Raw genomic sequence first — 288,358 nt, forward strand, 5'->3', positions numbered from 1 at the left:
ATTAGAAATGCACATGGAAACACACACGTACACATCTTCGCTATCTCCTGTCCCTTTGCGGAGTATAATGCAAGGTCTTTGGACATGACAAGGTGGAAAGGTACCCCAGAGACGAGGCGATGGGCGCTGCAGCCATGAATCTGTTTATCATTATTATATTTCCCCTCACCTCCTGTTCCCCTCTGGCCCGGTGACACCCCACCCCCCAACCCCACCCCCTTGCATCCTAGCCTCCCCACTATGTGTTCTCTGGTTGAGTTTTATTACTGTTGTCCTCTATGTTCAATGGTAAAAAAGACTTTGGGTCTCCTGAGGGGTCTAGGTGTGGGACGGGTGACTAAGCAGTGAGAGTCAAAAGGTACAATGGACTGAAGCAAAAAAGAAAAATTAAAGAATTTGTTTTTCCATTGACTTTAAAAAAAAAAAAAAAATATATATATATATATATATATACATATATATATATATATATATATATATATATATACACACACATATACAGGGTGGGGAAGCAAAATTTACAATATTTTGAGGCAGGGATTGAAAGACAGTGTATGACCAATTAGTTTATTGAAAGTCATGAGAATTTATTTGCCACAAGAAAATTTACATCATAGAAAATGTTTTTATTCTATGTGTCCTCCTTCTTTCTCAATAACTGCCTTCACACGCTTCCTGAAACTTGCTCAAGTGTTCCTCAAATATTCGGGTGACAACTTCTCCCATTCTTCTTTAATAGTATCTTCCAGACTTTCTCGTAATAGTTTTGCTCGTAGTCATTCTCTTCTTTCCATTATAAACAGTCTTTATGGACACTCCAACTATTTTTGAAATCTCCTTTGGTGTGACGAGTGCATTCAGCAAATCACACACTCTTTGACGTTTGCTTTCCTGATTACTCATATGGGCAAAAGTTTCTGAAAAGGTATGGATAATAGTGTTAGGTATGATTATGACATCAATATATGTTTGGTTTCAAAACAATTGATGTAGCGCCTGCTGAGAAAAAACAACTAAATGTTCATTGTAAATTTTGCTTCCCCACCCTGTGTATATGTGTATATATATATATATATATATATATATATATATATATATATCTTTGCAAGATTTGTACATCATGTATTAGGTGTTTGTGTTATAATTCATCATCCACAGACTTTAGCGAACTTCAAATAGCAAACTGTTAGGTTTCTTGGTTGCCTACGTCCATGAAAACAACCTGTACACTGATTTGTATGTAGAGGATTAGGATCTATAGTCGTGGAAAAAAATATTAAACCACCCTTGTTTTCTTCAGTTTCTTGTTCATTTTAATGCCTGGTACAACTAAAGGTACATTTGTTTAGACAAATATAATGATAACAAAAATAGCTCATAAGAGTTTAATTTAAGAGCTGATATCTATTCATTTTCCATGTTTTCTTCATAATAACCAAAATCACTTTACAGCTAAAATTTGCTTAGAGGTCTTATTTATGTCTTTGTGCATAAGAAATCAATATAAGTGAATCCTCAAAGGAACTTTGTGTTGGTAAATGCAAGTTATGCAAATTTACAGGATTTCAGTTCTGTTGCAACATGTTGATGGTCATATGAACTATGTTTTCAGCTCAAAAATGTCCAATTTCATCCCAATTAATGCTATATTTTCATGTCAAAAATGGCCAAGTTATATTTTAACTGAATTTACCTGAAAAACAAATATTCTATTCTTTTAGATTCCCCAGTTTTTCTTACAAGATTCTATCCTACATATCATGTTTTATTTTTACAGGTTGCAATATGGAGTATGGTGCAGATCCATCCTGCTTATGTTACGCCAGTACATACATTAAGAATGTCACACGTCACTTTTTAAATCAACAGTTTTCTAATAATAAGCATTTTTATAAAGAAATAACAATTCTATATTGTTATTTACTCTTTAGTGTGATGATAAACTACACAATAAATAATTCTGATCCTAGTTTTTGCACAGGGATCATTTGTGGAAACGGTGACATGGCTGCTGAGCATCAGTATGATGGGATCTGTAACAACCATGTCACATCCGTCCACTGCCACATTTTGTGTTTTTGTGTCAGCTGTTATTGTTTTAGATCCACAATACTAACATTTATGAATAAGAGGAGAATTAGCAATAGTAAGATATAAGTTTATTACTAATAAAGTACTGGTACTGAGCAGAGCATCATGGGTAATGTCACGTCCGTCCACCAGCAAAAGTTTTCACATACACATGGTATTCAAAATCCAATATTTCTGAAAATATAGCTTCCACTGTCAAATAATATCAGTAGTCTATGCACAAATGGATTAGTATTATTTCAACACAGTTCAACGCATTTCTTACAACTTTTTTTTTTTTTTTTTTTTGACAAAAATGGCCACTCATTTGACCCCCTAAGTAAATTTTAGCCGTTCAGTTCTTACATCAATATCTATGGCATTGTACTGACAAAAACAGTGCTTTTATGCATTCCATGTTTTCTTTTCTGTCTGTTTTAGTCACATGATACACACAGGAGTTAGTACATGATTGCATAGCCATTGTTTTTGATGACTTTTGATGGACTAACAATTTTTTCCACAAATGTATTTTTTTTTCTTCAGTGCTAGTCTTGTTCATATGATGCTCTCTGTTGGAATAATCTCCTTCCTCATTTTCTGAGTCCAGCTCAACCTCAGAGGTAAGAACTGCAGGCTGGAAATGCTCAACAAAATCATTTACTGTTTTATGATTCTAAACTATTTTTCAGCTCCATTAAAAAAAAAAAAAAAAAAAAAAAAGTCCAGATAACTTTAGCTTTGCAAAATAAATCTGTGCACACTAGAAGTAACTACGAACTTCAGTAAACCATGACTAACCCTTTGTTTCTGTTAAACCTTAAATTATATCGCATGTGGCAGATTCAGAGGCTATAATCTGTCATGAAGTTGAGCAGCAACAATGAGTTACAAACTTAAAACTGAAACTTAAAAGTGTCGGTCACTGAAGTGTATTCTTTATATTCACAGGTAGAAACTAGAAGCACTCGGAGAGCGCAGACCTCCGCCAAGGCTGATCAGTGGCCCCCCCCGTGGGCCCCCCCACCCCCGATCACCACCAAAATTTAATCATTTCTTCCTTATCCCATTTCCAACAAACCCTGAAAATTTCATCAAAATCTGTCCATAACTTTTTGAGTTATGTTGCACACTAACAGACAGACAAACAGACAGACAGACAAACAAACCCTGGCAAAAACATAACCTCCTTGGCGGAGGTTAAAAGGTTTTTGGACACCCCATATATTTGATATATTGGATTAAGAATCACTCTTCAGTCATTGAACATTCATTCATTCATTTTCTGAACCCACTTTATCTTCACTAGGGTCACGGGGGTCGCTGGAGCCTATCCCAGCTACTTATGGGTGAAGGCGGGGTACATCCAGGAGATGTCACCAATTCATCGCAGGGCTGACATTTACACATTTAGCAAACGCTTTTTTCCAAAGCGACTTACAGGGGAAAACCATAGACATATAGAGACAAACAACCAATTGCTCTCAGATTCACACCTATAGGCAATTTAGATGAACCTATTAACCTATCAGTGCATTTCTTTGGATAGTGGGAGGAAGTTGGAGTAAACCCATGCAGACATGGGGAGAACAGTAACTGAACACTGCCAAGTATTGTTCCATTCTCCAAACCCACATGTTCTCTTCTGTCAAGGTCAAAACTGGATGTTTCAGCAAACTAATGAAACACATCCAGAGTCTGGCATGTTGAAACTGTCAGGAATTTAGTTTTGCTATTTTTTCTAATTAACAACAAACAAAAATATCATTTGCATTCGTTTGTGTCTGTCTGATACAGTCACACCTTTTGAAACACGCATGATTTTTCCACAGATATTTCATGATAATATTTTAGAGGGCATCCAAAGTTTTTTTTTTTTTCCACTTCTGTACATAGATTTTGCCAAAACACTGTTTCATATGTCTGTCTCCAGCTGTGTCCATCCTGACCACAGTCTTTTGATCTTCTGATTCGCATACCCACTTTATAATCTATATTTGATGTTTCAGATGTGTGGTCATTACCAAAAGCAACAATGTGATCTCTTCAATTCCCGTGTCTAGACAGATGCACAAATGGAGTTTTTAAAAATTCTCACTTTGGACAGTGTTTCAGAAAATCTGTTTTAGAAACTTATTTCTTTTCGGCTTTTCTCCCCATGTGCAAATGTTAAAAAAAAATTAATAAACCCTAAAAGAGAATGATAGTGGATGATGACAGATGTTTCAGGCCTTTATGGAGACACATCTGCATGTATGACACAGCCTCTCCTCTTTTTCTCCAATGAATGAATGAATATTTAATTTCAGACACATAAAAAATACAATAAAACCACCAACAGATGTAGATGCCCAAAGCAAATTATCAACAAAAAACAACCAAAACCAAAAAAAATCATACTGTTACACAAAAGGAATACTTAATACAATTTTAGCATTATTTACACATCTGAAAAGGAGTAGGAAGAAATAAACATTTATTTGATTCCACTCCTTTTCCCTACATCATGGATCTAAATCAAAACCACAGTCGCAAATGCAAATCACACACAGTCGCTTTTCCATTGACCTTCAAATAGCACAAATATAACTTGCGCATAAAAATTCACCTAATGGAAAAATGACAGTTTTTCCAAAATGCTTGTTTTTTGATTAAAAGTTTTTCTGCTGGCAAGAGGTGGTTTTCGGGCGCATCGCAATTGGTATATCTCGCAAAGCTGCAATGGAAAGACCTTTTTCCGCAACTAGAGTCACGTGAATAAAAAGCCCAGATGTTGACGGACGTTACAACAAGCGAAGAAGAGTTTTAAAAGATACATGGTGCGGTATTTGTGAACACACCAGGAAACCAAATAATTTTTTAATTTAGTACGAAATAGAGGGGTAATATATAATATAATGAATATACAGTCTACTCTCGTTATACCGCCAACTTCCGTTCACGGCCAAATTGGCGGTATAGCGAAAATGGCGTTACAACGGGTTGTGTCCATAATGTGCATGTCTTTACTATATGATGTCTATGCTGCCTCCGTTAACCTGTTCTAATTGCGTTTCTAAATAAATCTGGATTCTGTTATGTTGTAAGGGATCATTTAAAGTGGGGAAACATTTTAAGCATTATTATACCGTGTCGGGAAATGACACCCCATCATCTTGAGGCTTTGGCTTAATCCCGCGTCCTCTTCCCGACATCCTGACCTACTGAGTGTTCTGCGATAAATGAACGGTGGCCGTTCCGTAGACCTACTCGTAGCTTGTCGCGATCAGCGTCTGGCGCGTTTGTTTCAGTGCATTGTTAAAATTTATGTGTACTCGATGGCAATCACGCTGGCGGTATAACGGTCGGGAAATCAATGGTATAAGTGTTGTTTGTGCATGGAACTGGGCTGGCGGATGGCGATAGGCGGAAATGGCGGTAGCTAATGGAATAATGCATTGGGGATTTTTGTGCAATGGTTTTGGTCGGCGGTGAGCGAAAATGGCGGTATAACGGCGGGCGGTTTAATGAGAGTAGACTGTATCTGTAAATCAACATGATATTTCCATTCGTTGCCATGTTTATGAAATGAGTTCTCATGTCATCTCGTGATAATAAATAAACAAATCATCGCATTTGTGATTTAATGGAAAAACAAACACTTCTGTTTTTTCAACATTTAGTAAATATCGGTAAAGCTTTGCGCATATGTCTAATGGAAAAGCGACTAATGACCTTTGAAAATTCTGTCTTTAAAATTCAGAGTGGGACTGACTTTTCCTAGTAGTTTACTTAAGAAAATGTGATTTGTTCACTGTGCAGCAATATTTAATTTAATGAAAAAATACGAAGAAACACGCAAAGTTATACTGCAGAACCTAAATCAGTAACTGAGTTCATAAAGGTAAAGGGATGCTGTGATTGAGTGCATGTTTCCCACTCATCTCTTAATGAAGACTACAATTAAGATGTATGACCATATACTGATGCTAATTGACAGCTCTCAGTTAACTGTCAGCTCTCGTTAAACGAGTAGCCAACTTGGGAGCCAGTGATTGTAATTGGGTATCACTCTTCATGAAAGAATTCTGCCACACATACAGTGCAATTTTGTGTTCATCAGCATCTTCCTTATATAAACAGAGACAGGAGAGCGGAGCCTGGATGTTGATTATCAGCCCTTCTCCTGACCTTTGGATCTGTGTGAATCAAACCTCGGTTGTTTACAATAAGGTGCTGACCTGATGAATCTGGAGTGGTCTTACGAAAGCGGAGAGTTGAAGACAAGCCGCGAGGAAAGAATGTGCTCCCAGAGGGCTCAAAGAGCACTGGCATCTATCAACAGAAGAAATTGAATGGGATGTTCCAGAGCAGCAGAGATTAGATAGGCCTGGGGTGTTGAGCAAGCACAAGCTACCGATGTAATGCTTCCCTTGAAGGAGTGAGATCAGATTTAACAGAACACAGCGGTGCATGCACACACACAGATGCATGTTGGGCTTCCATGTGTTTAGGGGACAGTACCTACACATATCTTACCAAATCTTAATAACATCTCAGTGATATCTGTGATAAAACTCCAGTTGAATATCTCCACTTCCTCTATGGCACAGGTGTCAAACATGTGGCCCGGGGGCCAAATCTGGCCCGCCAAAGGTTCCATTCTGGCCCGCAGGATGAAAGTGCAACAATTAACCTGAACAGTTAAGGTTGTCATAATCATTTTGGTTCAGGTTCCACATACAGACCTATGAGATCTCAAGTAAAAATAACAACACAATAACCCATAAATAATGACGACAAATTTTCTTTGTAAAAAATTAGGTGGAAAAAATTTAAGTGAAAAAAATATTATTACACTGTGAAAATATTTACATTTACAAAACTATTCTTTCACAATAAAATGCAAATAAATACACAAATAAAAACAAAGATGAACAAGCCGAAATGTGCAATTTTAAGAATATTCTGCCTGTTACTAAACGTTTTGTGCATTTATGGATCCACTGTGATCTGTAGTTGTGTTAATAATAAGAGATGGAATGTTGTAGAAATTGTTCAAATTTTAGTTTCAAACTCCAAAACTTTAACAATATTCTGCCTGTTACCAAATGTAACATTTTGTGTAAATGTACATATATAAATAAGTTGAGGCATAATGTTAAAATTGCACCAATTTTTCAAATGAAATTTCAGTTTTTTCAAGTTATTCACATATTTTTTTTAAAATGCAAATATTTTCATAATTTAATTGGGGGTTTTTTTGTACTAAAGCAAAAAGAAAAACTTGAATTTGTCATTATTTATAGGTTATAGTCATTATTTTACTGGTCTGGCCCGCTTGAGATCAAATTGGGCCAAATATGGCCCCTGAACCAAAATGAGTTTGACACCCCTGTTCTATGGTGACTTAAGATGTTTTAGGGCCAATGGAGGTTTTTTTTTTTTTTTTAGGATATTAACCCATAAAGACCCAGTAATACTTTTATGTCAGTTCCCAAATGAAATTTTCTCTACATCTAACCTTTCTTAAGTGATTTATGCACCATTTATTTATTACATTATCCTCTGTATTTTGTCAGTATAAATCAGGTATTTTCCTGTATTTAATTTACTGATCATGTCGATCAGGGGTGTCAAACATGCGGCCCGGGGGCCAAATCCAGCCCGCCAAAGGGTTCAGTCCGGCCCGTGGGATGAATTTGTGAAATGCAAAAATTACACTGAAAATACTAACAATCAAGAATGTTAAAATAATTTTGGGTCAATTAATTCAAAAGTGGATCAGACCAGTAAAATACTATCATAATAAACTATAAATAATGAAAACTGCAAATTTGTCTGTTTGTTTTAGTGTAAAAAATGTGAAATTACACAAAAATGTTTGCATTTACAGACTAGTCTTTTACAGAAAAAATGTGAATATCTGAAATGTCTTAAGAGAAGTATGTGGAATTTTAATAATATTCTGCCTGTTATTTAATGTTTTGAGTATTTGTAGATCCACTGGGATCTATAAGTTGTGAGTCACGTGTATAAATGATAAACTAAGGCGTAATATTTTTAACATTGCACTTATTTTACTAAAGAATTTTCAGGTTGTTCATATTTGTTCATGTTATGTTGTAGTACAATTCGTAGATGTAAACATTTTAATTACGGAATTTTAAGTGTATTTTTGCACGTATTGTAAAATATTTAAGCATATTTAAGTGTATTTTTGCGTGTATTGTAGGATTTTTGAGCATAATTAAGTGTAATTTTGTGTATCGTAGGATATTTAAGCATATTTAAGTGTATTTTTGCGTGTATTGTAGGATATTTAAGCATATTTAAGTGTATTTTTGTGTGTATTGTAGGATATTTAAGCATATTTAAGTGTATTTTTGTGTGTATTGTAGGATATTTAAGCGTATTTAAGTGTATTTTTGCGTGTATTGTAGGTTATTTAAGCATGTTTAAGTGTATTACTTACTTTTTTCACTCAAAAGTTCTTTTCCTATTCATATTATTTTACTGGTCTGGCCCACTTTAGATCATATTAAGCTGGATGTGGCCCCTGAACTAAAATGAGTTTGAAACACCCCTGATGTAGATGTTCATAAAAGCGCAGATTAAAGTTGGGTTATTATAGCTGCAGTATGGTCGCAGCAGCAACAAACACAGAAATGGCTTCTTCGCTTCTCGCTGCTGCGGCTGAGTGGAATTCCAAAAAGGCCTGAGTGATGGTTTGGTTTGGTATCTAAACAAATGGACCAAGGTTCTAATGGTTTTGGATTTTTCGTTATAGTTTAGTTTTATTTAGTTTTGACTTTTTTTTTTCTCTAATTCAGTTAGTTTTTATTAGTTTTTAGAGCAGGTTTGCTAGTTTTGTATTAGTTTTTGTTATTTTCTAAATGCTTAGTTTTAGTTTAGTTTTAGTTTCTTTCATATTTTTTCTCTTCTTCTCCGTCAAATTCAAATAAATCCCAGACAGGATTCTGCTGCTTTCTCCCAACTTTAGTCTCCATGTTTCCAGGTAGAGTGGGGACCAGAAGACGACTCTAAACGACAAGTGACGAGAAGTGACGGACCGTTAAATATCATATGGTGCCAGAAGTTAAAATTGCTTGAGGGAAATAAATCGATTTCGTATCAATCCGACATTGACAAAGATGAAAATGAAGGGAATTTTCTCCACAATTTTTATGTTTTAGCTAGTTTTGTAAGCACACAATACTGTTTCAGTTAGTTATTATTTTTTCTTTTAACTATAGTTTTTATTTATTTCCGTTAACAAAAATGTTCTTACAATTCTAGTTTTCGTCATTTCGTTAGTTTTTGCTAACGATAACCTTGAAACGGACTGCTTATGATGGAGTCAACTTTGTAGCTGTTCACCGTGAGGGAAGTGATTCAGGTGCATAATCACGGAAAGACTAACAGATTCGTGATACTTAGGCTATGACTGGGGTTTTACAAATTTGATGAAAAACTGGTGACAAACATCAATCACTGCTTTAACTGAACATTTATAAACCCAGTGTGTCCATCTACTGTCATTTATCACGTTTCCACGGTAACTACGAAGCCTCTGAACGTCCATATGGGTCATAGCCGATGACTAAGAAAAGAGAAAAAATTCAGAGGAAAATGAAGTCTGAACCTGCAGTAAAAACATGGTGCATGTGACTGGCACTGCACTCTTACAAAACAAAAATACACAATGATTCACTAATGAAAACATAGTTGTATTTCATTTCTATTAAATTCCCTTGAAACTCACTAAGTCTGACACACCCAACCTTTAAGTGATGGAAACATCTGCACACTGTATGGATCCAAACTGAATTCTGTTATTTTAAATCACTCTCCTTACGGTAGGCAGCATTTTCATCTTTTTTTTCCCCTTCGCTACCTGCCGACCAGCAGGCGATAGTGATTTGAGCTGATTACAGCCTTTATGAGAAATGCCTGCTGTTCTCTGTGATACTTGCCTGAGGAAGATGTTGTAGATTGAAATGTTGCCCATACTGTAAAGAGAATGCTTTAAAATGGGAATTACATTACACACTTGAAGACGAACAGTGTACAGACTTTTCTTGATGACCTCTACTGGTATTTGTGTGTGATGTGCACATGCTCCGTCCCACTTTTCACCTGCATTTTTTTTTTTTTTTTACAGTGTCCACATAAAGCACTGGGAAAACCTAAAAAACACTTTAACCCTAAATCCTCCTTAACCCATAAAGACCCAAACATCCACCATCGACAAAAATCATCTACTGATCTAAACTGTTTAATACCTGTTGATTTATTAATTCTATCAATCCATGTGAGTAATTGGTGTAAAATGCAGTTTGTCATCTTTTCATGGTCATCAGATATGACCCATTTGGACGTTCAAAGGCGCTGTAGTTACCACAGAAACACCATCATCTTCTACAACATTGATTAACCTGTAAAACTCATGGAGCTGGATGGAGACACTGGGTTTATGTTCAATTAATGATACTTTTTTTTTTTTTTGTCAAAAATATCACTAGTGTATTAACAATTTATGCATGAAAGGGTTAATGTTAAATAAAGTAAAATTACATGATAAAAATATTTGCATTTATAAAGTACACTTTTATAGCAAAATGTGAACACCCTGAGATGTTTGAAGAAAAATAGTACAATTTTAACAATATTGTGTCTGTTGCTAAATGTTTTGTTCATTATCATCATATAAGACTGTTTTTTCTGTTTTCATGATGACAGTTTGTTTTAAATTAATTATTTAAAAATTTTCAATTAATGATACATTTTTCTGAAAAAAATCACTTTTTTCTTCCGTTTCTCTCTGTTTCTGATATAATTAACCTCAACTTCAGTCTGAGCTTTTATGAATATCAACATGATCAGTAAATTAAATATAGAAAAATACATGATTTACACTGAAAAATGCAAAATAAAGGTTAAATAATATTACAATAAATGGTGAGAAATCACTTAACCTCTTGAAACCCAACAACGCATTTTTGTCCTCTGTAGGGGACAAGTTTCACAACTTTAAAAAAAAAAAGATGTCCACTGCAGAGAATATACAAACATTACACTTTTCTACCTCATAATATCAAGTGCAATTACCAGCCAGTGGACAATCAGACTTCCTCTCATTGCATTTTGCACACGCACAAGTGTTTTTATATATAGGTATTTTATTTTTATTATTATACAAAATTCTTTTTCTTATACATATTGTTTTTTTTTTTTATTGGGCTAAATCTGGGACCTTGAGTACCAAATTTTGTGCCATTTCATGTGTAAATGTGTGCTGGTATGACAATAAAAATCCTTGAATCCTAAAAAAAAAAAAAAAAGTATTTGAAAATCTGCAGCATTATGCTGTTTCCAATCAAGGCAATTATTTAATGCAAAAAAGCCAAAACTTTGACTTTCTTGGGTGTCAGGAGGTTAAAAAAGGTTAAAAAATCGAGAAAAATTTATTTGGGAACTTCCACAAAAGTAGCACTGGGTCTCTATGGGTTAAATAGTTCTCAATACTGTATGTCAGGGGTCTCAAACTCATTCTTTTTCAGGGGCCACATTCAGCTGATTTGATCTAAAGTGGGTCGGACCAGTAAAATAAAAGCATAATAACCTGTAAATAATGACAACTCCAAATATTTGTTTTGGTTTTAGTGCAAAAAACCCCAATAATTTATGCAAATACTTACTTTTATAAACTATTCAAACAAAAAAAGATGCGACTAACCTGAAAAAACTGACATTTCTTAAGAAAAATGAGTGCAATTTTAACATATTATTCCTCAATTTATTTTTACATGTGCAATATGGAACTGAACTACAAAGACAAACATGTAGTAACAGACAGAAAATTGTTAAAAATTGTGCTTAATTTTCTTTAGACATTTCAGGTTGTTCATATTTGTTCAGGTTATTCACATTTTATTGTTACAGGATAGTTTGTAAATGTAAATATTTTCATTATTTAATGTTATTTTTTGCACTAAAACAAAGAAAAAAATTTACAGTTGTCATTATTTGTAGACATAATGTAATATTTTTTTTCACATCAAACCGAGAAGAAAATCTGGAGTCATTACTTTTTGTAGGTTATTATTTTACTGTAGATCATATTGGTCTGTATGTGGAACCTGAACTAAAATGAGATCAACAGCCTTGACTGTGGAATTTTTGCACTTTAAAAATTCATCCCACGGGCCACACTGGAACCTTAGGCGTGCTGCATTTGGCCCCTGGACCGCATGTTTGAGACCCCTGCTGTATATACAGGGTGGGGAAGCAAAATTTACAATGAACGTTTAGTTGTTTTTTCTCAGCAGGCACTACGTCAATTGTTTTGAAACCAAACATATATTGATGTCATAATCATACCTAACACTATTATCCATACCTTTTCAGAAACTTTTGCCCATATGAGGAATCAGGAAAGCAAACGTCAAAGAGTGTGTGATTTGCTGAATGCACTCGTCACACCAAAGGAGATTTCAAAAATAGTTGGAGTGTCCATAAAGACTGTTTATAATGGAAAGAAGAGAATGACTATGAGCAAAACTATTACCAGAAAGTCTGGAAGATACTATTAAAGAAGAATGGGAGAAGTTGTCACCCGAATATTTGAGGAACATTTGCGCAAGTTTCAGGAAGCGTGTGAAGGCAGTTATTGAGAAAGAAGGAGGACACATAGAATAAAAACATTTTCTATTATGTCAATTTTCTTGTGGCAAATAAATTCTCATGACTTTCAACAAACTAATTGGTCATACACTGTCTTTCAATCCCTGCCTCAAAATATTGTACATTTTGCTTCCCCACCCTGTAGACCTGCATGTTAACTCTATTAGGAAGCCAGAACCCCAGAAGTCACTTCTTAAACAGATGTATGTCATAAGAAATACACACACACACAATCCTTCATGGCATTTGAAGAATACCTGTGATGCTTTGTTATTTGCTTTGGGAGTACACAGATGGATAACACTAGACAACATTAGACATGTGCTACACCCACATTAACCATGTCTTCGTAAGAACTTGTAGATGTCAGGAACCGTACGACTCCCATTTGAGTGTGAGTATTAACATCTGAGGAAAGTTAATCAAAAATGGCTTATGATGCACGTTTCATAAACCACCACTGGAAATGTCACAACATGTTTCCACGATGGCAGGGATATTTGTTTTCCACAAAGGTGATAAGGTTGGGGATGACATTATTATTATTAATGGATTTTTAATCCCTTAAAAGTCTTGAATTTTAAACCCACTGCTTAACTCATTTACAGGGTGGGGAAGCAAAATTTACAATGAACATTTAGTTGTTTTTTCTCAGCGGGCACTACGTCAATTGTTTTGAAACCAAACATATATTGATGTCATAATCATACCTAACACTATTATCCATACCTTTTCAGAAACTTTTGCCCATATGAGTAATCAGGAAAGCAAACGTTAAAGAGTGTGTGATTTGCTGAATGCACTCGTCACACCAAAGGAGATTTCAAAAATAGTTGGAGTGTCCACAAAGACTGTTTATAACACAGGTGTCAAACATGCGGCCCAGGGGCCAAATCCGGCCCGCCAAAGGGTCCAGTCTGGCCCCTGGGATGAATTTGTGAAATGCAAAAATTACACTGAAGATATTAATCATTTTAGTTCAGGGACCAGAAGCAGACAAATTTAATCTCCAGTGGCTCAGATCACTAAAATACTATCATAATAACCTATAAAAGATCACAACTCCAAATTTTTCCCTTTGTAAATGTAAAAATGTTCATGTCATTTTACTGTGTTTAAACTAAAACAAACTAACTTTTCATAAAAACACAAATAACCTGAACAAATATGAACATTTTGAAACGTCTGAAGTGTAATTTTACCAATATTCTGCCTGTTATTAGATGTTTTGTGTATTTGTAGATCCACTGTGATCTGTACGTTGTAATTTACAGTACATGTGTAAATGATAAACTGAGACATAATATTGTTAAAATTGCACTTAGTTTTATTAAGAAATTTTCATTTATTCATTATATTCACATTGTTTTAAAGGATAGTTGGTAAATGTAAACATTTTCATTGCATAATTTTACTTTTTTTGCTCTAAGATATATAGGAAAGTTGGGATTGGACATTATTTATATGTTATTATGTTATTTTTTACACTGGTCCGGCCCACTTCAGACCAAATTTGGCTTAATGTGGCCCCTGAACTAAAATGAGTTTGACACCCCTGGTTTATAATGTAAAGAAGAGAATGACTATGAGCAAAACTATTATGAGAAAGTCTGGAAGATACTATTAAAGAAGAATGGGAGAAGTTGTCACCCGAATATATGAGGAACACTTGCGCAAGTTTCAGGAAAAATGTGAAGGCAGTTATTGAGAAAGAAGGAGGACACACAGAATAAAAACATTTTCTATGATGTCAATTTTCTTGTGGCAAATAAATTCTCATGACTTTCAATAAACTAATTGGTCATACACTGTCTTTCAATCCCTGCCTCAAAATATTGTAAATTTTGCTTCCCCACCCTGTAGTCTCAGAGTTCATTCATTTATTCGCTCACAATTAGTCCGTTTGCTTTTCAGAAGCAGGAGCCGTGCTGGTGTGTGACGACATACCGGATCATTCTCCATTCTGCAGTATTACATCTGAACTGTATAAGGTTACACCATGTCCTTGTTTTTCAGATTTTCCTCTTGACTATAATCCACATGATTGAATATGCACAGGCAAATTCTGTCTTTGATATGTACATTTGAGTCCTGCACCACTTTATGCTGCAGCTCTAATCAGTCGTCTCTCCTGTTTTGCCCTCACACTGCCATCATGAAAGGCTGGTGGGACTTTTTTTGGCTCCCACCACTGACTGACGCCTCTGAAAAGGTTCTAGTTTGTTTCTCAGCGGATGGCAGCTGAATGTTCGATTTGTAGCCTCTGCGCAGACCCTTTTTAGACCTGTCATTTAAGCCTATTTACCCTAAAACGATTTAAACACCCATAGCAGCGAGGGGTCCTATGTAAAATTGCTTTGGGAAGAAGCGTAGCGCCGTGCAAACCCGCCTACACTCCCATGTGAAATCTGTCACATTAAGAAAAAAAGACACGGCTCATGTTGTGGTAATTTGAAGGCATAAAACTGTTGCATAATAAAAGAGGCGCAGGAGAAGAAAGAGATGCCAAATTATGGAGGAATTGGTGCAAAATAAAGAATCTAAGGGCACGAAAAAGGGTAACGTAAAGTAAGAGAGGGGGCGTTTACTACTCGGGGAGGTATAGCAAACCCCTTTTCCATCCATCATCCTTGTCTCTGTCCCGTCTACTGAGCGGGGAGAGGTAATGAAAGTAATTTAATGTACATCTATAATTAATATGCTCTCTTTGGGCGGTGTGGTTGGGCCGAACGGGTGATGGAGTGTGTTTATTATGTGTGTGTGAGGGAGCTGGCATGACAGGGCAGCGGGCCACTGGCGTGCTAATTCACCAGCCATCACTCCAGCAGCGTGGAGGTCAGATCGGAGCAGCTATATGGGGCACCGCCGGCTTCCGCACTCCCATAGGTACAGGTAGAAAGTGGGTTTTTGTTCTTTCTCTTCTACTCTCTTTTTCTTTTCCTTCGCTCTGAGCCTCCTGAAGAAAGAGGAGACGGGAGGCGCAGCACGTATCGGCGCCCCGGGCCAATGTTCTCCCCCCATGTGTCCTGCTCTTTCTCTTTTTCTTTCTCTTGCCTTCCACTTCACAACTCCCTCCTACTCTCTCTCTCTCTCTCTCTCTTTCTCTGCTCCGTTAGTAAACTCCCTTTCTCTCCGTCTGTTCGGCTTCACCACTTTCTCTTTATTTCTTCTAATATTCTCCTCCTCCTCCAAGAAAACTCAATGAATGCACTTCAGGAATTCCTTTTTTTTTTCTTTTTCTAAAGGCAGACTGCTTTGCACAAACACAGTTCAAACCCGGCTGCCCTCAGTGCTGTCTCCTTTTGAAACTCCCTGCTCTTTGAATACCATCCGTTTGAAGAGAATGCCCTCTGCATTTCTTTTTCACAGTCACTCAAGTATGCGCACATACTGTCGTTTATACACACACACTCGCACACTTTCCTACTTGCACCGATAAAGACCAGCAAACACCTAGTACCTCAAATTTCAGCAGCGTTCTAAATAAGAAGTGTTTTTTTTTTTTTCTTTTCCTCTTTGAACTCCTATTCCCTCAGTTCAACTCTTTATTCCTCCTTACTTACATGCACGACCTTACTTTAGCCAGAGAGTAATTCAGGTTAAACTACTTCTAAAACTACTTTTCCACCTTTCATCTCTGTTGTTACTGAGTCCATCCATCCACTTTCTGAACCGCTTAGTCCAGGGGTGTCAAACTCATGCAAGTCTAAGGGCCACATTCAGCCCAATATGATTTCAAGTGGCCAGGACCAGTAAAATAATAACATTAACCCTTTCATGCATAGTGGTCACTACAGTGGACAGTTATTCAAAACTGTTGTATATTTATGGGTTTTGTTGTTTTAGTTCCATATCAGCCAACACAGTGGATGTGTATTCATCATCTCATACACTGCAGTTCATACCATTACTGTAACTTTGCTGTTCTAGATAAACCTGATCTGCACTAACAAGTGTAAATCATTTGGTTTTTTTTGCATATTATCTCCATGAAGTGAGTAATAACTAACATTAGAATATGTTAAAATGTGAGAAAACATCAGATTAGCAGCATTAAAAATGTTTTTATTTCATTGTTTTCATATCACTTTTTGACATTGGGATTTAAACACATTTCTTTACTTCACAGATATAATGCACGGACATCTTTGTAACTCAATAAAAAAAAAAAAAAAACTCAATTGCATTGGTTTTTTCATGCCCAAGGAGGAATAAAAACACTCAAGAGAAAATTTTTGACTAAGGTTCTCATAATTCATGCATGAAAGGGTTAAATGGTAAATAATCCCAATTCCAAACTTTTTTCTATGCTTAAGAATGAAAATAGCAAAATGACATTGTGAAAATATTTACATCTGGGTCAGGTCGCGCGGTTATGTAGGGAGTACCTGACTACATTTTATACTGTAATTCAAAAAGTATTTAAGATAGAGACATGAATAATACATCATTTTAAAGGTATTGACTAGTACTTGAAGCTCATAAAAAGAAACAAAAGCTATAGTGCCATCTTTTGCCATAAAAATTTGAAAAACTGCATGGTTATGTAGGGAACAAAAATTAACGTCTAAATTTTCCTTTTTTTCTAAATGTTTTAAAAGTGCGGTTGCAAGTGTCTCCTTACTATGAAAATTTGCTGAGATGTTCTTTAAGGTGTCTATTTTGATAAACCATGGAGGCATTTTTCATTTTTTAAATATAACTATGACTTATGGCAAGAGTTTTGAAGAATGGAATGGTTATGTAGGGAATTAGGAATTTCGGTTATGTAGGGAAAGAAAAGATTTACAATTTATTTTCTACAATTTATCCTTTAAAAAAATGCAAATAAATGGTAAAAAAAAATAGTAACTGGACTGAACTTATATAATGCAGTTTATACATCTTCATGGTCCCCATGCGCTCTACTCGGTCTAACATTCACCCATGCTGCCATCATGCAAGGTGCTGTCAGACTCTACTGGGAGCAATTTAAGGTTCTGTGTCTTGCCCAAGGACACTTCAACACGTGGACAGTCGGAGCCAGGATTTGAACCGCCACCCCTTTTGGTCATTGGACGACCCACTCTACCAACTGAGCCAAAGACACCTAAAGTGTCAGTTTAATTGTAACTTAATTTTAATGAAGACATTTTTGTAATACCAGGTGATTTTATGTATAGAACGTGTTTGAAGCACAGGAATGTCATTAATTCTCACATAAACAACCATGACAAACCTGAAATTTCTTGAGAAAAATAAATGAAGTTATGCCTCAATTTATTATTTACATGTGTATTACAACTTACAGATCACAGTGGATCTACAAAGGCACAAAACATTTAGTAACAGGTTCATTATCGTTAAAATTGCATTTACTTCTCCTAAGACATTTCAGGTTGTTTTAATTTGTTCAAGTTATTCACAAGATAGTTTGTAAATGTACACATTTTCATATAATCTTACTCTTTTACACTAAAACAAATAGAAATATTTGGAGTTGTAATTATTTATAGGTTATTATGATAATATTCTACTGGTCTGACCCACTTGAGATCATATTGAGCTGACTGTGACCCCCAAACTGAAATAATTTTGATACTTGTGATTGTTAATGTCTCCTGTGTAATTCTTGCATTTCACAAATTCATCCCACGGACCGGATTGGGAACTTTGGTGGGCTCGATTTTGGCCCATGGGCTGTAATTTTGGCACCTCTGACTGGTTGTGGGGGTGCCAAAACCCAACCCAATCCCAGCTACCTATGGGTGAAGGTGGGGTGCTGTCAGTCACAGGGCTGACATTTACAGACTAAACAGGTATTCGCACCTACAGGCGATTTAGATTGACCAATTAGCCTTCACGTCTTTGAACAGTGGGAGGAACCCGCAGAGAACCCATGCACACAGGGAGAAAATCAAAACCAGGACCTTTTTACTGTGAAAGTTCTGTGCTAACCACCTTTGTTACCATGAGTAAATAGGTCCTAGTAGTTCACTACAGAAACAACAGAAACACTTTTGCATTTAGTCATGCACATAGTTTTGGTTATATTTAAGTTATCTTCTCATCATTCATTCATTTATTCACTGCTTGAGCTAATAAAATGTCAATCAGAGGGAGATGACATTATTTTGCAATTTAAGTGAAATCAACATAACATTTCCCTTTCCTCTTAACCCTTTCATACATAGTGGTCACTTCAGTGGACAGTTATTCTGCAGCTGTTCTCTTGTATATTCACGGTTTGTATTGTTTCAGTTCCACCTCAGCCAACACAGTGGATCATCCCATACACTAACATTCAGACCATTACTGTAACTTTACTGTTCTTGTTAAACCTGATCTGCTCCAACATGTCTGAGTGTAAATCATTTGCTTGTTATTGTTATTAGACCGTAATTAACAGTTTTTTGTTTGTTTTTGTTTTTTTAAACAAAAGGGTTTTTTTGCATATTATCTCCAGTATGTTAAAATGTGACATAACATCAGATTAGCAGCATTACAAAAAAAAAAAAAAAAAAAAAAAAATCATAGTTTTCACACGGTACTTCAGTAAATACATGTTTTTTTGCTTCAAAAATTAAACCCATGGTATCCAGCTGAGTGGACTTTTTTTTTTAGAACTCCATGAAAAATAGGTTCTTAAAAATGTTTTCAACTGCATTGTTTTTTTCATGCCTAAAGAGTAATAAAAACACTCAATGAAAAAAAAAAAAAAATCTTGATTATGGTTCTCATAGTTCATGCATGAAAGGGTTAAATTACAAACTGAGAAAGTGTATCTCAGTTTTAGTGACAAAACAACCAACCATCCCAGGAAAAATCCAATCTGCTTCTTAAAGCCAATTACATTGCACATCACTATTTCAACATCGAACAATAAACAAATAACCTTTTAAGTCTGAGAATTCACGCAGAGATGGAAAACCAAAGGTACATTTTACTGAATATCCTGAGTGTTTTAATGCGTTAGCAACTAGAAAAGTGAATTCTCAACTGGTGTAATTGTAGCTTGTGCCTCTCTTTGCTTTCTTTCCCCTGTTGACTGTCCTTCCCCCCCTTCGTCCATGCTGCATGTGTTTAAAGCTTTGTCAACAGATGTGGCGAGGGTCAGTAGGTGTGTGGACTTTGCCAGTCCAGTGCCCACATGTCTGATTTTAATGGGCAGCATATGGAGGCGGTGACTGATGAGTGGGACGCGGCCGGTGACAGGTGCTGAGTCGTCTGTCGCGTTGACCTGCGCCCCACGACGGACCGAATCAGAGGACACCTTCATTCAGCGAGGTCTGACCCCAGCCGACACACAAACACACGGACCGACACATGCACGCGTGAGCTTCGACTCGCTGTTGGCTTTAAATATATGTGTAGAGTTCAGTCCAAGCTGGCAGAAGCATGCTCACTTCCATGCCCGCAATTATAGAAACATATGGAGAACGCCCTCCTTTTGCTCCATGGACTATTGACTCATGGAATATGTTAGTGTTTTTCTAGAAGTGAGAATTAAAGGGTTTATTTCTGATTTTTTTTCTTACTTATGGACTGCTTTCTTATTTTCAAACTCTGGATGCAACAGGAGTTTGATTTGTTTTGCACAACTTACATTTTCTACAGCACTTTTTATTAAAGGGGTCATATTTGGCTAAACCCACTTTTATTAGTCTTTGGTACATTTACTTGTGCATTTGGGGACACTAATAGTTCGAAAAGTTAGAATTTGAACCCCCCAGATGCTGCAAAGCTATCATTATATCAATTCTGGCAAAAATCGAGTAGATTTCTACAACCTGTTTCAATTCCTTAATTTGTTGTGTTTTGTAACTTGTTTCGTCACAACATTTGCACATATAAGGTCAAGACTTCCAAGTATGACATAATTGTTTGTCAGCGGTTGTAGTCAGAACTGAAAATATGTCCAAATTTCAAGCCGATTACCTAAAATGTTCAGTTGTTGGTTATATTAACGAACTCAAGTGGCTGAACGGGACAGAGATGCACAACCAACAACCTGGAAGGGGTGGGGTCATTTGCATTTAAAGGGCCAGTGCTCAAAATTACCTTTTTTGTGTCAAGACTCAAAAATAGGGTTGAAGATGGACCTGTGGGGTTGAATTAATGAAGAATTCAATTCAAAAAAGCAAAAATATCACTCTTTTAAAAGGTACATATGAGTTACTTTTGGAGTTCATAGAATAGAATAGAATAGAATAGAATAGAATAGAATAGAATTTAATGTCATTGTACAATGGCTATACAACGAAACTGTGTAGAGCTTACCCTCTTCAGTGCAGAAGTGGAAAAAAAATAAAACAATAAATAATAGGAGGAAAAGTAATAAATAAAGCATTCAATAAAATCTGCGAGTCAATAAAACATCCTACAAAATCCGCAATTCAGACACTTCATAGCCCATAGTTCACAGTCTTTTTATCAAAAAAACATAATGTCTTATTCTGCATGGTAATCAACTAGAATACATTTAAAGATACAGTATGTTATGTGCTGGTTTTCTTAATTTTAGTTTTGGTGGAGTCTGTTTGTTAGTGTAAACTGAGGCTGCTGTAGAAGAGCAAAAGAGAAACTTGAGAGCTTGGGATTTCCATAAAAACTTGTTACATAAACCTGTGTGACTGAGCTTAGATACAGGCAACGGAGAAAGTCAGGAGAAGTAGTCATTTTACAAGGTTCATTGGAAATTTAAAAAAGGCTGTAAACGTCCTCACATCTAATATTAATAATACGTTTTATTTGTATAGCGCTTGTCATAGAACTCAGTTTCCGTACAGCAGATAAAAACAGAAACCAAACACATTAAAAATACCACATTTGTACCATATTAGACTTTTACTCCTTAGATAACCCTTTAATTTCTGCTTACTGATCATAAATAAGGAATGTTGATGACAGTAGTACCATAAGATCATAACCCATTGCTGTCAGAAATAAGTAAGTAGGAGTTTATTGACCGAAAGCTGTTGAATCTCTTAATGTAAGGTAAAATGCAGAATAAGGCATCAATAACAGCTTTATAAAAACTAATAATATGTATGTTATTAAAGGTGAACAAGTGTACCTTAATAAAAAGTGTCGCTAACGTTTCACAGTGTGTCATTAAACGATGTCAGAATACTTTTGTGCATAGTTAATGCAGATGCACAGTCCAAGTTCTTTCACTTCACCTTGGGCTATGATTAACTGAAACCCTCTACCATCCACTTTTTGTTCTAAAAGTCGAACCGTAATGTTTTTTTTAGAAGTGGGGAAACAACTTACTTCGGTGCCTCTCGAGTCAATATCTCCATTTGTGCGAGACGATTATTTTGTGTACGATATAATCAGGTTTTCTGAGGTAATGACCTTGCAACTTCTCCTCTTTCCTCCTCCCCCCCTTTTTCTCTGTGAATCAGAGATGGAAGATGCAGTTTGACGCAGGACATAGAAGATGCAGTTGGATTCTATGGCAACTGGCGCCTGCAATAAGGTCGCATAGGAGGTGTTTAATTAGTGGGCCACAGCCGTCCCCGAGGAGGAGCTTTTTATTACCTCAATATGTCATAGAGAGCATCAGCAAGCATCCGTGCACCCTCATCTGAACACAGGCAGGCATGCACACGAGCAAAGGGAACACAGCATTAAAAAAAAAAAAATAAAAAAAATAAAAAAATAGTGAATGAGTGTTTTGTGTTGAGAAAAACTAATGAGTCAGAATGAAGTAAAGGATAAAAAAAAGAGTAAAGAGAAGGAGGAGGAGGTCATGGATTGGAGAGAAAAAATAAGAGAGATGGAGAGACTAAGAGGAGGTCAGCAAAAAAAAAAAAAAAAGCTAAGTAAGGATCAGCCCAAAATTGGCAAGAGCAGGAAAAGGACAAACAGAAAGCAGGAGAGAGTAATACGGCCACTGTGGTGAGGCTCCACGCCGTGTTGTCGCCCAGCAGAGTGTTCATTCCTCTCATTACTAGCTTGCTGAGATTTTTTAGGTGCTTAGCCAGCTGATTGCTGGGTCACTTTGGCCAGCAGAAATGAGTGGCATCTGTTCATTCCTGACTGTGTGTGCCACTAAGCCAGTTGGATGTATCACTTTAACGTGGGCGTGGGGTGCCAGGCCCATTAACACATGCCAGGCCTGTGAATGGCTACGCGGCTATATCATGCATGCCAGTACATCATTAGCCGAGGCAGAGGAAGACCGGGAGACAGGAACAAACACACAAACACAAACACAGAGGGTGTGTTGTTGTTGTTGTTGTGAAATGGTCTCTGAAAGCTGTTTGCACATAAACCGGACCTTTTTTTTTTTTTTTATCACATGCATGCACGTAGCTAAACAAACTCACAAAACGTTTTTTGTGAATGTGCACGTACATGTTTGTTTAATAAAGAAACACAAATAACCGATCAGTCTGAGGATCTGCTGTAGTTTTTGCTGCCTTCTGTTCTTTGACGTCTGTGGAACCCTGCATAGTGGGACAATCTGTGTATTTTCATCACCACAGTGTGCAGATCCTCTACCAGGCCATGTGTTTCTTTTTCTTACTTCTTTACAGTGTTACTCAGCATTCATTTTCATTCACTACTACAAAAATATCAGAGCACACATCACACCTGCAATTTTGACAACCTGCTACTGGTGATTTAAAACACTATCATGATAAAAATATTCATGGTAGCTGCCAGTATTATCAAATTTTAGGTTTAAAGATTGATTTCTTTCTCCTGAGTCAGAGTAACCAAATGTTTAGATGTTATTTGTAGTTAAAAAGGTTAATTTCTCCTCTGAACATGACAAATATTTCAATATTTCAGAACCAGAATCAATGTTAGAATCAGCTTTACTGGCCAAGTTTGTTCACTCAAACAAGGAATCTGACTCCAGTTTAACTTCAGCTTTCCCATACTATAGAATAAAAGTAAAAAGCGTATAATAAAAGAAAACTGTATTTTTTGAAAAAAAATTTTCTTACATGCATGCACGTAGCTAAACAAACTCACAAAGCGTTTTTTTGTGAATGTGCACGTACATGTTTGTTTAATAAAGAAACACAAATAACCGATCAATCTGAGACTCCGCTCTAGTTTTTGCTGCCTTCTGCTCTTTGACGTCCGTGGAACCCTGCATAGTGGGACAATCTGTGTATTTTCATCACCACAGTGAGCAGATCCTCTACCAGGCCATGTGTTTCTTTTTCTTACTTCTTTACAGTGTTACTCAGCATTCATTTTCATTCACTACTACAAAAATATCAGAGCACACATCACACCTGCAATTTTGAAAACCTGTTACTGGTGATTTGAAACACTATCATGAAAAAAATATTCATGGTAGCTGCCAGTACTATCAAATTTTAGGTTTAAAGGTTGATTTCTTTCTCCTGAGTCAGAGTAACCAAATGTTATTTGTAGTTAAAAAGGTTTATTTCTCCTTTGAACATGCCAAATATTTCACTATTTCACAACCAGAATCAATGTTAGAATCAGCTTTACTGGCCAAGTTTGTTCACTCAAACAAGGAATCTGACTCCAGTTTAACTTCAGCTTTCCCATACTATAGAAAAAAGTCAAAAAGCATATAATAAAAGAAAACTGTATATTTTTTAATTTTTTTTTACATGAATGCATGTAGCTAAACAAACTCACAAAGCATTTTTTTGTGAATGTGCATGTACATGTTCGTTTGATAAACACAAATAATCCATCAATCTGAGAATCTGCTCTGGTCTTTGTTGCCTTTTGCTCTTTGTTGTCCGTGGCACCCTGCATAGACGGGGATATTAATGAGCACGCCTGGGTCTGTGAAGATGACCCCCAACATGATCCATCTATGCCATCAACTTGAGGTGGCATTCTCAGTGCTTGTCTGAAAATCAACAGACGCTTTTAGATGAGGACAGAGTCTTGCCAGGGGGTCTGATGAGGAAAGACGAATGGTTTTCAATGGATGGAAACTGAAATCCTGCCAGTTTCCTTGTGCTCTCATCTCTCTTTATCTCCCATTTCCAAGTTCATTTAAAGAACCACAGCAGTGTTATTAACAGGAGGAGTGTACTGTTAGCTTTCTCTCGCTGACCTTTTTCTCTTGGCTGTGGGAGTGGGGGAGCTAAACTGTGGACCACATTGTGGGTGGCCCACATCTGAGCTGGTGATTGATTACATTTTTATAAGAGCAATGTAGAACCTGTGCCAGTAATTGGCGCAGTGCTTTGGGTTTTTTTTTCTTATTTTCTATTCCTTGGCTTGCTTGCTTGATCTATGTTCCCTCTCACTCATACTGTGGATGATTTAAGAAAGCAATTCTACAACCAGTGGCTGCGAGTTAAAGAGTGGAACATACACAGACCGTCTGCCAGCAGAGGTCAGTGTTGCTCCATTGATGAAGTTAAAGGCCACTGTTGTCTTCACTCCTTTAGTCTCCGGTCATACCTCTCACATTTTCCACCTTTCTGTACCCACTTCTCACTTTTTTTCCCCCCTCTATTCATCTCCTTCCCTGAATTGTACTTTAGATGAACGATCTGAAACCATTATGGGATAATCACAGCACGGCGCATACATTTTATCTCCCCATACCTCCCTCAAATACAGCACATACTTGCTCCCGCTGAACCACTGCACGCTAATTGCATTTGACTCCACTTAATCTAATGGCTTTACGAACAATGGAACATAAAAGACGTGCTTTAAATGAGGAAATCCAATGAGCGTCGGAGAGAAATTAATAGAGTTACGTGTGAGAGATGCTAACAGGATATTGACACAGATTAAGACACACACATGAGAGAAAAGAGATTAAAATTCCACCATCAAAGGATCCCTCCCATCCTATATTGATTGGTGAGTGTGTTGTTGTCAACGTTTAGATTTGATTACCGCTGACACACAGGGCTGAGGCTGAAACACAAGGCTGGTAATGGCCGCGATGCTTTGTGCATATCAAATATAGCACGAATCCTACCGGAGTAATTAATATCGCACTGTGGTTATGAATTTCCTGGCATAAACGGCCAATCGGATTTGCATGGCTTGCACGGCGGTAATTAAGATGAAGCATCAGGGAAAATGTTTCAGCTAATTCTCCCTCCGTGTTTCTTTTCTCTCTCTGAGGACTTCTCCTTTTAGTCACAGCTATCTTAAATATTTGCAGGGAAAACTAGGTGTTGACATTTGCCTTTTCATCGTCATGCAGCTCGGAGGAAACACACTGGGGTAATTTCACAGTTATGCCGGATAATGGAGGAGTAGCACAGGTCATGCAGTGTTACTTCTAGTGCTCAAGTGTATCTGTATTCTTTTTTTTTTTTTTTGGGGGGGGGGGGGGGGTGTCTTCTGGTTGTGGTAGGTTGTCAGAAAATGCTTTTTACAGCTCTTGATTTTCACATGTTTGAGCTCCCTTCAGACAACTTGGAGTGATGTGTGTCCCTCGAAGGGGATTTTCTTTTTTTTTTTTTTTTTTAACAACCTCCTCTACCATTTGACACTGGGTTGTATTTCCTGTGTGCTATTGGCCCCAAACCTCTGGGGCTTTAATGGTGGTTTCTCAAAAATCATCCCATCAAAAAGCTGTCAGTGTAGTTTGAGATCAGTCAGCTGTCATCAGGTGGGGGCAGATATTGACCTTGTGGTAGGTAAGCTACACCGCGCTGCACTATTTTCAGCTCCTCGTGGACAGATTTGATGATTATTGGGCCATGTTAACAATTGATCTGTTGTAATCTTTTGTCAGAAAGCAGAGAGGAGTAGTAACCTGAATGTTAACGTAGCATGTATTTATAATGCAATTACACACACACACAAAAAAAAAAAAGCTAAATGTTGTAAATATTAACATGTAGGGTCTCTGGTGTGTCTGAAATGGACAAATAGCAGTGGTACATCTAGTCTTGTGATGGTAGGTAAGGTAAGGTAAGGTAAGGTAAGGTAAGGTAAGGTAAGGTAAGGTAAGATAAGATAAGATAAGATAAGATAAGATAAGATAAGATAAGATAAGATAAGATAAGATAAGATAAGATAAGATAAGATAAGATAAGATAAGATTTTGATTTGGGAATTGCAGTGTTTACAGAAAATACAGGAAATCATTTTAGAATTAGAATTACTTTGCAGGTTTTGCAACAATATAAAACATATGTTTTATGGAAATCCTGAAAAAACTCAAAATGAATCTTCTCATCCATGTATTTTCATCACATCACCACAGTGAATAGATCCTCTACCAGGCCATGTGTTCCTTTTTCTGATTATTTTTACTTCTTTATAGGTGTTACTCAGCATTAATTTTCATTCTCTACTACAAAACTATCAGAGCACACATCACACCTGCAATTTTGAAAACCTATTACTGGTGATTTGAAACACTATCATAATAAAAATATTCATGGCAGCTGCCAGTATTATTCAATTTTAGGTTTAAAGGTTGATCTCGTTCTCCTGAGTCAGAGTGACAAGATGTTTAGATGTTATTTGTGGTTTAAAAGGTTTAGTTCTCCTTTGAACATGACAAATATTTCCATAGTTCAGAACCAGAATCAATGTTAGAATCTTTATTGGCCAAGTTTGTTCACTCAAACAAGGAATCTGACTCCAGTTTAACTTTAGCTTTCCCATACAATAGAATAAAAGTAAAAAAAAGTGTATAATAAAAGAAAATTGTATTTTTTTTCCCTTCACAAAACTGTAAAAGATATTTGAACCAATTATACTGAGGAAAAAAAACATTGAGCAAAATCAAATAAAAAGAACCTCTGGAGAATTTAAGAGTAGATGACTAGTAATATTATGTAATTTGTGATCATTGTTTTGTAGCTCAGCTTGTGTTGGCAATGAAACACCTGTATTAAATTTACTTTTGTCTGAATAGTGTATATTAGAGTGTGAATCAGACTTATTATACACTACATGAAAAAGCCCAGAACAAACAAATCAACTATTTGTACTGACTGGCTTTGGCATTTTTCAAGTTTTTTTTTGGAGCTTTTCCTTGTTGTCATGCTTTGCCTTTTTTTCTTTGCTGCCGTCATAGGGAGGGGTGAGGCGAGGGGTGTTTTGTTAGTCCCCATTTCACTGCTAGATGCCAGTGAGTGTTACACACTGAGTAGTTAAGCAGTTTGTGAGGAAGGAAAATATGCCAAAATAAATAAATAAATAAATACAGTGATTTTCAATTGCTGTGGGCAACAAAAACAAAATTATCCACATGACCAAACACTACCGAATGGAACTGAAAAGAAACAGTTTCTAATTCGAATGAAAAAATAAAAAAAAAAACAGTTAAAGTCTGTAGAGCTGATATCACACATGCTGTACAAATAAATACACTCCTGTTCTTATTCTCCGAAAAGATCAAGTGCCCATAATGTCCTGAAACCATAATCGGCCCGCATCATCCCCAGTATAATTCTTCTCTGGAGCCATATTTAAAACTCACACATAAAATATTATATTCTGTTATGTGTGTGTGAGAGGAAGGGTGTGCATAGGTTTCCCATGGTAAGTGTGTGTGTGTGTGCCCGGCGGTGGGGCGATGCATCTTTGTCCTTCGTCTTCTCCCCTGCAGATGAGATGACTGATTCTGGGGTATGGGGGCTCTTCCCTCACTCCATGTCATTTCCAGGCCAGCGGGCCTCTTGGGACCCTCCACATTCCCTACCCAGCAGCCCCCAGAGCCCCCCGGGCCTATGACACGCATAACACATTGGCTCTGTCACCGCCACAGCTTATTTTAGAGCGGCCTCCTTGGCTGCTGGGGGAACTTTAACTTTATGTAAATCATATTAATAAATTTGTGAGAGCGATGGGAGGTGGGTGAAGTTGCTCTGAGGATTTCAGCGCCAGAAGGTGAGCGGGACAGTGACAGTAAGTCGACAGATGAAGGAAGAGGAAAGAGGGGGGGGGGGGGTGGTGAGCGGTACGGTCCAGTAAGCATGGTGTTGGTGGCGCAGATACAGCGTAAAAGGAGGTCAGGATAAAAATGATTTACAGTAACCTGCAGGTGGGGATTGTTATGGCTGGTGATTTTACAGGTGAAACGATGAAATTGAAGACAAGTGATGGATAACAGGACAGATGCAATTCACTGAGTGGAATAGCGCAAAGAAGAAGTAATTATATGTTAGGAAATCTGGGGGATAAAATGAGGAAATTGCAGTTTTTTTTTATGCAACAAAAGCAAAATAACATGTCACACATAATGGCAACGTTTACTTTTCAATATGAGGCTCTGATTGTGTGATTCCTTCAAAGAGGCTGTGGTAATTTACTGTTCACATTCCATCTCTGTATGTGATTGCTTGTGTTTGCATGCTCCTGTTTGTCCTTTGATATGATTGCAAACTGAGCAGACAACAGAGTTTCTATTTGTTCAATTTAGCCCCCGCTGTTGGCTTCTAATGGGTCTTTCCGCTGAGCTCATCTTCTCTATTTCATCCAACACCTGGCTCCCTGTCGCAGAGATGGAAGGAGCAGGAGACGCAAATAGTCGCCACTCTCAGCTGAGGTCGACATTACTGCGGCATTTCATTGCTATTTTCTTTAGGTTTTGGATAATGAAATGAGGGACGAAAAGGAAATGTAACTCAACACTCGGCAACGTTCAGAAGAACAAGAAGTCTTTACACGACAGGAGACAAAAAAGCTGCGAGACAGATAAGAAGCCAGACGTGATGATGTGATGATGTAAGGTGAAATGCTGCATGATGAGCAGATCTCGGGGCAGCACACAGAGCCATTGATTGCTCAGGAGGAGATACTAATGCAATCGATACAGTGCACTGATGAGAATGTTTGCAGGAAGTAAAGCCCATCATTTTCCTGTTTCACTTTGCCAAACCTGACTTCCACATGAGTGAAGAAACAGAGAGGAAAAGTGTGAAATGAAGATTGTGGAAGATGTTTACTTAAATATTTAACGACGTGTGTTGGTTTCCTTTCGGTGTCAGGGGTATTCGTGTCCATGGAACCGTTTTAGACACAAATGGGTGGAATGAATGATATAAATTCCAGTTTTGAGGCAGGATTCTTTTTGGATTCTTTTAAAAACACAGATCAAGACAAGGTTCCAGTGGTGCTTTTTTTGTGCCTGCACCAGTTTTTTTTTGATCTTAACTCAAAGACCCAGTGCTACTTTTGTGACAGTTTGCACATTAATTTTTCTCTGTTTAACCTTTTTTAACCCATAAAAACCCAGTACTACTTTTGTGGCACTTCCAAAATATTGTTTTCCTCTATATTTGACTTTTCTTCAGTGATTTTTCACCATTTATTATAATATTATCCTGTGTTTTTTTTTGTTTTTGTTTTTTTAGCGTAAATCATATATTTTCCTATATTTAATTCAATGATAATGTAAATGTTCATAAAAGCTCAGACTATATATTGACTTTTCATAAGTGATTTATCACCATTTATCATATTGTCTTTTTTGCATTTTTCAGTGAAAATCAGGTATTTGCCAACATTTAGTTCACTGATCATGTACTTTAATCATCATGTTGAGATTACATTTGAGGGTTTTTATACCAAAAAAAGAGAAAACATAAGAAAAAGTGACTTTTTCAATAAAGTATATCATCAGCTGAACATAAACAAAATGTAAATCAGGTATTTTCCCATATTTAATTCAGTGATCATGTAGATGTTCATAAAAGTTCAGATTAAAGTTGAATGTTATATCACAAACTGACAAAACTGAAGAAATAGTGACTTTTTTTAATCAAATCTATCATTAACTGAACAAAAACCCAGTGTGTCCATCCACTGTCATTGATCCAACTCCATGGGTTTTACTGGTGAATCAATGTTGTAGAAGATGACGGTGTTTCCACGTTCACTACGGAGCCTCTGAACATCCAAATGGGTCATATCTGATGACTATGAAAAGATGACAAACTGCATTTTACACCAATTATTTACATGGATTGATAAGATTTGTGGATCAACAAGCATTAAACGGTTTAGATGAGTAGATCAGTTTACCGAAGCAGACCACGCCCCTGCACATGGAGTGAATTGCTGGTACCAATATTGAAAAATAAGACCAATGGCCCTGTATCTTACCGGGCAAAATTAAAAGCTTTGGGAAATGTATCCAGATGACATTTATTATCACCCAGTTATGTGTATTTATTATATTACAGAAATAGCCCATGTTTTGGTCATATTCCAATCAGATCTGTAAAAATTCAAATTCCAACTTGATATCATTGATTCAATCCACTTCCTATCTCTCATAATGGGAAAATTTTTCGAAGTCGCACCAAATCCAGAATCAGATCCGGATCGAAATAATTTCAATACCTTGTGTTGACATCATCATACAGAAGCTGTATACCAAGTTTGAAGCCAATCAGAACTGGAGTTTGGGAGAAGATGATTGAAATGTCTTCCCCATAAGAGCCCATGTTAAATTTCCCGTCAGTTCCCGGATCCAGAAGAAGATCCTGATCAGCATGTGGCCATTATGTTTTGGTCATCTCCCCATCAGGGCTGGACTGTAGAAATTTCCACTTGATATCATTTATATTTACTGAGTTATTGCGATCGACTTCATTAACTTTTAATGACATCAACATAAAGAAGCTGTATACCAAGTTTGAAGTCAATCGGAATTGTAGTTTCGGAGAAGAAGACGATTTAAATTTTTGTAACAGACGACAGACGCCAACAGACGCCACATGATGACAGTAGCTTACGGCCTGTAGGCTGGTAAGCTAAAAATGAGCAACGAAAAAGAGAAAATCACCAAAACAAAGACTTGGTGCCGAAAAGAAAAGCAATGTCAGTTATCTGGAATTATTTCAGCTGCAAGAAGGATGATAGTGAAACACGTGTTCTGTGTCGATAGTGCCTTGCAATTGTTGCCACAACGAGAGGTAACACAACTAATTTGTTTGACCATTTACATCGGCACCACACAGCTATTTCATATTGCAGGTTTAAAAAAAAAAAAAAAAATCGCAATGTCAGTTTTTTCCAGTATCATGCAGCCCTGCACTGGAGGCAAGGTGAGTGAAGTGTCTTGCCAAAGAACACAATGGCACATGACTAGGACAGAGCAGGATTTGAACCACCAACCCTTCTGTTGTTGGACAACCCACGCTACCTCCTAAGCCACAACCTGTGACTTGTCGCCTGAGAAAACCATCATATAAATAAATAATACTTGCTTACTTGATATGATATCACCAACTAGAGGTTAGTCAGTAGAGTGCATATCTCTGCAAAGGCCCCACAGTCCTGTAATTCAATATCAAACCCCCTATCCTTGGCTCGTGCCCTACCCTTCCACCAAGTTCCATGTGAATCAGAGCAGCAGCTTTTGCATAATTCCACTCACACACAGAAAAACCCACAAACAAACCCACTGACAGGGAGATTGCATTACCGTCTTGGTGGAGGTGAAGGAAAACTGTCACTGTCAGATAAAAAAGCAATGAATGATTATGATGAAGACAAAACACTGGCTGCATGACATGGTTTTAAAATAAAGCACATATTAGCCAGAAGGAATTGATTTTGGAGTCTGTTTTCTGAGTTATCTTCTATTATCATCTCTGTGGTTCGTCCTCATTGTTTTGCTCCAGTGATAGATGCACACACACTTACGAAGCCTCTTCCAGTGTGTTGCTCTTAATTACAGGCAGCCTTCGGCAGGATGGGAGTGACGGCAGGCAGGGGGGTGGGGGGGCGGGCAGGCAGTGGGGTCTGCGCACCCACAGGGTCTCTTTCACACTGCTCTCTTACGACCAGAGACGAATACTGATCACATCTTACACACCAGGGGCGTAACATTGGGACACAGCGAGAAAATGGAGCTGCCAATAAAATTAATTAGCCTCTGTCAGCTCCATCATGCTGTTTAGGTTAGCGGGATTCAGATGACAACTGTGTTTGGATTAGTTTTTGTATGAATATGGGCTTCGGCGAGTGGCTGTAAAATCTGAATGGATAATTCCGTCTGTTCACACTCAGTAAATCGGATTTTGTTTATGTTTTTCATTGCAGATGGATCCACAAACTTGTTGTTTATTGCTTCTTGGCTTCCATACCTGCTCATGTTTGTGCACATGTATGATTTGGATGCACTTGTGTTATTGTGGTGTACCTTATTTCCCTGGACCCACAGAGAGAAGTGGCTTCGTTTCTCTGGCAGTAACAGCAATCTTGCAGCCCATGTGTTGATTACAAGGCCCAGCACACATACATATGTTCCCTGTCTGTCTGGCTCAACAAGATACAGCCTGGTTACATGCTTTACTAATCATTCCAACAGCACATGCTCTCCAGGGATCCAAGCCAAACTCCATATTTCAACACACACTTGTCAACATAATGGTATCAACGGCCTCAGAAGTATGATATTACGAGAAAGGAGGACAAACAGTGCAGTCTGCTGCCTGCTATCATCTCATGCTTCTATAAAAATGACAGAAGTCTGGGCTTGAGTCAATCATCATTAAAATTTTATTGACTTTTGCTGTAAACAAATCTATTATATTAAAGCATTGCTTTGCAAAAAAAAAGTTGCAAGATGAGAAATTCTACTTCAGTACAGTTTTATTTGTTATATTTATCTCTTCAGAGGATTTTTCTTTCATTATTCAAAATGTTCCACCCTTTCGCCTTTCCTTTCTGCTTTAGTAGTTTTCTTTTTATAGCTCATTACTGATTTATCCTCATGTTTGTGTGTAACTGTTTTTAAAAATGCACTGTCCGAAACAGGAACAATGATTTATCTAATTAAGACAAATCACAGTGAGAACACAGGATGCACTTGGACAGTGTGGTATTTGGAAAAAACAATTGTTTCCTGATCTTTTTTTTTTTTTTTAAAACATGCCAGATAAAATTCATGGTTATGCAGTGTAAGTGTAGCCAACCACTTACAAATGTCTGAAAGCTTTTTTTTTTTTAACCTTGTTTTCACACACACACTAAAGCAGTTTTAAGCCTGTAAAGTCTGAACCATTAAATCATTGACAGAAAATTCCAGTTCTTTGAAACTGGAGCCTTTACAGGGTGGGGAAGTAAAATTTACAATGAACGTTTAGTTGTTTTTTCTCAGCAGGCACTACGTCAATTGTTTTGAAACCAAACATATATTGATGTCATAATCATACCTAACACTATTATCCATACCTTTTCAGAAACTTTTGCCCATATGAGTAATCAGGAAAGCAAACGTCAAAGAGTGTGTGATTTGCTGAATGCCCTCGTCACACCAAAGGAGATTTCAAAAATAGTTGGAGTGTCCATAAAGACTGTTTATAATGGAAAGAAGAGAATGACTATGAGCAAAACTATTACGAGAAAGTCTGGAAGATACTATTAAAGAAGAATGGGAGAAGTTGTCACCCCAATATTTGAGGAACACTTGCGCAAGTTTCAGGAAGCGTGTGAAGGCAGTTATTGAGAAAGAAGGAGGACACATAGAATAAAAACATTTTCTATTATGTCAATTTTCTTGTGGCAAATAAATTCTCATGACTTTCAATAAACTAATTGGTCATACACTGTCTTTCAATCCCTGCCTCAAAATATTGTAAATTTTGCTTCCCCACCCTGTATTGGTCCTTCTGAACAACCAAAAAACATTTTTTTCAAATATCAATTTCCATGTATGATTTTCTATTTTGTATCATTTTTGATACATCAGATCTCAATGCTCAAATATAATGGATTGGATTTATATAGCGCTTTTCTAGACACCCAAAACGCTTTACATTATTGACCCATTATTCATTCACTCTCACATTCACACTCTGGTGGTGGTAAACTACATCTGTAGCCACAACTGCCCTGGGGCAGACTGACAGAAGCGTGGCTGCCAATTTGCACCTACGGCCCCTCCGACCACCACCAAACATTCATACACCAGTGTGGGTGGCACTGGAGGCAGGTAGGGTAAAGTGTCTTGCCCAAGGACAAAACGGACTGACTAGGACAGAGTGGGATTCGAACCGCCAACCCTTCGGTTATTGGACGACCCGCTCTACCACCTGAGCCACAGCCACCCCAAATATTATTTTTGAACAAACAAAAACATAATATAACACAAACATGTCAAACAAATTGGTCATTCTTTTTCAAAACTGGCAAAGTTCTGCCTCATTCTTCATTAATGACAATCTTGCAAGGCAAGGCAGGTTTATTTATATAGCACATTTCATGTACAAGACAATTGCTTTACATAAAACATTAAAAGCATTACAGCAGGGAAGCAATAAAAAGTACAGGTATTAAATAAAAAACAAAAACAAAAGCAAAAAACAGATAAAACAGATAAAAACTTTAAGCTTAAAAGAAACAGTGCAGATCTGAACTGGTGAATAAGAACTCTATTCAAATGCAGCTGAGAACTCAAAACTCATGTATCAAATATGATACGTTTGGCGTTATAGGGTTAAAAGTTTTTCAATCAAGGTTTTCTCAGCAAACAAAGACGTGATGAATTGCTGGAACATTAAGTTTCACAGACAGATGCAGTTTTAGTTTCTATCTGATGACTAAAACTAATGATACTTTATTCTAAAACCTCTGGACTGGGACTATCACTCATCTAAAGTAGGATTTGCAGCTGTAGGCCGATTTCAACATTTTGTGATTTGCACTTAAAAATGGTGTTAGATGTGTTCTTGTGCTGAGCTGCAGTGAGGTTCCAGCATGTGACACAAAACTTGTGTGAAAGCTCTTGGTCTCTGTGGCGTAAAACTGGAAGAGCAGCGTGTTCAATCATCTTCACTCTGTCAGCACAAAGACAAAGAGTTGCCTCCGAGCAAGCAGAGCCGGTCATAGGTGAGTCACACACACAGACAAATACAGGCATAGACTCACGTGCAGCGCGCGCACACACACACACACACACACACACACACACACACACACACACACACACACACACACATACACACACACACACACACACACACACACTCTGAGCCGCTGGAGACGGGGCTGGCTGGAGGAGTGGCTGCCTCCAGTGCCCTTGGCGTGATCTTCAGGCCTGGCCCGATAATGGACACACAGCAGCTACACACCAACCTCCTTACTCACACACACTTTCATCATGCCCTGCAATCCACCAACCTTTGTTGTCCCTGTGACCCCCCACATCGGGCCCCCGCTGTCCTGTCACTCTACTCTGAGATCAACCCCCAGTGTCCCGCTGGGCAGCTGGGAGGTGGTGCACGGAGCTGATGGTGTGGAGCTTATGTGTGTGTGAAAAGTTGGATGAAAAGTGGGCTTGGGATGCGTGGGGTCTTCATAGACTTGGACAGCGAACTGATGTCTTATTGCATCTTATTGTCGTGGTCATTAGAGTGTGCAGTGCAGTGTTTTTTATTTTATTCTGCTCAGTCTGTATTTTACCAAATGTAACAGAAGGCAGCAGGATTAACAAATGCAGTGGTGGAAAAAAATATTAGACCACCCTTGTTTTCTTCAGTTTCTTGTTCATTTTAATGCCTGGTACAACTAAAGGTACATTTGTTTGGACAAATTTAATGATAACAACAAAAATAGCTCATAAGAGTTTAATTTCAGAGCTGATATCTAACCATTTTCCATGGTTTTCTTTATAATAACCAAAATCACTTCAGTTCTTACATCAATATCTATGGCATCGTACTGACAAAAACAGTGCTTTTAGGCATTTCATGTTTTCTTTTCTGTCAGTTTTAGTCACATGATACACACAGGAGTTAGTACTTGATTGCATAGCCATTGCTTTTGATGACTTTTGATGGTCTAATAATTTTTTTCCACGACTGTACATTTAGGAATTACCAGAAAATTTATCCACTTTTTTTTTTTTAACATTATTTAACTCAGAAAAACCCAAGCATCCACTGGTGACCAAAAGCATCTACTGATCTAAAATATGTATAAGATAATAAAATGACTTAATAACTTTGCTATTTTTTTTCTTTTCCATTCCTTCTTTAAAAAATTTTGTATAATTTTTTTTTTCTTCCACCTAAATTACTCTTTTCTATATCTAATACCAAATTAATTTGACGAACCATATCCTCACCTTTTGGTTACGTCTCCCCCAAAACAAATACACGCACACACACACACATATATATGTATGTATACGCACATCCACACAAACATATGCCTTCAACACTTTCAAACTGTTTAAATGAGTCACTGCTTGTCTCTGTCTCAGCTTGTCTTCATCATCTGTATGTAATGCTAATATTTTGCCCTTCACTTGTCATGTTCTGTCTGCATCACTCAATCAAAAAGGGAAAATAAATTAAATAAATAAATAAATACATTTAATAACTGTTGATCCATTAATCCTATCAATCTATGTAAATAATTGGTGGAAAATACAATTATTCATCTTTTCATGGTCATCAGATATGACCCATCTGGACGTTCAGAGGCTCCGTAGTTACCGTGGAAACACTGTCATCTTCTATAACATTGATTCATCAGTAAAACCCATGGAGTAGGATCAGTGCCAGTGGATGGACACACTTGGTTTATGTTCAGATAATGATAGAATTCAGTCACGTTTTCTCTGTTCTGATATAATAACCTTTGAATTCACTCAGTTCTTTTCAAGATCAGTTAATTAAATATAGGGACAAACACAGGATTTACACAGAAAAAAGCCAAACACAGAGAATAATATTACAATAAATGATGACATATCATTTAAGAAAGGTGAAATGGAGAGACAAATTAATTTAGGAACTGCCATAAAAATTGCACTGGGTCTTTATGGGTTAATATTTTTGAAAAATGTGCTCTAATTTTAGTTCTTTTTACATTTATATTTGACTTCATTTAAGTTATTGCACATGCACATGAAGAGGTATGAAGACAGCTGACGATAAATAACATGTCGATTATATATGCAGAAACCCTAGAACGCGGTAAATATTAGAATAATTTCATCTTATAATATAAATACATGTTATAAATATAAACATATCATCAACCATGTATAAGTATAATAAGACAGTTGGTTTGTAAGGTCTAAAAGCTGCCTTTTATCCTGAATTTAGGCTTATAAAATGCAGACATATTCACTGCAGTTGCATGTTAATATTTGTTTTTATTCTATTTTCAATCCCTTTGAATTGAGGTTCTCAAATAAATATCACCATCCGACATCTGCATTGAAATTGTCAGCAATCAAATAATTTTTGTCATACAAAATATTAACCACTGCTATGATATTGCGATGCAGTTACTGAACCTGTCCCAAAGTGATTTTGAGAGCTCTATAAAGATACGAAAATGGAGTTAAATGAACCCACTACAAATGCGAACACCATGCATGAAGGGGCTTAGGGGAAAAAGCTGCCTCCTCCTCCAGTGACCTAGCGCTTGTATGTTTGTTCAGGCTGCATAATTCATGTGATCATCTGCGACCCACTGGCAGCAGCTAGAGAGCCCAGGGAGAAGAGCAACAGGGAAGAGGAGGGTGAACCGTGGGAGTGGGGTCTGGTCCAGAGGCAAGAAAAGCTACCACACCTCCCACTCCCACTGCATGACAGGTTTTCTTCTTTATCGTCCAATTACAAACATCATTTGCAACAAGCCGTTAAGCCTGGTTCGAGTTACAACCACCGTCTGTTGATAGGTGATGTCCGAGGAGGTGAAAAACTGTGCGAGTAAGTTCATGATAAAAACAAATCGGGCATTATTCTGTTAATGCCAGAGTCTATAATGCTCTCTTCTTCTGCAGTAAACAACACCTCACATTGTATTCAGTGTGCATCCACAATTTTTGCAGCTGTGCTTCTAATCCAGGACCACAGCGCCAACCAACTGTATTGCAGAGATATGAGTTGAAGCCTTAGGAAGAACCTCCTGAAGGGGTATTTTTGGGGCAAGATTACAGAGTCGTCAGTAAACCCTGCTCTGAGGGAAACAGTGGCCAGCCTAGGCAGCGGACCATTAATTGGCGAGAGTCCTCCTTGGGTGTCCTCACTCGTCTTTACAGCTTTTTCAAGAGTGTTTTTCCACACATCTCCCACAACCCACATCAGTATTTTCATACTTTTCATTTTTTCTATGTTCATTTTCTGACCCCGGCTTTTGTTCCGAGTTTTGTCCTCTTGTTATTTCTGCATTTCCCTGCCACTGCTGATTCCACAGCTTAATGATGCCTGACTCCGCCGTTTCAGGCTTATGTTTCGGAAAGTTTGTTATGTGGATGTGCGTGCATGGGATGTTTGGTTAGTCCCATGTGTCTGTCTCCGGCTCCGTTTTCAAATGATGGCAACGGGGATTCTGGGAATATAATATTATCACATCGTTCAATTTAAAAAAATAAATAAATAAAAAAAATAGAAAGAAAAATCTAGCGGCTTGTATTTCTACTCTTGTGTGCATAAGGTTCAACCATATGCAATGACACGTGTATGTACAGTAAGGATAGTGTGTGTGTATGTGTGTGTGTGCAGTGTACATGTTCACCTCTCCTTACTCTTCCCTTCACACAGAGGTAATTCCTGGCCGAAGAGGAGCCTGTCCAGAGTCGGGGGACCTGACCCCTGCACCCTCCTCCTGTTCCTGCTTTGATTTCCAATATGTCCTCCCTTCACCACAGATGGCTGCAGAGGAAACATTTCCTTGGTCGACAGTGCTAGCGAGGCCCCTGGGCCCCGGGGCTGATAGGGGGCAGAAATTGGAGAATAATGTAATAGAATATTTGATTGGGCTCTGATGGGCAGGACACTGGGAAGACTGCCACAGTAATATGTCTAGTCTTGGCTGGAATGGTGCACTTCCTCTCTTCCCTCTTCTCCCCTCATCTCATTTCTCATCTTCATCGAGGCACAGATTGTGATTTAATCATTTTTGTTGCACAGTCCTGCAACTTTGGAGTCCAGGGGCCCACATACAGGAGTCACGCTTTTCCGTGGATTGTCAGAAAGAAACAACTTGACAAATATTTTGTCTGACTGTATGAGAATCTACAGATGAAGTGGTGTCAGTGGAGGAATTATTATCACTGTAAAACCTGAAGCATTAAATCATTGACAAAAATTCCAGTTCTTTGAAATTGGAGCCTTGAACCAAAATAATAGTTTTTTCAAACATCAATTTTCATGTATGAGTATAAATTTTGTATCATATTTGCTACATCGGGTCTCAATGCTCAAATATGATCATTTTTGAAGAAACAAAAACATAACGCAAACATGTCTAAAAAATTGGTAATTTCTTTTCAAAATTGGCAAAGTTCTGCCTCCTTCCTCATTAATGACAATCTTGTAGGGTCACTGGAAAGGCCTCTGGTGAACAAATTCCTCCCGCATGGTGGATTATCTGTGTATTGCATGCTGGGGCGCCGATAAGGGGGGGTAAACATAAATTCATGGGGCCCAGTGTTTGTGGGGGGCCCACAGAGCAGTGGAGGGGGCCCAGTGGATATGGAGGGTCTGAACATTTCAGGCAACATCTGCTGTAGAAGAGAGGTGTAGAAGTTGGGAGGTAAACGGTGAATGCATGTTAAGTTTTGTTTTCGGTTTAACAGTATAAGTGATGTTGTTCTTTGAGCGCAACCCCACCCCCACCCCCTGGTCCGAGAGATTGAGAGGAAAGTACATTTTTGTAGGGTCCACTACGATTATGATTTCATGGGGCCCATGATTAGTAGCGATGCCTTTGATTGCATGTATCTAATTGTATACATCAGGTTTTTCAAGAAAAAATATATCACTCTGATCATGTAGATGGCTTAAAAACTCATGCATCAAATATGACACGTTTGGCATTAAAGGGTTAACTTCACCTGGATTGGAGAGGAAATCTGACAGATTACATTCACAGCTGAGTTGAGATAATCCATACAGGCTTTAGACTCAAATGAAACAAGTGAGTCTGTTTCTGTGTCAAAGGATTAGTTTGACAAATACACAAACGGCCTCTCTTGCCAAGAATATGATATTCAAGTTTGCTACGTGTTTCTTATTTGTCTAATAATCACCAGCATGCAATTAAAGTGTCTTAGCTCTGTCTGTGAGCTTAGCACTGTCCAAATATGAACATTTGGTTTTACAGAGAGTTCTGCTGAAACAATTTCTTGGCCAGATTTTGGAGTTGAGTGTAGTTGTTACTGTGAGAAAAACACTGGAGACTGCACCAAGTAACTACACAAGCCAGGAAATTGTTTTAGTATCAAACTCCTTACAAAACAATTTGTTTTTCAGTTTCAGTTCTTGTTCAGATTAAACAGTTATAGGCTGCACTTCCAGTTTTTATGCAAACCTAAGATATTCAACTCCTGGATATAGAATTAACACACAGGAAGAAAAAGGGGGATTTGGAACCTTTACAGCAAAAAAAAAAAAAAAAAATGATAATAACACTTTATTGTAGTTGATGGTGAGGCATAATGATTTTTGTCAGTAAAACAAAGGATGCCTGTCAATTTAAAGGAACATTTTTGCAGTGGCTGTTTGACAAACAGTTACACACAGGAGGCATGTCTTATAATTTAATTTATAATGCAACATTGAAGTGACCCGCATGCACAAAAGAGGTCTTGATGTAATACGTGACGATGTCTTTGGAAGTAAGTATGTTTTTCCCGTTGCTCCTCCTCCTGGGATGCAGAATTGTGACGTTTGTTGCATTTCAATGACGTAAAGGTGGGATAAATGCAACCTGGCCGTTCAGACTGAAGTTGCATTGCAAAAATATCAGATACGTATCGGATTTAGGACCACATATGAAAGTGGCCTGGGTCAGATTTGAAAAAAAATCAGATTTGTGCTGTTCAAACTGTCTTTAACAGATCGGACACAGGTCACATAAGGGCAAAAAAAATCGGATTTGGGCAACATTTGCCTGCAGTCTGAATGTTAACACATCTGCAGCTCTTGGCTATATGAAACACCAAATTTGAAATGAAAAACAGACAAAAAACAAACAGACAAAAAACAAATCAGGCTACTATATCAGACTCACTGGACAGGGTGGAACTCCATCTATTACATTTCTGCTGTGAATAAAATTGTAGATTATTTGTTCGTTTCTATCGAAGCCAAGCAATTAGAAGTAAAAGGTAAAAAAAAAAAAAAAAGTAGAGGCTCTATTTTTGTATCAAAGACAGCTGGAAATATCACCCCCCACATTCTGTCATCTGCCTCCCCTTTGACAGAAGAAGCCCAAAAGCCATCCATCAGCAGGGACAGCAACAGCCAATCAAGCCTCAAACCAACTCACCGTTTACCCCTGCTGCTGGGTGTCTGGTAATTGCTAACCCTTCTCTACCTGGTAAGCTGCCAAGGGGCACAGGAAGATAGGAAGACATGTGAAGACAGGGAAGACTGGAACAAACAGCCGGTCCGACGGCAAGAAGAAAAAAATGGCCGAGTAAACCTGATGACTCAACCGAGAGTCGCAGTATGACTCCCTCCCTCTTCCATTGTTAAGTTGCTGTCGTGTCTTTGCTCCATATTGGGTCTGGCTTGCGGCGCTTCCCCTCCGTAAACACTCCTGTTTTGTATCTATAGCTGTGCCATCCCGGGCCACTGCGGTGATTGTCATTATGCTGCCTCAGCAGCGTCGTGGCCCGAAGAGGAGAGCAATCCCGCTGGTGGAGGATCTTAAATTTCACACCCGTACTGTGGGAGGGAATGGGACATGGGGGGCTTTGGACAAGGTGCTAATTGAGGAGACGATACACCACCTGTGTGTGTTCCAATATGAGCATTCATCCAAATAGCTGATGCAGGAGCTTCAAACCAGGCGGTGAAGACAGGCGTTGGCTCACTACTTTCCCCACCCATAAGGATGCTGACAGAAGCCGTTCTGAATGGGACCCCAGATTACTACACAAACCGTCTTAATTGCACTTGAATGTGGAAAACATCCAGCTTATTGTTATTTCATGTCTGTGTGGGTGTAATTCCCTGCAGCCTTCCGATTGTCGGTTTTAATTGCACGGGTACTTCTAGCTTAGATTTTCCACTGTTTGAAAACACATAGTAGTGCAGTCAGTTTAAGCAGCGGGAACTGCCAGCGGTTGTGATGTGGGATGGCGGAGGGCCCGATTCAGATGTCCGCCCGCCGATTGGGCCTGTCAGACAGCCCAGTCGGGGGAAATCAGAGCAAAGCTGAAGACTACTCCTCCAGTCATCAATCACCTGCCTGTAGCTACTGTGTGCACCAATCTGCCCAGGCCTTGGGCCCCAGGATTCATTGGGGGGGACAAGGCCTGACACAGAGAAAAATGAGCTCAACCCCCCCCACGTGTCAGGACAGATCACAGCCCAATGTCACTGACTCGTTCGGTGTAAGTGGTCTCCATTCAAAAGGGCTAAAAGAGATCGAAAAACACCTGACGATACAGTATCAGCTTCTATTTTTGTAGAATATCTGACAGTCGTTCCCCTTAGATTAGTCTTCTTGGCGTTCCTAGGTAAATAAACTGAAGACAGTTGGTGTGTGTATGTGTGTGTGTCACTCATTCTCTTTCTCATACACACACTCTTCCAGGTAGAGGAGATGAAGGGGAGAGTCATCAGGCTGAAAATGATTAATGCCCCTTTTTGTCTCTCCTGGCATCTGGAGCACATCTGCCCCACTGGGACCAGGACAGATATGGTACCTGCTTCAGGGATTAAGCTGCCCTTCGCCCCCTCTCTTGAGGCTGCAGGTAAGGGATCCTTCCCTGTAGCGTGAACCCCCCTTCCTCCCAAAAAAACCCCTCAGGGAAGCACAGTGTGGGCCCACCTTGGAGCTCAGCACATTAAGCTGGGATGATATTTATGATGTGGAAATGGACTGCTATTTATTCACCGCCGAGGATGTGGAGGCGATTCCTCCTATTTCTCCCATTTTTTTTCTCTATACTCTTTCCTTTCTCTATTGGATATTTCTCTACCTTACCTCCGTTATTCTCTATTCTTCATCTGACTTTCTTCTTCTCTCTCAGGACTGCACTTTTAAATATCTTAACCCATAAAGACCCAGTGCTCCTTTTGTGTCAGTTCCCAAATGAATTTTTCTCCATATTTGACTTTTCTTAAGTGCTTTATCACCATTTATTAAAATATTATCCTCTGTTTTTTGTGTTTTTTCAGTGTAAATTATGTATTTCCTATATTTAAGTCAATGATAATGTAGATGTTCATAAAAGCTCAGACAAAAGTTTAAAGTTATTATATCAAAAGCAGACAAGACTGAAGAAAAACTGACTTTTTCAGCAAAGATATCAACGACTGAATGGAAAAACAAGTGTGTCCATCCACTGTCAATGTTCAAACTCCATGGGTTTTACTGGTGAATCAATGTTGTAGAAGATGACGGTGTTTCCACGTTCACTACGGAGCCTCTGAACATCCAAATGGGTCATATCTGATGACCATGAAAAGATGACAAACTGTATTTTACACCAATTATTTATATGTATTGATAAGATTAGTGGATCAACAGGTATTGAACTGTTTAAATCAGTAGATGGTCAACGATGGATGTTTGGGTCTTTACGGGTTAAGTGATTTATCACCATTTATTATAATATTATTTTCTGAATTTTGCATTTTTTCAGTGAAAATCAGGCAAGTTCCTAAATTAGTGTAGATGTTTATAAAACCTCAAATTAAAGTTGATTGTTATTACATCAGAAACAGAGAAAACTGAAGAAAAAATGACTTTTTCAATGAAATCTATCATTAACTAAACATAACTCAGTATGTCCATCCACTGTCACTGATCCAACTCCATGGGTTTTACTGGTGAATCAATGTTGTAGAAGATGATGGTGTTTCCACAGAAACTATGGAGCATCCGAACATCTGAATGGGTCATATCTGATGACCATGAAAAGATGACAAACTGCATTTCACACCAATTATGCACACGTATTGATAGGATTAATGGATGTATTAAACATTTTAGATCAGTAGATGATTTTAGTTTCCAGTGGGTTAAAAAGTTTCCTCATTAAAAATTGGCTGGCATCCCTCTAGGTTTGCTGGGTCATTAAAATGATGGCTCCTCTGACCTGGCAGAGACACATGGAAATAAACAATCAGTGCTCTCTGGCCAGATAGTTTTATCAAACCTATTTGCAGGGTTCTGACTACACAAGCTTAAGAGTAAAAGTTAAATGACGAGCATATGTTCAGTAACTCCCTGAAAAATGATAGTGCAGGTTTATAGATGTTTAAAATGAGGTCAGAGTCTGTTGGCAGCCGGATAATTGAAGAGTAGGTGTGGATATCCAGCTGACAGGTGCTATTAGGAAGTATATTTAAACTTGGCTTTCTACACTATTGACATTAGAATACTGTGTGACTTTGAACATTTCATCTATACAGTATGTCTGCTGAAACACTGCTGGGAACACTGTGTTAACCTAAATTGAATCTTTCTGCCAGTCTAAAAGGAAGCACATAGTGCCAGATCCACAGGATGCATCGACCTGTTAACTGCAATGTGAAATGAACACAATCTTCTTCGTTTTGAAGATTTCAATATGTCTGTGGAAACATTCTCTTAAAGTTTTGTATTTAAACATAATTACCCTGCCCCCCAAAGGGGAGGCAAGTGGTAATAATGTTTTAGGTTAGGTTTGTTTCTTTGTTTGTTAACACTAGCAGCAAAAGTACTGGTTGAATTCATACGAAATTTGGTTTATAGATTGCCAGTGACCCAGAATAGATCTCTTTACATTTTGGGAAAAGTAGATCAAAGTTAAAAAAAATTTTATGAATTTTTACGATCTTTTTTTCCCCATTTACTTATAATGGGCGAAATTTCAAATATCTGTAGCAGCAAAACTATTGGTTGAATTCATACCAAATTGACTTTATAGACTGCCAGTGACCCAGAATGGATTTCATTACATTTTGGGAACGGTAGGTCATAGCCCAGCCAGCATATCCATGTGGGCCCCAGAAGGGTTATATTAGGCTGCATATGAGGGTCCCATTTGGGTTTGTCCACAGTTTCCATGGTGGCCCCACATGTGTTTGCCCATATCAGAATCAGAATCAGAGATCTGAATACATCATATTATTTATTCTTCACACTATTTATCCCACAATATTTATCTTTCATGTCACTACTTACACTACTTCTCATGTTTTTTGCACAACTTAAATTCTATGTTTTACAGATATCTTAGTTTGCAATGTTTGTTTGTTTTTTTAATGTAAATAACTGTGTCTTTTACTGATATTTGTTGTTGTTTTACTGATATTTGATGTCTGTCTGTAAATTCTTGCACTGAGCAAGACTTTTGTTGTACTTGGTACAATGACAGTAAAGAGATTCTGATTCTGATTTTGATCCTGATTCTGATATGGGCAAACACGTGGGGTCACCATGGAAACTGTGGACAAACCCACATGGGACCCTTACATGCAGCCCAATTGTAACCCTTCTGGGGCCCACATGGACATACTGGCTGGGAGTTCACATTTTTTTTAATGAGGTTTTGTTTTAAATCTTCCCATTTACTTACTTATTTATTTTATTTATTTACTATATGTGTGTGAGGGGCAGGGTTTGTTGTGCCTGGCACCACTTGTTTACTCTTTTTTAATGCAGGCTTTTCTACACATTGCAACACACAGATTGGTCCAATAATGAAAACTACACAAAGGGGTAAAATTCCACATCTTTGATTAGCATCTCTCTCTCTCTCTCTCTCTCTCTCCTCTCTCTCTCCTCTCTCTCTCTCTCTCTCTCTGATGTTGTTCAGGTGTGTGTGAATGAATCAAGGCTTTCACACAAACATCAGTACTGGTGTTCTGTTTGGTGCTCACAGCTGACATCACACAACAACTGGAAAAATAAGTTTGTCTCCAAACTGAGAAAGAGGCTCTGTTCTTTTACACATGCATCAGAGGCTTCATTAACAGCAGATTAACACTGAGATTACAAGTTTATAAGGTGATGTGTTTTGTAACCACCTTATCCTCCCCTTCCACACATGTAAGAGAAGCACCAGTAGCTGCTAAAGATCCTGGAGCCTGTATGTCTGTTCATTGTACAAACATGTTAGACCAGGGGTAGGCAACCTGTGGCTCTGGGACCCTTTTCCAGTGGCTCCATGTAGCTTTGTCAAAAACCATTTGAAAATGAATAACACTTTTTTTGTACAAATTTTGCCATAGCAATAAAGTGATTCTGATGTTATGCAGTTGTAAAAATGTAGACCCTACAACAAATGAATGAAAATAAAATGGTAATAGTAGCATTAGTAGATTACTTTTTAAATTTTATAACACTGAAGGTATTTATCTGTATTCTCCATTGCAAAGAAAGCCTTCACTTACCACTTGATTTTGGTATCAAACGAAAATAAAGACAAATATCACTGTTTTCTTTAGTTTTGTCATTTCTTTGTAGTTCTGTAAATGCACTGCAACTTTGATTTATTCTCCACATATTCTGTACAAACTAATCCTAAAGAACTTCTTAAACAGTCACCAGTTTGAGGAAAGGTATAAGGGTATCTTTTAGCTCCAGTTTTCTTTTCCTTTTCTGTCCTAAAATGTCTCTTTAGATTGCAAAGGTTGCCAACCGATGTGTTAGACTTTATGGAAAAGGACCCACTTCCTCTGTAAAACATTAATGTTCTAGTGATTATATTATATTCTATTATATTCCTGCTGCCAAATGGATGATTTCCTGTTAAGTGGAATGCTAGCCTAAGCTACAGGAGCTTAAATGTACACATGTACACCTCTGCAGCTGTCTCCTCTTGGTCCAAATCTAGACAGAAATCTATAGAGATAATATGAAAATAGAGGTCAGCCATTTCATGCTGTAATAAAGATGTGAAGCCATGTCCTTGTTACTCTATGGAGAACAGTAGAATCACATGCAGGTCATGTCTGACAGAATCGATTCACAATTAATAATTAAGTCTGTCAGTCAGGTATTGAGCCCTCATATGCCTACAGGACATGTGTGATTGGACCAAAATCCATATTGTGAGGTAGATTTTCTACAAGCCTGAAAACACAGGTAAGGAGTAGATGCTGAATTCTGGTGTCCTCTCCAATTGTTTGAACTTCAGTATGTGCAGTGTGGTGGCATAATGGTTAGTACTTTTACTTCATCATCTAGAAGGTTCTGGGTTCCAATCTCAGTTGTGTTAAGTTTACGCCCATTGGGTTTCCACAGCCATTAACCCATAAAGACCCAGTGTTACTTTTGTGGCAGTTCCCAAATGAATTTTTCTCTATTTTTAACATTCCTTAAGTGATTTATCACCATTTATTATAAAATGTATCTCCTGTATTCTGTTTTTTTTTCAGTGGAAATCAGGTATTTTCCGATATTTAATTCACTGATTATGTAGATGTTCATAAAGCTCAGATTAAAGTTGAGGGTTATTATATCAGAAACAGAGAAAACTGAAGAAAAATTGACTTTTTCAGTAAAATATATCAATAACTGAACATAAACCCAGTGTCTCCATCCACTGTTATTCATCCAACTCCATGGATTTTACTGGTGAATCAATGTTGTAGAAAATGATGGTGTTTCCACGGTAACTACAGAGCCTCTGAATGTCCAAATGGGTCATATCTGATGACCATGAAAAGATGACAAACCATATTTTTACACCAATTATTTATATGGATTGATAGGATTAGTGGATTAACAGGTATTACACAGTTTATATCAGCGGATGCATTTTGTCATAAATGGATGTTTGGGTCTATATGGGTTAAAAACAGGTGCCTAGGTTAATTCTTCCCTCTGTGCTGATGAAGATTTGGAGTTGATCCCCAAGCACCTTCAGTGGCAGCTCACTGCTCTAAATGTGTGCTAATGCTCGGTACCATGTGTGTGTGTTAGGTTGGGTAAAATACAGACTGCATTTGCTTAAAGGGATAATACAGTGGCTTAACCTTTATGCACTGAAAGGTACAGTAATTATGAATTTTATGCCCAGTGATGCTGACTAACTATCAAACACTGCAGCTTTAATGCCATATGTGTTGTGTTAAAGCAGGTTGTTTGGCCATTTATGCGCTAACACAGGGGTGTCAAACATGCGGCCCACAGGATGAATTTGTGAAACGCAAAAATTACACTTAAGATGATAACAGAATATCTGGTTCAGGTTCCACATACAGACCGGGAAAAATACTATCACAATAACCTATAAATTCTTACAAATCCAATTTTTTCTTTTTGTAAATGTAAATACTTTCATGTAATTTTCCTGTATTTACAATAAAACAAACTATAATTTCAAAGAAAACGTAAATATCCTGAACAAATATGAACCTTAAATGTCTGAAGAGACATAGGTATAATTTTCATAATACTCTGCCTGTTACTGAAAATTTTGTGTATTTGTAGATCCACTGTGATCTGTAAATTGTAACGAACATGACGTCAATGATAAACTGAGGCAGAATATTGTAAAAATTGCACTTATTTATTTAACACATTTTAGAGTGTTCATGTTATTCACATTGTTTTAAAGAACAGTTTATAGATGTAAACTCTTTCACTATGTAAGGAAAGTTTGGAGTTGACATTATTTATATATTATTATGTAATTATTTCACTAGTCCAACCCACTCCCACTGCAGATTAAATTCGGCTTAATGTGGCCCCTGAACTAAAATGAGTTTGACACCCCTGCACTAACATAACAACAAGTGGTGCCACGCACTACAAACCCCGAGCCTTGCATGTATTGTAGCTTATTTTGACATCAATCCAGATGATGTCATCATGTCTATGCATGTGCTGATGTAAGCATATCAATTGCCTCTATATATGTGCCAAGTCTGAAGTAAATTGAAATTGATGGTTTTATACACATTTGAAATTTTGCCCCTTTTAAGTAAATGGGAGAAAAAAAAAAAAAAGATTTTAAAAATTCCTTAAAAAATTTTAATTTTGCCCTACTTTCCCCAAAATGTAACCACATCTACTCTGGGTCACTGGAAATCTATAAACCCAATTTGGTATGAATTGAAGCAACAGTTTTGCTCCTACAGACATGTGAAATTTTGCCAATTATAAGTAAATGGGAAAAAAAAGATGTAAAAAATTCATTAAAAATTTTAACTTTCACCTACCATTCCCAAAATGTAATCAGATCTATTCTGTGTCACTGGCAATCTATAAACCCAATTTGGTATGAATTCAACAAATAGTTTTGCTGCTAGAGTGTTAACAAACAAGAAACAAACCAAACCAAAGACAATACCCCTTGCCTCCCTTTCAGGGGGTGGGGTAGTAAAAGACCTGTGTAATGGGATGGCAGTCCATCAGACAGTACAAGCATAAGATGAGTGCCTGAACTTCTTGTCCCAACTGGCACACATGTCTTACTAGTTTTCGTCAACTTGAGGTTTCCAAATAATGGAGTCTAAATGGTCATGCTGCTTATTTTGACCACATCCACTGCAAGCTATAAATAGATGAAAATAGATGAAAATAAATAGAAACATAAAGCAAAACCAAAGCCCACAGGATGCACAGGACACAGTAACACATCAATACCCTCAATACCACATCATGGGATCTATGACCACTTTGGAGAATGTTTTCTAGCCTCCCTGCCTGCCTGACGCACACACATACACACACAGACACACACACACACTCCAGGCGACTAAGAGAAAGGAAAAAAGCTGAGGGGAGGAGTGTGTGAGAGTATGACAGTGGATCAATAGTTGTGTTTGTGGCGGTGCTCCCACAGGAGTGGAGCAGTATATGAAAAGCCACTGCTGATGGCTGAAGGCCCTCTCAGAACATTCCCTGTGTGTTTAGCCCAGAGCCAAGGTTAAACCCAGCACAAAGACGCCACAAAACCTCAGCCTGCGTCCCCGGGGCTACATAACACTCAGTCGGACGAGGGCCCACAGGAGCCTTTCTTCTTCATGTATGTGTGTCTGAGTGTGTGTGTGGCTGGTGGCAACAAAATGGTGAATCCTCAAATGTTATGACAGTGCCACAGGCCTGAACAGAAGCTACTGCTGAACTCTTTTTCATATTCTCGTGTCATTGTTAATTTATTACAATAATGAGCTGTAATTAAATAAAAGAGGTTTCAGATGATAACGTCTGAGAGTTGTTGCAATGAAAACAATACAAAGACAGATTATAATAGCTTTATTAGAACATCTCTGTACAGGGTTAATGGTCTTGCTGTAAATAAAGTAATGAATTTCATTTAAGGAGGACTGTAATTGTGAGCCAAAGCAGAGTTAACCCCGGTGATTTATCCAGGCTTAATTTCCATCTTAACATCACTTTATTGCTTTTACTAGCACTAAACAGCCCCTCTGAGAGAGAGGCAATAACTGTGGGGCCATAACATTGCTAAATCATGCATTTAAAGCAATACAACGTGTATATGTACGCTTCACTGCGCCCACAGTGACTGGAAATGAAAACTACACAAGCTCACACAAAAAAATGGAACAGTTTTTCCTCTGGTTGAAGTTAGATGTAACAAAAAAGAAAAAAAGATGCTCTCTTGAGGCTCATTTTCTTCCCAAATTATATCTTATTCTCCAGATTTTTCCCAGACAAAGCACAGTTGTAGCGGTTGATTATAGAGACAGTAGAAAATAAGAAGCTTGTCATGCTCTCTACAGTAATGATAGGATACTTTGTCAAGCGGCTCTCAAGGTGTCTGCATTCCCTCACTTCAGCCATCCTCTGAGCGTCAGGACCGTAACTAGCTGCGATGTGCCTCGACAGGCCGTCATCACCATAGAGGACTGATGGAATACTAATTAGCGTGCCACCACTTGAATTATTCATGCATCTTAATTAGGGGAGAGATTTCCCATTAGGCTTTTAGATGTGACTGAAGAGTTTGGCTCCTAGTTTGTGGTGGAGCCAGTGAGTGTGTAAATAGATGAATGCACACATAAACAGTGTATCTGAGCGGCATACTGTATATAAAGAACACTCACGCTTTGCAGTGTGTATTCATATATCCATCAACTGCACTAACATTTAATTAACATCAAGAAAACAGTTTAGCAGTCACTACACTTCTGCGTTTTAATGTAAAAAACACTCCTTTTTGCAAAATTGACCATGCAAAGTCAACTATATTCAACCCGACACAAGTGGCAGTATCTGAAATATTCACACTGAGTGTTTCAAAACAAGGTGATGCTCTTTCACTTCTTAGAAAAATAAACAATTTAGTGGATAATGTGATGGCGTTTCAAATAAATACTAACCAAGACCCAGTGTTACTTTTGTCTCAGTTCCCAACTACATTTTTCTCTATATTTCACCTTTCTTAAAGGATTTATCACCATTTATTCTAATATTATCCTCTGTATTTTGCATTTTTTTCAATGAAAATCATGTATTTTCCTATATTTCATTCACTGATCATGTAGATGTTCATAAAAGCTCAGATTAAAGTTGAGGGTCATTATATCAGACATAAAAAAACTGAAGAAAAACTAACTTTTTCAGCAAAACTATCAAAAACTGAAGGTAAAAACAAATGTGTTCATCCACTGTCATTAATCCATCTCCATGGGTGTTACTGGTGAATCAGTGTTGTAGAAGATGACAGTGTTAATTAGAGGAGAGATTTCCCATTAGGCTTTTAGATGTGACTGAAGAGTTTGGCTCCTAGTTTGTGGTGAAGCCAGTGAGTGTGTAAATAGATGAATGCTAATAAACAGTGTATCTGAGCGGCATACTGTATATAAAGAACACTCATGCTTTGCAGTGTGTATTCATACTGTATATCCATCAACTGCACTAACATTTAATTAACATCAAGAGAACAGTTTAACAGCCACTACGCTTCTGCGTTTTAATGTAAAAAACACTCCTTTTTCAAAACTAACCTTGCAAAGTTAACTATAATCAACACAAGTACCAGTATCAAAAATATTCACGCAGAGGAGCACTTCAAGACAAGGTGATGCTCTTTCCCTTTTTAGAAAAATAAACAATTTAGTGGATAATGTGATGGTGTTTCAAATAAATACTAACCAAGACCCAGTGTTACATTTGTGTCAGTTCCCAAATACATTTTTCTCTAGATTTCACCTTTCTTAAATGATTTATCACCATTTATTCTAATATTATCCTCTGTATTTTGCATTTTTTTTCAGTGAAAATCATGTATTTTCCTATATTTCATTCACTGATCATGTAGATGTTCATAAAAGCTCAGATTATAGTTCAGGGTTATTATATCAGAGACAGAGAAAACTGAAGAAAAACTGACTTTTTCAGCAAAAATATCAAAAACTGAAGGTAAAAACAAGTGTGTCCATCCACTGTCATTGATCCAACTCAACGGAGCCCCCTATTTCCACAGAGCCAATCAAATGATCTGAATTCTGCACTCTGAACATTGTTCCAGTGGCTGATTTATATTCATCAAAAGCCTGGGCAAATTCTGCATATGAGGCAAAACAGACGCCATGGTTCATGCTGTCTGCCTGCATGCTGAAACTGAAAGTGTGAATAGGTGCACAAACCAGCTTCTGGTAACTGGTCCACGAGCCTTTTCCTGTAACCGGATAGGCCCATGGCATGTATGATGCTTACTGCAGCAGGGTCTACACATGATCGAACGAGGGCACTGATGTCTTTCCAGGGGGAAGGGAGACACACAGTGTCAGTACTAGTGAGTACAATGGCCCTGTTTGGAAGAACTGATGAGTTCAAGCCTGAAAATGAGCAATGGTTGGCGTACATTGAACGGCTAGAACAGTTTTTTGAAGCTAACGACATAAACAAGGAAAAGCATGTCGCCACTTTGCTAAGTGTAATGGGCACATCAACTCATGGACTTCTAAGAAACTTGGTGCAGCCAAATAAGCCAAAAGACAAGACTTTTGATGAAATAGTGGCTATCCTTAAAGGACATTTTGAACCAAAATTTTTGTTGGTGGTGGAAAGATTCAATTTTAATAAATGTAATTGGAAGGCTAATCAGTCAGTGGCAGTTTGTGCGGCGGAGTTAAAGCAGTGTGCCGTCAAATGTGAGTTCAGAACAAATCTGGATTCATCTTTAAGTGATCGTTTTGTCAGTGGGATAAGAAATGAAGCCTGCCAGAGGAGATTACTCTCGGAAAATGACCTGACATTCGCTAAAGCTTCAGAGATCGCGCTCAACATGGAGACTACTGACAGAGATGCATGACAACTGACAGGCATTGACAATGAAAACAGCGGAGCAGCCAGCGTTCACAAGCTAAAGCTAAAGGGAACAAAGACATGCTATAGATGCAAATGGAAAAAAATCATCTGGCAAATGAGTGCCATTTTAAAGAGACTAAATACCATCACTGTGGCAAGATTGGGCACATTAAACAGGCATGCTGTGCACAAAAACTGACTGATGGGAGAAGTGCACAGTACAGCGGACAACAGCAGAAGCACACAAAATATGTGGAAGCATAAGACGACACAGATTCAAGTGTTTTTACTATTTTGACAGTCACTAGTATGGATGCTGAACTGCATAGAGAGATATTTACAGGGTGGGGAAGCAAAATTTACAATATTTTGAGGCAGGGATTGAAAGACAGTGTATGACCAATCAGTTTATTGAAAGTCATGAGAATTTATTTGCCACAAGAAAATGGACATAATAGAAAATGTTTTTATTCTATGTGTCCTCCTTCTTTCTCAATAACTGCCTTCACACGCTTCCTGAAACTTGCGCAAGTGTTCCTCAAATATTCGGGTGACAACTTCCCCCATTCTTCTTTAATAGTATCTTCCAGACTTTCTCGTAATAGTTTTGCTCATAGTCATTCTCTTCTTTACATTATAAACAGTCTTTATGGACACTCCAACTATTTTCGAAATCTCCTTTGGCGTGACGAGTGCATTCAGCAAATCATACACTCTTTAAAGTTTGCTTTCCTGATTACTCACATGGGCAAAAGTTTCTGAAAAGGTATGGATAATAGTGTTAGGTATGATTATGACATCAATATATGTTTGGTTTCAAAACAATTGACGTAGTGCCTGCTGAGAAAAAACAACTAAATGTTCATTGTAAATTTTGCTTCCCCACCCTGTACAATAGCTGATGTTGATTTAGAGATGGAAATTGACACAGGGGCTGCTAGGAGTATCATATCACAGAAAACATACAAACAGAAGTTTGCACACATGCCACTACAAAAAACAACAGTTAAGCTTAAAGCTTATAATGGGGGTTGTATCCCTGTATTGGGGCAAATTACAGCTACAGTAGTCTATGAGGAACAAGTTCAGAACTTACCACTGTTAGTTGTTAAAGGTCAAGGGGCATCACTGTGTGGTAGAAATTGGCTCAGGAAACTTAAACTTAACTGGGATCAAATTAAGTATTTACAGGAACAAAGGTGTGGGACATGGAAAGCAGTGCTGGATAAATATTCAGAGGTATTTAAGGAGGAGTTGGGAACCCTTAGAGATATTAGGGCTTCTATTATTGTTAAACCTGAGATAACCCCAAAATTTTGCAAGCATAGACCTCTTCCATTTGCTATGAAGGAAAGAGCAGAGAAAGAGCTAAAGAGGCTAAAGGAAGCAAAGATTATCTCTCCAGTGAAACATAGTGAGTGGGCAGCACCTATAGTGCCAATGAAAAGACAGATAAGTCACTTCGCTTATGTGGAGATTATAAGGTATCAGTAAATCAGGCAGTTGAAACAGACACTTACCCCTTACCTAGGTTAGAGGAGATGTTAGCAACCTTGAGTGGAGGGAAAGTTTTCTCCAAAATTGATTTGGCAGCAGCTTACCAGCAAGTGTTGTTGGATGATGATTCGAAGAAGTACACCACAATCAACATCCACACAGGATTATTTGTGTACAACAGAATTCCATTTGGAATAAGCTGTGCTCCTTCCATTTTCCAGAGGATAATGGATAATTTGATGAAAGACCTGCTGGTGGTTGTATTCCTGGACAACCTGCTGATCATGGGACGCTCAGAGGAGGAACACCTCAAAAACCTACAGGACATCCTACAACACCTCCAAGACAATGGGCTACAAGTGAAACGCTCTAAGTGTGAGTTCAGTAAAACCTGCATACAGTATCTGGGTTATATTTTGGATGAACATGGTATTCACCCTTCAAAAGACAAGGTGAGAGCAATACAGGAAGGTCCAGCTCCAACCAATGTTAAAGAGCTACAAGCTTTCTTAGGACTTATAAATTATTATGGACGATTTTTGCTACGGCAAAGCACGGTGTTGGCACCTCTGTATAAACTGTTAAAGGGACAAGTAACACGGAAATGGACTGTGGTTGAACAGAACGCTTTCACTAAGTGTAAAGAGTTACTGACTAGTGACCAAGTGTTGGCTCACTATGACCCCTCTCTACCGCTCACTTTCGCATGTGATGCTTTGGCTTATGGCATTGGAGCAGTTATTCAACATATTATGGCAACTGGTGAGGAGCGGCCAATAGCATATTCCTCCCAAAAGTTATCTCCAGCAGAGAAAAAATATTCTCAAGTCGAGAAGGAAGCACTCGGACTGATATATGGTGTTAAAAAGTTTCAACAGTACTTATGGGGCAGACATTTTACACTAGTTGCTGACCATCGTCCTCTATTAACACTGGTGAGCATAAGAGTCTACCGACGCTCGCTGAAGCCCACATCCAGTGGTGGGCTATTATCTTATCAGTTTATGACTATCACATTGTTTACTTTAAGTCTGAGGACCACAGCAATGCTGATGGACTTTCTCAATGTCCTCTGCCTGAGACTAGTGACGTCGGAATGGCAGGGACGGCTGCCACAGTACACTCACTGCTAACGGGCATCTACAGGGAGCGCCAATCAACGCAACCCAAGTTGCCAGGGCAACACACACAGCCAGTGAGTTATCCCGAGTGTATAAGTATGTCATGGAAGGCTGGCCCGACCACATTGAAGAAAACTTAAAGCAGTTTGCTAGAAAAAGAAATGAACTATCCACAAAGTAAGGTTGTGTTTTATGGGGCACCAGAGTCATCGTACCCTCAAAAATGAGAGAAGCTGTGTTAAAAGAAATCCACACTGCCCATCAAGGTACAGTGAAAACAAGAGCTCTTGCTCAAAAATATTAATGGTGGCCAAACCTAGACTCAGATGTAGAGCAGATCTGTAAGGAATGTGAAACATGTCAGATGGAACAGAAAATGCAAAAGCGGGTTCCTCTGCACCCATGGGAGTTTCCAGGGGAGTCCTGGAGAAGACTGCATATAGTCTTTGCAGGACCTTTTTTGAACATGTTCATGATAGTTGTGGATGCTTACACTAAATGGCTGGAAGTGTTTTGCATGTCACAAATCACATCTCAAGCAACCGTCACTAGGCTTAGGAGACTTTTTACCTCCTATGGTCTCCCAGAACAAATCGTGAGAGATAATGCTACTACATGTAGTGCCCCTTTGCTCTTCAGGCTTTAACAGGGGTAGCTAACCTGGGTCCTTGTTAAACATGTAATCTCTTACAATATTAACGTTTATTTAAACTATGGTTCTATTTTATTTTATGTACTATTTTTAGTGAAATGTAACTTAATATACATTTTTAAAGGATTTACCCTTTAAATGAAATCTTATAAACATTGTAAGCACTTTAACCACGCTGTAAGCATTTTAAATCTTCCACCTACAATGTAAAAACATACACACAATTTGCAAAAAAAAATATTCAACTATTTACTTCGATAATTATTCAGTCAACAAACAAACAAAAAAAAAATCATTGCTTTCACATTCAAATGTCTTTTTTCAATAACCAGCAATAATAACTTAAACCATAAACCCAAATGTTCACCATTGCAGGCCTGTGCGTTGCTCAGGTACGCTGCAGCCTAAAACTAAATGGCCTCTGCACCTCACAGGGCAATAAAAAAAAAAAAATAGGACCAATGGCCCTGTAGCTTACCGGCCAAATTAAAAGCTTTGGGAAATGTATCCAGATGCCATATATTATCACCCAGTTATGTGTATTTATTATATTACAGAAATAGCCCATGTTTTGGTCATATTCCGATCAGATCTGTAAAAAATTCAAATTCCAACTTGTTATCATTGATACTTACTGATTTATTGTATCAATCCACTTCATATCTCTTATAATGGGAAAATTTTTCAAAGTCACACCAAATCCAGAATCAGATCTGGATCCAAATAATTTCAATACCTTGTGTTGACATCATCATACAGAGGCTGTATACCAAGTTTGAAGCCAATCAGAACTGTAGTTTGGGAGAAGAAGACGATTGAAATTTTTTCCCCATAAGTGCCTATGTTAAATTTTCCTTAAGTTCCCTGATCCAGAGGAAGATCCTGATCAGCATGTGGCCATTATGTTTTGGTCATCTCCCCATCAAGTCTGGACTGCAGAAATTTACACCTGATATCATTTATATTTACTGAGTTATTGCATCGATCCACTTCCTATCTCTTATAATGGGGACATTTTTTCAAAGTGGCAGCAAATCCAGAATCAGATTCGGATCCAAATAATTTCACTAACTCTTGTTGACATCATCATAAAGAAGCTGTATAGCAAGTTTGAAGTCAATCGGAATTGTAGTTTCGGAGATGAAGACGATTGAAAGCTTTGTAAAGGCGGCCATACACGGTGCAATTATTTCAATCGTTGCACGCAGCTCCATCTCAAACTGTACGACTCAATCGTAAAATCAGGCTCACGATTCATGTTCTCACACTATATGGACTGATGCTCGTATGCGACCTGACTGCTCACACTGTAGGACCATACACCAGAGGACGCACGACATGTTTGAGAGTTGTATCCAGAAATACAACGTTAAAATACCAAGGAATCTGGAAGTGCATAGACGATTGTGTATTGGCGTGAGCCACAAAATGGTAGTGCTAAACAAAAACCAACAAGCTGCTTTGGCAATATGTGCCATTATCTGCGGGGAATCAAAAAAGAAGAAAAGACGACAACGTGTTTGGTGCAGGAATTGGCCGGCCAGACATGGACAGTATGGGCTGTCAATCCTACAGCAGGAACTAGAGGTAAGCTGCAAAAGCTAAATTGCACTAGGCCAATAGCCAGCTACTGTTAGAATTAGAATTAGAATTAGCTTACAGTAGCTGGCTATAGAGGGAATGCATATACGTCACTTCCCCCCTGGGCCACGCCCCTCTAAATCAGACTGGGTGGCAAAACAAACCGGCTCTACATGGCGGAGGACTGCAGTAACTACAGCGAGACCGGGAAAAATGTGAAATATAACATGAAATTAAAGACAATTGGACTGGACATGGATCCATACAAGCTACCAAACAAGTGGTCTACGAACGTTGATCTGTGGACAGAAATCACGTATCCTGACATATATATGTACCTGATTTCAACGCCAGGAAAATACACAATGCAAAGCCTGAAAGCATACAAAGGACAAAGAGTTGTTGACATCCTCGTCATCGTTACTTAGAGGATTACAGCTGGTGAGTGCTTTCAATTCAACATACTATTGCTTTTGAGGTTTTCTGCCAGAGCAGACGTATTTTCTTGGCGGTGATTGCCAAGGTTAAGGCCCAGCAGTAGTGCTCACAGTTCACTACTGATTTACTGTAGTTTAACCCTTAGTATTGACCCAAGTGAGTGTATGAACTACTGGTACTTTTGATATTTAAGTAGAGTTAACATCAAATACTTGATACCACACAGCTACAACAGCTTTGTGCTAGAGTACCCCCTTATTTGGAAAACTAGGTTAGCCTCAGTTTAAGCTAGTTTACAAATTATGTAGAGCACAAGGTTCATAATCACACAACGGAAGACAAAAACCGTTTCAGTTATGAAATATAAAACTAAATGACAGATGCTAACATTAAGAGCTTTACTAAGAAGTAACGTTACCCAAAACAATATGTAATTTAAGGTATGATTTTACGCAAGAACACAGCATAAATTAACGTTATCTGACACGAAATGGCAACCACAAATCCAGGTTTCGTTGCCTGGATTCCAGTTATTTCTATGAATTGCAGCGACCCATCTGCTTCTTCTGTCTTTGGCTTTAGGTCGCCGCTAAAATGATAGCTCCGAGTGCTTTTTAAACCTATTTGTGCAATCAATGGCACAACAGCTCTTCCCCATTTTTTAGCTTGTTCTAAAGTTTTCGCAGTATTCAAGCCAAAGCCGCTACTCATCTCCCTCTTTCTGCCACTCAGTGGACGGAACCGCGGTGACGTCACGTGCATACCCTCTATTATTGTATTTGCGCATGCACAGTGTGAGAATTTGAGGTCCATCGGCTCGTGGCACTGCTTTGACTGTGCGATACCCTCACGAGGAGCGAGCAGGATTTCAAACAGCTCCGTTTTCCTTGCGAACACACGATTGCTGGTCGTGAGGTGTTAATCGCTTCTCCTTACCCCATGTACACTGCACGAAGCACGACACACGATTAGAAGCACATCTGGTCCGATCCCAGAAAGAGTCGCATGAGTAAGAAATCGTCTCTAAAATCGCACAGTGTATGGCCGCCTTAAGCTAAAAAGGTACCTGTATCACAAGCTCCGGGGAAACGTTAATCCGTTCGGTCCAGGGAAAAGGAAAACCAGAAACCAGTAAACAGCAATCCTCCAGTCTGTGGCAATCATCCGCGATGTCCGTCTCGTCCAGTCCTGGCTGTGGGCTCAGTCTGTGTCCTCCGGGGCTCCATGCTATCCGCGGTTAGCTGTTAGCATACCTGCTAGCTCAGTCCGTCCACAGCTAGCCACATACAGCTAACTCACTGAGTTCGCCGTCTATGTTTTTCCACCGTTGGACTTCTAGCCGAAGTACTGTTAAAATATAGAGTCTCTCACCATAATAGTCACTTTTAGTGATCTGTCCGACCACTTACATGCACTAAAACTGGTGTTCTTTTCTTCTTGAATACACTGTCCGTGTCATTCCACGCTGTCACTCACGCACGTTCCCGTCGTCTTCCCCCGTTTCTCTGCTCTCCTCCACTTCCTACTTCCTGTTACCCTTGACCCCCAAATACATTCTCCAGGCTCATAATTCACGTAAAATACACATTTGCATTAGTTTTTAACAAGACATGAAATATTTGCAAAGCTTTTCCATATTATTAAAATTATTATTTTTAACTAAGTATTTTAACAAACACTTCACATTTAACATCCTGGTAATTATACAATACATGAACTCACAACAAAATAACATACCTTTTCACAAAGACATGAACTTTTTTAATACTACCACACTGAAATGGTTTTAATTTTTAACCCTACGTATTCGCTTACGTACTTATGGTATTTATGCTATTTATTATTTTAACTTTTTGACACACCCATCACCTTATTTCCATGGGGCTACGTACATTTACATCTGATGAGTTTCAGACTTTTGTCAAACAGAATGGAATCCTACACACCACCAGTGCTTCAGGTCATCCAGCAACAAATGGTCTGGCAGAGAGATATGTTCAAACTTTCAAAGCAGGTTTGAAAAGGCTGGCTAACACCACTTTTAACATGGAGGACCAGATCTCGTTGTTCCTGTTGCAGTATTGGACAATGCCTAAATGCACTACGGGACAGTCCCCTGCTGACCTGTTTCTTCACAGACATGTTCGTACAAGACTGGATTTCCTCAAACCCTTTACCAACAGGATAGTTTGCAGGAAACAGTATCAACAAAAGGATCTTCATGACCGCAACGCTGTCAACAGTTTTTTTGACGTGGACGAGGTGGTGTATCTACGTAGCATTGTGGGGGGAGGACACAAGTGGATTCCTGGACAAGTGAGCAGACAGACTGGTCCTGTGTCTTATGAGGTCCAAGAGCGTGATTCTGACACAGTACACCAATGCCATGGAGACCAGCAGTGGCCTCGAGTTGCTGCTGAACCTGAGAAAGGTGGTACAGATTTACAGACTGAACTATCGGTTGGTGAAGGCTGTACGGTACACAGGATGGTGCAGATACTGTTAGCCTGACTTCTGAGTCCCTGAGACCTAAACCAGTGGTTCTGAGGCGCTCAAAACCAGTGGTTGATCCACCTGCTAGATTCATGCCTTAAAACTGTACACTTAAATTACATTGTGTTCAAATGAATGTACTAAATGCAGTTACAACACTGAATGTTGTATGTGAACAATGTTGGATGTTAACATGTTTTCAGTTTTAGACTGAGGCTATGTTATGTTTTGTTAGAGAATATTAGACAACTGCTGTTCAGTTAGGAACAGTGTGTTCATTAACATTTTCAGCTGTTTGATGGAACACTTTTGATTACTGTTTCACAGCTAAAGGGGGGAATGATGTGGTGTATTGATCATATAATAATTGTATGATGTTATTGGTACTTAAGTTTTTGTATTACTGTGAACACCGTAGAGACCAGGTTACCTTTTTTCGCATGTGCACCGTTGTGTTATGAAGTGAAGCAGTAAAAGTAAAGTAAAAAGCTCTGGAATGAAAGTTAGTGTGTGCCCGCCTCGTAAATACACTACAATCTGAAAAATAGTTTCTCTTTTATCTCATTAAGTATTTATTTTTAAAATAGACCCAAAGTGCTTCCAAACTTGCTTCATAACATTAGTCTACATCTGGTTTGAATTTTTGTTTTAGGGACCACTTTCATAGAAGCTTCCAAATAAGAAGTAGTCCCACAGTTCTGTGGACATGGCCACTTCACATTGTGTTAAATTCTAGTCAAAAAGACTGAGTTTATTAAAATGCCCAAACTTTTCAACACTTTTTTTTTTTTTTTTCAAAACTGAACATGAAACGACAACTACCGCCAACTTTACCCATTTAAAAGTACATGAATAATAAATAACAGCTGCTTCTTTGCCAGGCTGTGCAGAAAACATCCAGGTCCTGCTGCCCTGCTTTAGGGTTCACTAATCAGCTAATGCACTACAGCTAAGGCAGCAGACAGCAGCTACCAGTGCATGGGATTCCTCTCCATCTCTGCGCTTCCTCTTTATGCTGAGCCACTAACGCCAAAGTCACATCCATCTGCTGCAGTTTAGCGGGGAAATTAGGCACTCAATGTAGCATATTTGTTTAAGTAATTGGAAAGTAATTAATAACCTGAAAATATAATAATGTGCTTCAGCAGCAGCTCCTCTTCTGTAAACCATTCAGGGGAAGTGGCTGCTGCCAAGTGTTGTGTGTGTATGTGTGTGTGTGTGTGTGTGAGTGCAGTAAACGACAGGCCATTCTCTTGTCGTATATTACAGAGCAGCTGCTTTATGCATGTCTAGTGGTAGGATAAACAGGACTGACAGTAGAAAGGACAGAGGGGGAGAAATCAAATGTTGATTCATAAGTGAGGCTGGTATGAGGTGCTGTACATGACATCAGTCGTCAGGACGTTCATTGGACGCCTTTTGGCTGTAGACACTGCGGCACTGGCTCTCATAACCACACAGCGAGGACGGCGGCGAAATTGGAGCCCAAGGATTAGGCCGACATTAAACCCGGCCTCTAATTACGCTGTTCAGAGATTGTTTTTTTATAAATATTTGATGAAATGTCATCTGCTGCTCTGAGGTGCTGAAAGCGAGGGCGTGAGGGAGGGGGAGGGAGATGGGGAGAGGGGTGGGGTGTAAGAAGAGGGCTAGGATGGTCTCACTTTTCACACTCTGTCACACACACATATTTGTAAAGCAGCTCCACTCTCTTTTCACTTCCTCAACCCCATCATTCACTTGATTAAATTTAGCTGCACAGTTTTGCATTATATATATATATATATAAAAAACCCAAACTTGTCCAACTGACAGTTAACAGCCTTCTGTCCATGAAAAAAAAGCGGTGAAAATATAAGCAACGTTTCATTTTCCACTCTGTCAACTGTCATATTTGTTCTTTTTTGCCTACCTTTCATCCATTTATGGCATTTAATTTGCTTCTTACTGCCAGAGAATGGTTCTGAAATTCCCAGACTGGAGATGGCACCTTGTGAGAACTTTACAACTATCAGAATCTATTGTGCAATTATTAAAAAGAATGTATCTGTTCTATGTAGAAGTCCCTGACAGTGGTTTCTGTTTGTGAACTCATAAACAGGACGGTGACAATTAGATATTTTCTTTTTCACAATAAGGGTTTCTTGCAGATGCAGGCTTTAATGCTAATCTTTGCCGTCTAATGATTTAGGCATATTATGCATTAGCGTGTCTGGATTACTCAAGTGAAAACATGTCGATGTTGAGTATGCAAATTATGAAAAGCAACTACTACATCGATTTAACCAAAATTCCATGTCCTCCAGTGCTCAAATATGTACGCTACTGTTAGCTACAAAAGGAGACAGATTTAATTATCTCCTGAAAAGAGCGTTTGTTATGCGAGTGTGCTCTAAATCTTGTTTTCAGGGTGTATTACTGTAAAATACTTGACTTGTGGATTACAATGGAAACTTTTTAATAAATCAACATACCTGCAGCACCACAGGTCAGATGGAGTATATAGTGTAGCACATGCACCCAATCAGCGGTGGAAGAAGTATGTACATTTTCAACTTAACCTTCCAGGACCTATTATAGTTTTCCCCTTGGCCACACTGGCGGCGGGGTATTGTCATCAGTTGGTTGTCCATCTGTCCAAAAACTTTGGCATGCATTAATTAGTCAGGCCACTGACTGGGGCAATAGTGCGCCTAATAAGTCAAGCCGAGGGTTTTCAAGTTTGCACACGTTATGTTTGTGTTTTTGAGAACCTCAAGATTCATCTGGTTTATGTAACCCATAAAGACCCAAACATCCATCTACCAAAATTATCTACTGATGTAAACTATTTAATCCCAGTTGATCCACTGAGCCTATCAATACTTGTAAATAATTGGTGTAAAATGCAGTTTGTCATCTTTTCATGGTCATCAGATATGACCCATTCAGATGTTTGGATACTCCATAGTTTCCGTGGAAACACCATCATCTTCTACAACACTGATTCACCTGTAAAACCCATGGAGTTGGATTAATGACAGTGGATGGAGGCACTGGGTTTATGTTCAATTAGTGATAGATTTTTACTAAAAAAGTCACTTATTTTCAGTTTTCTCTGTTTCTGATATAATAACCTGTAACTTTAACCTGAGCTTTTATGAACATCTATATAATCTGTAAATTATATATAATAAAATACCTGACTTTCTCTGAAAAAAACAAAAAATATAGAGGATAATATCATAATAAATGGTGATAAATCACATAAGAAAGGTTAAACATGGAGAAAAATTAATTCGGGAAGTGACATAAAAGTAGCACTGGGTCTTTATGGGTTAATCACTGTTGATCAGTTTACTGTTTAGTTCTTTAAAGTGGTTTTTTTTTTTTTTTTTAATAACTTATCTGAGTCTGTTGGGGTATTCTCATCATTAATTAAGAACTGTATACAACCTGTTTAATTATTTAATAATTCCACATAAACACTATCTAATTCCACTAGATGCTGTTCGATTTGTCGTCTGTTTGTCATACACACACACACACACACACACACACACACACACACACACACACACACACACACACACACTCCTCTCCCTGAGCGGACAGTTAAGCAGCTGCTTGGTGGGGCTCACTGGGATCGCTGCCTACATTATCAAACTCCACCGTCGACTTCGTCAGGTGTCCTTCAAAGTGTGCGTCAAGGGCGAAGGATCCAGGTGGAGGGAGACAGAAGGGATCTCCCAGCTCGCTGCCACCGCTTTGTAGCTCCACCAAGACGGCAAATTGACAGCTGTTTCACTGCTTGAGAGGGTGGTTTTAAAATTCCTATTTTCCTGCTCTCCACAGTGAAGTGGCTCATGAAGAACAGTGGGTGATGCAGCCATGTTGATCCAAAGATCTGACAGCCAAATTAGGGTCATTGTATTGAGAGCTGCTGAGATATACTGCAGCTGGAAAGACTAGAGAAGACTTTTGATGTTGTTTTTCCTTTTTCTGCAAGTTGTCATGTTGATTTACAGAATTTAAGTCATATGGTACATTTAATACCATGGATATCAGACTCATTAATTTCTCAAATGGGCCAGACCAGTCAAATAATAGCATAATAACATAAATAATTCAAAAATTTTCTTTGTTTTAGTGCAAAAAAAGTTCCAACTATCCTTTCACAAAAAATGTGAATAACCTGAACATCAATGAACAACTTTTTCATAGAATCTCCCAAGAAAAATAAGTGCAATTTTAACACTATTATGTCTCAGCTTCTCATTTACACATGTACACAACTTACAGATCACAGTGGATAGACAAACAAACAAAACATACCAGGCATCTGAAAAATATAGCATTTAATTTTATGATAAAAACCACTTTGGAAGATTCAATGACGTCCTTGACTGTTAAAAAAACAGTGCGGGTTGAATAGAATAGAATAGAATAGAATAGATCTTTATTGTCATTGTCACAGGAACAATGAAAATTCATTTAGCAGCTCCGTTATTTTTAGCAGCAAAACCAATTAGTGCAAACAGGACTGTATAAAATATCACACAAAACACAGAAAAATGTAAGTAATGTACGAAAGTTGCAAGATAAAATAATAAATATACATATACTACTAAAGTACTAAAAAACTGCAGAAATATACAAAAAGTTAACTCTATACTACAGATGGGAAATATGTACAAGAAATAGTATATATATATACAATGCATTAATGCATTGATGGATAAGCTGAGACACAATACAAGGAAAATATGTAAGACACTATAAAATTTCATGAGTTTAATTGTTTTCTTTTTTTTTTTTTTCAATTTTTTTTGTCTTTCACAACGGAAGATTCTCCTCTATATTTAACATGACTTCGATGAAGTCAGCATTTATGAACTTTTCTTCTGTGTTAAATAGAACAATTTCACATTATTCTTGTGTACTTTACAAAGACAGTTGGTGACCTGATGAAAACACCTCAGACACATCCTGGTTCCTGACTTTCAGTTGAATAAAGTCAGATCTCCATCAATGTGTCGTCATATGTTTGTAACATCCCCATCCTTTTCATGAGTTTAGACAAACTGGCCTGTTTTCAGCTTTGTGACGACACATTTTCGAGCACATCTGAGAGGGTGTTTTTAAAGAGTTTAAGAAGGAGGAATTTTCAGTGCTTCATAATTCAAAAAATAAGCAAAACACTAGGAAATACATGGGTTTCACCTGAAAATGAGATGAAATGAAAGAATAACTAGTGCCTACATGTATGAGACAAATGTGCTGAAGTAAATAGTACAATAACACCTCTGACTTTTAATGGAGTAGAATTTGCTGCATAAAATACAGTATAAACACCAAGAAAACTACCTCATATTTGCAGTAAAAGCTTATTCCACCTCTGCATATAAAACAGCTCCTTTCTTGCTGGATTTAAAGGTCAAAGGTTAACTCTCTTCATTATCCCCTTTGGGAAATCTGGTCTCTTATCCATGCTCATACACACACAGTACCTGGAATTAGCATTAGCACGTAGCACACATCAGGAACAAGGAGCTGCCAGTTAAAGTGGCGCGGGTCCAGCTCCAGATCTTAATAATGCCTGAAATTTGGGTAAATAAAATATGATTATTACATATTACTATGGTCTACATAAACTGTAAATGCTCTGCTTGGGTCTGAATTCTTCATTAATTCAACTCCACAGGTCCACCTTCAACCCTATTTCTGAGTAATGACACCAGAAAGGTTGTTTTGAGTGCTGACCCTTTAAATGCAAATAAGCCACTTCAGGCCCCACCCCCTCCAGGTTGTTGGCTGTGCTGCTCTGTCCCGTTCAACCAACCGCTAGAACCGCTGCTGCTGATAAACAATTATGTCGTACTCGGAGAAATGTTCGTCGGAAGTCTTGACCTTATATGTGCAAATGTCGTGAGGTAACTTGTTATATACCAAATTAAACAGGAATTAAAACAGGCTGTAGAAATCCACTCAATTTTTTTTTTTTTTTTTTTTTTTTACCAAAATTCCATTTATTCATTCATTTATTTGTTTGGAGCAGAAGAAATTTTTTTTTACATTTTTTGTGTACAAGGAACTAATATCCGAGCAAATACATTAATAAATAAAGATGATCAAGACAAAATAGCAATTGCCATGTACACTAGTAATAACAAAATAAATTCAATATGTACCGCTCAAAAAGGAGTGGGAAGAAGAAAATGAATATAAAGATAGCTTCGGAGCACCTGGAAGGTTCAAATTCAAACTTTTGGAACTATTAGGGTCCAAATACACAAATAACTGAACCAAAGACTAATAAAAGTAGGTTTAGCAAAATATGACCCCTTTAAAATGTCAAGCTAATATGTGACAGTGGCTTAAATTTAGGTTGACAGACAATATTCTCTTCTATGATATTACCTTTTCTCAAAAAAAAAAAAAAAAAAAAAAAAAAAAGAAGCCCACAGGGTGTGATCTGATTCAGTGTGAAATACTAATCCGTCTCATTGATCCACGAGCATCGATGGCAGCAGACCAGATAAATATGTGTGCTTCATAATGAAGTTGTTTTCCAAGGTTGCAGCGATAAACTCACTTGACATCTACACATGTAACTGAGAAAAGTGTGTGTTCTGCTTCTGCTGACCTTGGTGACAGCTTTGTGCCGCGATGCGCCTCCAACACATGAAGGTACACACACACGGTATGAAGATGGAAAGACGATTCTGTGCGAACGTAGCAGTTTGCACATAGAAAAAGAAAATATATTTTACGTGTCTGTGCCATATGACCTTGTTGGCTTCCCAGAGCTCATTACAGAGGGAAGCGGTGGTGGAATGGGTGGCAATGAAAAGCAGACATGACCCTCAGATTGTTGGAGCCTACATGAAAGCAATCAGCTATCAGGCACAGAGAGGAGCAATGGGGGTGGAACTGCACGAAAGAGCCAACGCAAACTGGAATGTGAACTGTACTGGTTTGCATAATTTAAGGTTAATGAGGAAACAACGGCAGATAAAATCTCCCTCATTTTATCCCGGCTTACTTTGGCTCCACTGGGGTGCTTTTCATTAAAAAGCCTTCTGAAGCAGTAGTTTAATGATCTGTGAGTTCATCAAAGTTTCATTTCATTTTACATTACATCAAGGATCAGAGTGTATGAGGTGTATTTCCTTTTCAAAGAGATGCTCAGTCTTATTTAGCTGCTGTGGATCAGGAAACATGAACTTTCTCCTCCATTTGCGTCAGACTGGCTCATATTTTTTTTTCTCACATAGGATCTTTTATCTGTTGATATTGATGAGCTGCCTGAGTAGATGTAGAAAAGCAGTATTAGATGCATTTGGAAGGAATGTTAAAGGTTAATGGGGAAATGATCAACACCCAGGGAATACATTTAATAATACAGACTGTCCATTGATGTGTTCACTGACATAAAAAAATGGATATGTATTCAAGTCTTTACACACCAGAGGTGACATGAATAAACAATATGTAAAAGACTCACACATGAATGTTTCACATCAAAACTACTCTTACACACTTATGACAGGGAAAACTGGATTGGATTCATATGACATCTTACATGAACTCCTAACTTTCCTCAGAGTAGCGTTGTTTGTCCTTCACTATAACAAATTTCTGTAATTCTATAAAATTACAGTAGCTTCATGTTCTAACAATTTGCCAGGTGAAACTGTATATTGTAATGCATTATGGGTTAAAAAAAATATTTATGGTAACTTCAAGCATTTGTTCACAGCATCACATTGTAAAATTACAGGATGGTTGTGTTTTCACTTGATCCTGACTGTAAAACAATACAAATTACAGGTGGCAGCATGGGAGGCAGAACTCAGCCAGAACACAAGGTCCCGCCCAATGCCACTTGCAGCTTTAATTGTAATTGTATTGTTCACAGTCAGGACCAAGTGAAAACAAAACCATCCTGTAATTTTACAATGTAATACTGTGAACAAATGCTTGAAGTTGCTGTTAATATTTTTTTAACCCATAATGCATTGCAATATACAGTTACACCTTGTAAAGAGTTAGAAGTAAAAGGAGATATATTGTATCCTTTTGCTTTTATACTTTTTATACTTTCTGGAATAAAGGACAAGTTGTTTTTCATTTTAAGACATGTCTTTTTTTTTTTTTTTTTTTTTTTTTTTTTTTTTTTTTTACATTTTTACAATTTTTTTCACCTATTTACATTATTTTTTAGACTAATTGAATTGAATTTCACTGTTAATCACACTAGGTCTATTGGTTGCTGCCACACTCAAACTCAGTCAGTTTTTAATAGCATGGTGTTTGGTTGAATTTTTATTACACTATCCTGATTCCACAATGCTTGAATATTGCACCTGACAAAATGTATCAGTACAAGTAATCTAAATAAAAAATGAAAATAAAAATTACAAGTCCACTTTATAAACCAATACAAGATAGATATTGTCAATAAAAAGTGAAAATAGAAATGCAAATCTAATGAAAATGCTAACTTAACATTGCTAACACTTCATTTAGTACAAACATGGAGTGTGTGTTTGTGTAAGAACTTTGTTAAAAATACATAGAATTTTCCTGCCACTTCCAGAGGTAATTGTACAAATGGAAACACCATTCTCTTCACATCTCAGCAGCCCCCCACCCCCCCACCCCCCCACCCCCCCCCCCCCCCACCTTGTGCCCAATCACGCCTCCATTTGCATGAACTGCCCTGTGACTCAGCCTCGATAACGCTGCGCTGCTTTGAAAGATGAGTTTTTAATCTCGCAGAGGAGATGAGTTTCTGACCCACACCTGTTTGTTTCCGTAGTTTCTTTTTCCTGTCATACAAAAGTGACCCGTGGATAAATTTGCAGAGGCAGGATAGCGCTCGCCTCCCTAAGTACTGTCATTGTGCATTCATTAATATCCACATATCTGACATGGCGGGGAAAATGGTTCTAAGTAAAAAAAAAAGGGCTCTTGTCTTGGTGGGTGAGACTCCCTAACAGGCAATCAGAGTGTCAGCTTCTGTGTGTGTGTGTGTGTGTGTGTGTGTGTGTGTGTGTGTGTGAACTGTGGTCTGGGCTGAGGTGTGGGTATTTATTCTCCGTCTATTGCCCTCTATTGACCCATGTAATGGAGAATTTTACAAGGGGAAGTGTTTGAAATATCCTTTGGATGTAGGTAATGTGTTCATTTTGCAAAAGTAACTCCCTTCGTCTTCTTCACTCTCTCTCTCTTTCTCACACACGGTTGACGTTGGGAAATACATTTAAACAGTAAACCTAGAATATGTTCGTTTACGGTTAAATGTGTATTATTTAATATTGTTTTTAACTGTATTTGGGATGAGAACAGTGAGATGACAAAAGTAATGTTGAAATGGACTTGAACAGTATAATATGTAAATAAATGAAGAAAAAGGTTGAGTCTGAAGGAGAAATGAGATGAGGTCACTCAATAAATCAAACGTCAAATCATTCATAATATAAAACCTGGTCAGGTTTTGATTGTGAATACATTATTATGCTCCAACAGTATTGTTTAACATGTGGAATTGGAGGAGTGATGTATCCCAGTATTTCTGTTTATATAGCGTATGATGAGTATTTATGATGCAGTACTATTCTATTAGTGTATCTGGAAGTACACAAAGACAAAAACTGATTTCACAATATTGAATTATAACAATATATCAAAACGCTCTTGCATATATTTATTATAGATACAAATGCACATACATAATATTCTGTAGCAGGGGTCTCAAACTCATTTTCTTTCAGGGGCCACATTCAGCCTGATTTGATCTAAAGTGGGCCGGACCAGTAAAATAATAGCATAATAACCTATAAATAATGACAACTCCATATTTTTGTCTTTGTTTTAGTGCAAAAAAACCCAACTAAATTATGAAAATACTTACTTTTATAAACTACCCAAACAAAAAACATGTGGCTAACCTGAAAAAACTGAAATTTCTTAAGAAAAATAAATACAATTTTAACAATATTATCCCTCAACTTATTATTTTTACATGTGCATTATGGATCAGATCTACAAAGACACTAAACACTTAGTAACAGGCAGAAAATGGTTGAAATTGTGCTTAATTTTCTTTAGACATTTCAGGTTGTTCATATTTGTTCAGGTTATTCACATTTTATTGTTATAAGATAGTTTGTAAAGGTAAATATTTTCATAATTTAATGTTATTTTTTTGCACTAAAACAAAGACAAACATTTGAAGTTGTCATTATTTATAGATATAATGTCATGTTTTTGGTTTTTTTTCACATCAAACCAAGAAGAAAATATGGAGTCATTATTTTTTGTAGGTTATTATGCTATTATTTGACTTGAAATCCTATTGGTCTGTATGTGGAACCTGAACTAAAATGAGTTCGACAGTACCATACAAATTCATCCCCACAGGTCGGATTGGACCCTTTAGTGTGCCGCATTTGGCCCCCGGGCTGCGTGTTTGAGACCCCTGTTCTATAACAATGCACTTTGTCACTTTTTGATAATCCATTTCATTTTGCATAAGCGCTTTCATTTTTTCACACTTTAAAGTTTACTTGTAATAGTGCATTTAAATTTTTACTTTAGTGTTTTGCTAAAATCCTGTACTTATTTTTACTTTGGCAAATGCTTTATCATATCTTACAAAAGATAAACCAATACAAGACACAAAACAGTAGTTACATTACTTACGTTTGAACAGCATGGATATTAACCCTTTCATGCATACTGGTCACTCCAGTGGACAGCTATTCTACGGCTGTTCTATTGTTTATTCATGGCTTTTGTTGTTTTCGTTCCATATCAGGATTCTTATGCATCATCCAAAACACTGCAATTACTGCCATTACTGTAACTTTGCTGTTCTTGATAAACCAGATCTGCAGTAACATGTTTTAGTGTAAATCAATTGCTAATTGTTATTAGACTGTAATTAACAAACTTTTTTTTTTTTTTTTTTTTTGCATATCCTCCTGAGACAAAAGTTTGACAGTTTTACTTTAGAAATGCTGTCCATTACAAAGGACATTCCGATAAAAAAAATCAATCAATCAATAGAAAAAGTTTTAAAAATGTATCTGAAAAAACTGTTGCATTATGCAGTTTCCAATCAAGACAATTTTTTAATGTAAAAAAGCTAAAACTGTCCATTTCCTGGGTCTCAGGAGGATATTATCTCCATGAAATGAGTAATAACTAATATTAGAGTATGATAACATGTGAGAAAACAGTAGCAATTTAGCAATTAGTGACATTAAAAATGCTTTTATGTCATAGTTTTCACACAGTATGTCCCTTTCTGATGATGATTTTTAAATAAATGTTTCTTTGCTTCAAAACTTAAATGCATGGTGTCCAGTTGAGTGGACATTTTTGTAACTCCATGAAAAATACGTTAATAAAAAAAAAAAAAAAAAATCAATTGCTTTGTGTTTTTCATGCCTAAAGAGGAACAAAAACACTCAAGAAAAAAATATTGACTAAGGTTCTCATAATTCGTGCATGAAAGGGTTAAACATCACTGTAAGAAAGTTCAGTGTAAAGTATTTAAGATTGGCAGATATTTTTGATTGAATTAAGCAAAAAAAATCTTGAATTAAGCAAATAAAATCTGTCAATGGAACAAATGAAAATTATCTTGGTAAGATTTCTTGAAATAAGATTTTCAAGATCTATTGTCTAAAAATAAGTTCTTATATCTCACTGAAAAGTTACTCTTTAGGTGATTATGTCTTATTTTAAGTGTGATGAGATATTTTGAGTAGAAATAAGAAAAATAAACTTGGTAAGATTTAGATTTTTGCAGTGTATTCTATATGACTATATAATAGAAACTCAAGTACAAAACTCTTGGGAATTCCTCTGCTCTATTGCATTAACCACGCCCACTTCAAACATCCAACCAATCACACAACAGTTGTCAAACACCATATGGAGGGGAAAAAGGAACAATTGCCGAAAAATAAATGACGTCATTCCTTTTTCTCACAGTCCTCTGAGATAGAACACATTTCTCAGTTCTTGCGGCGTATGTATTAACCTTTAACCAACTTCTCGGCTCAAAACTCTGTGTTTTTCGGCTTTCGAAGCTTTAAATGAAAGAACAGAAGCTACAGTGAAAAGAATACGCTCAGCAAAGCTACGGCAGGTAAACAAAACAAACACAAAGTTTACAATCAGCCATTGCAGAGTCTAATGTATTCATCTCATGCAAATGACTGTTTAAATATACCAGGACACGACGCGTTAAGCTGGCATGAGTTTACCTTTTTGGCGAAAGCAATTCACTGGCGTCCCGGAACGAAAACAAATCTTCAAGCATATTTCACTACACAAACACATCATCCAGCTGAGAATAAACACAAGGCCCACGCGCCAACAAATATGCACAGGTTCCATGTTCATGTGGATTTTTCACCCACATAAGTAAACGCACAAGTAAAAATAAACACACAAACCCACAGCTCCTGCATCAAAAAAAAAGTTTCAACAAGGCCAGTCCTGCACGCATGCTCGGCTTCATGGCTTTGTTTACTGTGTCTGTTTATAGCTGGATGTGTGAATGTGCTTCAGCGAGGCAGCAGCCTTCATCTCGCCATTACTGCCGGGCTTTATATTGTTGCCAAAATCACAGGTGACAGGCCACTTTTCCCGAGCGCTCGACTCGAACCCTCCTCTCAGCTCGCTCTGCAGGCGGAGTCATTTGACGGCGATAACATCCGACACACACAGGTTTCATATATTCAGCCTGAGTATGAGATGGCAGAGGGAGAAAAGAAGGCAGTGAAAAGCTACCGTTATCGCTATTAACTGTCAAAGTCACCTTCACCCTAAGGCGCAGATCGCACTGAAAACACACACACACATTCATATGGAGCAAATAGTACGATTCATGAAATTGATGGATCAAGTCATGGATAGAGTGTGTGTTATTGTGAAATCCACAGATCTGAACCAGCTGTTGTCGTCTCAAACCCTCACTAAAGCACAGTTTTTTGTTTGTTTGTTAACTCTTTCATGCATGAATTATGAGAGCCTTAATCAAATTTCTTAAAAAATAAAAAAAAACAACTGTTAATTACAGTTTAATAACAATAACAAGCAACTGATTTACACTCAAACATGTTAGTGCAGATCAGGTTTATCAAGAACAGTAAAGTACAGTAACGGTATGAACTGCAGTGTTTGGGATGGTGCATGCACTGCAAAAATCAAAATCTTACCAAGTGTATTTTTCTCATTTCTAGTTAGAATATCTCATCACACTTAAAATAAGACATAATCACCTAAGAGGAACTTTTTTTTTTTTTAATTCAAGCAAAAAAATCTGCCAATGGAACAAGTGAAAATGATCTTGGTAAGATTTCTTGAAATCAAATTTTCCAGATCTATTGTCCATAAATCAGTTCTTATATCTTACTGAAAAGTTACTCTTTATGTGATTATGTCTGATTTTAAGTGTGATGAGATATTTGGACTAGAAATGAGAAAAATACACTTGGTCAGAGTTAGATTTTTGCAGAGTGAGCGTCCACTGTGTTCGCTGATATGGAACTAAAACAACAAAATCCATGAATATACAAGAGAACAGCTGTCCACTGTAGTGACCACCATGCATGAAAGGGTTAATCTTAGTGTTGAAATTGTAATAACTGTTTTAAATATTCTGCCTTTAGATTTTTTTAAAATATTTTTGTCATGTTCTCACCATTAAAACCACAACTTACCGCCTGGTTTCTTCAGCTGTTGTTTGGGAACAAAAACTGCTGTTCAACTTAGAAGAAATATGCATTTGACATTTATTATAATGATTATTGATGAAACCTGACATGAAATTTTTAACCATTTTAACATTTTAATGTGAATGTGATGTCCCATATGATGTAGTACTAAACTATTATTATATCCAGAAGTACACAAAGTCTAAAACTGACAACATTATTCACTTATAACATCAAAATGCTCTTATATATATTTATTATTCATAAAAATGCACTAACATAACATTCTATAATAACACACTTTAATGCTTAAAGAGAATCCATTTCACTTTGCATAAGTACTGCTATTTTTTCACACTTTAAAGTTTACTTGTAATAGTGTATGACAACTGTTACTTGGGTACTATACAAAAGTCCTGTGCTTATCTTTACTTTGGGAAATGTTTTATCATATTTTACAAAAGACAAATACGAGACACAAAACAGTAGTTACATTACTCATGTTTGAGCAGCATGGATTTTAAACATCAGTGTAAGAAAGTTCAGTGTAAAATATTAATACATTAATTTTAGTTTTTTTTATTGTTTTTTTTTTTTTTGCATTTTTCTTAGCCCCATCTACTACATTGTTAATGCTTAGAGATGCAGTACTACACTTTTAGTGTACCCAAAAGTACACAAAGTGTAAAGCTGACTTAATATTAATGAATTAAAACATAAAAATGCTCTTGCATATATTTAACATAACATTCTGTAATACACTTTAACACTTTGTAGAGAATCGATTTCATTTTGCATGAGTACTTTTATTTTTTCACCCTTTAAACTTTACTTGTAATAGTGTATTTCAAGTTTTACTTGGGTACAATACTAAAATCCTGTACTCATCTTTATTTTGGGAAACGCTTTATCATATTTTACAAGAGACAAACAATTACAAGATATCACTCTAAGAAAGTTCAATGTAAAATATTGGAGAAAAAAATCTGCATTTTTCTTTGCCCAAACTACAATATTGTTAATGCTTAGAGATACAGTTCTTATACTATTAGTGTACCCAGAAGTACACGAAGTCTAAAACTGACTTAATATTGATTAATTATTATATCTAGTGCTGTCAAACAATTAAAAATTTTATCACAGGGTTGCTGTGGATTAATTTCGATTAATCATGATTAAATATCATTCATTTTTAATCTATATTAATCATGTTTCATTTTGCATGAGCAAACAGACTCAAGAAAGAAGGGAATATATATACACTTAATGTGTTTGTCGCAAGCTGGGCAACACGTTAGCTGAAGTGCTATCAGAATCCCAGACTATCACATGCTTTATGTTAATGTGGTACTTGAAGCTGGAAGTGCTTCGGTGAAAAGAAAACTTTTTCCTGCAAAGTGTGAATAATATTTTATGTCGGTCAACTGTTCCGTCTAGTTTTTTTTGTCCTCATATTTCCATCCAGAGGACCAACGTGCTGTTTAGTGTCTTCCATCTTTATGGGCTGGTTCTGCTGCCTGTCATTACTGGATCAACTGCCCATTTGCACATGTGTGACGGTAACTCTACTTGAACAAACTGCCCCAAATGCATTGCCAGAGACGTTCAGAGTCATTCTGTGCAGCAGATTGATCAACTGCGTTAAAATGTTGAATAGAACTAATCATAATGATGGATTAATCTGCGTTAATGCGTTCATTTTGACAGCCCTAATTATAACAACACTCTTGACTATATCTATTATTCATAAAAATGCACTAAATACTGTTAAACACTTTGAGAAAATATATTTAATTTTAGTACTTGTATTTTTTCATACATTTTCTGATATCATTTCGGTAGTTTTCTAACTTTAATACAGTATTTTACTTTAGAAAATTGTATGCTCTTATGAAATCCACACATCGACCCGCTGTCATCACAGCAAACACACTTTTAGCAATAGTTAAAAAAAACAAATGCAAAGTGAGAATCATCTAAGACACAAAAGCAACACAAGCATCATCATATATTTCTGTACCATACATCTGTCATCACTGTGCCACAATGTCAGCCCCCCAGGATCACACCTCACCTTTATTTTTACATTATGGGACATTTCAGCGTCAGACGATGTCACCCAAACACCTGCCGAACGCTCGGTTAGGAGAACTCGGGAGTCTTATTATCAGGCGTATCGGAAATAGCATTCTGTTACCTCAGCTGTTGTTTTAATTAAGGGGTGTTGGCTTTCAGACGTCGCAAAAAAACAAGCTTTCACTTGAGGAAGAGATTTTGTTCTGATGATTCTCCTTTGTAGATGAAAATATCACCTTCGCCTAAAAACAACAGAGGCAAAAAAGTGGAAAGTTGATCACACAAATGAGAACAATTGCTGCTGTTTGTTTTGTATTGAAGAAGAAAATGGGAGTGAATTGTATTAATTAAAAAACAAAAGGAAGAACAAAAGTAAGGAAAAAAAGGACAGTGGAATGGTGTCAACCTGCAGGAAGAAATAGACAGTAACAACTAAAAGGTCACAGAAAAAAGAAAAAGTGATGAATGGTGAACATCATGAGCTTAAAAAACAGTAGATGCATGAATAAAAGGATGAAGAACGGTAGTAGAGAGGTGGATGGAAAAGAATGGAAGGATGGAAACAGCCTGGAGAGGTGTGATGGATGGAAGGAAGATGGGATTTTGGAAAAGAAAAGATAAAGTCAAGAAGGAGAGGTGACAGGATAGATGGATGAAAGTATGAAGGGATGTAATTAAGACTGAAAGAGATGGATGACAAGAGGTAACGACCACTGCCGGAAACTGAAACTGGCCTTATGAAGTGGAAAAGGTCCAACAAAGCAGCTCCAATTGACTCCTATTATAAAAACAACACAAACAAAAAACAATAAAAAACAATTTATTCCTGGTTTCATTCGCATTATTTGGATCCTTGTGATTGTACTGGTGTTCTTTTGTAAATTATTGCTATTACTAAGATTTTAGGACCACTTAACAGCATTTATACGACCATCAAAATCTGATAACAGAGTAATCAGATTATTGCAATAATCAGATCAGACGCATTCACAAGAATTTCAGAAATGTGACGAAGGAAAAACTGTGGTTTAGATGTGTCAGCCCATTATCACACAAGTGTCAAACATGCGGCCCGGGGGCCAAATCCGGCCCGCTCAAGGGTCTAATCTGCCCCCCCCAGGATGAATGTGTGAAATGCAGAAATTACACTGAAGATATTAACAATCAAGGATGTTAAAACAATTTTTAGGTCAATTCAACCTAAAGTGGGTCAGACCAGTAAAATACTATCATAATAACATATAAATAATTAAAACTAGAAAAAAAAGAAAATTACACACAAATGTTTACATTTACAGACTAGCCTTTCACAAACAAAATATGAATAATCTGAACAAATATGAGTAACCCCAAATGTCTTAAGAGAAGTATGTGGAATTTTACCAATATTCTGCCTGTTACTAAATATTTTGTGTATTTGTAGTTCCTCTGTGATCTGTAAGTTGTGATGCACATGTATAAATGATAAACTAAGGCGGAATATTGTTAAAATTGCACTTATTTTTCTTAAGAATTTCCAGGTTCGTATTTGTTCATGTTATGTTCATGTACAATTCCTAGATTTTAACATTTACATTTTACTTTTTTCACTCAAAAACATAGACAAAACTTTGGAGTTGACATTATTTATCAGTTCTTATCCAATTATTTATATTATTTTACTGGTCCAGCCCACTTTAGATCATTATTAGGCTGAATGTGGCCTCTGAACTCAAATGAGCTTGACACCCCTGCATTATCAGATTTGTTTTTGGAGTATGTATGCTGGGGCACCGATAACGGGGGGGGGGGGGGGGGGGGGGGGGGGGTAAACATGACAAATTCATGGGGCCCAGCATTTGTGGGGGCCCCATAGAGCCGCCCATAGAGTTGTCCCGCCCCCCAGAGACGCTGAGCGTCCAGGGGCGGGACAACATTGTGGCATTTATCCGATTACCGTCCAGTTTTGAGGCAATGAAAAAAACTGTTCCACTCAGTCCCATTGAAGTGCATGGATGCCAGGCGTCTACGGGCAAATGCACTGAGCAGAGATCGAATGAGAAAACAGCGCAACGGGAATGTATGAGAAGTGAACAACATCGAGTCCGTTGATTTGTGATAAAGCTGATTCTGAACGAACTCGTCTGCGAGATGAACGTGTTCTAACACATTTGTAGTCAATGAAATGTCAACACAACCGAACATATTTAACCATTTAATTTTCGTAATTTTAGGGGAAGCCAAGCTTCCCTTGCAGTCTATGAGAAATTGCCTCTGCTACAGAGGTATATAAACGCCCCCCCGCCTGGTCCCACAAATGTTTTCGGGCATAGGGGGCTCATGATGCCATTAGTGGGTGTGGTTCAAAAAAGGCTGAGAAACCCTGGCCTACACATATGATGTTTGTCGATTCAGGATTTATTTTACAAGTCAAGACAGTAGCAGTTTGATGTAAAAACAGTAAAAGAACATCTAGCTCTGTGTGACACGACTCAGTGGACTGCATCTGTAGTCACAGGTGATTCATGTCATCAACACAAAAATTACCTTGGCATATTTCACTTGGCTTCAGGACAAAGTGAAAAAGCATTAAAAGATGTAAAAACCAGTAAACGTCTGGTCATGTTCATGCTGCAGAGAAAGTTATACTGACGTCACCTTCGCAACTTTCAGGTGCGTGATCGTACAGCGCACAACGTTTCCCATGAAGTTGGAGTTAATTTTGTTTTCAGATACATTCCTATTTTTACTCCTGTTTATACACATCAGTAATTATGTTCAACCAGGTGCAATGATTACATAGTGAGTCCAACAAGAATAAATCACATTGTCACAATCATTTTCTGAGAAGAGAAAAAAATATTTCATTCCAACTTTATGTACAGTGTATTTATATATTTTCATAGTGTGATAATTATTACTTACTTAAGTCACCAAATGAGTCATGAACATGTTCATAAAAGGTCAGAGTTGAAGGTTATTATAGTTTTTTATATATATATATATATATATATATATATATATATATATATATATATATATGTGTGTGTGTGTGTGTGTGTGTATATATATATATATATGTGTGTATATATATATGTGTGTGTGTGTGTGTATATATATATATATACACATACACACATATATATATATATATATATATATATATATATATATATATATATATATATATATATATATATATATATATGTATACAGGGTGGGAAGCAAAATTTACAATGAACATTTAGTTGTTTTTTCTCAGCAGGCACTACGTCAATTGTTTTGAAACCAAACATATATTGATGTCATAATCATACCTAACACTATTATCCATACCTTTTCAGAAACTTTTGCCCATATGAGTAATCAGGAAAGCAAACGTCAAAGAGTGTGTGATTTGCTGAATGCACTCGTCACACCAAAGGAGATTTCAAAAATAGTTGGAGTGTCCATAAAGACTGTTTATAATGTAAAGAAGAGAATGACTATGAGCAAAACTATTACGAGAAAGTCTGGAAGATACTATTAAAGAAGAATGGGAGAAGTTGTTAGCCGAATATTTGAGGAACACTTGCGCAAGTTTCAGGAAGCGTGTGAAGGCAGTTATTGAGAAAGAAGGAGGACACATAGAATAAAAACATTTTCTATTATGTCAATTTTCTTGTGGCAAATAAATTCTCATGACTTTCAATAAACTAATTGGTCATACACTGTCTTTCAATCCCTGCCTCAAAATATTGTAAATTTTGCTTCCCCATCCTGTACATATATATATATATATATATATATATATATATATATATATATATATATATATATATACACATATATATATATATATCTCAGAACAGAGGAAAAAAGTGACTTTTTCAGTATAATGTATAAATAACTGAACATGAAACAAGCATGTACAACCACTGTCATTGGTCAAAGTGACACTGACACTGTCATTGGTCAAATGACACTGATATCATGATATCATGATTGACACTGTCAATCATGATTGACACTGTCAATCATGATATCCTGTTATCCATACTCTGGAACATGGGCATCACAGGCCATGCACACTCCTGGTTTCAATCTTACCTTACTGGTTGGTCCTTCAGTGTGTCCTGGCTAGGGCACACATCAGCAGTTCACCGCCTCACCACGGGGGTCCCCCAAGGCTCTGTGTTGGGCCCCCTCCTTTTTGCCATATACACCACCTCACTCGGTCAGATCATCCACTCACACGGCTTCTCATATCATTGCTATGCTGATGATACCCAGCTCTATCTGTCATTCCCACCTGATGACTCCACAGTCTCTGTGCGGATCTCAGATTGTCTCTCTGACATATCTGCATGGATGAAAGCCCATCACCTTCAGCTGAACCTGTCCAAAACTGAACTGCTGGTCTTCCCAGCTAAGCCAACCATACAGCTGGACATCTCCATCACTATTGACTCCATACCTCTGGCTCCTACCAGTGTAGTACGTAACTTGGGAGTCATGATTGATAATCAGTTGACCTTCACGGATCATGTTGCCTCTGTCACCCGATCATGCCGTTTCACTCTGTTCAACCTAAGAAAGATCAGGCCATACCTAACCGAACAGGCCACCCAGCTCCTGGTGCAGACTATGGTTATCTCCCATCTTGACTACTGCAATGCTCTTCTAACGGGCCTCCCAGCTTGTGTTGTCAAACCACTACAGATGGTCCAGAATGCAGCAGCGCGTCTGGTCTTCAATCAGCCTAAAAGGGCACATGTCACCCCCTTACTCATTGAGTTACACTGGCTACCCATAGCTGCCCGCATCAAATTCAAATCTTTAATCCTAGCCTACAAAATTCTCCGTGGGTCTGCTCCTGTCTACTTAGGTGCACTAATAAAAGCTTATGTCGCCCCACGACCACTCCGCTCGTCTGGGGAACATAGTCTGGTGGTCCCCAGACCTTGTACAAGACAATCCAGGCTCTTTTCATGGGTCGTTCCACGTTGGTGGAACGCTCTACCAAGTGCTACAAGAACAGAGTCATCCCTGCCTATCTTCAAGAAGCTCCTGAAGACCCAGCTCTTCCGAGAGCACCTCCTGTCCTAGCACTTTCAAACATTCCATTTTAAATATTCTAATAAGGTTTTTCCCAGGACAACCACAGATTCTTTCACGATTATCTCTGGACCTGCTGCGGTGGTCCGGCCTCTTCCCTGCCCTCATCATCACCACTCACTTATCCTCAACCGCCTCCATGTGTCTCCCCCTACTCCCCCCTTCTCCCCCTCTCCCCCTCTCCCCCAGCCTCTATCTCTATCGCTCTCTCTTTTTCCCCTTCTCTACTCTCTCTCTTTAACCCCAACTGGTCAAGGCAGACGGCCATCCTCCAGGAGTCTGGGTCTGCTCGAGGTTTCTGCCTGTTAAAGGGAAGTTTTTCCTCGCCACTGTCACCAGTCACAAGTGTTTGCTCCAGGAGGATTCTGTTGGGTTTCTGTAAATTGACTTAGAGTCTGGTTTTGACCAACTCTATATATAAAATGTCAAGAGATAACTTTTTTGTGATCTGGCGCTATATAAATAAAATTTGATTGATTGAGTGATTTAATTGCTTTTCCCCTGTAAGTCGCTTTGGAAAAAAGCGTCTGCCAAATGCGTAAACATAAACATAAACATAAAGTATTTTTTTTTTTTTTTGTGGTGAATTAGTGTTCACCGTGAACATTCAAATGGGTCACATTGAGAAGCTGAGAAACTAAAATTTTTCTGAGTTATTTAAATGTATTAATAGTAGTGATTCAAAATTTCTGAAATATTTTAGATCAGTAGATGCTTTGATCATTGATGCCTGTTGAGTCTCATACATTGACCCCCTCCCTCTTGTTTGAATACGACCATTTTTGATGGAACACAAACCCTAACAATTACTATGTCTAGAGAAAGGTCAAGGTAAGCAATCCAAGTTCCTAAAATAAAAAAAAGGACAAATGCAGGAAAAAAATAAGTTATGAAAAGTAAAGTTGAAGTGTTATGGTTGACGGACCAAATTAACTATGGTTTGACTTTCCCATTAAAAAAAAGTACCAGACTTGACTTATGTGTTCCCACTCTGCAGATTAGCATAAAAAAAGACCCTCAGATTTTATTGATCGTGAAGGCAGCTCCGAGACAGACTGAAAACAAGAGATTGTCATGGAAAAAGGGAGATTCAGGAGGTGTGTCGCTTGTTGCAACTTTTTAAATCTGCCTTCTATTCGCTCAATTTCTTGAGACAGCCAAGGTAATTTAAATCGATTCTAAGTCCTTCAATTACAGACACACTGACAACAGTTTGGAGAGAGGGAAATGGATTTTTCTGCTCATCTGCGAGCCAAGGCCAGAGCAGAGGACCTCCGCAGCAGGAGCAGCAGCAGATCGGATGGTAACTCAGCGCTTTCCCCACAGCCTCGCCTCCTCCTCCTTCACTGTTGACGTTTTTACTCTCTCAAACACTGTGTTGCTTTTCCTCCATAAAACCTGTCAGCGGCTATTTTTTATGATTTCAGTCTGGTGGTGAGACAATAATGGCAGCCGAGCGGTGAGGCTGGACTTTTTGTTTCATATTTCTGCGCGCGAGAGGGAAGGAAAAAGCAAACAAACAAGCAAACAATTCAGTGCTTGGATGATCGTCTAGGGATGAGAACTGTCTTTAAATAAACTCTCCACAATATATACATAAGCACATCCGCTCTGCACACACACACACATATGGATACAGCCGTGGACTGACATGCACACACATGCTCATATCCTTGTCCGTCCACTGCCGGGCAGACAGATACGCAGGCAGAAAATTGTAAATATTGAGCAACCCTTGTCCCTGAAAGATGAAGTACAATAGCTGAAGGCAATTCATACAGCTATTGCTTTTTTATGAACTAATATGTTCATAGTTGTTGCTTCTAAATTACTCAATAAATATCCAATACTTCCTGAGAGACGGCCTTGACCCTGTTGTGTGGAAGAATGTCTTTCCCAAGCAGCAACTCTCCCAACGCGCTTAAACACTGAAGGCAGCTTCATAAAGTGGCAATTACCGTTTTGACATCAATTCAGAGCCACATAAAAAAAAAAAAAAACTGCTTCGTTTTGAGAAAGCAAAATGAACAATTACAAAGACAAATAACGTGAGCCACCGAGGGTGAAAAATAAAACTCCTCTGGCATAATAATTCAGCTTAATTAAAGGAGCAGCCCGTCTGAAAGGCCGTTTAAAACACTGCCCTCTTCTCTCACCTCCGGAGGTATTAGCCGAGTTAAAAGCAGGGCGATACATGATAGAAGTCTTCAGGCTGACCTCCAAAGCTTCTTTCCCCTCATCTATATTTATATGAAGGAGCGGCACTAATTTTGCCCAGTAAATCAGTGTGCACATTTCATTGTGACCTCTAGCTTGACACTGAATTAAACAATATCAGGGCCCGAGAAGCCCGCTTTAACAAGCCTTAAATTCCTCCATCCAATCCATCAGCGGGGATATTTCTGACACACGGAGGGAAGAGCATGAAATAAGGCAATTATTGAACCCTTCAGCCCATTTCTACGGCTTGGCGGCCTGGCGTGGTGCTGCAAAGAGCCACACACCTCCGAATGTGTGTCTTTAGATGACTTCTGCTGATAGAGACGCTGAAAATTAATACATTGCTAGTAAATTATCAGTCGTTAGGGCACAATTTCACGTTATGCGTCTCTTACTGTATTCTGCGTCAAGGTTGGCGGTTCATACATGTTATGCCGTTTCTAACTGGAACAGAGCATGTGCAGAAGGGAGAATGGAACAATAATTGGCAGAGTTCAATGACTTCAGAGTGATTCTTAATGCAATGTATCACAAATACATGGGGTGTCCAAAAACTTTTTTCTACCACTGTAGCTGCTAATGTTTTTAGAAAGTTTTAAGCATTTTTGTCATTTATTTTCTTACTTATTACTCTTACTGGATTCTGCGTCAAGGTTGGCAGTTCATACATGTTGTGCTGTTTCTAACTAGTCGCGGAAAAATTCTTAGACCATCAAAAGTCATCAAAAATGATGGTTATCCAATCAAGTACTAACTCCTGTGTGAATCATGTGACTAAAACAGATGGAAAAGAAAACATAGAATCCCTAAAAGCACTGTTTTTGACAGTACAATGCCATAGATGGAAGAACTGAAGTGATTTTGGTTATTATCAAGAAAACACGGAAAATGGATAGATATTAGGTCTGAAATTAAACTCTTATGAGCTATTTTTGCTGTTATCATTATATTTGTCCAAACAAATGTACCATTAGTTGTACCAGGCATTAAGATGAACAAGAAATTGTAGAAAACAAGGGGTATTCTAATAAGTTTTTCCACGACTGTATGTGGGTGCTTCTATGAAACTGGGTTTATTTAGCTTTTTTTTTAGATCCAATAAGAAAAGGCAAATTTAGACTTGTTTCCCCCCAGGATGTACCTAATGATGAAAAAAAATTTATTCTTACTCTGAGCCATCCCAAAATTAATGATTTTTTAATAAAATTTGGAGCCAAAAATAGGATCAAAATTGGGACAGGAAAAGCTACCTAGGTGTCAGTGCATTTGATCTGGAAAACATGGCTTGAAATGGTCTTATATACCATAATAAATAAAGATACTGCATTAAATTTGTCGATCCTAGTGGTTTTTGTAATCCAGACATGTGGGTTTTTAACCCTTTCATGCATAGTAGTCACTACAGTGGACAGCTGTTCAAAGGGGTTCTCTTGAATAATCATGGATTTTGTTGTTTTAGTTCCATATCAGCCAACACAATGGACGCTTATACGTCATCCCATACACTGAAATTCATACCATTACTGTAACTGTGATGTTCTAGATAAACCTGATCTGCAGTAACATGTTTGAGTGTAAAAAAAAATTGCTAATTGTTATTAGACTGTAATAGATAGTTTTTTTTTTTAAACATTTTTTTTTTTTTTTTTGCATATTAGCTCCATGCAGGTATGCTAAAATCTAAGAAAAAATCAGATTAGCAGCATTTTAATTTCATAGTTTTCACACAGTATATCAGTAAATACATGTTTCTTTGCTTCTAAAATTAAACACATGGTGTCCAGCTGAGTGGACATTTTTGTAACTCCATGAAAAATATGTTCATAAAAAATCGATCAAATTTTTTATTTTTATGCCTGAAGAGGAATAAAAAAATCTTGATTAAGGTTCTTGTAATTCATGCATGAAAGTGTTAATGAATCGGCAGTTTCATTCCAGGTTTTGCATGTAGCCCATCGTGTCCACTCGTGTTACATACAGAGCCTGGCCAGTTAACCCTCCAGTATCTGGGTGCGCCTTTTAGGCACACTTTGCACTTTGTTTTAAAAAACTTCATATTATTTTTCACAATTTAAATTAGGTTAGAATTCAAAAGTTGTTCATTTTTGCATGATCTTTAAAATTCTGGCCACCAACTAAAATGTGCACATTGTAAACAAAAGAAAATTACAAGACTAGCATCTGTCTCCCAAGTGTGCCTAAAATGCACTATTTCTTCCATTTGACATGTATGATTAGGGCTGACCTTGATTTACAAAAATAAAATCAAATTAGAACAGAAAAATAAATCAATATATAATATTTAATAGTTTGATTTATAGGTGTGCCTTTTTGGAACACTTGGTGACAGATGCTAGTATTTTTGAACATTCAACCTAGCGCCAAAACTAATAATGCAAATTCACCGATGTTGGAGTTAATCATTGACATATGCCAGGCGGCAAAATCAAATAATATGTGATCCACTTTTTATGTAGTATTTTGAAAAAAACAAACAAATTTTTGGTTTTTTGCATCCAAAAAAAAATGGTTTGTTTCCATTACAAACATGGCATTTAAAGGGTTAAAAAATGTGACAATTATTGAGTATTTGGTATTTTTATTTACGGCTCAAGTTGATGAAATAGAAAAAAGTGTAAAAGAATTAAAAACAAACTGTATGAAAAATTGTTTGACATTATTGCACAAGTGTGCCAAAAAGGCACACTTGGTGCTTAGTAAGGGCCTAGCTGGACGGGATACCGGAGGGTTAAACACAAATTAATCGTGAGTGATTTTCCAACAGGGGTCATTTTTGGGAAACACTCTCCCTTGCATAATTAGTTCGATCCCAAAATGTACCTGTAAGAGAAAAAAAATATATCTGAAAAAATAGTAGCGCGTAATTTTTGTGTCCTTTTTACCGTGTTACATGCAGATTTTTGTATAAAAATAATAGAAAAATGTGTTTTATCTGAAAAATAGTTTCTCTTTTATCTCAGTAAATATTTATTTTTAAAATAGACCCAAAGTGCTTCCAAACTTGCTTCGTAACATTCGTCTACATCTGGTTTGAATTTTTAGCCCCTCTGTCCTGTTTTTAGGGACCAGTTTCACAGAAGCACCCATACTGAAAGTGTCGCAGAAACTGCAGTAATTACCAGCGGACCCCTCTTGACTTTGTCTGATAAAAAAAAAAAACTCGTGTGTGTGTGAGAGCGGCTCCAGTCTGGAACAGAGACTAGAGTGTTCCTCTGGTGCATACAGGAGCAAAAAAAAAAGTGCTTTGTGTGTGTGTCTTTCATGGAGGTGGCAGTCGATCCTGTGTGTCTGGGCGTCCTCTCAGATTGCCTGACAGATAATCCATCACACAGTCAGTGTGTCTGACAGGAAGAGGTCTCAGTCAACTCTGGGTGTGTGTGCACGGCTCCGTAGGGCCTATAAAAGGACAGTCACTCCTTTCAAGTCTCCCTTGGGATGACGTCCTCTTGAGTTTCATTAGAACTCTGAAGGTGTGTGATTTGAGGGGTTGAAGTGTGTGTGTGTGTGTGTTACCAATTTACAGAGCAGAACCAGCACCGACAGCAGATTTGTGTGAATGGAATCCACTGTGAAATACCCAAAATGCCATTAAAAAGATATCCTTTAGGACGTATTTCTGCATAAAGCGTATGCATGTGTGATTTTTAAAAAAAAAAATTTATTTTTTGAGGAGGCAAGTACTTTACTGCACACAGCTAACATTAACATGATAAACAGAAAGATTAAAAGCTTTTGGTTGAAATTGGATAACAGCGCCATTACATTATTTTTGGATGAACTGATCTTAATCCCTGCATCATAAACACATTAACCCTTTCATGCACGAATTATGAGAACCTTAATCAAAATTTTTTCCTGAGTGTTTTTATTCCTCTTTAGGCATGAAAAAAAACAATGCGATTGAAAATGTTCTTCTGAAAAATAATAATAAAAAAAAAAGTAAATAAAATAAAAATAATTTAAAAAATACATAAAAAAAAAAAAAAATTCTTATGAACCTATTTTTCATGAAGTTGCAAAAATGTCCACTCAGCTGGACACCACATGTTTAATTTTTGACACAGAAACATGCATTTACTGATAAATTGTGTGAAAACTATGGGGAGGGCTTGTGATTTTGGGGGTTTATGCTCAGGAGAGATCTACATAATGTTACCAATTCATGTCAGAAAAGATATGTAGTGTCTCAAAACTTTAATAAAGACAATGTGCAAAAAAAAAAAAAAAAAAAAAAAAACGACGAAAAGAACAACAAAACCCATGAATATACAAGAGAACAGCTGTAGAATAACTGTCCACTGTAGTGACCAGTATGCATGAAAGGGTTAAAGTGGAATTTACATGTTCAGGGTTTCTGCAGGTATCAGCATATCTAATTTAATGCTTTTTAATGCCCTTATTAATGCCACTTTAAACAAATTTAATGCCCATGTCCAACTGCAGATACAATTTTTACGCAATTTTTATACACTACCAGTCAAAAGTTCAGACTCACCTGGTTTTTCTTTATTTTCATGACTATTTACAGGGTAGGTTCTCACTGAAGGCATCAAAACTATGAATGAACACACATGGAATTATGTAGTTAAAAGAAGTGCGACATAACTTAAAGCGTGTTTTATATTTTAGATTTTTCAGAATGGCCACATTTTGCTTTTATTACTGCTTTGCACATTCGAGGCATTCTCTCGATGAGCTTCATGAGGTAGTCACCTGAAATGTTTTCCAACAGTCTTGAAGGGGTTCCCAGTGATGCTGAGCACTTGTTGGCCATCTGTGGTCCATCTCATTTAAAGCTATACCCTATGATGTGGCATTTTTAGACTTTTCTTTTGTCATCTTAAAATGCTCCTAATAAGTGTGTGTCAAACTAAAATGTAAAAGAAATCCACCAGGTATTGAAACTAAAAAATGTTTAATTCTCATATATTTCTAATAAAAGTCTGACCCATCATTTTAGTCGGTCCAAATAAAATAATTGGCCGAACCTGACTGAGTCTCCTGTCAATCATCCATTACGGCTGTCCAGCATCCGATCCATTATCGCCGTCTCACATCCGATATGTGTCCGTCTGAATCTGACGCTTCACTGTCGCTGCTTCTCCTGTCACTGACCACAGTCTACTGTCTAGGATGTGTTTGGATAGAACTGACATGCACATGTGGAAGGGAAAAAACGGATTTATGAACAGAAACGACAACTGAGGGGCACAAACGGGAGTCCGATGAATGAAGGATGGAGATAAAAGTCCGGAAGTCAGCTGTACTGGACTGAACAGGTCTGCATAAAGCTCAGCTTTTATGACGGTGGGACTCATACAGGTGCATGTACATGGTGTCACACATGTAAGATGATGTAGGATGATAATTGTATGGACTATGAAACCTCAAATGTCCACGGAAAATTCGCGGAGGCCGTGCGTTCACAGTGCGCGTGCCCATCCCCTGGGCACTGCAGTGAAGACACTGACCCAGTACTGCACAGACCAGGTCTACTGATGGAACAGGAGCCGTGGACCCGCGGCAGGTGGATGATGCATCTGATTACTGAGGGAGGGGTCCGCGGACACGCCAAAACGGACCGGACCTCCACCTCTGCTTCCTCCTCCGTTTCCATTGCGCATCAGATGAGAGGAGGAGAGAGGAGGAGGAGCCTCAGAGCTCAGGCAGAGGGAAGGGGGCGGGGCTTTGGAGAGAGGCGGGTTATTCATGTTCAAACTTTTACTAAGTGCTGTGAGAAATGCCACATCGGTAGGTATAGCTTTAAGTGAGAAGGTGAGTCCAAACTTTTGGCTGGTAGTGTACATACATACATATGGTTTACTGTGGACAGGCTTTAACCAGGTTCTGAATAGTTCCTCCTTCAACCACTTCTGCTGAAACTTACATTTTCTCATTTTTCCCACATTTGCCATTCATCCATACAGAACTGGGCCAAAGGGCATTTGTCTACTCTGCTCCTTACACATGGAATATGTTGCTAAAGACTGGAAACTGACTGAATTGATCTCCTTGAATGTTTTTAAATCCAAACTCAAAGTGCTACGGGCTAACTCTCAGACTTGCACTTGTTTTTCATAGTTTGACTTGTCCTGTAAATTCTTGGATGTTGTAACTGTGTGTTGTATTTCATGCTGCCTCTTGGCCAGGACTCCTTTGAAAAAGAGGCTCTTCATCTCAATGGGATCTTTTTTTTCCTGGTTAAATAAAGGTTAAATTAAAAAAAAATAAAATAAATTTGCTCATATTATTTCCGCTCTTTCACCACAGCATGAGCACGCTCACAGCACGTTGCATTCCAAGCATCTGGTGTTGTGACTTCCTGTATTGGCCATAAACAATCGCCAATTAAAGGGTTCCGCCTGTCAATCATCACACTATACTTCCGATCAAAATTATTAAATGTTTATAAAATCAAAATAAATTAAGAATAACAATGCTTTTTTCTCCATCAAGTTTATTTATTTTTTTTAATACCTCTGAACATTGAATTTAAGGCTTTTTAATGCCATTTAAGGCTTTAATTTTCACAATATCTATTTAATGACTTTTAATGCTTTTTAATGACCGGCATAAACCCTGATGTTTTGAGTTCAATGCATGATGCACAATACTATTGATACATTATTATTGAGGAGGATGGCGGTGATAATTATTTGTTATTTTGAAGAAATTACATGTTTCAGATTAGCTTTTTTTTTTTTAATCTAGTTTTAGCTTTTGAATTATTATGATGAACTAACAAATAAGTACCAACCTAACTTTTTCAATATAGCACATGAAAAGGTGGAAATGATGAAACATCACATTTTCTTTACAATTTCATTCACAAAACTTTTTTTTTAAAGGAATCATATTGTGCAAAAACATTGACTCTTCAGTGACACTAATGATTTACATCAGTCAACCCACAGCAGAGTTCAGTAATTAACACATAATGCTAAATAAAAAAACATAAACATGTCATTGCAAAACCACTGTTTTTATTAGTATTTCAGTAACTAAATTAGTTTTTTCACTAGATTTGGCCAAATGGCACTCAAGCCTTCACTCAAAACCATGGTTTAAGGTAAAGCATCTAGAGTTTTTAACTGAATATATGGAAACATTAGGCCTGTAACAGTACACAAACTGAACAGGAAAAAGGAACAAAAGATGTCGATCGATGTGGAACTTTAAATCCACGCAAGTTCCACATGGATGTATTGAAGGAGCACACATGGACCCGAAATACGAAATACCAGCTGATATAAGGTAAAAAAAAACAAAAAAAAAAAACAAATATGATGTCAACCTGGAAGGAAGAGACTGAAGACCCTCCGCCATCATTACAGTTCTGTTTGGGATCACATCAGGTCCAAGTGAAAGACAACAACGGAGAAAGAGACGGTGATAAGACGAACGTTGTTTGTTCTATGTACGTTAGTTCTAAAACACTTACACCTGCTCTCTCTGTCTGTCTCACACACACACACGCTGTATAATAGAGGAATGGAACCCAGGAGTTGGACGCTGAAAGTATGTAAAGTTTCTCTTTCATTTCACGCCAGCGTTATTGTTTATTTATTGTTGATTGTTCATTTGCATGTATCCAAGACAATAAAACATAATAATAATAACAATAAAAGACATGCCGGGGAAGCCAAAAACCAAAGTGGTTTATCGTGGGTCGCCCCAAAGACTTGAAATAAAAAAAGTATTTGCAGTGTCTAATAATGATATACAATCATAAGCAAACAAAATTAACTAAATGAAGGAAATAAGTCAAAACAAATATAACAAAGACATTAGTTTCGTTAGTTATGGACCGCACCCCCACGTATATAACTGCCCCCCCCATGTGTTTTTGACGAATCGCACCCTACACCCACAAATTCACAAAGTGTCCTAAACAGTTTAACTGTCCTAAAATAAATAATTTGGTTAATTTTGTTGTCAATGTTGCTCTTAAATTTAAGAGAATACAAGTTTACCCTCTTGTTAATGTTGCACTTCATGTGGAATTTTTTTGTTATTTGTATGCTGAATGTGAATTGACAGAACTGTGATTTGATTTTTGTTGTTTGTTCAAAACTACCTTTCTGGGAAAAGTGCAATACTAATGTTTAAAATACATTTAGTAATATTGTATTTATTTTATTTTCTATTTGATTTATAGCAGCAGAATTATATTATTCCTGTTTTTCTACATTCTGTTGCATCCAAAACTTAGGGGGAAAAATGTTCAAAAATTTATAAATGCATTAACCCTTTCATGCACGAATTATGAGAACCTTAATCAAAATTTTTTCCTGAGTGTTTTTATTCCTCTTTAGGCATGAAAAAACAATGCGATTGAAAATTTTCTTCTGAAAAAAAAAAAAAAAAAAATCTTATGAACCTATTTTTCATGAAGTTGCAAAAATGTCCACTCAGCTGGACACCACATGTTTAATTTTTGACACAGAAACATGTATTTACTGATAAACTGTGAGAAAACTATGGGGAGGGCTTGTGATTCTGGGGGTTTATGCTCAGGAGAGATCTGCATAATGTTACTGATTCATGTCAGAAAAGATATGTAGTGTCTTAAAACTTTAATAAAGATAAAAAAAAAAAAAAATCCATGAGTATACAGGAGAACAGCTGGAGAATAGCTGTCCACTGTAGTGACCAGTGTGCATGAAAGGGTTAAAGATATTAAAGACATTTTGAGGGGTTTTCTTTCTTCCTGTACCAAACCAAAAAAAAAAAAAAAGAACCATGGCTTTCAAAACCGAAAACGTACCGAACTGAAAATTTTGTGCACCATTACAAGCCTAGTGAACACTGATTATGCTTCTAAGTTTGCTTCTAAATGTTAGAATGAATTTTTATTTATTTGACTGAGTGTGAAAATAAAGCATGAACACGCATAGAACTGATTTCTAAAATATCTTTTTTCAGATTTGCCTGGCTACCACAGGGCATAACCTTCCTAAAACTCTCACTAGTTTAGCAATTAAAGCAACCGTTACTGTTTTCAAGCTGAAATCTGAGTGGGTGTTTGTATCTGAACTTAATCTTCTCAGACTTTATGAGCCTTGGACTAAACATTACTTCTAAATAAATCTAAATATTGATTGTGAAAAGAATCATAACAATATGTTTACAAAATATCCAAAAAACCTTTAACGGTAACATTAGTAATGATGGTAGAATACCTACTGTAAATTCAGAGGTTTTATGAAGGCTGTTTTCCCTTCGCTCAAGTGCTCGATAGCGTCGACTCAAGGACACACAACTCTACAAAGTCTCTCCTCATCTGACATTACATTTATTTTGCAGAGTGAATGATTTTTATTTTCATACCTTGCCTTCCATTTACCTCTGTCTCTTTACCTCAGGATATTCTCATGTAAAGTGAGCAAAGAAAACAAGAAAATACCTTGGAAATATTTGTTTTTTTTTTAATTTTTCAAATTATATACACAGTTTTCACACTGTATTCATGACATCCTGTCAGTATACATTCATTATAAAAGAAACAATTACAAGGTTTTCTTCTTCTTTTAAGCTCTGTATGAAACTATTGCTGCGGCTGAAGGAATTGACCAGATAAGTTCCCAAACCCATGTAGCCTTCATGTAGAAGCCACAGATCCAAGTGGCTTAGAATAAGTACAAATAAGACATGATGTACAAAATGCACAGTGGCTAAATGCAGATATTTTGTGCACCTTAATGGAGACACAGATAAGGCATTGGATGGATTTGGATCAAGTTACTGACTGATATGCTGCCTTTCAAAACTTCATCAGAATACCTCCTCATGACACAGCTGTTAAAAGAATGTGTAGATGGAAAATGCTTCATTTATATCAAATAATACCCCCATAAAAATACCATGATATTAAGAAGGAAATCCACGTTTTGTCTCGAGTGGAATGCACAAAGTGTAAGACCTCCGTTTAATCTCTAACGGAGGTCACTCTCGTAATGTTATGTGGAAAATTAATAATTGATTTATGTCTTATAAAAGGAACAGCTCGTTTATACCGCAGAGAAAAAAGTGAGCTGTGGAAAGCCTTGAGATGATACACCATCTCAACCATCAGATCTAGGAATTTTCAACCAGCATCAAAGTGTTGATTTGTAGCTTGTGTTGGAACACGTTCAGGAGTTTGAAGCAAAGGCCCGAAGTCTGAGCGGAGATGAGAAAAGGCGCACTGTGATCTGAGGCAGATATGAATATTCGTGATGGACAGAGAGAATGCGGTGAGACGGAGAGGGTTCTACTTTTTGATGGCGGCTACGGCTTTCTTGGCGGCGTCATCCAGGTTGTCCGCGGCCGTGATGGGCAGGCCGCTCTCAGTCAGAATCCTCTTAGCTTCATGGACGTTGGTCCCTAGGAAACACAAGGAAATACTGTTAGAATAAAAAAAAAAAACAAAAAAAAACATTCGACTTAACAAGGCTGAACCTGATCTGCCATCTGCGCTGATGTAAAAATCACACTGTGTGAAAGACGGAGTTCCTTTGGAGGGATCAAATCCACTCCGACGGCAGATGGATGCGGTTATGGGTGAACGCCGGCCAATCCAACCGCTGATCCCAGAGCAGATTTCACTGTGAACAAGGTCAGTGGGGCAAAAGGGCAATTAGTTTGTTTGTGCTTGTGTGTGCGGTGAGGTCAGGGGGGAGCAGGTGCTGGGTGATATGGTGGCACCCATGCCCTGGTAGACCCGCAACCAAGCAGAGACACACACACACACACACACACACACACACACTGGAGACGTCGTGCATGAGTCTCATAGTCTAATGTTGTGAAGCTGCTGCTGAACACGCCTGTCACAACACGGGGCGACCGTGGGTGGGGGTATAGTGGACGGACGGACCCAGAGAGAAAAGTGGGTGAAAAGGAAGAATAGATGCTGAAGGGTAAAAGAGCAAAAGGTCAAATGAAACATAAAGGCCATCACCGCTGCAATAACAAACGCCGTTCATGTGTCACTCACTGATTTCACACATGACGACAAGAAAAACAACAGCAACCTTTGACATAGTAGCAGCAAAGTGTTCCCCCACTTCTCTCCTTCATTATTATTATTATTATTATTATTATTATTATTATTATTATTATTATTATTATTATTATCATCATCATCATCATTATTATTATTATTATTTTATTTTTTAAGATTTTGAGTCTTTCATTTTAGGATTATCATGATCATGAAATGTTTATTGATGATTAACTACTACTACTACTACTACTACTATTATTATTATTGTTATTATTATTATTTTTTTTTAAGATTTTGAGTCTATCATTTTAGGATTATCATGATCATGTAATGTTTATTGATGATTAACTACTACTACTATTATTATTATTATTATTATTATTATTATTATTATTAATTTTTATTTATTTTTTTTATATTTTGAGTCTATCATTTTAGGATTATCATGATCATGAAATGTTTATTGATGATTAACTACTACTGCTACTACTGCTACTACTACTACTACTACTATTATTATTATTATTATTATTATTATTATTATTATTTTATTTTATTTTTTTTTTATATTTTGAGTCTATCATTTTAGGATTATCATGATCATGAAATGTTTATTGATGATTAACTACTACTACTACTACTGCTACTACTACTACTACTACTATTATTATTATTATTATTATTATTATTATTATTATTATTTTATTTTATTTTTTTTTTATATTTTGAGTCTATCATTTTAGGATTATCATGATCATGAAATGTTTACTGATGATTAACTACTACTACTACTACTACTACTTCTATTATTATTATTATTATTATTATTATTATTATTATTATTATTATTATTATTTATTTTTTTTTTTTTAAGATTTTGAGTCTATCATTTTAGGATTATCATGATCATGTCATGTTTATTGATAATTAACCCTTTCATGCATAGTGGTCACTACAGTGGACAGTTACTCTACAGTTTTACTCTTGTATATTCGTGGGTTTTGTTGTTTTAGTTCCATATCAACCAACACAGTGGACACTTATGCATCATCTCATAAACTGCAATTCATACCATTATTGTAACTTTGCTGTTCTTAATTGGTTCTTGAGTGGAAATCAATTGTTAATATTTATTTTTTGCATATGATCTCCATGAAGTGAGTAATAACTAGTATTAGAATATGTTAAAATGTGAGAAAACATCAGATTAGCAGCATTAAATATAGTTTCATTTCACTGTTTTCATATCACTTTATGATATTGGGTTTTAAATACATGTTTCTTTGCTTCAAGAATAAAATTCATGGTGTAGCTGAGTGGACATTTTTGTAACTCCATGAAAAACAGGTTGATTTAAAAAAGAATTCAATCACATTGTTTTTTTTGTTTTTTTTTCATGCCTAAAGAGGAATAAAAACACTCAGGAAAAAAAAATCTTGATTAAGGTTCTCATAATTCATGCATGAAAGGGTTAATTACTACTACTACTATTATTATTATTATTATTATTATTATTAATAATTTATTTTTATTATTATTATTATTTTTTTTAAAGATTTTGCATCTTTCATTTTAGGATTTTTTTAAAAAAAAGATTTTGAGTCTTTCATTTGAGGATTATCATGATCATGAAATGTTTGTTGATGATTAATTACTATTATTATTATTATTATTATTATTATTATTATTATCATTTATTCATTTTTTCTAAAGATTTTGTGTCTTTCATTTTAGGATTATTATTATTATTATTATTTTTAAGATTTTGCGTCTTTCATCTTAGCATTATCATGATCATGAAATGTTTGTTGATGATTAATTGCTGATTTCCCATTTTATGAGTATAACATAAGGCTATCAATTAAATTATACAATGCAGTTCATGAAGAAGAATTTATTGCCACTGAGTATTGGAACATAAATAAACTCTTGGTGATGCTCATTCTCTGCTCAATATCTGTACTTAATGGCACAGATACAAAGTAGTAGAAAAAAGTTGTGGGACACACTTAACATTTTTACACAATCTCAAATATTATCACGAAATATTTGCGGAATAATCTTGTTTGTGTTCCAAAAAGTGTGGCTGTATCGACACAAACAAATGCAAATGATTTTTTTGTTTAGTGTTAACAAGCAAAAATAAAAACTAAATTCTAGATGTGTTTTATTATCTGCTGAAACATCCAGTTTGGACCTCGACAGAACAGAGCATGTGCAGAAGGGAGCATGGGTGGGAGTTCAATGACTTCAGAGTGATTCTTAATCCAATATATCATAAATGCATGGGGTGTCCAAAAACTTTTTCCACCACTGTAGCTGCTAATGTTTTAAGTACTTTTATTATTTATTTTCTTATTGCTTCTGCATCAATAATAAAGGGTTAAATTGAAAAATGAAATGTGCTTTTAAGAGGTGAAACCATAGCATTGAAATCACCATGTGAAGCTCATTTCACTGGTGTTGAGTTTTTTAATTTATTGTTTTAATTTTACATTCTATTGACAAAAGACAAGAAAAATCTAAGAAATAAGCAGCAAAACTTTTTTTAAAGCTATAATCCATTTAGTTTATTATAGCTTTACAACATTCAGTATTAAGCTTCCTTTATCTGTTGTAATCCTGCTCTTGTGTCTCATTTATTTCAGGAAGGTTTTCTTCAGCCAAAAGAAACTAAAAAAAAAAAAAAAAAAATCGGCTTCTTCAGAAAAATACTTTTTATTGTAGACATGCTGCAGACCAGACTTGTGTATTGATGTGTGAACACTGTATATACACCTGACCTCATGATCCTCAGACATTCACTCTTACTCTATAAAACATTTCAAGTACTTTCATGTCCTGAACTGTTGAACTTGTTTTAATCAATCAGAAGTGAAATACGGGCTATAAATGTTATCTGTATTGGGGAAAAAACCCTGAAAAACTCTTTATTACACCTTAAAAATGTCACAGAAATACATCTCAGCTTGTTCACATAAACCTCTATTTACTTAACTATACCTTTGTATCAATCCTCTATTAAAGTTTAGCCTTTAAGTTGCTGAATTTATAACAATATTTAGTATGACCTTTGTCTTTTCTATAGGCGAAGTTTCTTCCTGAACCATCTTCCTTGTACGACTTGACTGTAAACAATCAATTGGTCGATCAACAGAATATTATTGTAAGAACTGTGATGCTTAACCATTTAAACCCTAAGCCTAAAATGGTCTGCCTGGACTTTTTTTTTTCTTTTTTTGACCATAAAAAGTTTAGAAAATATGCTGTGAGTGAATTCATTTGCCCCTTTTTCCATAGCACTTTTTTCCCCAGATCTTTCAAAATCTAGCAATCATTTACAATTTACTGTATTTTTTAATACACTGCAAAAATCAAAATCTTACCAAGTGTATTTTTCTCATTTCTTTTTTTTGCCAAAATGTTTTTTATTTAAATTTTTATCATTTTAACAAACAAACAACAAACACTGCATACATCAGATCCATGCAACCTGCCGACTACAAACACAAACATCATTATGTTCACAAAAAGAAAAAAAAAAAACCAAAATGTAGAAATCTGAGCATCCACCTTCAGAAACCACAGTGGTAACTTTTTCAAATGTTTGCATTGTCCTCCAGCAAATTTAGATTCTGAGCATACACAATGAAAGGATTCCAAACACGTTCAAATGACTCCTGTTTGCCCTTAAGAATATAGGAAATTTTTTCTAGTAAAAGGGTAGAAAGCATCTGCCGTGTCCACTGACTAACAGTTGGACAGAGTTCTTTTCCAAAATAATGAAATGCATTTTTTTTTAGCAATAAGTAGACTGAAGTCTATAAAAATCCATTCATTTGTTGTATATTTATGTTTTTCTGGATATATGCCAAACAGAAATAACTTTGGGTCTAACATGACTTGTTTAGAAATAATTTTTTCAATTATTTCCCTGATTTCCCTCCGGAACATATTTTTCCCATTTCTAATCAAAATATCTCATCACACTTAAAATAAGACATAATCACCTAAAAAGTAACTTTTCAGTGAGATATAAGAACTGATTTTCAGACAACAGATCTAGAAAATCTTATTTCAAGAAATCTTACTAAGATAATTTTCATTTGTCCCACTGGCAGATTTTTTTTGCTTAATTCAAGATTTTTTTTGCTTAACTCAAGCAAAAAAAAATCTGCCAATGGAACGAGTGAAAATTATCTTGGTGAGATTTCTTGAAATAAGATTTTCAAGATCTATCTCACTGAAAAGTTACTCTTTAGGTGATTATGTCTTATTTTAAGTGTGATGAGATATTTTGACTAAAAATGAGAAAAATACACTTGGTAAGAGTTTGATTTTTGCAGCGTACTGCTTTAACAGCTTCTTCTCCAGCTTCTAGTACAGGCATGATTGAAATTACCACTGCTACCCAATAAAGTCAATAAAGTCTGTAAAGCCCAACATCTCAGGTTTCAGAAACTGTTGGAATCTTTAAAATCGCACAAACAATGAAAAAGTTACAGCCATCCAAACTGCATATGCACAGGGCGTGTCAGTGATGGCACGTCAGGGTTTAAAGAGTTAAAGTAAGTTTTATTGGGGGGAAAAAAAACCCCAAAAACATTCTGCTGGTTTCAGCATCTCATATGTCAATATTTACAGGTTCTTGACATATTCACCAGCTCAGGAACTGCTGACAAATTAAACACCAAACACGTAATCAACAAATTAATCGATATGAAAAAAGCATGTTCAGTAATAACATAGAGTCGTCGTATGAATCTGTGATGTATAACTCCTACTTGTGCTCATGTTATATTCACCCCAGTCAAATCTGTGACGTAAAGTGGTTAACAGTAGGTGTGTGTGTGTGTGTGTGCATTCTCAGATGCTTACAGGTTGACCTTAGCGCTCCTGGCTGTCGTGTAATTAAGACTGCGTGATATGTGAATTCTCCGGAGGCCAGGCCACCCTGATCAATAGACCTTTCATGAGGAATTCTATTACCAGCGCCACTTAACGCCTAATATTTCATCTCTTTTGTCCAGCCAGATGATAAGTCATTCCAAACACATTTCTGCAGGCTCGCACTCCAAACAATCAATTCTGCAGTGTAATTAATTAGAATAAGAGCAGGAAGAGACCTTGTTCTGGCGCATAAACAAGGGATAGGGTGTCCCAAGTCATTGTCTCGTCAAATAGCTTAGAATATTTTGTATGTGTGTGTGTGTGTGTGTGTCCAGAGGTGAATCTACAGTCACAGTGAGAAAATGGAGGGCTATGCTGTATACTTTACACTCCCCAAACTGACCTGGGAACTTCATTGCAATTGACGGATCCGTATTATCATACTGTCAGGCTTATCCGTTAGATGATTAAAACAAAGTTGGTGCACAACAAACTTCAAACAACAGGAGATAAAACTGTGGGAGAAGCAGCCATATGTGCCAACCGCAAATACATAATGCAACAGATATTCTGAAAAGACAAATAGACCTATGGAAGGTGTACATAGCCCTGGAATAAAGTAAACAACATGTGCGTTTTTTGCTGTTTTTTTCAATCTGTAAATATTCATGAGTATCACTATTGTGCGCAGTATTGTCTACCTAAGGCTAGATATGTGTTTCTTGTGTTGTACGTGCGATGTGTGAGGGGAGAATTGCAAATCTATCGGAGTGAGAAGGAATCCACATACATTTACCTGGGTCTTTTCCTGCGTACAGGCGTGAGTGTGGGAGTGACTGCAGTTCCACTGTGAGCAGTAGGGAGCACTGATGGCTCACAGCAGCAAAGCCAAGGACAGAGCCCAGCGGGAAACAGCACCACTAGGTGTGGGTGTGAATGTGTATGTGTGTGTGTGTGTGTGTATGTGTGTGTGGAGTATGCTACATATATATATCTGTGCGTGTTCACCTGCTGCCACTAGGTGCTGCCAGAGACCTACTCACTGCTTGGACTCAGTATACAGTAAAGTCAATGCACACACACTTTAGATTCAGTCTGAACACATTTTATAGACTCTATTTTTTTGTTACTGTACGTTTGATTGATTGATTGATTGATTGAGTGAATTATTCCAAAAATGCAATGAAATTTAGCATATATATGAATAAGTAAAAAACAAATAATAATGTAAAAATCAACCATCAAGACAACCTTAGGAAGAAGAACAGCACAATAGTTTCATTTACATGCCCGAAAAGGGGTGGGAAGAAGAGCAGCTTATTTAATCCCGCCCCTTCCCCATAAAATATTAATACTATATATTTATCTCCCTCCTCCTTTTACATTACTCTTTTAGCCGCGGAAAAAAATTAGACCATCAAAAGTTAGCAAAAACAATGATTATGCAATCAAGTACTAACTCCTGTGTGTATCATGTGACTAAAACAGACAGAAAAGGAAACATGGAATGCCTAAAAGCACTGTTTTTGTCAGTACAATGCCATAAATATTGATATAAGAACTGAAGTGAATTGGGTTATTATCAAAAAAACAAACAAACATGGAAGACAGCTAGATATCAGCTGTGAAATTAAACTGTTATGAGCTATTTTTATTGTTATCATTATATTTGTCTAAACAAATGTGCCTTTAGTTGTACCAGGCATTAAAATGAACAAGAAATTGAAGAAAACAAGGGTGGTCTAACACACTCATACATATACACACATACAAGTATAATTGTTTACCTTTGCATTTCTTAATTGTGCTGGCAAAATATAAATAAATAAATAAATAAATAAATAACTCAAAGAAAGAAATATAAACGTACACAATAGTGAACATATGGTGACAATTAATAACCCTCATCCCTATATCTTGCGAAAAACATTTTCTTCCAAGTGTTTTGAAAGATAATGGAAACTCAGCTGTAGATAATAACACATTAGGGAGCAATACGTCAGATTTCTATGGCCCCATGTGAACATATTATCTTTCGACTGCAGGCTATTTATTCATCAGTTACCACTTGGTTACTTGCAACCAGTTGTGGAAGATGCATTCGGATCCATTACATAAGGACACTCTGAAAACACTCAGACACAGGTAAAAAATTCAAGCAACAAACCCACATTTAGGAATGTTTTCACACGATTTGTGGAGTTTTCAGTTTGATGCGAAATAAATGTGCAACACCCATTTAAGGCATTCTCAGTCTGGATTGAAATGAAGCAAGGTTTGGTTCATTTACAGTGTGAAGACAGTGGTTCGGAGTTTCACACAAATTGCATGAAGTTACGTGAGATTGTCACGGCCAATACACACAAGAAGAAAGAAAAGGAAGAAGGAAGAAGTCGAAAATGAATCAACATGAAAACATGACATGTATGCCTGTCTACAGCATGAGAGCTAAACTACAGCAAATTTATACCATGAAAAAAAAAAACACAAAGGTTGGCCAATGTAAAAACACCCCATAATAAGTGTCATCAGTAAAATATTTTATGTCCAAGTCAAAGTCATGATGCAGCAAAAAAAATGTTTTCCTAGTATATATGATGTTTTGGATTCATATAACTGCTGAATTAATCCATATAATGATAATAATAATAATAATAATAATAATAATAATAATAATAATAATAATAATAATAATAATAATAATAATAATAATAATAAATTTTATTTATAGGCACCTTTCAGGACACTCAAGGTCACAGTACAAAGTTGTTAAAATGAAAAAAACATAATTAAAATTACACACATACATATAAAAAACACATAGGTCCATAAAATGGCAGCAGATAAAAGTGAATTATGGAACTGATATGTTGCATGATGTAGATCACAGATGTCAAACATACGGCCCGGGGGCCGAATCCGGCCCACCAAAGGGTCCAATCCGGCCTGTGGGATGAATTTGTGAAATGCAAAAATCCTACTCAAGATATCAACACTAAGAAATTTGACTTTAGGGGCCATATAAAGCCCTACTTTAGTCTCAAGTGGGTCCGATCAGTAAAATACTATCATAATAACCTACAAATTATGACGACTCCAAATGTTTCCTTTTTGTTTTAGTGTAAAAACAGTGAAATTACATGAAAATGTATAAATTTACAAACTAACCTCACAAAAAATATGAAAAACTAGAAATGTCTTCAGAGAAGTAAGTGCAATTTTACAAACATTCTGTCTGTTACTAAATGTTTTGTGTATTTGCAGATCCCTTGTGATCTGTAAGTTGTAATACACGTTTGCAAATAAAAAGCAGAGGAAGAATATAGTTAAAATTGCACTTTTTAAAAATAATTTTCAGTTTTTTGGTGGCTGTTCATGTTATTCACATTTTTTAATGGATAGTTTATAAATGTAAACATTTCCATACTGTAATTTTACTTTTTTCATTATAAAACACATTGAAAAGTTTAGAGTTGGAATTATTTCTATATTATTATGTTATTAATTTACTAGTCTGGCCCACTGCAGATCATATTGTGAGGATGTGGCCCCTGAACTGAAGTGAGTTTGACACCCCTGATGTAGATGTTCGATGTAAAACCATTTGACTGCTTTATATACTGTTGTAAAGTTTAATATCCAGCAGTGCAAGATGTTCTATAAGCTCATCATCAATCCTGTTTCCAACTTTGTGAGAATGCACTTCTAGTTAAGTCAAGAGTGTTTTTGAAGGGTTGATTTAGCTTAAAAACAGGAGAATTTACTTACGAAGAAATACCTCATTCTTCAGTTTATCACAAACATTCACAGACAACAAAGTTTTCAAGAAAGGGATGCAAAATTGTTGCCTGAAAATAAAAAGTGCAGATACAAAGAAATGCAAATGATTTTAGTAAACAGTACATAATTTGCCTCTGAGATGTAGTAGAATAGTAAAGTTGCATAAAATGGAAGTGCTATTTTGTGCTTTAGTATAGTGCTATGAATTAAAAACACACAGTACAGTCCATTACTATTGGTAAGTACATCTGCTGCTAAGACTTCCTCTGCTCCTAAGTCACCTCTTCATCTAAATTCAGTTTTTAGTGTTGTAATTCCTCCCCTTCTGCACTTTTATGAGCTGTCCACTCTGCTGAACGGTGACTCAACTGACCAGCCTCATAAGAAAACCCAGCTCTGAGTCCTTAACAACAAAAGACGAAGCGCCGCTGAATGTTTTGCTGTGTGATATATTGTTTCTTCACAGCACATTTCTGTTGGATCTCTGGTCTAATTAGCGAGCTTACTTGTGGCTATTGTAAAAATGCCACTTTAATGTGTGAGTCAATTACAGGCCACCATATTTCAACAGGATAATAAGGCTTGGGGCTATGCCAAAGACTCGTGCCAGAGGAGTTCTGTTGATGCTGCAGTTGCTAAAATTGTGATCCTGGCTTAACAAGCTGAGGTTTAATGAAACTCAGATCTGATGAGGAGAGGAGACTGCCTGGTTAACTGTCAGACCTACAGCAAAACACTGTAGTTTTTCTGGTTTTCTTCTTGATACAGTCATTTGTCTGTTCTTATATAAGACAAAGTATACATTTTTGTGAAGCTTGATAAATTCTAAGTCATTCTCAGTCATATGTTGTACCAAAGGTCTGTGTCTTTTCAATTTGACCTGAAATACAAGTGTTGGGGCTGATATGTGCCCAAGTAATACTCAGAAAACTTAAGGAGGTTGAGTCTGTTGATTCTCAGACTTCCAGGTCATATGTGGTGCACCACCCACATAGAGCTGATTCTTATTCTGCAGAGGTGAATCCAGGACAGAGGATGGTCCGCTGAAAAACCCAGCCCCACTTCTGTCAGACAGAGCACTTTTACAAACCCAGGGGAGGGTGAAATGTTCAGAATGACACTGCATAGTGTCCCATGAATTATATTATGAAAAATAAAACTTTAATGTTCTTAAAAAAAAACAAAAAGGACATTCAGGTTATGGTTCACTATCGTGCCAAAGTAGGAGACGACTTGGCTTCTATTGGTTGTTTCATGTTTCGTCCAAAAGACTACCTCTGATTTTCTCGTGCAGTTACACCCAAAATTCCACTGATTTGGACAACAACGTTCTTTATTTAACCAGGTAAGTTAGTTGAGAAGTGATTGTTTTATTCAATAACAACGTGGACATATTGAGGTTTTGCACAAACGTCACATGATCACGTGGTTTTCTGTTTACGACGCCATAGTGGTAGGCAAGCTTTCCTTGGATCATACGTGTTAAACGATGGACCTGCTAAACTCATGTGTGCCGTTTATTACTTAGCTTTCACCAGTTATAAGTTCGGCAGAAAGACCACTCGGTTCCACTGGTGGCAGCGGTGGTTCTGTTCTGCCGACCGCTGTTTATAGTTATTACCGCGGTTAGCGTAGCTTCTCAGTATAGTTAGCCTGCGTGCCTGTGGTGCTTAGCAGCGTGGAAAAAAATAATTGTCATCATGTGGTACGGTGATGAAGACCCCTTTAAACCTACCAGGAGGGCTTCCCCTGGACTATCACCCTATAGAGAGAGAGTGATTGTGGGTCTACCTGCTCCCTTTGAGTTTCCTCAGCTGGGTGAAGCAGCTGGAAGTGGCAGTCGGAGCTACGGCAGGTGACACCGGTGAGTTCAGCGGGGAGCTGGTGACAATACTCCCCACCCACGTCTGTGCAAGTCTGCTTTTCTACTATGGGACAGCCTTCCCGATGCGCTCAAGTCAAATTATGCGGCCGTGAAAGAGAAGATGGGATCGGCTTTTGGACAGAGACAGTTAAAGGACCGTTTGAGAGCTAACATATCGGCTCGTTCATGAGTTCCGGGGCAGAGCCTGGAGGTGTACGCGGCTGATGTGAGCCGGCTGGAGCTGGTACTCGTGTTTTTGCCTCCGAGTTGCCCGCACATCACTGTTGTTAGTAAACACTGAAACTCATCTATGGTGCCTTTATCACAAGCAGACATACTCGCAAATAACAAAACATGCAAACACGAGTCCAAAGAAAAACACGATATAAAGCAACAGTTCTAACTTTCTGGATCCAGATAGTGTGCCCACCAATATGGTGGTGTAAACAATAATCACATGACCACTGATGTCAGCTGCAAGTCCTCAATAGAGACGAACAACCAATCACTCTCACATTCACACCATGGATAATTTAGATTAACCAGTGAACTTGGGGTGTGACAAAATATCGATATGTCGAACTATCACGATTTTTAATCTTACAATGGATTATTGATGTGCTCACGCCACATATTGTTTTTTAAATTGTTATTAAAATATAGCCGCTATAACCTTTTTTTTTATCATTCCTCCTTAGTGAGTCGAGTCACCGTTTTACATGTCATCCAGGGGGCGGTCCTTGTGTAAGTGGTTGAAAATTGGGCTGAAGTCAGTGTTGATGAAAAAACAAACAACGGCGCTAATATGGCGGAGTGGAGCGGTGCAGTTAAACTGAAAGACGCACTGACATTGTTTATATCAAAAATGTGGACTCACTTTGGCTTTTATAGTGTGGAAAGCTGGATAAGGACTGTTTCACAAAAATACCACACATGGGTGGCACAACAAACATGCACACTTGAGAGACATGAGATGTTGTGTTTTCTGAATGAGTTTGAAATCGTGTCACTGTTGTCAGACAGCTAAAAAATGTTTACAGTTCGGTTGAACTAAAACAGTGTCATTGTTTTCGCAATATTGCTGTTTGTACTCTGGTTAAATTATGCTGAAAAATATGAACCTTTTTTTTTTTTGTTTCACCTCTATAAACACACAGATGTATTGTAGGTTTTTAACAACAATATATTGATAATTGCAGTGACGCCATATCATGTTATCGTGAGCCATGTATCGCATATCGTAACGCATTGTATCATGAGGTACCCTGAGATTCCCAGCCCTACTAGTGCATGTGTTTGGATGGTGGGACGAAGCCGGAGTACTCGGAGAGAACCCACGCAAACACGGGGAGAACATGCAAACTCCACACAGAAAGGTCCCTGGTGGTGGAATCGAACTTAGGACGTTCTTGCTGGGAGGGGACAATGCTAACCACTACACCACTGTGCTGCCGAGGTTCAGAAACCAAACGAAAACAATCGATATAAAGCAAAAACTATCCTCTGCCCAGACTAAATCCCGCTTGGCCTATGCCTTATTACCAACTTTTTCAAGTACAATGAGGGCTTAACAGAGCCGGGTTCTCCACTGCTGCACCTTACATCCAGTCTGTACATGGAGGAAGTAGAAAGTAGAGCACTGAGCTGCTTCAAGGGAACAACACCTAGCGCTCATTTCAGATATGTGGATGACATCTGGGTCAAAATCAAAACCCAAGAAGTGGAAGCCTTAACAGAACGCACTGACTCAGTTGACAGCAACATCAGGTTCATAAAGAAGGCTGTCTGCAGAAACAAGAACCCTTTTCAGACCATGTGGGGCTCATTGAGACCTCAGCACTGAGGTTTACTGGATACTTACACTTAGACCAGTATCTGCTCTTTGCCTCCTGCCACCAACTGAACCACTGGAGGCTACAGAACTGAACACCACCAGGACAGTAATGTTAGTACCAAGGGACATTCGCAAAGCACTTCTGTGGTTATCCCACCTGTGGTTTCACTTAGACAGCAAACAGATATGAAACAGCAATGGTAAGTTCAACCATGTGTTTACTATTCCGGCATTACAATCTGAAGTAATGACCAAAAATGTGTTCATAAAGTAACAACAACTCTGACCTTTTGCCGACAAAATCTAATCAGCTCATTAAGTTGAAGTGAATATTTGTGCCAAGAAAGTCCCTTGTGGTGGTCCATGCTGCATTTCTAAAAAGCTCTTCCTCAAATAGAACCCCCCCCCCCCCACACACACACACACACACACACACGCACACACATATAATAAAATTTCCTTGGAGTTTCTGACAAACCTGGAGGAATTTTCTCACGCCTCAGATCCCGACTGTATGTCAGATTCTGCAATAACTATCAGAGTGAGATTTCACACTAATAGCTCTTTTTACTTTGGTTGATGTGCTTTGGTTTCTTTTCATACAAAGGAAAATGTAAGTGAATAAAAAATGCATCAACAAGCAAGTTATGACATTTTAGTGAGAATGTTAACTTCAATTACTGGTCAGGTGTATCTGAAATGGGAGCGGTAAAGTAAATAAAGGATGATGGTCTTGTGTTTTGGACTTAACAAGCTGGAGACTTGCTTTTATTACAGCTCTTACATCCTGCTCTATCCCAGAATGCAAAGCGCGTCTGGCTACAGGAACTGTTGAGCTCAAACCTGTAGAGTAGTTGTAGGCCTTGTTCATACCTTGTATTACAGAATGCATGTTAACCCTTGTAAGGTGTTTGGGTCTGTGGGACCTGTTTTCATTTTTTATTAAAAGACAAATGATGAGTAATTATTTTTTATGAATTTTTCCTCTCATATCTTGATTATATTACATTTTATTTAAAAAAAAACAACTAAAAACGAGTAGCACTTTAATTCATAAATGTGATCTAGCAAAGGCAAAAGGCAAATATTAAACATATATGCTTTTTATGTTGCTTGTAATTGGTATGAAGTAAACATCTGTTGAGTATTTACCTCAGCCAAGGAGGTTATGTTTTTGCCACGGTTTGTTTGTTTGTTTGTCTGTCTGTCTGTTTGTCTGTCCGTTAGTGTGCAACATAACTCAAAAAGTTATGGACAGATTTGGATGAAATTTTCAGGGTTTGTTGGAAATGGGATAAGGAAGAAATGATGGGGGGGCCCACGGGGGGGCCCATTTCCAACAAACCCTGAAAATTTCATCCAAATCTGTCCATAACTTTTTGAGTTATGTTGCACACTAACAGACAGACAAACAGACAGACAAACAAACAAACAAATAAACCCTGGCAAAAACATAACCTCCTTGGCGTGGGGGGGCCCACAGGGGGGGGGCCACTGATCAGCCTTGGCGGAGGTCTGCGCTCTCCGAGTGCTTTTCTACTTTGTCTGTTTGTTTGTCTGTTTGTCTGTCCGTTAGTGTGCAACATAACTCAAAAAGTTATGGACAGATTTGGATGAAATTTTCAGGGTTTGTTGGAAATGGGATAAGGAAGAAATGATTAAATTTTGGTGGTGATCAGGGGTGGGGGGGGCCCACGGGGGGCGCCACTGATCAGCCTTGGCGGAGGTCTGCGCTCTCCGAGTGCTTCTAGTTTAACATAAAATTGTTTGATTATGTTGAATTAAAAACCCATCCACGAACACTGGCTGAATAACAAAAATCTGAACACAACACAAGGGTTAATACAAATGACCACTGGGGAGGACATATTCCTGCTTTAACAGTTAAGAGAATGTGGACGTATGCTTCCCAGACCTGCCCTGAGCGCATCCTGAGTCTGTCCACACCTTGCATTATGACTGTCTGCATGAGACTGGATCACTCAGGATGGATGTTAATGTCATGTCTGAACCAAGGTTATTATTGTTAACGAAAACTAATGAAATGACGAAAAGTAAAATTGAAAAAACATTTTCGTTAACTGAAATAAAAACTATAATTAAAAGAAAAAAACGATAACTAACTGAAGCTGTATTGTGTGCGTACAAAACTAACTAAAACACATAAAAATAATGGATAAAATTCCCTTCGTTTTCGTCGTTGTCAACATCGGATTGATACGAAAGTGATTTATTTCGCTCTAGCAATTTTAGCTAGCGGCACCGTACGACACTTCACTGTCCGTCACTTCTTGTCAGTTGTGGTTTAGAGTCGTCTTCTCGTCTCTACTCTACCTGGAAACATGGAGACTAAAGTTGGGAGAAAGCAGCAGAGTCCTGTCTGGGATTTATTTGAATACGACGGCGAAGAAGACAAAAGATACGACAAAACTAAAATTAATACTAAAACTAAGCCTTTAGAAAAAAATGAAAAGTAATAAAAACTAGCAAACCTGCTCTAAAAAGGAATTAAAAATAACTGAATTAGAGAAAAAAAAAGTCAAAACTAAATAAAACTAAACTATAATGAAAAATCCAAAACTAATATAACCTTGGTCTGAACAGGGCAATAGCTGGGTCACCTTCCCACTGTAAATGAACCACCTCAGAGTTTGCTGAACATCAGGTAGAAACCATAGTCTGTAAAAGGTCCTGGTATTGGTGTTATGGTCCACAAGTGATGGGAAATTTCTGTGTTCCCAACAAATTGCAGCATAAGTGAAAATAAATCAGATTCTGATATAATGAGACTAACAAGAACAAACCAAAACAGGTCCACTCTGAGGCTAAAACACCTGAACCTGTATATTCAGTTCAATGTTGCAAGGAGCACACGGACCTATATATAGCAGAGATTAAACAACCATTTCACAAGCACATGGCACTACACCAGGGACCCAACTCCTCAGGTCAGGACTCAGAAGGCCACCTGCATCTGAAATACAGCAGAGGAATGTACTGGAATAGGGAAGGCGGAGAGTTTGAGAGAAGAATGAAGGAAGTCATCTACATTAAACAGGGCGGTCATCCCATCAGCATAGACCTGACGTAACTCGATGGGTGGTTTTACACTTTAAAGGGATCATATTTTGCTAAACCCACTTTTATTAGTCTTTGGTTCATTTATTTGTGTATTTAGACCCTAATAGTTCAAAAAGATTGAATTTGAACCCTCCAGGTGCCGCAAAGCTATCTTTATATTCATTTTAGCAAAAATTGAGTGGATTTCTACAGCCCGTTTTAATTCCTGCTTAATTTGTTAAGTCTATAACTAGTTATGTCATAACATTTGCATATATAAGGTCAAGACGTGCGACGAACATTTCTCCGAGTACACCATAATTGTTTGTCAGCAGCAGCGGTTGTAGTCCATACTGAAAATATGTCCAAATTTCAAGGCGATTACCTAAAATATTAAGTTGTTGGCTGAACAGGACAGAGCAGCACAGCCAACAACCTGGAGGGGGTGGGGCATAAAGTGGCTCATTTGCATTTAAAGGGCCAGCGCTAAAAAAACGACCTTTCTGGTGTCATTACTCAGAAATAAGGTTGAAGATGGACCTGTGGAGTTGAATTAATGAAGAATTCAGACCCAAGCAGAGCATTTACAGTAAGTAGACCACAGGGAAATGTTTTAAAATGCATAATTCCATAAAAATAAAGAAAGCAAATATCACTCCTTTAATTCAGTTAATAATCGACAGGTTATCTCAACAGCCCTAGGTGTCCACAAAAAGACGATGAAAACCTGGAACTCTCCACCAGTCAGAACTGAATAAGACTTCAAATGTCCAAGAACAGAAATGTCCAGTGGTTGCTGTCAACTTAAAACTCAGATTTAAACATTCATTCATTTTCTGAACCCGCTTTGTCCTCACTAGGGTCACGGGAGTCGCTTGGAGCCTATCCCAGCTACTCATGGGTGAAGGCGGGGTACACCCTGGACATGTCGCCAGTTCAAACAATCACTCTCACATTCACACTTATGGGCAATTTAGATTAACCAATTAACTTGGTATTGCATAGGAGTGTGACAAAATATTAATTTGGAGAACTATCGCAATATTTAACCTTGCAATGGATTGCCGCGTATTGTTTTCCAAAATTATTATTAAAATATAGCTGCTATAAACTTCTTTCATTGTTCCTCGGTGAATCAGGTCACTGTTTTACATGTGATCCAGGGGGCGGTCCTCATACGAGTGGCTGAAAATTGGGCCAAAGTTACAGAAAAATAAAAAGCCAACAACGGCGCTAATAAGGCAGAGTGGAGCGATGAAGTTAAACTGAGAGATGCACCAATACTGTTTAATTCAAAAGTGTGGACTCACTTTGGCTTTTCTAGTGTGGATGAGACAAAGCTGGATAACGCAGTATGTACAAACTGTCTCACAAAAATATGATACACTAATTAATGAAGAATTCAGACCTAAGCATAGCATTTACAGTTTATGTAGACCACAGGGAAATGTTTTAAAATGTATAATTCCATAAAAAAACTCAGGTAATAATCTACAGGTTATCTCAACAGCCCTAGGTGTCCACAAAAAGACGATGAAAACCTGGAACTCTCCACCAGTCAGAACTGAATAAGACTTCAAATGTCCAAAAACAGAAATGTCCAATGGTTGCTGTCAACTTAAAAGTCAGATTTAAACATTCATTCATTTTCTGAACCCACTTTATCCTCACTGGGGTCACGGGGGTCGCTTGGAGCCTATCCCAGCTACTTATGGGTGAAAGCGGGGTACACCCTGGACATGTCACCAGTTCATCGCAGGGCTGACATACACCCACATGAGTGACACTGGAGGCAAGGTGGGTGAAGTGTCTTGCCCAAGGACACAATGGCACATGACTAGAATGGGATTTGAACCACCAACCCTTCAGTTACTGGACGACCTGCTCTGCCATGGCCGCCCCATAGGATTTAAACATCTATCGTAAATTGCTCCAATATACAGACACAAATATTCATATCAGAAATAATTATTCTACCTATGATTTAAAAAAAAAAGCCAAAGATATCCAGAAAATATATACTACAATGCATGTGCAATAGTTCGTTAGAAACCAATTTTGAAACAAGTGAAGAATCCTCATGTTTCTTGTTATGACCCTGGGTCATAATTTATCTATTTATATGTATATGTATGTGTTTTCTGTTTAGTGTGTGTGTTCTCCCCCGTCCTGTAGGTGTGCTGTGCCCTTTTGTGTCTGTCTATTGCAGGTTGCTGATTGGTGGATCATGATTGCCCAGCCCTTTAAAAATGGCCCTGGAACTTCTGTCCTCGCTCGCTCTTGCCTCCTGTCAGCTCCCAACCCTGTGTTCGTGTGTGTGACCGTCAGTCTTCGATCCTGGAAAAATCTGATTGTTTGTAGTTGTAAATAGTTTTGTTAAATTGAACCTTTTTCTGGTAGGGGAGGTCGGCTCTTTTGTTTACACCTTTTCTCCTGTTTTTGTTAGGTAGTTAGGTAAGTTTCTGTATTTTATTTCCTGCATTTATTTTGGTTAGGTAAGTTAGTATTGTAAAAGAAGATATTTTGTTTGTTGTTTTAGCTGCTCCCTCCCCTAACCCTTCCTTAGTTGAGCAAAATACTGATAATAAATATTGTGAATCTTAGTTTTTGACTGACGTGTGTGCTTGGGAGCTGGGAGGGGACAAAAGTTGAGCCTATTATGTTCGCCCTGGTGAACCCCTAGGCCGGGGTGTAACATTCTACTTATAAATAGACTTTTTGTGGAATTAACACACTGTTTCGAAGAACCAGGTTGGAGCAATTAAGTCACACTAGCACCTGCAGAAAAGAACCCCTGTCTTACTATCCTAACTACCTTGAATAAAGAACATAAAAAATGACCAGAATGTCATTGTACAGTACTTGTTCTCTAGCTTTGATTGTTGATCCATCTGATGATCAGTATGCAGCCAAAACAGATGAGTCCTGCTACGCCTCATTTCACCCTGTGTGTTGATCATCAAACACATCAAATAAATGTTGAGAGCAATGATTCTTTGATGCGTGAGTTGGCGTACAGTCAGGACTGAAGGAGCTCTCTCAACATCACTACTGGACTTAGTGCTGCTTTTTAATTAGAAGTGTAAAAATAGACCTTCTTTTAAGAAGGCCACTACTGTTATATGACAGACAGTTGTAGAATGGGTCTGTAAATCAACAGGGTGTGGAAAATAGTTAGGCAATTACAGCCACCTTTCCGTGGACTCTATTTATGGAGACTTTTTTTTTTTTTTTTTTTACCGAGGCAGACAGAAGCTTTAAAGAGCCAAGAGTTCATTTGACCAGACCAGGGAAGATACATTTTTTTAATACCTTAAAAATGTCCATGTGCAAATGCATGTGTGTTTAATCTGCAATCAAGAACACAAGCAATACTGCAATACTAATATTGCAGCTCACAAATAGAGTTAATTTTAGTTTAACAGCAAGGCATCAACAAACAATCAACTAATCAACTTACTCAAAATTATCAACATCTAGACCACATGCTCCGTCCTCTTCGCCTGGGAATACATAACTCTCCCCCAATGCAATCAACCCAGGCCTTTTAAAAGAGCCTTCCCAATTAAAAGTGTGCCAGTTAATCCATTCTGATCCTGTTGAAGAGCGTTGGGCCGTTCTTACTGCCCTGCGGTCAGCCTAGCAAGCTGAGCTGATTGATTCTGAACCAATCTTCTCCACAAGACTGCAACCCAGGATGTAATGACCCACGACTAAAGCTTGGATTAGACCCCGGCCAGGAAAATAGGGTTGGACCAGCCACCAGCAGTGACCTTCTGGACTCAGTCTGTTTGTGAGTCAGGTGGAATTACATGGCCTTGTATGAGAAATGTGGGCCGACTAATTAAAAGTCTATTTTGACTTGCAATTGAGTTGCTTCTATGTACCGCATGTTTAGTCTGGAGCATGAAGACAGATGGCAGAATGCATGTTTTTCTCCTAGACTACTAGAACCTATGCTAATATGTCCTTGTTAACTTTGGTACAGTGCTAATTTGTTTGATTCAGGTTTAAGACTGTCAGTGTGACAAAGGACACTACATACAGGCAAAGTATTTGACTTGTTCTTGATATGGTGATACATTTTTCTCATTTTTGGACATTTGCATACATGAATACACTCTACACATCACATTGCTAGTTTTTATTAGTTCAAATTTTTTTCTAAATGCTTAGTTTCAGTTCAGTTTTAGTTTTGTCGTATGTTTTATTTTCTTCGCTGTCGTATTCAAATAAATCCCATACAGGACTCTGCTGCTTTCTCCCAACTTTAGTCTCCATGTTTCCAGGTAGAGTGGGGACGAGAAAACGACTCTAAACGACAAGTGACGAGAAGTGACGGACCGTGAAGCGCCATATGGTGCCGCTAGCTAAAATTGCTAGAGCGAAATAAATCGATTTCGTATCAATCTGACATTGACAAAGACGAAAACGAAGGGAATTTTATCCATAATTTTTATAGATTTGAGTTAGTTTTGTAAGCACACAATACAGTTTCAGTTAGTTATTGTTTTTTTTCTTTTAATTACAGCTTTTATTTATTTCAGTTAACGAAAATATTTTTTCAACTCTAGTTTTCGTCATTTTGTTTTTGTGTTTTCGTTAACGATAATAACCTTGTCTTGCACCTGTTGCCACAATGAGAGGAAACACAACTAATTTGTTTGACCGTTTACGTCGGCACCAAACAGCTCTTATATCCTCCTGAGTATTTTTTCATATCGCAATATATATCGCAGGGTTAAAAAAAATGGCACCGTCAGTTTTTTCGAATATCGTGCAGCCCTATTTTAAAAGTAGAGGTATAAAGTGTTGAAGCTAAATTTCTAGACTCTTGTGCTTTAAAACAGCCAACTACAGCGCCTCACAGTTGGGTTTTAGAAACAGCTTACACGGCCTGACCTACAAACCACATCAGTAGAGTGTTTGAGGTCACACAGTATGTATGCAGAGAGGGCTAGCACATTCACGCACACATGTGTCTGCGCATATACAAACCCGCATGCACATCCCTGCTTTCTGCTCTAGACACACCACTCTGCTGGATTTTGACAATTAAGCTAACCACCAACTGGCCCCACGCCTTCAGGAGTCACCGCTGCCACCTCACACATGCATAGACACACACAACCCACCGGGGTTCATTAGCATATAGAGGTGAAAGGTGAGCCAATCAGTGCTGTCTCTGCTGTTATTCTGGCCGGCGCTAATGACGGGTGTGGCAGAATGTGACACGTTTGAGAAATGCACTGCTGTTCTTACTGGGACACTGGGCCACAATGAAGATGGATAGGCTCCAGAGAGCACAGTAACAATAATAGAATGGTTCTCAGGTTTATAACAAGGTGGGCAAGAGGTGCTTTTAAACACTGGCACATTTGAGATGTTTAAAAGTCTGATTAGCATCATTATTTTTTTCTCAAAACATTCACATATTTATTGCAGATTGTAAAAGAATTACAGTTATTTCCTCAAGCTAAAAATGTTAGTGGGTTGTGTTGCACGGATATTTCACTGTTATTATGTGTCGGAACATCTATTTTGGGGTTGTCCCATCCTTCAATACCACTTTGTGCCTCAAGCATCTAGTCTGTTCTGAATCCAACATGAAAAAAATAAGTAGTACATTCTAACTTGGTGATATATGAGCAGAACAGCAAATGCAATAGTAAACAGTAAATGCAACAATAGCTGAAGCTCCTGCCAAGTGGGTATTATCACCAACACTAACTACCCCCTGAAAGAACATGGAAAAAATAAATAAAATGAGAGTTAACAAGGGTATCGCTTTCCACTGTTGGACGAAAAAGCATGCTAACAGTATCACTTTAATGCAAGCACCCACCAGTAAGCATGAAGGTCAGATCTAACACAGCTGCTGGTGTCAGTGTTATAGGCAATGACGGAATAGCCAACTGAATCACAACTGAAGACCATTAGGAAGTGATTTGTTTCGACTCTATTTTGTGAACCGAAATCAAAACAGTTTGGATATTCAGTAATTGTCTCAAATTCTCCATGTTGAACTGAAGAATCATCTTGTTCCTGTAATGGAAAACAGCTAAATACAGAGAAAAAAAAGCTAACAATAGCAAACATCTGCAAAAAAAAAAAGAAAAAAACTTCAGCCCCTTCAACATACTATCTCAAGGCAAACAACTACTAAACTTGTTTTTTCATAGCTATAAGGCCAGTGTCATTATGCAGCATCATGAAATCCTCATTAAGGTCAACTGCTTTCAGGCGAGATGATGATCAATGGTCCGTAAGGCGGAGGACGATGATGCACAGTGTGTATTATGTCAGTGTGGGAGTGTTCATGGGGATAAGCTTGCTAATAAGGTCAGAAAGGCTAAATCTGCAAGTGTGTGCATGTGTACACTTAGCATTTTCTCACCTTCGAGCCTGACCACTAGAGGCACCTTCAGCTCCAGCTCTCGACAGGCCTTGGTGATGCCATTGGCGATGATGGCGCAGTTTACGATTCCTCCGAAGATGTTGACCAGGATGGCTTCAACCTGATACAGAGGAGAATGCGAAGAGAAAGGTTAACAGATTTGTCAAATAACTGTGGGAATGCGCTTTACTGCATTAGTGAAAAACAACTTCAGATTTCACCCGTAAGGACACGTTCAATAATACAGGCTTACACGAAGTTTGTGTCGAGTCACACACCCCTGGGCTACACACCCGGGTGCTATAAAACACTGTCACTGTAGACAGAATAAAGCGCTATGTATTGTGGTGGATAAAGAGGCCAGCAGGCAACACCGTGGCCAAATAATACAGCAATATCTCAGTGGGAAGTAGAATGACAAATAACAGAAACTCCCTGCTATGCATCGTATCTAAGCTTTAAAAACTGATTTACATGCATGTCTTGAAAAGTTCCAGTTAAAGGTGGGGTGGGAGATGTTTTCCTGAAGCATTTTTTTTACTATATTGCTTAAAATCCCCTTCACACCCCGATTAAAACCAATTAATTAAATGCTCTAACACAAAAATAAAAAAATGTAGTCACCTGTGGAATGGACAGGACTGAAAAAACACCATCCAATCATTTTAACCGGCCCATCAAAATGATTGAATGGTGATATGTCTATCAAACTCCACCGCCATTTGCAGATGATACTAATTTGCTTTATTCGGGAGCAAATATGAAACAAATATTAGAAACTGTGGAAAAGGAATTGATCAAGTTAAAAAAAAATGGTTTGAAGTTATCACTTAATGAAGATAAAACAAAATTTATGGTTTTTGGTGGTGCTAGGGTAAATTATGATAGAAAACTGAAAATTAATGAAATTGAAATTGAAAGGGTCTATGAAACAAAATTTTTGGGAGTGATTATTGACCATAAACTCTGTTGGAAACCACAAATAGAATATATCAAACGTAAAATATCCAAGGCTGTTGCGATTTTTTAGAAAACTCGAGACTTGTTAAACAAAAAATGTTTGCATATACTGTATTGTTCACTTGTAATGCCATATATGTCATATTGTGTGGAAATATGGGGCAATGTGTATAAAACTAATATAGACCTGATAATTAAACTCCAAAAAAAAAGCTATTAGAGTCATAAACAAAGCTGGTTATCTCCAATCAAGTAATCCACTTTTTGTAGAATCTGGTTTACTAAAATTTTTTGATATTGTATATTTAAAAACAATGGAATTTCTGAAAAAAGGGGTTTGGACTTTTGAATTGTGTATTTTCAAAATGTAGTTTGCTCGAACCGTTTTTCCTACTCCACCTTTAGTAAAAGGGAAAAAAATAGAACTCGCTTCACACCAATCAAACAGTCACTTGTACCCTTCCAAGGTACCGCTTTGAGTTTTTCCCAAACCAGTGTCAACGACCAATCTTATCAAATACTTTATTCATAAGCTTCACTGCTTTACTGTACCTCAACTATGTTGCTGCTGCTTTCATAGATTTCTTCATCTTTCTCAGAAAACGAGCATAAAGCTGATATCAGTAAGTGGTGAAGCAAGGCAGCCAGTGTGTGAATGTGTTGGTGTGCACGAGCACGATTACACTAACAATCTAGCCGCTCGGTAATTACCCTGGCTAGCTCACTGGAAAAGTAGACTGAGAGTACACAGGATTAATCCTCCATGTTTGTTTATAATCACTGCTAATCTGTTAGCGCCGATTTGGATGAGCAGCTTTCAGGGGTGTGAGTGTATGTGTGAGTGTCTGTTGTCAATGTGTATGTTTTCAGTGTGTGGTAATGATGTTTACAGGGAGAGAAGATCAAGGACTTGGATAGTTATCAGAGCGACAGCCATGGCATTGTCCTCTTACATGCTATCCAAATGAGCATCTCCTTAGAAACAGCGGAGAACCACACAAGACCAAGAGACGCTCCAAAACAAACACAGATGTAAGCAGTAGTACAATCGACTGGGACGCCAAGCAAAGAAACTGAGCAAGCTGTTAGGTCACCACGGAGAAGTGTTTCATGCCAACTGAGGACATCATGCATTGATAAGAGCTGGAATACAAACACAGACACACACACACGCACACACACACACACACACACACACACACACACACAAAAGAAGATGCACTCAAACTCTGAATGAATTGGTCTCACATCGATGTTCTAATAAAAAAGAAAACCATCACATCTTTGACTACCTCAATGGTAAGTATACATCACTACATGTTCAAGGAAAAAAAAAAACACTTTTCAATGACAAGATACAGTTTCTTTTACTCACTGTTCACTTTCCAAAGAAATGAAGTTGAGGGTTTTTTTTTTAACCTCAAGTCAAGCACTTATCCAACAGTGTAAAGGCTGGAGTTAAGTGAAACATAAATAATGGCTATATATTTTCTTGGGTAACACTACATATGTCCCCCATTTATTTACAGTAAAACTTGTGCATTAAATTAGATTTTAAAGTATTCACTACAGTAGAAGTACCACTATCAAATTACCTCTCAGTTAATCACTGCATAGTTTTATAGAAGCCATTGTTTAGGGAAATGTATTTCTTACCCCCAAAAAAACAAAAAACAAAAAAACCCAAAATCCACACATAAAGAAAACAGAGTCTCTAGTATGTAGAAATGTAAGGCATATTGTAAACAAGATATACCGCAGTATAAAATAACTATGGCTTATAACTGTTTCCCCTCCCTATACTGTGCCCATGTGTGTAAATATATATGACGAAAGGTCATGTTAAACAAATATTCTCCGTCTTTGATAGACTTTTTCTTTTAACAGATTAGAGCAGAGTACAGGAACAGCTAAATAATTCATGTTAACTTTAAACTTTTATTGACCCAGAAGTTTAATTTCAGTTGACCTTGCAGTCATCACATACGCAGGTCAGAGTGTGATACATAGGATGGAGCAGAGCACAAAGCACACACAGGCATAACTAATGCAACACATCAGAGACATTCAACTGTGTTTTCAGGTTTATTTTATTCCTGTGTTGGACTCTGAACTGTTATTGACATGTGTGAGTTTGAGACGAAGAATATGTTACAGCGCAGATCTTTTTTTTTTTCCACAAAACTTGGTAGTAGGTGTTCTTCTTCTGCACACAGAGGTGTTCCAGTCCTGTATGTAGTGTCAAATACAAGCATCTTCATCACAGAAGCCCATGGTAAATGTGCTTAATTAAAAGTGGGGTTTAAAATACTGTAAAATACCATATATTCTCATATACTGTATCAGTACCGTACTGTACTGTCTTCTTCTGCTTATCTGTTGCAGGGGTGGCAGCCTCAGCAGAGCCCTGTCCCCAGTCACTTCCACCAGCTCTTCCGGGGAAATCCTGAGGCCCAGAGATATAATCCCTCCAGCGTGTCCTGGGTTGGCCCGAGGTCTCCTCCCCGATGGACACGCCCGAAGTACCTCTCCAGGGAGGCATTGGGAGGCCTCCTCACTAGATGCCTGAACCATCTCAACGGTCTCCTCTCGACGTGGAAGAGCAGTGGCTCTACTCTGAGTTCCTCCCAGATGTCCGAACTCCTCTTCCTACAGTATCTCTAAGCCTGAGCCCAGCCATCCTGTGGAGGAAACTCATTTAGGCTGCTTGTACTCGCAACCTCGTTCTTTCGGTCATTACCCAGAGCTCATGACCATAGGTGAGGGTCAGAACATAGATCGACCAGTAAATCGAGAGCTTTGCCTTTTGGCTTAGCTCCCTCTCCACCACAACAGATCGGTTTAGCATCTGCCGCCCCAATCCACCTGTCCATGTCCCACTCCATCCTACCCTCACTCACGAACAAGATCCCGAGATACCTAAATTCTTCCACTTGAGGTAGGACTTCCTCTCTGACCCGGAGTGAGCACTCCACCCTTTTCCAGCTGAGGATCATGGCCTCAGACTTGGAGGTGCTGATCTTCATCCCAGCCGCTTAACACTCGGCTGCAAAGCGTCCCTGTGAAAGCTAGAGGTTGCTGCTTGATGCAGCTAAGAGGACCACATCATCTGCAAAAAGCAGAGACGAGATCCTCCCACCACCGAAACTTGACCCCCTCCTCCACCCGGCTGCCCCTAGAAATTCTACCCATAAAAGTTATGAACAGCACCGGTGACAAAGGGCAGCCTTGGTGAAGTCCAACCCTCACCAGGAGCAGGTCTGGCTTACTACTGATTATGTGGACCAGGCTAGCACTCCTTAAAGTACAGAGACTGGTCCACGGTTCCACGTACGGGACGAAAACCACATTGCTCCTCCTCAATCTGTATATATGTCAATTGTCAAGTAACTAACTAGAGTGACTGTGAAAAGCTGTTTGATTTTACTCATTCACATCAGAGGAGGTGAGCAGTTTTTTGAGTAGTTTACCAAAAAATATACAAAATGGTTTGGGGGATCTGCTACCCCAGTGAACCAATGACAAATGGCATGATGGACAATGATGATGGATGAATGACAAACAAAATAAAAAGGAACCACTCCTCACATAATTCTAAGTTTTAGCAAGTTTGGTAAAAAAAAAAAAAAATGCTGAATGGTTTTTCCAGTTAGTCTCTGGAAACTTAAAAAACAGATTCACATTTATTCTAGTCCCTGCTTGCAGTTCTCAGATGACTAGACAGCAAAAAAAAAAAAACTATGAAACTGTATCAAGTTTCATACTGATCGCTATATCCTCCACATTATATGATGTGGGATAAAACTGGAGAGATCAGTAGAGTGAAGACAGAATGATAGAGAAGTTATTTAGTTAGTTGGAGTCGGTTCTCCATTGATCCAAGAGAAAACTGTGAACTGAAAAAGTGGGTTCATGCCAGAAAACAGACTCTGTTAAAAAGGTTCTGCAGGAAAAATGGGTGGAAAACTGTGTGGAACCTGTTGAAAGTTACCCAAAGCACTTTAAATACACAAATCTAATGCAACACCACTAAATATTATAGAACATATATACTACATTGTACAACAAAGTGTGCATTCCTCTGAGAATATGATGAAATACACCAAAGTCCCTAAATATCTCTACTATTACTCTGAGACTATCAGATGGAACAGAAATGTATTGAAGTAGTATATTTAGTGAGATAAAAAATGATCAAATAGAATAGGTTGGAGTGATTCCAGCAGCAGTATGTATGTATGCATGTATGTACACCCACAAACACATAAATCTGTATATTTTATGCAAAGTAAAAAAAAAAAATAAAAAAAATATCAAAGCAGAACTGAGAGAAAATATACAGGGTTTGTTTCTTTTAATGCATGCATCACAAGTCATCCAGCACAGGTAAAATGCATTGTCTGTGGTACACAATCTATTCTACTCCGAGGGTTTATCTGAATCCATCTCTCTCTCTCTCACATACAGTACCTGCACACAAAAATACACCCCACAGTGCCCACTGGGGGGCAGCAGAGATTTAGATGCACTTTACTGCCTCACTAGGGAAAGTCTCTATTCTCCCCCTATCTGCAGCCCATTTTTCAACTCTGTCTCTATTGGGAAGAACCATATTTCTTCCATTCATGCGTCTCCTATTGACACCCATGTATATTAATGATACATAAGACATGATTTATGTTTCTTGGCACAGAAGTAAATGCAGTTTATAGAAATATGGATGTAGCAAGGACTGAGTTGCACTTTGCTGAAAGTTTGTCTTTTGTAATTCCTCTGGTTTTGGGTTACATGCAATTACATAACCTAAGGGATGAGGTTTCACCAGAGTAAACATGTTGCAATAAAATAATTCTAACTCTAACTCTCGTCCAGAGGCAATTACATCACCGTCCTTTGTTAATTACTCACTAAAATTTCATTAAGAGCAAATTAGCTGACAATACATCATTAGTATTCAGCACAGTCTTTTCTATACAAAGCTCCAAGAGTAAAATGATAATAGATTAGTCAAAAAGGTGAGATAAATTTAGGATCGCTTTTTTTTGGTTTTTAATGCCCTCTCCAATCAAAAGTCCATCTCTGCAGTACTCAGCTCCATTCAGGCTTTCAGCGTCTCAGAAATCCTGCCTAAAGGTATGAAATAGCCTTGCACCCTCCAATCCGCCTAAAATCTCCAACATCAAACTCAGTAGACTTTTACCTCCGGTCGCAGAACCAAGTATAGCCTCTTTCCTTAAAGGTATTCATTTCAGGTAAGCTAACTTGGCAGCAGGGTGAATTTCTTTCATCAGAGCTCAGCATAAAGGCACCAGCTATAATGTGGCAGCTCGCTCTTTTCAGAGGATTTTTGTGTGTTCTTTCAGTGATACTGCATGAGCCGGTGCCTTCTACCTGTGCGCTGGTGAAATGATTCCGATTTAACAAAATACGATCATTGCTGCTGGCATTACGATACCCTGCCAAGACTTTTTTACGTCAAAGTCAAAAAAAAGCCTTCACATTAGAAACAGGCTTTTCTGCCTCCTATTATACACCCCACCAACTGCATTTAGGACAAGAAAGAAATGTAACCCAGGCAATGTGACATGCTCACATGACCCAGTCTAGTCCTCCTGTCTGTGTGTTTTTATGAAGTGTTTCTCAGATTCATGTTTGACTAAATATGTTGGTGTAATTGATTATGGGCACCAGTCAATTTCACTGTCAAAATATCCACTAATTGCTGTTAGTAAGGACTGAAAAATTGATGACAACACTGAAAATCTCATGACTGAAAAACTTCTTGTTAGTTGCAAGGACTAATATCATCAACAAATACGATGTACTTTTCTCCTCCAAGTTTCAAGCCGGGGGGAAATAAAAGCATTGTATTCCTTCTCCTTCTGCAAGCTTCCTTTTCATGAGTTGTTCGTGCATGTGAATTATCACTGAAATACACATTTTCATGCCCATACCCCTGTTAAGCGCTGCTAATCTCTCTGCAGGAAAGAAAGAAAAGGGAAAGCATCTTGTTTCCTTTGTTACCAGCAAGCAGATAGGAGTGGAAAAAGGAAGGGTTGGAGATGGGTGTGTGTCTCTCTGTGGCCTATTAAGGGCTATTGTTCTGTCTTATCTACTGCAGACAGCCTGTACAGTCACCGCCTGCTTTGGCAGGCCTTGTTTATTTGTTTTCGATCTGCTGGGGGCCCACCACTCAGCCCTGGGGCCACAGGTTAACATGCAGAGCTTTCAAATTAAAGCAACCCTGCTGGCTCTAATCACACATCTTGGAATAGAGATCTAATGTTGGCAATCTTGGCAGTCCATATTTAGCAGTACACTGGCAACAAGTTCAATTTGTTTTCCTTTTTTTTTTTTTTTTTGATTCTTTATAAATATCTAGTTTGTTCTTGCTGTCACAGCTTGTATCCCAACCACAAAATATCCCTTAGTTACCCACCATTAACTTTAGGTGAGGGGACCACCAAAGCAGATGTGAGAGCTACAAATATATGGGGTTGCAACAAACAAAATAGAATTACTGAACTGATTATACTGCCGCCCACACAGACAAAGCTCCGGTGGTACCACATTACCGCTGCAGAGCATCGCTGAAATGGGACTGAATATGACACAAATAAGAAAAGGAAACCTTGTCAACACAAATCAACAATCTTCTGCCTTCTTACAAAAAATAATGGTATACACACACATCTACTACAACATAGCATTCAAACTTTAGACACAGCCAACCATTTCTGAAAAGTCATTTCATTCCTTGAAAGTGCTCACACTGTGTAATTGTACCTCAGTTCACAGCTGAATGAGGAAACTGTGTTGTAAAAGAGGGAGAAAGATTTCATGAGTAGGAGGCTTGAAATGAGCAACACAAACCATGTAATAAAGATGTTCATATTCATTCTTTATGGAACGTTTACTACTTTGAGCATCTTTTTTGTCAAACTGAGAAGCTATTTTGCCTGTGCAAATCTATTCTTAGTGAGACTACAGAACAAGAAAGGGAGGAAGACACAAAGACAGACTGAGGGAAAACAGGGTCTTGAAGTCAGAGAGTGAGGCGAAGTGAAACAGATGGAAGAAGAGAGATGGAGAAGAAAAGCGACGGAGAGAGGTGATGGGAAATGGTGCGGGCCCTAGCTTCTATTGTAGGCTAGGATTGGCCCTGGCAAGGGGGGATAAGAGGGAAATAATTATCCGGCCTGCTGAAGCATGACAGCCCCTTCTTGGGGCTGCGGAGAGACAGACTGAGCATTATGTCAAAGATTGGCCATGTCACCAACGGAGACACCTCTTGACAGACAGTGGCATCTGAAGTTTCACTTGACAGTAAAAAAGCCCCTCACCAACAGGCAGCTGGCTACCTGCCTGATCGATGCCCAGTGGAGACAAGGTTTCACCTGGGGGACGTACAGATGTAATCACAGAACTCGGTCTACCATCTCTAAACCCTTCGATTAGTTCCGGTTTACACGTCCCATTGATATGTTCAAGCCTTTCAACCAATATCAGTACATTAAAATATATGATCCAGTTATATCGCAATACAGCTTCATGTATTTGTTTTGGGCAAGCAGCCAGATTTCCAAATGTGGCAAATTCATTGATTTCTCAAATGTTTCCTTTAACTTAACCCATAAGAACCCGGTGTGACATTTGTGTCAGTTCCCAAATTAATTTTTCTCTATATTTAGCCACCCTTAAGTAGTTTATCACCATTTATTGTCATACTATCCTCTGTATATTGTTTTTTTCAGTGGAAATCAGGTATTTTCCAACATTTAGTCAGAGGACAGACTTCAAAGTTCTGTTGCTGGTCTCTAAAGCTCTGAATGGTTTAGGACCAAAATACATCAGTGACCTCCTGACTCAGTATGAACCCACCAGACCACCCAGGTCATCTGGATCTGGTCTGTTGTCAGTTCCCAGAGTCAGAACCAGATATGGAGAGGGTGCGTTCAGCTTCTATGCTCCACATGTCTGGAACAAACTCCCAGAAAGCCTCAGATCAGCTGAAACACTCAGTTTATTTAAATCCAGGTTAAAGACCCACCTGTTCTCAGCTGCATTTGAATCGAGTTTTTTTTTCTTTTTAAGTTTAAAGTTTTTATCTGTTTTATCTGCTTATCTGTTTTATCTATTTATCTGATTTTTTGTTTGTTTTTCTCATGCCTATACTTTTTATTACTTCTGCTGTAATGCTTTTAATGTTTTATGTAAAACACTTTGAATTGTCTTGTACATGAAATGTGCTATATAAATAAACCTGCCTTGCCTTGCCATTTAATGCACTAATCATGTAGATGTTCATAGAAGCTCGAAGTAAAGTTGAGGATTATTACATCAAAAATACAGAAAACTGAAGAAAAAGTGACTTTTTCAGCAAAATCTATCCTTAACTGAACATAAACCAAGTGTCTCCATCCACTGTCATTGATCCAACTCCATGGATTTTACTGGTGAATCAATCAATCGTAGAAGATGACTGTGTTTCCATGTTCACTACGAAGCCTCTGAACGTCCAAATTGGTCATATCTGATGACCATGAAAGATGACAAACCGCATTTTACACCAATTATTTACATGGATTAGTGGATCAACAGGAATTAAACTGTTTATATCAGTAGATGATACTGGTAGATGGTGGCTGTTTGGGTCTTTATGGGTTAAGAAAACCAGAAATCAAACAGACACGCCCTCATCTTCAGAGTGTCCATGCTTTGAAAGAATCGTACCGTTTTACTGCCTGAGTCTGTGCGCTCTGCATCAATGCGTCTCTCTCACATTTATGCACACCCTTGAATCTTCTCAGATCTGCAATAGCCAAGAGTCCTTTATGAGCCACTTCCATCCCCCCTCTGACTCCATTTTTCTTTGCAGGCCAAAGAATAGAAACCAGTCAGGGCAGAAACGGCTTCGCTTCCAGCCAAAAGTGGTTAGTGTGATAAGTAAGGGGCGAATCCAGCAGGACCCATGTGACTGAAGAATGACTTCTGGCCACAACAGCCGTAAGGTTCCCCATCTTTTTTAAGTAAGCAGCAAGATCACAGAGGCCTTGTGGCTGTGTATCACCACCCATTTGGCCCTATCTTCTATCATATAAATAGGGGTGCTCTGATTTCACCCTGTTTGTGTAGCTTCGTATCACACAATGGTTCGATTGGCTACGGGCCTCAAAAAGGACACTCCAGACAAGTTCTCTGACAAGGAAAAAATGAAAATGGAGTGAGTCAGGATAAAATCTTTTGGTAACAGAAAAGATATGTGGATAGGGTTATATAGAATTAGGGATGGGAATCAATAAGGATTTAACAATTCCGATTCCATTATTGATTCTGCTTATCGATCCGATTCCTTATCGATTCTGTTATCAATTCTCATTGGGTGAGGGAATAAAAGAGTACAAACGGGTGTGTTTACATTAACTATCTTTTATATTTCCATCTCTGCACAGAAAATATAACATATACAGCATGCACAAATAATAATAACAGCTGACGCCAGGCCCAGTTCAGGGTGGGGGACACCGTACAGTGAAAGTGAAACTTAAGACGCTTTACTAATTCCTCTAAGTCTCCCGTTGTTGTGCACCTCATTTCCTCTCCCCTACCTCTGTAAACTTTTATTTTTAAGGGGGCAGGACATTTGTTGCCTGCACCAAAACCGGCCTGGTGCACGCTCTGCCGCTAGATTCAAAAGCGTCACTAAGTAGCGTTTCAAATACGTGACACTCCTGTGAATAAATCACATGCTGTGTGGACAAACGTTTGAGTATATTGGAGGGATGTTCCCCTTTTGATGAAATGGAAGCTTTGCAAGTGTTACAAGTGGCCGTGGTGCAATGAATCAAGTCAGGTAGGGCAGCATGGTTGAACTGGGGGCAGGTTAGTGTGACATTGACCCTAAATAGAATTCCTCTGTGTTTAGATTACTACATGCAATGTGTGGGTGGAGGGTGCTTAAATATTCCTCTTCTTGTGCAAGTTTCACTTTCTGAGCAACTACTAGCTACCATTAACAGACGAAGTTGGATGGAGTCATGCATATGTCATGTCAAACTGTCAAAAAATGACAATGTAGTATGAAAATATGTTGTGTTTTTTGGGGTTTACTTTATAATGGAAAATAGGGAGGGCTATTTACTCCTCATTTCATGCATATTTGCCATTTTGCCTTCTTTTTTTTAGACTTTTACTATACAAAATACATAAATATGTAAGAGGTATTACTCCTGACAGACTTGTACAGTAATACGTCATAGCCTTCCTGTGCTTAATATGTTAAGAGTGCGTTTGCTATGTGCTTTTTTAACTGAAAACTGTTATGTTGTGAAGGTTTGTATGAAAAGTTGTTCTTTGTAAGGTCACTGCTCTTTGTAGGATCAAAGTTATGTTGCAGGTTTTATGTTTGACAGTATATAGTGCATTATAATACTTCCCAAAAATGTTCTAGTAGATTGATATGTAAAGGCTGCAAGGCCCAAAATAAGACCATCTGAACACAGGGGATAACTGTGCTGACCTCTAATACTGTTGCCATGCGTGGGATGGTCATGCACCTCCTAAGTTTCGGTGCTTTTTTTGTTCAACACATACTGCATCCTCCTCACTGTTAGGTAACAGGACCATAAGCACTTTGTTAAGCAGTTACAGGAAATGCAATCACAGTTGCCACTTCATAAAAAGTAGGACAAAGAGCTCCTACACCATGCACACTGCTGGGGTGCATTAACGCTGTTCAAATTCCCATCAATGTGTCAATGTGGACCGACATTTTTCCAGGCCACAGTTCTACTTTCCTAATTACATTTCTTTTACCCCTGTGCTTAGAGATTACATATCACCACTGTTACACTGTTATGGTTTTATCATTAGGAACCGACATCAGCCTCAAATGCCCTCTGAGTTTTTTGGGGGTTTTTTATGCATTGCAAAATGTATCAAGTTATTCCTCACAAAAACCCACTTAATGTCAGCTGAGCAACTGATCAGACCAAACATTAAAAGGTGTTAAAGTAAGTGCAACTTATGCAATCCTATAGTCATCTAGAACCATTGCATGTGATACATCTAGTCATTTTATATATGACTAGATATATGGATACCTTTCATCTCGACACAGTTTGAATTCAAGCGCAACCGTTTGCTGCCTCAGGCCATTATGAATATGTTTGCAAAGATGTATTTGTGGTGTAGTTCATCTCGCCTGCACTGCTGCCTTACACTTTTAACTCAAGCATTTCATCATACTACTTAGGTAAAATACAGCGGTAAGAGCCATTACCTTAATATTTCCCAAAATATGAATATTTCACATCCATGAAAAATTTAGATTTTGATGTCAGCGCTGGTTAGTGATAGTGTGTATGTGCATGTATTTGTGTTTTGTAATGCACTTGTGGCATCAAAAAGTCTGAAAATTCACTTTGAAGGTCAGCTGTGCTCTGCTCTGCTCTGCTCCGCTCCATAGCTTTTAACTAACTGGGAAAGTTCGGTGTCACACTAATGTATTTACTGAGTACCTTGAGAAAAGTTCTGAAGAAATAAATCCTGCAGAATACACAAACGCCACATGCATTCCTTTACTCTCTTACCATCCTGGGAGATTAAGTAGTAAAGCTAAAGCAGAAAGGTAGAAATATATTAAGCAAAGATTTGGGTAGCAGTTATAGGAGTGTGTGACTATTTTTTTAATGATCATGTAAACAACACTGATAACTGGTCATATAATGAGAATAAATAATCATCAAAGGTAGAGTTGAGTTGTCTACATCTGTCACATAACTACCACTGTATGTTATATATTGTTTTGTAAGTTAAAATGCCCCATTCAAGTGCTTCTTACTTACACTGAGATATAGAATACTGAACATCTCATGATATATAGTACAGTTTAACCCTTTATATTACACTCATAGAAATACTCATAGAAATACTACTAATTTTCAACCTTAGTGTGTTATTGGAGGACATAGCAACACTTTATTTTTGTGAAAATTTCAATATTTTTTACTGTCATGTAGAAAATCAAGGTCAACGAAGTCACCATATTTGGTTCATATTTGGTAAGTGGCAAAAAAAAAAACAAACAAAAAAAAACGAGCGGTGCCAGGCTCAACAAACCCCGCTCCTCTAACATATTTTGCCCATTATAAGTAAATGGAGAGATTTTTTAAAAAAATCATAAAAAATGTGAACTTTGACCTACCTTTCCCAAAATGTAAAGCCATCTATTCTGGGTCACTGGCAATCTATAAACCCAATCTGGTATGAATTGAACCAATAGTTTTGATGCTGAAGTGTTAAAAAGCAAACAAACTGAACCAAAAACTACTCCTTGCCTCCCCTTTGGGGAGTGGGGTAAAAATCTAAGAAGTTTATATAAAAAATACAAGAAAAAACATGTTAGGTGAAAGGAACATGTTTTTTAGAATATTAGAACATCACTTTTAGAACATTACAACAATATGCGTGCTGATCCAGACCCCTGTCCACATCCACATTCTCCCTTTGAACATCATTCCTTACATTAGTACCATTACTTCATGGTACCTAACAAAGCAGGTACACTCACTGTTCATGCAGAGGTGGACCTTACAGACCCTGGAGACCACACTGAACCTGAGATTATTGACTCACTGTCCTCACTGGAACTGTTGTTGTCATGTCTTGAAATGTATGTGGAAATGACCAAAAATAGTCACTTGCCCGATAAAGGGTTAAAACTACCATAAAAACTTAAAACTGCAGCAAGCTATGAGATAACACTCATTTACAGGCCCTTAAATTTATGTTGAAATCATTAGAACTCTTTTACTGGCACATTCAGATTATTAACAAATTATTAAAGTCTGAGTATATTTCCGTGGCGTATAATGTGACTGAGCAACAGATACGACATGCAGGAGAGAAGCCAAGTATGGCACATGGTGAGGAGGGGAGCGACAGACCTCTGCGGTGAGCTGGAGGTTTGTCAGATGTCAGTGAGGGATGTAGAACTCGTCTCCTGCTGCTCACCTCAGGGTATCAGAATGCCCCTAAATGCACACACACTTACTGTAGATGCACGAGCACACACACTGTAAACCTATCAGCAGACACACACAAAACCACTTTGCTGTGAATAGGACTCCACAATTGGAGCAAGTATAGGGCAGGCATATTATTCATCCCCAGAGGGTGTCGTGTCACTGCTGACAGGCAGACATAAATATTCCTCAACCCCTTCACCAAGGGTTAATGGCTGTCCATCAGGCAGCAATGAGACATGCAGGGCCACATGGGCCTGGTGTAGACACACACAGTATGGGCACTTTCACACCAACAGCAAGGTCACTTATAGAGATGGGAAAAACAGGGACCAACATGCAGGCACAAATGGTCTGCTTTACATGAGTATGGGCACATATGTTAATACACAAAATCCCACCAATCCACACACACACATGAAATCTGCAATATTGTAAAACCCTGTCAGTGTAACCGGGCAAAATATATGGTGGAATGCATAGAACCACAAAGTCCCGGGCATAATTTTATTTGTGTACTTGGAAAGGAATGGTCATTCCCTAATTTGATTTAAAGTAAAAGAATGAGGATGTCTTTATCTCTCTCTCTCTCTCTTTTTTTTTTTAATATATTTTTTGATTCTCATGTTTATTTTAATGATATTACATTTGGAGGAGAGTGGAAAGAAATGGGGAAAAAAAAAAAAAACAACTCAGCCATTATGTACCAGCTGTATGTGGAATGTATTCTATAATGTTCAATAAAAAGATAATTAAAAAAAAAAAAAAAAAAAGAAATCTGCAATACCACGCACATTTATATGCACCTAACGAGAATAGTGTGGCCACTTTTTTGCCAAGTCATACTGAAGCACTGGTTAAAAAAAAGATCTTTAGCTAGAATGTGGTTCTGTGTCTTGCTATTTTTGCTCTGCTCTGGCCGGAGCAATATTTTATTAAATTGAAGAAATGCATAATAGTTAGGAAATGGCATACATAATCACCGCAGAGCCTGGGTACAACAAACCAGCAGATGAATATAAAAGAGCCAACATTTCCCGCTTTGTTCCTAATGCTCCACGGCCAATCAAAATTAATTTATTCTAATGTATGCACACAGAAGGTCAATTATCCAAATGATTCCAGTTCAGATTGCACCTGATCTTGGGAGCCAATGAGCCATCGAAAGGGCAGATGGGTGTGCTTTGCAAGGCAAATCATTGCCCCAACCTCATTTTTGTCACCTCCCCACCATTTGCATGTCTAAATGTCCAGGCCATCCACACACCTTCAGTCAGCTGCATTCCACTGGTGGGTAAACAACTTAACATTTAACTTGTGTAAGAGAGGCCACAATATAATAATGCAGCTATTGTTACATACATCAAAAACTAGACTTGTACTCTGAGTATACAGGCATCCACCCAACAGTCCACTTTTTTATGCTTGTTCCACAATTTTATTAAAGCACAAATTATGAGCTATGTTTTCCTCTATTTTTCAGTTGGCAGAGGTGAAAGATGGCAACAAATTCTTCAGTTGATGGTTTATTTTTTTATTTTTTAAACCGTTACTATTTTAAGTTATAAATTTCCTGGGGGCTAAACGATAAAAAACAATTCCAGCCTCTACTTCTTTTTATGGCTCTGTCCTTGAACCACCCCCTACTGTTCTACCAAGTTTTTAGAGAAAACTGAAGTAGTCATTTGTGGGTAATCCTTCTGACAGATGAGCAGACGGACACGATCACATAACTTCTTCGGCAAAAACAAAAACACAACAGACCACAGAGGCTGAAGTTTAACCATGACAATATATTTTAAGTGAACAACACATGCTTTTCTACTGAACTCTTGAAGACATCTCAGTGCTAAAATGAGGGGGAAAACTGATTCAACGCTGATATAATGTTGGGTTAAACCTTCTCTGAACCCTCATTAACACTCAGCTCTTCCTATTCACAGCACCAGAATGAGTAAATTATTAGGTCTCTTCTTTGCAAAATACACAGATTTTTACTTTGACAAGTTGGCAAGGAGTGTGTTGTGTGTTTACAGTACTTTAATTCTTCCTGTTACTTCCCGTTCCTTTGAAATAATTGGCAAACTTGCAAATAATCACCTTAAAGCCAATTAACAATTCTTACAGCGACACAATGCAATGGTTTTCTAAGAATACATGTGAACATACAGGGGCCTTAGGGGGTTTTTCTAAACTGCAAGACAACCCAACAAAAGCTAATTAAGCCAGAACAAGTGTATGAAACTATTCTAATGAGAGACTTCACCATTTGATATTAGCTACCGGCACATAGTAATAACATATCTTACATACCATAAAACCAAAATAAATAAATAAATTGTGTGTGGTAGCATTTATTTACATGGCATTGAAGTGTAAGACCCAAAGAAATGGAAAAGGATAGAAGAAATATAAGGAAGCAGTTAAGCCAGAACTAGTGTATGATACTATTCTAATGAGAAGTTTCACCATTTGATATTAGCTACCAGCACATAGTAATGAAATATCTTACATAGCATTAAAAAAAAAAAAAAATCTTGTGTGGCAGCCTTTATTTACATGGCACTGAAGTGTAAGAGTCAAAGAAATGGAAAAGGATAAAAGAAATGTAAGGCAGCAGTTAAGCCAGAACAAGTGTATGATACAACTCTAATGAGAGATTTCACCTTTTGATATTAGCTACCAGTAATACCATATCTTACATACCATAAAACAAATACCATAAAACATTCTAATGAGAAATTTCACCATTTGATATTAGCTACCAGCACATAGTGATGAATTATATTACATACCATTAAAAAATAATAATAATAATCTTGTGTGGCAGCCTTTATTTACATGGCACTGAAGTATAAAAGTCAAAGAAAGGGAAAAGGATAAAATACATATAAGGAAGCAGTTAAGCCAGAACAAGTGTATGGCACTATTCTAATGAAAGGTTTCACCATTTGATATTAGCTACCAGAACATAGAAATGAAATATCTTACATAGCATTAAAAAAAAAAAAAAAATCTTGTGTGGCAGCCTTTATTTACATGGCACTGAAGTGTAAGAGTCAAAGAAATGGAAAAGGATAAAAGAAATAAGGAAGCAGTTAAGCCAGAACAAGTGCATGATACAACTCTAATGAGAGATTTCACCTTTTGATATTAGCTACCGACACATAGTAATGAAATATCCTACATACTGTTTAAAAAAATAATAAAATCTTGTGTAGTAGCCTTTATTTACATGGCACTGAAGTGTAAAAATCAAAGAAATGGAAAAGGATAAAACACATATAAGGAAGCAGTTAAGCCAGAACAAGTGTATGGCACTATTGTAATGAAAGGTTTCACCATTTGATATTAGCTACCTGAACATAGAAATGAAATATCTTACATACCATTAAAAAAAAAAAAAAAAAATCTTGTGTGGTTGCATTCATTTACATGGCACTGAAGTGTAAGACCCAAACAAAATGGAAAACGATAAAAGAAATGTAAGGAAGCAGTTAAGGGTAACCAATAAAAACTTTTACATGCAATAGAATTTTAAGCTTGAGATGCAATTTAACAGTGGAGGAACACCCATGGAGGGCTGTAATAGCTATAAATAGGGATAATCTTGATGCAGCTCACTTCAACCTTCTTCACTTCAAAACCTCCAAGTCCACTGACTCCTCAGTGACCAAATCATAGCAGTTTAAACCACTATTGTTCAAAACCACTCAGGTCTATCTAAATGAGTAATTCAGAAATTATAAAACCAGCATATTTCACTTGCTTTTCCAGCCCCTTTTTACTTCCCCTCTCATTTACCCCCCCATCTTTCTTGCAGTCTGGGTAAGTGTGTGCTGAATTGTCAAAAAAAACACCCAAACCAGGCTGAAACAGATGGGCACAATCAGGGTTTAATTTTCAAAAGGCCAGACATGAATACGTACACTGATTGGCCATGTTAGCACATTTACCCCATACTTTTTTACTGCAGTGTAAGCTGTTACATAAAATGTTCCTTTGTCGCTTCAAATTGTGAAGTGGTGTGCTCTGCAAATGAGAGGGGTTTCAAGTCGTCTTACAGGGAAAAGGGGCAAGGGGCTCTAAAGCTGACATTCTGCCCTGTAGACTTTTGATGGAGCTCTGGAGAACAGAGCAGCATATCAATTAGCCATTAAGGTTTTGCTCAGGTATTAGAGGGATCAAAGAACCCAATAAAAGCCTCAAGAGAAAAAGAAACAGGCGGAGTAGATTTCCAATCGATGGAGGCCTCATCTGGGGGCTTGGCGAATGTCAGGAGGGGCACGCAAGGTGGACAAATAATGTGACCTTTGAACCACAGAAACAGACTGAGGTTATTATCCTAATGAAGACCCAGACATTCAGTCATTTAAGTCTTCCTGATCTTGTGGATGCATAGATTTATTTAGCTGACATGGAAACAATACATACAAACATATAACACTCTAGTTAACCCCAGAGAAGTCAATAATCTATTCTTCCACTGATTATTTGCACAATGAAATATAAACACATTCTTGAAACACATACTTTAAACCTTGAAATGACCAAAAAACGTAACTGGTTGGAACACCCAGCCATTATTAATGACACCAATTTTAAAGACAAACTGTCCAATAGCCAATATTTAGCACCATTTTATGCCATGGAAACACAGACATCGATTTGCATGAGCACAATTTCAATTGTATAAATTACAAAAAATACATAAAATATAATGTGGCCGTCGCCATCACAGAGATGGCATCTTATGTGTCGATAATGATCACGATCACCACATCAGTTAACACTGGCTGATGTATCAGTGTATCACTAAATTAGTAACTAAATATTTCTTCAACAAAAATTATACCTGCTAAGAAGATCCTTCATAAAGCAATTGAACAAGACATGAGACCAGTTGAAAAATGTGTTCACCCTATAGGCCCAATCCCAATTCTCATTTTCACCCCTACCCCTTGGCCCTTGCACTTGGCACTACCCTTTGAAACGGCGTTGCAAGGGGTTGGAGTTCAAATATTCCCCTATGAAATAGGACAACCCTTCGAGACCTGTTACGTCATCAGCAGTCATCGATGCTGCTATAAACAAATGTGACAACTTTGTTTCCGAAAGTGTTCACCATGCTGTCAGCAGCTGTAATCGTCTCGGTTGCATGGGCTTTGGGCGTCTTTTTGCGGCTATCAACTGCAAACCGCAGAAATGCGCTCTATCATCATAACACACTGAAACAGCATTAAATGGACGATCAAATGATTAAGATGTTTATGAAGAAAATATGTACATCTGTGTGTTTCTTTCATCAGACTGCTGCACTTTTTTGCTGTGTTCATCTCCATCTTGCCGATGATTCGAAGAAAATTATAGGAAATTTCTCATACCCCTCTGTTTGTAGTGTGGTCCTGAAAAATCTCAGTTTCGAGATCCAAACAGCCCTCCCCCTTAACCCTTCCCCTCAGACTCATTAAGAATTGGGACACCCCTACCCCTTCACGTAAACACACAAAATGGAGCAGTAGGGCTAAGGCAGAGGGCTAAAAGCTGAACTGGCATTGGGCCGTACAGTTTGGACTGAACAATCATCTGAATTTAAAAGCACTGCATTTTAACATCTGATTCATTTCTTACAGTCTTTCAAAAATGTGATCACTACTTTCATATTTTCCCGGAGAAGCATTCTTCCTCTCCAAACTGTTATTTCTGGAGCACATTTTTCATCTCCACTGCTGTCAGTGGCCAAATCTAGCCAAGTCACTCTTGAGTTTAAACAAAGCTTCAGGCTTCTGTGGAGGCTGAAACGTGTTATAAAAGTAGAACTAGGGACTGAAAAAGAAAGAGGAACTGGTAGAAGACAATGTACAGGCCTGGTTTTAGTATATCTTCTGTCAGAGACATTCCTCAACTTGTAAAAAGGCCTGTTTGTGAAACAGCCAAGCATTTTTTGGAAGTCATAATTAAAGTGGTTACTGAGTTTCTGTGCAAGAGAAACAAATATGTTGAGTAAATAGTAGATTTTGTGGTTTGATTTGCTGTCATCTTAAGAGGAAATCTTCTGTATATAATTGAATTGCATATAATCATAATCTGTGTCATCTGATCACATTATATCATGTTGAATCATAATGCATTTGCAGCTTCATGTATGACATTATTGGCAATGAACACAACTGCGTCTGCCTCACTGACGCAAACATATCTCAACTGGTAACATATGGTTTTTCAGTTCTGTGACTTTAAGCTTGACGCCTACATCATTATTAGTTCTCTTTTATTATAACACATAAACTATGTATAATAATGACATATACTACATTAACATATTCTTTCATGTTCAGAAATTTTTATGTAACTTTCCTATGCCTATGGAACTTGTGTGAATAACAGAAACACAGGAACCACTGCAGCGCTACTGGAGTATTTTATTGGAGGTATTAGTCTGTAAATAAAGACAGAGATGACAAATTTGAAAAAGTTGACTAAACATATTTTGATACCTCCCTTTCATATGATGGCATTTCATATTATGTATGCCTGTGTGTATATAAAAAAGGGAAAAAAGTAAGTCTGTTTCACCAAATTATCTGGATTAAATGAGGCTCTGGACAAATGGTGCATTTAATTAAAAAGAAAGAAATGGCTTACAGTAGCTTGATTGACAGCAAAAGTATTATTTTAAGGAAATGCAATCATACTTTTCTTACACTGTTTGAAAGACAATGTTTTAAGAGCAAAATTAACTTTCCTTTAAGCCAGCCAGGAAAACTAAACACACACAAAATATATATACATATATATATAAAAATAATGCAAAAACCTGTAAATGCTGATGTTTCTACTGGACATTGTAACTATGCTGCAGTGATGTCAAAACTGAAACTAAATAGATTATTTGCTTCTCACAACTGTAAGGAAGCATGTCACTGCTGCGTATGTGTGTTTAACATTTTAACCATGACTTTGACTAACCTCTCAAGTGAGATTACACAATCCCCTCATGCGTACACGCACACGGAATAGCCTTGTAAGAGTCAAGGTACAGTTGAGGGGGTCTTCGGTCCCACTTCTCATTTGTTCTGCCACACGCTGTAGTAAAACTCCACTTAATTCATTTTTTTCCAGTCCATAAACCCTACCTTCAGCACCTTTAAAATCACCAGCGTGCTTTGCACTCCTGCCTCCCCGGCCCCACCTCTGCAGATAAACTCATTCAGTTCCTTAAGAATAAACAGGAGCGCTCCCATCTTACCACTCCATCAACACACTCTCCCATATACCAGTCAAGTATGGATAGCTCAGCTCAGACTAGCCTGCTTGTGTGTATGTGTGTGTTTGTGTGTCCATGTGTGGCAGAAAGCGAATGGAAGTCTTCTCTGGCAAGATGAGCTCCAGTGATTACAGGCTGAGACAGTTTTCTAATTATTCTGTCAAACATCAATCCTGTGGGCTGATGCGGGCCATCCTGTGGCCTGATGGACAATGTAATCACTGCTAGAGCCCCACTCCGAACCCCTACACTCCTACTCCTCCACCCATTTCACCGCTCTACACGCCCGTTTCCCTCCCTCTTTCCCTCCGATGTACACTCTCTCACTTTCCTATCTTTATCATGCTTTTCAACACGACTCCCTCACTGCCTCATTCCGCGCTAGAGATTTTCCAGTCGTCATCTTCTACTACAGACTATTTCAGCCGTGCGCGCTATTGAGTAAACATTCTATATCTAGATAAAACAAGAACATTATAGGGTGTGCTGAAGGAATAAGCAGCAAAGTACACCAAGTAATTATGGGGGGGAAAAAAAGGTAAGAAAAGACTGCTGGGCCCTTCCTAGTATGTTACATTATTAGAGCTATTTTCACCTGGTATTCAATCAAACTTAAAAAAGGTCAAGGAATGAGGTGAGAGTCCTAAATCATTTTTGGCTCTGATTGAAAGTACCTAAATTGTCAGACAGCCTAATGCTACCCGGCAACATGCTGTCATTTAGTATTATTAAGGCAGACAAAAATGATTTGCTAAGGTTTCTAAGGGAACTTTATTCCATCTTACTGCCAATCTCTTTTTTTGCTTCTTTTGATGAGGCTCAGCATGTTTCATCTGGAAACAGAATCAATACAACCAGCATTTATTTATATTGTTCAGCTTTGTACCACAAATCCTAAATCAAACTTAGAGGAATTTTAAATTGTCAATTAGGGTAAGTTGTACTCAATTTGTTGACCTTCTAATGATGAGTCTCTTTTTTTAAAGCCACACAAAAAAAAGGCAGCTGTGTTTTCAAATGAGTGTTTATCCTCAGTCCTTAATTAAAATCAAACACTACCAAAAAAGACAGCAAAGAGAAGAATGTGACACTGGAACTAAACTGAGTATGACAATGGAAACTGCTTGAATTGATCAATAATTCAGACTCCTAAAATTGCGTTTTATCGTCTTTAAATAAAAGGTTGTTGTCAAGGCAACTAAAGCTCCACAAAGTATGTTGTACCACTTAGAATTGCAGTGAATAAGATGAAATGACAAAGGCATTATACATCTTATAGAGTCAAATACGTGTTAATGAAGTGTGAAAACAGAACAAAAGGCATTGTTCAAAGAGAACTGAAAGAATATTTGTACGTGTAGGTGGAATTTTTTAATATAACTGATGGACTTTAACTTACTCTCAATTATGTAAATTTTACAACAGATTTAATAAACTACTGCTACCTCTCAGTCATCCCTCTTCCCTTACAGCACTTCTCAGTTTTGCCAGTGTAAATCTCTTGTCCATCTGTAGCCTCCTTTGGCAGTAGCAGATATTGACTGAGATAATAGTGTAGGAGAGCTGTGTTCTACATCGCCTCTGCTGCTTGGTGAACAAGGCAGGCAGCAGCGGCAACAGACAGCCATGTCAGTTTGGACAGAATACTCGGGAATGAACGAGATCATATGATCTGATACCAAAATTCTTCGCACCAGCTGTCACTTATCAGCCATGGAGGGACAATACGATATGGAAATGATCGCAAGTACTGAGAAGCCGCATAATAGCAAAAACAGATAATGCTGAAGAATTAATTATTGCTATATCTGGTATATATCTGAATTAGAAATGCATATGTTGTTGAGCACTTAAAGGAAAGTCGACCCTTATGGCGTATGAGTCTATAGCTTATCGTTTGTGTTCAGCTAATATTTATCTACATCTGTGATTTTGGGTGTATTGCGAGGGTACAATGTTTACAGAGAAGCAGTCCTTTCTATCCTGACCTTACTGTGCACAGAAACGCATGAGGCGATTTCTCTGGAGATAAGATGAGTCGAACGTTTCATGTGAGTCTGATCGCCTTTCCATTACGCTCAATAATAAAGAAGTGTGTGGATCAGACAAGAGCCTCGTATCAAATCAGGCCTGGAAAAGCCAATTACACTGACAATAATCTCTCGCTGTTCTGCTGCCGGCATGTCTCACCATACAAAGCAACAAATACCTGACACAAGACTAGTGTAGGGGGGGGGGGGGGGGGGGGGGGGTGAAAAGAAAGAGAACGGTTAAACATAAATGTATTTGAGAAAGCTCATTCAGCTACACCACTGGTATAAAAGAAGTAATAATTTTGAACACCAGAGCCTGTTTGGTGTTTGCTAGATGTTTTGTGAACGTTTAAGATTTTTCTTAAAGAATTTTTTTTTTTTTCCACTCTTGTAGATAGAACATGTAAAAGAAAGCACTAAAGCTGCCCTTGCAGTATTATACTAAAGGTGCAACGTACAAAGGTGGATAGGAAAGACGAAGTGATGGAAAGCCTGTGACCTCGCAGAAACCCAGGGGCCTGCAGCATGAGTGAACGGGGCAGGAGGGCTGGTGTGGGAGATCTGGATTTGACCAAAATCAGAAGGTTAATGTGAGCTGTTTTGAGCATTTGTTGGAAGAGACAAAAGCCTGAAAGCATGTAATCTAAAGATAGGACTAAGTAAACAAAGGGTTCCATACAAAATAGTGCAGATCAAATACGCAACTGAAAAACAACAAATATTCCACCTAGTCTTATAATGACCCATCTGTCCTCAGTGCTGTTTGAAAAAAGCATCAATACTCACTTTCATCTATATACCAAAGTAATATTCTCTTTATCTGACCTTACTCTGAACAATACTAGAAGTCATTTCAGAGATTCAGACTAGCTCCTGAGTAGTCCCTGTACTAGCAGAGATTTCTGTAGTCCTCATAAATATATGAGCATTCAGCCCTGAATTTCTGTTTTTTATTATATTTGTTTGCTTATGGTTTTAAAAAGCTGCTGTATATGTTCCTATAGTGCATTTCCCTTTTCACAGAATGTAACAGATTTGCATTGAATTTACAAATATTCTCTTGTAAGCTTTCTAATGTTTGCAACATTTTGCTGCAGATTTCTGCCTCTCTTTTCACGTTATGCGTTTCAGCTTTTGCCAGCAATGTTGGGACTGTTCAAAGGATTCAATTCATGAATTAATTTAAAAAAAAAAAAGAAAAAGGCCTTGAATGTTGTTAAATGGTACATCAATAATGTCAGATGGGCCCTTAATGATTAACAATGATCTATTCAGTTGTTCCCCAAAGGACAACAATCCTCCAGTGAAATGTTGTGTCATTTTCTGTCTTTAATAATGGTATAATAATCTCGTACTAATCTTCTACTAATACGTAAGATTAATTAGCTTCAGAATGGATTTTTCTCTGTGTCTGCTAATGTACATTGGTGTTGGTACATTAATGTCGTTATTAAATGCATCTCTGTGAATTTAGTGCCTTTCAATCCGACTCCACTTAATGATGTGTGGTGCCTCGTGAAGGAATGCAGCCAAAGAGAGATGGAAAATATGCATTTTTAAAGCTTTGACATATTGACAGTCTGTGGGCCACAATTTGCAACTCTGCTAATTAATTCACAGCCACATTCGATAGCTCTTACTGTGACTGATCTGTGTTTCAATGTCATAGGACTAACCTCAATGTCATAGGACGAACTCCGACAAGCAAATTCAAAAAATATCCCCCACATTAATAGCCTTAAAGGACGGGAAAGGGCACAGTGTTTGTGGTGTTGGTACATGGCTCAGAGAGCACAAATGATCTCATCAACTGGGTGTTTGAGTGGTCTCACATAATCCCCCAGCATGTGAACACATAAGCACCAGGGGAGCGTGAAATGAGGGAGGTCTGACAGTCACACTTCCACTGCAATGTCTCTCAGCACTGGACATGGTTGTCTCCGATGGTGATACTCCCCCATGTCTTGGAACATGGACAGATGGAGATGGAGAACTGGATTGGTGGTAAAGGGTGGAGCGATGGCAGATGGTTTGGATGGAAAAAAACTCCATTTATAGGACAGAGAAGAGGAGAGAAATGCAGTTTGCAATGACAACACTGGCTAGAAACAGCCTGCCACATATAATTTGAAGCATTATGGTGAGTTCATGATCCATGACTATGTTGAAACCATGTGTGAAGAGTAAACACAACACAGTCTCTGCTAACATGGCGTTATATTTTTAGCTGGAGCGATTCATGTTTTAGCGGTGCTGCCAAAGACGATGGTTTGAGTTCAATTTAATTTGTCTCTCCATTAGCTGTGAGATGTTAAATGCATGCGAATGAATGCAAAGTCTAACGTGCAGGTTTTTACTGACTGGCCTCTGTGGTGCAACTTAGGAGAACTGCCTGAAACCTAGAGTGTTGATTATTACTGTAATGATTCTACTTTTGCAGCACAGTTGCCAAAAATATTTAGCTAGCATGCATTTACTACTAATGAAAATCATCTCTGTTTCATACCTCAATATTACTTGATAGATGTACCAACGGAGTTATCAGTACAACTTGAGTGCACATCCTGACCCCTGTAAGCTTTTAAGGGACATACAGAAAAAGTACATAAAAATTATATAGAAAAAATAACCCTAAAAAATAGCCTGATTTAATGTCAGTGTAAATCATGTAAATGTCTTTTGGTTATGTCCTAAATTTGCATCATTCTGGGATAATGTATATTCAACACTTGTTAAGATATTGGGTTATACAATCCCTAAAACATGTTTGGTGATGTATTTCAGACATATTATTGGTAATAATGTAATTAAAAATGAAAGATATTTGTTTAAAATACTGTTAGCAGCCTGTAAAAGGGCCATTACCAAAAAAATGGTGCAGATGAGAACCACCTACAACTAATGACTGGCTACAAAAATGTGAATGGAATATTTAAGATGGAGATTCTGACTCACAGATTGAGGACTCAAGAAGAGCAGTGTCATGATAAATGGGAAAATTGGACAATTTTCATTTCAACGTCACATTACTAAAACCAATTGTTGGTCAAAAAGGTTTTGATGGTCAACGTATCCCAAATGTCCCTTATGTTTATATTGTACAGAATTTAAACAATAAAAATAAAGTAAAAGAAAAAAAGAAGCCTGATTTAAATATTTAAAAATAATACAATGTCAATTTTATCAAGCTTTTCATAAACATGTATTTGGAAATGTATGTGAAAATGTAAATATGACACATTTTTGGTTCAAAAATGTTGACATTATATGTAGTATATGTGGAGCAGTAGACTATGGGCCTTCAGTGACGAACTACAAGCCCCATTGGACGTCAGCAGACCTCACTCAGGAGCCTGATGTCTGATAGATGACTTGGTAAAACCTGAGCTACTGCGCTACCTTCACTGATGTTAACAAGTAAATGGAGCCATAAAAAAACTTCTGCTTTGTGTTAACCATTAGCTGGTCATACCATTTGGAGTTGCTCTGATTGATGTGCTATACAAAACCTCTGCTTGCCTTATTAAAGTCTGACTTAAATAGGCCTTTTCTTTAGTGATTATGTCTTTTTTTGTCTAAGAAAAAAAACCCATTAGTTTCACAACATCATCTGCAGTCACTGTGTAGAGGCCGTCCTGTTTTCTATACGTGTAGCTGCTTCACTCAGAACTGACCAAAAGTTCAAGCTCATAGTAAATGATGACACCAAAGACCAGAACTAATCCATCAGGGTCCAAAGAGCATTCCATCGCTTAACAAGAAAATCTGACTGGTTGATGATCCGGTCACAGATGAGTGTGATCTGTTAGCAGTATCAGACTTTGACAAAAGGCCAGTGATAGCACTGGTAATAGCCCTGCCTGGCTCAGGAGCTGTGATGCATTTACATGACATTCTCAATATAGCACATCCTTGCTAAGCCCTGCCAGCAAAACACAGAGCAGTTTCCTGTGTATTATATCCAGAAAACTGAATTAATTGAATTTATATGCATTAGTATGAAAAACTAATTATAATTTTAATTTTGAGACGACTACCAGAGAGGGCCTTGATACCCTGATAGCCTACCCTGTGCTATCAGGGTATATGTTTGCCTTCAGAAATAAACAAAAGCAACATTTTATTCTCGTGATGGGGTTGGCCTTTCCAAATTCTGCAGCACAAAATACGCATATTTTTCCTTCATCGTGAGCCGAAGAGGAGGAAAAATCAAGGAGTTCCTATAGAGGCACATGAGAATAAATGAAGCCCTTCGTTGTCATGCCCTTCTTCTCAGCGCTCGACTTCACAAGGTCGCTCAATCACATGCAGCTCCCCTCCCTGTGGCATCCAAAGGCCCTATCTGATCGCTGGCTGCTCCCCCTGGCCCCATGGTGTGAACCAGGTGCTGCGATGACAAAACGCTCCTGGCAGCAATAAGAGAACAGAGAGAGCAGAGCTCAATTAGCCCGAGCTCCAATCCCAGATCCTCTATTGATTTCCCACGGATGAGGAATGGCAGACAGGAGAAAGCTCAATCAGACATGCCCATGGGACCTGTCTCTCTCTCTCTTTGTATGTGTGTGTGTGTGTGTGTGTGTGTGAGGAAGTGAGAATCAGCAGGGGACAAATTGGTGCCAAGACAAGGTGCTGGGGTGAGATGAATACATTAGTGATCTATAGTCTTTATGCATACATGATGGTTAAGTAATAGTGTTGTCTACAGACAGAGGAAAATGACATGAGTCTTTAAAAGCATGCTGGGCCGTCCTAACCCAGATCAAATGGAGAAGGAGACAGACAAGGCATTAGTTCCCTGAAGGGCGAATCAATCTGACAAGTCGTCAGCTCCACCGTGCATCTCTGGACAATTCCTTCACTTCCTCAAATTAACCTTCACAAGAGGAACGAGAGGTAAACGTATGGCCTCTGACAATCTCATTTGTCCTTCACTTCTCCCTGTAAAATCTAAATTTTGGCTTAAATTCCTGATGTGTGAGTGCATTTGTTATTTGGTCAATGACAGTGTTTGGGTGTATTTGGGCCAGAGTTTCCAGAGTTTGAGTTCAGTCAACAGACACTATGAATACAAATGCAAGAGAAGGGGAGAAAATAAACATCTTAGACAAAAAAGAAAATCACAAATAAGAGCTAGAGTCCGTTCATATACCATTGCCTCATCGTGATTTGGTAAGTAATTATTTTGGAGCTCCAAGCATCAAAGTCAAAGGTCTGATAATTTGCCCAAGGCCTCCTCTGAAAAATGTTTGGCTTATTAAATCATCTCCTGAAGTGAATTTGTTTGTGAATATCTTAAATCTGTAATAAAAGTTTGTTTCTACAAGCTTTTCATTATTATATTTTGGTAGCCAACTGTGGTTCACTTCAGCCTGCTACAGTTATTATATAATCACCTCTTGAAACAGCAATTATTCTGTATAACCGGCACAGTTATGGCCAGTTACCTGTGTTAAATCAGCTGGTTAACTCGCTAACCAACAGAAATGTCATGTTTCATTTGTAGGTCCACATAATTTTCCACCAATTGAGGCTTGACTGCTGGTCTTTTAATACCATCTTGTTATACTTGCTTCATTTTCACATGCTTAGCCTCTCTTGTTACCTGTCATTATCAGTAATTTCTTTGTATATTTCAATAATGGGCTTACATACAGGTTTAAATCATTTAGGTCATATTTACCCCGCAGGCAGGCACAAATGCAGTTTTTCCATTATGTGTTCCAATGTTAAATGCCAGTAAATGTCTCTTCTTTTTCATTAGTCGAACTGAATATGTATGAATAAAGCACTGAGAGGCTTATAATGTACAAGTGGCAAAAAATGAAAATAAAGAAAAATATTAATTCCTTATACCAGTTATTTGTATGTCAACTAAAACTTCTGTATCATGGTACCCCTAGGTCCAATATGCAAATACGAATGACAGTGAACTTTTTGGTCTGAGAAGAATTTCAAGTGGTTTATTGTGGACAAAACAAAACAAAATAAAATAGTGTGCCGGATTGGATAAACTTTCTTTTGTCAGTAATGGAAATACTTTTCAATACTCTTCAGGCACAGTTTCCAGAGAGGAATCATCTGGTATGTTATGTAGCTATTTTAGAGATAAGTGGACGTATTAGCTCAACTCTCTCCTCATCTTTGCTCAAAAACAAACAAAACACTCTTTGTGTGTGCTTCTTAGGAGGTCCAGATGGACTAGCCTGAGTGAGATGTTTGTCGCAGCTGGAATAAACATATTGCAGGCCACACAGCGGAAGCTCATGTATAATTTCATCTGTTGATTGAATAAGTCTGTGAATCAAGAAATTGTGTCGCTGGTTGATATTAGATGTAGTGCCGTTCGCTACCAGGATGTGGAGGCACTGGTATAGCTGTCTTATTAAAGTGACTCTTTAATTTTTTTAAATTTTTTTTCCTGTTTTTATTGTGTTTTTTTTGTCTATATTGGACCTTGAGTGTAGAATAAAGATGAATTGAATTGAAAATGCTTGTGATTTACAGTAGAGTACAGTAGAGTAGAGAAGAATAGAACAGAATAGAATAGAATAGAATAGACTTTATTGTCATTGCAAACTACAGTACCATTGTACAGTGCAACAAAATCTGGTTTTACAGTCTGTAAGGTGCTCATTTTTCAAATTTTTTCATGCATCTGGTAAAAATTCACCAAATATCACTCATTCAGAACAAACTTTTGCCATACGGGTCAGCGGATATTCAGGATTACAATTACATTTTTGGCATTGACATTTTTTGTATCTGATTAAATAAATGAATTTGATAAATTTGCTCGTTTGATAAAACTGACACAAATACCTCTCCGAATGGTAGCATGTCACAAGTAATAGCCTATCAATACTGAAGAACATCTATTTTATTGAAATAAATGTGCATCGTACTTTACATCTTTCAAACACATCAGAACACTGGTGCTGAACTTGGGAGCTAGTAAAGTAGAAGTCTGTGGAAATCCTTCAATTCAGATCTACCCCCCCCCCCCCCCCCCCCCCCCAAAAAAAAAAAAAAAAAAAAAAAAAAAAAAAGAACAGTGAAACTTACAATTTAATACAGCAGCCTAACAATTATTCACAAACAAAATATTATTTTGTCCAACTGAAATGGTTGATTACTGGAGACAAAATATCACTAAACTGACCAAATTTCAAATGAAGTTGAGCTGTAATTTTCTCCATTAAGTATATATTTTTCAAACCCTCTTGCCATTGCTCAAGTGTAGGTTGAAGAACATATATTGTGCTAATACGTTTATTGTAAAAAGTGTTACAGAAAATAAAATATTACTGAATTGTTCTTTATTTGATATAATTTACCTGATCAGCTTGAAGGCATTTTAGTTAGTTTAGTTTTAGTTTATTAGTTTATTATATCATGGAAAATCCCAAATAATTAACTCTAAAACAACAGTAAAAAGGGCAGCTTTAGCCAACCTGGCAAGTATCCTGCTGTAGTCCCCAGCCTGATGACAACTGGCACAAATGAAAATTTTCTTTGTTATTGCAAATGCATTAGAGCTGCAACCGATTAATCGACTCAAAGTGATCCAAAAAAAATCATTCAACCACAATTCTCCTGAATCAAAGCTTTGTTTCCTTCATTTCTCTGCTGTTAAACATTGGTTCCACTGTTGTGTTTCACACGGACACTTATTGTGACGCACAAAGAAGCTTCAATTCAGGAAAACTGCAACAGAAAATCTCCCTTCAATCAATTCCAGTCAATTAATCGAATCGGGACTTTTTGCGTTGACTTCAAGCACCTAGTCGATTAATCGGTTGCAGCTCTAAAATGCATATCACTGACAATTATGAGTCACCTTGATTTCTAATATCATACTTATTTTAGTAATATAACACTGTAATACAAGTGGTATTAGTGTTATTATAGCATTAACAACATAATACACCAGTCAGTACTGTACCTGCAAAGAAAAAATAAATAGTTTAACCCGACACTGCAATTATCTTAAAGTCTTTAAGTCTCATAAAGTAGAAAAACACAGTAAATATGTATCTTCAAAACGCACAAAGAAATAATGAAAGGCATAATTATAGCCTGTCTGAGCTGATGATCAATATGCAAGAAAAGGAAACTGAAGCAACAATGATGAACATTAAAAAACATCACATAAGATACCAGTTCGATCAGTCAATCAATCAAACCGCAAAAACTTCCTTGCACTCTTTTCAGGATAATCACACTATGAAATATTTTATGAAAAGAAAAAAAAAATAATTAAATGTTCAATCTCAAGCGATCAATACTATTTTCACACAAAACCATAATTTCTTTAGTTAAAAAAAATATGGAGAATAGCAAAACACCTCAGTATTGTTTAAGAAGTGTCATGTTTTTATAATACACAGCCACTGGTGATGCAGAGCAGGGACTCGCTCAGAAATAGTGTTGTTTTCCTTACATGTGCATGTGATAAATAGGCTCAGCTAAAGGTCAGCTCAGTGTCAGTCTATAGGTGTCCGCTTTACCAAGGGTATACAGTGGTATTTTTTTTTTTTTTTTTTTTTTAAATGGAGGCACTGACTGAACACCACTGAAACAGACACACATTAATACACGAAGCTAAAGATTGTGCGCACATATACACACACACACAGCACAATTACACCGCATCAGACTGGTGCTGAATGTATCTCAAGGCCTAACACAGGGCCGGTGCACTCTGGGCTTTAACCAATAACACAAGCTTCCCACACTGCTGCAGAGATTTTAAATGTACTAGAGCAGGGAGAGGTCCCATGATACACAAAGACCCAGGCCTATATCTGTCACTAAAGCAGGATTTTAATGCACTGTAAGCAAATCTGCAGGAAAACCATTATATGAGCGAGAGCTATTCTCTCATAATGGCAAACCAATACAATGGCCTACACAGCATATACAGTAAAAGGGAAGAAATAGCATGAGTCACGTCTCCCTTAACGCACACAAACCTGCACAGTGTCTACCTGTTACAGCAGTCTTTCACTCTATCTGTGGCCTTTCCTAAATATGCCAGCCCCAGTGTGTTGGCTGGTCTAAGTACTAGTTCCTCCATGGTCTGGCCTCCTATTTAGTACTTTTGTAATATTTTGCGCACTGGGAATAAACTCTATTACTGTTCAGCTTGCTTTCTCCTTTCTCTCTTTTTCTCAACGGCTTTGCATTGCTTGTGTTTATAACACAGGGGACCGGCATCTCCACAGGTTCTCGGCTTCAGGCGGGGAGGTGATTCTTTTCTCTCTGAAATAACACACTATTGGGTTTTCACATCCCAGGTAACTCTTGTGATTAAAAGTTGTCAGGGCCCCTGGAGGAAAGTGTGTGTAGAGACGTGTACGTTTATGTTGGGTATGTGGGGGGCTTTAACAGATGATACATGGATGGCATTTTTACTAGGGTTCACTCAGATTTGTCAGTTGGATCAGGCTTCGTCGTTCAATATGATGACGATTCGTTCCTTTTTCGTTTAGTTATTTTTCGCGGAACAAGTTTCAGTGATGATTTCAATCATATCAAATGCAAACATATTTTTTTTAACTTTTTTTTCAGCATTTAAAGATTCAATACGTCTGTGCTGATGCTGCTCTGTCAAAAACAGCTCTACCACCAACAAGAAAACTGGCCTTGAATGACTGAATATCTGGAACCCATTATATTTTCCTGCATGTAGCATAAGAACTAATGAAATAACATCCAAAAAAATCCACCATCTAATAAAGTTAGGCTTTACTAGAAAGCTTAACGATCCAGTTGTGTTTCAGTATAATTGTGAAATGTAGAGTCGTAGTCAAAAGTTTTGGCTGTGAAACAAACTGACTCTTTGCATTAATGTGATGTTCTTTTGCCAGAACAAGTCTTGCAAACTTCTAAAATGTTTACAACTGTTCCTCAGTGCATTTCTGCAAAACATTCCTTTTTGATGAATCCTATATTTAGGGTGGCTCAGGCTGTTCTTAGTTCTGCTGGTATAGGCTTAGACTGGGAGACTCATCAGGATACACTGAGCTCCTCTCTGCTCCTCCTCCACTCTGACCTCCTCTCTGACCTTTTCTCTCCAAATTTTCTCTTCTGTTTACGCCCCAGTGAATACATGTTACAGACTTGACTTCTTCCCCAGAGTCTCTGCGCTTTATCTATTCACAGGTCTCACAGGTCTCCTCATGGACCAACTCTGGACCTGCTGCTGTGGTCCTTTTTCTCTCCTGCCTTCATTGTCATCACTCACTTATCCATATATTTGCGATAGTGTTTTATCATATAGTTCCATAGATGGTACAGGTTCTTTTATTTGTACTAACTGTTGTAGTAGTAGTACATCCACTGCTAGTACTTGTATTTGTAGTAGTAGTATAACAGACATGGACATTTGTTCTGGTTTTTAGTAATTATACTAACATCAGCTAATCTACTTTTGACAGTTCTAGTTCATCTGTGCCAGCAATTGCATCCATGTGTCTCCCCCTACTTCCCCTCTCCACCAGCCTCTCTCTCTCTCTTTTTCTCCTCCTTTACCCTCTCTGTTTTACCCCAACTGGTCAAGGCAGACATCCATCCTCCAGGAGTCAGGGTCTGCTCCAGGTTTCTTCCACTGTCACCAGTCACATGTGTTTGCTCCTGGAGGATTCTGTTAGGTTTCTGTAAATTGGCTTGAGAGTCTGGTTTCGACTGGATCTGTATGCAAAGTGTCATGAGATAACTTTTGTTATGATTTGGCGCTATATAAATAAAATTTGATTTGATCTCAGGAAAACGTGGGGACAAAAATCTAATATAACTGAAGCAGCAAAGCTTCCGAAAACAAAATTCATGTCACAGCCAAACTTTTGCTCTCAACTTTACTGTGCACACTAAAGGAACATTCAGTGCTTTTGCTTTGTCCAATATGTGAAGCACTTTATATATTTCTTAATGCATATTTATTTTTTATATAAGTTTGCTTGCTGTACATCCAAGATAAAGACTTATTTTAGTGACTTCTTAGAGTCTTTTTAATTGATCTAAAGTTCAGAATTATTCTTGAATTCACTTGGCCTGAGTCTCAGAGAGTTGGAACAGTTATAACCTTAAGTCTGATCATTACTATGTTCTTCAGTGAATAAATCACTGAAAACACAATGTTTCCTCACCAATAATCTATACATTCACATAAAATTGCCAAGACATTTGAACTGTGTACTTTTCAGTCAAGTCTGTCTGAGGGTGTGCATTTCCTCTTGGACTCATTTTTCATTAAGAGCTGGGGCAAGGGCAAGGATGATTGCATAATCTGGAATAATAAAAAATAAGTTGGAAAGGTCTACTCTGAAGACAAGGGTTATACATTACATACATGTCCTTCAAGCACAGGAGGCGTCTATCAATAGACCGGCATGAAAAAACTTGTTACATACTGCAGGAAGCCTGTTACAGAGTAATTAACGCTGTAGTCAAGTGTTCCTCTTAAGCCTCGGCTCCTCAGAGGTACGACTGGTAGACATTCATACACAGGCCAAAAAAAAAAAACCAAACAAAAATGAATGCTCAACTTGCAGAATCTCAGTCGAGTGAAGGGTCCCCTGACAGATGATTCAAATCATCGACTTTCTGGGGGGCAACTCTAATATTTGCACCTTTTTTCTTGCTGCTGCACAGGGAGTGGGTGAGATGTGTGACTTCTATCACATTCAAATGATGCAAAACCCTGAGGATCCAAACTCTGGTCCCTCTGCCCTCTACAGCCCAAGGAGAGGATGATGCGCTTCTCAAAACACAATGCATTTCTCACGCTCACCTGGTTTGCACTGCAGCCGCTGGCTTCCTGTGACTCCATACATGTTGAAGCAGATTAGACATAGGCTCAGACATCACCATATAGGGATGCGAGTGCCATAGCCTGGGCTCCTACTGGATTTAGCTAGCAGGCATGAAACTGAAAGGAGCTCCTCACATTGACTTTAACAGGATTTAGCTAGATGAAAGGCTACAGTGAAGAACGGAAGGATACAAAGAAGAAGGACAGAGAAAAAGCAGCAATAAAAGAAGAGGAAGGAACCGCAAGAGGATATAGTGAGCTGAATGGCGGGCGAGAACACTCAATGGGACTCAACAAAAAAACAGTCTAGATCTGTAGAGGTGCCGGTGAATGTCAATAAAAACACTTTTCAAGAAAACAGAAAGGAACAGAAAGGTAATAACAGCGGTCTGGCCCCTGTGGAAGTGGTGATGGGACATACAGCAGGAGCAGATGGGACTCAGGAGTGTCAACGCAACAAGGAGGAAAGTGGTAAAAGGGGGCCCACAGGTGGTGAGTTAAAGCAGAGGCACTGAGCTGGAAAGGAGAAAAATAGTATGAAATTTAGCTTGAAGGCAGCAAGGGTTGAAGCGTTGAGGGACACGCATAATAATCCCACGCAAAACACAGATGAGGTGACAAAGTGAAGGGAATTCAGAAAGCAAACAAAACATTAATCATTTACATACACACACAGGCACAGACAAAAAGGTGAGTCCTAGCTTTCCCAATTGAGATCACGCACATGCCGGTAGAAGCTAAAATGATGTTTCATGGTCAGCGGTGTGATTATGCAACAGCATTAACACAAGCATTTGAACACACCTCCGTATTTGCCTGGGAGGTGGGTCACCCAGCTGAACTAATGCTAATGTGCCAATCTGTGCTTCTTTCACCTCAGAGGGAAGCTTCCTCACTGTGCGTCTGCTACGCCCTTAAACAAAACAGCAGCAGGAGTACGCAAATAAACAGCTAAACAGGTAAGAAAGCAGAAAATAAAACAGTAACGTGCATACAACCTTAAGAATATTATCAAAGGGCTATATTAAAGGGAGTTGTTAACAAATGAATGCATTATATAGTATATTGTGTTAATTTAATTACTCTGATATTCAGATATTTCCAATTGAAAATCTTACATTATTTGATTCCTGGATTTTATTTACTTAGAACTGTCACACAGACCCAGAGTAAAAAACACCAAAACACAAAATGGAAATTTAAGTGTCTCTCCAGTCACCAGAACTAAACATAACCACCGTCCATTTCTGTCAATCATGAATATGTATAATCTCAGTGTAATTTGTCAGTAAGAAATCCACTGCTTTTTCTTAATTGCAGTGTTTATTTAATACACTGCGTTTCTAATCACAATCACAGCGTTCTAACCACTCATAGCACTTGTGGGAATTTGATAGGAGGCAATAGAATACGGCCAATCATAATTACAGAAGTGACATCATTAATAAGTCTAAAACTTAGCTAGGGACATAGGGACAGGGAAAAATACACACAAGCTTGGTTTAATTCATCATAGATGTGACAAACTGCCTAACAATGTGTTCCTTCCCACATCATTTGTGTTAATTTACACCTATTTACCATCCAAAGTTCCAAAGCGTATAACTGAAGAGGCCAAAATTAATAAATGACACCTCATTTGAAAGGTAATAAGCTTTATTATGTGGCTTAAATACAACCTGGACTACATACACGCATGTTATTAGCTTCAATTTATTTAGGTTTATTTATTTAATATTATTACTTAGTTTTGGTTTTGTTTGTTTATTTGTTTGTTTGTGTTGTTTTTAATTTGATCTTGTAGTATTGTTATTGTTGATAATGTTGTTTTGTTTGTTGAGTGTTCTTAAGAAGCAAATATAAGAATGAATCACATTGTTTTTATGCCTGGAAATGGATACTGTATGTATACTGTATGGAATGGGAGGACCCCAGGAAGAGTAGTTGATGTATTGCATCAGCTAATGGGGATCCTAATAAGTAAATAAATAAAATTGCTATTAAGGTGATCCAAGTTATAGCATGCCTATATGAGCAAAAGTTTTTTTTGTTTTTTTTTTTAATTTATTGTAATATTTTTTTCCTATTACAGGCAATTAACATCTTTAATGAAAAGAGAGAGAGAGAAAAAAGTAAATAAAAATAAAACATAGCAGACAAAGATGCATCTTTGTCAGCAAATGTTTTACTGTAGAAACTTTAATGTATTTAATACAAAATGTTAACTGATAGGAATGGGGAGGTTAATATTCAATCCAAACCACCAAGTTTTCCCATCTCCAACCAAGTTCTTCTACTGCCTAAACCTATACATTTGCAATTGCCTTGATTCAGTGACACCTTTCATTGAAGTGTCATTGAAAGTCAGATCTTCCAAATTACATTGAGATTATACATATTTGTGCTTTGTAGAAACATAATAGCATGATATATGCATAGATGATAGCCATGGGACTGGATGAACAGACAGTTATAGCCTAATTTTAGAATCTAGTAAATTATTTCTGACTTTGGAAAGTATATTTATCAAAGTAATAACGCTAAAGATCTGACTATTGTCTGATTTGTGGCGTTATCAGATCATTCAAGTGATCATGTAAACAGCATAATGTGACATGCTTTATCAGATAACAGTAGTAATCTGATTATGAGAAGTCTGATTAACACACCTGGATTTGTCCAAAATACTCTGATGTCTGTGTGCATGTATCTCCATTAATCTGATTTATTTCATTCTTTTACATCTGAGCATGGTTAGCAGGGCTGTGTTAAAATATTTAAATCACAGAAAACAGAAGTGATATAGTCAAACATGAGTGGAAGACAATAACATGAAGTTATTGCCGCATACTCTGAAAGAAATCCAATAATAGGCTAAAACATGTAAAGTGGTGTTTTTTTGATTATCACATTTCTGAAGTGGATGTCAATGTGTCAGATCTGATAATTACAAATATCTGATTACTCCCAGTTATCGCATTTTTATGGTAATGTAAATGGGCTCACTGGAACAAAGAACATAGCAAAGAGGATGTCCTTAAGAGTTCAGCCACTAAACATAAAAGTAACAAACATGGTTTTAGCATTAGTTTAGAGCAGTGGTGTCAAACTCATTTTAGCTCAGGGGCCACATTAAGCCAAACTGGATCTGAAGTCGGCTGGACCAGTGAAATAATAACATAATCACATATAAATAATGTCAACTCCAAACCTTCCTTTTGTTTTAGAGTGAAAAAAGTAAAATTATGCAATGGAAATGTTTACATCTACCAACTATCCTTGAAAACAATGTGAATAAAATGAACAAACTGAAATTTCTGAAGAAAACTAAGTGCAATTTTAACAATATTATGTCTCAGTTTATCATTTACACATGTAAATTAAGCCTTACAGATCACAGTGGATGAACAAATACACAAAACATCTAATAACAGGCAGAATATTGGTAAACTTGCATTCAGACATTTCAAAATGTTCATATTTGTTCAGGTTACTCACATTTTTGTGAAAAGATAGTTTGTTTTAGTGTAAATACAGTAAAATGACATGAAATTGTTTACATTTACAAAGAGAAAAATTTGGAGTTTTGAGTATTTATAGGTTATTATGATAGTATTTTACTGATCTGACCCACTTCAGATTAAACTGGTTTGTATGTGGATCCTAAACTAAAATGATTAACCCTTTCATATATACTGGTCACTCCAGTGGACAGCTATTCTACAGCTGTTCTCTTATATATTCATGGATTTTGTTGTTCTTTTTGTTTTTGTTTTTTTGTTGTTTTTTTTTTACACATATCTTTATTAAAGTTTTAAGACACTACATATCTTTTCTGACATGAATTGGTAACATTATGTTGATCTCCCCTGAACATAAACCGCCAGAATCACAAGCCCTCCCTATAGTTTTCATACAATTTATCAGTAAATACATGTTTCTGTGCGTCAAAAATTAAACGTGTGGTGTCCAGCTGAGTGGACATTTTTGCAACTTCATGAAAAATAGGTTCATAAGCATTTTTTTTCATTATTATTTTTTTTAATGTATTTTTTTATTACTTTTTATTTATTTTTCAGAAGAAAATTTTCAGTTGCATAGTTTTTTTCATGCCTAAAGAGGAATAAAAACACTCAGGAAAAAATTTTTTGATTAAGGTTCTCATAATTCCTGCATGAAAGAGTTAATATCTTCAGTGTAATTTTTGCATTTCACAAACTCATCCCAGGGGCCAGACTGGACCCTTTGGCGGGCCGGATTTGGTCCCCGGGCTGCATGTTTGAGATCTCTGATTTAGAGTCTAATTTAAATATTCATGGCTGTGGCATTATCTTGTGATTTACCAACATAAGTAATCATTCACTACTCGGGTAGCCTTAATACATACATACACCAACAAGAAGGGTGAGTTGAAGAAAAATGTCATCATTTGTGGCAGCTCATAAAAATTACAGAAAAAAGCCTTAAGCCCCAAGAACAAAATGGATGTCGAGTTGGACAAAACATCCATCTGCCACTTTCTTGATGGCACCGGCACAAAGCAATAACGAGGTTATTTGGCTGTTGGTATTTGCTGCCTGCTCCTGCTTCATGCCTACAGGTGATGTGAGGGGAAACCTCAATAAATTCAGCCATTCTGTCAACAAACTGTTCTATATGTGGATATGAAGAAAGTGGAGCTATTTATTTTAGCATGGAAAATAAATATGTCCCCGCTTAAAAAGCCGGGGCCTAAATTCAAACAAAGCTGAATGGTCTGGTAGACCCAGCTGAGCTACATAACATCTCACATAGTATTAAATGCACATGGGGATACACGCGGGGTGTGATTCAAACCCCCCCCCCCCACCAACCCACCCCATCATTTCTTTTAGACTTTACCTTAGTATATTGTTGCTCTTCATATACGCTATACCCATTTCATTTGCTTTCTCTTCACTTTCTTTCAGAGAATAATACTGCTTAAGATAATGAATGCTGTAAGGGTAGATACTGGGGAAGTGCGCAAACAAGAAAGAGGAGGCTTTGTCATCTCAGGCCTGTCTCTGCTATTCCATTCCAGTATTACACTCGCATCAATTCCACCCCTCTCCGCACAATGAGCCTGAGACATCAAAGCTGAGGCTGAGAGGGAAAGAAGGAAAAAAAGATGGAGAGGAGGAGACAAAAGTGTTAAAAGCAACCGAGGGGGAAAGACTGACACTGAAATACCTGTTTTTGTGGAGATGCATGACGTCATACAGAATACAGTGTGATTTTTTCCGCTGTAGTAGCCACAGAGGGCATTTCAGTTTTCAAGTACACAAGTCACTCTAATATTCAGAGTCCAAAATTCACAGTGGTCTGAAATAAAAACTGAATATTCATGCGTGCAATTGAACACTAACAGCATTCCCTAAAGCAGTAACTGTCAAATACATTAGAGCGCTGAAAGTAAAAGGAACATAGTTGTCTTTTATTTGTTTTTTTGTTGTTGTTTTTTTTTTAAATTAAAAATAATGATCTGCAATGAGAGTCAAACAATCTATCTGGTACTTCAAAGGTTGTATAACTGTCAGCATATGGAGGCATATTTGAAGGCCATAAGCTCTGACTGTCTCCATTTTAAAGCAAATAAGAAGAACATCACTCTCATTATATTTTATTGACACACAGAATCAATAATTCTTGCCCTGTCACCATCAAGTAGCCGAAGGCATGATTACAATTTCAGTTCCTGCTCATTTTTTTTCAGTTAAGAAGTGGTAATTTTTGCGGAAAAAAAAGAAAGCTAAATGCAAATAGGCAGTTCTCTCTCTCTGCTCTTATTGTGAAATGATTAACATTCCCTCCACAGATCAGAGCAGGTTTCTCAGCTCCCCTGGTTGAAATGCTAATATGCTTTCAACCCAGTTTAATGTCAATCCTATTCTACTTTTTTCCCTGTTAGGGAGGAGCTTGCTGTCTCTATTTCCATACACAGCAGCAGGAGGAACAGGCAGAAGGCTTACTCCCCCATCTGGATCTGGGGAATCAAACCAAGACAAAAAGAGAAGGAGGAACAGGAGGGGGGTAAAGGAGGACCCTCTGTGTCCAAGGAAGGAATGGTTTAGGAATGGGTACAGCTTGAAAACTTGACTTTGTTTCTCCAAAAATTAACTTTCAAATGATTTAATAATAACAGATGAATAGATGGTGGCCCTTTATCAAAAGAAAATGATACATTTTTGTAGTTTCTCCTCTCTCCCCTATCGATCATTTCTTTTCATCCACTTTATTCATTTTTATTTCCCCCCCACACTGAGTTGAAATCATGCAGACCAAACACAATCTATACTCAGTGGAATTTTGAGTGAGGCAGTGTATCACCTGCTGCGCTGTTAGGGTCGGTGGGTTTTTAAAATTCATCTCTAAAGGTGTGCAACAACATGACGCAAAAACTCTCTCAAAATGCTGCAGTTTTCAGACTATTATTAACAGTGAATCATCCAAAAGACTGAGTTACTGAGGACTGGCTTTGAGTTTAATTCAAGTACACAACTGACACGAATGGCAAATTTAACTTAAGATTAGAATAGAAACAACAGTCTATATATGTGTCTCTATCTATACATTCTAGGTAGGGGTGCGCATCACTAGGTTCCTGACGATTCGATTCCAATTCCGAGGGTTACGATCTGATTATAAACCATTATGGATGCACCCCGCAATTAATTATTATTTTCCCCACTGTATAAGTACTTGCTACGCAATAAAAAAACAGAGTGTCAATTTAACTCTTAGAGAGTTGAATTTAACACTGTTTCAGACAGCATTTGGTCCCACTCAAAACTAGAAAAGCACTGGGAGAGCGCAGACCTCCGCCAAGGCAGAGCAGTTGTTACCCCCACCCCTGATCACCACCAAAATTTAATCATGTATTCCTTGTGCCAGTATCAACATTTCCTGAAAATTTGATCAAAATCCTTCCAAAACTTTTTGAGTTATCTTGCCAACAGACAGAGAAACAAACTAAAAATCTGCCCCCCCACCCCCCGATCACCACCAAAATTTAATCATTTGTTCCTTGTGCCACTATCAACATTTCCTGAAACCTGATGAAAACATAACCTCCTTGGCAGAGGTAATTAGAGTTAAATTTACTCTATGGCCGGTGTAGAATTTTCAGAGTTAATTCTACTCAATTCAATTTAAAATTAACAATGAAATCTGTAAAAACATTTAACACTGTGGTGTTTTCACACTGTTAGAGTAATATGATTACACTTTATAGAGTTATTTTACTCCACATTTAGTTTAAAAATGACTCTATAATGTGGTAATATTGAAACAATGTAGAACTGCAGGCATTCCCAAGGTGGGGGTCATGAGATGACTTTCAGAAATTTCTTGAAGTAGCTCTTTGATTAGTAATAGGAGATTAAGTGTATTATTATTACACTTATAATTTGAAGGGAGCTCAATTGCTCCTTGGGTTTCAATCATAAAGAGCTAAGTCCTTACAGTAACAATCAGTTACATTGTTCTGCCCCCAGGTTTGACTAATGGTGTCACATTAAAGAAAAAAAACAAAAAAGGCCAATAAACGTTGTAAAACAGACACATTAACCTAAATAAACATTAACACAACCCCCCCTTGAACCCCTGGACATAAAATAAAACACAATGAGTAAAATGTCCAGTACCCACAATGCAATGCAGCAGTAGACTAGCACTAATCATCACTCTGTAGTGTTAAATTTTACACTGCATCTCTGCAGAACTTTACACTGGCTTTTCACCTCACTGTTAGAGCTGGTTTACTCTCCATACAGCTAAAAATACTCTATCTAGGTTAAAATAGTTTGACTCTGAAATATTGACACTGCATTTTTTTCTGTGTACTTTTAAAACTAAGTGCATTTCTAATGATCCATAATAAAAACAAGCTGATGAATTTGCTTCCATTATCTTTTATTGAGACAAGAAATCTGTGTCAACTGGAAGGTTATACATGTACCTGGCAACATATTGGATCGTTAAGAACCAACAGGGAGATCAACATGCTTGAACATGTTCATTGTGTTCCCAAAATACTTCATTGGTGTTCGATACACCCTGCAAATACTGTGGATCTCTCCAGTTCCCCTTTCCCCTCGACTGCATAGAAACCAAAATGTTTCCATATACTCATATACTCACTTTTAACCAAGTCGTAGGCGCCACATGGATTGTTTTTTTCTGCCATCTTTTTGTTTTGAGTGTGCGTCACCATAAACTGTTTGGGGCGGTGTGGCGGTCGTACTTGAGTTCTGCCTTTTTTTTTTAAATTTTATTTAGTGCTCAACAAAATATTGTGACAAGGGTAACAAAGACAAACAAAAGAGAATTCGCAAGACACAGACATTAAGCAAAACAAAGACGGGTGCAAACAAAGGGCTATTTACAAGTGCGTTTGTGTGCGTGTGTGTGTGTGTATATAAAAACATAAATGTGCAGTTATTTATGATTTTATTTTTAAATTTTTTCTTTTGTGTGGGCTTTGCAAACCCAGGTGGAAACAAGAGAGAATGAGAACAAAATGGCCAGTCTAATAAGTAAAAGGGTTAAAGGATATGAGTATACAGAAGTGAGAAAACAGAAAAGGGTTTTAAATAATAGTATAGAAACAAGGTTAGGGGGAAAAGAAAGTAATAAAATAAATAAATAAATAAATAAATAAATAAATAAAAAAAAATAATAATAATAATAATAATAATAATAAATAACAATAAAAAAAGTTCTGCCTTTATTTAGTTACACCATTAATATTATTAAATTTAACATTACATTCAGAACAAAAATTTTTGACATTTCTGCATCGGTCCATAATCATGCACGTCCGCATCGCAATGCATCAAAGAATCAATTTTTTTCTGCATCCCTACTTCTAGGACAGTTGAAATGGGAGCTATAGCTAGATTCTTCAAATCATCGAGCTAAGTGCAATATAATAACAGCTTTTGCCTTCGACACAAGGTGTTTGAGCTGCAGTCATCCAGCAGTTACAAACAGCAGCTCCGGTAGAACTGTATTATTACTATAAATCTCTTGTGTTTAGTCTTCTATCCCCATGTGCTTAGGTTAGGTGTCCTTTAAAATCAGTCGGCAGTTGCTTCTTTTTTGTTGGGGGGGGTGCATTTACTGCCAAGTCAAATCACAATGTGTAAATAACATTTTACGAAGAAGAACAGACTGAACTGGTATCAGATGACACTCTGTATTCCACGCAATCAAAGACTTGCCAGAAACGCTAACATACAAGCAACCTGAGATCAGTCCAGGGAGGTGGGAATGACAGCCGCGGGGAATTTGCAGCGTGATGACTGTCAACACACCACCAGCGCTGCGGTATCATTACAAGGCTCTGTTCTTAGTTTGAAGTTATTAGCTTTCTGAAATCACTTACAATACACTCAAAGCTGCCACTCACCCCAAGAACGCGTTGCTTTCAATCTGTATATGTGATTGTTTCTGTGCATATTATCTGAGTTGTATATGAGTCGGTGTGAATATGCACGTGAACATGCCTCTTGATGTAATAATGACTTCTGAAAGCTGTATGTTTACAATACAGAACAGTAATTTATCATGCTACCGCAACTGAATATGATGGCACATAATCATACAGCCTCCAAGAGTCTGTTTGTCTGAGTGAAACATGGACATATGCCAAGGTCCCTGCTCTAATGAGTGTTGTTGTCACCACGACAGAGTGCTAACCAGATCGAGCTTTATGAATGTGCTACGACAAGACACATGGCTGCAATATATTAATTAATTATATTACATTAATATATTATTATTATTGTCATGAAAAAGACAGAGTTTATTTTTGTTTTTCAATATGTTTATTTCTGTTATGAAATGGACAGAGCTTATTTTCGTTTTTTAATGTTTATTTTTGTTATGAAATGGACAGAGTTTATTTTTGTTTCGATATGTGCACAATTACTGTTATGGAAAGGATGTAGTTTATTTTAATGTGAAACGCTGCTGCAATATGGACAGTCTGTCCTTGATATGTACAGCATTTTTGTGTTTTATGCATGCGCAGAATTTAGTCTGATATGTGAGGATTTTTGAGTTACTTATGGAATCTGACATAGGAATTTAGGGTAGGTGAAGGATGGAGTAAGGGGGTGGGAGATTAGAAGTTAAACTTCATCCCGCTCCTTTTTGAATGGTTTACTTTCTTTTTTACATAATTCTTTTGTTGTTTGATTTTATCATTTTATTATAAAATATTCAAAATAAATAAATACACAAGAAAAGCACTCAGAGAGCACAGACCTCTGCCAAGGCAGATCACCCCCCCCCCCCCCAAACAATCACCACCAAAATTCAATCATTTGTTCCTTGTGCCAGTATCAATTTTTCCTGAAAATTTCACGAAAATCCATCCATAACTTCTTGAGTTGTTTTGCTAATAGACAGACAAACAAACCCCCCCCCCCCCCCCCCCCCCCCCCGTCACCACCAAAATGTAATAATTTGTTCCTTGTCCCAGTATCATCATTTCCAGAAAATTTCATAAAAATCCATCCATAACTTTTTGAGTTATCTTGCTAACAGACAAACAAACAAACTGTGACGGAGCCCCCCCTTTACTGAGTGCGGACAGTGTGCACTCACACACACACACCCAATACATGCCACGCACACACAATACACACCACGCACACACAATACACACCACACAATACGTGTCACACAGGTACATGCCACACACATCCAGACAAGTACACGTCACGCGCGCACACACACACACACACACACACACACACACACACACACACGCATACAGTAGTTCGTACAAGGGTGCACACTTGTCCGTTCTACACATCAACATATGCACACATTCGACATTCAGGCTGGACACTCACCACATGTGCTGCTTCCTGCAGACTGACCCCGAGCCGGCCAAACAGGGGCGTAGCGAGTGCCGCCGTTTAATAAAGGGGGTGTCGGGCGGGAAAATGGTCACCTGACCATTTAATTAGTGGTTTCCACTTATTAAGGTTATTTCTCTCTGGTAGAGAGTGGTATATGATAAAACTAGAATGGAAAGGTTAAAGGGGGTATTTTTCTTTATTTCTCTTGTGTTTTGAGGTTTCGTCTTCTTGTGATTTTCTGAGGAGAAATCATGTTTGTTTAATTGATTGCTGTGGGTCATGCCCAGTGGGAGGGGCTTTTCCTTATATATGTCGGCCATTTTGGCTTTGTTGGGTGTCTGAAAAAGCTGACGACACATTGTGGGTGTTTTGTCAGTCTGCAAAGAGGTTTTTTTTTTAGTTATTTCTTTTTCCTTTTTCCTGTTAATATTCTGTAAATAGCTGTCACTGGGTTTGGGAAGACTGGAATAAAAAAAAAACCTTAAAAGGAAGACCTTCATTTTTTTTGTTTTTTTTCTCCGACTAGCCACATTATTAAAATTACCAAGTTGAGCCACGCTACACAAACAAACAGACAGACAGACAGACAGATTGACAGACAGGCAGACAGACAGACAGACAAATCCCGATGAAAGCATAACCTCCGCCGTTACACTTGGTGGAGGTAACAATATCAGTGATAATTCAACAGGTGGTAGAGTTGTTTCTTTTATAAATCTGTTGTTTTCTCTGAAACTCTACTCCAAAGTAAGGAGCCAGTCTTGCTCACCAGATTCAAGTTCAGAGACAAACTGTGCAAAACAGACTTTTCTAGTCATTAGTTCCTACCTTAGGGTCTGCAGTGAGCAGCTTAAAGGCCTCGTACACTTGTCTCTCTTGGACTCCTCCACCCAGGTCTAGAAAGTTGGCTGGCTTTCCTCCATGCAGGTCAATGATGTCACATGTGGCCATGGCCAAGCCAGCGCCATTCACTGGAAGAATTCCTCATGTTAGTTCAAATAATTCAATGAAAAGGTTTAATGTGAATGACTGATACAAATACAATACAAATAAATGCATTGTGTGTGTACCTTCAAAAACACCACCGTCTGCCTGCATTATCAGACTTTCTTCCTGTTTTGTCATGTATTTAAGGTGGTCAACATTTAGGTAGTGTGTGTAACACCCAGAAAGTAAAAACATTTTAATAATTTTATCATTTCAATGCATTCAGCCCTTAAAGACTCAGAGCTACTGCTGTGTTGACATGATTGATTTTTTCTCTAAATCTAACCTTTCTTAAGCAATATATCATCATTTATAATAAAATTGTCTACTGCATTTTGCATTTTTCAGTGCAAATCAGGTATTTTCTCATATTTAATTCACTGATGATAGGATGTCCATAAAAGCTCTGAGTAAATAAAAAAGTTATTATACCAAAACCAAGAAAACATGATCACTATATCAATATATCATTAACTGAACATAAAAACAAGCATCTACAACCGCTGTCATTTGTCAAACTAGATGGGTTTTATTGGTGAATCAATATTGCAGAAGGTGACAGTGTTTCCACGTTCCCTACGGAGCCAAACGGGTCATATCTGATGATGATGAAAAACTGAGAAACTGCATTTTACCTCAATTATTTTTACATGTATTGATAGACTTAGTGGTTCAACAGTTATTACATTTTAGATCAGTAAATGCTTTTGGTCACTGGCAGTTATTTAAGTTTATGAGTTAAAAAGGTAATTGTAAACTAGTATGGTCTTAAATGTAACTATAGTTAACATAAAATAGTTAACATACATCAAATAAAAATCCTATACAAATTTGCTGATAAAGATAAGTGCTAATAGAAGTCAAGTGCTTCAAGATGCTGTTCAACAGTGGAAAATGATGTGGAAGTACTAATTCTGATTTGTGATGTCTTTTATACAGCTGAATGGAGAATATTATCTAAATTATGGAAAATCACCATGGTTAATAAGGCAATTAGGTCTTAACTATGACGACCCTAGTTGTCTTCTCAGCCTGCTCTACTGTAGGTCTGTGCCTGTTACAGTGGTGCAGCTGTATTCACTCAGAACCTTCCTGTAAGGTTGTGTGAAGGTTTGGTCATGTTTATTTGTACTTTAGAACATACTGTTTCATGGCTTTGTTGCCACTAATTTTACTCTTCTCTAGTTCACTCAGTGACCTTTGCCCTTTTTCTCTCTTCAGTGAGCAGAGAAGAAGAGAAAAGGTTGAACGGTTTGTTTACAAGAGAGAAATCTTACATATTATATATTAAATGCGTTTGTGTTAATATCTAGATTTCAGTAAACAAGTGGCATTTACTGAGGTAATTTAGATAAACATTATTTTCATGCATCCATCTAGTTAAAGTTTAGTATGAATGCCACTAAAGCTACATTTGACAATTACACCAGGCTGGAGTTCAAAACGACATCACTCGTCCTTGGGAGGACAGACTGCAGTCATAAGTTAATTAAGATAACACTACCGGTGCCAAAGGAAAGATGACATGCATCGTAAGAACGCACACAGAGGAATCCAGCAGTAAGTGATCAATCAAAGACAAGCAAAGAACTGAAAAAAATGTCCTGCTTAAAAAGTGAATGACTTGAAAATCTTCTAATCAGGAACATTCAATGCCTCAAGTTGGGCAACACAGAGAAAATGTGATTATGACTCGACTCGCGACTTTAAAGAAAGAGCGTTGATTAAAAGAGGTTCTGCTGCGCTTTTTTGCGGCCTGTGTCATCACTTAGCCAACCGCCAGCAAAGCTACCCTGCTGAGTTGTGCGGGAGCCAAATGCACAAAAACGTCTTACCTCATTTGGTTTAGCCAAGTTGAACTTGGGTCCTGGCAAGCTCCCCGACCGAGGTCTCAATAAAAGGGAAATTCACTTTAACAGCTGTCACTTTGGTGGCTTACAGAGCTCTTAAGGAAGCTGCAGGGCCTTAAAAGCTGTTGTTACTTTAAGAGAAACTGAGAGCTGGGGAAGCAGGATGGATGTGTGTGTATGTGTGGTTGGGGGTGTAGGGTGGGGGTGGGTGGGGGTAACAGACATCTAATGTGTTTATGAGACTACGGGGTAAGAAGCGAGAGCACCTGTTAGTGCTGCTGTACACTGTAAAAGCTTTGATTTATGACAAGAGAGGGGGCCTTTAATGAGAATGCTAACAATCTGGCTCACTGGAGACTTTCTGGGCGGATTATAGCTAATTAGAACGCATTGGTTACGGCAGCATTCCTTCTGGAGTCCTCAGAAAGCTGCTTGTAATGTGGACTGGAGTAGAGCCCAGGCTGCCTTTACTTCGACGAAGTTTTAACTATGTCCAACCTTTTCACTTACACGACATAAGAGAGGCATTATAACCTTATGCCAGGAGTGATTGGTTTTATAGGTGGCGTATACGTGTGCGTGAATCAGTCTGTCCTGTAGCAATGTTTTATTTCCCTACCGAAGCAGGCGATGTTTCCGTCCAGTCCAATATATTTGAGGTCCCACTTGGCTGCCTGCATCTCCGTGGGGTCGCTTTCAGTCATGTCGTCCATAGCGAACACTGCCTTCTGACGGAACTCAGCGTTGTCATCGAAGTTGATCTTTGCATCAAAGCAAACCACTGGGGCAAAGACAAAGAATGATGTGGAAGATGATAAAGAAACAGTTAGGAAGAAAGACAGCAACAGAGGAAGACGGCGGGCAACGGTATAAGAAAGAGTAGAAGCACTTCATACATAAAAAGGCAACCAATTATCGTCTCTAAAACCTGAAATTAATGAACTAAAGGCTGTAGCCTTGGCCTACAGGTCTCAATTATTTCAGAGGTTACCTCACGGAGGCTCGTGTTTTTGACACTGCCTCTGAGGGATAGACTATTATGGTAAATCGGCGTTTCTTTCCCACTTCAAAGCCAGTGTATTTCAAAGAGACTACACTCATGAGGTTACAGTACCTGCAAAATTCAAATTAGTCAAAGGGTTTTCTGTACACAAAAATACTCCGGTAGTGACCAGAAATTGAAGCATTCATCAAATTACTACTGCATAATTTAAGTTTGGAATTTATTTGATATAAGTGTATGTTCAGAGCAAAACAAACTGAAAATGCATCTACATTCAAATCCTATTAGACTTTGACAGAGGAGGATGTAAAATGACAGGAGACCAGATGCATATTAAATAAACAATATTTATCTAATAGAATGAATAAACATACAAAGACTCGCGAGTCATTTCTCATTGAAATTGCTTATTTTCCATTTAACCGACACATCAATTTAACTAATTAACTTAAGATACAAAGATCAACACTGGGTTTACATGACAGATAATCAGATATGTTTCTGCTTTGACTAAATGGTTTTGCTTTATTGAAAAAAAAGTGTCAATCAATGTATACTCATTGTTAATATGAAATATCATTTGAACCATGGGCCACAAACAGAGTATGCCTGGTTTAATAATAACGTGGCAGTGGTAAAGCCTGTGAAACATCATGAGCTCATCAAATGGATTTTTTACAATGAGAAAAGAGGCAGCGAGAGACGGCACATATAATTGAAAAGGAAACATGACAACTGGCTTTGGGAATGACGTACAGATAAAAAGAAAATGTAAACAAAACACGACACATGCAGCACACAGACACCCCCCCCCTCCCCCAACTCCCTCCCCAGGGGTAAATCCTTCAGGTAAAGCAGCTCTCCTGCTACACAATTCCTCTTGTTTTTGTTTTGACACATCTATTATGGCGGTCCATCTACGAAATGAATTCCGCTATTACCAAATGAGACAAAAATACAAATTTGCCACCCATGACAAATATTCCTTTCCAATATACGCCTGCTGAATGCCTACCAGAAAATAGCTGTGCTCCCTTGTGAAATGTGAACAAAACGAAACAAAAAAAATGAATAGATTTTAATGTGAAGCTTGTCTACAAAGCCTGCCACAATCACATTCACTTCTTCTTCCTGTTGGTGGAAAAAAAAGCAACTCATTTCTCATTTGAAAGGACTTTTTTTTCCCCATTAATATTTATAAGAAATCATGAAACGACAAACTCCTCTTGTCAATCTTTGATAAAGCATACTTTGAACAAGAATATGCTTTTGAGAAGACTAAATAACATCACAGGTGTACTGTATCTTCACGATGCTGTTGTATATCTCAAAAGGACACATCACAGTCGGCCTGTGCTCACTGCCGCAGACAACACAAGCACACATATCTCTTCAGGCAAAAAAAACAAAGTTCAGTACAAGTTCAATGTAAGCTGCATTACGACAGCTATCCTATGCCTCATTATTATAATTTATTTCTCATGTGAATGATGAGCATGTGATACGTTAACCTATTCACCCCCTGTGTCATACTGCACTAATATAGTGTTCCAAGTGAACTGAGGACTAAAATTATGACTATAACTGTCGCTATGAATATTTTCCGTGTAATCATACAAGAAATTTATGTCAGGGAAGGGACGTAAATGCATGGAAAAACAATAGACATTACAGTACATTACGAGGAATAACAATAAAGTGATGAAGGACTGAATTTTGATGTCAGTCTCACTATGTTTGAAATATGAGGTGACTTACAAAACCCACAGGACCCATTTATTTATTTTTTTGGTCTCTTCTGTTACAAACTCCATTTAGTTTGTCACTATTGACTATAGATTCCCAACAGCCAAGTTGCAACACAAAGAAATGTTGCAGGACTTTGCATTTGAGTTGACAAATAAATTTGTATTGTGTGTATTTCAAGTGTTTTATTTTTTTTCTTTCAACCAGAAGCACATTTAACATTTAAAAGTGTTCATATTGCTATAATAATTGTACTTTGGCTCTATACATATACACAATTATTAGAAAATAAGAACAATGACATAGGCTGAATCCCAATTCACCCCATGGCCATCTCCCTTACCCCTACTCCTCTGTTTTGCGCATACACGTGAAGGGGTTGTGTTGTCCCGATTCTCAATTAGACGGAGGGGAAGGGCTAAGGTGGAAGGCTGTATAGGCCTCGAAATGGAGATTTTTCAGGACAACACTACAAATTTCCCATAATTCTGTTTGAATCATCAGCAAGATGGAGGTAAACACAGCCAAAAGTGCAGCAGTGTGATGAAAGAAACACATAAATGTACGTATTTTCTTCGTAAACAACTTAATCATTTGATCGACTGTTGAATGTCGTTTCAATGTGTTATAGATCACATTTCTGCGGCTTATAGTTGATAGCTGTAAAAAGATGACCAAAACAATGAAACAGAGATGGTTACAGCTACTGGCAGCACGGTGAATACTTTCAGAAACAAAGTTGTTGCATCTGTTTCTAGCGGCATCGATGACTGCTGAAAAGGTCTCGAAGGGTTGTCCCATTTCATAGGAGAATGTTTCAACCCCTACCCCTTGCAACTCCATTTAAAGGGGGAGTGCCAAGTGCAAGTTCCAAGGGGAGGGGTAAGAGGGAGGGTGAAGGGGTGAATTGGGATTGGGCCAGAGTTTGCTACTGCCACTTAAACTGAATTATTTTTCCTTAATTACAAAATATTTAATGTGTGCATGAAAAAAAATTGTGACTTGTCAAACATACAGTATATGTCTTCAAAATAGATGGTTTACCTGCTCAAGATAAAATATATAAATCAATGCTGATATGGTGGCATATTTACAAAATGTAATAATAGACAAACACGTTACAGAACACACAGTTAAAGTAAATGGCATTTTCTGTGAGCGATGCAGGTAAATATCAGGTTATGTTTGTATCTTTTGCATTTTTTAATTCAGCACATAATTAAAGTTCAGAGTGACTGAATCTGATCCTAATAGTAAACCTGAATATTCTATTTGATTCTGTGCAGGTCAGTGTGACATGCAGATAAAAATGAAGTCAGGATTACCTAGAGCAGTAACAAGAAAATACAGATTTCAATCAACACCTTATTAAAGCCAGATACTCATTAAATTGAGTTAAAGTTTCTGCTGTTTAGATATTTACTGAGAATTCTTTTCAGTCACAGTGATAAATGAAGGATGTGTCTGTAGCTATTTCTGTAATTTGTACAGCATTACTAGTTGATGATAGGCAATATGCCTCTAGTTAATCACCAATGATGAAATTACAGCAAATTTTGTCATACTATGAATACGCAAAGCTCTGCATCCTGAAACCCTTTGGTTTTCCATTCACGTACAAGTAATCTGTAGAAAATACATCAGCTTTCACATCGTAGCGGAAAAAATTATTAGACCATCAAAAGTCATCAAAAACAATGGTTATGCAATCAAGTACTAACTCCTGTGTGTATCATGTGACTAAAACAGACAGAAAAGAAAACATGGAATGCCTAAAAGCACTGTTTTTGGCAGTACAATGCCATAGCTATTGATGTAAGAACTGAAGTGATTTTAGTTATTATCAAGAAAACCATGGAAAATGGATAGACATCAGCTCTTAACCCTTAGGAGTCTGAGCCTATTATGGCCGTTTTTGAGTACTTTTATATACTATATAAACAAATGTTTATTACACCCATGTTTGGTATCTTTTTTTTCAGCATAACTTCATCTATCTCATCTGCCTATCATTTTTTCACTTTAACCCACTATATCAACACACAAGGCCAAAAAACACACAAAAAATATAAAATCCGATTTGAAAAATAGATATAGTTTATTACATAAATAACACAAAGATGCCTAATGAACCTTTTCAAAGACTTTAAAAATGAATACTGGTTCCAAATATTAGGTATATAAAATAAAAATTGCAATAAATTAAAACTATACTCAAATATTTGACATAAAAGCAGATCTTTACATAGGCGTTTTCTCCGGTTTTCTCATGCTACGACGTGTTATGTCATGTGATTCAGTCACAGGGCCATGACGGTGGACCCCTAAGGGTTAAATTAAACTCTTACGAGCTATTTTTGTTGTTATCATTATATTTGTCCCCACAAATGTACCTTTAGTTGTACCAGGCATTAAAACAAACAAGAAATTGAAGAAAACCAGGGTGGTCTAATAATTTTTTCTGCGCCTGTATAAGAACGCAGCATACGTACCTATATACAACAATTAGTGACAATTATTTTAATTTTTTCATGGATTTAACATAGATTCAAGAAAGGCAGTAGAAACAAAAGAAAGGCACGACATCCACAGGCACACATGATGCACACATAAACCGAGGACAAGTCAACACATAAACATACACACAAAAGAGGTATTTTCTATGATACCAGGTACCTTGTCCTTCGGGAGTCTCTCCGAGAGGATTGACTTCGACTTGAGTGGCGTCGACTTTCAGGAACAGATCATAGAGCCTCTTAATCTGATCTGCTGCCTGCGAAGTCCACAGAGGACAGTAATTACCTGATGGTTCAGCACAGAGCAGCCGGCTCAGCCATGGCCACTCAACCTCCCACACAGGCTGCATAAAACATGGCAAATCACCTTCACCATCACTTTTTGTTTTGCACCAATGAGTATGTCTTCATTAGAAAAGGAAGAAATGAATTTGTGTAGCAACTGTTCAGTAAAATATACATTAAAACACACGATTTGTTGCATCTAATCAGTCTTTATGTGCCTTTATGTAGCTTGTTTTATACAACTAGCAAAAATATTATAGAAATGCACAATATTAGTAGTATTAACATTAGTATTTTAAAAGTATCTCAAACCAAGCACTTGCGATACATCTTTAACAATGAGGGCACGCTGACATCACATTAAGACCCATTATTCTCTCTCCTACATAAACATACCAAAGCCCAGCTCTTAGCGACCGAGAAAAAGCAAAATGACAATGCTGACACTTAACGCTTTGTTTTTCTCCTTGTCCGTTAAAAATCAATTCTCATTCAGTATTCTGCAGAAGAAAAAAAAAATCATACACATTGATATGCCATCAAAGCTTACACATCTTTGCTGAAGACAACAGATTAAGGCGGTTTATATGTATTCCATGTGTCAAGAGTCTGAGCTAATCTTATTTCTCATGCCAGAGAGCCAGAGGAAAAGAAAACAAATTAGTGATATGATGCCAAGAAACAAAAGTCTTTGAAATTCACCAAACGCATACGCTCCCATACTGCTACTAGTGCTGGATGTCAAACCTGTTGTCTTTCTTTTTTTTTTTTTTTTTTTTAATCTGATTTTATTAGCACTTTCTACCTGGGTGTTACTTATCATTAAAATCGTCATATTTTGGTTGAGATTAATTGCGTTCCTGACTACATGACTTATCTACAAACTGAATATGTGGCACATTGGTAACAGTACTATTAGACATGTTAGTTCTATCAATCTGGCACTGCTTTGTATGATTGTCACTGCCAGAAATAACAATAGACCACCTGGCAAGTGTGTAGAGTGTAATGACACTTCTCAACTTTTTTCACTGAAAAACTAATGATAGACAAACTTTGGTTTATTTGTGATTGAGAATACATGTCTCTATGTGTGTATACTATATTTTCCATTGTACTGTGACCATTAAATGTTTCATTCCCATTACCTGTTTCTGCAGTGGTCCTTTGAAACCCAAATTAGTTGCCATGCGAAGCGCCTGGTCGTCTTGAACACCTTCAAATATATCTATGACTTCCTATAAGAGTAGTAGTGACAAAGACAGAAGGGGAAAAACAAATGGCGAAAAGAACGTTGAGAGAATGAGGGTCTCAAAGGCTGGGCTATAATTTGAGACATATAAAGCTGCCAACATGATAATTAAGTGGTGGCAAGCAGCCAGCCATGGAGAAAAGAGAGAGTAGAGACTGAAAGATGGATTTATGATCATCAAACCCTTGTATCCCATTGATGGAAATGCATGAGGGATGTTACCGTGCGTGTATAAAGATATGAGGTTGTAGTATGGGCTTTTGAACTTGCGTTTAATTAGTCCTAGCCAATCCTTTATAAACTCAGTCAGGATTATCCAGAGTTTAATTAGTCGTGTAAAAGGTGTACCGTTCTGCTAACATTTGTGTTCAACAATGCCGCAGCTGTGAAATGCCCATAGAATCTGAAATCTACCATGATATATATCTCAGCTGGCCCTTAACAATCTGCGCTAACATCTGTAGACTATAGGAAAAACAAGACAAATAACAACAGGAAATGCAGACAAAACCTCCATCTGTATGGCTTAACTGATACATCTGCTAACAATGACAAGGATCTGTTTTATCCTCAGTTATTTTGGGAGCTCAGCCAAGAGTCTACAATGGATTAAGGTCTGTAAATGGAGTCAAATAAATGTCAAAATCTCTCTTTTTTTTCCATTTACCAGGTGAGATCTCTGAGTAGAAAGGCCGTGAGTTGACACTTTTTATAGGAATTGGATTGAATACTAATAGAGTTTCATGTTGCAATACTGAGCTCAACCCACTTATTATATACCTTGAAGATGAGTTCTGGGGTGCTGGCAGCCACCTCCTCAATATCCATGCCTCCCTGGGGGCTGCCCACCATCACAGGGCCATTGCATGAACGGTCCATCAGGATGGCAAAGTAGGTCTCCCTGCTAATGTCCAGAGCCTCAGCAACCATCACCTGGACGAGACACGGTAAGAGACAGAGAAAGGGGCTGATGGAAAAATGGGGTCAGCTCTAAAAACAACCTGACTACGAGAACCACCCACTGTAGCTAGGGATGGGAACTGAGAACTGATTCCTGCTGAGATCCTGTTCCAAATTGTCTGATCCATTTGAAGTGTATGCCTCCAAGCTAAGGATTTCCTTTTTAGTTGTGCTGGAATGTTTTTTTAACCAGTTGAGCATTGCAAAAACAATGACATACAACTCATCGGTCTACACTGCCGGAAAATTGTAACAAGAATGATTCATAGCAGAAAGGAAGAAATGCTCCAGAGCCTGGATTCATAGTAGTAATTTCAAGTAAGAGTGGAAGCAACAACACTATACTGAAACAAATCTCTATGCAATACAGGGTTATATTCCAGAAATGCGGACTGTTCAACACTATGCATGAGTACCACTGCCTCTAAATGAGCAGTATCCATGTAACATAAGGTAAATATCCTGCTGATACATGCAGGATGCACACAGATATTTTTTTTTTTTAAATTTGACTGAAAGCTCTACAGAGATCCACTCATTTTGTCAGTTTTAGTGATACACATACAGGGTAATTCAAAAAGAATGAACCGATTTCATGACGCATTGCTTCAGTTTTCAAGCTTCATCATGGAATGAGTCAGTGACCATTTGAAAGAGGAGTTTTCTAAGTTTGAGCTTTTTTAAATGAAAAAGTGCCCCAGCGATGGATTGGTCGGAAGGGAGCCCAAGACCTTGCTCTTTGTGCTTGGCCTGCGAGATCCCCAGACCTCACCGTGTGTGATTTTTTCCTGTGGGGACACGTAAAAGATCGTGTTTATGTTCCGCCGCTACCCACTAACCTCGATGACCTTAAACATTGAATAATAACAGCGATCAACTCAGTGGATCGTGATATGCTATTACGCGTCTGGGAGAAATTCTCTTATCGCATTGATGTTACCCATGCTGCAGGTGGTAGCCACATTGAACACTTATAAGACAGGAAATAAAAGTTGATTGTGAGTAGAATACTTGTGACTTGGCTGGAGTTTTCTATTGCTTTTCCTTATTAAAATATTGCGTAATGAAATCGGCTAATTCTTTTTGAACAACCCTGTACTAAAGCTTGTTTTAAAGCTACAGCCTGCTTTTTCCAAAACTCACAATTCAGGTATAAACAAGGGAATCAGTGAAGAATTGTAGCTATATACAGAATCGGTACTAGCACAGGTATAAATAAAACCTTATTATTCCCATCCCTAACTGTGGCTTTAATGAAAATCTACTTTGTTTTTATTGACTTCTGTAGTATAATTAGCAAACCTTCGAAAAGCTAGTCTGTTTATATTACCTTATATATAGAAGTTAAGTACTACATTGACCACAGCAACAGTGGAAAATGAACAGGGTTGAAGCATAGCTCTGAGAAAATCTTATATACTGTGAATGAGAGAAATAGTGACTAACAAAGAAGAGCTAAGCTGCGAGTCAGACAGATAAGCAGAGAAAGGAAGCAAGCAGGAGACTCATTTGGGAAAAAAAAACTTGACAGGAAACTATCAGTTTTGCGCTGGTTAATGGGCTGCAGGTTTTCTGGATGGAGTGTTTGTTTGAACATGCACAGGCCTTATGTTCTGCTTCCACCCTATTGCCCTGTGAATGAGGATGGATAGCCGTCTTTGTGCGCCACGTTAACAGACAGCCTGCCTATCTCTGTCCAAATGCTGTCTTCTCCAGTCATTCAGAGCTTCTCTTAAGTTCCCCATTTGACTTCCATTTCTTCTCAGACTAAACATACTCCACACCAGCCTTTTTCTTTCTTCCCCTTAGACCTCTACTTTTCTCTCCTGAAGTAAACCCTCCTTCCACAACCATCTTCTACACCTTCTGTCTCATCCTCCCCTGTCTTCTCTCCACATCCCTCTATCAGTGTACTGACAGCAAATCCATGTAGTAGAAACACAAGTGCTTCCTCCTTTTCTGTGGTGTTACACTGGTACACTGTGGGTGCTATGGGTTGAAGGTTGATGCAAGCTCCATTGGCAGGTTGACAGCTAAGCTCTGGCTGTTATCTGACAAACCATCTTCAGACTAGACTGTTACTAGGGCTGAACAATATTGGGAAAAGTGACACTCCAATGGTCGTTTTTTTCCCTACAATTTACAGCCTGATATTAAACACGCCATTGGAATTTATTGGAACCATTTTGGACAGGATTAATAATTCTGATACGGATTATTTTGTACAGAAGTGCATCTGCATATAAAATAAAGTAATAATAATGATATACAATTCATTTCAACACAATCAAACAGAACAATAGGTGGGGGTTGTGCCCACTCTAAAGTGATTTTGGTGAATGACTAAGGCTGCCAACCTTGTCAATGCCTGCGACAGAAGTGACGCGAGCAACACATTTCTTTTCATAGTTAACTCATTGAACGCAAACGAGCCCAGCAACGCGTCAAATGCAATACATTGTTCGCGCAATAGTGGGTAGCTTTGAGTCAGGTACAGTTCAGGTGTCAAACCAGGTGATGCTCAGATCAAAATGGCTACTGCAGAAGAGTGTATTGTAATGTTTGTTGCACCAGACATTTTAAGGGTAGGAATACCGCGGTAACTCGCCCAGTGCATGGGAGAATTCTCACATACACAGCCATTGGTAAAGTTCAACCAGAACTCACTGAGCCCGTGTCACTTTTTATTCGTGAACATCCTGTTTGACCCCTCAGTTTAAGAGCACAAAGAACACATAACAGATTGTAATACATAACAATGTGGATTTTGAATTGGCGGCCCAAAAAAAACATGCCAAATATAGACGGTGGCATGTATGGCCTCTGAACTGCAGCAGAGATGGAATCAGGACGGGAATTCCAGTCTTTTGTTCGGCCTATGCAAATTCTAGACGGGGAGAGGCCTTTACGAATGTCTGTCTCTAACCTGCTGGCTTGAGTGGCTCGCTTTCTGCCAGAGACTCCAGTGAATGGTGAATCACTGTCATCTTCTTCTGGAAATGTAACAAAGGATTAAATAAAACTACATCGCTTAAGTATTGCCCCCACTAGTGACATGTGGTATTACATGCATTGCTGCGTCGCGTATCAAAAAATGGACAACATATTTTGAGATGCAAGCACGCATCATGGCAGCCAATGTGTCTCAATGCGTCACAATGCATTTGCGTCTGCGTGCCCTTGCAATGACTATGAAATGACCCTAAATATAAATGCGCAATACAGGGACCGTTGTCTTATAAGTTACATCTAGCACTCATGTTGCTAGGCTAGTGAGCACAATTAACTAACTTTCATTCACTCAGAAATTATGGTTCGTTTGGAGAGGTGTGAATGCACAATTAAAACTCTGATGTGGATTGTAGCAGTGAAATCTAGCCTGCCTAAAAATGTCGGTCTCGGTCCACTTCAAATTAACCAAATGCAGGAAGTGGACTACAATGCAGGGCATTGTGGGTAAACACAACGTAAACAAATGTGTGTATAGCACGATAGCTGGGAGAAATGGCAGTTCCATATTTTGTTTTCATGTGGTGGAAATGGAAGTTGCCCTGCATTAACCAAGAGTTGAATGAGTGTTCTTGTTTATTGTTTGTCTTGTCGTCTCCTTCAGTAGCTAATTCTTAATGCAGCACCCCCACAGATGAAGAGGGGGAAACGCTATTCAAAAGCTTTGGTTCATGGAGTGTGAAAGCAAACTTGGACCAGCTTGCAATTCCAATCAAACCCAGTCCCAAACTGTACCGTAGAGTCTACCAGACTATTAGTTGTGAAAATGACTTAAGTTTGCTACTTGCAGGAGTTTGTGTAACATGTTTTACTGACACTGAGGAAGTCTTAATGAGTAAAACAGCCGCAGATCTCTGTTTTGCTCCAATAGGTGGATTCATTGTTTGCATCTACCCGTTCTCGTGCCATAGAAAACATCCCCTTAGGACCATTCCCAGATCTAAGCCAGTACTTTGATCAAAGGCAGTGAACGGAGAATTAACCTAGCATACAAGTTTCTGGGAGTAGATGAAACCAAAGGAAGGCAGTGTCACAAAGGAATAATGTGTAAAATCCACATGAAGAGGCCTTATTCCAACTGTGGACTAAACCCAGGTCCTTCTTCCCGTGATTTAACAGTGTGGACCACTGAGCCACCATGTTGAGTACAGATCATCTCACTGAAGTCACTGACCCCAGTTTTATGGGGTTATTGTTCCCCAGTCTACGCATCAATTTGCAATACTTTACATTGCACACTGTGTAATGTGACTGTGATACCAAGGGAGAAAAGATGTGTGTCGCCCTAAATGTTCTAGATCCTTGTTATTGCCTTAAAGACAACTATATGGCTAATTTAAGGTGATGTTTTGTTTCACTCTCGTCTACAGCAAATATTCCCCATTTAATTTTGTTGGTTGTTTGCCTTTTTCTCTACATCCCTAAACCACAAAGTTACTTTGGAACATCCTTTGCCCCAGGGGATTTACGGAAAACTGACAAGTGCGAAAACCATTTGATTCCACTTAAACTCTGCAGGTAAAGCAGGAGGAAGGAGTTGGACGGACAGGAGGGGGTAGCAGGGGTAAACAGAGATGAGGAGAGACAAAGAAGGAGAGAGACCCACACACAAGCCACAGACTGAGAAGGCCTCATCACCTGGAAATGTCTGTTTTGAGGAGGTACTGCATGCAGCATGCAAGTAGAGAAAATGATATTCCTGCTTGTTAGTGGCACACAGAAACAGTTGTTTACCAAACACTTTAAATTCACAGAGGGCCCGGTTCAATTTATGCAATGAGCCATAACACCAGCTAGTGCAAACCCACAGTAAACAAGAGTGGACAGCTACTATTTTAACCTCGGAAAAAAACAAAAAACAACAAAACATAGAGCCACACTGCCTTCACAGTCATTAATTTTACAGAACTGCATTACTGGACTCAAAAAGCCTTGAAATGAGGTCAGAAAAAAAGTTGGGGAAAAAACAACAAGAAAGAACATAAAGAGAAAAACTACATATTTCTTTATTTTACAAAGAGCAAACGCTTACCGTCTTTACTTTCACTCCATCTTTAGGTGTCTGCTTTGTAGTCAGATTGAAACCCAGCATCTTATTAGCCAACTCACCAACTACAGCAGGACTGGAGGAAAGAGGTTATAGATTAAATGGCATGTTTTTATTGAGCAGTCTTGATTAAAAACAAAAAAGAAAACTAAAATGCAGAAAACTATAAACCTACAAAAAGGAAAAAAAAAGAAAAAAGCTGGATAACTGACAGATGAATACGTATTTCTTAATCTCTACAGAGCTTTGTTCAGATGAAGGGGGATATGCCTGAACACTTTCCAGGCATTAATGTAACATATTCTGACAAAGCACAGCTTTTGCAGACACTCCGGTACATCTACACATCACTGTGAATGAACCTCTACTTATTCTCCCTGTTTAAAAGCAACCTGCATGCCAGGGCTGCTTCTGTAAGCCTGCTCTGGTTTTGTAAGTGAATACAAATGAAGCCAGGGGTTGTACTCATCCTTTGATAGATGAGAGGAAGGTGAACTGTGCGCTCATGTCACTGTCTGGGGACGATGAACTTCAGCACATCTCACTTTGAAAAAGTTTCAGGCTATTCCAAACCAAACTAGAATGACGATGATACATGTCTGGGACAATTGTCATAAATCACTTTTCTGCCTTTAAGGTGGCAGTAAATGATGGGGACCTTTACAGCAAAGATTGTTTTAGTACAGAGAAACTTGTTAAAGTGGTATGTAATGCTTGAGCAAAGATAAGATCTTTCATGCTGCTGTTGAGCCTTTTTAAAAATGCAAAAGACTTTAGGACAAGCCCTCGCTAGAAGAAATTTATTGTTCACATTTTGTAATTCTACACTAAAACAAAATAAACCGCACAAAACCCGATCTCACTGAGAGTCACAAGGTCAGTATGGGGTATATAATCAGGGTTCCTACAGGTTTCTATGATTTAAGACTTTTAAAGGGCGAGGACCCACCAAATCAACTACCGACTTGAGCATACGTTCTGTGCTTGTGTGAGATGTGAAACCGGAAAATGACAGAACATCTCTCAAGACCAAAGCACGGAACTCACTGTCGTCAGTCATTGTTGTCAGCAGAGGGTGTTGAGTAGTCAAGAAGGGTTGTTGATGTTGTACTTGTTGAACAGATGTCTAGTAATAGGAGGATACTGGCACTGTCAGCTCTCTGGCTTCTTCTTGTAGAAGAAGGCAAAAACTAAGGAGAAATCGCACTACACTAACAACGCTAACAGTGTTCACTTCATGGAATGAATGAAGTCCACAGTCAACACTGACTGGCACTCATTCAGATACGATATGAGCAGTGACTGGTCTATTAGAGAAGACAATAATAGTGTGAAGTACCTTGGTATAGCTGGATTCACATGTAATCTTCTCGTTCACTGATTCACTAGTCAAGGGCTATCCCTCCACCAATCAGATTGGTGCGACTGAACGACTAGTAGTGGCCGATTACACATGTTGAATCGGCCAAAAAGACTGGTGATGGCATTAACAATGGGCAATCGCTCAGAACACACCAAACAGACTCATGTCCCTGACTGCCCAACGACGTTCGACCACTGAAAATCAGGTTAGTGTGTCATCGCCTTAAGACCGTTTTAAGACTACTTAGAATATAATTTAATGCCCATTTCACAGCCATACTTGCAAAAACTTGTGACTCCTAGAATTTAGGAAAATGTCTTTATTTACTCTAACACTTTGATTCCCACTGTACTGAGTCATACCTCACCAGGAGCTGCAAAGTTAGCAATAATCAGTTCCTAATTTCAAAATAAATTATCAGGTTGGAATGGGTGGAACTGAGTTGACTAACATCACTTTCTTTGTGACTTGGACATTTCCCAGACACACTTAAACACAATACAGCAAACCAGTTTATGGCAACATAACTTAAGACCTACCATATCAAATTTAATATGACTTTTAAGGTACTAAATGCAGATTTGTAAATTCAAGACTTTTACGACTTTTTAAAGACCCCGCAGGAACCCTGTATAATACTTCTGCCAAACATAAAACCACTTTTTCAACATTTAATTGAGGGTAGTTGCACAAAAAATGAGACACTGAAAGAAAGAAAAAACTGTTTATTTGCAGCACAAGTAATCCTGACTGTGTTTGTGTGTCTAGGGAACATCTTCAGAGAGCTTTTTGTGCTTCCTCACTCAAAAGTCGATGTTGTAAGAAAAAAAATGAATCTCCAACAGTAAAGCACAGTGTGAAATGCACACAGGGGCATACTTACTCTTTAGTTAAGTGCACTCCACCTTTAAGGCCGCTGTCGAAAACCCCCTTGCCCCTACCACCAGCCAGAATCTGAGCTTTCAGTACGATCTCCTTGGCATCTGAAAGAGACAAGAGGTAGGAATGAAGGCAAGAGAATGAGAGACAAAGGATTTTAGATAGTGGCTCAATACCTTAAATACCCCCTTTAGTCTGGCGCTTATCTGTCCATCTGACTGAAGGAAGGAGAGGAGTTAAAGAGAGTGGCGAGTTTGCTATGTGATGAGATGAGATTAGATTAGTAATCCTCCAATGCTGCTAATAACAATGTAATCAGCACGGATATGTGTATTATTATGTCCAGGTTGAAATTCAGCTGGTGTGAAGCAATAATAGGTATATTCCAATTTTGTCACCATTCAGAAAAATGTATTAACCACCAAGCCAAAACTGATTAGGAAAAAAAAATCACTAAGTAGGCTAGATAAAATGAGGTTTCAAAAAAGCAAAATATTCTCTGCTGAAGGAACCGATACCTCACCCAGTTGCAAGAAAGGTGCAGTCTCTCTGAGTGACGCGAATGGAGAAACTGATGGAATGCTCATATACTATTAGACTATGCCACAAGTATAAATAACGGTTAAAGGTAATAATACCAGACAGCAATGAGACACGAGAGTCTAGTCTTCCTGATTCAAGAAGAAGAAAATGGATCCCCCCTCCAGCAATTTTATTGAAATTCTACAGCCATATATGTTTGAATCCAATTTGGAGCCAGAGAGTCCTGACCTACACTATGTATTAACCCCGACAATGGTAAGAATGGTAATTGTCCCCTCATTTATGCAAATCAGAGGTATGTATTACCTAGCCTAGCCGGAATGTATAGCTGTAGTATCTTATAAATGAGAGCGAGAACCACTGTTGCTAGTTTTTATGCATTCAGACATTATTGGGCCATAATTTGTGGCAATCTCAGAAAGTAAAAAAATAAAAAATAACGGAAAAGAGTTTGACAGTCTAAATGTAGAATTCTGTACTATATACTCCACAGTCTTTCCACATATTTTCAGGAGCTATTTTCTGCCTTCTATAATGTGTTCTAGGGATCTAGGAATGTTCTTTTTTAACCACAAAAACCTTTTCGGAGAATGAAACCTTTGTCATTGGGACTAGCATCTATTGGAGTACAAAACAGACAATAAGCAGCTGCACAACTGTTGGACCACACATGACCTTGCCTAAATTGTATAACCACTCTGCATCCCCTTTCCTGTCACTGCCACCTTGAGAGAACTCAACACTTCAAGACGAGACCCTTCGGCTGTCTGTTGAGCATCCAGCCCACAATCTCCTCTCTATTCAAATGGAGTGAGGACACTTGATGAAAGCTGGTCTCTAGCTAGGTTATTATTATCTAGGTGGGGGTGTTGAGCCATTGACAGGTGGCTGCCATCAGGGTGGGAAGTAGGTGGTAAGAGAGTGGAAGGGGAAGATTCGCTGTGCACCGACTAGAAAGACACCTTGACCTTGGGGGCTGGAGACAAGCTCCTCCTTTGACTGCGAAAAACTGTGCAGGCAGGATAATGTCTAGACAGAATTTGGTGAGCCTGAGAGAGCCTAAAAACTCTGGCTGCTCAGCTGCTATTGTAAGAAAAAGACCCCAAGAAATAGCCTGTGACAGGGTGGCAGGGATTAAACTAACACTACATTAGTAAGGCCCGTTCTCTGTGGAGTTTCTTGAGGGGAAAAGAGAAAGAGAATAAAGGTGTGCTCGTATGCGAAAGGGCTTTTGAAAGGAGTCATAAATGAATAAATATGTTAATAAAAAACCGCTACTGCGCAAAATTAAAAAGAGTTCAAAGCAAGAAGAAATGGTGTGTCCTGCGGGCATGTGCAACAGAGAGGGACGGCACACAGGAAATGACTTTTACGTGTGAAAAAAAAAAAAAAAAAAAAAAAGGAAACAAGTAGAGGAAAAAGATGTAGCCCAACAGGGAAATTTCCCCGTGTGAGGCGTGGAGAAAGGTAAGACTATTGATACACTGATGACAAAACTTAAAAAAAAAACAGGATATGGTTTTGAAGCAAAGCTATATTAAATATATTAAAAGGCATGTAATGTGCCAGGGAAGGTAATGGGGTGAAAATGAAGCAGGTGTTCATTCCTGCCGCACTAGTAATTGATGGCAAACCTGCTTATTATGCGACACACAACAAGTCATTGTAGCAGTATCAGCAATTATGAATGGGTGCTAAAGGATTAATGTGCTGATAATAAGAGGAAACTTTACCAAAGCAGAAACAAAATGAGAAGAGGATCAGATAAAATGATATAAATTGTAGCCATAGTACATCTCAAAGGCAGTATGATGAAAAAGAAATGTACTGTTGGGACAAAAGAAAAAATCTTAGCAGAATCAGACCAGATACTGATAAAACTGAAACACAGTCTTCTTTTGAAATACATGGAGAGGATAATGATGTCCACAAAGATCACAGTGAACATGATGCATGGTAAAGAGCAGCGTGACCATTATCTGGTACTATGACAGACATGAGATGGCCTCTAACATTCAGACAAAGGTTGGTCCCTAATGAGCATGGAGCAGAGTGGGGGAGTGAACAGAGAAGTGGGACTAGCATGTAAAATCAGAGAAAAGTCATGCTTTTATGTTCAACCTAGACACCAAGAAGAATAAGGGGGAAAGGAGGGCACATGTCTTCATAAGATAGAGAAAATATACACATCTAGACTGAGAGGTCATACAAATGCAGAGGCCGATAGCAGCAGAGTGTTTTCTGACGTCAAACAATCTATGGTGTACTCTATTCAAGATGGGTGCTGGATTGTACAATCGAGCTGGAAAATAAAACGATTTCAAAATATGATTGCTACAACACTTGATAAAGATCATATGTTTTGGACATTATTGTTCAATAAGGACAGACCTGAGGACTATCACACAGAGAAAATAAAAATGGTACACATAGGTAGATTTTCCATTTGGAGGCTGATCAGCACAGTAGTGGATAAGTGCTTGTATTTTGCACAGTATAGATTTCACTGAAAAAACCACTGAATTTGAGGGTTTATTTTCATTTCCAGATGCACTGCTTCTTTCCTGCCTGCTGTCTGTGTTAGACAGACAGGAACAGGGAATTCATGATGTATTGTGTGCACCATGTAAACTCTGAACTCTCCATCATTTTGAACATCAAAACCTGTTGGCACTGACAGATGAAGTATGGCACCTTCAGAACTCTTGTCCATGTTAACATTATATATATATATATATATATATATATATATATATATATATATATATATATATATATATATATATATATATATATATATATTTTACTTTATTCTTCAACCAACATGAATTACCAAGACACAGTTGCCAACAATCAAATTACATATTGTGATGAATGGCAATATTAATTAAAAATATATATACAGAATATATATATATATATATACAGAATATATATATATATATATATATATATACATATATATATACATATATATATATACACACACACACACACAGAATATATGTGTATGTATATATATATATATATATATATATATATATATATATATATATATATATATATATATACATATATATATCATCACAGTTGTTGCCACATCCCCCAGAACTACTTGAATGTATGTTGAGATAATACAAGTGACAAAACACAGATGCACTAGATGCATAACAAATCAGTTTTTTACTTATTGCAGCTAAAATAATTAGAAATACCTCCTGCAGGAAGCAGTTTGGTTATTAGGGGAATATTCTTGAGCGGATCATTGCATAATCAGTTCTCCATTTCCATATGTATCAGACACTACATAGGCCACTGAGAAGATACAGAGATTTTCATCTCCATTTATTTTCTACATCTTGGGGACAGAGTAAGGGAGATTAACATTGCACAGCATCTCCAGTCACATCAAATGCAATTGGAGTAATGCGGTCATCATCCTCAGGCCTTACTCATTTCCCAGTAATGAGTGCAAATCATCTCCCAGTCTGCTTGCCAGTGACAGCAGCTGGCACAGAGGATGTAACGCCTACAATCAGTGTCTCTTGCACCCTTTTCTTTCTGTGCACTTTTTGAAGACCTATTCTTATCCTCTCCCTCCTTCTCGTCCATTAATCCATGGGTGGCCAACAGCAGAGTTAGCAATGGACTGATATTTAATTAAGACTTTGAGGCTGTGCCATGAGGGGGATGCTGGCTGGTAGGGGACAGCTGTAGGCTGTGCGCCAAATCCAGAGAGAGTAAGATGTGGCTACCATCTGCATGGAAAGAGAAAAAGATCAGGCCAATGCTCCCCAGCGAGCGTGTGTGCTGTAATGAAAGTAATGTGGCGGCTAAATGGAGGAGACTAATCAAACTCTTGGGAGCAAAAACAAACAGAAGCGTACACAGCCATGATCAAACACTAAAGAGAGTGTGAACCTCCTATGGATGAATCCTACTACAAGTAAAGGGAAAACGAAACCTTAAGACCCATAATCTTTGGCATCTGCACTCATGAAAGTCCAACACCTAGTCATGATGAAGCAGAACACTGATAGCTTGAAAACTGTTTTTGTAGTAACAACTGCCTTAAGTATAGCTCTACAAAGACTGTTACCATAAATACAGTGTGCTATATATTTAAGTTCTCTTTCTTTCCAGTAGTGGGTAACACTTTCGCCTCACAGCAAGAAGGCGTTTCTGTGTGGAGTTTACACATGGTCCTTGTGTCTGCATGGGTTCTCTCCAGGTACTCTGACTTCCTACCGCCATCCAAACACATGCACCTCAATAGGTTAACAGGTCACCCATAGGTGTGAATGTGAGAGTGAATGGTTATTTGTCTCTGTATGTCAAGTGATGAACTGGTGAAATGTCCAGGCTGTACCTCACCTTCACCTGTTGGCAGCTGGGATAGACTCCAGCACCCCTGTGACCCTCCAGAGGATTGGGCAGTTTGGAAAAAGAATGAATAAATGACTTGGTAGACTGATCAATCTTATTTCAGTTCTCCATTAGTGGGTTTGGTAGCATAGTTCCACTGCAGGTAAAGTGCTCCCTGTATAAATTACTTATAATATCATCTTCACCACAAATGCAGATACAACCTAGGCAACAACAGCAAAGGATGAAACTTAAAACTGTAAGTTAAAATTTCCAAAATAAAACATTATATTTCATACATTATATTTTTTTGGAATTATATCATGGATAGATGGCATCATCACAAGTAAATAATAGCACTGCAAGCACTGTTCCACTCCACAAATAATTATATCCAAAGGACCAAATTCCAATTCCATTATGATATTTTACAGTGACCACATCATTAGTAGGTGGAGGCAATAATGTTGCTATAAATGAAAATGTACTGAAGTCCATTTGTGGTGATTCTCCTATATTACTTGATAAGTTCACTTTTATCGTTAAGAGTGTGTGCAACATATTGTTCCGCTGCTAATTAAATTTATTCATTACAACTGAGAATGGGTTCTGAGTGGGTTCAGCTGTTAATGCAGGCAAATGTCACACTGTGTGATATTCCTGGTTTTCCACTTAGGCGTTGCTGAGACAACAGTGCAAAACGAATTAAAGGTCTTTTGTGTTATACTATACTTATATGAGAGATGTAAAATATGTTCACTTCATTGTGAAATATGGCATGATGTTTAGGGAAAAACCGTGAGGTATTTTGGCCAAATCGCTCACCACTATTTCTATAGAACAAATTAACAAGAAATATAGTCTGTGCTTCCATCAAAGTACACTGGCATGTCTTTAAATGACAATTATCACATTATATATAGACAGAGCCTCAATAAGCTATTGGAGCAGTTCCAACTTTTAAACCACTTTTATTGGGAACAATGGGCTCATAACCTGCTGTGGAGCTGGACATTAATGACACACAGAATATTTCTTGTTCATACCTGTGGAGGATTACAAATGACATAAAGAGGAAACAAAATATGTGTGTACAGTTTGTTTCTGCTGAGGTTCAGGTGGTCAGCACTCATTTCTATCAGCCTTTCGATCAAATAAATAACACACTTGCAAATACCAGGCATGTAAAAGGAACATATCAGGTTTAATGTTTAGAATTTTTGTGTAATAGCTTCTTTTAATCATAGCTGTAAAGCTGCCATTATATTGCATAAGTTCAGTTTTACATAAACCTTTACCTTTTTCAATTCTGTAAGCTTTCGAAAAGGTCAGACAGAAAATGGCTTTCCATTCATGTAGTCATGGCAGCCGAACCAAAGGGAAAGATAGGAAAAATAAAGCCTGACATTTTTTGTCCACCTTGACATATAATGGTCTTGCAATTCTTAAAGCTAAATAAGCTTGGCCTGTTCAGTTGAGTTTGAAAAGTCAACAAACATTGATAAAATCATGCATTACTAAATCCCCTCGCTACTGGCATGTTTGTAAGGCCAAATGTTACAACTGGTATAACAAGAGACAAAGACATTGGGACAAAAAAACACAATAAAAACTTAAACATAACAATTTGACCTGTTTCACAACAACTGAATATATCATTACGATCTCACCATCTTGCCTGGTTAAACCCACTGTCTCTGTTCTTCTCTGTCTAATGATGCCATTTCAGTACTGCTCATAGAAAGGGAAGATCATTGTCCCGGACCGAATGTGGCACCTCCATGTGACACCTCCTCCAGTCACCACTTGTATGATGGTTGAGTCCTCATTAGAGGACAAGTCCACCTGGCTTTCAGACATACAGCACTTCTAATGACATCCTGAGGTGGCCCTGGTCTCGTCTTAGTGACAGAGAGGTGCAGTTCAAACCTCTGGCCGACGGGTTTTCATCACTCTACAGCCAGAGGGGTGATGATAATGGTGTTTTGGAAGGATGGGTGCTAATCAATGAAACCTCTGCTAAGACATTTCTTGTATCAACCACAACATGAGATAGCTAGAAAAATACTAACTCAGTTGCAGTCAAAATTGAAAATCTGAGCAAAACTGGAAAAAAAAACCTTTAAACAAGCAACCAAGAGCTATAAGCCACTCGGTTCTCATTACAACTATTTTTCACAGATCGAGTATGATCAGTGCCAGATACAATTATTATAAAAGCCACCAACATCTACTGCTGATACTAGAGTGGGCTGGAGGACTACGCCTAATGCCATTTCCGCAGATGCATAATAAAGCACGTCTAAAGGTTGGAGCACAACAAAGCATTATGCCATTTTAAAATCTGACCACATTAATGCCATGTCTGAACCTGCCTTAACTCAAGTCAAAGTCAGACTAGGTAGCCTGCATTTATGCAAAGTGCCCTGACAACTAATAATAGGCTTCCTCTAAACTACTGGCACATTAGTATCATCCTAATACGATACAGGGGCTATGTAGGAAATAATTCCATGTCTCACCCACAACATGAATAGGTTAGGGTGCGTAATGAGAAGGTGGAAACACTAAGCTGCTTACAGAAATCAGCTCTTTGAAAGACAGGCCGCTTTAGCCTGAAAAGCCTATTTACAGCTGTTAAGACAATTTCAGATGCATGCTTTTTCCTCACCCAACAAGAAACCTAAAAGTCAGCTGACACAAGGGATAACAATAAGTCCAAAGAGAAGCCAAGCCTGTGTCTCTGCATGGGGATATCTTACTGATGTCTGGGCTCTGATACGGCATTTTCAGATTCTAAAAAAATTCTATGCATAAGTGAGTGCATGCGTATTTGCAATTATCATTTGAGGAGTTCTTTTCTGCTATGTTTATCTGTGGACTGCTGCGTACATATTAATGAAGCTAGCCAGTCCCTCCCAATCGTCCAACATTATTTGGTGTGCATTATCTTGGCAGGCAGTCGAGACAGGAAAATGCAGACTAGCATCTGTCTTTTGCTGTGATAGACTAGTCCTCTGAAAGGGCGAAAACCACTCCGTTCATCAGCAGAAACCCTGCAGGGAGTAGGGTGTTGAGGCAGAGATACCTACGGTTCACTCTGGCTAACTCTCTGCACTCATTTACTTCCTCTATAGCATAATTAAAATGACAAATGAGGAGCTGATTTTACAGGGAGTATTGGGTAATACAAAGAACAGGGAATGGTAGAAACCACAAGTACGAGAGAGGAATACCGGTCTGAAATCAACAGAAAATTAAAGCAAAATATAAGCAAATGATGAAATAAGAGACTGAAAAATTACTTTAAAAAAGAGAACACTGAAAAGAAGGAAAGGTCAGAGTAAAACACAGAGGAAAGACATATGTTGTTTTGCCTCACAATTATGGCTTAATATGTATGTAAATGAACCTTCGACCCAGTTATGTTATTAAAATTATACTCATTTCAAACTCTGGCAACATAACCAGCAGTACAATGGTAAATGTTAGTAAATTTATCACGTAAATTCCATTTTAGAGTGCGTACAGACCAAATCAATCTACTGTAAGTTTTAAATATCACTGAACAGCAACAGTCAAAGATTACACACAAGCACGAATGCAAACAACCTATTATTTCTATATGATGTGGTGTGAGTGGGCGAATATCACTCAAGTATGTGAAAAAGGCCCATATGGACTAGCCTGGCCAGCCATCCATCTTTCTCAATGAGAAATCCGTCTGGAATTGTGGGGCTTGAATCTAAATATGAAGGTGTGACTAATAGGCGCCGAGAAAACCAATCACAGATAAGACGGATGTGACATAATTACGCGACGAGCAGGTCCCTAATGTCAACAAACCTCAGCATGTTTCCATCATAGCGTGTGGTGGTGGTGGTGGAGTAGAAACTATGGTGGATGAATAGCCCCTTTTACACAGTACTTCTGTTATGGGAATATTTCACCTTTATTACGGAATGACATCTGTGTAAATGAAATGGTGGGATCATTTAGTCCCACCTTTATCATGGCTCTATAAACGCCTCTGGAGGTAGTAACAGAGCCGTGATAAAGGTGTAATCATGATTCTGGAACGCAAAGTAAAAGGAACACCTCTTGTTCAGCAACCAAGGTGGAGTTTTGATGACGTATTGCATGTGCGACCCCTGCACTGGGGAGATTTAAAAATGAGCGTGGGCCGTGTACAGTAAACAAACACATCAACATGACCAGAAAGATGTCAAACTGGGGAGATGCCGAGATCTGCGAGCTGTTGGCACTTCGGGCGGAGGACTCTATCCATGCTAACATTTATGGAAAGGTGAAAGACTCTGGAGACGTTAGCAGCACTGCTATGATCAGGGTATTTTCCGATGCGCAAGTTATACGTCACACTATACACTGCATCACCACCCCTTTGATTTTGGAACGCAGGTCCGCTGCATAAAGGTCCAGCCTGTCTCGCCTCTGTTACTCCTTTGGCTTGGCTGTTGAAATCGGTCAATGGTGGAAAAAACGGTGGGATCACCATCTCACTCTTTTACGGGGATCTCTATGTAAAAGTACCAAGTGAATGATTACTGTCCAGTGGGAAGCACTGCAAAAAGTATTTTTTAAAAGGAAAAATTTCCAGAGCTTTCAGTTGCTCTGGTTTCAAAGACATAGCCAAGTCGTCTAAAACAGAAGCTAGCGCAGTACCAAATGTGGTCTCTTTTGTGGCCACCATCTTGAACGTTTTGGTTTAAGAAATTCTGTCGCTGCATATGACGCATTGTAAAACACCCATCCCCGTGATTTGTGATTGGACGGTAAAGAATAGATAGTGCATATTTCACAGCATTCCAGACTGTTTTTCAGTATTGAATACAATGAGAAAACCGTAGGCTGGCCAGGCTACATATGGACCACTCAAATATAAGTAATAACGTTAGATAGAAAGGAGACATGTGAAAAGAGACACCTTGATCAGCATTGAGAAGCTTTAGAAACAGGATCAGATGTGAAAATCCCAAAACTAAACCCGACCAATCTATGCTAAACAGTAGTTTACTTAAAAGCCCCCAAACCTTCATTCAATCAGTCTACATACATTGGATCAGGGGTCTTTAACTAAAATCACAGGTCCACTAAGTCTGCCCTCATCTCCAAATCCGGTCAGCAGTTACATACATAGGCACAAACTACAGGTTAATGCTTTTCACCAGATTAACAATACATTTTTACTGAACTAATTCAAACACAAATTTTTATAAACTGTATAAATGTTCGCAGTATTAAAGTAGGATGTTTTTGTTTAACATGAGTAGTCCTTGAAAATGGTAATCAATTTTGCCCTCCGGGTTACTCTGGTAAAAATACATCACTACTAACTCAATAAATGCAAAGAATAATGAAACTAAAACCAAAAAAAGAAAAGTTTATGGTTGATTTTGTGTCTTTTAAGTGACTATTTAAGTTTCGCCTAAAAGAGGTCTCTACATTGTTTTCCTCTGAGGATGGAAGATATTTTATTCCCCGAGGAATAATGAATATGAATTTAGAGATTTGAGACCCCTCAGTCAGTATGCATCACATTAAGTGATAACATAATTTATAAAAAACACACACCTGGAATAGCACTAATAACGGACTAACAACATGTCTGAAGGTTAAAATATGAGAGGAGGAAACATTATTCTTCTTAGCTAGGAGACTTCTGTAGGTTTCTTGATTCTGTATGAAGCTGCTCTGTGTGGTTTGACTGTGGATAGGGGTTACCTGTCCGACTGTAAGGCAAGTGTACTGAGGTGAGCTAGGAAGAACAGAAGCCAACTGGATAGCGCACATATTTTGATGCCGGATACAGCATGGATCCAAGTTAATTCATAATTAACTGTCCAGAGACTGCAGCTTTGCTCAGGGGGCAGCACTCATATGTATATGTATATGTATTTGGGCGAACAGCGTAGATCGAGGACCCAGATAGCTCTACTGAGTTGGCCTCACAGAGCCTGTTGAGAAATCTATAATGAAATTCAATTTTATCTATTACTGCAACAGGAGGAGTACATCACACTCCACTCTTTGTAAAGCAAGTCACAAAAATAGCATATGGTCTAACATACTATACCCCTAAGTTACCAGGCAGGACAGGTTTTTATTAAAAAAAAAAAAAAAGTTTTAGTCTATAATGGCACAACATACAGTGTTGTATGAACTGGGTATGCATGCTTCACTGAGCCTGTTTACATGCACACCAATACTCCGATCAATATTCGATTTCTGGAGTTATAAGATTATTCAAGGGATCATGTAAACAGGATAATCTGATAGACTTTATCAGAAAAAGGCAGTTACCTGATTATAAAAGCTCGGATTAACACACCTGGATTTCCCAATACGCCGATATCTTCTTGCACGTATACAGGTTAATCTGATTTATTTCATTCTCTTACGTCTGCACAAGTGTAAACACAATTAAAATTGTGGAAAACAGGATGAAAACAGGAAGTTTGAGTGTACCCTCATTACGTACGTACTCCTAAAGAAATCCAATAATGGACTGGAGCATCTAAACCAGGGTTTTTGATTATCGGATTTCTCAAGTGCATGTAAATGCATCAGATTGGCTCATTACAATTATCTGATTTCTTCCAACTATTGGATTTTTATGTAAATGTATTTGTCTGTTTATGCAATAATTGGTTATAGCTGTGTATCACTTTTGTCACCAATTTTTCATCAAACCTGTGAAACCCGAGTCATAGCCTAAGTATCACTAATCTGTTAGTCTTTACCTGATTATGCACCTGAATCTCTTCCCTCACGGTGAACAGTTTCGAAGCTGACTCCATCACAAACAGTCCACTTGTTTACATACCAAGCCGGTAAGTCACTCAGACATTTTCAGAAATTTTTTGCGATTGTGGGAATGGGAATTCCCCCCCAGCTGAAGTATGGCCAGAGCAGCAACAAACATGGAAACGGCTTCATTGCCTCTTCCTGCTGCAGCTGCACGGAATTCCGAAAAGGCCCGAGTGACGGCTTGGTTTCGGTTTCAGTTTGGTACGTAAAAAAATGGACTGCTTGCAATGGAGTCAACTTCAAAGTTGTTCACCATGAGGGAAGTGATTGAGGTGCGTAATCACGGAAAGACTAACGGATTTGTGACACTTATTCTATGACTCAGGTTCTTCAGACTTGATTAAAAATTGGTGACAAAGGTCAAACACAGCTTTAATGCAATATTTTGTTAAGCCACGGAATTAAAACAGGAACACACTTCAATCACATTTTGACTGCTTCACTGTTCAGAGGCAAAATAACAAAGTGTGTGTTGCTGCCCAAAACTAATGATTCTGACCGTACAATAAGATTTAGAGCAAGGGTGTCAAATTCATTTTATTTCAGGGGCCACATTCAGCTAAACTGGATCTTAAGTGGGCCGGACCAGTAAAATAATAACATAATAATATATAAATAATGTCAACTGCAAACTTTTCTCTATGTTTTACAGTGAAAAAAGTAAAATTTCATAATGAAAATGTTTACATCTATAAACTATCCTTTAAAACAATGTGAATAACATGAACAAACTGAAAAAAAAAATGTAATTTTAACACTATCATGCTTTAGTTTATCATTTCCACATGTACATTATAATGTACAGATCCCAGTGGATCTACAGATACATAAAATATTTAGTAACAGGTGGAATATTATTAAAATTGCACTTCTCTTTAGACATTTCAGGTTGTTCATATTTGTTCAGGTTATTCAGAGTTTTTGTGAAATTACACTTTATTTTAGTGTAAATACATGAAAATATTTACATTTACAAAGAGAAAAATTTGGAGTTGTGAGTATTTTTAAGTTATTATGAGATTGAATTGGTCTGAATATTAAACCTGAACTAAAATGATTGTTAATATCTTATTGTAATATTTACACTGGTCAACAATAAATTTATTGTTTAAGTTTTTTGAGCTGATTTAGGATAATTTTGGTGTGCTGAATCCAAAAATCACATTAATTTTGCTCAATCAGGTCAACTTTCTGAACTATGCTACATATTGGCTTTTTAACATTTTTGCTTACATTTATGGGCATTTTCACATCATATCATACAAAATTCTTTCATATTTCTTGCAATAAACAAGTTCTGAAGATTTTACTTTTGCCAATTTATGATTAATGATTTTTTTTAATATTACAGGTGAATAAAATGGCTTCGACTAGAAGATCTTGAAAAAATAAGCCTGACGTATTCTGCAGCATCTGCAGTGAATACACCATTGTACCTAACAGGAATCCTGTTAGAAAATGATTTTTTTTCTCTTAAAACCTATTTTGGGTGAGAACTATATAAAAAAATCAACTGATAAAGTCACAAAAATGTAATCCATTTTGTGAGAAGATCAAATTTTTCAAAAAAAACCTGACCTGATTGAGAAAAACAGATGTCATTTTTGGATTTAGTGGTGCAAAATGGTCCTAATTCAGTTGAAAAAACCTAGACAACTTGCAAAAAACATTTTTTTGTAACCCAGTGTTATATTTCACAAATTCATCCAAAGGGGCCGGACTGGACCCTTCGGTGGGCTGGATTTGGCCCCCAGGGTGCATGTCTGACACCTGTGCTTTACAGGGATGGATGTTAAGAGACAGTGCATCCAAATGCCACACAGCAGTACTCAACACAGAACAGAAAGTCAAAACAGAAGGTTTGGCGGTTCATGCTTGGCGCCTTTATCCAGGTAACACAAAGAGCAGTTCTCAACATTAAAAGACGGACTACAACATGTTTTTAGAGCTGTAAACTGAATTACACAGCTACACCGTGATGAAATCCATCAATGCTGGTATAACTATTTATAAATATCTGCATTTTATGGGTGAAAATGGGTCAACATGCCATTTCCTGTTTTAAATCCTCCTGAGTCCACCCACGTTGATGCTGATGCCAAGTCCACCACTGAAGCCATTAAATCGCTCATATCACCACTAGTTCTACACAGTAACACAGGCTCCAGAACTGCTCTTTTTGCCGGAGAACTCTGGTAGGCTTGAAGAGCACTTCAGGGCTTCTGTTCCCTGTGGGAAAAGGCTGTATTCTGGCAGAAAGAAAAACAGTGAAAATATACTAAATATAGGAAAAACCTAGCAAAAAGATATTGATTGTTGTAGGTGAGCATTTTTAATGTGGAGAAACGATAGAAAAATCCAACCTAATTCACTGACATCTTCATGTTTCTGCATAGGAGCGAGGTCAAGGGCGTCATGGATGGACAGCCCACTAGTTTCTGGTACATAACTTTGAACCAGACAAGTCTAAGACAAATATTACACATAATTGGAAAGGTCTAAACGGCCATTTTAAACATACTCCAAGGGCAAAATTTAGTTTCAAATATTTTTAAATGAAAAATATCAAAAACTACTGCATCAAGGATGGACAAAAAAATAACGTCTATTTTTTGCAAGAATTACAAAGTTCTCAAAAGTGAAGTTCCTACAACATTTTCTTCCTAAAATATATTCAGTGTATACCTTAAACCCTCTAGTTTAGAACCTAATAATTGCTTAGAGGAAAAAAATTGTTTATCATACCTAGATAGCAAGAGTTTTGACAAATGGCAGCGTCACATATGGACAACAAAAGTAAATATCAAATTAAACATTTTTTATTTCAATTATCAATATTAAATACTTTTTTTTTAACAATATTTACAACAAACAAATAATATTAACATTATATTCAAATGTATTTTGCATAGATATATGCATTTATTAATTTTAAACACTGTTTAGCATATGATATAAATAATATAATAGTCAAATATCAATGTATTTGGAATAAATTGTTTATGAGTTTATAAAATGAACCCAGAATGACGGCAGAAAACTTTGTCACTTTCCAAACATTCGCACTCATAAAACTCCTCAAATTTTTTTTCTACAAATTTTTCTCATTTCAAAATACATTTTCCTGAAAATATAAGTAATTACCTACCCAAAAATATAAGTTTGATGTAGATTATTGTAATTTAATTTTTCTGATCCGATGTTAACCTTCCCTCCTTGACTTCGCCCATAGGTGTCTTGTGATTTTCTATCCTACATGTGTGTCCCTGAATATTCAGCGCTCTGCAGAATGATGCAGTGAGTGGAGTTAAAAATTAAATGTTAATGTAGCAATGCCACGACTAATATTTTCTACATAATGGTAGGAAGCTGAAATAAGCATGACAATCATACTGTGAAATTGACAGTGTTATTTTTCAAAGTGAATGCCATTCAATAGAACCTCTTCAGATATTAACTACTGTGTCTGGCATATTCTCACTGCTCTGCCTCGACTGCTCTTGTCATGACAGAACACATATATGTTCAGTCATCTCACAGCTGTCATGAGTGATGGAGAATAACTTGTGAAATTGTTACTATATCTGTGCACTATGACCGACAGTCCTGTCAGTCATTAGACAATATTCAGACAGAAACAGACTGACAAGATGCTGGGAGTGTCATCATTTAAAAAGGAGTCCGTAAACCCACTGTGTCTTTTCTCACATAGTAATAACTCAAGAACACTGGTTAACTTCTCTTCCTATTGTAACTCACAGACTCATTCATCTGAAACTAACATTATTAAACAAATCCTCTCTCTCTCTTTCTCCTTGTCAGTGTGTCTGTGCTGCCAATGTTATTACACTAGAACGGGGGTCAGCAACCTTTAACACTCAAAGAGCCATTTCGGCCCAGTTTCCATGGAAAAGACAACACTGGGAGCCGCAAACACTTTTTGACATCTGAAATGAAGATGTTAGCCTATATATACCGTAAATTCCGGACTATAAACCGCTACTTTTTTCCCACACTTTCAACACTGCAGCTTATACTCCGACGCGGCTTATATAACGGTTTTACCGGTACCACGGCTTGGTGCCGCCGCGGCACCACCGAGGTGCGCCAAGAAAAGAAAAATATCTGAAGAAAATAGAACATTTAATGATGCCAGGTGCCATGGCACGACCAAGGTGCCGTGGCACCTCGGGGCCAATGCTAGGTGCCGTTGCACCACAGTGCCACTGCTTGGTGTCAGGTGCCATGGCACCTGGCACCGAGCCATGGTACGGCGGTGCCATGGCACCTGGCACTGAGCCGTAGTACTGCAGTGCCACGGCACCTAGCGTTGGCCCCGAGGTGCTGCGGCACCTTGGTCGTGCCATGGCACCTGGCATCATTAAATGTTCTATTTTCTTCAGATATTTTTCTTTTCTTTGATTTCTCCATACTTGGCCTACCTGGGGTTGAAAGTCTCGATAAATGTACAGCGTTTTGGTGGGCTGTCGGAGAGTGTGACGCATATTTTGAGCAACGAAAAATAATACTATATACATATATATATACAGTACAGGCCAAAAGTTTGGACACACCTTCTCATTCTTCGCATTTTCTTTATTTTCATGACTATTTACATTGTAGATTCTCACTGAAGGCATCAAAACTATGAATGAACACGTGGAATTATGTACTTAACAAAAAAGTGTGAAATAACTGAAAACATATCTTATATTCTAGTTTCTTCAAAGTAGCCACCCTTTGCTCTGATGACTGCCTTGCACACCCTTGGCATTCTCTTGATGAGCATCAAGAGGTAGTCACCTGAAATGGTTTTCACTTCATAGCTGTGCCTTGTCAGGGTTACTTAGTGGAATTTCTTGCCTTATTGATGGGGTTGGGACCATCAGTTGTGTTGTGCAGAAGTCAGGTTGATGCACAGCTGACAGCCCTATTGGACAACTGTTAGAATGCATATTATGGCGAGAACCAATCAGCTAAGTAAAGACAAACGAGTGGCCATCATTACTTTAAGAAATGAAGGTCAGTCAGTCTAGAAAATTTAAAAAACTTTGAATGTGTCCCCAAGTGCAGTCGCAAAAACCATCAAGCGCTCCAACGAAACTGGCTCACATGAGGACCGCCCCAGGAAAGGAAGACCAAGAGTCACCTCTGATGCTGAAGATAAGTTCATCTGAGTCACCAGCCTCAGAAATCGCAAATTAACAGCAACTCAGATTAGAGACCAGATGAATACCACACAGAGCTCTAGCAGCAGACACATCTCTACAACAACTGTAAAGAGGAGACTGCGTGAATCAGGCCTTCATGGTCAAATAGCTGCTAGGAAACCACTGCTCAGGAGAGGCAACAAACACAAGAGATTTATTTGGGCCAAGAAACCCAAGGAATGGACATTAGACCAGTGGAAATCTGTGCTTTGGTCTGATGAGTCCAAATTTGAGATCTTTGGATCCAACCGCCGTGTCTTTGTGCGACGCAGAAAAGGTGAACGGATGGATGCTACATGCCTGGTTCCCACCGTGAAGCATGGAGGGGGAGGTGTGATGGTGTGGGGGTGCTTTGCTGGTGACGCTGTTGGGGATTTATTCAAGACTGAAGGCAACCTGAATCAGCATGGCTACCACAGCATCCTGAAGTGACATGGCATTCCATCCGGTTTGCGTTTAGTTGGACCATCATTTATGTTTCAACAGGACAATGACCCCAAACACACCTCCAGGCTGTGTGAGGGATATTTGACCAAGAAGGAGAGTGATGGAGTGCTGCGCCAGATGACCTGGCCTCCACAGTCACTGGACCTGAACCCAATCGAGATGGTTTGGGGTGAGCTGGACCGCAGAGTGAAGGCAAAAGGGCCAACAAGTGCTAAGCATCTCTGGGAACTTCTTCAAAACTGTTAGGAAACCATTTCAGGTGACTACCTCTTGAAGCTCATCAAGAGAATGCCAAGAGTGTGCAAAACAGTCATCAGAGCTAGGGGTGGCTACTTTGAAGAAACTAGAATATAAGAGATGTTTTCAGTTATTTCACACTTTTTTGTTAAGTACATAATTCCACATGTGTTCATTCATAGTTTTGATGCCTTCAGTGAGAATCTACAATGTAAATAGTCATGAAAATAAAGAAAATGCAAAGAATGAGAAGGTGTGTCCAAACTTTTGGCCTGTACTGTATATATATATATTATATATATATATATATATATATATATATATATATATATATATATATATATATATATATATATATATATAATTATTTTATTTTAATATTTCAAGATCACAAAAATCTTACAATTTACAACTACAATTAGACAAACGAACAAACACAAATAAAATACTTTGTTCAGATATTGTGCAGTTTTGGTGTCGCAGGGCATTCCGCGCATGCCGGCTGCCGGCTGACACGTCAAGTGCTGTCAAACGTCTCTGAAGAAGGCGAATGCTGATCACCGAAATTGCACAAGGTCTGAAGAAAGAAGTTAAAAACTTTGACTTAATAAGAAGACATGATACACGTTTTTGAGACAAATAACATACACTTCAATCGGACACTTATAATTTATTTTCCCAAGCCACGCAGAGCCGCAACATAAGGATGAAAGAGCCGCATGCGGCTCCGGAGCCACGGGTTGCCGACCCCTGCACTAGAAAGATGGCATGTGACATGAGTAACCACCCACTAGAGCTGCACAATATATCGTTTGAGCATCGTCATCGCAATGTACATGTGCGCAATAGTTGCATCGCAGGTCCTGCAATGTAGGAGGCAAATGAACTCAATGTGTTCTCATCTAATTTCAAGGGTACCCGACACATATTGTGTGTAGCGATCCACCAATCGCAACCGTTCTTACTCAGTTTGCTGAAACAGACCACGCCCCTACATCAAGGTTATAATAGTTTTGGATTATTCATTCTAGTTTAGTTTTATCAAGTTTTGACTTTTTTTTCTTTAATTCAGTTAGTTTTAATTTAGTTTTTAGAGCAGGTTTGCTAGTTTTTATTAGTTTTTGTTTTTTCTAAATGCTTAGATTTTGTTTAGTTTTAGTATTAGTTTTAATTTTTTCATATCTTTTATCTTCCTGGCTGTCGTATTCAAATAAATCCCACACAGGGCTCTGCTGCTTTCTCCCAACTTCCGTCTCTATGTTTCCAGGTAAAGTGGGGACGAGAAGCTGAATCTAAACAAGTGATGGACCATAAAGGCCGTATGGTGCTGCCAGCTGAAATTGCTTGAGCAACATAAATTGATTTCATATCAATCCGACATTGACAAAGACAATAATGAAGAGAATTTTATCCATAATTTTTATATGTTTAAGTTAGTTTTGTAATCCCACAATACAGTTTCAGTTAGTTATCGTTTTTTTCTTTTAATTATAGTTTTTATTTATTTCAGCTGACGAAAATGTTTTTTCAATTCTAGTTTTCGTCATTTTGTTAGTTTTCGTTAACGATAATAACCTTGCCCTACACACAGAGTGAGTCACTGGTAAAACCATTGAAAAATGAGCAACGAACAAGAGAAAATCACTGAAAATGAAGACCTGGTGCCAAAAAGAAAATCAGTGTCAGTTATCTGGAATTATTTCAGCTACAAGAATGATGATATTGAAACACGTGTTCTGTGCCGATACTGCCTTGCAATTGTTCCCACAATGAGAGGTAACACAATTAAATTGTTTGACCATTTATGTCAGCATCACACAGCTATTTCATATCACAATATATATCGCAGGGTTGAAAAAAAATCGCAATGTCAGTTTTTTCCAGTATCGTCCAGCCCTACCACCCACTAATGGTAACTTCTGCATTAAAGTTTCTAAAAATAACAAGGAGCATGTTTTTTGTTTGTTTGTTTGTTTTTTACCAAATAGTTCCAAAACAGTTTAAACTATTTCTGATTTTCAAACACACTGTTCAACACTGCAGTGAACATATGGTTGTTAATTAAATAAACTTACTGAGGATTCATCACCAAACTCACTTCTGTTAATTTACAAGCAACTGGTGACAATCGGAGTGCTCATCTGATGGGAAAAATGTGTGAATGAAAGACCAAGGTATACTGGGCTCCATCTGTTAGGTCTAATATTCACATGCTGAGTCTGACAGCATGATAGCACATGTATCTAAAATAATTTTTGTCAAGCATTGTTTTTCAGGTAGTTTTCTAGAATGTTTTGTTGTTTATGGCCGCATTCTGGTTACAGTGAAATCACAACTTATCAGTCAGTACAAAATCTGTAAGGCTACATTCATACAGCAGGTCTTAAAGCACAATTCAGATTTTTTGGTGAAATCCAATTTTTTTTTTTTCTCATTCATATTACGCATTAAATGCGACTTCTATCAGTTTTGAGTATGAACTGAATGCGACCCTGAAGTGACTGACATGTGCAAAACACATCCTGACGTAATATGTGACCAGGCAGGCACACACTGTGTTTACGGAAGTAAATACGTTTTTCCTGCCGCTTCTCCTTCTGGGACGCAGAATTGTGACGTTTGTCACATTTCAATGATATACAGGTCGGATAAATGCAACCAGGCCGTTCAGACTGAAGTCGCATTACAAAATATCAGATACGTATCAGATTTAGGACCACATATAAAAGTGGCCTGGGTCGGATTTAAAAAATCGGATTTGTGCTGTTCAGACTGTCTTTAACAGATTGGATACAGGTCACATATGGCCAAAAAAATCAGATTTGGGCAACATTTGCGTAGCCTCATTTTTTTTTTTTTTTAATTTTATGTAATTTTATTTTCTTTAATGATGTTAGTGTTAATTTTTTATGTTACTTGCAGCAATTTTGAATGAAATAACAGAGGGTGAATATATAACTAAATATCAATAATACATTAATATATTACTTTATTTGTAAACCTAATTTCTGCAAGTCTGCCATATTTTTAAAACAACTCCATGATCCAGAGTTACTTCATATCATATCCTACCACATTTTTTATGATTGTTTTGATTGACGGACCCTTAGCAGCAGAACTACACACTACGCATTAAAGTGCTGACAAAAAGGCTACGTTCAGACAGCAGGTCTTAAAGCACAATTCAGATTTTTTGGTGAAATCTAATTTTTTTATGTGCTCATTCATATTACACATTAAATGCAACTTCTATCAGTTTTGAATGTGAACTGAATGTGACCCTGAAGTGACCCGCATGTGCAAAAGAGGTCCTGACGAAATATGTGACCACGCACTGTGTTTATGGAAGTAAATATGTTTTTCTCACTCCTCCTCCTGAGACGCAGAATTGTGACATTTGTCACATTTTAACCCATAAAGACCCAAACAACCATTGGCAAACAAGAATATCAGCTGATCTAAACTGTTTAATACCTGTTGATCCACTAATCCTATCAATACATGTAAATAATTGGTGCAAAATGCAGTTTGTCATCTTTTCATGGTCATCAGATATGACCCATTTGGACAATAAGAGGCTACATAGTGAACATGGAAACACTGTCGTCTTCTGCAACATTGATTCACCAGTAAAACCCATGGAGTTGGATCAATGACAGTGGATGGAGACACTTGTTTTTTATGTTCAGTTAATGATATCTTTGTTGAAAAAAAAAGCCACTTTTTCTTCAGTTTTCTCTACTTTAACCTGAGTTTTCATAAACATCTACATGATCGGTAAATTAAATATAGGAAAACACATGATTTACAGTGAAAAAAATGCAAAATACAGAGTATAATATTATAATAAACAGTGATATATTACTTAAGAAAGATTAAATAGAGAGAAAAATTCATATAGGAACTGCCGCAAAAGTAGCACTGGGTCTTTATGTGTTAATGACGTAAAGGTCGGAAAAATGCGACCTGGCCTTTCAGACTGAAGTCATGGTAAATGGACTTATATAAGGCTTTTTCCACACCTTCATGTTGCCCAATGTGCTTTACAAAGCCAATATCAGATGTGTATCAGATTTAGGACCACATATGAAAGTGCCCTGGGTCGAGACTTGAAAAAAATCGGATTTGTGCTGTTAAAACCGTCTTTAACAGATCGGATACAGGTCACATATGGGCAAAAAAAATCGGATTTGTGCCACATTTGCTTGCAGTCAGAACATAGCCAAAGAAAATGAATATACAGCAGAAATAATACAATTAAAAATCAAATAGAGTAAAGCCTCATAGTCTTTTGAAGCTCATTGGCCTCTGTCCAGTGGACCAACAAGCAGAAAAAAATGACACGGACACCAGCTGGTGTACATACGCACATAAATGAACAAAGCTCAAAGAGGGTCGTCTCATCTCTCACCACTTCAGACAAAGACCGAAGTGAAAGGGCCGCAGCTGAGCCAACTCTACTCAGCACTAACTGCTACTGTCAGCGCTTTTCACCAGAGACTGTGCCTCATTTTCTGAGGGGGGAAGATGAAAGTGGTCTTAAAAGGCTCTTGAAGTGTTGAAGTGCACAAGGCGGCTCCAGTGGGGACAGCGTGAGTGAGGAGGGAGGGGATGCGTGGTGAGAAGAGGTATGCCATGTTCCAAGTTTTAACCATGTTTGACAGAAAGAAATATTTGTCTGTCCCCTGTTCATAAGGAAGCTGGCCCCCAAGTGTCCATAACATTTGTAGTAGTGCTGACTTTCCCTTTTTTAAAATTCCAAACTCTATTAAAAAGCGACATTTGTTCGTATTCATTGGTCAGACAGGATTGGTATCTCCCCTACTCATACACACACAGTCTGCACATAATAGAATTTGATGATGAAGGAGCTGGGCCATATTCAACACTGTTATCTATCTCAGAGCGGACAAAAACTGGAGTGGATACAGAGAAAATCCACACAAAGGGAGGGCAACAGGAAATAAAATATATCTCTACATTCTTTTTCCAAATTCAGTGCTCAATGAAGCAGTGAATAGCCTTAATAAAACATGCAGTGTTAGGGCCTGAATTATCCAGATAATGCCTCTATCACAAAGAAAGTGTTGAGACAAAATGACAGAGAATCCAAAATATGAGCAATGTTAATGTGTTGGTAGCACATTACTGCTCGCGAGCGTTTCAGAATTTCTGGCTGTTCTGTATCGCTTATCTTTTCTACTGTTTAGTTATGAGAAAGAAAGAGAGGTGAGGTCCCGTTCATTCCATCTGTGTCCAGTGAGACTTTATTCAACCCAAACATCCACTGGCAACCAAAAGTATCTACTGATCTAAACTGTTTAACACCTGTTGATCCACTAATCCTATCAATACATGTAAATAATTGGTGTAAAATGGAGTTTGTCATCTTTTCATGGTCATCAGATATGACCCATTTGGATGCTCAGAGGCTCTATGGTGAACATGGAAACACCGTCATCTTCTACAACATTGATTCACCAGTAAAACCCATGGAGTTGGATCAATGACAGTGGATGGTGACACTTGGTTTATGTTCAGTTTCGCAATATATTTTGCTTAGAAAGTCAATTTTTCTTGCGTTTTCTCTGCTTTGATATAATAACCTTTGAATTTACTTTGAACTTTTATGAACATCTACATGATCAGTCAATTAAATATAAGAACATATATGATTTACACTGAAAAAACTCAAATTTAAGAGCGTAATATTGCAATAAATTGTGATAAATTACTTACAAAAGGCTAAATATAGAGGAAAAATTAATTTGGGAACTGCCACAAAAGTAGCACTGGGTCTTCATGGGTTAATACCGTTGATCCACTAATCCTACCAATAAATGTAAATAATTGGTGTAAAATGTAGCTTGTCATCTTTTCATGGTCATCAGATATGACCCATTAGGATGTTCAGAGGCTCTGTAGTGAACGTGGAAACACTGTCATCTTCTACAACATTGATTCACCAGTAAAACCCATGGAGTTGGATCAATGACAGTGGATGGAGACACTGGGTTTATGTTCAGTTAATGATATATTTCATGGAGAGAGTCACTTTTTCTTCAATTTTCTCTGTTTTGATATAAAAACCTGTGAGTTTTCATGAACATCTAAATTATAGTAAATTAAATATAGGAAAATATATGATTCACAGTGAAAAATGGTAAATATAGAGGATAATATTGTAAGAAATCAATAAATGTATTACAAAATTATTACAAACAGTTAAAATCGACAATTCATTCACAAGATGCATTTTGTAATACGACACCCCAGAAGCGGTCCTCAGCTTATAAACGGGGGCCCTTAAACATGTGATAAGAGACACAATTTACATTATAATTTTTAATAAATTCAAATGTTCTGAATAACTACAAACATATTTTAAAATATTTATAGCTATAAATATATAACTATATTATACTATATTTATATATATATTTACCCATATAAATAGTGATAGATTGCTTAAGAAAGGTTAAATCAAGAGAAAAATTAATTCGGGGACTGACACAAAAGTAGCACTGGGTCTTTACTAGGGGTGTAAGAAAATATCCATTCTGCAATATATCGCGATATTTCATTTCACAATACTGTATCGATATTAAAAAGTACTGTATGGATATTTTTAGGTATTTATTCAAATGCAGATATTGTGGAGGTTCATTTTTGGATTTTTTTTTTTTTGTTTGTTTATATTTTATTTATTATTATTTAACACTCTTATTAAATAATGTCAGTTCCTTTGTTGGACAAAAATAATGACATAATTTTAGTTATGAACTAATAGAATATGACCATTTGAACAGGATCTTAAACTGCAATGTCTGTAAAATAATAATTAAATTTTAAACTCAGGACATTTTTGTGATATAGCATTAGATCCTGTTCTGTTAAAATAAAAATGTGTTTAGTATTTGTGCATATTTCTGGTGTAATTCAATTCTTCAAGAAAATAATCATTTAAAAAAAAAGAAACAAACAAAAAAAATGCCTTTTTAACAGTATCATGATATATCGTATCCTGATCCTAGTGTTGTGATTTGTATCTTATCGCCAGATTCTTGCCAATACACAGCCCTAGTCTTTTTGAGTTAAGAGAAAAAAAAAATTGTCTGTAATACATTTTTTTATGAGTTTGAATAATGCCATGTAATTTACACATATGATGTTGTCACTACAGCATAATTTTACAAGTCAAAGGTTCAGTCAGTTGTAAAACTGTTTTCAGACTGTGACAATGCGTAAATAGAAACACTACACACCAGAAAGTCGCGGAGGGGAAGTCATTATAACCACCCATCTCTGATGTCTGTTGTAAGTCACTGAAGTGTCTCTACAGCTTCAACATGATCAGATTTAGTAGTGATTTTCACAGTATAATACTTTTTTCACCTAAATAGAAGAGAACTTTTCATCTTAAAATACAACATGAACGGAGTTAACATTTTAGTAAAGTATTTTTTTTTTGTTGTTTTAGAAAAGCTCACCGAAGTTTTAGGAAGTACAAAAAAATACATTTGTGTCTCAATTAGAAATCCCAATTCAGCGGTACCAGATTGTGTGCACAGAGAGTTGTGGAGCATGGCACAGAGTGATGACTAAACACAGAGTCGGTGCAAACGGAGCCAAACCATTTATAAATTCATTCGTTTAATCAGATATTAGACAAAAATAACGACAAGGATAAATGTTAAAATTCAGGATAGTAGTTGAGATAATTTGTAGGATTAACCCCTAACCAAAAACTTGTAATGTAGGCTTATTCGTGCGCAATTGTACCAGTTTAGCACATGATTTCACACACTGTTTAACCATGTATTTCTGAAATAAATAAGCAAAACGAGCGCCAGTCTGGATGAGGGAGAGGGAGGTGTGAGGAAAGACTCAAGTGAAATGCAAACATCACACACTGATAAGGAAGTCCTCGTAATGGCTTGTGGTAATGCCCACGGTCAGGATGAGTATTTCTGTGACAGATGGGACAGACCGGGCAGTGTGCTGGGTTGGTGGAGAAGCATATGGTGCGCTATTGATGATCTCATACACCAACGCCAGGCCCTGTCGGAGGTGTAAATGCTTCTCTGCACCCTACCAGCGAAGGCGGAACCGTTGATTTCACCAGCAAAAATGTGGACGCGCATTAATGTGTGAGCATGTGTGGAATGCTTCATCATCTGTGGTTTTCATTTTTTTTTATTTTTCACACTTAGTAATGGGCCAATATGATGGGATTCCAGCTCGGAAATGAAGCAAACACCCAGGAATGCACTTATGCTGCTTTCATTGTTTCAAACAGTGAATTGGAAACATTTCTCTACACAATCCTGCTAAATTTCCTTTTAATTCACTGCTATAATTTCTGTTCAGCAGCGCATAACCGTCGGTTTTAAAAATACTCCAAAATGCTTTGTTCATCCCAGCATTAAAACTAGAAAAAAATAGAACAATATATCTTCAGCCTTTGTTGTGTCAAACGATGCTAGATCCTGGCTTACAATGAGATCTGTCTCAATTTGTAGATCACGGGCCAGAGGCATAAAGGGGATCTGAGCTGCCACAGAAAGCAGACAGCTAAATGAACAGATTGAAAACAATCACTTTAAGACACACAGAACAGCAGTGTCCTTGGCCTTGAGCTACTTTGAGCTACTTTTATTTACACATCATCTGAGACACTGTGGGAGACTCACTGAATTGACTGTAAGGGCTCTTGAAGATTCTCGGGAACCCAAAGAAAAAAAACACTCTCCCATTCTTTCGAGGAAAATAAACTACATATAGAGTGGCTGATAAAACGTTTCATGTTTTCAACGTTTACCTTCAAGCGTGTTGGCTTAGGACAGCAGTGTGTGGTGGGCTGAGACTGATGGAGATGTGTTTGGCAGATGACTAGATACTTCATATGCGTTTCTTTCCCTGTAACCACACCTCCACAAAAATCTAAATATACAAACTGTGCACACACACACACACACACACACACAACTGCCTCATCAAAGAGCTGGCTAATGCCAAGGTAGCTAGATATTATTCAGTAAGCCGACGTATCAAGCTAAGTATCCTTCTAATAAGCACACATGAGATTTGACAGCCATGCATAAAACTGCTGTTTACACTGAATATTCATAGCAGAGTAAAATAAATTAAAATGATATTCTACCTCTGTTAATTGTCATTCCAGCGGGGAGTCTGTGCTAACACAATGATGTGGGGAAAGAAAAAAAAAAGAAAGCAGCGTATAGAGGGAGGTGAATGAGGACTGAGAGAAATTAAAGCGACTTCAGAACAGGGACAGAACAAAAGCAGAATGATACAGAATACAGAAAATGTGATCACAATGCAATTTGTCAAATGAAAGTCAAGAAGATGACAGAAGTAACAGGGACAACATATTCCTCGCTGATTCGATATGAGGTGAACATAAACAGGGGTATACGTGGCTCCCATTCATCACACAGGCTCAACATGTAGTGAAGATAAGAATCCAAACCAATGTTTTCTTCCATTGCTGCTTTGTCAATGAATGATTGCTGGGGGAGGCAGAAGGCATGGCAGACATGAAGGGGCTCTTGCAGCAAGGAAGGAGAGGGAAAATGTGGTTTTGATTTAGAATTCAGACTGAAAATCCATCAAGATTTGCTCAACAGATGCATCTGTCAAGCGGGTGGCGACACACAAAGTGGACTGCATAATCACATTCTCTTTGGCTGTTGCAAGGCACAGGTATGTGTACGCATATCTGTGTGTGTATGGCTGTACATGTCGGCTTGGGACGGCGAACACGAAATCTATATTCATTACTGGAGGCTCTGTGATATCTTAAAAAAATGCATGATAGCAACCACGCCTTTGCGAAAACAGTCATACATTCACATTTGGCTATAAATACATGAGCGTGTGCACGTTAAGGAAAAGCAGCTCAGTCTTGCAGTGAGTGATGCTGAATATTGTCAGGGATAACATACTTGGGCAATGCAGAGGAAGGCAAAACACACAAGCTGCTCAAAACCTGTTCACATATCCTACAAGTTTTAAAAATGGGCAAATTTCAAGCCAGGATACATTTACTAATGTTGAGAAATAAGTGGACAGAAGGTCTGACTCCATTCCTTTAACTAGTGTTATCCAGTTAAAAATGAGGTCCAAATTACAAGAAGTATAAGGCCTCTGACCATCAATTAAAACTTGGCTGTAAAGGATGTAAAAGTGCTATTAAAGCAGTAGTGTTAGCCATATCGAGGATCATTATTATTTCAGTGATAAATAATCCACTCTTAACAATATCAAAGATAAATCTATGATGTTTTCAAACGGCGAAAAACCCCACGAAGAGCGAGGATCTTCTTTTGAGCCATCACCACTAACAAGTTCATGTTCATCCCAGTGGTGCAGTGCACTAACTTACAGCATCGTAACTTCAACAACCTATATGTTTAAATAATATATGCCCTACTGCTTTGCACTTCTGGTTATATGCAATCTCATTCCCTTGTACTTGGACATGTGCATTGATAAAGTTGAATCAATCAATAATACATAACATGATAAAGTGTATGGTAAAGATGAGAAAACAGAAAACAGAATAATGAGTGTAACACTTGCACTGAACTATAACTTGTTGATGCATAAACTTCGACACACCACATGGTTGGACAGACACTCATAGGCGTTTGCACCTCAATGCAATCCGAATGTTTTAAAGCCAATATGACAACTTTAAAGCAGCAGCAAAAGACTTTACAGAAGTTAGCTAGTGCTGACAAATTGAAACAATTGGTGCCAGGCACAACAAACCCCACCCCTTGCGTGTATTTTGCCCATTGTAAGTAAATGGGAAGATTTTTTAAAAATCATAAAAAATTTGAACTTTGACCTACCTTTCCCAAAATGTAGTCACATCTGTTTTGGGTCACATAATCTATAAACTAGGGGTGTAACAGTGCGCTTGTTTGTATCAGATCATTTCAGTTCGGGGCCTTCATGGAGGTGTACCGAACGAATACACAAAGTCTATGTGAAGAACGCAAACACTGGGGAAGTAGGGTGTCCGCAAGCAGAACCATGTGCATGGTTTCTACTATATACATTCAGCAGCGGCACTGCTGCAAAATTAAAAAAAAAAAAAAAACACTTTATTCTGAGGCTGTGGTGAAGATAATGGGGGGAACCATGACAACGCACAGTATAACAGAGGCACAGAAGTCGGGTCGGATGTTTGAAGCGTGTTAAGTTTCACCTTCAGTTTTTCGTAGTGATGGAGCACCATGCCCCCCCCCCCCCCCCCCCCCCCCCCTTCACTGATCTCCTTCACTGTACCACAAACATATCGAAAATGTATCGAACCAAAGACCCCTGTACCAAAAACGCACTGAACCGAAATTTCTCTGTACCATTACACCCCTAGTATGAACCCAATTTGGTATGAATTGAACACAATAGTTGTGCTGCTAAAGTGTTAACAAACAAACCAAACCAAACCAAAAGCAACACCCCTTGCCTCCCCTTCGAGGGGGGGGGTAATAACTACCACTAGCCCAGCTACAGTACTGCAAACCACTCATGATGTAGAGTAGTGAAGCTTTGACAATATGACTGAAAGACGCAGCTGGGCTGATGAAGATGTCCATCTTAACAAAGATAAGAGGACTTCTGGTTTAACTTTAAAGCTAGTGTGAGATTATCTATTGGTGACTCTATATTTTTACTTTATTGCTCTATATTATATAATTAAACATGCAAATGCGCAAATATAAAAACTGAAAACCACGTTTCACCTGCTGAACAAGAATTCTAATGGTCTAACATTTGGGTCCAGCCCTTAAAACATTTAGATTTCCTATGTTGCGTACTACTACACTATGTTTCCTATATTCATGTACACTACATACAAAAAGTTAAGAATATTTCTTTTTTTTTTGTAATTTTTTGTCGTTTTTGCCATTTGTAAAAAAAAAACTGTCTGGTCATTAAAAAATTTGTTTCAATTCAATTCACACACAAAAAAGTAAAAAAAAAAAAAAGAAAAGCGCAGTGCAAGAATCCCAACTGAAAAAAATAGCCCAAAAATTAAAAATATCCTTAACTTTTTGCTTGTAGTGTAGTTTGTGATCTGTCAAGTCAGTAATGCTTTAGACAAATTCCCAAACAGAGCAGTGCAGTGCTGGCTGCTGTGAGAGATTTATTAATAAAATCAGTGACCAACACAGCTGCCATTATTGAACTATGGCCAGAACATCTGTCTGAAATTGACTGGGGATTATATTTTCAGATAAAAACTAAAATTCAATTGTTCCTTCACAAATAGACAGTGTGGAAATTGGAGGGTAACTACTTAAGTCAATAGGGTCTGCACCTTTTAATAGAGTTACTGGGTATGGGTACTGTAACAATCAAACTTTGTCTACTGTAACAATCAAACTTTGTCTACTGTTTTCTGGTCTTCGTAACAATCTAACAGGAAAAAAAAAAAAATATTGATATCTTACTGTATGACATTGGAATTGTACCATATGTCATTCTTTTAATTTATGAAAAAGATATTACCTTATACAAGCAAGAGGCTGTAACAATCATAAGACTCACCATATGTTCACTTAAACTTCCATGATTTGATGATGGCTGTCATTGTAATCACTTGATTTGTTGACCTTTCTTCTCACACCACAGCTGGTTCAAACATTTACATCAAAAATCTCAAGATGTATTAAAAGACAAGCAGACATGAATGATTTCCATAGAATATGCAAATGACTTTCATAATCCTATAGCTTCCCTCTGCCATGATATGGGTGATATTTATGCTTTAGAGTAAACTGTCATATTAACTAGTGAATGTATTTCCATAAAATAATCATATTCCCCTTAGGTTGATCTGAAATTACTTCTATAATCCCTTCACCTTTCATATAATGCCACCATAAAATTACATTCTTAATTTGTACAATTCTCTGGTTTATGACTGAATAAACTCACTTTGTTTTACTTAAATCTTCAACCAAAGACATTGTGCTTTTTTTCTTTTCATGCATGGATGCTATTATTAATAGGTGTGTGAAGTGGGGTGCTCTTTTTCTTGAGTACGTTCACACTCAAGTGTTTGTTAAATGACCCAGATGAATCACTGAGTTAAACCAAAACAGTTAAAAAAAAAAAAAAAAAAAAAAACAGTATAAAGACTTAGTACAACTAGCATTTGCATTTCAGCGTCTCATAGGTTTGGCAAGTACAGAAATCGACATCCTGCTGTCAAGTTTAGCAGCTCCTCAAATAGGTAGCACATTACAAACATCAATAATTGATTCTGCCAGACAGACATTTGCGAGTACGTTCCCCATTTACTGCTGAGTGGTATAACATTTTCACTTTCTTGGCAGCGCGGATGCGTTATGATCAGAGCAAATACCTGAATGTATTGAAAGTGGTGACAAACCAGAGACAAATGTCAGTACTTTGAAAGAAACAAGTGTGTTAAACTGTTTTCTGTTACACTTAAAGGGGTCATATTTTGCTAAACCCACTTTTATTAGTCTTTGGTAGATTAATTTGTGTATTTGGACCCTAATAGTTCAAAAAGTTTGAATTTAAACTCTCCAGGTACTGCAAAGCTATCTTTATATTCACTAGCGGCATTGTACATAAGGTGCCATTGTGTGTGAAAAGTGTCTATAAATTATTGTAAATGCAGCCTTCACATTGTAGCATCATCTGCTAGCAGTAGAAATTTCATGAACGGAAGCATTACCGCTTCCGAAAATGGCGGCAGGGATGAAGAATTCAAAGTAGACAGAGGCTAAAATCGCCCAGCATACCTGACAACATTTGAATATGGACACAAAATTGTGCCTAGTAGATAGTCAGGTAATATTTCTATTCATTTGGCGAGTTTGGCAGCGATCGGGTCTGTGAAGGCTGAGGAAAATCCGTACAAACGCCCTCCTGTGCTGCAACATCGATGGGACGCAGAATGTGTATTATATAGTAAGAATTCCGGCAAAAATCGAGTGGATTTCTACAACCCGTTTTAATTCCTGCTTAATTTATTACATCTATAACTAGTTACATCACAAAATTTGCACATATAAGGTCAAGACTTCTGACCAACATTTCTCCGAGTACGACATAATTGTTTGTCAGCAGCAGTGGTTGTGGTAAAAACTGAAAATATGTCCAAACTTTGAGTCGATTACCTAAAATGTTCAGTTGTTGGCTGTATTAGCGAATGCAAGTGGCTGAACGTGACAGAAAGCACGGTCAACAACCTGGAGGGGGTGGGGCTTGAAGTGGCTCATTTGCATTTAAAGGGCCAGCGCTCAAAACGACCTTTCTGGTGTCATTACTCAGAAATAGGGTTGAAGATGGACCTGTGGACTTGAATTAATGAAGAATTCAGACCCAAGCATAGCATTTACAGTTTATGTAGACCACAGGAAATGTTTTTAAATGCATAATTCCATTTCAAGAAGCAAAATATCACTCCTTTAATAACCTTAAAGTAATGACTTGCTAATCTCCTCTTGTTACTTGCTGCAAAGCTCTCTTTATATTCATTCCAGCAAAAAAATCGAGTGTATTTCTACAACCCGTTTTAATTCCTGCTTAATTTATTCGTATGTCATGACATTTACACATTTAAGGTCAAGACTTCTGACGAACATTTCTCAGAGTATGCCATAATTGTCTGTCAGCAGCAGCAATTGTAATCCATACTAAAAATATGTCCAAACTTTGAGTCGATTACCTAAAATATTCAGTTGTTGGTTGAAATCTTAAAACAGATTTTTTCAGACTTGTCTTTATGTGATGTTGTCCCTTCTTAATGTGGAATATTTAATTTGACCCCGTTTTGGTTATTCATTTATATTGTTATACAAGACGTTGTTTTATTTCACTCCTTCATTTTTACATTGATTTGACAGTGTCATGTTACATTATTTCTGCCCTCTCTACTTTGATTGACTCAAATTTTTTTTGGAGTGTCATGTTTTCATATTTGCTGTACATATCTCTTTTATTGTGTTGTTTTTTGTTTTAGTGTCTTTGCTTGCATCTTGTATTCTGCAGCAGAAGGGCACACTTCTGCTTTGTCTGTCAAAGCACTTAGCGCTATATAAAGTTATTATTCTTATTCTTATTCTTATTATTATTATTTACAGTTTACGTAGACCACAGGGAAATGTTTTAAAATGTATAGTTCCACTTTAAAAAAAGCAAAGTATCACTCTTTTAAGGGAGGCAGTTCTTAAATTTATGCACTTAGCGCTCTATAAATAAAGTTATTATTATTATTATTATTATTAACGGTTTACGTAGACCACAGGGAAATATTTTAAAATGCATAGTTCCACTTTAAAAAAAAGCAAAGTATCACTCTTTTAAGGAAGGCAGTTCTTAAATTTATGCAACTTCAAGGTGAAAAAGTTTGTTACAAAAAAATGTCACTCAGTATAAATGCCTTGAATAGTTGGGGAGACAAGTAGATTTGGGTCATTAGCTTCGGACAGACAGCAGAAGTTAGAGTGTCTTTCTCTCAATGTCCCAGTGGAGCAAACGTTTTAAAAACTTTGGACTTTCTGATAACTCCCCACGCTGTTCACCCAGTATGGGGCCGCAGAAATCAAACTCTGCTTTCCACAATCCATTAGCTGGTTATGAGTCACCCATCTGCCAGTGTAAACTCCCCCACCAAGAGTTGTCCTTAAAGTTACAGGGAATCAATGGTCTGTGTCGAACCATGATTATTTATTTATTTATTTCAGCGCACATTTCGATACCGAAGGAGGACGATTTTCAGCTATTTGTCCTCTGTGGTAATAGAACAAATCAATCTGTGTCCACTTTACCAGAGCTGAACCACTCGCCGGTACATGAGAGGAGGTTCGATATAGCATGGCTGCAATTGAACTGTCAGCTTAACCACTTCATGGTTAAGTGAGTGTAGCACAGAGGAGAATACTAGCTGATGTGCATGTGCCCAACGCATGTCACTCATCTGTGCCTGTAATTCCACGCTTGAGTGGTTCATTCTATTGTGTATGGAGGCAACTAAGGGCTCGCAGTAGGATATCAGCGCCACACAGAAATCCATTCGAGTCGCTCTTGGTCAGCTGAGATACCCCCAACCATCCGAATCCTCCACACGGAGCCATCCATACCTTGTGTCCTCAACTGCAGAGAGCCGTGAAACAGAGCTCGATCCAGCCTAGCGTCGCACAACCAGCGTCCCTCTCACAACCCCTGGGATTTAGAGCTTGGCAGCCTCAGTTTGAATTTCAGCCCGACAGATCATAGTTAAAGAAGTTACTGATCTCCCTCTTTCTCTGACGCTCTATCACATTCACGTGTGACCTAACATGGCCCAACAGTGAGCTGTGCCCACTCGTGTAGCAAAGTGTATATCTGAATAAATAGGGCGTTGGTGGATACTCACTAACTTGCTTTAATAAAGAGCCAACAACCATTTGTTCGCACACACGCAGAAGTATAGCTAACTGAAGCGTATTAGTTAAAAGAAGATGTGAAAGTAAAGTATCTCTGGCCATCTGAAAAAAGGGGTTAAATACCACGCTAATGCAAATTACTCTATCCAACGAAATTCGCATTGTTGTTGATTTTCAGTTTAGCTGAGTATTTATTAACACTCCTGCTGTTAACTGTCACAGTCACAGTTGAGTTCATCTGAGTGCACTGTTGCTAATTAAACCTGTTTCTTGTCTATATCTGAAAAACAACTGAGTGCAAAATAAACTCTGAATCCTCTCCTCACTGCTTCAAACATTCAACATAATAAAATATTTCACAACTACAGTTATTTAATTACCGCTACAGCAGTGGGCAATCTGACAAAGATCCAATGACAAATAACATCAAGGTCATGAATTGTATTGAATTCTCTTCTCCCCCTAATGTAACGTAAAGATGCAGTAAAAAATGAACAAGAAAAGCACTTCCTGTCTGATTTATTACCATGTTTAACAAGATATTCAAACCCAAAGTAAATAAAAACTGAGTCCAGCCTGGGATCCATACAGAGGCTCTATATTTCTGCCCCTACTGGTATAGCTACTGTCATGAAAAACAACATATATCATCTTCCTCCTTTCAGTTTATCCTTGTCTGCAGTGTAACCAGGGCCTCTGAAAGCTGAACCCCAGGCGCTGGAGCCCAGAGGCAGCAGTAAGAGTGGCACCTCACTGGCTGACAACCAACCTGGACACTCTATCAGAAAGCCACTGCTGCATCTGGAGAGGACAGTGAATAAAATAAAACAAGAGTTAAAGTTGGAAATATGCGGTGAGAGTGTGTGTGTCGGGCAGTTTGGTGCGTGAAAAGAAGACAGAGCAGGTGAGGTAAGGGAAAAGAAAGGCATGTGGGTGCATACAGATGTGCACTAAACTGTCTCTGTTCATGAAAGTACAATGCATTTGTGAATTTCCGTCACTTTATAAAAACACTAGAAAAAAAAACAAGGAAAAGTGAGCACACATGCAAACATCCAAAGTGTGAGAAAATGAAAATGAGACGCTGTGAAACAAATTATCTCGGCTGACTGCCATGATGAAAAACAGAGAAGGCAAGACCACAAAGCTCAGGAAACACAGGCTTTCACACATAAGCAAACAGCATAAAGATGCGATTAAACATGATAAAACTTCAGCCCTGATTAGCCACATCCATTTGCACATTCTGTAGCAGAGCCAAAGAGCCATGCAACACAAATAAGACTATTAAGGCCTCACAGTTTACAACAGTAAAATTACACAGTAATTACAACAAATTACTGTATACAGAATGCTACAACAACATAGCAAGCAATTTTCCATAGTATCGCAATGAAGAAATGATCAATATGTAAATCTCTACAATATACTCCATATATGAACTGGAGAGTAATGTGAAAAGAGAGAAAACAAGAGAGCCCCTTCAGCCATGACGTCATGTTTTGTGATCACCAGATCTAAAAATGTGGTCAAGGTCTGAATATGGTTCAGCTGTCAGCATGTCCATGTGTTGATTTAGTTCTACAAAAGAGAAATTCATGTTCTGTTCATACCAAGACAGCTTTACTTAACCTGAGTCAGAGGAGGCTTAATGGTATTAATACATGACAGCTACTGTAAGTAGGCTAAAGACAAAAATCTTTTAACCATATATGCAGTTCTCTCAAAATAACAGCGCAAACATGACCCGAAAGAAAATCTCAACTGTTAAAAGATAGAAAATACAAGATATAAGCCTAACACTTGCACATCAGATACTAGTTTTTCCATATCAGATACAGACAGGTGGAGTGAAGGCAAAATGGCACTGATTCTATAACTCTGAACTCTGTTTAAGGATGAACACCATTCCTGTAAAACACAGTCCCTCGTTTGGTGTTTTAATGATAGGGCTGAGACAGGTTGGCATAGTCTGACATGAGCTGGCAGTGAAGGACAAACAGTAACATAAGATTCACATCATATTTAAGATCATCAAACCACTCAATGAGTCCCGGTACCCTATGGTTAAGGGCACTGTCATCAATAAAGAGGCCACTCCCATCAGGTTTTTTCTTTAAACATGTCACCCATCTGTTTGTTACTTGGTCTGTGCACAAAGATTCTGTGATTCAGGACTTCTACATAAATTTCATTATAGATTTTGATACAGGGCAGCGAAAATTGCACCTTGAACCTTACTCTGATGGATACTGGCTCTTTGGTTTGACAAAATATACATCTTTTTCATTCAACATATAAACAGAAGGAAGGTATAGAGTCCATTTTTATTACGTCAAACCAGTGGTTCTCATTATAAATCACTCGAATTGGATTGAGGTCCGTGGGCGGGGGGGGGGGGGGGGGGGGGGTAGCAACATTGTTATTGCAAATTTAAGGGCCAGCAGACAGTCAATGATCAGGTGAGAGGATCTCACTTTCTCACAACTTTATTGTCACGACCTCCACGTACAGGTGTGTCACGTTACTTGTTGAATTATGTATTGAGGTCCGCATTGACGACGGATTGAGGTCCGTGAGTGGGGGGAGGGGTCCAGCACATAGCCGGTCACAAATTTATTTTCGGGGGGCAGCAGGTACTCAATGATAAGGTGAGGGCAGCTTTTTCTACAGAGCTATATAACCCACCACCACATCCTCAACATACAGGTACATCGCCTTACTTGTCCCACAAAATTTTTCAGGCTTAGGGGGGCGCCAGTAGGCTGATGATGCCGTTAGTGGGGCTTGGCTCAAAAAAGGCTGAGGAAACCCTACATTAAACAGTTCTCATATGAGTGTGAATGGTTGCTGGTCTATTCACGTCAGCCCTGAGATGAACTGGTGACACATCAAAGGCATACCCTGTCTTCACCCATAGGTAGCCGGGATAGGTTCCAGCACCCCCATGACCCTCCCAAGGAAGAAGTGGTGGATGGATGGATAGTTTTAAAAAATGATAACCTGACATACTGACGAACATACCGTACAGTTGTTTGCATACAGGGTGGGGAAGCAAAATTTACAATATTTTGAGGCAGGGATTGAAAGACAGTGTATGACCAATTAGTTTATTGAAAGTCATGAGAATTTATTTGCCACAAGAAATTGTACATAATAGAAAATGTTTTTATTCTATGTGTCCTCCTTCTTTCTCAATAACTGCCTTCACACGCTTCCTGAAACTTGTGCAAGTGTTCCTCAAATATTCGGGTGACAACTTCTCCCATTCTTCTTTAATAGTATCTTCCAGACTTTCTGGTAATAGTTTTGCTCAAAGTCATTCTCTTCTTTCCATTATAAACAGTCTTTATGGACACTCCAACTATTTTTGAAATCTCCTTTGGTGTGACGAGTGCATTCAGCAAATCACACACTCTTTGACGTTTGCTTTCCTGATTACTCATATGGGCAAAAGTTTCTGAAAAGGTATGGATAATAGTGTTAGGTATGATTATGACATCAATATATGTTTGGTTTCAAAACAACTGACGTAGTGCCTGCTGAGAAAAAACAACTAAATGTTCATTGTAAATTTTGCTTCCCCACCCTGTACATGTGTGTCTGTTCTACTCACTGAGCCTCTTTGCAGCTTCCAGGGCCTCAGAAGCTGTGTCGGCCACATAAAAGCGTTGGACGGCCACGCCACTCTCTTGCATCAGCTTCTTGCTCTGGTACTCTTGCAGATTCAGCCATCTCCTGGGACTCAACCAGGTGCACTAGTGGAGGGGAAGGGAAGGAGGAGGCAGAAAAAGTGTGACATAAACATGAGAGATGGTTAGCACAATAGGGCACCAATCTTCAGTGCGCAATCAGATTACAAAGATAAAGATAACAATTTTTCTGCTTGAGTTTAACATTTATCTAACCTAAGCTTGTGCATTATCTGCTGAGGTCATTTACATTAGACACTGACAAAACAAATCTAACATTCCAAATCTTCTTCCAATCTCTTTCTCTCCCTCCTTTCGCTGTAGTGAGGCACGCAGCCAGGTCTAAGCTGCAGGACAACTCCGGAGCCGTTTGCTCCATCAGCACACACAGGCCCTGTCAGCTCCAGCTGTTGTTGCTATTAAAAAGAAATTGGCTTTTTAATGTAACAGAGACACACCGGCTATGTTAGTGTAGCAATCCGATGTGCGTAGGTGTGTCTGAGTATATGAGCATGTGAGTGTGCATGCAAATGTTTTCACAGGAAAGATCTTCAGGGAGTCGTTAAGGAGAGAAAGGCCATTAAAGTAAAGGGAAAACAAGGACTGCAAGGTAAATTATGGTTCAGCATGTAAATGATGCTTCAGTGTGAATATTAAACTAACAGAATAATAACATCAGGGTTGCGCTGCATTATGGTGCTGACTAAGTTAACTTCGATAGACCTGATTCATCTGTTAGGGCTACAGCAGACTGAGTTATTCAAAGGCACTTGAACAAAGATCAGAGGCATATGGGAAAATTATAATGCTGAAGATGATAAACATGTGATGCGGCTGGAATATATTATGTAGCAAGTCTTTTGGTAATGGTCTAGCTTTTGAAACATTATAAGTTATACATTTTCAATAGTACTTCAATGCAGAAAAATCAAATGCTCCATGCCACCAACTGAGCCTTAGATGGCACAATCAATATTTTGCTCTTAACCACAACAAAAATTGTTTTTTTTCAAAGGAAATGGCTAACTACTGCAGCTTGGTTCTATGCTTAGCAGTGGGAAAAAATGCATTTATGGACAAAAGCACAAACTCACAAACTACAATGCAGTGAACAACATCTCAGCAGTGGATTGCACCTTCAAATAGAATCTGAATCCTAATAAACTGAGAAAAATACTGGCAGACACACAGAAAGACAGCCAGCCGAAACAACCACATCAAAGAATATAGTTCTGTGAAAACTGTTGTTTGAAACAATAATTTTAAGAAGAAGCAATGTTTTTGATGAGTCATATTCTGAAGACTTTTCAAACTGCAACAACAAATAGTCTATACAAACCAAGATGCTTTTTGTGCATAGATGCATCCACTGTATGTTTAACCCACATTTTGATTAAGAACGACACGGCAACTGTATTCCTTTTTATCTTCAACAAAAGGAATGGAAGGGGTTGACATGAGATGGGAGTCAGTGCACTGTCTTTCAGTCATAAAAAGTGGATGTAACCCTAACTACCCTTTAGTAGTTATCAGCAATTAAAAGCATATAAGCCTAAAATGGTCACTCCGATGGGTGAAAAGCAAATCTAAACCTTTTTTAATCTAAGCAGAGTCACCACTGGGCTTCAAATGAAAATACAACTGCTAACTATTAAACTTAATTCATGCCAAATAATGCTCCTTGTGCCACAGCATACTATATTCACATGGTTTTTCCATTAAACTTGTCAGGAGATTTCATTAGAGCCAAAATAGGTTGTTTTCTTGAAGAACAGCACATTTTGATCCATACTGGCCTCTTTTCTTGCATAACTGAATACTGTAATAAGGGGTATCTGTGGGTCATCTCAGCTCCAATACTATCCTATTCATATTGCTGTTTATTGCTGTTTGTATGAGTGCATAAGCACAATGCTTTTAAGTCTGTCCCCATAGCACTCTACAACAGCCAGTAGTGCTGAAGTGACTCTTACAGCATCTGGAGCAGTTCATAGGCAGGCCAGCAAAAAGACTCTATGTATGCATTAATATGTGCAACAACAATATAGATAAGGAAATAATAAAATCTGAAAAGCATGAAGGGAAAAAAAACTAAAATGAACATGGACAGACTGCATCTGTCTATACCCATTTGGTACTCAGTAAAACTTGGCAAAGGGTTTGTGTATATGTTTGGTTGTGTGACTGCAAGAATTCACTCTTTTTCCGCCTGCTGCTTATTCCTACATGTTCACTTTAGCAGAACATATCCCTCAGCCTTAACAAGGCAATAGTGCAGAATAACTTTTCTCTTTTTTGTGAACTCATTTGACTGCTGTCAGGTACCTGCAGGGCAGGGCTCTTCCTGCTCTCTTAAAACATCCACTTCCCTTGCCATTCAGACCGTTTGCCTTTGGGGGGGATCAGCTCTGCTGCCTGGGTGCATGTCTCCATCTGTCAGTCTATCTCTTGGTCTATATTTGACTAAAGTAAACGAGAGCCTGCCACAGGACCTGGTTACATGTCTATCTAACAGGAAGTATCATGTGATGAGACAGAGACACATTTACTGACAGATCCACTCAGATAAGATCTGAAGCCAAGACATATCTCAATGCAATCTGACTGGTACTTAGATCATGGGTTCCACCTTATCAAGGACACATTGGTTGTAACATTGTAACATTGGTGCTGCCGTACATTAGAGTCAATCTCAAATTCTCTTCCAAATGGACATATTTTACCAGTCCATCAGTGAGCATGCATTTTCACAACTACTTTGCGCTTGGACTGTTGTTTATGCAGCAGTTCATGCACCAGAACACAAACTTAAAAAGAAATTCTATTAAACATCACACAAGCATACAAAGTTGTAGACATTTTATGACATAATGATTTTCAGTTCAGTGACAAGATATTCGCCACACAGACATACACAACTGAAACAATTGATCGATGATATAATAATGACATGAAAGCTAGTTTTACAATGTGAAACAGAAAAGCCATATTCTCTCAATTCCTGCCAAACCTATCACATATCTCTGCAGCAAACATTAAACCTACTACTATTCTTTGCAAACCAGCCCCAGGAAAACTTATACATATAAATGTCAGACCTCAATTGAGATTGTTGTTCTGTCACCCAAAGAGATGGAAAGGAGATGGTGAAAAGAAGCTTCATAGACATCCCAAAAATAACAACTGCTGCTTACTGGAGAAGTCAAGTGGGGCTGGCGGTCTCCCTGCAGGCACTGACAGTTACCTTGGGCAAAACACCAGAGAATGGAAAGGAACCTCGAGCACTTTTTAGTACATATTGAGCCCAGAGATAATCTGAATCAAAGATGGGCTCTGGTTCAGCACTACAGTAATAATTGGACTTCATAAGTAGACATTAGCCTGCATAAAAAAGACCTTTCTCCATATTCTGTTAGCACTATGCTAGTACTGTACAGAGGGCTGGCACTCTCCAGTATTTTTCTCGAATGGGGGTAAAAGTTGTCTGGGTTGTTTGGCAGCTTCTTGGCCAGCACTAATCAAAGGATCTTGTGACAGTCCAGGAAAGTTGTTTTGGGGAGAATGTTTACGCATGAAGGAATGTTTTGTGGTGCTAAATGACGAAATCCCCACAAAAGGAAATGTCATATAAAAGATGCATTCTAGTCAAAACTTGCAATTTTCAGTGTGTAGTTGCTGTGCAGCTTGTTCTTCTTTCATGTAGCAGGGGAAAATATCAAAAAGCAAAAACACACACATAGCAAAAGGAAGGAACATTGCAATCCTGCCACTGCACAATGGAAATATTCACCCTTATTCCAGAGGACTAATTCCAGTAAGTCACACTAGCTATATACTGATATTGGTATTTGGTCCATAATGTTGGTCATCAGTCAAGATATAACAGAAAACGAAGCTAAAAAGCAATAACATACACAAATAATTGAGAAAATCTAAATGAAATGCATTGCATTATTGTATTAATTATGATGAATTGTTGATTGTTACTTAGTATTAATAAATGTTGATGTTTAATGTTGAATGATGACACTGTCGCTGATGGGTAACATTTTTTTTTCTTTTTTTTTTTATTCGCCATCTTATTTATTATGGGGCACTTATTCACAGTTTACTATTCTGCTCTTACTCTATGGACTCTTAAGTGCAAATATAATGTTATTAGTATATGTGATGTTTGTTCTTGCCCATACAGTCTGTACAAAGATTTTTGATAATTAAAAAAAAAATTTCTTTGTACACATAAACATTTTGTTTTTTTCTTCTGCTCAAAACAAATGAATGGAGTAAATGAATGGAATGAAATGGAATGGAATAATTTATTATACATATAGCCTTCAGCATCTATCTTTACACAATAATCCTCTAATTAAACGCTTCATAGGTTGAAAAAAAAAAAAAAAGAAATATCACGGCATTAGCAACAATCAGGTGATGTACGAGGTGACATCTCATGCATCGTGTGGTTGAAAGGTCTTGTTCATTTTCTGCAAAGACCACATTAACAACAAGAAACAGTAACAAATATGCGCTCATCCACAAAAAAGACAAGCAACTGTGAAAATAAATATCTGGCTCTTTCATAAAAAGTCATGATTCTACCCTATTGCACAGAAATCCAAAGGAAGAGGTCAATTTTTACTCCTACTGAGCATTACCACATCCTATCCTGTCAGCTGGCCTGCTTAAAATGATTTTTTTGTGAACTGCTAACAGCAAAGTGTTCAAAATCCCACTTTGTAGAAAGATGGTAATATATTCAGTAATTTAAATCAATGCTGCCTCAGATTTTGAGTCAACGTTAGATAAATTCATCAGTCTACTCCTCATTCCTGGGGCTCACAGGTACCACAATTTTCAGACATTTGGTTTATCAAAATGATGGAAGAACTGACTTCTTAAGAGAGTTGAATAAAATAAAAATGTATCAACACATTTATAATAATTTTAATTTATCTAATTTTTAGTGTTACAACTGTGATGGTCAACTAAGGGCTGCACAATATTGGAAAAAAACAGATGAATAGTGATGAATTCATGAATCTTCACTAGTGTATTAGAAAAACGACTGAATATATTTACATAAAAAGTCATCTTGGTTTAACTGTGTTTTGAGTATCTTGAGTACCAACCACTTTTTCCTTTAACGTCATTTTCAACGTACTAAACATGAGAGCTGACAAGTGCTGCGACTATTTGTCTGCAATTATTTTGGGAAAGGTCATTCTATATGCTTTCTGTGAAGGCACTGTGGACAAAATAACTAGCCTATTTTTGTCTGACACTATATATTAGCTAAAATTTCACTGTATTCTATTCCACACAATGCCAATATAGTTTCAATAGTCTATTACTTCATTTCTTTGGTTTTCTTGCCCCGCTCTCATTTTCTGGTTGTGCTAGATGACTAGCAATAGCATGAACAGTGATTAACAAACACCCATCCCGCACACACAGGCCATTAGCCCCATTTCCATCAACATGCCCAGAAATTGATTTAGCTTGGAATTCTTGGTAATCTGAGTAGTTTGTGTTTCTACCACATCACAAATATCCGGAAAATTTATTCAAACGTTGGGTCAATTCCAGTCTGGCTGAATTTCTTCCATGGCAAATACGCTCAACAGACCTTGGACAGAGCAATCCTCCTCTTGTGCTCCATTTTTCAAATGATCAAAACACAAATGAGGTGAAGCTTGTAGAAATGAAATAAACAAATTTGCAGCTACACACTGGTTTATTGTGGGTGAACATACGTGCGAAATGCTCCAAGTGTCTTCCACCAATCAGCATTCTTACATTCAACCCTGCCCAAGGGAAAGTTTAGGGGTGAAGGAAATTATTTTCCCCACGTAATTTCAATGTAGATGTGCCAGGGTTTTTCAAAATCCTGGGTAAATGATCAAAATTCCTGCTGTGGAAAAGGGGCTATTGATACATGAGGACTCTGTGGGAAACATTGCATAACATTTAGTTCAATGTTATTAAGTAAAGCATAAATCTCCTCATACCCCAAACCCGAATTATTAGACTCTTAAAAGAAAATCCCCTCAACTAATCGATTAATCATGTACATCCCTAACGTATTGCAAAGTACTGGCAATGAGGCTAATGTATCGTCCAGAACCAGTCCTAATCTTGTCTTTATCAAACCAAGATGTTTTTGTGCCTAATCTCAACTAAACCACAACTCTGCCACTGTCACAATCTAAGTAACAATTCTGTACATTTGAATGCAACTTGTAGCATTTCTTGTGCCACCCATCTCTAACCACTAATCAAACACCAAACACCACGAAGATTCATGTTGGAGGCTATGGACAAAATGACATACATGTTCACCCTGGTTGGAGAGCTTGTTATGTCAAGGTTTTGACAGGTGATGAATAAAATTGGGATACAGGTTTTCCTTGGAAGAGAGCAGTAAGTGGCGGATGGCAATATAGCAACATGGCAGGCATGCAAGCAGGCAGCTGGCCTACAGTCCCCAGAGACTCTCTCTCTACAGTAATTATCATCAGCAGCACTCAAGAGACAATGCTACCACTCCTTCTACCCAACTACTGCTCTACTTAAGCTTAATACACATACACAGAAAGAAGACAAGAATAGATCCACATGGGATATGCGCAGTGCACTGGTAAGGAGAGAGGCACAAACAAAGTTGTATGGCCCGACATGGGCCATAGATGGGGTAAAGTAGTGACTTTTACACACAAAAGCACTCAAGATCTTACTTATGAATGCATTCAAGTGACAAGAAGTGGGGCGCAGTGGTTAGACAGTGGAAGTGTTGACAATGATAAATACCAATATTCCTTATTAATACATGGAGAAGAAGGAAAAAAAAGAAGTTAGGAGGGCACGTTAGCAACAGATCTCATCAACCAACAGCCATACTCACAAAACGACTGGCTCACTATCGACACCTCAGTGTGAGAAACAAAAAAGGCCAAATAAGGTATGAACCTCATTTTACTGTTTTACTGTAGTCTAGAAAAACTACAATTATCAATGTGACACCACTCGAAAAGAAAAACATGTTATCACTTTATCTATTGTGTTTTCCAGTCTTGCAAAGGAACTCTCCTTTTGAAATCCTTAACAAGAAAATTCAAATGAGGCAGAGGAGAAAAGAGCTGAAGGCATTTTGAGGAAGCACTTATTCCGTGAAAGAATTTTGCTTTCAGCAGGCTTGTAGCAAGAGTCTTGACATTCAGCGAGTGATCACAAAATGTCATGGCAGTGCAATGTAGCAAAGGTGGATACTAACATTTTTTTTTATTTTTGTTCAAAGCACAGCTTGAAGGCAGATCATAATGGTGTTTCAAAGAGGATGGAAATTCATTATTAAACTATAGCACGCAAAATAAATTAATAAATAACTAAATAAGTAAGCAGCCCTTTCAGATGAGTCCTATTCCTGCACACTAGTAAGAGATGATACACCCAGGCCTTTTTACTATTGATTTAACACTATTCAGCTGGTTGACAACTGGTGGCGCTGATCCTCCAAGAAGTGCAATAACTCAAATTTCACAAATGGCTGCTGAAAAACATGTCATTTGTTTGGTGTATTTCGTGACACCACATATAAACATAACTCCAGTGGTTTGAATTGACCTGAAAATAGAAGTCACAGACCTTTTCCGAACATCAAATTATCTTTTTTCCCCAACAACCAAATGAATTAAATTCAAAGACACACATTCAGAGACAAAATAACAATATACATATCATTTGTACTGACTTCTTAAGTGCACAGTTTGAAAAATAAATCACTACAAACCTCTAAGTAAGTAAAGATTAAGAGAGGTGTGTTGGAAAGCTATTTTGCTCCAATGTGAAGAAGAAACTGCACTTTGTCTGTACAATGCTGCTATACATTAGTTGTCTTCACTGCCTTAATCTACATACAACCTACGTGATTTCGTCTCCTTTCTTTGTGCTAACTTCGACTGTTGTTTTGTTGATCGGTTAATTTAACATCTGGCCAAGGAACAGCAGTTAAAAGTTTGCTTTTTCACTAGCACCGGCACATTTACAGTACTGCTGATGGATGTGCACTGTCCCTGAATAAATAAACAAGTCAACGAATATCCACAAAGATAATGATCAATGACAAGTTGTTTCTTCATGCAAAATAGATTTGGTATTTAAAATTCAATTAAGCTGCTTTATTTTAGGGATTGAATGAAGGCAGGGCATCTACACCCTTAGGACAAGGAAGGATGCAGAATGTTAAATCTGGGCTTAAACTGCATTGCCTTTCATAAATAAAAAAAAACCCAAAACAATAAAACAAATGAACAGTAGCAACGTCAAAATGTGCTGAGTAAACAATGTGACCATACGGTGACTCTCTTCGCAGAGTGATTGTGCCCTCACACAAAGACACACAGAGGACAGACAGTGCTTCAGCAGCAGCTGCATCAGGTTGCCATGACCTCGTTGCAGTTGTACAGATGCAGGAGTGGCACTGAAGGACGAAATCTTGGTGAAGAGAATGCTGCTCCCAGAACACTTCTTCAACCAGCCCATATGGTATTCAGATCAGCATCATGCAACATCAGGACTTCTCATGGGAGGTACGAAATTTGTGCAGTCTCATGTTTGTGTGAGAACAGGATGCACAATGTCAAACCCCACTTGTTGTGAGAAGTGTCATCACTGAGGGAATGTCTGATCTTGGTACTTTGCAAAGTCATCTCAAGACGTGCCACTACTTTGTCATTTGCCCTTGTGTTCGACTTAAGGAGTCAATATCCTAAGGCTAATTTAAGGCAGTTGTCTCTATAACTATGAACGAGTGGAACAATGTCAAAAACTCGCCATGTGACAGAGTAGTTCTTGCTCCGTTGGAAATTTATTAGAGCTATAAGCCTTAATTTACAGGGGAAGGTTACAAAGCAGGCAATCACCTTTGATCAGGCCCATAAACAGCAGCCAGTCAATGCTGTGTTGCTCGTCAATCTGTCACTCAAAAATTCAAGGGGCTGACATCCCAGGTCAAAAGACACATTTGTTTCTTGAATAGAAGTGAAGCTAGACAGGATGCAGCCAAGAATGAGTGAAGTTGTGATTGTGCTGTGACAGTTGGCAACACTAAAAAGAACATTATCTTTGAACACAGCTATTTATCTAGCAAAGGACTTCATCAGCACTATAGTTTAACACTCCACCTTTCAGATAAGCCATGAAGTACATCTACATACTGGGACTGAGCAATAATTACATTACAAAGAAACAATACAATCAGCTAAATGTATTGATTACATTAATTACCCTGCATTCTGATATCACATACCTAGCCCTTGTGTATTCCTTGGGGTCAATTTGACCCCATTCCGCTGCCTTCGTCTATGGGATGTGGATGTGGAAGGCAGCGGAAGGGTATTAAAGAAGATAGCATACTGTACATGCTAGACATTAGGGGTGGGAGTCTTTTACTATGTCATGATTCCGATTTTTGGGGCTACGATTCCATTCAAAATTGATTTTTGATTCAAAATGATTTTGGATAAAAAAACAAAAACAATGAAAAAAAACTTTATGGGATGGTATGGCGAACTGTGGCTCCGCTGTCTGAAACATGTGGATGAACCCCTCATTCTCCACCACACTATAAGGCCGCAAGTCTTTGGCAATGAAGCAGGCGATAGACCGGGTTATTTTTTTTGCCCACTCAGAGTTGGCAGGGAGTTTGGTGAGGCACAGCAGTGTGCGCTGGTTTGCCGCTGGTGGCTGACTCGGCACCGCGTCCTTAAGCTCTGGGTGATGCCTGCTGATGTGAGCCCGTGCATTTGTGGTGTTCCCAAAGTGCTTAATCTGCATTATGCAAACCTTACACACTGTGAAGCTCATGTCAAGCTCGGTCTTCCCGGGCAATCAGTAAAAACCAAAATGAGTCCAAATCTTTGCCTTCAATGAGGACAGGGCCAGTTGACTTTCTCTTATCTCCTCCATTAGTTTCCTCTTTGTTCTGGTGCTTACCACACATGCGTATGCTCCAGAACCAGTTGCGTGATGACGTCAGGACGTCTGGAGGCAGACTGCCAGTGGATTGTTTTTATTTTTTAAAATCTATTTTGGGATACTGTAAATCAATTCTGAATTGTAGTAAATGAGAATCACAATTTTTATATGAATCGATTTTTTGGCACACCCCTACTGGACATGGTGATTAAAACTTATCCAGCTGTATGGAGGTCAATCCATTGTTCCAGTATAGCAGAAAAAAAATCACCGTACTGAATGCTTTCACTGATAATGTGTGGAAGACATGTCTGAAGTAGCTGTGTTAGAAGGTCAGTAACCTTGTAGGAGATCTGAACAAAAGCTGTCATCACTCACTAGCCTTCAAAGTATCAAAAATCTATATTTTTTCAGCTCCGAATGTACATATGCGCCATAAAGACCTATATAAAGTAAGTATAAGAATATTGAGTTATATTTTCATAGCACAGGACAGACATCACATCACTTTATGAACAAATCTCTAAGGGTTCACATAGAGCATATAGGCTACTTCATGGGAAATTTTCAATATGTCAATCCAGTATTGATTCCTGAGAGTCTTTGAAGTATTAAAAAAAAATGCTGTTGCCATTGCTACCACTGAAGCAAAAGAAGTTGTGAAACAGGCATATTCATGAAGACTTTGTAATTCTGTATTGATGTGACCCATTTGACACAGCTTTGAGACAAAGAAGAGAAGATAACAGGTGACGTTTTTGAAAGGCTCTTTGAGAGTCATTTTGGGAATCTTGTGACTGTTCTTTTAATGACCTCTTAGCAAAGTCACTGCAATTTTACTTACATCTAAATCTAAAAAGGTGGCTTATATTAAAAGAAAGTTTCAGCTGGTTCTGATTTAGTTTTTCTACATAATTCTGCTCATTTTAAACTCTTGAGATCTCATGAAATATAGTGTTGATATAAATATAGTGAATAAATCTAAATACACAACTATTTTCTAATAAAACATATGTATAAAATGTATTTAGTGTATAAAATACTGTAGTGTGAAAAGTCTTAGGCAAAAGCCTTTAGTTTTGATGCTTTTGCCGAGTTCTCCATATTTATTGCTCATTCTCTTTTCGTTAGATACAATGGGAAAATACAGAAAATGTGTGCACAGCCTTAAAAGACACAAAAATCTGAACTAAATGGGCTTGAAAAGTTAAAGTAAATATTTAATGTGACCCCTGACCCCATCATAAGATGCTGCACAAACAGAAACATCTGATGTGATGAATGAAACCTGGTATAAAACATCAGAAAATGTATGCAATAAATGTTATATTGTCTGAATAAAAGGATTAAAGACCAAAGGGAGGTCACACTAAAAACTAATACTTTGGTTTATAGAAGCTGTTTTTTCCTTGAGACTTGTTTTTACTACTGTACATACTTTATATACAGTCGCAGAAAAAAATATTAGACCATCAAAAGTCATCAAAAACAATGGTTATGCAATCAAGTACTAACTCCTGTGTGTATCATGTGACTAAAACAGACAGAAACTGAGAAATGCCTACGTGTGGTCATTTGAACTGTACAAAATGACAAACCTAATGTTGGCCTAAGACTTTTTCACAGTACTTGCATGGGTCTATTTCTTGATTATTAAAATGTGTAAATGTGTGGTTGTAAAAACTGGGCATTTTTCCTCCAAGAGCATAATCCCATAATCTTTCCTGAGCTAGACAATATGGACAAAAAAAATAATCTCGCAGTGTTATGGACAACTTACGCTTTTAATCAATTATTTTCTGGCTGCATGAACAGACTGTTTATTACAACTGTAAGACATGTGTGGCTGATGAAATACCGTTAAAAAATATATAGCACATGTTGAATTTTGAATCTTTCTTGAGCAAGAAATGTCTCCAGAATAATGTCAATTTTGCCATTCAGACATTTTTTCTGAATTGAAAGCAAATCTTCGATCAATCAGATTAACTGTATTGCTGTCATTGGCTGGCCTTTTGTGACGCTACGCTCTCATAGGCTGATGTTTTGTGACGCTGCACTCTCATTGGCTGGCGTTCTGTGACGCTGCGCTCTCATTGGCTGACGCTCTGGCTAGCTGCGCTGTCATTGGCTGGCATTTTGTGATGGTGCACTCTCATTGGCTGACGTTCTGTGACACTGTGCTGTCACTGGCTGATGCTCTGGGTAGCTGTCTCTCTCTCTCTGTCTCTCTCTCTCTCTAAGTGACATCTTTAACACACATTTGTATGTTTGATGTTTACATGTTAATATTTGAATGTTTCTGCCAACAGAAAGTACATTGTGCCTATTATTACCTCCACCAAGGAAGTTATGTATTTGCTGGCGTTGGTCTGTCTGTCTGTCTGTCTGTCTATCTGTCTGTCTGTCTGTCCGTGTGCAAGATAACTCAAAAAGTTATGGACAGATTTGGATGAAAATTTCAGGAAATGTTGATACTGGCACAAGGAACCAATGGGGGGGGGGGGGGGGGGGCACTGATCTGCCTTGGCAGAGGTCTACGCTCTATGAGTGCTTTTCTAGTTTTTTATTTATTTATTTTTCAAAATACAACTTGGTTAAATTATTTCAGTGAGTGTATAAGTGCTTTCTGAATATTTTGAGCACAATTCCAACAATACCAATGATAATAATGATCTCCGTGATAATTTTGGTCGCAATAATCGTGATATGAAATGTTCATATCACTACATCTATATTGCCAAGCACAGAGAGTGCACAACTGTGGTTTCCAGGGCCATTGAACAGCTCAAATTATACAGTAGTATCCCCAGATGTCTAGTGAGGTTAAAATCCTCATTACTTGTCATGGCCAGACCCTAACCCCTTTGAAATGACACTGCCTTATTAGTGACGACAAATGACTGCAGATTTAATTAACCAGAATGCTCCTTAAGGGGCATTATCAAATGTTTAAGAAATTAACAGATTGCCAGTTCTCTAATTCAATTATGTAATTGATTAGTTCCCATTCAGGTTATGAACTCCACTCTTTTGCCCATCTATTTAGCAAACCATCCGAGAAGAATTTAAAAGGGAACTTTATGGTGTCCACTTCTGTGAGCACAGGCTGAATCAGAGAGAGCAGTGCGCAAAGAGACTATCAAAATCATTGCCATCCTGATTGCGGTGGAGTGTTATTTTGCTAATGAGGTGGCGGTCTGTTACCGAGTTGCAACTCATAAATGTAGACAAGCACTGTGCGGTAAACTGTGATGGAGGCGAAGCACTGTAAAGTAAATGGAGGGGTTTAAAAAGCAGATTTGATGTGCATTTTCAGCATAAACAGGCCAGTGTGAATCACATGCATGTAACAGTAGCATGCCTCATGAAGCATTAGAGCGTTAACTAAGAAAGTCATCCATCTCTTACAAGTGACTGGATGTAAATGCTACTTCATTTCTCATCTTTTTATTAAAACTGCTTCCACAGATTTAGATAAAAAAAAAAAACAAACGTAATGGTAGGGTAGTGATGTTGTTCTTGCAAACAGCATTACAATGTAGGGCTCTTTGACATGAATTTTAATATTGCTCTCAAATATTGCACTGGCTGCTAATCCACTGCATTTACACTATAAACAGAGGTATTCAGATCAATTATCCTGAACTCTGCCTTTCAGCTGCAGCATACATATATAAAGTTCAGGAGCTTTTTTGAAATTATCGAAAACCTTGTTGATCATTCAGCCACAACAAATTATGTGAGGCTGTAAGAATATCACAAGAGATCCTTCCTGTTGCTGACATATACAGTGACCTTGGCTCTTAAAAGCTAAGGTCACGGCCATAGCTTTAGAGTATGGTGAAAGACGTGACATTTGTCTGTTACAGAGCCAGATGCAGCTGAGGACCTGAGACAGACGCAGAGGCATTAGAGCATAGCTCCAGGATTTAGATCAGTGAGATTTGCATCATTGGCGGGTCTTTAGGCAGGGCAGGTCTAATCTCCTGCAGACAGGCTTAAGAAAAGAAAACCTGAGTGTTGTGTCTCTACAGATAGGGATTTTAGTAATTAGCATAGTTAATGAGAGAGGTTGTATGGAGCTACATTCAACAGCGTTAGTTCTCAAGGAAAGATAATACGGAGGGCAACAGCAAGATGCACTTCACACTCACAACTGTACAATCTACACTGCATGACTTTGACAAGTGAGTGCATCACCTTGTGCTACAAGCCGTGCTTCAGGACTGCATCAATGGCACTTCATGACTGATACCCAGATGTGAAAGCATCTTGTGTCAGTGCAGTTTTTCAAGATGCACAGAAAGCTGGATGATATACTGTATCTGCACTCCTAGCTGGTCAAAGTTTGACATTCAGCCAAAACATCTCAGGCTGTTACTAATGTCCAAAATTAACATTATGACTCAGTAGCTAAGGGAACTGGTACATCAAAAACAAACAAGCGAAGCATATTTTTCACAATGTAAAAATGATAATTTGCCTATTTGGATCACACATGCATTTATACATTCCCACAGAATAGCTATTTAATCAGACTGACGGTAGACTAAAGGTACTATCAGCAGACCAGTAGTTTGATTTTGTGCTTCCACCTTTATTTTGCAAATATCTGCCCCTACTCTGCCCTTGATTGGTTTGTTTTTGTTGATGGCTTAGGGTTATGGTTAGATGATTGGTTAGTCTATTAACGTTAGAAAAAAAAGTCAAGGTCAGAGTAGGGCCAGGTTTTCATAGAATATGGCTGAATATCTGCAACCAGAGATGCTTACGAAAAAGGAGTGTTTCTCAAAGTCAAGGGAGGATCTTTCAAAGGAGTCATATTTAACTAAACCCACGTTTATTGATCTTTGGTACATTTATTTAAGTATTCGGGGACCCTAATATTTCATAAAGCTTGAATTTGAACCCTCCAGATGCTGCAAAGCTATCTTTATGTTCATTTTGGCAAAAATTGAGTGGATTTCTACAATCGGTTTTAAGTCCTTCTTAATTTGTTATGTTTTATAGCTAGTTACGTCACAACATTTGTACATATAAGGTCAAGACTTCCAACAAACATTTCTCAGAGTACGACATAACTGTTTGTCAGCAGCAGCAGTTGTAGTCTATACTGAAAATATGTCCGAACTTTGAGCTGAGAAGAGAGAGAAGCACTTTCAACAACCTGGAGGGGGTGGGGCGTGAAGTGACTCATTTGTATTTAAAGGGCCAGCGCTCAGAACGACCTGTCTCGTATCATTACTCAGAAATAGGGTTGAAGATGGACCTGTGGAGTTGAATTAATGAAGCATTCAGACCCAAGCATAGCATTTACAGTTTATGTAGACCACAGGGAAATGTTTTAAAATGCATAACTCCATTTGAAAAAGCAAAATATCACTCCTTTAATGATTAATTTACATAAAACTATACCATAAGATCCCACCACAGGACTGTTTCCAGACTGATCTCAATAAATGGCGTAGTATGCCATGGCAGTTCTTATGGCATTTGGCGTGCTATGCGTGAGCATTTTTGACTTTTGCGTGTTATTCAATGCCATTTGATTGCGTGTCAATTTACGTCAAGATTTCCAATTTACATAAAACTAACCCCTAACCCCAACTGGTATTTGACGCATTGATTCAGGTTGGACAGGGGCTAATAATGGCGTGAACATACATGTGGAAAGCTGTATGCATACAGAATGAATACAGATAGCATGCCAATTAAAAACTGGCGTATATATTTACATGAGTCATGATATCACATTGCTGTTTCTTCCTTTGGATGATTTTAAAGGATGCTCCTGTGGATCCTCTGAATTTTTCAGCACTATTTAAGAATCTGCTACACTCTACACAAGTCTTTTAAAAATGCAGCTAGAAATAAAAGAATCAACCACAACTGCACATAAAAAAGTATGAAGAGTCAGATCCTTTGCTAGTGTAATAGGCATTTAAACTTCAAATCACTACTCAAAACTCACCTGTTCAAACTTGCATTTTCTTGAGCCTCTTTTTTTCTCTCTGTTCTTTTTGTTTTGTTTGTAAAGCATCTGAGTGTCCAAAAAGGTGCTATATAAGTGTGATGTATTATTATTATTATTATTATTATTATTATTATTATTATTATTATTATTATTATTATTATTATTATATTTGGGCAATCTTATTTGGTTAATTTACATTATAAAGCATATTTCATAAACAAAGACAAGTGTATATCCTTATACATCTGTGAATGGAATATTCTGAGGAAAACAAAACCCCAAAAGATAGACATATTGATAAAAGAAGACAGAACATATCAAATAATAATAAAAGGGAGTAATATCATTAATGATTGAAATGATTAAAAGAAAGTGCAATACTGTGGAATTAAATATCAGTAAGTCACGCTGAAAAAGAATTAATTAAGAGTTCAATCACAGGCACATGAAAAGAGACATGTTTATAATTGGATCTGCTTTTGTTGTGATGATAAGTTGGTTTCATGTTGCAGAAGATCAGATAAACTCCATTCTTTATTATAACCCCTTTACAAATGTTTATTATTTTGTCTACTAAATACAACTGTGATGTGTCAGTGTGATACTGAAACACTGATATGGGGAGGCGGGACCTTATCTGCGCTCTTGCTAAACCGTTTAATTCACAAGTGTAGTGATTAGTAGGAAGGACTCTTCTACTGAAGGAAGTGACTACCAAAGAAGGATCCTTGACTTTGAGAAACAGCCAAGATGGTTTATGGGAGAACAACCTCATGTTTCAGTGTCACATTCGATGTGTTTCCCCAAAACGTACCTGAGTAACAACTGCACCCAATTTTAAAAATAAAATGACATTTTTAGACACATGGATTGAGAGAAAACTGATATTGAGGCATGTTTCTGTTTCAGCAATAAAGTCTTGTGAAATCTTGCAACAAAAGATTTCCTATGAAAAGGAGTTAAAAACAAACAAATAAATGATCTGTGCTTATATAGCGCATTTTCTACACCTTCATGGTGCCCAAAGCGCTTTTACAAAGCCCATTCATGCACACACTCATACACCTGTGGACAGCTGCTGCCATGCAAGGCGCTGCCAGGCCCTACTGAGAACAATTTAGGGTCCTGTGTCTTGCCCGAGGACATTTCAACTAGAGCCTGACCGATATGAGATTTTTGGGGCTGATGCCGATTCCGATATTGGGGGCTAAAAAAAGCCAATATCCGATATATCGGCCGATATCCGATATTGGCCGATAACCAATATATTGGCCAATATATGAAATAAGAACACTGATCTACACAGGATATAATAATCTTATATTAGATAATTGTGGACAGGTGGATAAACAGTTGCATAAATCTTTGTTTATCTCACAAATATAAATTACACAACTTTCAAATGCAAACTATGCAATCACAAAAATAATTAGAGCAAAAAATATTACTTACCACACAATTATGTTTTCCCTCACAAATTTTGATGTGTCTGCCTCATGGCACTACAACTTCTTATGTGGACTAAGGACTAAACTGAGCATGTGCAGAGTGAATTAGGTGAGTCCTAAGTTGTTCCTGATTGGAGCAATTGCAAGAGTTACAAATGACCTGTGTTACAACTGTCCCCAGTCTCCCCTACATTATTAACACCCAGGCCTGCTGGCAGAATGAAACTGTGAGGTAGGCAGGAAGTGCACGGACATGGGTAGTGTGTGTGGGGGGTGAATACTTCATAAGACGAGGGGGGGTCCGTGATTTTTGAAGCGGGGGGGGGGGGGGGGGGGGGGGGGGGGGGGTAGCGGTCCATCCTCATCAGAGCATGTGGTAGCTCTGACCGATTAATCAGTCGGGCTCTAATTTCAACATGTGGACAGTCGGAGCCAGGATTCCAACTGCCGACCCGCTCTACCAACTGAGCCACCGCCGCCCAGAAATAAAGCAAATTATACTCAAAAATGTAAGTTTCAGTTCAAAAAAACAAAAGTGATACTAGTGTAGAACTGCACAATATGCCATTTGAGCATCATCACAATGTATGTGTGTGCAACAGTCACATCGCAGGTCCTGCAATGTAGGAGGCAAATGAACTCTACATGTTCTCATCTAATTTCAAGTGTACCTGACTGACACACATTGCTTGCAGTGACCCTCCAATCTCAATCGTTCTTAATTAGTTTGCAGACCACGCCCCTGCACATGGAGTGAGTCACTGGTAACAACATTGAAAAATTAGCAACGAACAAGAGAAAATCACCAAAATCAAAGACTTGGTGCCAAAAAGAAAAGCAATGTCAGTTATTTGGAATTATTTCAGCTACAAGAAGGATGATATTGAAACGTGTTCTGCGTCGACAGTGTCTTGCACCTGTTGCCACAACGAAAGGAAACACAACTAATTTGTTTGACCATTTACGCTGGTGCCACACAGCTATTAAATCCTCCTGAGTAGTTTTTCATATCGCAATATATATCGCAGGGTTAAAAAATAATCGCAATGTCAGTTTTTTCCAATATCATGCAGCCCTATATTAGTGCATCATTATCTTCTTTAGACCTTATTGATCTACTTCCATACATCCACACAATGTACTCAGCCCTTCTGACAATGCCCACTTAGACAGAGACTGACCATTTCATCATTTCTGTACTTTGCACAGTCCTTGTATACAAGATCTTTGTTCAAACTCCAACACAGAGAATAGAGAAATGAAGCAACACATTAGTAAATGACACAAAAATGCAGTGGAGACTCTTGTGTCAGTTTTAAAAAAAAAAAATGACATTACTATTTTTTCACAAACATTTACTCACCTATGTAATAGATACCCTCCCAGATTCCCTACATTTGGCCCTTGGCACACATTAACCCATAAAGACCCAGCGCTACTTTTGTGGCAGTCCCCAAATGAATTTTTCTCTTTATTTAACCTTTCTTTAGTGATTGATCACCATTTATTACAGTATTATCTTCTATATTTTGTCTTTTTAAGAGTAAATCAAGTATTTTCCTATATTTAATTCACTAATCATGTAGATGTTCATAAAAGCTCTTTTTTATCAAAAATACGGAAAACTGAAGAAAAAGTGACTTCTTCAGCAAAAGCTATCATTAACTGAACATAAACCAAGTGTGTCCCTCCACTGTCATTGATCCAACTCCATTTGTTTTACTGGTGAATCAATGTTGTAGAAGATGACGGTGTTTCCACAGTCACTACAGAGCTTCTCAACGTCCAAATGGGTCAAATCTGACTCTAACCATGAAATGATGACAAACTACATTTTACACCAATTATTTACATGAATTGATAGGATTAGTGGATGAACAGGTATTAAACATTTTAGATCAATAAATGTTTTTGGTCGGCGGTTGATGTTTGGGTCTTTATGTGTAAATTTAGAACCATAGCTGTATCAGTTTCATACTGCCGCTACTGTTCATGTGGATATGCTTTATTACCTTTAGGGTTGCTTCCTTGTCTGGGCCTTTATTGTCACTGACAGCGAACGTGTCATGCTACACAGACAACATAAAATTTACTGCTGAATAGACCCAGTACAGATATCCTGACATTAACAAAAGAAAGATTCTACGGCCTAAAAATTGTTCAGTGAGAGCTGCTGCAAGAAACCTCAAAAATGAAATCCTAGTCACATTTTATCAGTTTAAAAAGGTACCACACTCTTACATGTTTAATTGTGCAATTTCAAAGGTGATTGATAAGGGAGTGGTAGCTTCCTAAAATCCTTCATTTACTGCACATTTAACGAATAACAGCCGTCAACTGTCAGCTGACATTGTTTTCTCAACTTCCTTTCAACATCACTCCCATTTCTCTGTCATTAGCTACACAGGAACAACAGCAGAAGTTAAGCTAATAGGAGTGCAGTCACTCATTGCATTCCCCATTTCGGAGGCTGCCAACATTTCCTAATGACTGCAGCCCTTTTAAATTATTGAAAAAGCCTAAGCATCTCACCAGCTACAGAAATGGCTATTAACCTTGGTGAAGCGATATTCAAATCCAGTTAGAGCTAACTTCGTCCTCCAGTATCCCTTGCGGGGAGGAAATGTAAATGTGTTCTTGCTGAGACAGATGGGGAAGCTGCCCGTCGTTTGAAGTTCCAGCAAAAGAAGTTGTTGCAAGCAGAGGGCTCTCCACCCCCCTCTGTAAAATATTCAGGACTGAGTCTCATTGAGCCACCTCTCTTCCCAGTGTTTCCCTTGAAACCATGTTGGGATTCGACACTGCTGGGTTATTACTAAGCAGGAACACCTTACAAAAAATAAAAACTTAGCAAACGTTTACAAATTCACCACTGTGCAGCGACAGTGAAAAACAGCCTGAGGATTATCTCGCTGTGCAGACAAGAATTCAGGAGATTTGATTTATGAGAGAGAGGGAGGGCATAGGAAAAAGAAAAAAAACAAACAAACACCCCACTCCTCCTTTAAAAGCATCCTGCATCCTAACCATCTGAATATTGTGATCTTCCCAGCATTGTTGTTGACAAATCGTCACAAATTGAATTCCTCCGCTTAGCTGACGTACTGTCAGAGCAGATTTGATTCTATAGTACAGATACCCGGCTGTCAGTCAATTCAGGATCAGATAGTTTGCTATGGAGCAGAGCAAATCCTTAATCATTATACTCACCTTATCACCTGACCCAGTAAGAAAGAGAGAGGAAAAAGTGAACTCATGTGCATGTACAAGAGAAACACATACAATGATCACTACACATATGAGATTGAAAGTTTTGCAAGAGAGTATTTTCTAAAGATATGTGACTGAACAAAGCGGTGAATAAAACATTATTTAAAAAAAAAAAACCAGCAGATATTTAGAGTATGGCATAGTGAGTTTTGAATGAAAGTAGTTGATATATGAACATAATACAACTCAGACCAGGATTGATACGCACAATTAAGAAATACAGTTCCTTCGACATCCACAAGTCTTTGATTTATACCACCAGCTCTTTCTATATCAGCTCCCCCTATACATGGAATGATTTAGACTCCAGATTTTCTAAACGAAGCCCAGAGCCTCAATCTCTTTTGGCATTTGAAAAGCAACAGTGGGGTGGCCCAGAGAATTAGTGCCGCCAACTGTTTATCTACGTTCCAATGTTAAGTGCCAATAAATGGATCTTCTCTGTGATGTGTTTTATTAAACTATTCTTAGTTTTGTACTTTAATAATTCCATAAAATCACTCCCACTTCCCACAGAAAATTAATCAGCTATTTCATAATCATGACAGACCTATTCCCCTTCCATATGGCCTATTTCTACATTGCTCCCTCTCTCTGCACATTTTCTATCTACTTTCTACTGCATGCAAGTAAGCATGGCTCAAAATGGCACCAGAATTAAGCAGCATCTCTGATCTCTATAAAAAGCAAATCAAAATGTACATTTTTATTGTAGGTGTTTAAAGTGCTTTCTGTTCCCTTGGCAAAGATTGTTAGCTTATTTATCTCTCTATTATGCTTTGTGAGATGTAGCTCTATTTGGGAGAGCTGCGTCACATCCCCTCTGTGGTTTAAATTTGCCAGTCATGATATTTTCAGCATTGTGCTACTTCATCTTTCTGTTTGAGGATTTTTTTCTTTTTTTTTTTCAATTTGTTATTCATACAAAAGTTCAACTAAAACTGAGTCCTTAATGCCAAAACAAAAGGCTGCATGGTAAATTTTACCAGTTCACAGAGTAAGGGCAAACAAAAAAAACAACTCAAAGGACATCTGAGAGCAAAAATCAAACTGTACTGTCTGTAGTTAGACTCCCTGGACCAGTGTTTACAGTGTCAACAAGTTTGTGCTCAGTACATTCCACCAGGACATCAGTAGCATTAATATATATACGGGCAAGTGGAAACCAGGTCACAAATACTGAGGGAAAACTGCTGTTTGTGGCAGAATATGCTGCTCTTTAATTTCAAATATCTTAAAGCTTAAAATTTGATTACAAAAACAAAACTCTGCGTTGCTCTCTTTCACAGTGTGTATTTGTAATTCAGTGCAAGCTAAACTCATTTCTCTAGTATTTGTTTCATTGTTGTTTTAATTATTGGGCTTGATGCTTTGTTTAATAATGGGATGTAACTGCAATCATTTAGGATTGTGTACACTGACAAAGCTAATCGGATAAACTCTGTTCTCAGCCAACAAACAGACTCTGACAGATCAAAGTACAAGTTTTGTCACTGCAGGCTTATCTGACATGAGGCGGCAATCACAAACTTTGAGCTCATGCCCTGCATACAGCAGTTAGATGGATCTTTCTGGGCTGTAAATTCAGCTAAGCTGTAAATGTGTACGTTTGGTTAATGATGTACAGACTGCTCACACAGATCTTTGTGTAAGGAGAGTGACTTTGACTTACTTAGAAGCAATGTAGGAGTAAAAACTATGCAAACTAAACCTAAATTCACACTGCAATGAGCACCTACAATGCCAGACATGGTTAATGTATGTTACAGTCAGCACATTTTAACCTTTAAAGCTTCTTAAACTTCAAAGCCCTACGTCCATTTTTGTGGAGTAACAGTGATTCTGAGCAACAGTCACATCTTAATATTTAAGCAGCACTTATATAAGTTCATCTTACAGCAAAAAAAGGCACGATGACATAATGAGTGGACTCAACTTTGAACTGTCAAACCCCTCTGCGAACACACATGCTAATCTGTTAGCAAGTGAGCTGCAATAACACATTTATAAGACGATGACAACGGACAAACAACAGCAGAGCCAGTCGGTGAGGTAGAGGTAACACATTCAAAGTAATCTTTACGGCAGTCGTACCTTTAGTTTGTCGAGAAGGATGTTCTTTGAGGTTGCTGTCCTCAGTCCTCTTGCTGCAGCTTGTGATGCCATGGATGCCGCCATGTTGACACGGAAGACTAAAAGGAGATGACGTCGACGCATGTGCGAGATAGAGCCGTTCATAGGTCAACTCCGGACGTGGGCGGGGCTTATGAAAGAGGCAATTTTATAACCACTATACCACGTTACATATATGTGTATTTATAGAGGCACATAGTACTCAATAATGTTGAATGGTATAGAAGCAAAAAAGACTGATGCTGTTTTGACAACATCTCTCAGTTCCAGTTACACTTTATCTAATAAATCACATTGTCACAAGTATTTCATGAGAAGAGGTGAAAATATTTGATCCCAACTTTTATTTGTTTTATTTTATTTTATTTGTTTGCACATCACAGACAGCAACAATTTTCATGCAAGTAACACCATTATGCAGGAGAGGATAGAAGCCAAAAAAGGCTTATATAAATACTTCCCTGGAAATAAATAATTCACAGGAAAATAAATAAATAAATAAAAAATACGATACAACTGAAATAATAATCTCAAGTAAAAACAATAGAAATACAAATCAAATGATATAAAGCCTCATATTTTTTCGTAAATTAGAATCCTTTCCAGATGTATTTTAAAGCATATGCACAACTGTGTATTTATTAATGTATTTAATTGTGTATCAGTGCTTTGTGTGCACAGATATACTCAGTTTTTTCTGTGTTTTCATTCTACCTGCAATAGATAATAAAATATAATTTGCTAATCTATTATATTGTATCTTCTAGTGAAGAAGCAAATCCAAACTGAGTAATTTAACTGTAATCTAACTATATAAAGCAAAGACACCCACCTCTACCAGTGCTCCAATTCGGTCAGGTTTTCGGGGCAAAAGATTCCCCTGGGGGTTTGGGCACCTGATAAATGATTCCAGGAGGGTGGAAGCTCACAAGGAAGTGTGTAGAAGGGTGCTTCTGGTATTGGGTTGAATGAAAATATCTGTAATATATTATTTATTGGTGTTTGGGTTATGTAAATATTGTATATATTTTCCATGGATTGTTCATGTTTTTATTGAAGCATTTGGTTTATGTTAAATTTTGTGTGTATCTCATCTACCCCATACACTGTGGTACAATTCATTTAAGTTAATCACCAACTCCCCTACATAAGCAGCCTGTTTGGATTGACATTTTGTTTGTGAGTGTTGGTTTAGTTACATGTCTCCAAAGTGTACAAGAAAAAAAAAAGTCACCTGGCTTAACTTCTTCCTTACGTGCTTTGGCTGCTCTGACCAGTTTTGCAAAGACGCTATCATGGATTTAGGTCACTCACTCACTCACTCACTCACTTACTCACTCACTCACTCACTCACTCACTCACTCAATCAAACTTTATTTGCATAGCATTTTTCATACATATTACATGCTTTACACGAAACCCTCCACTGCCCCTCTATTGCAAATAAAAATAAAATAAAAGCAACAGAGTAAAGCAATGTTAAAAAGTAAGAGGTTAACTAAGAGTTAAACTGAAAAGATAGGCTTTAGGTTTACTTTTAAAAATATGAACACTCAGGTCCTCAGGTAGACTGTTCCACAGTTTGGGGCCATAAAAGCTAAATGAGGCCTCACCATGAGTTTTTGTGTGGACTCTAGGAACAGTTAAAAGATTACTACCTGAGGACCTGAGGGCTCATATGTCAAAAGCAAAACAGATAAATAAATAGGGCCAAGACCATTAAGAGTTTTATAAACCAATAAACACACTTTAAAATCGATCCTGAAGCTCACAGGGAGCCAGGTAACAGTTGTGGAATGTACACATTTTTTAAGGTACAGTTGCGGAAAAAATTATTAGACCATCAAAAGTCATCAGAAACAATGGTTATGCACTCAAGTACTAACTCCTGTGTGTATCATGTGACTAAAACAGACAGAAAAGAAAACATAGAATACCTACAGGGGTTGGACAAAATAATGGAAACACCTTAAAAAATCAACAAAATATAATTTCATATGGTGTAGGTCCACCTTTTGCAGCAATTACAGCCTCAATTCTCTGAGGTATTGATTCATACAACTTGTGAATTGTTTCCAAAGGAATTTTAAGCCATTCTTCAGTTAGAATACCCTCCAACTCTTTTAGAGACGATGGTGGTGGAAATTGACGTCTTACTTGAATCTCTAAAACTGACCATAAATGCTCAATAATGTTGAGGTCTGGGGACTGTGCCGGCCATACGAGATGCTCAACTTCATTAGAATGTTCCTCATGCCATTCTTTAACAATTCTAGCTGTATGGATTGGGGCATTATCATATTGAGGTGAAGGTGTTTCCATTATTTTGTCCAACCCCTGTAAAAGCATTGTTTTTGTCAGTACAATGCCATAGATATTGATGAAAGACCTGAAGTGATTTTGGTTATTATCAAGAAAACCCTGGAAAATGGGTAGATATCAGCTCTGAAATTAAACTCTTCTGAGCTATTTTTATTGTTATCATTATATTTGTCCAAACAAATGTACCTTTAGTTGTACCAGGCATTAAAATGAACAAGAAATTGAAGAAAACAAGGGGTGGTCGAATATTTTTTTCTGTAGTATTGCAATTGGTTCACACATTGAAAAAAAAAAAAAAAAAAAAAAATAGATAAAAGATTCTTCATATATGTTTCATATGGTACATATATGAACCTATATCATTCACACTGATGTTGTGGGATATTTCCACTGAGACTGAGGTGAAGGGTTAGATAGAAAATGAACAGCATGTCTTATCAGATAAAATACCATAAATTCTCTAGACAATATATTTGTCTTTCTGATTGTAGGGGTTGTTTCTTTGTCCCCCGTTATTTTCATTTGGGCAGTGTAAAACATTGTGACTAATAAAAGTTCATAAATGAGATTAATTAGCTCATAAATGTAGGCTCTGCTTTGCGTTAGGTATATTAATGTACATTTGTTTGCATTTAAGTGAGACTGTGTGTATTTAAATGCAGTTGGAGATCTTTAGGGATTTCATAAGTAGGTTGTAGTAAAACATTCATGAAACCAGTGTGCTTTATAACACATTCAGGCTTGAGGGAATCAAAGTCCAGTTGTATACATGTCGCAGTTTGTTGTACTTCTTTTGCAGCTAGTTCATTCTATTCTGCAAAAATAATAACTTTCTTTTTTTCGAATATGGAGTGGAGTTAAATATAAATTTCAGGCATTTTATTTGCATATAAATGATGTGTATATACCGAGAAGATCAGCAAAGGTTTTTAGAGTCGGAGGCAGTTCGTCTCACTCCAGTGTGTGACCTTGTAAAGAGGACAAACAATCACAATATTCAGCTGAGAGGTATTGGTAGGGAGTCGAGTTTGAGAGCGTGGGATGTGTGAACTGATCTTGTCTGAATAGCTAAATAGCCCACTCACACAGTCCTCCAGAGCCCTCATTACATGCCGCATCTTGAAAGGGCAGAGAGGGCAAACCGATCATAAAGAGCAGTGATTATGACAGAGGGAGAGAGAAAGGGATGAGATACTCACTTAGAAATCATCAGTGTCAGCAGGCTAGAGAGGACAAGACAGAGGGGAGGAGCTGATGATGAGCAGCTACAACCAACTTCTTTTTCTAACTCCCGTCATGGTCAAATAACACAAGTATAATATTGATCTTTTTTAATGTACTAAAGTCCTCCACTTTATTGTCAGCTTGGAGAAAATCTGCCTCATGTTTATTTGATATTTGCTCTTAAATCCTTTCTTTTGGATGAGAGCTTTGATAGGCAGCGATCCGTGTTTCACCCAGTAAAATATACGCTGGTTGGGAACCATTTTAAACTAACCACTGTAAAAGCACAAATGAAGTGAAAAGTGCTGCAGTGGCAGAATATTTCACGATGTCAACAAATCCTGTTGAATGCATAAAATGTCTTTCGTGTGTCGTTGAGCCAGAGAAGAGTGGCAAGTTCAAGTTAAGTCTGAAAATTCACTAAGAACCAAAGCAGAATCACTAAAAGATGATCCACATGAGTATGTTTAGCATTTAAGTTTTTTTTTTTCTTTCTTTATCTCACCAGAGACATTTTTTCTCCTCTCAAGGGATTTGATATTCAAAGACAGGGCCGTCAGAATATCAATGGCCCTTTCTAATGCAATTCAGCTTTTCTCATTTGGGATGTTGTCCTGTCTCACAGAATAAAAACTGTCATGTTATTGTTCTTCTTGAATATAAAGCAACTTGTACTGCTCAGTAAAGTTTATGTTCTGAAATCAACCACTTTACAAAGCAGCTATATATTAGTACAGAGAGCAAATCCACACTTGACACACTTCTTAAATTCAGTGTTTAGTCATATATTAATTAAACTGCATCAAAGATTTAATTAAAATGGCAGTCACAAAATAAGCACCAGCTGTACACTTATCCCAAACAGAATTTTTGGGATTTCACATTATTGCCATAAGTGCATTGTAATAAGTTTTGCTAATTTTCTAGTTCTTTAATATTTTCATATAATATATTGCATTTTTGCAATTTAACAAACATTTCCATAACAGCAAAACAATCTTCAGGTAATTACTGAATGGTCAAATTTTTGGGACCTTTGTGACATTATTACAGATAGTATGGTGAGATAGGAGAAAAGGACCTGAGCCAGGAAGCAAATCCAGTTCACTGCAATAAGGCCGTAGACCACATGGGATGCCCTCAACCAGGTTAGTTAATTCCTCATCTCATCAATTTGTAATTTAATGCTAAAATGCAGTCTTGCTATTTATTCATTAGTTCATTAGTTACTCAGATATATTCCCATACGTTTACATATATGACACTATTAATATTGAGGTGGATTTGGATCAATCTTGGCTTTGATGAAAAATAAAATACTGAAATTTTATTAAAGATCATTAACTTACAACCAAGATACATATTACATGTGTTCAGACATTAGCTTAATTAACAGGCTATTGCTAGAAACTACATTTTCATATTTTCACCATGTTTTCTATTCTTCACACTCAGTGGCCTTGCACTCTCCAGTATTTCTTGTCCCACACTTTCCTCACTCTGTTCCTCTCCCCTGAGGAAAGTGAGCAAATGCAGAGGCAGGGCAACTAATTTGCGGTTTCCCTCAATAATCTATCGTGAGTTTCCACTCAGTGAGCAAGCTGTCGGAACGCCGGAGACTGAAACCCACAGCTCCCAACAGGCAGTGCGGTCAGCTCAGAACCCTCCCTTACACTTATATAGCAATGGGGTGCTTTGCTAACAACCCACAGGGCTCACAGCTAGGAGCTGACACCCTGAGCATAGGGTCTGGACCACACTTTCGATCTCTGTTTAGCTGGCACACCCCTAATTTTTTTCTCTTCAGTCTCAGTTGTCTCTTCCTTTCCTTTGTTTCCACTCGCTGTGATACTTCTCTTTACTTGCTCCCCACTGATATCAAGTGTCTTTCCCTTCCTTTCTACTCTCTTTACCTCTGCTCCTGTGCATGCCTGCCTTTCTCTGACCTGCCTGTTAACAGCATTCCTCAGATGTGGTTTCTGAAAGAGAATTCAGCACACTTCTCCTGACTGCTGGGCCCTCTTCAAAAGTCAATGAGACAATGACAGCCAAGGCTCTACCCATCTCATTAACGTGACTGGCTGGACAGCATATCAGATCACCAGAGAGAGAAAGTAGAATCTGCACGCATTGGAAAGATTTTGCCTCTCCGTCCGTCTTCCTCCCTGTCTCTCTTCGCACACAGAAACTGGCCACCTTAATGACCCTTTCTCAGACTGAATGCAGATAGGTCCATTTCATTCCATTCAACCTGCACTCACACTCTCCTTTTAGAAAAGCGCACATGGCTAAGCACCAAGTAGGTCTGACCTCTGTGAATTTATGTATATGATACATTGAGGCCAAAAGTATAGGCAGTGCACACAGGAATAAGGATGCATACGAGTTATGAAAGTAGCTGTTCCACTTTATTACTGTGTTGTGATCCCATTTAAAGCTAGCGTTTAAGTCTCTGTTTTATTATATGTTTACATATAGATTTATGTGGCATTATCTAGTCTGAGAACAGTTTTGTTTTCTATCTAACAGAATACCAAATGAGTGAGAGAGATGGGGAATTAATGCACTTAACTGCTGAGTCAACAGGCAAGGCATCTAGAAGCTTAGTCACAAAGACAGCAAGCAGACTGCCTGACGAGGAAATTAAAAAGGCAAGAAAGACTTACTAAGACCTGATACTGATGAGATCGGAGAAAGAGAGAAAGTCGAAGAGATGGGCAGAGAAAGGGACGGTCATTGCCACCCCATGCTCAGCACATCTTTTGATATGACAGACGGCAAACATAATTAGTCATCATATTCAGTGCTAACCCTTGGAGTTCACAATGTTAGAGCTTTGCATATGTATGAGCTTGAGCCCTAACTTTCATCTTTCAATTCCCTCCCGGAGTTTGGACAGATTATGACATAGTAAACATTTTTCACTCCAACAGTATGTCCGGGAACACTTCACCCCAGTTTTGGCTGCCATACCTCAGCCACAATAACTTTCCCTTTTCTCCCATAAAATCCATAACAAACCAGGAACATAAGACTGCCAAGGCTTGGCTCGTGTCTGCTCTGAATGTCAGTTCTGGAGAGTGAATCAATACAATGACAGGAGCTGCCACATTGCAGCTATCTCTCTCTCCCCAGATGTCTGTCAGCCACACTCAGCTGGAGGTCCTCCATTAATGTGTTGTGGAATAACATAGTCAGCGGGCCTTCATACTTGGAGACAGATGTATCAAACAGAGCCTATGAAGTGCTGGGTCTTTATGCTTGTGATGCTCCGGTAGGTTTTACAGCACTTCTTGGAAAGGAAATAACCAGCTAGGATCAAAGCAGGGGATACATAATATTTTGATATCATATGAGTGAAGAATGGGGGTAACTGATCTGTTAATCATACGTAGAAGAAAGGAGGCAGCTTTTTCACAGTATTTACTGAGATACCATGTGGCTTTTGCTGCACTGCAGATGGGTAATGTAGTTTTTTCTTTAAAAAAAAAAAAAAAAATCCCACGCCGGAAAACAATTGCTGACAAAATCTCAACTTCAATAGCATGAAGAGGTGACATCTGAAATGCTGGCTTCAATAGCTGGCCCTGTTTTATTCCAGGCTTCAGCATCACACACAGGGCGGCTCACTGCACTAGGGAGCATAGAATTCATAACACAAATAAAAACACAAGTATTGCGCCTGACAGACTCACACACAAACATAGACTGACACCCATTAACATGCAGCTGTACGACACATACGCATACATACATACACCCACACAGACACACACCAGCACAGCGGCTAAGCCAGCAGAGGCTCAAAAGTGCTTAGATGTGCATATGAGAGAGTAAGAGGAGCCAGATTCCTTCACAAGCCTCTCAGCACACGCTGTGCCACCTTCGTCACCAAAGGGGGACTGGGTCATTCTTTAAAACTTTTAGCTGTTCCTCTTATGTCTTTCATTCCCCTACACAAACCCCTGGCATATCTGCGCCCTCCTTGCTCTGACCTCGAAGACACAGCAGGATACCTCTCATGCTTTTTTTCCTCTGAAGACGGTATCTTCACATGAACAAGGGCAGATGTGCAGACTGACAGAACTGTGTGGCCAGCATCTGAACCCATAGAACATAAAGTAAACATGGTTGTTTCACATACAGCTTCAGGCACACAATGACAGATAAGGTAGTTTCTGATGTTTTGTTTGTATGACTATCTTCGTTGAATACATGCTCTCCATTGCAGGACCGACATGAAAAATGCATGCAGGTGGGATGGTAGGAAATGTCAATAGAGGAATCAAAGCAATCAGTATGTTGCTGGAGGGGATATTGGTGTGATAAATCATGTTCATCCTGAAGGAGGTCACAGGGGTGGGAGGAAGAGCAGACTGGTGGAGACATGGTGGGAATAGTGGGGCGCACGGCAGATACAGTGTACGATCATTTGCCCCGGGGATATCACTTGAAACCACACTTTATTCAAGGGTGTGATTCAGAGTGTGACTCTTGATGCAAAGTCATTTGTGACACAGTGACCTTTGAAAGGCCCTGTGTTCTCAATGTGTTATTTCTTTGATTTAAGCCTTGTGTTACTGCTTCTCTCTCTTGGGAATGATGACATATACACCCACGGGCTTGAGATTACCTCAAAAGAACATTATTGCCTACATCAGAAAACTAGTTGTACTGCAAGATCACTGATGGATGATAGTTCCTAAAATTGTTTTCTGGGCGAAATGATATCCAAATGCATTTTTTAGTAGTGAAAATGCTTTCTGTTGTTGCTGTTTCAGCGCACTGACACATGATGATTAAACTTCTTAGTTTTCGTTCTATAATAAAGCTAGAAATAGCAGTTGGTTGTTTAGCATACTGCCGTTTCCCATTGCCAACTGAAGTATTACTTAAATAATGCAATGACCGCAAGCAGATGTGAATGTCATCTCAATAGCTAATACCTACACTTCAAAATCCCAAGGCAGCCAGCCCTTCCAGCTTTAAGGCTGATGAATAACTAAGGCACAGTAACACTCTCCATGTGGATGCATGTGGATGAGGGAAAGAGAAGGCGGGAGTTATCTGAGGCTCCATTAACCTTGTTTGTGTAGAGGCACCTCCACTATCGTAAGCCCACATTGCGTGGGGGAACCTCAGGGGACCCTCCACTAATTAACCTTGTGGAGACACCCTCAGTAGAGGGAGGCTGGGGCCAGAATAATAAGGAGGCCTTTGCCAGGCCATTAGCAAGAAGATTAACACATCCAACTTTCAAGTAGCTTTTTGACACAAAACCAATATTTGTCTGCACTGGCTTGGTCCGGGGTGTGACACAACGGAATTTTAAGTGACATGTGTGTTTCAGCCACTTGCAAAGTTCAGCCATCAAACAGTTTTATTTTACCATCTGCAGAGGAAGTAAATGTGTTTCAGACAGACGCATGTATTTTTTTTTTTAACATAACTGTTCTGAACTCTCAAATCACCAGCAGTTTAGCTTCAATTACAGTAGTTCTAAGTGAATATACCCTCTGCACTTTGGAAATTATTTCACTGTGACTATCCAAACAGCTGCTTTAGAGGCACTGGACAGAGGCGTATTATACAATAAATATTCTCTGATAATACAAAACTGCTTTTCCACAAAACAGCACAAAGAAGTGACTGAAATTTATGGAATCAGCAGGAACAAAAGTGATACCACCCTTATAGCACAGTCACTAAAAATCCTTACCATTGTCAAGATATATTTATATTTATTTGTTTAGTTTCTGTTATTCAGAGCAGCCTTGGTTCTATTGGGTATTATATTCACAACAGTTACAGAACTTTGCTTGGGTGTTCTTCCTCTCTTCTGTGAGGGCCTCTCTGATCTGCCTGACACTGGAAACCTGATGTTCCTCTATCTTGCCTTTCATTATGACCCATGAGCAGTGGATGGGGTTCAGATCCAGGGATATGCTTGGCCACTCAGGTCTGCCTGGAGTGATGCTGCTGGCCATTGCTGTGCTGATTGCTGAAATACAATTTTCTAACCAAGCATTCACAGGGAGGGGACCATGCTACTGCCACATCATCTGGCTGCATGGGGGTGCACTAGTTAACATTGCTGCCTCACTTTAAGATGGTTGGAGCAAGGCCTTTCTATCTAGAGTTCTCCCTGTGCCATGAGGATTTCCTCTGAGTCCTCTGGTTTCCCATGCTATCAAAACCGTATGCTAGGTTAATTCTCCTGACAATGCCCTTGACCAAGGTGCTGACATAGATCTGGAAGTGTTCCCTTAGTGCCTCCAGTGGTAGCCTGCTGCTCTTTGTATGTCTTTTGGATGGATTAAATGCAAAGGTTGAATTTCCCTACAGGGATAAAAAAAAAAAAAGTGAACTTTACTTTATCTTCTTTTTCTAAATGTTATTGTAGTAGAATCTATAGTTCCATCAATGGATTTGATTCAGAGGCCCAGCAGCACTCATGCAGCCCCAAACCATGACGCTGCCACTGCAATATTTGACTGTAGATGCAACACACTTTTCTTTGTACTGTTCGTGTTGTAAGAATCGCACTGTGCCTGCTCAGATTAAAACAAGTTGATCTTTGTGTCATACTAGCAGTAAGTCTTGTTATCTGATCATCAACTAATGGAGTTATAACCATATGTAAGTTACCGTACTATTACTCATTACTGTCTATAAATGGGGTTTCATTATTACAGCTGAAGGCAGGCTCTCGATTTTGTGTTGAGAAACAGAGCGGCAGGTGAAAAGTCTTTTTTGTGTTGAGAAAGGATTCTTTTCCTTATCGACCTGGCCAGAAGAGCCAGAAAAGAGGTAAGTGCTGTCAGTTATCCTACTGTTTTCTTTCTTTCTTTGTTTTTTATAAGGTTGCCTTGCATTTATATTTCTGCATACATTCTGGTTTTAACTTGTAAGCTAATACATGAGAGGTACACACTGGAGTTACATATAGTACCCACCATCACACCCACAGGAAGTTTAAATTCATTATTTCTCCTGACCTGTGTATCTGAACTGTGGGATGAAATAAGCTATGACAAACCGGTAAACAAACATATTTTTCTGCGCAGACACTGCTGATGCCTGAGCACCGTAAGGCAAATAGACCCAGGTGTTGTTCCATAAAGTGGTGTGCATCTTTCACGATCTAATTTGCACACATTCCAATTTGCGTGACAGAAATTGCATTTCCACAAATAGATACAGTACAGTGGAAACCTTGAATTTAACTTAAATTCTGTTTTCTGAGTAATGGACAGTGTCATCTTAGACCTTATTAGTCAACATTAATGACTTTACATATTCAGGTCCTGTACAGTCAGTTTCTCTCCAGTATACCAAGTGTGGACTTTACACGTATACAGATACAGGACACAATTATTTGAACTAAAGAATTCTCTAAACTAATACTATAGCTTCTCAGAATAATACAAATACATTTTGATTGACATTGACAATTTAAACTAATGTAGGCGACATGGGTGTGTGTATGTGTTGCGCTCTCCACCCAAAAGTTCAAGGGAGATGGCTCTGTTGTGTGAGTTTTTGAAAAGACCACGAACTAGCTACGTGTCCTCGCTTGCCCATAGTTTATTCAAGGACAGCCATTACAATAATGATCTCAACTACGCACATGCGTACAACAACTTCCTCTGAGACAGTATCAATCGATCAGACATTAAACATCAAACAAAGCAGTGCATTGCTTGTTTTAAAGCAAATGCATTAGCTTTTTAAACAAAATATGTGATGATTTTAATAACAACCATTTTGAATGTAATATTACATTTATATAAACCTGTATTTTCCCTCATTAATTAAATTTAAATGTAGTTATACTGTACCTGTGTACATCAGCACCAATACATATAAAGCTATAATAATGCCTGAGAACAAATAGACTTCTTAATGACCCAGGGAGAGCATTTCAAAGAAATAATGCACTTTTTAACCTACAAAAAAATAAGGCATTTTTACCTGTCACACATGAAGGAACAAATCAATCGGGATAAGTACAGGGTCTTTCTCATAACTTTTTAGTGAACTCAAATGCACAGTACAGTCCAACTCCACTCCTTGTCTCCCTCCTTAATCTCCTCGTCTCCCAGAACAGCGTCCCCCTCGGCAGAATCCCTGATAATAGAATATCAACTTAACATTACTGTAAACTTATATATGTAAACAATCATATGGTAATTATGTCAGAACATACTAAAACCATGCCTGTATAACATCATACTGTGCTTATGTTTACCCCAGAATATTTGCTTATTATTAGCATTTCCCATTTTCACTCTTACACTAATTACTCAAATTGAGTAAAAAAAATTTAGCTGGATCAATTTCCACTTTAGCTGAAATTATCTGGTGTAAGAACTTAACCCTGTTTGCTTTGTATAAACTGGCTGAACTGACGTTTGTCATTGTTCAAGTTGTGTCTGATTAAAAAGTGTCCTACATCCACAACCTATGCCCATGGCATCATGGTGCTGAATCCAGCTCATTTTACATTAGAAATAAGCAACACGAGAAGGTGAGGAATGTAAGGTTATATTTATCATGAATAGACTAGCAGAGGAACGAGTCAAGGTTGACAATGTAAAGGTAACTTCAGAGGCAGGTGGTAGATGCTGGTGCACATTGTATCTGTTTATTAGAAAGTTCAACCAGATTTTGGTGACAATGAGAAGACACGGCAAAGAAAACAAAAACTGCACCACCAATGCTGCAATCTGTTAATGAAAGTAGTGGGCTGAAAAATGTAGATGAGGCAGCATATAAACGTAAAAATAGGCAAAACTAATTCTAGTGATGCAGTCGCCTACATAGCCATACCTAAATGCACTGTATGAACAATGGAGATAGTTTTCACACTGCAAAAATCTAAATCTTACCAAGTTTATTTTTCTCATTTCTAGTCAAAATATCTCATCACACTTAAAATAAGACATAATCACCTAAAGAGTAACTTTTCAGGGAGATATAAGAACTTATTTTTAGACAACAGATCTTGAAAATCTTATTTCAAGAAATCTTACCAAGATAATTTTCACTTGTTCCATTGGCAGATTTTTTTTTTTTTGCTTAATTCAAGATTTGTTGTTTAATTAAAAACAAAACAAAACAAAACAAAAAACTGCCAATGGAACAAGTGAAAATTATCTTGGAAAGATTTCTTGAAATAAGATTTTCTAGATCTATTGTCTAAAAATCAGTTCTTATATCTCACAAGTTACTCTTTAGGTGATTATATCTTATTTTAAATGTGATGAGATATTTTGACTAGAAATGAGAAAAATACACTTGGTAAGATTTAGATTTTTGCAGTGTACTAGTGCTTCTTCTTCTCATTACTGGCAGCTTAGAGGTTCAGTAGTGTCACCAAGAGGACTAGAGTACTACACACTCATTCACAGACTCTGACAGTCTTATTTCTGGTGTAACTGTGGCTAAGGAGGTGATGTGGGTCATCCACAGACTAGAAGGTTGGCAGTTCAATCCCTGACCAATGGAAATATGTCAAAGTGTCCTTGAGAAAGAAACTGACCTTCAAGTTGACTGTATGGGAAAGGGTGAATGTGACACATTGTGAACCATCATAAAAGCTCAACTCCATTGATCATTTACCACTGATGCATCTGCTGAGTGGAAGTGCAATACCTAGTAGTAAAAGTGCACCCGTTCCGTTCCAGCGTTTACCCTCATATCAAAGCTGTTTGAACATTTTAACACCAACCCAACCCTGGTATAAAATATCCATTATATACAGCACTGTGCAGGAGAATTTGGGAAATGGAGACAAACTATATCCCTCGAAGATTTCAACTGTCAAGATGCATGTTAGAAAACTGGTTTTATGTCAGATTGTTTGACATGCTGGGATTTGTGGCAGTAGTTGTGTTATAAAAAATGCATACAAAGGTGAATGTGTCTCAGTCTCACCTGCTCTTTATCGGGAAATGGCATCACATAACTTGTTCTGTGTATTATCTGATTCAGGCTTTATCTTTTTCTTTGTTTCCCCTCCCTACAGCATTTTAAACACTAACTTTATCTGCAAAACACACCTGCAGCGTTTGGGTGGTTGCCACCTCCATATCTTGCATCCTTTCACTAAACTTTTCAGCAGAATAAGGAACTTGTGCATTTCTACCCATGAGAAAATCCACAGAAATCTGAAATATCCAAGACAGCACTTTGAGACTTCAAAAGAAAAGGACACAACGCATTTGAATATCTTTCATAGCTCCCCCATGCCTTTTTTTCCCACCTTCCTTTCACAGGGAAAGAGATGTCACATCTGAATGGAGACTAGCTGTTAGTCACACTCCAGTAGGTGAAGTGAGGAGGTGGTCAAGGCTGAAAGCTCTATGAATTATCACCTTTTAACCCCACATTGATTTGAACAAATTTTATTGTGCTATGCTGCATTGTGAATTCCCAGAGACATTGTGTTGGAGTGACTTTGTATGATGGAGCCAGGCGACAGCATGGTGCATGCTTCGAGACCTTCTGGGCTTCATGCATAATGCTCTTTGTGTTTCCCGGGAAGGATGGACGAGTGACAGGGAGGACTGAGTCCCTTCCAGAATCTCAAATGGATTACGTTCACTTTCTCCTCTTCTCGCCGTGCTTTCTCTTTCTCTCTTTTATGCTATTCACTGGAAACAGCCAACATCATTGATGTGGCCTTTTCCTGTGTGTGGCATAAGAACAAAGGATGTGGACTTCCTTAACATGCTATTGCTGTCTCTTTCTCCTACTCTTTTCTGTTTATCCTTGTCTGCGTCTCAAAACTGTCTTTCTACCTTTCTTTTATCTCTAGGTTTTAATGATTTATTTTGCAAGAATGTCTGACCTGTGCTCTAATAGTGCACTAAGAGTCCGCCTAAAAAGGGAGATTCATGTCTATTATTTTTATCACAGACACAGTGATAAGACACAAATGATTAATTCAAGAGTTAGATCTGCTGTTATGTTTATATGTGTCTGTATGTATTTCAGTAGCTTGATAAACATTTTTTAGTAAGCAGCTCACCTTGAAACAGAGTATAGTGAAATACAGGTATATCGTGGCATGTACACCCATAACTTCCAAAATAATTACAAACCCCAAGCTCCTATTACAGGGGTTATACAAAATTAAACAACAGTCCTGAATTCCATTTTGCTGTTTTTCATTACATAACAGCCGATTGACCATTAGCCTATTGCACCCACATTTATAGCTCCATGAATTATGAATTAGATTCTTTTCATGACAGCTGGAACTCCCTGACATGCACATTACAGTCAGGAAAACAACCCAAATTATGTTAGTCAACCTATAAATATACAGCAGCACTGTATGAACCCCAAAAGCATCACAAAAATCAAACAAACTTTAATGATAGATGGTTTATAGTCTGTAGAAACACTTTGTTTGCTCTGAAGATTATGTATGTATATGTCAATAAATTAGAATTCAGTATACAGGAGATAAAAAGTTTCAAAAAGACACAATAAAATGTTAACATTCTTTGGTTTGCTCTTTCACTGACAATAAGTTAGAGTTAATAGATAACCGCAGCCCCCTAACATGCCCCTGGAGGTTGCCTTCAGGGCACAGGATGTATTAACAATAGATGTATACTCACAGTACTGCCCCGTCTACACAATTTCTCAAAGCCCCAAGACTCCCTGTAGTGCTTTATAATGCTCTCAGATATCCAGGTCAGCCACTCGCTACATTCACACTCCATACAAACCCACAAGCAGAGATTAGCAGAACATAAATCAGGGGGTACGAGTGAGGAATGGGCCCCTGGCGTAATGCAGAGGCGATTATGAACTCAAATGTGCGCTCTTTTCAATAAAAACATGAAATATGATCTGGCTTCAGGAGAGTTGAAAGACACTTACAAGAACATTAACAAGGGGTGTTCTTTGAGGTTAGGGCACAGTTACAAGACCAGTTCTGATTCAACCCATTGTGGTGTCAAGTTCAGATTTATAATAGTGTCTAGATGAATCCAGCATTTTATTCCTTTAGCCACAGTGGGAAAGCAAGATAATTTTCGAAAGTGCATCGAACTGCATTTATGTATTACATTCATGTATTTATGGATTACAGAGGCTGCAGCCTTCACTTTTGACTACAGAAATCAAGTTAAGATAAAATCACTCCTTATGTGTGAAGGCAGTTGACTGTTTGATTGGGGGTAAATACTTGAAGCAAATGATGTGTGGTGAAAATACAATATTCCACTCTCATAGATAGAAGAGCGGGAGGGTAATATTTTTGCTCTCAATCATACCTTTGTCATACTGTAGAAGGATGCCTTGATGTCAAACAGACACATATGTTTTGATCTAATATTAGGCACAGGGGAGTTCAGGTTGGTCAAAGTACAGATCTTCTGCCATTATATCATTAAACAAAGGTACAGTCAGTGTAATATACATCGTTGTGGGAGAGTAAACGGTGCAAGGGCAAATCCCAGAGACCTATGTTCATCTTTGGGCAGGAGTCCATCTGGGTTAGCTGCATCAAACACAATCACCTAGTGGGAAATCAGTGAGGGAAGCTGTCCTTGTCACAGCACCAGCAATTCCACTCCTACTCTATATCCTCCTCAGGCAAAGACTGCGAGTTAACAAAAAGGACTGCAGTGCAGAAGAAACTTCGTAATTTAGGTCCCTTGGGGTCCATGATTGTACTTTTGAAAGTGTAAATTGTAGGGTAACTGAAATTGACTTGTAGGAAAAGCTACCTTAATGTGCTAGATACAGCTCTAGTGACAGGTTTTTGCACACTAAAAGGTACATTTATGCCATTCTTTTTACTCAGCGAGTGTATATTCCAACCCCTGATTCATATCAGTGGACCCTTTGTATTAAATAACCATGTAAGGTTTGCCACCACTCAAAGATTTTCACAGTCATGCAAACAATCTCTGGCTTATCCATGGTGCACAGTGAGATGGTTACTGATGTGTGTTCAAAGAATCTCATCAGACATGCCATTCCTTCCTCAGCTTCTCTCACCTTTTGCACTGCTCCGATTAGGACTCTAAATTGGATTCAGGTATGCTTCTACTTAAGATTTGTGTTTCTGAACTCCACCATCACCCCAAGTCTGCCTCAGTTATTCTTTTCTTTTTCTTTTTCTCATGTGCAATCATAGATTTTGTTTCACTGTGCCACTGTACAACTGCCAATTTTCTACCATTTTGAGGATTGGTGTAGAGAATATGTTTTTTCTGTCATTGTTAGATTTACAGTTTAGTAGTAATACCTCTGGAGCCAGTGAGTCTATATCGGAATATAATCATCATGTCTGTCATAGAGCTTGTTATAAAGGACACGATTAATCCTATACATAGATATAGATATACACACATACACACAGTATATTAATACTGTATATATAGTTTCTATTATACTTCTTTAAATCGATAAATGGCATAAAATAAGTCTGAGGCAAATGAATATGGTATGGTAGTAAAACCTCTTAGTGCACATTCAGTCGGTGGCGAAGTATCAAATTAAAAGCAGCAGCACATAAGTAGTAGCTCCACTTTTTTTTTTTTTTTAATTTCCACAGACCACTTGCCTTGCAGAGAGTGAATGCAACTAATGTATTACTTTCAAGATATGTGAGCATTTATAATTCATAAAAACATAGTGCAATGAATTTATCTCTGACATTTCTGAGATATATCATTACATGCCGAGGAAATCTCACTTTCATGTAACACTTCAGTACATTTCAAACATTTGTTACACCTGGCTTATCAGTCAAATATGTGCTCCTTATCCGTGTGTCTGCATTTGATTACTGTTTTTTTTTTTTTTTTGTCAATAAAGAAACATATTAAATTTTCAGTATATAAGAAATGTTTGTGTGCTTATGTGAAGTTTTTGTTGCAGTCTGTGTTTTGCTGTGAACCAGTAGTTGATTGACATTAGCAGAGTCCATTTCTAAGCTAACATCAGGAAGTGTTGTATAGTACTGCTGCGAGAGAGACAGGGAGAGAGAGAGAGAGAGAGAGAGAGAGAGAGAGAGAGAGAGAGAGAGAGAGAGAGGGATTGAAGATCTGAGCTGTCTATATGGAAGTTAGTGGACAGGTTGGACGTAGGCAATGAATCCCAAGACAAAACAGACACTAGCACAAAATTCATTTAAGCACACAAGCTTCTTCAGATCTTACATAGCAGACCTTCAGGGATGGAAAAACACACATTTTTTAAACATTAACTCATAATAATAATAATAAATATGAAGTATACACTCCTGTACAGACACAAAGCTTTGTTAAATGCAGATCAAATCCTTTGATGGCGGCTAAATCTAGCACTTGATGTTTTTATCCTTCCCATATTTTTCAGGTCTCCCACGTACAGATACTTAAGTAAACCTTGGGCAGCTGCCAGTCCACAGCCCACTGCTCGGAGAGGCAATGTAAAAGAATCTATTATTTTTCAAGGAGGGAGAGCCTGGAGGTAGGTGATGAGTGGGGTCACCAGCCGAACAAGCCAAGCGTACTGTCATGTTGCCCTCGCCTTCACCACTCTGCTTCCACTGCACGTTTCTTTTGGTCCAATGGGGCGCATATACACACACACATAGACACACACACAAGCAAGTACACAAGTGCAAACCCTTGAATATACATGCAGCACACAAACAATGATGTACACAAACTCATGTACCCAGGAACACATGTGCATGGTCTTGCATAGAAAAACAGTAAAGAGCTCTAAACCATCAGACATATATATATGAAGCATGAATTATATATTTCATATCTGATGCTAATGACACAGATGATGTAAAGAATTGTCAGAGCAAGAAACCAGCCAACTTTGTTTGAGTGATTTAGAGTAGCAATTTACACATTAAGTGGATGTCAGTTATTTCATTTTTAGATCTGGACTTGACTTGTAAATGCTTGATATGCAGATAATTTTGCAGGCAATCCTTGTGAATGCATTTGCATAAATGTAAACAAAACAGAAATGTGTTTACATTGAATCAAAAGGAGCAAAATGAGGAAAACATGTCGAAATTCAATAGACTTCCACTTCTCATCCTGCTGCCATTGGTTTGCTGACAAGAAACATTTTCAGTCCAAAAATCCTTTGGATGACAGTCATGATGCTGAGCTTCTGATTTTGATCAGCATGCTTTAGGAAACATTCAAGTCTGTTTGTTTACTGTTTACCTGCAGTGATCTAATGAATGCATGTTGGATTGTCAAACTAAAACATCTTTTATTCAGAAAGTTCTGCCTGGCAGTAACATGACCTTGGCAAGTAGAGCCTCCTTTTCTGTAGAGGAAATTGAAACTAGATTTTGGAGGAGCGGTCAGCAACAGAGTAGTTTGGAAACTGGGTTGTAAATATTTGGAAGGCCTGGTTTGGTAAAATGTCCAACCTGGTGAGTCTCAGCAGTCATTCACAGCTAGCCTGGCCAGCCATCCATCTTTCTCAATGAGAAATCCCGGGGCTGGAATCCATATATGAAGGCGGGACAAACAGCCGCAGAGTAAACCAATCACAGATAAGATGGAGGTGATACTTTTGTCAGAGAAATTTAACAATACATGGTGTAATCTGTAATTCAATCCTTATTTTTGAATCAAGTAAACAACCAATAACAGCTGTAAAGAGATTTGCGGATTTGGAACTGACTTTGACTTACAACAAAAAGAATCACTGCATATGACGCATTGGAAAATACCCACCCCCCCAGACTTGTGATTGGTTCAGTACAAAATAGATTGTGCATATTTCACAGCGACTGGCCCTATTCCAGACTGTTTTCTCAGTATTGAATATGCTGAGAAAACCTGATGGCTGTCCAGACTAATTCACAGAATGATCCAGCACTTCAAATTGCTGGAGTATACCTTTAACAAGCGTAAATGATTATTGATTTGCATCTGTTAGGAAGTACCAGGGGCCTCTTGAACTAAAAGTAGAGCACGATGTTAAAAAGAAGATGAAATGTTTGTAAAAATTAAATTTATAACGGTAATAAAAATCCCATTTAAAGCTTCATTTGAAACATTTAAAGTTGCTGCGAGATGGTGAAACAATGAATTACACCACAGTAGTGCTATTAAAATTGAGATTCATATGAGACCACCTCGTATTTAATGTTTTTAATGGTGTTTACCGATTGCGAATGCAGAATTCTCCGGGTGTGTAATTGTAATTCTGTGGCTCTTCAAGGTCCTGAAGGAGGGAGTGTTCAACTCAAACCAGAATCTATTTCATGTCTAATAAACACCTGCTGCAAGATTTGATAAAACCCCCTCTCAGCTAAACCTTTATAATTATGAGGTATTGCCTTTTGCTGCCTAAATTCCCATTTATTTCTGGGTGTCATGCATTGGTCAGTGATCCAGGCAAGTGTGCCGTCTTCCTCTCAGCCCACATTTCCTGCCCATGACAGCTCCTCTCAAGGGAATGACAGTCATTCCAAGCTGATGGAGTGAGAGAGCTGAACCCAAAATACACTTCTCACTCACAGCAGTAAAGCAGACAACACACTGGGGCCAAAGAGACTTGTGCCTTACCTTTACTTGACCTTGTATGAACTAAGTTGAACCCGGCTGGCAGGGGCTGGGTGTTTCTGCAAAAGGAAACAGTCTGTTAAAGTCTCAAGAGCCATGACAGCCCTGTAAACACTGGACATCTCTGGTACAGACAGAGCCTCACACAGCCGGGCGGTTGAGTGATATTACATGTCAGGTTCAGCGGACGACGGATTATAAATAGCCAAATGATTAGAACACAGCAGTTATGTAAGCGCTCATCTGTGAATAAGTATAACATCATGAAAGCACATTAATTAAGCAAGCCATTAATCACAGCCAGACATTCCCTGTGTGAAAATGTAACCTGCTAAAGTAATTGCCATTTAATTGCCTATAGATTGAAAGCACGCATACTTGCTTAACTGTACTTTATTTCATAAGTCACAGTTGTTCTTTTGAAGAGTTTCTGTATGCTCCATGAATGTTCCTTTTTGACTTTGGGAAGGTAAGACTCCAGGCAATAGTAATTCAGATTCATGTAATTCAGATTCATTCAAAACCACCAATGAATCAACAGTGTTTCCACAAACTGCATTGCTCACTGAATAAAGTATAGAGTCACAGTTTACACACACACATCTGCATTATGGGATCATCAAGTTTTCTTCAGACACTTGGCAGACAGTACAAATACCAGTGTCTTATAATCTTCATTTGCTGTGTAAGCCGATAGTTTACATTATAGCTCTGTTAGCTTCTCTTAGCTCAGCCACAGTAAAACCACAAAGGCTGCAATAAAGATCCATTTGGAATCGTCCAAACAAGGTCAGAACTCTCACAGTTTAGTCTGAACCATGGATCAACAAACAATGGAGGGAAAAGCATCACTTTATACCTTCATAAGCCTCCCAATCCCACTCATCTGTGAAGAAGAAACACTGTGATTTCAGCATCAAACTCCATTTTTTTTCATTCAGAGCTATGTCCAATGGTGAAAACCACAAAAGTGCCTCTAGATTATGCCACATTTCCACTACGTGGAACAGGCTCGACTCAACTCAGGTACCAGATACTATTCCTGGAGACCGTTTCCGTTACAGGATACTACCAACTTTACAGAACCTGGACGTCATAACGATGCACGCGTCTCCCGTGTCTGGAGACCCGCCCTCCAGGGCCGCGAGCCAATCCCCTGCCCCGTTCCCTCCACGTGGCTGTCTCCGCCCCGCCTTCTCTGTGGGCAGTCCCTTTTCCCATGTCCTGGTTGGCCACAGAGGTGGCCCACCCCTCCACATGTCGGACCACCCCTTTCCGGGTGTAGGTGGGCCTCGAGTGTTCTCCGGTCCCCGCCCACGCTGTTCCCTGGGGGGGGGTCGGGCGGACCAGTCCGGAGTGTCTGATGAAAGTGACCCTGCCCTGCGTCTGGAATCTTCCACTATCTCATCAGGCCTGTTTCAGGTTTGTCCATGCAGACAGACAGCCTCAGGTGGGAAAAAACGTCCGGCAGAGGCTAGGGGTCATCTGTGCAGCCAGAAGCCGCCTGAGTTCGGACCCAGTGGGTCTGTGTTCATTGCAGAAAGTCCCTCGGATGGATCAGGTAGATGTTTCAGTGAATGTCCATGCCCTGAACACCACAACAGGACCGTCTGGTCCGCTGACTTCCACCATGGGCATTTGTGCAGCTGTGCCAGAAGTCAGTCCTCCCCCCTGCCTGCAGCATCAGCAGCGGGGGTGGAGTCGGGTTGTGTGGAGTCCGGCTCCGGTGGTGGAGAAGGCCGGGGGTCAGCAGACCTGGGGGGCCTGCTGGGGCCCGTTGATGTTTGGCCAGTTCTGGAATTACGGCTGAGTGTTCCGGGAGGGGGGGCGGGTTCTCGCGGCGTCTTTGTGGGCAGGCGTCCAGACCCGGACACCAACTTCGCTGCCTGCACAGAAACACAAGGGGGGGGCATATGGTATATGGTAAAGTGGCGGAGCTCAAGCTCCTTGACAATCGAAAATATAACTGTTTAATCTGTATAATCTGTTTTATATCTGTTTTTATAACCAGCAGCATAATTTACCAGATCTTACAGACGTAGCACAGACGTCGCACAAAAATACAAGGGAAGTATAAAGTTATGAATGAAAAGAAGTGGTTTAAATATTGTAACAAATTAGGCATAAAAGGGAAAAAAAACACAGCTAGATGGTGTCATCTACGGTTACACATGCCTCAGTTTGTTTTTGCTTCATTCACCACATCTCAAAACATTTGTTACAAGTTTCCTATTGTTTAAATTCCCTGACCTTGTTTTTTCTCTCTTTGCCTCCCTTTAACTCATTCAGTTTTTGCACACCCAAAGTTGGCGTTTTAGAAAAAATACCCATGTTTACCCAATAATCAGCACATTCAAGCACAATTTCCCCATATTTTCTTTTTACCCATGGGTTTTGGAATAGGGGCCTCTCTGGCCACACCCCCGTCACTGTGCCCCGGCCGGTTTCCCATTTTTACACTTAGAACGTCTTCTAAGTGGTTTTTGTTCCTTGGCGAACAAAATACTAAAAAACCCTGATTTTTCTTTTCAGTTGTCAGCGAAAAAATCACCTAAAATGCTTTCAAGTTTGTTATAAACTTTACTCTACTGTATTTACATACAGTAGCAACCTTATACAATTTTTCTTTTTGGTTGAAGGCAGGCGAAAAAATCTCCCAAAAACGCCTGTACTCTATTGTATTTGCATACAATAGCAACCCTATACGATTTTCTTTTTGGTTGAAGGCGAAAAAATCTCACAAAAACGCCTGTACTCTATTGTATTTGCATACAATAGCAACCCGACTCAGGTCTATATATATATATATATATATATATATATATATATATATATATATATATATATATATATATATATATATATACACACATATATATATATATATATATATATACACACATATATATATATATATATATATATATACATACATACATACATACATACATATATATATATATATATATATATATATATATATATATATATATATATATATACTTATTGTACTTATTTATATATATATAAACCCGAATCGCACGCCACTATTGTTTCAGTGACGTGCCCAGTGACGTGAGTTTGGAACACAGAGAGTAAAAGGCCCAACACCCCAAACTGTAACTTTCTCACCGTGTGTGGCGTTGAACTCAGTTCCGATTCCAGTGGTGAGACGGGCGGGGCTCGGGGCCGGTCCCCCGTCTGCGGTGTCGTTTTACCACGGGGCTACAGCCGCTTTTTGGCCCGTAGGATGATCAGTCCACCAACCTCCGTTCCCCGCCCGACAGCACACATGGAACCCTGCCGACAACGCCAATTTGTTATGGAAATGTTCAACTGATAACCCACACACAAAGAGGAGGAGAGAAAGTTAGAGTTAAAATAAATAAATGCATTTATTGAGAAGTCAGTCACAGAGAAACTCTGTAAGTGAAGTCTGATTAAACAAGAGAAAACTAAAGATTATATAGAACCAAATCCAACCCCCTCAAACTATGATGTCATCCCTTACGTACATCGTACCACCCCATACTACTCCTTCTCTGCTCCGTGAAGAGGTCATGATGACCTCTCCACTCTAACCTTGCTTGGATCCAATCTGGAGTGCAGGCGCCATTCTCTATCTACACATTCAGACATTTAGGTGTTTGGGTTTTAACTCAAGGCAAGAACTCCGTTCCTGGGTTGGGGGTGTTACAGAGTGGTAAACATCACACATAATGAATAATGACTCAGCATTAAAAGAAGATGTACTAACAGTATAAAATATAAAGAGTATAAAATATAAAAAGTAAATTTTTCCACCACACTTCCATGTCGTCTGCTCAGAGCCACTGATAAACTCACTCGTTGCGTGTTGTCTCATCAAATTCATGCTGAATTTTTATGTCGGCCACCGAAGACTTAATCTCCTGACTGAATGGTGTAGTTTTGCGGGCTGTTATCATGTGGATTAACCTACCGCTATATTTACTGTAAACTTCCGCATCTTTTTTTTGTAAAACGGCGGGTCACAGAGACAACTCTCTGACCAATCAGTGGTCTGCAGTGTTTACACGTCATGTTTTAGGATCTGGTCCCCAGTCTTGGAACCTCGGTGGAGGTGATACCAAAAAACAAGTACCAGGTACCAGATTCCAGGTCCTTTTTCATAATGGAAATGCAAAAAGGCCGAGTCTAGTCGAGTTGAGCCGAGCCGGTACCACATAGCGGAAACATGGCATTAGATCACTTTGTGACTTTTTTTAACTCTTAAAGTTGTTTCTTAGTGATTCTTGTCCCATCTGGTCACTTTTTTGACCCTTTGATCAAAGGCCCCACGGTGTTGGCTTTAGTTTTCCTCACTATAGGAGACTGGCAGAGTGGCTCACTACTCCCTCTAGTGGTCACATAAATCCCTTGGCTTTTTGGTGTAAATGTATTCAGTTCATATCTCTACAATCCAATATCTTGGCATCTGTGGCATACGTTCGGAGCTCTTTATTCTCAACACTGTACTGATAATGTCAGATCATTTATAGATGATTGAAAGCAGACCATACTGTACATATGTATATATATTTATATAACCTTCTTAAATCGGAATTACTGCAGGTCACTTTATTGTGATGATGTATAAAAAGTGGCATTTTATATGTGAAAAGGTCATTAATATGTTACCTGCTTTTTAAAATAATCTTGAGCTTTTCAGTCTAGGTGTTGATTTAGAATCAGCCATTTGGAATTACCTTACATCATAAAGAATCAGCAGCAAAATTGTTGTTTTTGACAAATGACTCTGGTAGGACCAGGTCAGAGAAGAAATCCTCAGGTGGAGGAATTTAAGTATCTCGGGATCTTGTTCATGAGTGAGGGTAGGATGGAGTGGGAGATCGACAGGTGGATTGGGGCGGCATCTGCAGTGACAGACACTAAAGTGGTCTGTTGTGGTAAAGAGGGAGCTAAGCCAAAGGGTGAAGCTCTCGATTTACCGTTTGATCTACGTTCTCACCCTCACCTATGGTTGTGAGCTCTGGGTAATGACCGAAAGAATGAGGTCATGAGTACAAGCGGCCAAAATGAGTTTCCTCCACAGTGTGGCACGGACATCCGGGAGGGACTTGGAGTAGAGCTGCTGCTCCTCCATGTCAAGAAGAGCCAGTTTAGGTGGTCTGGGCATGTCTGTCCGGGAGGAGACCTCGGGGCCGACCCAGGACACACTGGAGGGATTATATCTCTCAGCTGGCCTGGGAACACCTCAGGGTTCCCCCAGAGGAACTAGTGGAAATGGCTGGGGAGAGGGCTGTCTGGGCTCCTCTTTTGAGGCTGCTGCTCCCACAACCCAGATAATTAGATGAAGACGGTACGGTATGGTATGACTCTGGTAGGTCTGAGGACTATGGTTTCAGTCCCCTGTCAGAAACTGTTATGGTAGCAAGATAAGGAGGTGCAAATATTAATATAGCATACATTGATACTGACTGTTTTTTTGAGATGACACCCCCAACTCCTGCATCTTGCCATCTTTTTAGCACAATGTGGACTCATACAATGGGAGGAGTTGGTGAATCCTATGAGTACTGACTGATCAGAGACATCCAACTGTACAATCCCCACCCCCAGAAAGCACTACTCCAGATAGTGGAAATGCATTGAGTCCATCCAAAAGTTTCTTGTTCAGTTCAGGAGAAGAGGTCCTGCCGTGGGAAGGTGGCCTTGTCATACATTTTCCTGTTGTCACTGCAATTTTTAAAAAGGGATGTGAATCTCTCATGAGCCATTATAGCATCATAAGTAGCATGCTGCCTGTAATCTGGGAGAGCTTCACATTAAGATGGATTGCACCATATGTTTGTTCTTTCAGCTTCCTCTCTGTCTGTTTCTTGACTTATACATTCAGACTTATTGCAGCTGGAGCCATTTATCATCATTTACTGTAGTGGACGGAAGGCACATTAAACAGGTCAGTCATTCAATACAGTTTTCACATTCACCTGCTGATACAGAAATTCAGGCTTAACGTGAAAAGTCCTCACAAAACTCTTGTTGTGAGACACCAGAACCTCCCACTCTGCAGCAATGAATTCATGAAAACAAATGCATACACTGATGTTTGGAATTTGCAGACCTGTAGAGTGTTGCTTGGATACAGATATATTTAGATGGTATTTTGTTACTTATATGCTCCTCTGATGAGTTTTGCAGAAGATTATGTACCAACAAAAACAGTATCACCGCCTCTCTGACAGAATCCAAAGACTGCTATGAATGTATACGGTATGTCCTTGCATCTGTGCTTTTTCCGAGGGGTGAATAAGCATCTACGCTACACTTTGCATAGGAAAAACATTCTTTCATACTTGCCCTTTTTCTAGGTGTAAATCTCCCCTCCTTGTGCCTGAGGTGTGGAACAGTGAATTTAAATGTTCAGCGAAAAAGGATACAGAGCAGGAACATTACACAAGGTTGTAGAAAAGAGTCAGAATCCTCCAGGCACTTGGTAATGTTCTGACCTCAATGTAAATCCATCAGTGCCATTTTGCTAATGAACTGATCTATGATTTACACTGTCAGTGGAACTCGTTTCCTGCCGCCTGCCGCCTCTTGCAAAGTGCTGACAGAGCCTCTCCTCATTCTATAGACCTTTTGTGTTATTGTGAGTAAGCTGATTTGTGTTATTCATCCTTAAAGCCCCGATCCAGCCTGGTTGCCAGTTGATAACTTTAGGTCACTGCTTACACAAGGAGAAGAAATACTTTCAGTGGGAAAACATTTATTACATAAAACCAATTAGCCAACTGAGTTACTCTGGGCATGTGTTGTTTGCATACAGATCTTGTGCTTATGCTTCATGGTGTATAATGTAGATGACTTCAACAACACAATATTAGCAACAAAAATGAAATGTAACTACCACTATTTAATTTTTTCTTCAAATTTTTACTTTACTGTAGTTGATTAAATGAACATTTAAATGTCCAGTGGGTAAAATTTACAAATATATTGGAATATAATATTCAGAATTATCTTTTATTAGTTCTTTATAATATGAAATATAAGAACTGCTGTGTTTTCATTAGTTTAGAATCTATCTACCAAAGGAGCGGCTCGCCTCCACAGAGTCCGTCACATTTGTACACTGGCTCAGAACTGATTTCTTATTCTCCTTTTTCCATTTTATAACAGGTGGCATCCGGTGCTAATGTGCATCACTATCACATACTTTGAGTGTGGACCGTTATTATCCTCAGAACAGACAAAACAAACACTGGCTCTGCACTGCAAAAAATCATCTCTAAGAAAGTGAAAACTAGCCTTATTTCTAAAACATTTATCTTATTTTTCATCTAAATAGAAAAAAAAAAGCTTCGCAAGAAATGTTTACAAAAGAAAAATCATCTTTTTATATAACTTTTATATATAACTTTTTCTTAATAAGATTTTCCAGCTAATATCAAGCCAGATTTTACTAGTAACAAGATTTGGAAATATTTTGCAAATTATCTCAGCAAAGGATCCAGATTGTTTTCTTTTTTTTTTTTAAGACTGAAACTACTTGCACAATTTCTCAATTTAAGAATATTATGAAATCACAGCGACTAATTTTTTAAAAACCATTTATATTGTTATTTACAGGCTTAAAACATGATAAAAATGATAACACAGTTTAACATGACCCTTGACTAATGTGAAAAATGACTGAAAAAATCCTTCGGCCAGTGGGAATGTCAGAGACATGAAAAGAAAGCTGAATTTTTTCTCTCAATCACTCGCATGTTAAATTTCTGTCAATAACATGTTTGACAAACTCCACATTCCTGCAATCACTGCTTATTCAGTTCCGACTTTTTTCCACATATTATACAACGATACGTTCAAAAGACTCTTCACAAGTCTAACCTGCAAGAATTTTAGAGATAGGATGTACGGTTATGGGTTAATAGCAGTTTGTTTGAGAAGTGGTTTCTTAGTCCATTTAACATGGACACCCATGTCTCCTCAATAAGGAGAAGCTAATTGGTCACATGACCCCACAATGACTGTTTAGCTCCGTAGGTAACGTATCAGACCCAAATGTGGAAGACTTGAGCTCAATTCACAGTTAAAACAGCCATTTTCAGTTCAATCAAGAAAATCAAATGCTTATTTTAAGATTTTTTTCCACTTGCTCCTCTTATTTTAAGACTTAAATTCCTATATCCAGCTCAGTCAGAGACTAAAATGCCTCAGTTAAAGTAATTCTGTCTCAAATGAGTGTTATTTTTCATTTCGCTAATGAACTGATCTATGATTTACACTGTCAGTGGAACTTGTTTCCTTATATGTGTCTGATTTTACTTCTTGTTCCAAGCACTGTTTGCTAAAATTTTAGCATTTTTGTCTAAGTTTTAAGACACATTATGTTTTTTTCATTGATAGATTTTTTGCTTGTTTTAAAAATTCTAGCCCAGAATTCTTTTCTTATCCCATTGTCAGATTTTTTGCTCAGTATAAGCCAGTTTGACCAGATTTAGGAATGTTACGCTTATTTCTAGCAGGGGATTTTATTTTATTTTTCGCAGTGTAAAGTTTTTCACTACCACCATAGGGGAGGAAGAAGCGTGTGTTCTGATGGATGCAATCTGCAACTTCATTACTATATGCCATCTTGAACCTTTAAAGTTTTGTAACAATACAACAAAAGAAGATAGATCCTGACTTCCTTAAGCAGCAGATTTTCTGTGAACTCGCTGCTGTCTGCAGATGTGACCATATGTCTGAAGGAAGACAGTACGAGCTGTGGGACTACAGTGAATATCTTCAGGTTTAATGAGGCTTAATGTTGCAGATGCATATCTCTACTGATGAAGGCACACTTCGCATTATGTTAGAAGGTGTTATTTTATGACAACAACAATCAAATCACTGTCATCATTATTGTGATTATACAAGTCTATTTTCCAGTGCTGTACGAAACTTATCTTTAACCCCTGACAAACTTAAACAGCTGCCAGTGACCAAAAGCATTTACTGATCTAAAACTTTTAGTAACAATTAAACCACACATCCTATCGATAAATTATAAAATTCAGGTAAAATACAGATTCTCTATTTTTCTGTGGTATCAGATATGACCCATTTAGATGCTTAGAGGCTCTGTAGTGAATGTTGGAAACACTATCTTCTGCAACATTGATTCACCATTAAAATCCATTTAGTCTGACAAAGTGGTAGTAGACTTTTGGGCAGGGTTAAGGGTGTCATGGATGGAAAGCCCAGTACTTTTTGATATATAACTTTTGAACCAGACAAGTTTCAGACAAATATTACACATAATTAGAAAGGTCTAGATGTCATCTTAAACATACTCAAAGGGCAAAATTTAGTTTCAAATATTTTTAAATGAAAAATATCAAAAACTACTGTGTCACATATTGACAAAAAATTAACATCGGTTTTTTGCAAGAATTACAAAGTTCTCAAAAGTGAAGTTCCTATGACATTTTCATCCTAAAATGTATTCAGTGTATACCTTAAGCCCTCTATTTTACAACCTAATAATTGGTTAGAGGAAAAAAATGTTTTTATCATAATTAAATAGCAAGAGTTTTGACAAATGGCAGCGTCATGGGTGGACAACAAAAGTAGATATCAAATTCAACATTTTTTATTTCAATTATCAATATCATATACATTTATTTATTTATTTATGTATTTATTTATTCATTCATTTATTTATTTTTACAATATTTACAACATACAAATAATATTAACATTATATTCAAATGTATTTTGCATAGATATATGCATTTATTAATTTTAAACATTGTGTGTCTAGAATATGACATAAATAATATAATAGTCAAATATCAATGTATTTGGAAGTTTATAAAATGAACCCAGAATGACAGTAGAAAACTGTATCACTTTCCAAACATTCACACTCATTTTCAAATTTCTTCTCATTTCAAAATAAATTTTCCTGAAAATATAAGTAATTCCCTACCCAAAAAAAGAAAATTTGGTGTAGATTATCGTAATTATTATTATTTTTTTTACCTCACCCATTTGTTTTTATGTTCAGTTAAGGATATATGCTGCTGAAAAAGCCTTTTCACCTTTTCATTCAATTTTCTTTGTTTTGATATAATAACTTTGGAATCTACACTGAGTTTTTTATGAGAATCTATCTCCTCATTATATTAAATACAGGAAAACAATGTGATTTTCACTGAAAAATGCAAAATACAGAGGATGACATGATAATAAACAGTGGTAAATCAGTTGAGAAAGGTTAAATGTGGAGGAAAATAATCATTGGGAAGTCAAAATAAAATAGTTCTAGGGAGCATGTGGAGAGCATTGTAGGTCTCACCGATAAGAATGAGCAGTAAAGGAGAAAAACTTACCAGAGAAAAAAATAATAAGAGGAGAGAAGCATCAGCAAACAGGCATTGAAGAGCAGAGCACTATATATACTCTACAGACACAACACAGGAAGCACCAGTGGCGATTTCTCATACACTGCAAGGGAAGCTTGGGTTCCCCTAAAATTACGAAAATTAAATGGTTAAATATGCATGGTTATGTTGACATTTCATTGACTACAAATGTGTTAGAACATGTTCATCTCAAGGACGAGTTCATTCAGAATCAGCTTTATCACAAATTGACACTCGATGTTGTTCACTTCTCATACATTCCCGTTGCGCTGTTTTCTCATTCGATCTCTGCTCAGTGCATTTGCCCGTAGACGCTCAGCGTCCATGCACTTCAATGGGACTGAGTGGAACAGTTTTTTTCATTGCCTCTCAACTGGACAGTAATTGGATAAAATGCCACGATGTTGTCCCACCCCCGGACGCCCGGCGTCTCTGGGGGTGAATGGAGTTGTGGGCGGAGCTCGGCCAGGCTGGATGCTGGGCTTCCACGTGCTGATTGGAGGATCAGTCGAAAGGCTGAATCCCGTTTGACTGACAGCTAGTTTGAGATCTACTCCTTCACTTGACACAGTTCAGTTTAATACCGTCGTGCATTCTGCTGTGAAATCGAGAGAGAAACCACTACAAAATGACTTGTTCATTTCTTGCACTGTAAATAAAACACACTCATTGGACCTCCTTGTTTCAATTTAATATAATTTCAGCGTTTTCTTGTTTACTTGGTACAATAAGGTCACTGACCATTTTCTTAAAAAGGAACGGAGGGCCGAATTTCTGTTTAAATAACCTGACATTTTTTTTGATGTAAGCCGACAATGAGTTTCCCCTCTCTGAAAGACGAGCAGCCGCCACTGGGAAGCACAATGTATGAAGTATGGTTCTCCTTAAGCAAAACACAAATAATATACATTTTATTCAGTACTTTTAATGATCAAAAACATGATGAATCTAAGTTCACTCTCGCAAGTTAATTATTACTATATTTTGTACGAGTTACTAATGGCATCATTGAAGAAAATGTAATAAACTTGGCTTGAAGTTTAAATGTAAAATTGTTTGTTTTTCTGTCTTCCAATATGTACATTCCACCCACATGTTCATTAAATGTTTTTATTTTTGCAAACACCATGTATAGTTTGTAATTTGACTCCAATATATTTTTTAATGGCAAGTATAGGCTGAAGGCCAATGTCAGTAATTACATTTCTGACTCTCCCAAGGCAGAGAGAGATTTGTGTTTCCATGTGGTATTATCCTCAGGTCTGATTTCATGAAGTGTTTTTCATTGATTGTTTAGTTTTCACCCACAGAAATTCTGGGATGGTTAATGATGTGTGCTTCTTCTTTCTACAACACTATTAATTATTTTTTAGAGTGTGGGTGGCAAGGTCATGATGTGAAATGGCACTGCTCCAGTTTTTGTTTGAGTGATTTCCCTAATAGACAGGCGGCGATGTGAATTGTAATATAGATGTGTGTGTGTATGTGTGTATGTGTGTATTGCTTTGGCTATTGCATAACCCAGACAGACGGATCAGTGATGAGGGAGCTAGGGAATCCTAACTAAATTTGGAGATAATGGCAGATGCTTTGCTATCTCTGCCAAATGTCTCCGAAGAGACCTGTCTAGGAGGGTGGAAGCTAATCTTGCCGAGTGTTGACACATGGTCTTGTACATGTTTTCATGGTGATTCAGGTAGCTCTTCTCACCTTTGCCACGACCTGATATCCTGACACTTTCAACCTCTGTGCACCTACAGCTGCTTCACCATCACGACTATACCTTCATACACTCACTCACACCCTAACTCCACTCCGTGGCGCTCGTCGGAGAGTCTCTTGGAGGGATAAACGGTCCAGAGTGTTGACAATGGCTATAATTTTATGAAGAGGGTGAAGCGCTGTGTCTTTTTATTCAGCTAACCTGATTGCAGGCCTTCTCTTTGCCGGTCTGAGCACACAGTGTAATCTAAAAGCAACACCTGGGCCACTAGGCGATGCAAAATAGACAGCATGCCAAAGTACTGGCACACCCTCAAAATGAATTAAAGTGGGCTATTCAGGTCTGTCCTGACCTTGGGGAGGTGTGCATTCCGGTTTCTGCTCTCTGAGAAACAAGCTGAATACAGTCTTTTATTACAGAGTCAGTGTGAAATATGTAATGTATGTTAATCCATCTGGGATTGGGGAGGAGAAGAGCCAGGTTCTGAAGGGACAAAATGATGGTGTTAAGGCAGAAGAAGAGACAGAGGAAGTGAAGGAGAGCCGTCACAGAGGGGAAAGAAATTGGTTCATACAGGACGGTGAAGGAGACCAGTTGAGAAGAGAAGACATTGAGAAAATGATGAAAAAAAAAAAAAAAAAAGTGACAGGCAGCAGCAGAAACAGGCAGGCACACACGGCCAACAGAGGGAACTGATACAGAGAGCAAGGATAGACAGATGGAAAGACAAGGGCACATTCACTCTGCAGCTGAAAAGCCTCCCAGTTCTGATTTTTGTCAGATGTCATGTGTGACACAGATCTGATATTTTCAAGGCAATGTGATGCAAAGAGCAGCGTGACATACATTTTTTTTTTTTTTTTCTGTTCTGAAATCACGGAGAGCAGAAAATCAGGTTGCGATGCATGGGACAGACGGGCACCATGACTGTGTTGTAACAATGATAAATAAAACATGTAACACACCTGACATTTGAAACAATGTTGTTGTCAGTGCTCGCATGACTGAGCACTTTGACAGTAAAAATAGGTTACTTTAAATAAAATATAGAGAATGCACATATCATAAGTGACACATTTAAGACACACATTAATGAGTATCGTACTTTCCGGACTATAAGCCGCACCTGACTATAAGCCGCACCCAACCCATCTCCAACGTCTCACTGTCGATTCACTGATGCCAAGCTTAAATTCAGCAGCTCTATTTCCTTCTTCGTCAGCCGGATCGATCATTAGCCCAGAAAACATAAATTAGCTACATCATTTTAGAGCCGCGGATTCACGGTGTGTGGAAAAAAGTAGCAGCTTATAGACCAGAGTATAGTAAATGTGCCTCTGCAATTGTTGTTATGTTATATTTACCATTTTTATTTGTTATTTATAATCACAGGGTATTGTTGAAGGACAAAAAAGGGGAACACACTTCAAGATGGACGAAGACATATGGATGGAGACATACTGGACATATATTACAAAGTTATAAAACCTGGTCTATTGAGTGTCAAATTAACCCATAAAGAAGTAAACACCCACCGTCCACCAAAAGCATCTGATCTAAACTGCTGATCCACTAATCCTATCAATTTGTGTAAATAATTGGTGTAAAATGCAGTTATTCATCTTTTCATGGTCATCAGATATGACCCATTTGGACGTTCAGAGGCTCCATAGTTACTATGGAAACACCATCATCTTCTACAACATTGGTTCACCAGTAAAACCTATGGAGTTGGATCAGTGACAGTGGATGGACACACTGGATTTATGTTTAGTTAATGATAGATTTTACCAAAAAAGTCACTTTTTCTTCACTTTTTTTCTGTTTTGATACAATAACCTTTGACTTTACTCTGAGCTTTTATGAACATCTACATGATCGGTCAATTAAACATAGGAAAATAGATCATTTTCACTGGAAAAAATGCTAAATTCAGAGGATAAAATTATAATTTACGGTGATAAATCACTTAAGAAAGGTTAAATAGAGAGAAAAATTAATTTAGGAATTGCCACAAAAGTCACACTGGGTCCTTATGGGTTAAATAAAAGCCAATAACTTTTGTTATAATTTGGTGCTATATAAAAAAAAAACTGATTGATTGAAGTCCAAGGTTAAGTTTAAGTCCTAAAACTCCTGTTTTAAGTCCTGAACAAGCCATTATGCACTTTCAATTTGGTGTCATGTTAAATGTTGTAACAGGAAATATGTATGTTTTTAACCCTTTCATGCACGAATTATGAGAACCTTAATCAAAAGTTTTTCCTGAGTGTTTTTATTCCTCTTTAGGCATGAAAAAACAATGCGATTGAAAATTTTCTTCAGAAAAAGAAATTAAAAAAAAAAAAAAAAAAAAAAAATAATGAAAAAAAAAAAAAAATTCTTATGACCCTATTTTTCATGAAGTTGCAAAAATGTCCACTCAGCTGGACACCACATGTTTAATTTTTAACGCACAGAAACATGTATTTACTGATAAATTGTGTGAAAACTATGGAGAGGGCTTGTGATTCTGGGGGTTTATGCTCAGAAGAGATCTACATAATGTTACCATTTCATGTAAGAAAAGATATGTAGTGTCTTAAAACTTTAAAAAAGATATGTGTAAAAAAAAAACAAAAAAAAACAAAACGAAAAGAACAACAAAATCCATGAATATATAAGAGAACATCTGTAGAATAGCTGTCCACTGTAGTGACCAGTATGCATGAAAGGGTTAAATACATTTTTTAATAATATTTCAAAACTGAACTGTCTAACTTGAAATAACACTTACAATATTTTTTACACATTGGCTAAGTCAACAATAATTAGTTGATACAGTAACAGTAGCACTTATCTTAAGCCATAACTGGCCAAAAAATAGTACTCTTAGCTTCAACTTGTACTGTTCCTTCTACAGTCTTCAGTGTTGAAAAGAGTTGGAAATTGTTGCCTCTCCATCTGTTCCCATAGTCTGTTGTGTTTATTAACTACAGTATATTATTTAAAAAGAAACATGATAATTCAGGGGAACAAACTATTTTTCGACAGCCAGGTAATGCAGCCTTTTCATATGTGATTGTCCGCTGTATGAATGTTTTACATATATACATCTATAGTTAGGAAAATCAAAGGTTTCATTATACATTTTAACCCCTAAAGACCCAAACATCCACTGGTAACCAAAATAATTTACTCATATAAAAAGTTAAATCCCTATTGATCCATTAATCCTACCAATACATGTAAATAATTGCTGTAAAATGCAGTTATTCATCTTGTCATGGTCATCTGATATGACCCATTTGGACATTCAGAGGCTCCGTTGTTACCGCGGCAACACCATCATCTTCTACAACATTGATTCACCAGTAAAATCCATAGAGTTGGATCAGTGAGAGTGGGTGGAAACGCTTGGTTTATGTTCAGTTACTAATATATTTTACTGAAAAAGTCACTTTCTTCTTCAGTTTTGTCTTTGTCTGTTTTTGATATAATAACCTTCAACTTTAATTTGAGGTTTTATGAACATCTACATGGTTAGTAAATGAAATACAGGAAAATACATAATTTTAACAAAAAAAAAAAAAGCAAAATAGAGCATATAATATTACAATAAATGGAGATAAATTACTTAAAAGTTGAAAATAGAGAAAAATGTATTTAGGAACTGCCAGAAAATTAGCTTTGGGTCTTTATGGGTTAAAATTAGACTTCTTTTGTAGACTGAAAACGTATCTGAAATTGTAATGCAAATACAAAGATTTATGGGTTGTATAAAATCTAAAAAATCGAAATAAACAATAAGTTAAAAAAATATATATATCTATACTTCTTTGTACAACTTGAGACTGTCTAAAGCAATGTTTTTCAACCTTAGGGTCGGGACCCCATGTGGGTTCGCCTGGAATTTAAATGGGGTCGGCTGAAATTTTTAGTAATTGATAAAAATAAAATTAAATTAAAAAAACTTACTAATAAAAAACATATGGTGAGTTGGGAGAGACAATCACAATACATATAAAATATGACAAACTGAAGCTGAAACTGAAGCACTGTGGTACTTTTTATCTTTCAAATGTTCATTGTGGTCAGTTTCAGATGCTGCAGCTCTTTTATTATTCATAGTTTGAGTTATTGTTTGTTCAGTATTAATTTGCAGCCTTGTAAATCCAAGCTGGACTGACTCTACATATCCTCCTGACCAAGGAAAATAAAATTCTCACTTTGTGCCGTAATCTTAACCTGGCTTTTCTGCCTCCGTCCATAATAAAATACATTATAGAGACTAAATGTCATCTAAAATTAATGTTTATTTGCAACATAGTATACCAAACTATTACATGATCAAAAACAAATTAATTTTACCAAAAAAAAAGACTCCATTTTGAGTGTCTGAGGTCACCAGAAATTTGCTAAAATGGGGTCACGGGCCAAAAAAGGTTGGAACCAATGGACTAAAGTCTGTGCCTTTATGAGACCCCATAAAACACATTAAAGTCATATTTGTGAGTCTTAATTCACACATGGTGCAGCAGATGTGTTGACAGCGTTAATTTCAAGCTTGGTATCATAAACCCCCACCACCAGATGTAAACAGCTTTTGGTGTGAACATAGATGCAGAAAGTTAATAGAAACACAGCTAAGGTGCTAGTCATATTACTCAACTCACGCCAATGCTTCCTGTCTCCACCTATTGAGTGGGTGAGCGAGAGGCGCCTTGGCTCCACCAGCAGCTGTGGGATCAGGTGACTTTTCTTCCCAGGGCTCGAGCCATACGATCCTGTCTTGCCGTCCTTCCTCCCTCATCGCTCCCAACTGATCAGCATGCGCGCTGTGGTACGATGCCTGCCTGCCAAAAAGAGTGAGCGAGAGGATACTCTGTAATCTATGGCTGCCATGATGACTTTGAGGAGCCCAGTTTTTAGCTCCCGTTCCCTCACACCTCACCCTCTTCCCCACAGTCGTAATCCTGGAGCTGTCAGCGGGCGGAGAGTTATGCCCTGACCACGGAGGGGGCATTTTGTCATACAGATGAAAAGTGAGGAAAAAGAATGTGGGCAGCAGAGGCCTATAAACTTGCTTTATTGCAATGCAGAGAGGTGCTTCTGTGGAGCACATGCTTTTAATTAATGATTCCCCCTCCTGACCCTGCACTACTTTGTGCTGTACATCCAAAAGACAAGCACCGAGTGCCTTCAGCAGACAACACTATTGGCACTGAATATGGCTTAGTGCATTCATCCTTAAACTGAACAAATGAAGCACAAGTTATGGCTGCGGTATTTGCCTATTATTCTCATTATGATCACTCGTTTTAGTTGTAATAAGTTATCAAAATTCTCAGGGGATGAACATTACAGCCCTTGGAAAATGGCTTTTTATTCTAAAAGGCAACTGTTACAAAATTTTGTCATTTAAAAAGAATTAGCTCGTACATTTTTGTTATCACAGTTTTCTTGTTAGTGCTGTTGCCCGTTTAATCCCTGGGTGCTATTGTTTCTAATGGCAACAGTACTTTATTATCATAATACCCCTAACAATACAGTGTGGGAAGCATTGCAAATGCATAACTGCTTGTCTAAAAGGATATGAAAAATAGATTCACTTCAGGTAGGGAAAGTGCAGGCTAACATCAAAGCCATCACACAAAAGACAGGAAGACCAGCTGCATGAAAGATTGATGAGGCACTTAAAACCAAGATTAAAAAAGTATAGAGGAAAACAAAAAGGAATCTTTTATAACTCATCATAAAGAACAGAGGAGCTTCGCTTTCACAAGATAACTCTTGAAATATAGATTGGTGGATTTGCGACCTGGAATGACCAGCATGCTGTACCAGTCCCTCACTTTCAGCTGTGATGGTCCTTGATAGCGGATCATATATAATGGATGTTACAGCAGAAGAGGATGGCAAGAGTTCCCTGCCCTCTACTGTTTTATTAATCGTTTAACACTTGATCTAAGACTTTTGACCTAGGATTTATTGGTTTTTAAAGAAGGTGGATAAAAACATTCTAAAATATATCGTTTGGTTTAAATTGATGTCAGGATCCAAATGTTTTTTCCATCCACAGTCGTGCAGCAAAAGCTTTTCAAACAATTAAAAAGTCAGCCATTGATTGGATGTGTACGATTCTCTGTTGGCACAAGACTGAGGCTTTGCTGCCCCAAGTGCTTCTCTTAAAGTGTTCAGACAGTTCGGTGCCTTGGTGTAAAATCTGTGATATCAATACCGAAATCAGAGTCTGTCTGCCTGTCTCTCTCTCCCTCTCTCTCACACACACACACTCATTCACCCACACACAGACAAAACCACATAAGTGTTCTATTGTGGATTGAGTTTTAATTGTTGTTAATTCCCAGTCAGTCAAAGGTTCACACACTTTAATCACATCCCCCCAACCCTGGAACAGTTTATACCACTCAGTCATGTCTTCTAATTTTACAACAGCTTTTGAATAATCACAATTTACATAAGCACAAAACAGCTTTTATTTTTTGGGAGTGTTTTTGTCAGGCTGTTCTCAATTTATTTATATATTTTTCTAAAAGCATAGTTCAGTGTTCTACACTGCACTTCAGCCAACATTAGTTTATGGTGTTTTTTTAAATGTGCTGATGGAAGTAAATGTAGTCATTTTACTGTTTAAATCAGTTTTACAAAATTAGAGCATACACAAAAAACAATCTGATGGCACTTAATATAAAAATCGTATATTTAATGCCTACATTTATAGGATCAGTGTGAAAAAACTAGTAACACGTTACTGTGAGAATCCAGAATCTGCTCTCACACTCTCCTATAGGTTAGCCACAAAAAATATTAAAGGAGTGATACTTTGCTTTTTTAAACAAAATTATACATTTTAAAACATTTCCCTGTGGTCTACATAAACTGTAAATGCTATGCTTGGGTCTGAATTCTTCATTAATTCAACTCCACAGGTCCATCTTCAACCTTATTTCTGAGTCATGATATGAGAAAGGTCGTTTTGAGCGCTGGCCCTTTAAATGCAAATGAGCCACTTTACGCCCCACCCCCTCCAGGTTATTGACTGAGCTTTCTTTTGCGTTCAGCCACTTGTGTTCATTAATTTAACCAACTACTGAACATTTTAGGTAATCGGCTCAAAGTTTGGACATATTTTCAGTATGGACTACAACCGCTGTTATTGACAAATAATTATGTTGTATTCAGAGAAATGTTCGTCAGAAGTTTTGACTTTATATGTGCAAATGTCGCGATGTAACTAGTTATAAAACATAACAAATTAAGCAGGAATTAAAATGAGTTGTAGAAATCCACGTTTTTTTTGCCAAAATTAATATAAAGATAGCTTTGCAGCACCTGAAGCGTTCAAACTTTTTGAACTGTTACACTGGAAAAAATCAAAATCTTACCAAGTGTATTTTTCTCATTTTTAGTCAAAATATCTCATCACACTTAAAATAAAATATAATCACCCAAAGAGTAACTTTTCAGTGAGATATAAGAACTTATTTTTAGACAATAGATCTTGAAAATCATATTTCAAGAAATCTTAACAAGATAATTTTCACTTGTTCCACTGGTAGATTTTTTTGGCTTGAAGTAAGTAAAAAAATCTTGAATTAGGCAAAAAAAAAAAAAAAAAAAAAAAAAAAATGCCAATGGAACAAGTGAAAATTATCTTGGTTGCCAATAGTAGAGGCTTCATTCAAATAAAACCAAGTTATGATCGAAAAACAGCAGAGGAAAGACAAAATCTATAATCATTGAATCATAATACAGCCTTTATTTTAGCTTTTCTTTGGCTCGTCCGGTGAGTTTTAGCGGTAGAGAAAAAATACCTGTACTGTTAGATCTGCTTGGTGTTAGCTTAGCGCTGCAAAGTTTGCTTCATTCGTCTGTTGTTTTATGAAATTATTTATGACAAACACTGGTCTGGGGCTGTTCATTGTTTTTGATATTTGCCCGTTTAGGTGCTTGTTGTTTGAGTTGTGTTCTGTTGCTGGACATTTGGTTTTGTTAAGCTGTTAACTGATGTTCTTCTGGTTATGTGGCTGTACACAATGTGTATATTGCTACAAATGCTACAACACAGATGAAACTGTGGCTTCTCCCAGTACTGGGAGCAACTGGGGTTATTTAACTTTTGCTGCATTTAACATTTATACTTTCCGTCTTGAGTAAGAGTTGAAGAAACAAGACAGTTGCTTGTAGTTTAACCCTCAAAATCAGGCCGCAGTGACTTAAAGTATCTGCTGATCTAAAATGTGTTAGAACATTTCAACCACCAATTTTCTATCAATACATCTAAATAATTCAGGTAAAATGTAGTTTCTCAATTTTTCATCAGCATCAGGTTTGACCCATTTGGATGTTCCTTTTCTGCAACATTCACCCTGTAATTTGACAAATGAGAGTGATTGTAGACAGTTGTCCCCCCCCCCCCCCCCCAAGGGAAGGCAAGGGGTAATGTTTTTGGTTTGGTTTGTTTGTTTCTTAGTTTGTTAACACTCTAGCAGCAAAACTATTGGTTAAATTCATACCAAATTGGGTTTCTAGATTGCCAGTGATCCAGAACAGATCTCATTACAATTTGGGAAAAGTAGGTCTAAGTTCAAATTTTGTATGAATTTTTAAAGTACCCCCCCCCCCCCCCATTTTCTTACAATGGGTGAATTTTCAAATGTCTGTAGCAGCTAAATTATTGGGTGAATTCATACCAAATTGGGTTAATAGATTGTTAGTGACCCAGAATAGACATGCTTACGTTTAAGAAACAGAAGATCAAAGTTAAAATTTTTAATGAATTTTTTTAAACCGCCCCCCATTTATGTATAATGGGCAAAATGTCACAAGTCTATAGCAGCAAAACTATTGGTCGAACTCATACCAAACTGGATGTATAGATTTCCAGTGTCCCAGAAAAGATGTGGTCACATTTTGGGAAAAGTAGGTTAAAGTTAATTTTTTTTTTTAAATGAATTTTTAAAATCTTTCTTATGCTCCCATTTACTTGTAATGGGCCAAATTTCTAATGTCTATAAAAACATGAATTTTGTATATATGATGACATCAACTGGACTGATGCCAAAATAAGCTACAATACGTGCGAGGGGTGGGGTTTGTTGTTCCTGGAACCATTTATTTTATGTTCAGTTAATGATACATTTTGATGAGAGTTACTTTTGCTTCAGTTTCTCAGTTTAGATAGAATAAACTTTACATTTTTATGAGCGTCTGCATGATTGGTTGATTAATTATAGAAATATACTTGCTTTTTGCTGAATTAAAAAAGCAAAATATGAAGGAAAATATTACAATAATCGGTGATAAAATCACTCAGAAAGGTTAAATGTAGAGGAAAAATCATTAGGAAGTCAGCACAAATATAGTCTTTAATAGTTAAAGTGATTATTTACTATCCTCACTGCAGGTGACAGTAATGTACCTTAACACCTCTCATACTATAAATGTCTGGTTCCAAGGTGAGAAAAAAAACACAATTTTTATTTTCAGCTGATTATCTGCCAATGAAAACATAATTATGAAAACGACATCCACTTCTGCAGTGAGATCTCTATAAATCTCACACACTGGACACACTAGAAAATTCATGATAAATTTCACACAACATAATATCACTTGAAATATGCATGATTATATATGGGCACATAGAGGGAGACTGATTAGTGCATCTTGACAAGTTACCATAGCGTGTACATATAAATCCCCTTAAGGGCGGAATTATTCATGTTAATTACAACTTCTTAATTCCATCAGATGGCAAGCAGAGAGAGATCGGAGAGCAGTTATCCAACAGCCAAAGCTGGAATGTGGATCATGTATTTTTAATGAACTCATGGTAAGATCAGACATTGAAAATGGCTAAACATCTTTGGGATATTTAGTTCTTCTAAAAGCTGCAAATGGCATGAACAAATGTTTGGAGTTATGAGGTAAACTGTGGTGCTGATGTCAGTCTCTGGTGGCATCTCAGGATGTGGGGGCTTTTGATTGGCTGTGGACTTTAGTTTCCATATCTCTCAATATGGATTCTGACAAGGAACAGTTATTCATAAAGGTTATGTCTAATTACCCCGAAGGGGAGGCAAGGGGTATATTGCAAAAATCAAAATCTTACCAAATATATTTTTGTAATTTGTAGTCAAAATATCTCATCACATTTCAAATAAGACATAATTACCTAAAGAGTAACTTGTCAGTGAGATATAGTATGGTATGGTATGGTATGGTATGGTATGGTATGGTATGCCTTTATTTATTTACACCTGTAGTCCCTGGACAGGTTGATGGTTAAAAATAAATAAATAATACTATATATACGTATATATTTAGACAATAGATCTTGAAAATCTTATTTCAAGAAATCTTACCAAGATAATTTTCACTTGTTCCATTGGGAGATTTTGTTTTGCTTGAACTGAACAAAAAAAATCTTGAATTAAGAAAAAAAAAAAATCTGCCAATGGAACAAGTGAAAATTATCTTAGTAAGATGTCTTGAAATAAGATTTTCAAGATCTATTGTCTAAAAATAAGTTCTTATATCTCACTGACAAGTTACTCTTTAGGTGATTATGTCTTATTTTAAGTGTGATGAGATATTTTAACTAGAAATGATAAAAATAGACTTTTGATTTTTGCAGTGTATTGTTTTTGGTTCTATTTGTTTCTTTGTTAACACTCTAGTAGCAAAACTATTGGTTGAATTCATACCAAATTGGGGTTATAGATTGCCAGTGACTCAGAATAAATCTCATGACATTTTGGGCACAGGAGGTCAAACTTCAAATATTTTATGAATTTTTAAAATCAGTTTTTTCCCCATTTACATATAATGGGCGAAATTTCAAATGTCTGTAGAGGCAAAAATATGGGTTGAATTCAAACCAAATTGGGTTTATAGTTTGCCAGTGACCCAGAATAGATGTAATTACATTTTGGGTAAATTAGGTCAAAGTTAAAATTTTTTATGAATTTTTAAAATCTTTTTTTTTCCCCATTTACTTATAATAGGCGACATTTCAAATGTCTGTAGCAGCAAAAACATTAGTTGAATTCATACCAAACTGGGTTTATAGATTGCCAGTGACACAGAATAGATGTGATTACATTTTGGGAATAGTAGGTCAAAGTTCACATTTTTAATGAATTTTTAAAATCTTTTTCCCTCCCATTTACTAATAATGGGCAAAATTTCACATCCGTAAACATATCAACTTTGTTTCAATTTACTTCAGACTTGGTACATATATAGAAGCAATTGATATACTGACATCAGCACATGCATAAACATGATGACATCAGCTGGATCGATGCCAAAATAAGCTACAATACGTGTGTGTGTGTGTGTCTGTGGGGGGGGGGTTATTGTGCCTGGCACCACTTGTTACAAAAGGTATTTGTACTTGTACAAGAATACATAATGAAGTTTTTATATATTTTTTTTTCATTTTCTTCATTTTAGTTGTTCAGGCTCCATGTTATTGCATGTATTCGCTGTAAATATTTAAGCCTGGGGAAGGTGTTTAGAGTAGCTAAGAAAAAAGATGTGTGCTGAGGCTGTACAGAGTTTTACTCAGTAAATTCTGCAAACTGTAGTTCTGCAGCTTGAAGGTTGTGCGTGAACAGAAAGATGTCTATGAATAATAAGGAATCATGAAGTGAACTGTACAACCATTTCCCTTCACTCATGTTCCTTTAAATGTCAACAGTGTGTGTGTGTGTGTTTGTGTGTGTGTGTGTGTGTCTGAGCAGAAGTAAGTGAGAGAGTGTACACTTAAATGAGGACTGGTGGTCTGATGGGACCATAAGGACAGAGATTGTGTAATGTTTTCCTTTCTGATGTAGAGTCTGAGTAAAAGCTGCAGTATTTCCTCATAGGTTTTATTAAATTAGACTGTCTTTTGCCGCTTAGAATAATTTACATCCCAAAGAGATTCTTCATCTAAAATCCATTCATCTTTAAAAATCAAGACACACACCTGTAGATGAAGATGAACTAACAACTGTACGTTTAACAGTGTGTTTTACGCACTCGGGGCATCACAGAAATCTGGAATATTCGCATTAAAACTCTTCGCTACGGAGGTGATGTTGCAACACTTGTTCAATAAAAGATTTGAATACATTCGTGTCAGGATGTTCAACAGAAACAGTAATGGATTCAACATCACCTGGAGCCTTGTCTGCAGTGTGTGTCTGTTCTGAATTCTGAATCCTCTGTTGCTCTGGGTTTATGTCCAGGTAAACACACACACACACACACACACACACACACACACACACACACACAGACACGCACACACACACACACACAGTGAAAACTGTATTTAATTCTTATGACATTCACATTACACCCAGTATTTTGTCGATGCATACCTCCATATAATAGACTCCAGCAGAATAAGGCATTAAAAAGTGTTTTATGATGACAAAAACCCATATTATACACTGCCCGGCCAAAAAAAAAAGTCACACATGTAATAGTTGACTGCACCACCTTTGGTTTAGATCACAGGAGACATTCACTGTGACATCTTTTTTGGCCACATATTGCTTATGCAATGTCACATTAAGGTTCATAATATTTTTTCCATCCAGAGTTGCATTCATTTTTGATTATTGATGATGGAGAATCAGACCGCTGCGTCAACTCTTCATCACATCTCAAACAAGTGGTGCCATACACAACAAACTCCACCCCTTGCACGTATTGTAGCTTATTTTGGCATGGATCCAGCTGATGTCATTATGTCTATGCATGTTGTGATGTCAGCATATCAATTGCCTCTATATATGTGCTAAGTTTGAAGTAAATTGAAACAAAATTGATGTTTTTATAGACATTTGAAATTTCACCCATTATAAGTAAATGGGAGGAAAAAAAAAGATTTTAAAAATTCATAAAAATTTTGAACTTTGACCTACTTTTCCCGAAATGTAATAGCATCTATTCGGTATGAATTCAACCAGTAGTTTTGCTGCTACAGACAAAAGAGTTAAAAAATTTATAACAAATTGAAACTTTTACCTACTTTCCCCAGAATTTAATAGCCTGTATTTTGGGTCACGGGCAATCTATAAACCCAATCTGGTATGAATTCAACCAATTGTTTTTTCTGCTAGAGTGTTAACAAACAAACAAATAAACTGAATTAAAAACAATACCCCTTGCCTCCTCTTCGGGGGGTGGGGTAATTAGAGTCTGGATTTTATGGAGACTAATCCATTTGTGTAAATGATGTCTCATTCTCCCTGAACCATTCTGTCACAAACCTGATGATCCTGATCAATCCTGGCATTGTCCAGTCTTTTTGACACGAGACATAAGAAGACACTTACAGCATCAGTTAGAGTTAAACAACCTGGTACAGCTGAGACATTATTATCCCGCCCCCCTGTTTTTAGTTTGGTTTGTTTGTTTCTTTGTTAACTCTCTAGCAGCAAAACTATTGGTTGAATTAGATAGATTGCCAGTGAACCAGAATAGATCTGATTATATTTTGGGAATGGTAGGTCAAAGTTCAAAATTTTTGTAAATTAAAAACATTTTTTTTCTTAATTTACTTATAATGGGCAAAATTTCAAATGTTGGTGGCAGCAAAACTATTGATTGAATTCATACCAAATTGAGTTTATAGATTGAGAGTGACTCAGAATAGACATGGTAAAAGTTAAAATACTGATGAATTTTTCAAATTTTTTTTTTCTCCCAAACACCTTTTTTTTTTTTTTTCCAATTTACTTCAAACTTGGCACATATACTACCGGTCAAAATTTTTAGAACACCCCAATTTTTCCAGTTTGTATTGAAATTCAAGCAGTTCAAGTCCAATGAACAGCTTGAAATGATACAAAGGTAAGTGGTGAACTGCCAGAGGTAAAAAAAAAAAAAAAAAAAGAGGTAAGGTTAAACAAAACTGAAAAATAATGCACATTTCAGAATTCTACAAAAAGGCGAACAAAAAATGGGTTAACAACTTAAAGCGGTTCTGCAGCAATGGAGGTTGATCAAGCCTCGAAAGTTGATGCTACCACTTCCTACAGGTGTCCCAATGTTTCTGAATTACTTCCAACCCCCTCTGTCTGCATAAAAGTAGTGTTGGAACACAATTGGGTACCATACCGTTGTGAGCATTATTTGAACACTATTGTACTGCAGAAAGTAGTGTGTTACT

At 37.9% G+C, this 288,358-nt stretch overlaps 1 protein-coding gene across 1 annotated transcript; it reads right to left on the reverse strand.

Annotated features, from left to right (window-relative positions):
* Positions 1–94,095: 94,095 nt before the first annotated feature.
* On the reverse strand, positions 94,096–242,007 carry suclg2 (succinate-CoA ligase GDP-forming subunit beta). Its single transcript, XM_030134834.1, has 11 exons — positions 241,916–242,007; positions 219,079–219,220; positions 181,398–181,497; positions 179,137–179,227; positions 173,916–174,068; positions 173,032–173,121; positions 171,759–171,855; positions 166,953–167,114; positions 164,325–164,467; positions 117,508–117,628; positions 94,096–95,060 (listed from the first exon to the last, which is right to left on the reverse strand). Exons 1-11 carry the CDS (start codon positions 241,997–241,999, stop codon positions 94,948–94,950), a joined length of 1,296 nt encoding a protein of 431 aa, XP_029990694.1. The 5' UTR covers positions 242,000–242,007; the 3' UTR covers positions 94,096–94,947.
* Positions 242,008–288,358: the final 46,351 nt, after the last annotated feature.

This window comes from Sphaeramia orbicularis, chromosome 5 (genome assembly GCF_902148855.1).
Source record: "Sphaeramia orbicularis chromosome 5, fSphaOr1.1, whole genome shotgun sequence".
In the NCBI taxonomy this organism is placed as follows: domain Eukaryota; kingdom Metazoa; phylum Chordata; class Actinopteri; order Kurtiformes; family Apogonidae; genus Sphaeramia; species Sphaeramia orbicularis.

Bases quoted from the DNA above. Each gene is read 5' to 3' on its own strand.
- suclg2 (XM_030134834.1), bottom strand. From the start codon at position 241,999: ATGGCGGCATCCATGGCATCACAAGCTGCAGCAAGAGGACTGAGGACA. The intron at 167,115-171,758 runs GTACCTGGTATC...TCTTTGCCCCAG, and splicing joins AGAGACTCCCGAAGGACAAG to TGGTTTGCTTTGATGCAAAG. The intron at 95,061-117,507 runs GTGAGAAAATGC...TGTGTTTCCTAG, and splicing joins TCTAGTGGTCAGGCTCGAAG to GGACCAACGTCCATGAAGCT.